This window comes from Ahaetulla prasina, chromosome 5, assembly GCF_028640845.1.
Source record: "Ahaetulla prasina isolate Xishuangbanna chromosome 5, ASM2864084v1, whole genome shotgun sequence".
Classification (NCBI taxonomy): domain Eukaryota; kingdom Metazoa; phylum Chordata; class Lepidosauria; order Squamata; family Colubridae; genus Ahaetulla; species Ahaetulla prasina.
Window position 1 is genome coordinate 31,285,407 of NC_080543.1, and position 288,358 is coordinate 31,573,764.

At 37.7% G+C, this 288,358-nt stretch overlaps 3 protein-coding genes and 1 non-coding gene across 9 annotated transcripts; all 4 read right to left on the reverse strand.

The window, feature by feature from the left end:
* Positions 1 to 213: 213 nt before the first annotated feature.
* Positions 214 to 315, reverse strand: LOC131200306 (U6 spliceosomal RNA). Its single transcript, XR_009155575.1, has one exon. It is a non-coding gene; the product is annotated as a U6 spliceosomal RNA (small nuclear RNA).
* A 3,699-nt stretch (positions 316 to 4,014) lies between these two features.
* Positions 4,015 to 191,704, reverse strand: DCLK1 (doublecortin like kinase 1). Of its 2 annotated transcripts, XM_058184773.1 has the most exons (18): positions 191,405 to 191,704; positions 183,771 to 184,159; positions 170,061 to 170,407; positions 120,164 to 120,263; positions 79,722 to 79,838; positions 73,285 to 73,379; positions 53,028 to 53,112; positions 48,459 to 48,567; positions 46,047 to 46,104; positions 43,112 to 43,231; positions 38,124 to 38,270; positions 31,826 to 31,959; positions 31,466 to 31,543; positions 30,822 to 30,918; positions 29,668 to 29,748; positions 25,583 to 25,696; positions 15,950 to 16,023; positions 4,015 to 5,586 (listed from the first exon to the last, which is right to left on the reverse strand). In XM_058184773.1, the coding sequence occupies exons 2-18, from the start codon at positions 184,144 to 184,146 to the stop codon at positions 5,529 to 5,531; spliced, it is 2,190 nt and encodes a 729-aa protein (XP_058040756.1). In that variant the 5' UTR covers positions 184,147 to 184,159; positions 191,405 to 191,704; the 3' UTR covers positions 4,015 to 5,528. The 2 variants fall into 2 exon arrangements, with proteins under 2 accessions (XP_058040756.1, XP_058040755.1); XM_058184772.1 differs by lacking the exon at positions 15,950 to 16,023.
* Positions 191,705 to 208,216: 16,512 nt separating this feature from the next.
* Positions 208,217 to 248,246, reverse strand: CCDC169 (coiled-coil domain containing 169). The gene is made up of 8 exons (XM_058185617.1): positions 247,993 to 248,246; positions 245,702 to 245,784; positions 239,738 to 239,848; positions 239,601 to 239,641; positions 222,720 to 222,818; positions 222,286 to 222,339; positions 211,630 to 211,706; positions 208,217 to 209,590 (listed from the first exon to the last, which is right to left on the reverse strand). Exons 1-8 carry the CDS (start codon positions 248,070 to 248,072, stop codon positions 209,488 to 209,490), a joined length of 648 nt encoding a protein of 215 aa, XP_058041600.1. The 5' UTR covers positions 248,073 to 248,246; the 3' UTR covers positions 208,217 to 209,487.
* A 2,436-nt stretch (positions 248,247 to 250,682) lies between these two features.
* SPART (spartin) lies at positions 250,683 to 271,217 on the reverse strand. Of its 5 annotated transcripts, none has more exons than XM_058185844.1 (9): positions 271,058 to 271,216; positions 265,748 to 266,566; positions 264,245 to 264,442; positions 263,285 to 263,389; positions 258,963 to 259,086; positions 256,929 to 257,123; positions 254,913 to 255,071; positions 254,735 to 254,825; positions 250,683 to 251,920 (listed from the first exon to the last, which is right to left on the reverse strand). In XM_058185844.1, the coding sequence occupies exons 2-9, from the start codon at positions 266,555 to 266,557 to the stop codon at positions 251,707 to 251,709; spliced, it is 1,896 nt and encodes a 631-aa protein (XP_058041827.1). In that variant the 5' UTR covers positions 266,558 to 266,566; positions 271,058 to 271,216; the 3' UTR covers positions 250,683 to 251,706. The 5 variants fall into 5 exon arrangements, with proteins under 5 accessions (XP_058041827.1, XP_058041829.1, XP_058041828.1 ...); XM_058185846.1 differs by lacking the exon at positions 271,058 to 271,216 and adding an exon at positions 270,840 to 271,039; XM_058185845.1 differs by lacking the exon at positions 271,058 to 271,216 and adding an exon at positions 270,697 to 270,820.
* Positions 271,218 to 288,358: the final 17,141 nt, after the last annotated feature.

Genomic DNA, 288,358 nt, shown 5'->3' on the forward strand with positions numbered 1-288,358 from the left:
AAATTGTTTTTTTTTAATTTTTTTGTTAATATTCTCAAGTCTAAACATCATCTAACTGAAATCTTAAATCTTTACTTTCTTTCTTTGCTGCAGTTCTAGTTACTCTGATACATACTTAAAATGTGGTACACTGACACATAATTGAGTGTCGCTAATGGGGATTAGTTCTTCCCGTCTCTGTAATTATTATTTTTTAGTTATTTAATTTTTTTTATAAATATGAAAAACTTCATGAATTTCCATGTCATCTTTGTTCAGGGATCATGCTAATCTTCCCTGTATCGTTCCAGTTTTATGTGCTGCTGAAGTGAGCACCATTTTTAAAAATCTGTTTGTCTAGCCTATCAAAATAATTCTGAATTGTCTGTCTGTTTTATGGAACTTTAGCTATCCCACACTATTCTGAGTCACCTGAAAAGCTGATAAACATTTTCCTTACTTCTGTTTTACTTGCTAATGAAAATGTGGCACAGGACCAAATCTTGAGGCATTCCACTCCAGTCTGGATAATTTTCAAGCCAGCTGTGGAACTATTTAATGGATATCTCATTCAACTCAGTAGCTTGCAAACTCAGAATGCCATGGCTACCCTCAACATTCTTTCTGAAGTCAAAATATATTGCCACAGTAGAAGAAAATGTATTGCCATAGTAGGAAAAAAATCTTAATTAAAAAATGTAATCAGATTGTAGTAAGACTTTTTCTTTAAAAACCCACATTGCCTTCTGATTGTGATCACACTACGTTCAAGGTATGTAGACATTTAACACTTTATGATCTAGCCTGGAATCTTCTAGTACCTATTGTTGGAAGGAAAAATCCAGGAATTGTTATGGTCCCAGATTTGCCTTCTCCCCACCTTTTTAAAAATAGGGACATTTTCTTACACTTGAGAAACACTTTGTCTATTATCTAGAATTTCTTAAGGACAATATTATCAACAAGGTGAGAAAGTATTTTTCTAAGATGTATAAAGGGATATCAAATGTATGTTGGAAGTGTAAAAACAAAGAAGGGACCATTTATCATCTATAGTGGACATGTGACAAAGCAAAACAAATTTGGACTAGGATGTGATATCTTAATACAGAAAATCCTGAAAATGGAAATAAATATGAAACCATAACTTTTCCTCTTGGGCCTAATGGAAAAAGAATTGGAGAAAACAAATTGGAACTTTGATATTATTATATGTTAACCACAGCAAGATTACTGTATGCACAAAAATGGAAGGACATGTTGATTCCTACTATAGAAGAATGGTTGCAAAAATTGATGGGAGTTAGCTGAAATGACAAAATCGACTACTTTGCTTAAAGAAAAGAGCACAAGTACTTTTGTTTTCACATGGAAACTGTTTCTGAACTTCATGCTTGACGTGGAAAATAATGAAACTTTGATTCTGAGTTTTACAGATTAGAGTGATAGACTTTTGTAGAAATGACTGGTTCATACTATTATGGTAAAACAAAAAGTTGTGATTTGTTGTTAATGTCTTATTCTATGGTAACCAATAGAGTTGGAAGTCAATGCTTTTTTTTTGTTTTCTTTCCCCACCTTTCCTCATTTTTCTTTGCTCTTTCCCCTTCCCTCTTCCTGTCTTCTTATTTGCTTTTGTATTTTGTATTTTATAATACCTTATAACCCAATAAAAACGTACATGGAAAAAACAAGGTGAGAAAGTATTTGTAAAAGAGCTAAACTTTACATCAGGGGTCTCCAAGCTTGGCAACTTTAAGGCTTGTAGACTTCAACTCCAGAATTCCTCAGCAAGCCGAAGTTTCCAAGATTGGAGACTCCTGCTTTGTAGAGTTTGCCTTTCAACAAATATTGTGAAAATTTAAGTCTCCCATAATTTACTTATTGGATTTTGGAAAGATCTGCAATTTACTTTTGGAAGGCGTCAGCCACATACTCACCTTGATGGGGGGCTCAGATAAATAGAAAGGTGAAAAATAAATTGATAAAACAAATACATCTGGGGAACACTTTTTTTAAAGAAGCCCCAAATTACTTATGAAAAGAGACTTGGTTATGAATATTTTATTGCTGGAAAAAAATAAATATGTTTGTTAATGGGAGTTAACTATAAAGGGTATTCAAAATTTCTGCTCATGGAGATGTCCTTTTAAAAAATCTTCTCATTTTAAGATTTTGCAATCCAATATTTTTTCATTCTGCAAATCTTTTAAAAAATTATTACTTAATTCAACTGTCTTGAGAAGCCATATCCTATATACTACTAGATAACTCATAAAATTATAGGAGATACCGCAACAAACTCAGCATTACAGTAGTACGAGCATGCAACAAAATGCAAGAAAAGGAATTTCCACCAAATAATAGCTCAAAACTACAAAGGAGAGGACTTTCTTGAGTGTTGGATCCCACTTATGAAATCTATTCCCAGAGTCTGCATAGTATCTTTGTTGTCTTTCCTGTCCAAGTCATTTTACATTTTATTAAAAAGAAAGCTTTAATAATTTTAACTTAGTTTTTGATTTTGAGTGATAAAATTATACTGCAATAACAACTTTGTTTTATATTATCTTTTCCGTAATTCATGTTATTGTTCTTTTCACTTTTATAATTTTAATACCCTTGGAAGTTTCCCATGCTGATTAGGGATTACAATCAAGTTTGGTATTGCTTAATGTTGGGTTGATTGGTTTTCTTGATATAGCCAAAGCTTGGGAAAGGATCACATTAGATCCATCAAAAATTGATACTGGGAATCAAGAAGGATCCAAATTAAACATACAATCATCAGAAAGAGAGAATTCCAGATATTTTTTACTGATAATTATCCAATAAGCAATTATTTCTCATTACATTGTTGTAATTTATGAAAAAAAATTAATATAAGAAGTAATTATGATAAAGAAAAAAAGTCTAAAGAATGTTAGGAGCAAGAGTGATATTTTCCACATTAATAAAACATGATAGCAATAGCACTTAGACCAGGGGTGAAACGCTCCTGGTCTGGACCGGATCGTGCGAACCAGTAGCGATCGTGTCTGGTGGTTCGGCGATCCGGTAGCGATGGTGGAACAAAGCTCCACCTACCCACCCGGGTGTCATTATTTCCTGGTTTTAACCAGGATATAATGTGTTTTGTACCTTCTGCGCATGCATAGGTTTTGTGCATGCACAGATCTGTGCGCACATGTGATGTGCAGCGCCTGCACATCCGAACTGGTAAGGAAGGTAAGTAGATTTCACTCCTTACTTATATACCGCTTTACAGTGCTTTACAACCCCTCTCTAAGTGGTTTACCCAGTCAGTATATTGCCCCTAATATGTTGGGTCCTCATTTTACTGACCTTGGAAGGATGGAAGAATCTGATTGTTTGCCTTCTGGGGAGAATGTATAATACAAGCTGTTGAAACAATGTAGATTCACACATAGGTTAAGTAAGCACAGAGATTATCCATGACTCAACTGCAAATTTTCACAGCTTCTGCTGCCATAAATTGAGAAAGTATTAACATCACAGCTTGCACATGTCTATCTAACTGATTTATATTTGTGCAAATTGTTCATTTATAGTTTTAAAAAATCTTCTTAAAGTTAAGCAATGAAAAATGAAATGGTGCAGTGGTTAAGGTGGGAGCCTAGAAAGCAGGATATTTTAGTTCTAGTTTTGCCTTGGTCTTGAAAACCAGTTGGATAACTTTGAGTTGGTTACTCTCTCTCAGCCAACTCACCTCACAGGATTGTTGTTGTGGAAAAATAGGGGTGAGAAAAAAACTGGTATGTTTGTCATCTTGAGTTGCATATGACAAGGAAGGATAAAAATATATTTAAAAATTGTGCAGGAATTGCTCTGTCTTAAAATAAAATCTTTTCCATAATAAAGTAATACATTAATAAAAGTACAACAGCCATTTCTTTTCCAATTTTTGCATCTGAAATGGGAAAGAAACTTTACATGTGAAATTTTAATACTCTATATTTGTGCTCAAGATTTGTTAATAATACTTTGAAAAGCATAACTTAAAAATGAAACTTTTTTTTATTATTCAACTCAAGTTATGGGTGAATGGACCATTTTACAATAATATTACAATTTGAAACCAAAACTATAAAAAGATGCTTAATGTAATTTAAATGTGTTTTTGAAACACTGATGGAACATTTCTTTGCAGATTTTTTTTTAATCCCAGTCTCATACACACACAGTCTCACTAAATTCTGGTAAATATATTTTTACAAACACATTAGGTGAGTAATTGCTAATCATGTAATTTTCAAAACAACAGTTATTTATGTCTGGAATTTCAAGACCTTTCCTTGATTTACAGTTTCAGTAGAATGAATTGTTCTTCTTTCAAAGCATTGTGAAGAGAGAATAAGTATATAGTTAACATCTCAATAATATTCACAGAAGAATCCATAGTATGTAAAAATTGATTGTGTTTATTGCTGCCTCCTAAACATGTCTTTTCTCTGCAACTGTATATGTGAGCATAGCACATTCTTTCAACTACACCTCCAGAAACTGCATTTCAATATACAAATGGGGGACTGAAGGCAATAATTTTGAGATTATTGCCACATCACCCACAATAGTTTGATTTCAGACAGTTCTACTGCCTATGAAATGATTTAAAGAAGTAGAACACATGTTAAGAATGTCAGAATTTTGAATAAGAAACAGTAAAGGATGGGATGCACATTTCTTAGCAAAATTTAGGAGCCATCGATATTTTTTGGAATCCAGATAGGATACATCTTCTTCTTGACCTTTAAATCCACAAGATTCTAACCAATGTCCATGTCTATTAAGTGGAGGTTTTTTTGTCCCCCTGCATAAGAACATAAAACAAGTTCTATAAAGATCGTAGTGTGTGTTTTATGATTATGGAGCACTTAAGTCAGATTACTAAGGAAAAATAAATGTCGATAAAGCCCTCAATTTGGCTTGACAAAATTAAAATTAAGCACTCAGAAGGTTAACTTATGTTTAAATTACGCATAATAGTTCCTACCTCAATTGATGAAAACATTCATTGCTGTTATCCCCATTTGAAAATTATATATATATTTATATTTATATGTATATCTCAAAATAGCCTTAACCCTTTGAGGATCATATTAGCAGCAAATCACAATCTAGACTAGGCTCCCCCAATCTGGTACTCTTCAAATGTGAAATGGGAATGCTTGGAAATTCTGGAAGGACAGTCCCACCACATCTGTGGGTGTCAGGCTGCAGAAGGCTAGTCTAGACAGAAAACAAAGATCATCTCATTCATATAGGAAACTATTGTAATAAAGATACCATAAAACTCCTTTTTGGCATCTTTGTCAAGGAACTGATACAGACAAAAATCAAATGGAAAAATTGCACATGGTTTCAAGAATTGTTGTCAAAATCTCAAAGGGTTAAGCCAAGACTTTCAACAGAAGTGATGTATTAAAAGGGTGAATTGGGTGAGCGAACAGTCTCAGATGAACTTGGTGAATAGTCTTCTGATTCAGAGTTGAGTTCAGGAGGTGGTGGCTGTGGCTTAAAGCGTCCCCTCACATCCGGGTTGCGTCTTCGTCGGAAAACCTGCCTCTCCTTATCAAGAGCGGTGGTCTGGCAGGGGCATAAAATGAGAATAGATGAGATTAGGCTGTGCATGAAATAGCAGATCTGACTCTCATTTTTTCCTCTTTTTCAAAGCAAACCTCAACCCAGGTCAAATTAACCCAACCCCACCCTCCACAACCACCAGGTTTGGCTAGTTTTGCAAGCTTTAATCCATTACATGACTCAATTCATATCAAAGTGCATAATCCAACCTATAAAGAGGCAGTGTGATCTCATCAAGCATGTACAGTATGAGTGCATGTCTCTGTATGGATGCCATATGTTAAGACTTCTGGAAGCTATTAATTTTTTTTTTGAATAATGGGTTCAGGTTTCAGACAAAATGCAGTCTAACCTGCTTTTTCAAATGAGGTCTCAGTTCTGAATAGAAATTCAATGCAACTTAATCAAATGAGAGAAGTAAATATTTGTCAATGTTCAAAATAGTGAAAGTATCCATCAAGATACACTGCTACAATATTGGATTTTGATAGAACAATCTGACAACAGAGAGGTATTCTCAACATGCTTACTCTTTCTCTCACTTCATGTCTTCCCTACTCACTATTCTTCTTTCTTCTATTCTTCTTCTTTCCCTTTAACTCAGGCACTTGCTCATACACTACAAAAACACACAGACCATTTCTACTTCCCACAAGTCTGCACTAAGCTTTCCTATTGCTCTTTAAAAAAAAATTACAAAAGAGAACAATAATACATAACATACATTGACATAAAACATATATTCCTTCTTTACATCAGCTTTAGATCCTATTGCTCTTTTTATACCTTTTCCAGCCAAACAAACTACTCTTCCCATTCTCTTGAGATCATATTGGCCATTTTTCAGTGTGAATTAAATTGCCACCATTGTGAGCTGGAATTTCTTGGGCGATAGATTTAGTACTCATTTTCTAGATCATTCCAGCTAGATTCTCCTCATCACTATCTAGTTCCTATTTAGACATAAACACAGAGAGACTTTTGGAAACTATGCATACAGAAATTCAAGTAATTATTTAATAACTTGATGTAACGGATCTAATAAGCATGTTTTTAATTTTCAAAGTCAGTCCAAATTTTGTTAGTTTGGGATGTCTTTAAACATTATGTAAATTTCCTGCAGTTCCTGGAAATGGGCCTGAGAGTTAGCCTCTAAACTATAAATACTCACTATAGTAAACCAAAACTACTGGAAAAACCCAATAAAGCTAAGTGTTGTCAGAGATGTTGGAAAGACTATTATGATGGGCTGATATGAATAAGAATTTATTATACTTCGAAAGATATATCAGTTCTTCCTGAGACATTCACAGTTGTTTTTTGTTGAAAAACTACCAGTTATACAGTGACTCAGAAACACAGTTATACCCTGAGCATTTTTGAGAATGAGATTAAAACTAAATCTATTGAATTAACGGATAGCAGTCTATGTTTTAAAATAAGGCAATCAAGGTCCCAAAATGTAATAAAAGCAGAAGATGGACAAAGTTTATAAAGCAAATGGATTCAGTTAAGCTAAATTGTTCCACTAATAGTTTTATAATTAGAATATTTAAAGTACTGATAGAAAGTGGCAATAAAAGTTCATCTTTGGATCTTGGGGGTGGGGAGTGGGAAGACAATACTAAACTCCAACTGCTATCATTTGCCAAAAGTTCTTTGTTTACAGTTGGCCCTTGAAAAGACCTAAACGGTTTTCAAAGTTGTGCTTTAAAACCAACTTTATGATTATATTTTAATAGAAAGCAGAAGACATTTGGAATCATATACACATTACAGAGATAGAATTTACAGTATATAATTCCCTGTAACAAATGGAGAGAATGGCATACATTATTATTCTATGACATACAGATTTGCATTTAAAATATTTCTGTGCACAAAAGGAGTTCATTTAAAGATTGACTCACATCACATCATTTTTATATTAATCCCAGATTCAGGAAAAATTCTTTCTTTCGGCAGGAAAGTCTAAATTAAAATCTCCACTACAATCCAGAATAACACTCTCCTGGTGCAAGGATAAGCAACTTTTGTTTTGATTTTAAGGATGAATTAATTCTCATATTTCCGTGTGATTGGGGTTCATATTATTTAAATCAAAATTTTTTGTCTCTTATGTCTAATTCAACTCTTTGCTTTTCTAGCTATCTAGTTCAACAAGGAACCTACACATGAGAACTATAGCAAAATCATGGTTTGTAACACATCCATAATGCAGGAGTAGCTTAATTAGTACATTAGTACTAATATGTTAGCAAAAAATACCCTGGACTCTCTTTAGCATTATTTTGACTTATAACAAGGAGGAGTTTTCTGCTTTCTAAGACAAAGGTTGGGATGGTAGAGAATATGAAGTTGTATATGATGTGTTGGGAGATGTTAGAAGAGAAAGTGTGGAGCAATTACAAATTTCCTTTGGCACTATTAGCTTAAAAGGTTATTTATTCCTGTATAAATCTTAATAAACTAAGTTGAAGGTTGATCCTGTATTGACCAATCACATATGTGGCAGGCTTCCATGGAAGTGACAGCTATTGAAGTGGATATATAAACTTCAGATCTGCCCCCTATCTTTCTATCTTTGCAAATCATACTTGTTTCCAAGATGTCCATACACCATATGCTGCCATTTATCTTGAAATTTCTCATTTAGTTTGACGGATTTTTTTTTAACTTTTTCTCTTTCCTAAGACTTATTCACTCTTTCTACTTATATTTGTTTTGCAACTTTATTTTCATTCATTCTGTCTTATTTCACAATTATACTTCAATATTCTTATTTTATACTAATAATTCATATTTGTTTTCAATCTGCATTCATTTAGCAAGTTTAACCTTATTTTTGTATTTTTCAACTCACAGACTTAGGTACCCCATTCTGATGATATCCAATGTTTATTCTGATGTATCTAACTCTCACTTCTGCACAATAACACAGCATCTTATTTATAGTCATTTTTGCTTCTATCAACCAGCATTTGGTCCATGCAACAATTCATGTAATTGAAATATGTGTTTTTTCTTCAAGTATCTGGATGTTCCAACATTTTTTTTTCTACATTCTACCAAAATACATATCATTCTACAATACAAATTCATTTACTTGCTCTAGTTTTTCCATAATTTATGAATAAATTACATTTCCTGTTAAGTACAACCTTATTGGTCTTTGATTCATCAATGACGTCTTCATTGAACTATACTAGTTAGTATTTTCTGTAAAATACAGTATTCAAGTTCTCAGCCACCAACCTAGTGCCATATAAATACATATAAAAGTACAGTCCTATTCTTATTCTTCAGTGAGTGTACCTTCAATGTCATCAAGAGTAATCCTTATATGATTATCCATGAATATATTTAACAACTTAAATGGCCTCATACATCCTTGTCAAGATGGTAGAAAAACTAATTATTAACTTGGATAGAAACTGAGGCAAGGAAGACTAGATTTAATTACCTATCCTGTCAGGTGACCTAATGGGTATGATTGGAACTAGGCTATGCATGCCATTTGTGACACTAGTTTAGATTAAACCCTAAATGAATCTAGGCATATTTTCCTATGAAAATAGTACATAAACATGTACTAATAGTACATAAACATGTACTAAAAGACCCAACATGCTAAACAATTTTATTTATCTTTCCACAGAATTGCTGTGTGTTTCAAGAAAAAATAGAGAACTAACAATTCCAAGTAACAATTCATATGGAAATGTTTACAAAGACAACTAAGAACTTTCTATTGATGTTCTCCAGCATCTAACTGACTTCGGCTATTCTTGAAAATAATAAACAGGATGAAATCTGGTCATTACTAGATATGACCACTAATAAATCCCAGGTCTTGAAGAAGATAGTAGAAAAGCTGTTCCGTTATTGAGAAAATATTCCTATAGACACCATAAACTGCATTTGACTTTCTTTTTTTACTTGGTCGAGGTAAGACTTCCAGAATAAACAGAATAAATTATTCTGGGAAGGGGCTAGGTCCACCATGTGTTCGCGGCGGTAACTTAATAGGTCCTGGGGTTATGGCGAGGGGTGTCGTTCCAGTTTGTCAGGGTCGAGCTATTACTACGGTAAGTGGGAGAGGCAGATATGACGGAAGGGGGGGGCCACATCAGGTTTCGGGGGCTCGCCCTCGCTGTTTACGAGCGATTGCGTGCTCCGGCCCCCCAGAAATTTCCCGTGACCCGAGTGGCCAGGATAATCGGGACCTGGGCCTCCGGCTGATGTTATGTAATGCCAGGTCCGCGGTTAATAAAGCCCCCCTGATTTCAGATCTTATTCAGGAAGGGACCGCGGACGTTATGGGCGTTACGGAGACCTGGTTGGGCACCGAAGGGGGTTCCCCTAGTGGAGATGTGCCCACCAGGCTTCCGAGCATTCCATCAGCCGAGGCCCAGGGTAGGGGTGGAGGGTGGCGGTTATCATCAAGGAGAGTCTGGAGCCGAGGAGACCACTGTGCCTCAGATAGCTGGGTGTGAATCCTCTTCGTGAAGTGGGGTCGTAGAACTCAGGTGGGCTTGTTGATCACGTACCTGGCTCCTTGCTGCGTGACTACAGCCCTGCCTGAGCTGCTGGAGTTGCTGGCTGGGTTGGCAGTTGAGACCCCCAGACTGCTGGTCATGGGGGATTTCAATTTGCCATCAGCCGGCGTAGCATCCTCGACAGCTCAGGAGTTCATGGCTTCCATGTGCGCCATGGACCTGATTCAGTTAATTGACGGCCCTACCCACGTCGGGGGAGGTACCCTAGACCTGATTTTTATCTCTGGCCAGTGGTTTAATGATCTGGTTTTAAATGATTTAGTTGTGGAACCTTTGTCATGGTCAGATCATTTTCTCCTTCGTCTAGACTTTCTGACCGCTACCCACCATCGCAGGGAGACGGAACCAATGCGTTGGTTCCGTCCCAGGCGCCTGATGGACCCGGAGAGGTTCCTGACGGAGCTTGGGCCGTTTCCCGAACACCTGTCCCACGACTGAAGAGCTAGTTGCGGCCTGGGAGCGGGCGCGGCTGGAGCTTTGGACCGTGTCGTGCCTTTGCGGCCTCTGACCCGGCGTCGGTCTCAACCAGCTCCTTGGTTCTCCGAGGAGCTGAGGGAGATGAAGCGCCGGAGAAGACGCCTAGAGAGTGCCTGGAGATCCAGCCGCTCTGAGGCTGACCGGACACTAGTTAGGTCCTATAGTAGGACCTACCTAGTGGCAATGAGGGTTGCGAAGCGTTCCTACGTTTCCTCCCTCATTGCGTCGGCAGATAACCGCCCGGCCGCCCTGTTTCGGGTGACCCGCTCGCTCCTCCAACAGGAGGGGCGGGAGGACCCCCTACAAGGGCGTGCCGAGGAGTTTAACGGTTATCTATACGACAAAATCGTTCAGCTTCGGGACGGATTGGATCAAAATTGGGTAGATCCGGGCGAGGGTTCCGAGGCCCGTCTTGTTGAGGTGGTTTGGGATGATTTTGATCCTGTGACTCCCGAGGACATGGACAGGTTGCTGGGCAGGCTGAACGCCACCACATGTTTACTGGATCCGTGCCCCTCCTGGTTAGTACTGGCTACTCAGGAGGTGACACGAGGCTGGCTCCAGGGGATTACAAATGCTTCTCTGCGGGAGGGGGTCTTTCCCGCGGCCTTGAAAGAGGCTGTGGTGAGACCCCTCCTCAAGAAGCCTTCCCTGGACCCAGCTGTTTTAGGGAACTACCGGCCAGTCTCCAATCTTCGCTTTACGGCGAAGGTTGTAGAGAGTGTGGTGGCATGTCAGCTACCCCAGTACCTGGATGAAGCTGTCTATCTAGACCCGTTCCAGTCCGGCTTCCGGCCCGGATACAGTACGGAGACAGCTTTGGTCGCTGGTGGATGATCTCTGGAGGCCAGGGATAGGGGTTATTCCTCTGCCCTGGTCCTATTAGACCTCTCAGCGGCTTTTGATACCATCGACCATGGTATCCTGCTGCGCTGGTTGGAGGGGTTGGGAGTGGAGGCACCGCTTATCGGTGGTTCTCCTCCTACCTCTGATCGGACGCAGACGGTGTTGACAGGGGGCAGAGATCGACTCAAGGTGCCTCATGTGGGTGCCGCAGGGTCGATTCTCTCACCCTCCTGTTCAACATCTATATGAAGCCGCTGGGTGAGATCATCAGTGGCTTTGGGGTGAGATACCAACTGTACGCTGATGACACTCAGCTGTACTTTTCCACCCCGGCCACCCCAGTGAAGCTGTCAAGTGTTGTCCCGGTGTCTGGAAGCCGACGGGTCTGGATGGGGAGGAACAGGCTCAAACTTAATCCTCCAAGACGGAGTGGCTGTGGATGCCGGCACCTCGGTACAGTCAGCTGCAGATGCGGCTGTCTGTCGGGGTGAATCATTGGCCCGATGGAGAAGGTACGCAACTTGGGCGTGCTCCTGGATGGCCGGTTGTCCTTTGAAGACCATTTGGCGACCATCTCCAGGAGAGCATTTTATCAGGTTCGCCTGATCCGCCAGTTGCGCCCCTTCCTGGACCGGGATGCCTTATGCACAGTCACTCATGCCCTTGTTACCTCTCGCCTGGACTACTGCAATGCTCTCTACATGGGGCTCCCCTTGAAGAGCACCCGGAGACTTCAGCTAGTTCAGAACGCGGCTGCGCAGGTTATTGAGGGAGCGTCTCGGAGCTCCCACATAACACCTATCCTGCGCAGACTGCACTGGCTACCTGTTGTTTTCCGGGTGCGCTTCAAGGTATTGGTTACCACCTTTAAAGCGCTCCATGGCTTAGGACCGGGCTATCTACGGGACCGCCTACTGCCGGCTTCTATCTCCCATCGTCGATGCGCTCCCACAGAGAGGACTCCTCAGGGTGCCGTCAGCCAAACAGTGTCGACTGGCGGCCCCAGGGGAGGGCCTTCTGGGTGGGAGCTCCGACCCTGTGGAACGAACTTCCCCTCGGACTTCGACAATTACCTGACCTTAGGACCTTTCGCCGCGAACTTAAAACTTATTTATTTCATATGGCTGGACTAGCCTGATTTTTATTTTTATTGGATGGGTTTTTAAAATTGTGTTATTTTATAGGGGAGTATGTTTTTTAATCGTTTTGGGCATTTAAATTAGTTTTTTAAGGGTTGTTTTTAAATTATCGTGTGTATTTATATTTTATCTGCCTGTTCACCGCCCTGAGTCCTTCGGGAGAAGGGCGGTATACAAATTAAAATATTATTATTATTATTATTATTATTATTATTATTATTTTAGAAAGATTTGCACTGGCTAATTAGGATCAAGCACAATTTGTTACATTGTTGTTAAACTATAAAGCCCTGTCTTCAAGTGTAAAAATAATCAAACTCCTCAGTAAAAGGCAGGAAATAAATCTAACTAACAAATGAATAATAGCCTCCTAGAGTCTTTTGGAGTAGGGAGGCTATAATACATCTAATAAATAAATACCTTTTTTTACTCCACGTATATTTCCATACCAATTAATACTAAATGACCTATAGTGGTATCTCAATAGTCGACTGCTTTAAAACTCATTGAATTTGGCACTTGATACATTTTGACACAAAAACATTGCCCCGGTACTCATTTGTTTGGTACTTAATGTGCTGCAAAAGGAAGAAGGGGATGCCTGTGGAGAACAGACAAAAAGTCGGCCATGCCAGGGAAGTCATTGCAAAAGGAAGCAGAGGGCAGACAGGAAGTCAGCCATGATGGGAAGGTTGCTGACATAGGAAAAGGGACAGACAGGAAGTCCTTCCTGTCTGAAACAAAGGGTCATATGGTAAGTTATGTGGTTTGTTTAGTACTTGTTTTTAGTACTCATCGTGCCTCCTGAAACCAATTAATGATAAGTGCCAAGGTACCACTTTATTCCAAATTCCATCAGTATGTGAGATCATAATGACATAAGCAAGATAATAGATCTTGCTTATGTCAATTAATTAGTTGATTGATATAATAATTAATTGATCAATTAATTAATTAAAATAGAAGATACTGTATATAATACCATAGACAAAGATGGGTTCATAAAACTTCCACACTCAAATCTATATAATGTCATTCTACTAATGTTAAGTTCCAAACATTGTCTCTATCAGTATAAAACAGAATGACAGTTTTCTCACCATTGTGTTTTTTTTGGTTTTTTTTTGAAAGAAGCAATGTTCCCATTTAAATTCTGGCAGGATATAAAGCTAAGATTTTCTTCCATTTCATTTCACCATATTCATATCTTTCAAATAGGGAATTTAAGGACAGTGATTTGACAAAAACACTTTAGCTTCAAAGGTTGAAGCTCAACATAATATCTTCATAATCTTATTATGATTATACCATCTACTAGACATATGATAATTCTTCCATTATAAATTAATCAATCAAAATGCTGTTATATAATGGACAAAATCTATAGATTCCCTTACATTATTATTAGACATTTGATGGTATCAATGAAAATACACTTGCAAGAACAGTTTTTTAAAAGTATGCACTCATTTCTAATATATTCCCCCTCCAAAATGAAAATACTAGACTATCCAAGTTAAATGATCATTTATATGTTAAATATGTTAAAAAAGATCATGCTGGCTGGGGAATTATGCTTCATAAAAAGGATAACTCCCAGTGTAACATTATTTCTGCTGTCCCAAAGGTGCTTTTTCAGGAGGCAACTGAACTTTCTCGTTTTGCCTTTTTGAAGATGTTTTGCTTCTCATCCAAGAAGTTTCTTCAACTTTGACTGGATGGTGGGAAAAAACAGAGCTGAAGAAGCTTCTTGAATGAGAAGTGAAGCATTTGAAAACCACTCCAAATAATATTTTCTAACATTATGATTATGTATCTTTTTGCATTTTAAATACACAATGTTCTAAGTAGAGAATTTTAGTTAGTAGATGGAATAAAACATTTCCAACCAACATATTGTGTTGTGGGTCTGTGTGAAGTCACACTTAAATATTTCTTCTGATATAAAACTGTTATCCCAATTTATTCTTTACATAAAACTGTGATATACTTAGTAGTATGCAACTCATGCTCAATTTATATGTGTGTATGAAGTAGTAAAGTAAAAGTTGAAACCATACTTACCACAAATACAGTAAGTGTATTTCCAAGCAAGTGTGCATTACCAATTTTTAATACATCCAATTAGATAAATGCTGATTAAAGATTTAAAATATCCTGACATATAGATATGACCTTGAATACTGACAGAATAGAAACTGAATATATATTTCAAGAAGGCATCCATCAAAAATTTTTCTTCCTATAAAGATCAACTTCTGGACACAAGAAATGTAAATTTTTCCAAAGGTAATTCATTGCAACCTAATCCAGATATTTTAAGTAAAATATGTAGAGGCAATATTTAATTTACTGTAAATGCTTGCATTGACTACTGCCACAATTATATTAATAAAGGTTAGATCTGCACAATCTGGACAAACCTTCCACAGCACTGAAAGCAATTCCTTGAATATAAAAATATTTGTCAATATTTAGTTCATCCTTTTTAAAAGTTACAAAAACCCATCTTTATAAAGTTAACAAAATGTGTAAAAACTGAACATCAATAAATATCATAGACATTTAAATTGGGAATTTTAGATACTATATTCATCTTTGTAGCAAAAATTATGCATCATTGCAGATAACACCTACTTTCAACTGAACGGGAATTCTTAGTCACAATCCTACTACATAATAAAAGGTGATATACTATAAAGAGAGGTACGATTCATGCAATATCCTTTTTATCCACTTCTTTTAAAAACGAAGTAACAAAAATGTGCATACTTTGGAAACACAAGCTAACCAGAGCACATACAATGCATTATATTTCACTGAACAGCTTCTCAATACTATGTTATGTCAATGCATTGTTCATTCTAAGATAAGGATTGTGGTTGGGAAGGGGAAATTTAAAATGACAGTATATAATTTTGTATCTCAGAGAGAAAAAAACAAATATAAATGTAGATCTGGATGTATTGATATCCTGTTGCCATTTCATAGGTAGAAAAAGAAAGAGCACAGGATATTACATGCCTTAAAAACTGTTAACATAAAATAAAATATTGCGTGAACATTTCGTTTTTCTGTATACACTGTCCTTTTAACTATAGGGAGCACTGGATACTGAGCATGTGCAATGAAGAAAAAGCTTGCAATGTCAGTGTGAAGAATGGGTGAAGAAAGGGAATGAGGGGTGTGGCATCTCAATCAAGATTCAAATGAAACTGATAAAGCAGCATATGGACTGGGTAACAAATAAAAAAAACATGTTTATTCACTGAAGTAACTGGTTAATGGAGACTGCCAGCACGTTGCCATGGAAACACTGACTGTTGGAGCTGTACCATCTCATACCTTATCCAATACATTCCTGGTTGTTGGTAGTAGTCCAAAGACCCTGATCTCTTGATGGTAAACCCGTGGTCCAGCTGAGCAGAGAGAAATGGGCAACTCAGTGGATCGATATTGTGCTAGAGAATTAAGACCTCCAGACCAAAACTGTTCCTTATTTATTAGTGCATATTTATTTTCCAGTTTCACAAGGTAGTACTCTAACATTTTAAAAATAAAATAAAAACTACGTACTAGAAATGGGAAAACAAAACAAAACAAAACAAAACAAAAAAAACTAATAATGAAGAAGATCCTAGACCAAATAATTTATCTGGTTAAATTAGTATCTTGTTTATTAATTACTACATAGTAATTGTTTCCACTTGTAACAGTCATCGGTTTGAAAATAAACAAAATAGGGCTGTATAAGGCATCACATAAGGTTTTCCCATTTTATAATAAAAATTTTGTGAACAGTTTTGTTTTCAGTATATTTTGTTTTTTTTATCACTCATAATAGCCATCTCTATAACCAAATAGATTAGATTTTCACAGATCAAAACCACTTTATATTGATGAAAATGTATAAATATGAAAATATAACATTTTGACATTCCCACCAATCTCTGTTACTGGTTACAAAAGGAAACTTTGATCTGGGATACAAAGGAAAATCCTAGGTAACTGTATTATTATAGTCTACAATTTAATCTTAAAAACATATAAGTTTGCATTATTAAACCTTTGTATCAGAGTTCAAAGTACAGTCTTAATTTATTAATTTGGAAGGAGCATGTTTTTTTGAAATTGAAGGAAAAAGAAACTATTTCATTTAATTTCATATCTGATATAGTAATAAAAGGGTGATTTTATTCTTTATTAAACAATATTTTCCATTGTGTGTAGCAGGGCACCACATAAGTAATTCAAAGCTATTTTAGTGCAGGTACTTTTTCAGAAAGGGGAACAAGGCATATTATACATTTTAGTATTTGAAAATGCTTTAGCATTTACATACGCATGCAGAAAAGAGAACAAAGATATATCCCTTTTGTGTTTCTGTTTGCTTTGTTAGAGTGACATAAGGCCAGAAGTTTACAATTTAAATTACAAGGGGCAGTCTGAAACAGCTCCAAAAAATCAGTTATTTAGTTGTTGCAGTCTGCATCCTGACTTTGAATCCAGATCATTTAAAAAAATGTTTATTTTCTTTCATCAACTTTTTTCTTATGTAGGATACTTTAAAACACCCCAAATTATTGAAGACTTCCAGCTAAAATGATGAAGGCCTTATATTGTATCTAGTACTATATCCAAGATCTACTGCTGCCATCTATTGTTGTATGAGGGCAAATGCATTAATAACATTTAACAGCCAATGTCTAGGAATTTCAAAACAAAATGTTTTATTAAACTCTAAGTACTTGAGTGGAGAAAAAATATTGGCTTAGATATTTTGCATCCCTTTTTTTAATGCAGCATTTTAAGTTCTCAAAATCATAACACTAATTAAATTATAAATAACTCATAGTGGAAAGTAAAAAAAAAAACCCAAATAAATTATTTGCTCAAATCAGATTCAGGTGCCCATGAAAAGTGCAATTCACAAGCCATTTAAGGCTGCAGAATTGGGACAGCTCACACATATAAGCTCTCTGCTTTTGAGTTGAATCCAGTGTAAGGTATCTTGCCAAAAAAGAAGAGTAAGACACATTTGTTCCATCACAACTGTAGAGTCCTTTTGGACAATGGATCATCTGAGATCATGGTAACCCCAGCAGAACATGTGTTTCTGTGTGTGAAAGAGAAACAGAGAAGGAAAGAAAGAAAGGAGAGAGAGAGAGAGAGAGAGAGAGAGAGAGAGAGAGAGAGAGAGAGGGAAACAGACAGACACACCCAGTCTTCTACTTTTATTCAGCTTACATCATAGATTCTGTGAATTTCCTACTAACTTTTTATTGCAAAATAAGAGGAAGGGGAAATGCCTTCTCCAACTACTCCAGCATTATATTTTGTTGCTGGCAATTGCATCAGTCTAATAGACTCAAGTGCTGACAACATAATGTATCTATTTTTTAATGTACTTAAGGTAAAGACATTTCCCTTTATGATAGAAGGAGCAGGGGAGCAGATGGACAGTTTCCAAGTACTCAAAAGGTTTATCTGAAGGGACTTGTGATAGGAAAGATGCTCACTGAGTATTAAGCTGAACCTCAACTTTTGAAAACTTTCTTGGATTCTATTGGAATTATGTGAACAGAGTCTCCTAGCCCTCAAAGGTTCAAGAATGAAAAGTCTGAAGAGCAGTTATTCTGAAAATGCAAAACTCTTAAGCCCCCTTACTTTTACTGATAGAAAGGATCACATGGTTGAATGTATAATTTACTAGCTAAAGGGTGTTATTAGGACCAATTCAATTCACTGATTAATTGATATCCACAATGATTATAGCTTTTGTTTTTAATTGCAGTTATTGATTTGTGCAGACCTTAATGTATAATGCGTGGAAAGACAAATGGTGGATCAGGTAAAGGTCCATCTAAATCCCAAATTCTGTGTGTCACAGTGACCAGATCAGGAAGCTCAGAAACATGGACAATTACAATCCCCAAGCCTGAGCTTAGTATTTGTGAAGGAATGTGGCCTGAATTTCCATGAGGCAGTGCAATTTCCATAGAAGCAAAAGACAGCACAGTTAAGAGTTGTCTGCTTTGGTTTGGTAAGATTGATGCCAGGCTCCAAAACCCAAGACAAAAATATTGAGATTCTTTTCAGCAGTTTCCTTGATTGTCCTTCACCTATAAAGAGGAATCCTGCCAAACTAAAGCAGACTACTTGCACCACAAAACACATATTCTGAGAACTATTAACTTTCTGACTCTTGTTCCTCTGAAATGAACTTCCTGCATCCTGGGAATCCAGATCACATTTTATCACAATGCTTCACTGCAAGACCATAAAAAAATTCCACGGCTATAGAGAAAATGTGTAGGCAAATGTGTGATCTGTCTGTATACATGCCCACATTTTTTTTTAAAAGAATGTTCATAGATGTGTTCTAAACTGAATTTTTCTCAATTCAGAAGAGTCTTGATTTTACAGTTCTATGATTCTGGATAGGATCATCAGGATTGATCTACTGATGGGTAGATCTTTCACGAATTAGTGCATTCCCATTGGTGATGATTACATCTGATTGCAACAACTTCCATAATTGAACTATGCATGTTTATTGACTTTTAAATTAATGTAAAAATATGTATAAATTTAACCTACATATATGAAGATTTATATATGTTTAAATAGCTATGTTATTTATGGTGAAAATGTTTAATTAACTGACCGTTCTTTAAGTGGCTGTAATAACTATGGAGGTTACTTGAAGGACAGAAGAAAGATTCATTACTAAGGCAATCATCTAATAAAACATGGCTTGGTTTACAAAAATGTGTCAGATGACCCTTTGATTCAGACAAAAATACAAGGGGTGGGGGAAAGAGACATATATTCAAAGTTGCAAGTTTGTATTACAACAGATGTTCTAATAAAACTGACTTTAAGGTTGTTCAGTGACTCTAGTCTACCTCACTTTCAGACATAGATGAAAGGTTCAGCTAAAAAGAATTAAAATTGCAATCAAGACTTTCTTTTATTAAATGTGGTAGCAGAGATATAAGCTGTCATAAATGTAAAAGTTGTTCACTAGTGGAACAGACTACTTTGAGAAGGGAGGGATTTCCTTCCTGGGAACTGCTTTAATAATGGACTCCTGCACTAGAGGGGACTTGGGAACAGATGGTCTCTAAGATCCTCCCACTTGCATTCTATAATACGACGACTATGGTTAGACTTATGTCCGTGTACCCCTTGCCTTTTAGTTCTAGGAAGATTCTATCCATCCAGTTAGTCCAAAGGCTTTTTAAAATTATTGTACTTGGGTTTAATTGTAGTTGAATTTAAAGCATAAATGCAAATTTTCAACTTTTACATATATGAACCATTAGGAGGCAAGCACTAGATGACTAGTTTCATTGTCTTTGGAATTTTTGTGATGCGGGAGCCAGATGTTATTCTATGGCATTCAAATCTTCTACTGGGAATTGAACTCATGGATCTTGGCACTTTAAATGACTACATACAGTGCAGTAGCTTTAGCAGCAGTCTAGGTCCTGGTATTAGGTGCCTGCAGAAAGGGATATAGAGAGACTCTGAGAATGGTATATGCAACCCAGCTGGCCTTAAGCTCTGTGAGTTGAAAGACATCAGGGTTACATGCCTCCATCAGTCTACCCATGTCTGAGGAACCCTAGTCAAATCATATTTATCTCTTGGTAATCAATGTAACTAAAAAATGCCACAGGATATACATGGTATAAAAATAGAAGGAAATGGAAGTCATGTAAAATCCCATAAACTGGATTGTATTTACTATTCTAATAATTGCAGGTCATATATTTTCATTATATTTGTTTTTTCTTCTTCTCATTAATACATGGTACTTACATGCCCCAAACAATAATTTACTTTCATAGATTAAAAAAGGAAACTCAAAAACTCAAAGCAAACTTAGATTTTGTTGTGTCTCCTTGAAAGCAACATATATAATTGGATCTTAGGTCACCCATTATAATGCTGCAACCAATCACTATAAGGAAAATAAATTGGACTGCAACTCACGAATATACAATACTACATCCCTGTTAATTTTTTAAAAAAAGAAAGGCTCATTTGTTTTCATTAATTTCAAAACAGGAAAATGTTATTAATCAACTCTGCAGGGCAATACCACTTCACTATGAGTCTTTCAAGGCATCTGTTAAACCCTAATTACCAGTTCTCCTCTTTAGTAACTACAGACACCACAAGGCAGCAGTTAAGTCACTAGTTTGAAAGTCAGAGAAACCAGTGACAAATTGCTAGAAAGTCCTGGCAGTATTGAAGCAATTACTTCTTATTTTAAAGCATTTTTTCAGTCTAATCAAAGAGTGTAAAGAAAATAGTTTACTGATGCTGCTGTCTCTATCTATTTATTGAAAATATAACCTCAGAGAAAAGATTATATTAGCTTTGGTTACACGGCATGGCACAGAGAAAAATTTCATTTAAGAATCTGAAACCTGGAAGTTCAGAAACACATTTGTTCAAGAAAATTTGAAAAAAAAACTATTAATATTTAATATGCATTTGCATAAATGGCAGCTGAAGTGTTAAGTGCCTAAATATCAACATCAACAGTACTTAACAAAGTCTGTCATTGTATTTTCCCTTTAAATGTCTACAACTGACAGAGGGAATGGAAGAGAGATGTGAATATGCCACCAAACTCATGAAAATATCAACTGCCTTTAATTTTTAAAGACAATTTTCTTTGAAAATCTTTCATTCTTCCAGTATCAAGAGGAATTGGGTAAAATGAACTTCTACAAAATCTGTAAAAGAAAAGCGATTCTAAACAGCTACTATACAATTTCATAGCCGATGTTAAAAATGTCAGAAGTATGCTCACTTTTATTTTGGGGTTTCAGGAAGGGGAGCCGATTTTAAAAATGCCACATTTAAAGGCTGGGTTGATTGAAAAAAGTGGGCAGTTTGTTATGAGACTAAGGATGGGAATGGTGCTGCATACTAATATGTAGTGTATGTCAGTGGTGAGTTTCAATATTTTTTACTACTGGTTCTGTAGGCGTGGCTTGGTGGGTATGGCATGGCTTGATGGGCGTGGCATGCGAAGATTACTGCAAATTCCCCATTTCCTCCTAGTCAGCTGGGACTCGGGAAGCAGAGAATAGATGGGAGCGGAGCCTGTCAAAATTTCTGCTACCGGTTCTCCAGAACTGGTCAGAACCTGCTGAAACCCACCTCTGGTGTATGTGTTTTGGGACTCCATAAGCAGCTTTGGCTTCTTAATGTGTAGACATGTAGTAATGTAGATACAGGCAATCTTTAAATATAAGAATCTAAGTATAAGGCTACCTATATTTCTGTCTAAGACATTTCAATGAAAGAGCCAATATGAAGAAGATGGAAGCTTTGCAGTAGGAATTGACCTTCCCACCCACTCCAGTTCACTTTCAGTGAACTTCAGGAGAAGAGAAAGCTTTTGATCAGTAAATAAAATTAAATGATTGTAGTGTAAACTTTTGAACTGCTTTAATAATGTTTATATAATATCCTTGTAGTGTTCCAGATCTCATATTATAATGAATAATGTTACAGGTCCTTGGCACTCTCTGAACTTGGTGGTTTTCTTGTAGATGTTTGATGATCAAACTAGAATAACATCATCTGTTTGGTAATGAAACTTCTACAGGCTAGAAAGTACCAAGGATGCCACAATTCACCTCTGAGCTACAAATATCCTCTTATATTGGTTGATGTTACGTTGTATGCTAAATAATTTATCCTTTATTTTTGTATTATTTTTTGAGTGACAAATAGAATGGCAAACCTTATATTTGTAAGAACAACACTTCATCACATTTAAAGCAAATGGGGAAGCCTTGTGGATACAGAAGACAGTATTTAGATTTCATATATTTAGCATGCCCTTTCTAAGCCTATATTCAGGCTTCAATCCTACATTTAATTTCCTTCCTGCATTAAGTTGTTCTTAATTATAAGTAGTCCTCGGGCAGAGTTAGCCTGCAATACTGATTTCTAACCGTTATGCCACCACAGCACCACAGTAGTCATTTCCCTGGTTCTGAAGTTCCATCAGTCATCCCCCTGTGGTCACATGATCTCATGTCAATTGTTTGGCAACTGGCCTACATTTACAGTCTTTTAAAGTGTCCCAAAATCATATGACCACATTTTTGCCAAAATCTGGTAATTATTTTTGAGTTTTGGTAAGACTGGCCCATAGAAAACCATTAGTTTGCTCAATGACTGTGGCGTTCACTTAACGCCCATCCCCAAAAGGTTGTACATTGGGTTGGTCATGTAGCTGAACTGCTTTAAGGTCATCTGCTTATAATCATAATAGTTCCATTAATGTCCGAATTGAAGGACTACTTGTACTGCATTTATACCCATTTTAAGAGCTATGGTGGCATAGTGGTTAGAATTCAGTATTGCAGGCTAACTCTGCCCATAGCCTGACCAGCTCAAGTTGACTCAGCTGTCCATTTTTTCGAGATTTGTAAAATGAGGACCTAATGTAGATTGTTGGGGCAATATGCTGACATTGTAAACCAAGCAGTGAGTGCTCTAAAGCACTATAGAGGGGTATATAGCTATTGCTATTGCTATCTGACATTTTTGTTGAGGTACAAGGTAGCATACATAATAGACTCCATTCCACATAGAAACATTTTAAACATTACAAAATATGGGTACATACAGAACAGTACATTTGAACTGGATTAGAAACACTAATAAATATTATTTTTTTTATTAATGTTGTGTTGTAAAGTTGATGAAAATTAGTAGTAAGAAAGAAAGTAGTTTGTGAGTGTTATCTAGCAAAAATATATCAGCAACATTTAAAAATAGTTAAATGGAACTGCAGGGTTTTTGTTCAAATTTATAATGAACCAAAGCGATGGGGAACTATAGAATAATTTAAGTCCAATAGCAAATTAACAAGGTGCCAAAATAACACAATGCTAAACACAATGCAAAGATCTGTGTATTTCTTTATTCTCATAGCATTTTTTATTCTCAGATTGAAGCTGCAATGGAATACCTTTTCTTATTTATAATATTTGAGCTATAGAAAACAATAAATTTTACTGCAAATCTTGCAAATTAAATTTAAAAAAGAAAAGTCAACACAATAAAGAAGGCAAAAATGGGTGCAAAAGGGACTAGCAAAGCATTCTGAAGAGTTGTAAGAACTATGAAAAAACAGTGCAGAATAGAAGAACTGAGCGGTACATCTCAAGGGCAAGCGTGCTGGCAGTCCAATTGAAAAGAGTTTCAGCTGGACAGTTAAGCATATACCTGGCAATTCATATGAAGTATGCATACAATGGGATGTTTTAGTTGTGGGAAAGCTATGGTGGTTTCCCTATTAAAAAAAAAATATTGACGGTATGTTAGATGATGCCATTAACATAATAGGAACAATAAAGTCCAAATCTAAGAAAAAGATGACAAATTATCTTCCATGGTAAGGAGAATTTGCCAATTCTGCCAACTGAGTTGTGGGTTTTGTTTTGTTTTTGTTTTACTTCTGCTGACTTGAGTAATACAACAGCTACCCAAAGTGTACCACCTACAATTGCTGGTTGTACCATCTACAATTTAGTGAAGCTAGGGAAGAAACTCTGATCAGTCTAATGCGGTAAATGAGCGTGTTCAATGAATCATTATGATGTTTCAGTCTGGAGCATGGTTCAGGGAGGCATAATTATGGAAGGAAGCTTAAAATGTAGGCAGACTTAAAGAAAAAAAGATGGGAACATTAAAAAAATTGACTACACCATTATATTTATTAGTAGAATCATATATCCTGCATACGTCTGAGTGATCAACAAATACTAATCATTTCACTGCTATTAAATGTATGTTTTAAATATATATTCTTGGCAAAGGGTCAAAGTGAACCTGGTTCATTTCCATTTGCACTATGATATACAGATGATATGTTAAACAGGTCTCATAATCTCCCATACTATGTCCTGTTATACAACTGCAGCATGTTGAAAGAATTACATTTGACACTATTTAAATTTCAAGCCACTTTAACTTCTGCCTGGAAGGAAGCACTTAGTCAAATTGTGTGCAAAATAAAACTATTTAAAATGGAATAAAATTCATGAGCATATATCTAAATGCATTCCAGAATATAAAAGACAATACACCAATAGATTGATTTCTATCCATTTCCACTCTAGGATATGTTTATGATTATTCTGTCTGTCTGTCTGTCTGTCTGTCTCCACGGGCCAGATGCGTCACGCACTGGCCATGCCCACCCTGTTTTAGCAAGGGGAAAAAAAGTTGTGATATATCATGTGACAACAACGTGACAACGCAAGTTTGACACCCCTGATCTATATCATACCATGATGATTTGGTGTCCTTAAAAATGGAATTCATTATGGCTATTACAGTTTCACTACAGTTAGAGAAAATCCTACAATAGCTCAGGCAAAGAAATTTTAGGCAAATTAATACCTTAATCTTCAGCTGGGCTGACAGTGCAGGTACCAACCTCTCAAACACAGAACACTGCATGGATTAGCCTTGTGTGGCATAGCAAAACTGGGAGCACTTGTAGTGACCTGCATTGAGCCAATTCAGATAATATGGCCAAACCAAATTAAGTAGGCAGCCATACCTATATCCAAAATGGCTGCATTTCTGCATTTATATGCTTATTTTGTTCATTACAAAGTGTTTATTGCTTATAATTGGGATGTGATTTTTTTCTTCCCATGAAATGTTCTTTAAAAATGTTCATCTCAGTGAATGTGTGTTGAATTTTTCTCCTCATAAGGACTGATTTTCTGTAAGAAATATGTATGCGGCCTAGCAGTTTAGGATGAAGCAATTAAAAAGTGTGATTTCCCAGTGATGGGATAATGGAATATCTGTTTTTCACTACAATTAAAACTAAATACATTAATTGAACATGGGGGAGGGGTCCTCAAAAAATAATAATCATTTTCTAAATACGGAGAAAAAAAATGCATTGTAGATACTTACTGCTATAACGGAAACTCCAGCAGCTGTGCTGTTGGGCTTAGGGCCTGTGTTGAAATGTTTTTTTATCTTCCCTGCTACTGACAACTGATGCTCATTTTCTGGAAGGCCATCATCCTACAAAACAAAAACAAGCAATTCATTTCTGGACTTTAACAATTTTGTGGTTATTTGTCCAAAATTATTGTGTCCCAAGGATTTTTAATTTGCAGAAATAGAATTAATTTAGTGCATCTAAACTTTACAGTTTGCTAATCTTTTATCAGCAACTAAGAACTCCTGAATAAAATCCTATCTGAAGATACCAAAGTATTATAACTCCTAGCTATAATCATGTTTTATAATCTGTTTATGATATACTCCTTAACTTTAGTAATATGCCTGAAGGAAACCAAAAAACAAGGCATACTAATTTCAATTGTTTGAGACACTTTCATACACCAAAAAATAACCTGTGGAATCAGATTAACATTATTATTTCATGAACCATATAGATATTTTAGAATGACTCCACATTTTCTGTGAGATCCTGTGAGATTTTTAAAACCTTTTTAAAAATGCATTTTGAAGACCAGGCATTATAATTTCATTTATTTACACAACTTTTAATCAACACAGCAATTGTAAATAAAAATTAAACAATCTTGATTAGGAACTTCCAGATTCTTGTACTTACAGCTGAAGTTCTTTTAAAAGCAATATTTTCTGAGCAGTTTTAGAGATAATGTGTTTTATTCCTTTCAGCAGTTTAAAGACCTTTGAAATGCTTAATTCAGAATTAAAATAATTATTATATTTCACAAAAAGATACTGTGCTGTACCTAAAAGTTTAGGTATATCCTTGATTGCAACATAAGCAGTAAATTATATTGAAATGATTAAGAGAAACCTAAGGTTTGTTTACATCCCTTTATCCAAAACCAGAGGTGTTTCAGTCAGAAACTGATTCAGAAGTGTCAGAAGCAAATGGATAGTTTTTGAGTAAAGTAGAATTGAACATGTCTGTTTTCCAATAACTAGCAGCACAATCATGCTTCTCTTACTGAAACTAAAATGGAACCATTTGGTCCCAAAACTGCCTTATGCAGTTGCCTTATGCATCAATATAGCACCACAGTAATTTTGACAAATCTTAGTTGATCTTCTGCAGTATACACAAGCTGTGCATACAAAGTCCAGCCACAATATATTGTGTTATCATTTTTGCATGATAATATTAATGACTTGTATTTGTAATAACACTAGGAATTCAATATAGTGATTTTAAGATTTATTTATTTATTTGTCGAGTACTTATTAGATAATATATATAAGCATGAATTGAATATATAAAATGAATACAGTTAAAGGAAACATTAGGACAGGGACGGTAGGCATGCTGGTGCTCTTATGCACACCCTTTACAGACCTCTTAAGAATAGGGTGAGGTTGACAGTAGCCAGTGTAAGGTTAAAATTTTGGGGATTTTGGGATGAAACCACAGAGACAGGTAGTGCATTCCAGGCATTGACCACTCTGTTGCTGAAGTCATATTTTCTGCAATCGAGTTTGGTGCGGTTTACCTTAATTTTGTATCTATTGTATGCTTGTGTATTATTGTGGTTGAAGCTGAAGTAGTCACTGACAGGTAGGACATTGTAGCAGATGATTTTATGAGCTATGCTTAGGTCATACTGAAGGCAGCATAATTCTAAATCTTTTAAGCCCAAAATTTCATGTCTGGTGGATTAAATAAGGTATTTTGTTGTGAACAGAGGAGTGGAGGACTCTTCTTGTGAAATATTTCTGGACACGTTCAATTGTATTAATGTCTGATATGCAGTGTGGGTTCCAGACAGATGAGCTGTATTCAAGAATTGGTCTAGCAAATGTTTTGCATGCTCTGGTTAGTAGTGTAATATTACTGGAGAAGAAGCTATGCAAGATTAGGTTTACAACCCTTAATGCCTTTTTGGCGATGTTGTTACAGTGGGCTTTGGCTCTTAGATCATTTGATATGAGTACTCCAAGGTCCTTGACAGAGTGAGGGTCATCTACAAGGTCATGTCTACTCAGTTTGTATTTTGTGTTCTGATTCCTTTTGCCAATGTGTAAGACAGAGCATTTGTTGGTTGAGATTTGGAGTTGCCAAATTTTTGACCATTCCGACACAAAGTCAAGGTCTTTTTGAACAGTAGCAGCATTGTTGGTGGTGTTAAATAGTATTGGCGAAGAGAATGCAGTTAATTATAATATGGGCACAAAGGTCATTTATGTCTTGATCTTGAATCACACTAAAATTTGAAAATATTAAAGGTATCATAAATAAAATGTGCATAATGTTCCTTCCTAGTTACTGAATAAATTGAGGAGAAAAATCAGACTTGTATCACTGAGTCCTAGAGGAGATCAACCCTGACTGCTCTTTAGAAGGCCAAATCTTGAAGATGAAACTGGAATACTTTGGCCACCTAATGAGAAGGAAGGACTCACTGGAGAAGAGCCTAATGCTGGGAAAGATTGAGGACAAAAGAAGAACGGGATGACAGAGAATGAGGTGGCTGGATGGAGTCACTGAAGCAGTAGGCGTCACCTTAAATGGTCTCCGGAGGATGGTAGAAGATAGGAAGGCCTGGAGGAATGTTGTCTATGGGGTCGCGATGGGTCTAACATGACTTCGTAACTAACAACAACAATCACTGATCTCACTAACAATTTCGACACTGGAATCTAGGCTGTACTTTGTTTCTTTTGGTTATCTCACAGAATGGAACTCTATTAAGTTTTTTCAAATTAAACATTGGCAAAGATGGATCTAATTTTTCTACATTTTCAAGTTTATTTAAGTTTTACTTTTTAGTTAGAATAAAGTCGTTCAGAATCATTTCATCTCTGACTCAACTTGAAAATAATTATGTGATTTTCTGAAATCTGGGAGGTATTGAATTCCTTTTCGATCAGTTGGAATACTTGCATGTAATGCTGCAAACTTTATAATAAATATTCTGACATAGACCTAATTTTCAGGCTGCTAAATCAATATTCGAGATAGTGAGATGGCCAGTATATAAATTTAATAAATTAATTTAATAAATAAATATTCTGAGAAATTGGAACAAATTTATAAAATGTACATTCATGTGAATTTTGGAATAATAAATAAGTGCCAGTATTCTGATTTAGTGAAAGAGTAGAAGCTCAGTTTAACATATACAAATTTACTTTCATAAAAATGAGGCTAGTAGAACAGGAAGTTGTATTTTGTAGATACTGCTAAAAATCATTCAATATAATCACCTTTCTATTTAGAAATGGGAACTTATATAATGTAGATTGTAGGCTGAAATAAATTTAGGCTGAATGTAGGCTGAAATAAATTTAGATTGATCACTGCTGAGTAAAGATGTGTATATTCTAAAGTTTGTATTTTTTTAAAAAAAAATAGTGCATCAAACTAACCAGTATATAAATTCTGATTAGAATATAATAAAAACCCTTCATGTTAAATCTTTCATGTTAGGGGGACAGGTAAAAGAATTATTATATTACATTACCCTTATAAGGGCAAATTTGTGCCTGAATTGTAGCAATGAATAAGTTTGATCTATCACAATCTGAATTAGTCTTTCTTTTTTGTATAGGCAAGGAAAATAATTTCTGAGCAATTTAATCAAATTATCTGGAGTGCCATTGGATATTCCTCCCTCCACCTTTTTTTAATGCAGAGTTCTCTCTCCTCTTCTGGTTAGTTCGATGCATTATTTTTTTATATATAAAAAAGACAAATTTTAGAGCCCTATTCAGTTTTAAATTTAATGAAAAAATGTATCCTGATATGGCAGGTCCTTTATAACAAGTTTGTGAACTGGAATTGGCAAAACTTCAGAAAGTTAGTTACACTTTCTGAAGACACAACACCATCCTGGGTTTGGCATATTCTTAAACTCATTTTCAGAATATATGCAGAGAAAGTTATTATTGGAAATAAGCCTAACTTGCTATAATGTTTAAAAATTTCGTATTTCCAAAACAGCATTCCAGCTGATTTGACAAATAATGCAATAAAACACAGTGTGGCTAAAATAAAACCAGTAGCAACCTTTACTTACATTAACCCATGGATGCTCAAGCACTTGCAAAGCTGAAAATCGCTGTTCTATATCTACCTGAAGCATCATAGTAATTAGTTCCTGTAAAACGAAGATATTATACCCAGTAAGTTCATTCTAATAGGATACATTTGATAAAGAATTTTGCAAAGATGATAATAGCAAATACAATACTGAATACGTTGAAAAAGGTAAGTTACAAGGATGAAATACATTTCAACCTTGCATTTTAATGTAAAAGCTGATAACTGAAAAGTTTATGAAAACCTAAAAGTTGGGAAATCATTTGAAAAATTTAAAATAATATTGGATCTAAGCATGGTCAAATATACATGCAACAATATTTTATGATTAATATCTACTAAATAATTTTGGAAATATTTTCCTACATATCCAGAAAATATGCTCATTAATTTCTCAAGTCCTTATATTCAGTTCCAGAAAGCCTCCTGTAGCAAAGTATAACACTACGTTTTTTATTTTTTCATCTAATTTAAACAATTTTTCTAAAATCCAGGTTCTATTCCTGGGCACAGGACTTGGATAGACTTGGACAGAATCTTTGTTACCTGCCCTTGATATGAGTCCTTCAAAGCTAAAATGTTTTCCTTCCAGGTACTGTAATATTCATAATTTAATTTGGCTTTAAGGAATTATTCTTTTCTGCATGCACTGAGGAACTGTAAATTGTCTACAGCTTTCCAGAAAACTAAAGCAAACAATTATAGTAGAACTATTGTCCCAAATTATAATAAATTAGAATGCTATTTAAAGCATTGTTTATATCAATCACATATATAATAGAATCATGCTTCATATCACAAACATAGCATTAATTGGAGTATTACTTTAGTAATTCTGGAGAGGTATAATCTAGTAAAATGAACAATGCAGATTATTTGTGATTAAGAAGTATCAGATGTAGATTTAGTAAACTATCAAAAGCATAGGAGTGTTATTGATTTAGAACATGTCTAGTACAGAGATATAAAGAAATGCTATAATTGAAGCTATGTTTGTGATATGAAGCATGATAATATATTATATATATAGTGTGTTTGCGTGAGTGTGAAAACTTTACAGTATGTTGCAATAGAACAACACAGATATGGGTGCACAAAGAAATGTTTTAAAGGAAAGAAAAATGAATATACCTTTGCAGAGTCAGATACATTATCCCAATATGGAGACGGAAACTCTACTTGTCCCATCAAAATCTGATCAAAAAGAACTTCCTGGTCTTCTCCACTTCTGCATAACAAAGAAATAAAACTGTCATTCTCTCACTGCTCCTAATAAACTAAAGACAAAAAGCTTTTTAAAATGCTGCAAAACTATTTTTGTTATGCACTGCCATAAGTGGGGTTACTTGAGCAATCCGAATACCAAATCAAATATTTATTAGAGTCATAGACCAGCATAAACATGAATACCAAATTTGAAATTTAAGGAAAAGACAAAGAAAAGAAGACAAGAATAAGAAAAGCCTCATAAAGCAGTCAGTTTTATATTGGAATGGTTCTGACATTTATAAGCCTTGCATATTTCTTGTTTCCATTAAATACAGTTTACACTATAGACAATTCTATTAACATAGTACTCAAGTTTCTGTGAAAAAAGATATTTTCCCCTAGTATTTAAGTCTTAGTTACAATATGTTCTTCTACTGCTATTTTGTTTTACAAATGGGAGGAGGCTAGCCGCCAATATTACACCCAGGCAGGAGAAAAAAACCATATGGGATAGAATAGTTAAGACATGCATTGTTAAGAGATGAATAGAAAATCATAGCCCATACCCACGGAATGGAGGAAAACCACATAGCAGGATGTAAGTAATCACACCAGCTGCCCAGATGTCCACCTTCAGGCCATATCTAAAATTGATAAGGGATTATGGTTAGGAAACCAAGAATGTATGATCTAAGGAAAATAAAGGCAACAGAAAAACGATACGTTGGCAAGGATCTTCATTAAATTAAATGATCTCATCTGAATAAAAGCTGTAGTTTATATCACAGTTGTACGATATAAGGACAAACTTATAAGATATCAAAATTCAAATTCAGTACGGTTTCTATTTAAAAGGACATTGCTTAATCATATGGGGAAAAAACAGCTATCCATTGAATCTCTTCTACCAGGTGAAGTTAGTTTACCCAGTTTCTGCAATGATTTCTGGAGCCACGTAGGTAGGGGTTCCACAAACTGTGTAAAGAGGTCCATCTACTATAGTGGCCAGACCAAAATCTCCCAGTTTCAGCGACTTGCTTCCATCTTGGTGCTCATAGACCTGAAAACAAAAATGCAATTAAATTATGATCTTCTCTTAATAGCCAAGCTTATATACTTTCTGGAAGCAGACCCTGCCATTCCCCAGTGTATTCATGGGTGAATCTGGAGTGAGGAAGAAAGACAAAGACAAAGTAGTGTGGAGACAGTGGAAAAGGTTTAGAAACTAACCAGTATTCAGTTTAATGAATGTCAACCATGTGACAAAATATTATAACTAAAATATAGGAGTCGAAGGCAATACAACTTTTATGTACATAGCTCCATCTATATATGATCACAATTTTGGCATAGTGTCCAGTCCTTTAGAGCAGGGGTCACCAACCTTTCGGACCTCAGGGACCACTAAATAGAATAGAATTTTATTGGCCAAGTGTGATTGGACACACAAGGAATTTGTCTTGGTGCATATGCTCTCAGTGTACATAAAAGAAAAGATACGTTCATCAAGGTACAACATTTACAACACAATTGATGATCAATATATCAATATAAATCATAAGGATTGCCAGCAACAAGTTATAGTCATACAGTCATAAGTGGAAAGAGATTGGTGATGGGAACTATGAAATGATTAATAGTAGTGCAGATTCAGTAAATAGTCTGACAGTGTTGAGGGAATTATTTGTTTAGCAGAGTGATGGCCTTCGGGAAAAAACTGTTCTTGTGTCTAGTTGTTCTGGTGTGCAGTGCTCTATAGCGTCGTTTTGAGGGTAGGAGTTGAAACAGTTTATGTCCAGGATGCGAGGGATCTGCAAATATTTTCATGGCCCTCTTCTTGATTCGTGCAGTATACAGGTCCTCAATGGAAGGCAAGTTGGTAGCAATTATTTTTTCTGCAGTTCTAATTATCCTCTGAAGTCTGTGTTTTTCTTGTTGGGTTGCAGAACCGAACCAGACAGTTATAGAGGTGCAAATGACAGACTCAATAATTCCTCTGTAGAATTGGATCAGCAGCTCCTTGGGCAGTTTGAGCTTACTGAGTTGGCGCAGAAAGAACATTCTTTGTTGTCCTTTTTAAATGATGTTTTGATGTTAGCTGTCCATTTGAGATCTTGCGATATGATAGAACCCAGAAATTTGAAGGTTTCTACTGTTGATACTGTGTTGTCAAGTATTGTGAGAGGTGGAAGTATGGAAGGGTTTTTCCTAAAGTCTACCACCATTTCTACGGTTTTGAGTGTGTTCAGTTCCAGATTGTTTTGGTTGCACCACAAGGCTAGTCGTTCGACCTCTCGTCTATATGCAGATTCGTCATTGTCTCGAATGAGACCAATCACTGTTGTGTCATCTCCGAACTTCAGTAGCTTAACAAATGGATCATTGGAGATGCAGTCATTGGTATACAGAGAGAAGAGAAGTGGGGAGAGCACACAGCCTTGGGGGCCCCCTGTGCTAATTGTACAGGTATTTGATGTGATCTTGCTTAGCTTCACCTGCTGCTTCCTGTTTGTTAGGAAGCTTGTGATCCACTTACAAGTCTGTTCCGGTACCTGTAGCTGGTTTAGCTTAGTTAGAAGAATGTCTGGAATGATGGTATTGAATGCATAAATTCATAAATTCATAATTTAAAATCTCACGGACCACTAATATGATCTGCCTAATGACCGGCTGGGTGGGCGTGGCTAGGTGGTCATGTGCTGGGTGGATGTGGCCAACTTGATGTCACATGTTGAGGGGTGCCTTGCCGGCCTCTACTCGTCCCTCCCCTCCCAGCCACTGCTCACCAGCCCAACGGGCTCCTTAGGGCCCCAACAGAAAGCAGTTGTTGGAGCTAAGCAGCCACCATGAGAAACAGTTGGCAAAACAGCTGGCTCAGTTCAAATTGGATCTGGCCGAGGAGGCTCAGCAGAAGCACCTCACTGAGGACTAGGAGCATAGGCTTTCCAAGCGGAGGGAAGACCTGCAGGAGTGCAAGGCCAGATACAGGCACCTCGAGGCTCAGCAGGCTGAGATGTCAGCCAGTTCCAGGCCATGAGACAGTCCCACTGGAACAAGGCCCTCCAGCTCTTTGCCACCAGCAGCACTTCCTTTCAGCCTTCGCTCAAAGCCCCACACTAGGAGGCCAAAGCAGACCCCATCGGAATTTCTGCCCCCCTCCAACCCACACAAAAAGACCCCAAAGGGGGAGACTCTCTGCAGCAACACAAACGTTCATTGCATGTATCCGTAGTTTGAGGACCCCTGATTTAGTGGAATATAAAAAAATGCAAATAATTTTTCTGTGGACCACCAAAATTTTCTCACGGACCACCAGTGGTCCATAGAACACCATAGAACACTATCTGCCCTGTCAAGATCAAAGAATGTAAATGATCATTTAAAGTTCATCTTAGTCAGAAAGTAAGGTCTTTACAAATTCTATTTTCCTTTGAGCCCTGAAGGCCAATTAAAAAGATGTGGATTAGTGTAAATTACTCACTATGTAGTGCTTTCACTGTTTTAGCTAAGCAATAAAACAGTGTAATTGCACAACATTAATTGAATCCAGCTACATATAATTGTGTGCTGCCATATGCATCCTATTATTCTAAAGGCTATCCATATTTTCTAAGCTGCTCTGTGATCACTGCAGATGGCAACAGTCAGAGAAGTTGTTCTCCTGGGCTTATTATATGGCTATAAAGCTATCCCATGATTTGACAAAATAATCACACTAAATAGTAGCAATTATGGGAAAATGTTCCAATTAAAATGGGAAAACTGAGCTTTCCAAATGAAGTGAACATAGACTATTAGTCTTCCATAAACAATAGACATTCCAATTTTTTGCAGCAACTAAAAGCTTATACTAAATGCGTATTTTGAAATATAATTTAGTGATCTCTTTATAGTGTGATGGTTCTTTGTTTTTTAAGAACTGGACACACCACAGCACAGACTTTAACTGTAGTTGCACAAAATGTGCAACTACAGCATAGACCTATTGTTAAGGTGACCAATCGTCCTTCTTTAGGGAGGACAGTCCTCCTTTTGTAAGTTCTGTCCTCTCTCAAAAAGTGTCCTCCTACATGTTCTCCTTTTCGATATTTGAAGACTAATCTGTAAATCTCTGTATTCGATCGATGCTGATCCGATCCGTTGCGTGTGATGTGACGTATTTGTATTTGACATGACGATTCATCAAGTGTGGCGAGACATGATTATGAGATGCATGCACTCCTCCCAGGAGAATTGTTTTGCGAGAGTGTGCCACGTGCAAAAGTGCGCCGCGCAAGAGTGCACCATGCACAAGTGGCTTTGTTTATTTCTTACTGAAACATGACATGGCACACATGCATGCATTACACTCACTTCTTTCTCAGTGAATATTCAATCATACACAGGTGAGCACAATAATTCACATTTTATTAATTCATTATCTATTTAATAATTTCCAAATATGTATAATTTTATTTACAAGTTTATTTGCTTATGTTATTGTTTCAGTTTTGATAATTAATTTTATTTATTCAATTGCGAATGATTTTTGGAAAAGGAGAAATCGAGATTGAATGTTGATACTCTAGCTGCAGCACTTGCCGTAAAATTCAATATGAAGGATATTTCTTGTTCAGATATTTCTAATATATTGTTTGAAGATGATACATTGACAAAAATTTTCATTCAATGGAAAAGTACTCATTTAAATAATAATTAATAGGCATGCAAGTATAATTACAATATAAAATGTTATTTTTACAAATGTTTTTATTATGCATTTATCATATTATAGTGTATTCAATATTATTGTTGCAATGAATAAAATGTTTTTTATTTACAATATTTTTTTCTTCAATTTATTTGTGTCCTCTTTCTCATTGTAAAAAAATTGGTCACCTTACTATTGTAACACACACACCTTTCCTATGCCCTGGGTTAAGTTAATCTTCCTAGCCTTTGAAAGTTAATGTAGCCATGTAAATAAGAGTTTATTATTTCATAATAAATAAAAGTCTTAATGTTCATAAAGAGGTATGCAAACATTGCCTCCTTCCTAATTCTTGTTGGAATTAGGTACTGTTTCAGTCTGATCACTCCTCTTCTAGTTACTACTGAGTTTCAGGCCAAGCTCTAAGTCTAAGCCAAGCTCTAGGCAGGAATCAGACTACAATGGGCTGTTTACCATAGCTTGTGGACAACTGACTGATAGTTCACTTGTTTGATTGTAATAGTTCTCAGACTACTTTCTTAGAGGCTGCTTCCTATTTCCTCAGCTTCCTGTTATCTTCTGCTCCTTCTCTCCTATGCCACACTTTTGTAGGTTAAGGGCCTGGATGGGGGAATGACCTATGGATCTCATGAAGTTTCTAAAAAACATCAGGGTGTGTTTCAGTGGTGGGATTCAGCCGGTTTGGCCAGATTCAGGCAAACCGGTTGTTAAATTTCTGGCTGGCCCCACCCCGCCCCACCCTGCCCCTTCCAGAAGTTCTCACGCACCCCGTTTTGGCTCCCAGGTAAGTGCAGGGAGGCCTACTAGATCCAAAATGGGGTGCAAGATGGTGGTGCGGCGTGGTCCCCCCGTGGCCCATATTTGCTCCCAGGAGGTTGCAGGGAGGCCTACTAGGCCCAAAACGGAGTGCAGGGGGGAGGTGCCCCCTCATGGCCCATTTTTGCTCCTAGGAGGCTGCATGGAGGCCTGCTAGGCCCAAAACAGGATGCAGGGGGAGGCACACCCCCTGCGGCCCATTTTTGCTCCCAGGGGGATGCAGGAGGCGTGTCACACCCACTGGCCATGCCCAACATGGCCACGCCCATCCAGCCAGTCATTAGGGCAGAGAACCAGTTGTTAAATTATTTGAAACCCACCACTGGTATGGTTCGTCAGTCAGACACTGAGAATGCCCAGGTGAATGTTTCTAAGTAAATTGTGAGTGGGAGATTGAATTAATGAATCCATCTCCATACAAGTTTCTCAGACTATAAACTTTTATTACTCTTTGGGAGAAAGGATAAGCTGAACCTATCCTTGGGGAAGCGGGGGTGGGAAGCATTTCTGCCTGGTTGCAGCTGCTTTTCCCAAATGCAGATAGTAATTTATTTTCATTCCTTCACATATACCAAAATGGATTAAACGCTGTCTATTCAGATCAAAAATTTTCAGAGTTTAAGAGAGATAACTGGAGATATTTTAGGATATCAGTCAGAGGCACACCAAGCCACTCCAACCTGACTTTCTACAAAAAGGATACTGTCTTGTGTACTAACTAACCATCATAGTTTCTCTTGGTTCTGAAGAACTGAAATTAAAGGCATTCATTTTACATTTTACTTACATTTTAACTGTTTTTTACACAGCATTTAAAATCAACATTCGAAGCAGACTTGAAAATGATTTCAAAGTTACACGATCATTAAAATATGTAACTGCCAACAGTCCAGTTGCTTCACTTTTCACTATTTCTAATTTCTAAACCCTTTCCAAAGAAAGGCTCATTGAAATACATTGCAATATCATATTTACAAAAGGTAGCAACTCCCTCCACAGAAATAATAAAGAGGAAACAGAACAGGTATTATTTTCTTTTTTTTCTTAAAGTCTGGATTCCATTGTGGACAGTTGTTTGGTAGCCATCAAACACCCAACTCTACAATTAATAGTTCTAAACCAACAAAAGTCATTTGTGTTGGGGCATATAAAATAGTATTGATAAGTACTATTTTAATTTTAATCAATAGGCTGATATTGAGTGTGAGAATGATTTGGGAAACAGAAGAGCCTGCAGAGTGGGCAATGGTTAGACATGAAACAACTGAGACCACAGAAGGAATGGGAACTCAACAAACATCTTGGAAGGGGCCTTCTCTAGTTGTAAAGGCAATGGGGGAGAGATGTAGTGTCATAGTTCGAAAATTCTTACACAATAATGGTAGAACTAGTACTTCTGGGTATGTTTCTTGTCTGAATTACCTCACAAGGCTGGCATTAATCTTGCAAGTCCTGTCTCCATCTTTTACTTGTAGGTGTACCAAAAGCACCTGGGATTTTTTATGTGAAATGTGTGAAATAAAATTATGGACTAAGATGGGCTGAATCCAGTAAGGCCATTTTTTGTTCTAATTCTGAAAACTATTTTAAGCTGAAAGTGCCCCTAAATTGACTGAAATTTGAGATAGGTGATTGATAGGTGATTGCTGTGAATTATATGTATCAAAATCTCTATTGCCACTTAATGTTTTACTTACCAGCAGATTTTCAGGTTTGATATCCCTATGAACAATGTTCAAGGTGTGCAGGTATTTGATGGCACTGGCCAGATTGTACAGCATCCCACTGGCATCCCTCTCTGTATATTTATTTGTGGAGGTAATAGCATCAAAAAGATCTCCTCCCTGAAGTAAAATGAATGTAACATATTAGTATATTCCACTATGATTCAGGAGAAGGTTCATAATGATGGATAGCATTTTCTTTCAGGACATCTTAAAATTCCCATTCTTAAAGAAAAGAATGAAATCTGCAGTGGACATTCTATATACCTATAAATGACAAGATTAACTCAAAGAATTCATAGTTTATCCAAGAAAAAAATGCACTTCAACTCTTCATGGATTCTGTCATTTCAGTTTGCCATTGATGGTAGCTGTTCAGTAAAATTCTTATACTACAAGCTCACATTTCTTTAAACCATCTTCCAATAAACTACATATTGTAAAACTTTTGCCGACAGTTAGAAAGAAGAAAGGAAATTGGGATGTAAGAAGAAAAAAGTGAAATATTTAAACAGGAAAAGGTTAATGTTCTGTTAAGACCCTAATGTAGGACTCCCCAACTATTCAACTTATTGAGTCCTCATGAAGGTTCAGATTGTTTTATTTTTATTTATTAAATTTGTTTGCCGCCAATCTTATCACAAGGCAACTCATATTGTTTGCTGACCCCCAAATAATAATGAAAATAATTTAATAAATACCTCTTAATAGTACAACTACTACTAATTGTACCAATAATTAGAGGTGTCAATTACAAAATACTAATTAGGTGATTTACAACTCCAAAACAACTGGAGCACCATTTGAACACCCAATGGTATTGACAAAATCACTGTCAGTCAACTGCAAAAGGCAGCTTTACTTGGAACAACTTAGTTCCTCTGACAATGCCTTTAATACCATCAAACAGCATCTATCTATCCCAGTTCCTTCAGAAGGACTCAATAGGTGGATAAAAAAAAGCCAAATTCAATCTAAAATATGACAAACCATAATGATAATATGAACCCCTTAAATAGTCCCATAAAGCTTAGAGCAAGGGTGTCAAACTCAATTTCACTGAGGGCCACATCAGAGTTGTGTTTGACCTTGGGTGCCAGGATGGGCGTGGCCAGGGTGGGCATGGCCAGCTCAGCATCTTTCATCAAGGCTCCATTTTTAGCCTCCTGCAGCCCTCTCCTGCAGCCGGTATGACCTCATGCAGTCCTCTGCCAGTGAAAACGAGGCTCAGGATGGCCACGTGGCCCGTCCAAGCTCCATTTTTGCTGGCAGAGGCACCATGGACCGATCCTTTGTTGTTTCCAGGGTGGCCCCACGGGCCAGATCTAAGCACTCCGTGGGCCGGATTTGGCCCGCAGGCCTTGAGTTTGACACCCCTGGCCTAGAGGGTCAATATTGATCACTTTGGAGAACCCTGCCCCAATGTGCTAATTTTGCTAGTAATCTAATTGGTTGTAATTCAACATTTTACTTTAATTGAGCAACTTCAACTTCCAAATTTCAATCATATTCAGTAATAATCTTTTAATAGATTACTCACTATTTGCTAGTCAATGATACTGTTTGATTTCTTCACTAACATTGCACTTTTCTGGAAGCACAACAAACTGGAAACAGCTTTAAAAATGTTTTTTTTTTAAATTAAAAAGGGATGGGATAAGATGGAAGAACAAACCTTATCACCTTTCACCATAAGGCACTGACATCCAGAAGAACAATAACCAATTACTTATTTACTACCTTCCAAAAGAAATGCTATAATATTTCCTTTCTCATGGGAAATTGAAGTTAGATGCTTTGAACAGCAGGAAGAAACCCTATCATAAATCAAGCTTGTTAAAATAACTAGGGCAACTCAAGGCTTGCATAATAATCTAGTCCCAGTACATACAATGGCAGCTTGCCAGCAACCACATCCTCTCTCACCTTTCATAATTCCTACTTGAAATTTGTTTTTATTTATATTTATGAAATGCATTTTTTACATTTAAGGACAGAAAGATATGCCTGGGATGAAAACAGAATGTATGTGCAGCAATAAGACCCACTTATATTAAGTTTGTTGTGACCAATGAAAGCATAATGTTATTAACTAAAGTTTGACATGCCAGAAGTCTTCTTTGCCATTAGAGAATTTAATTTACATGTTAAGCCTTCAAAAAGCAGCCCTTAACAGATGGTTACTCAGCTGTAAATGGGAATAGTGAATGGATTATTCAGCAAGCTTCCAAGAATACTTGCTTTTCTATTTGAAAAAGAAACATATAACAAGATTTATTCAATTTTAAACAGACAGCCCCATCGTGGCATTCCCTTTTGAGGCAGGCAGCACAGGTAAGCAAAGCACAGAAAGGGAATGCAAAATAGAAGTTAAATGCATAAGAAAATAAAATAAAGCTAAATTTAGTTTACACCAATGGCATTCACTATACCTCTCCGTATTTTTTCATTTCTGCGAAGAGGAAAACCAGGAACTTATTCATTAGGAAAGGACAGGAAAATCTTAATTCCAATAAAGCATACCAAACATGCACATCTTTTTTTTAAGAATCCAATTTGTTCTGGGAAATATTACAGGGAAATGTATATGCTTTAGATCACATAGCAGCCTTCACTTCATAGGCTTTAGAGTTGAAAAGGACCACAAGAATGATCTAATCCAGTTTCAAGCAGACAGATCTTTTTTGTCTCCTAGCTATTTCTCTCCATTTCTAACCTTTTCTTATTACTGAGTGCACAAAACAATCCCATCCAATGAAAAGGCTCCAATCACCTGCCGCCTTTCCAACAGCTCTGCCATCTGAAGCCTTCCCTGCAGAACTACCCACCAAATGATTAAAGGAAACTGCTTTGAATACCTATCAAAACTTTTACTAGCACATAACACTAAATCCTTTTCAGCTCTACAAATTTCCTCCTGATTTTGTTTGGTTTTTCTTTTGCCACTTATCAATCTAGATCAGGGGTCTCCAACCTTGGCAGCTTTGCTGGCTGAGAAATTCTGGGAGTTGAAGTCCACAAGTCTGAAAGTTGCCAAGGTTGGAGACCCCTGATCTAGATGACATCATAATCAGTGGTGGAACTTCCCAAATATTCCTTGGGGGCTTTGAAAAAAAGGGGATCTACATTCCTAACTGATAGTAATTGAGTCATTAGCTACCTACATAACATGAGACTACTGCAAAGGTTCGGCAGGAATATAGATTAGAAAGTCAACTTGGTTACTAGTGCTGGGTAGATCAATTCTTACTCTCTGTGCTAGGGAATACTCTCAGGTTTAATGAAACATGTGACGATCAAGAAGAAGACTAACTCCATTTCCACAGGACATTTATATTACTAGCAAATTTGCCACCACAACTGGAGAGTGACTCTTCTCATCAGGATCTGGATGAGAGAGTGAGTTTAAAGCAGGCCAAGTAGAATTCCATTCCTTCTTTGGAAGTTCACATCTGTACAATCGTAAGGAACATAATTTTCCTGGTTAATTTTCTAGTATACATGGCAATCTTTTCACAAGCAGAGTCTGTTTTCAAACCTGTATTGGTGTCCTCAAAACTGGTTTACTTATTTATTTTATTTCTACAGCCATTTCAACAAGTGATTCTGGATCATAAGACATTAAAACAATTAAAACAGTGCAAAATATATGGCACCAAATAAAGCTGTTACTACAGATATTAATGTAATCGGGAAACAGGGTCTTTAACACACTTGGAGCTCCAGGTCCATGCACATAACCAAGTATTTGTGTTTTTATGAAAAACCAACAGAGTTGGGGTCATCCTGATATCTGAAGGGAGAAAATTCCAGAGGCCAGGGGCTATGGCAGAGAAGACATATTTCCTGGTTCCTACCAACATTCCTTGGCTGATGGAACCTGCAGCATGCCCAACTTGCCTGACCAAATTGTACAGGTAGACAACTAGATGAGGATAATCCATTGGCTAACCTGGCCCCAAGTCATGAAGAGCTTTTTTAAAAAAAATTTTTTTATTTTTTAATACAAACAAACATAAAAACATCTCCAATCCAATACAGTGTGTCGATAGGTTGATTACAAATCTTTTGTGCAACTTCAACATGTACATATCATTAATTTATCTATTCTTACATTTTGTCAATCTAGTATATATCCAAATATTTTAATCAATTCATCTTTTAATTGACTATAGTAGTTTATTTTCTCCTTTCTAAATTAATATTTTATCTTACATAGTGTAAGCCGCCCTGAGTCTTCGGAGAAGGGCAGGATATAAATGCAAATAAAAAAAAAATCTTGTTACGTCATTTATTCCATCATCTTAAATCTGTTGTATCATTCAAAAATCCATTCCTTATAAAACCTCTCTCAAATCTTTTTTACCATATTTTCCCCATGAAGGGCTTTAAAGATGACAATCAAGACATTGAATTGTACCTAGCCAATGGATTATCCTCATCTAGTTATCCTCATCTTTGTAAGCACAGCCAATGTGCTTACAAAGCAGTGATGTTACTGCTGTTCACTCATTTTGAAATCAATACAATTTACCACCCATTCACTCTTGGTCATATCTATTCTTATTTTACCACATACATTTTTTAAAAATCCCCTTTCCCATTCAAGTATGTTTGTACTTCTTCCTATTACACCCAGCTTTCATTTTCATAAAACAAGATGAGCAGAAAATGCTCTTACACATAAAGTATACATTTTAGCTTCTTTCAACAAACACTCATACCTTACAATAATCTACAAAGGACCCCTACATTTAGATAAAAGTTTACAAGTTATTTGTAATGGATGAAGTTACTTCATCCATTTCCCCATCTTTAATAAACTTTCTATTGAGGAATAATAGATCTTCTTTGCTCCATATTCATACACATACTATTTCTCTATACTGAAGCTAAGATTAGAATTCTGGTAAAAGGCTAACAAACTGAGCAGCAGCAGATAAATGTTCACCTGTACTTACTTTTACAAGCTCCATGACAAGATACAACTCAGTTGGCATATCCATTTCCTCAATCAGGAGAACAATGTTGGGATGTTTGACCCGTCTTAAAATAGAAACTTCATTCTGAATCATGTGTTCCTGCATAAAAGGACAGAAAAAATATATGAAAAGAGAATGGAACAAAACCATATAGTTTCTCCAGGACCTTTGCCTTATTTAATGGGGTAAGTTGTTATAATTTATCAAGTGAAATACAGAGGCCATGACTGTAGCTGCCATATGCTAAATAAAATCAATATATTCAACTTCTGATTTTCTTGGCAGTGGTGGCTTGCCAAGACTTTGTTTCTAAGTCTGAAAGAGATACTGATTGACCCCAAATCCCCTCACTAGCTTTTTGGCCTAGGGCAGGACTAGAACCCAGGACTAGAACTAGGGCGGGACTAGTAGAACTGCTACTTTCTAATCCATTGCCTTAATCACTACACTAAACTGATCTCCTTTAATGGGGCATCCAGACACATAATGGATAGATGAAACTCAGTATTCATTAAGAAGTTTTAAAACTCTTATAAATTAATGCATAAGTCAATGACTATGCTGAGGCTGAGAAAATGAATATCAAAAGTAAAGCAGAGGTGGAAGATGTAACTTGCAAGTATTTTATTTATATTTAAGCTTGCCTATATTTAACATATTCTGAATATTTGTCTTTTAGTATGCCTGTAAAGAGTTACACTTCCAACCTTTTAATTCAAAAATTATATATAACAAATCAAGTTTTCCCAAGCAAAAGAAAAAGAAAATAACAGCTGCATTTCTTTAGACATTTTAGCTATTAATATTTTTCTTCCCAGGACTTCTCCAAGCCAACGTATTATGTCTTGACCTCCCATCCTTACTAAACTGAACATCTTGTTGTTTTCATATCAGGTTTCTCAAGTCACATAGTTTTGTAGAACAATTTAAAAAGTTGCTTTTAACCCCTAATGAAAAATCTAAATGGTCTGAAACCAAACTGGCCAAATAACCATTTTTCTGCATATAATTCTGCTTGAGAATCAGCTCTATCTCAGGGCCCCTCCAGATTCTTACATAATGACAATATGTAAAAGGGCCTTTTCTGTGGCAGCTTCCCACATCCCATGTACCTGCCCCATCTATCTACCTATAGTATATATATCAAATCTATATTGCTTCTCCAGTGCTTGTTTTACAATATGGTAGCTTTTTAAAAAAACAACAACAGAGATGTGAGTCCTCAGAATATTTTAGAGACCGTGAGTCCAGATGTTTGTTGATACTTATATCCTGTCCGGGTAAAAAATCTGTGAGTGGTTTAGAAGAAGAACAACAACACACCAATCACATCAAATCAAGACTCAACAATAAGTATAATATGGCAGCCCATCCATCATAAGCCAAATTATCTTTTTATAAAACTCTGAAGACTTGGCTATTTCCTCCAGGCATTTGGGTTAGAAAGGTAGGCAATGCAGCTTCATCACTAAAAGGTCCCATGTATCTTGGGCAACATGAATCATTGCTTCTGTTGTTGGATTTTAATATTTCTATGCCAACCAAAGTCACTGTTGTGAGATGGGAAGTATCAGCTTATTAGGTAGACCAAGCTTGGCAGGTAAGCTAATTCTATTTTATTGTAAAGCTACAATAATATAATCTTGCAAACCTGAAAGTACAGTTCTCTTCCCTTCTCCTTCATAGCCCAAGAAACTTCTTCTGAGCCTCTTGCCCCACCCACTATTCAACCTTAGGCTATGCTGTCTCTTACCTGATTATTCCCTTGGCAACTTCTCTTCACCCAACCTCCCAAGATCTTTCCCACATACAAGAAACTATATCTATTATTTAAATAAATGCATAAATAACAGAAGCCATTAAAAACATACAATAAGTGCACAATTAAATAAAATGCCCAGTCTTCACTATCTTCAGAAATATTGGCAGGGTAGGGGCCTCCTGCAGAGGTGGGATTCATTTACCTTCCCCACCGGTTCGCAAATGTGAGCGCGCATGTGCTCGCTCGCTTCGGTCGCATGCACCACCTCTGCCCATGTGCACGGCCTTCTGCGCATGTGCAGTAGTCACGCATTACGTCCCGGTGGGTGGGTGGAGCTCCCACAGTCGCTTCTACCAGTTTGCGCAATCCGGGCAGAACTGGCTGAATCCCACCACTGGCCTCCTGTAGCTACAATGGGATGTGTGTACCAAACAGGAAAGGCACTACCACATTTTTCAGGTCCAAATCTCCCTGATTTGTTACTAAATCAGGTATCAAAAGCTTCTCTTCATTTATATACACACAGGCCAGAGAGATTACATTTGAAAGAAACAATTCCTGATACATCTTGAAGACATAATATATAAGGCTTTCTACATTAAAACAAACACCAATTCAATTTGACTATGTAACTGCAGTTGGAAATTTATAAAAAAAATCAGAGTTTGGATATTATATTACAAGAATAATTCATACCTGCTAATATCTTGGCTGCTAAATGTTATAATGATTCTGGCTAATTTTCAAAGGCAGCCCTATGCAGCCCATATTATAATAATCTAACTACATCGGCTGATGAAGTGTTCAAAGAAGTTCACATGTAGCCAAGTTCCTATTACAGGGACTCCTATCCATTTCATCAGTTTCCACATGACCAAATAACTTCAAGATAACATCTCAAGAGATTATTCACGTCATCACATTAGATACCAATTGATACGTAATTCTGAGTCAATGTAAGCTATTTTTTCTATAAAGAACCTTGTGAATATGTCACGGTGCCCTGCCAGATCCTTGTTCCATCTGTTGTTCAGCTAATGTTGGACAACATTTTTTTAAATTAACCATTAAATTGGAGGGCTTGCAGATTTGATCTAATTCATACGATTCATCTGAAACATATGATACTCCACTGAGGATCTCGATACTTACCTTTCCTCTGCATTTACTTTTCTTAATGATTTTCAGGGCATATTCTCTACCAGTTGACCTAACAACATTCATAAGAAAGAAAAAACAGATTAAATTCATTTACCCAATAGTGACAACATTTTACAATTTCAACACACAATTTGAGATTATTTCGCAGAGCAGCCTACACCTATACCTTAATAGAAATGACTAGAAAATCTCCAGCAGAAAATAAGGAACTTTTCAGAACGTTTCTATTCTGTTACTGTGGCAAGCTGCTGTGAAACATGAAGAGATATAGGATATTGATTTAAATAATATAACTGATAATAGAAATGGAAGCATTAAAGATTAAAATGAAGTTTAAATTCAATATTTAAGGCAAAGGCTAGGAAAAATAAGTCCACAAACGTTTTATCATATTGCACCATTGTTGTTTGTTTGTTTTTTTAAAAAGCAACATAATTCCCTGAGCAAGGCATCATTTCCCCACTAGAGGGCTTCTTGGCATAGTACAGTTACTCAGAAATAAGACATTTTATCATCAAAAAACTGATGGATTATCATGTGGAATAATCCTCCTTCTCCTCCTCCCCCCGCCACATATTTTTATCTTAGGTTTCCATGTTCAACTTTTTTTTAAAAAAATCAAATTTTATATTATCAGTTCTAGTGATACCAAAATATATGCAGATACTAATTTATTCTTTGCTTCATTAAGCAATAACAAATTCAGCGTGGTATTTGAATTGTTCCACTCAACCTCCTTTCTTTACTTTCCCTCACCTTAAAATAATACACTTCAGATGGACCTAAATAGATGACAAAACTTTGGTAGGGTAGCCTGAGCTTACACAATTCCCTTCAGTGTCCAGGAACAACATATTTTCTTATTTTTTTGCTTTGTTAAACCATTTGTTAAACTGCAACATGAAGCTTAGAGTACTGGGCTTAAATCTCTGGGGACACAACTTCATCCCTCACTCAGCCTAAGTTATTCTGGGGGACAGATCCTTCCTCACAGACGTCAGTAGAAGGGCGTTGACAGGCGTCAGTAGAACGGAAGAATACGAAAGCTGCCTTGAACTTCTTCAAAGAAAGGAAGAATGAAATGCAATAAATCAATTCTACCCAATCCCTGAATTGGAACAGATAACTTCTTTATTTAATTATACACTAATCTATACTGTTTAGATCAGGGGTCTCCAACCTTGGCAACTTTAAGACTTGTGAACTTCAACTCCCAGAGTTCCTCAGCCGGCTTTGCCGGCAGAGGAACTCTGGGAGTTGAAGTCCACAAGTCTTAAAGTTGCCAAGGTTGGAGACCCCTGGTTTAGATAATTCTGGAAAAGAACACGTTTCATTTGCCTGTGATTGCCTTGGTTGTTTGTGATAAACACAGCTTATCCCATCAGGCCAGGGTTCTTTTGCATAGAGCAGCTAGCTTCTACACATAGGTCCTGCCTACAGAAGGGCCTGTGTATGCCAACAGCTGCTGCACAGGAAATTTTTCTGACATGACCAAAATGCTCCTAAAGGGAGAAAGTGGGATTTCTCCCCAAAATTCCTTCTTTACTAAACAGTTGATGGAAAAACAGCTATTTCATGTTGAGTTGACCCTCAGCAAGTCATATTTTATATATTATAATGAGTGCATCATACACAAACTACTGCAGGTAACAGCGGCAGCAGAGATTTGGAAGTCAAAATTGAAAAAGTTATTTTAAGGAAGGACTTTTTTTTTTATTATTTTCAAGATACTTACTGTGCATGCTTATATATGAAGTTTTTAAACAGCATTGTTTTTCTAAAAGCATATATGTCCCATAAGACCCAACTACAGAAAGACTAATCAAGAATGGTAGAAAATAAAAGCATTTCATTTATAGATTGATTCTAAAAACCCTTTTCTTTATAGGCCTAGCTGGAGTCTTTGTTGTTGTTGTTGTTCATATGTAGTCGAGGCACTATTTTATTACATATCTTTTGTAAATAGAGATATAATCTAGGAATAGTCTAATATTAAAGGTAAAGGTAAAGATTCCCCTTGCACATATCTGCTAGTCATTCCCAACTCTAGGGGGCACTGCTCATCTCCATTTCAAAGCTGAAGAGTCAGCGCTGTCTGAAGACATCTCCTTAGTCATGTGGCTGGCATGACTAAATGCCAAAGGTGCACAGAACGCTGTTACCTTCCCACCAAAGGTGGTCCCTATTTTTCTACTTGCATTTTTTACATGCTTTTGAACTGCTAGGTTGGCAGAAGCTGGGACAAGTAATGGGCGCTCACCCTGTTACGCGGTATTAGGGATTCAAATCGCTGAATTGCTGACCTTTAGATCGACAAGCTCAGCGTCTTAGCCATTGAGCCACCGCGTCCTAGTCTAATGTTAAGAAATGCTTTAACAGTAATAAGGGAAAGAACTTGCTCACCTTTCTATACACTCTTTTACAATGGCAAAATTTCCATCTCCTATAGTCCGACCAACTTTATACCTCTCTGCTATTGAGGCTGGAACCTGGAAGCCTTCATCCAACACTTCTGAAAAGAATTGTTAGTAAGATTTATTTGTGGGAAAAGCAACACATATGTGACATATAATACATATTTTACCTATACCTTTATTGCTTAAGACAATTGAAATCATCCAGAAACGGTATTTTGCAAAACAGAAGAATCATATTGCTGATACTGTCAGACAGTTTCACAATATTAAATATGAAGCTTATGGATGCTGGTGGACCCATTGCTTCTATGGTTTATCTCCTACACATTGATGATCAATTCACAGATGTAACTATCTCATCTCAATGCAGGATTAGTTCAAAACACCATAATTAATTATCTGCAAAAGAAGACTAACACTCAAGCACTTATCTTATTACATCCTGTAAACTGAGAGCAACACAAACTTAATCAAGTGATAATTTCTATTTTCTTCCTTTTGTATAAAATCTTTGGTTTTTAAACAAGTGTTGTCAATGTCACTAACAAGTTCAACCTGGACGCCAGATGCTTAAAAAACCTTCACAGTTAAATCAAGAGAGGAAAAAAGAGGTTATATTTACTGTATTTTAGCAGCCATTAGAGAATTATTACTGTTCAAATATTTTTTAAAAGCTAAAGCCATATACCTTGTCTTAAATAAAACATGATTAGCTTTTTCTAATAATAATAACTCTCATAATAACTCTCTATTTTCTTTCAATCCTTTAAAATTCTGTTCTACAATCAGTGGAATAAGTGAACTATCCTGGCCAGATAAATTCTTGTTTTGTTTTTGTTAAGCTTTCTCAATTTGATTAAAGAGAATTTTCTTTAATAAATTGAGATATAAGGGACACAACTCAGCTTCTGGGGGAAATCTGAGGGCTGCAAAACAAAAGGGGCCACAGCACACTTGTTAGCAAGACAAGACTGCATTTGGCCTTTCTCTATGTTTCACTGTTTAGCATACCTATAATAAGGCTTACACTTACACACTATTTTCCACCTCAAAAAGCCTAGAAATTGTGCTATTTGTTTTCAGTAACCATAGAGCTATTTTATTGATTACTGTGATTCTGGGCGGCATTCAATATGCAAAATTTAAAATAAAACAATCCATGCAATAAAAAAAATATCTAGGAAGAAACAACTACCACCTCACAAATCAGTCGACCCAAAAGGAGTCCAACACCCATTATAATCTAAGGTTGGGAAAAGAACCAAATCCTGTGGGCGCATTTAAATAAGATTAGATTGGGGACAATGCAAACTTTTGGAAGAATAGCAGTCCAGAGACCAGATGCTATACCAGAGAAGGCCTGTTTCTTGGGTCTCATTGAATGCATTGCTTATCAATGGGATCCAGACCATGCTTCTGAATCATATAAAATGGTCAGCAACTGTGAAACACAGGTGGTTCCTCAAATAACCAAGCTCGGAGATAACCAGCACATTGAAATGTACTGAGTGCAGCTTCTACAGTAAAGGTGCTGCATGGACATAACAAGGCATACCCAAAATTGTCTACAGTATGTTGCTGTGCTCTGGACCATCTGCACTTTCTGAGTGGTCTTCAAGTGTAGCTTCATATGGAACCCATTGCAATGATCCAAACACAAGGTGATAAGTTTCTTAGGGCTGCACATATGGGTGCAACTGATTCATTAGATGATTCTGTACAAAGTCTTTCCCAGCAAGTTGTCACTTGTTTATTCAGTATCAACTGTGAGACCAAGTGCAACCCCATTCAGGACTAAGGATGAAGCATATCAATATATGGGTGGTCCAAAAAACCATAACCACTTGGTTTTTTCAGGGCAGAGCTTTAGCTTTTTCCACTGCCTCCTGACTCTTACGGACTCCAGACACAGGGAGTCAGAATGGGCTGGTGAGCCTGGGATTGAAATATTCATCAACAGACTGATGATACCTGACATTAAACTCACCTACAAGGAAAATGTGATTCTCTGCACTTTTTAAAAATTGCAAGATGGCCAAGATATTTGCATATATGTCCTGAGTTTGTTTGATGATTTAAATTTGTTATAGCCATCTATTTCAGTAGATTCTGATTATCTTACAATCAGTTTTATAGTACATTATTCTTCCAACAGAATAGAATAGAATAGAATTTTTATTGGCCAAGTGTGATTGGACACACAAGGAATTTGTCTTGGTGCATATGCTCTCAGTGTACATAAAAGAAAAGATACGTTCATCAAGGTACAACATTTACAACACAATTAAGCAGCAAACTGAATGGCTTTGATTGCAAAAGCTAACAATGGAAGATCTGAAAGGCCAGTTTGGAGACCAATTATTTTGAAGAAGGTCAATCTGTGTGGTCATTGAGACAACACTAGCTTAATGGCATAAAACCAACCAGGCAATTTATGAGTTCTCATATCTCAACTCACTTTCAAAAAAAGACATAACAAGGTAAATCTTTCCATTGGATAACCAAGAAAGAGCTTTGAGAAATTGGTGGATAATTTCTTCTTATTCTGAAAAAATTAGTGAAATAACCCACCCATTTTTTTTACAATCAACATGATGAATTTCAAATGACTATTTATGCTTATTTTGAGATGAGATGCCTAACAAACTTTGTGAATGTAGTTAAGGGAGGTACAAGGGATGTTACAGGAGAGACTCCTATATCCAGGGAAAGGGAGAAGCACGAGAAACAAATTAAAGAATAATTAAACCTTTATCATACTAGACAAAAGTTGTGCAGGAAAATTACTTGGCAGTAATTCAAGATTGATGTCATGCTCTGAAAGATTGATAAACTCAGCAAAAAAGAAAGAAAGAAAGAAAGAAAGAAAGAAAGAAAGAAAGAAAGAAAGAAAGAAAGAAAGAAAGAACGAACTACATAGATTTCTGTAAAGACCTGTATGCTACAAATTAGAATTTCTCTGGCAGAATCTCAAAATAGATGTTTCATGGAGTTCAACTTACACATCATAAGAAAATTATAAATAGCAATAACATACTCATGCTCACCTTAAACACTGGAAGAAGCCTGAAATTATATAGAATTCACTAGCAAATAAAAATTACTTAGCAGCACACATAAAAAAAGGAAAGGTTAAATGCATGTCCTGGACAGAATATATTTAATTATTTCTAAAAAAAATAGCCATATTTTTAAAAAACTGAAACCTCCTTTCATTTAATTGGAAATCTCTTTTTGCTAGAAATTCATTAATCTGAATCACTGCAAAATACAAGAACCCTCTTTTCCCAGTTTCAACCCACAGCTTCTCCCTCAGTTCCCATTTTTAGTTCTGCTTCTATCTTTTCAAAAGAGTCAATTTTTCTCTCCCTAGAAAATTCTCTTACTGGGCTATTGGTTTGTGGATGAACAAGAACCATGCCTCACCTATGAATGAGGATTATTGATGTCTGCAGTGAATGAAAGATCCAAACCAGAGTGCAGACTAACATTCACAATAGTTCAATTCAGTGCACATGAAACTATTATATAATCCCTCATATTTGTGGCTTGTATATAAAAGGTTTAGGCAATAACTAATTAGCTTTCAAACCATAGCAATTAAAACCTCTATAAACAATGTGAACTAGAAAGTTAACCAAAAGTTTTTTTGTCAAGGACCAGTGGTGGGTTTCAAATTTTTTTACTACCGGTTCTATGGATGTGGCTTGTTGGGCTTGGCATGGCTTGGGGGCCGTGGCTTGGTGGGCGTGGCAGGGGAAGGATACTGTAAAATCTCCATTCCCTCCCCACTCCAGGGAAGGTTACTGCAAAATCCCCATTTCCTCCCAATCAGCTGGGACTTGGGAGGCAGAGAATAGATGGGGGACGGGGACAGTCAGAATTTTTACTACCAGTTCTCTGAACTACTCAAAATTTCCACTACCGGTTCTCCAGAACTGGTCAGAGCCTGCTGAAACCCAACTCTGATATGGACTCTCATACTTAGTATATGATATATAAAGGTAAATGTTCCCTTCGCACATATGTGCTAGTCGTTCCCGACTCATCTCCATTTCAAAGCTGAAAAGCCAGCGCTGTCCAAAGACGTTTCCATGGTCATGTGGCCAGCATGACTAAATGCCAAAGGTGCATGGAACGCTGTTACCTTCCCACCAAAGGTGGTCCCTATTTTTCTACTTGCATTTTTTACATGCTTTTGAATTGCTAGGTTGGCAGAAGCTGGGACAAGTAATGGTAGCTCATCCCATTAAGCGGCACTAGGGATTCGAATAGCTGAATCTTTCAATCGACAAGCTCAGCGTCTTAGCCACTGAGCCACCGCATCCCTAGTATATGATATACAGTAGGAATATTTTGACAATTGGGAAAAATGGAAAATGGCTATGATAGTACCTGATTATTCAGTAACACATAGATCCCAAAGACAGTTTAATTCCAAACATCAATTCTGCCCTAATATCAACAATCTTTTTTTAACTTTTAGAGGCAACAACTCAGAGACCTTTGTATTATCACTTTTCAAACACAGAGGCATTTTATCTACTTATATTACCTTCACCAGGCCCATCGGTTTCGTCCATCGAACTGCAGACTTTGGTAGAGGCTAGTGAGGTAGAGGAACCACTGTGCTGAGAGCTCTGAAAATATAGAATTGGATTGGATAAAGATAATTAAATATGGTTTCAAGAAAGCTAGATTATAACAGAAAGTATCTAAATCAAGGGTCTCCAACTTTGGCAACTTTAAGACTTGTGGACTTCAACTCTAAGAGTTGATGTCCACAAGTCTTAAAGTTGCTAAGGTGGGAGACCTCTGATCTATACAGATTCTTGATAGATGATCTGAAATGATCTGATTTTTTAAAAATGGTCCTGAAACATTCTATTCCTGAATACCTTCGGAACCCTTTTTCAATTTACTGCTTATTATGTAAAAACCTGCTATACAACATTTTCTTTTCTTGTTAGCCATCTTACCCTTTTTTTTAACAATTCAGGACATCTTCTGTTAAAACACTCTATCATTGAAAATGTATTGTTCTGTTTCTCTGAGTAATCCCTCATTTAGGATTTGAGGTGTTAATCAACAGTACGTGTTCTGCTTTCTTACCTGTAGTTTGCTACAGGAATAATTTGCCATAGCAGAAAAAAATGCTTATTCAAAAGGCCTGGAGGAAAATCTTAATGTTTCCCATGCCTTCTTCATAAGCAAGAGATGTGCCAAAAGCCATTAACAAATTCAAAGTAAAAAAGAGATTTTGTATTCTCACCTTATTTGTATATAGCCTTCTAATATCATTATGGTAGCTTCCCAGTCCTTGAAAAATGCAACAAATTTTAGCATAAAACCTGGATATGTACCAAAGAAGCTGGTGGTCAGGAAGCCAACATCAGGCCAAGCAAGCTATTATTCAGTTTGCATTTCTGTTAGCTAGATCTTGATTAGGAATTAATACCCTGTCTGTACTTATCTATTATATATTTAATTGGCTACCAATGTGTACATGTATTTTAATATAAATGCCAAGGATTTACCATTATCTATTTTTCTGTTTGTATCGTGTTCAAACAATGAATCATATGTAAATGGTTTCATAAATATATTTGCCCTCTCGCTATGTATGTATACATATAGTGTGTGTATGTGTATGTATTACAAAGGGTGAAGTAAACCATATATATGTTGTGGGTTTGAGCTCCGAGCCTGGCAATTTGGTTGCAAACGTTTCGTCCCCATTCAAGGAGACATCTTCAGTGTGGTATAGATGGTGCTTGTCTGGGGGTGGGGGTGGGTACTGGCCTTTAAATATCTTTCTGAGTCTTGGTCTGATTCCAGGTTGTGCGACTGGCTGGCTATAGTTCCTGAGTCATAGTTCTTGGTTTGAAGTACTGTCTGTGTGATTTAAATTAATGCTGGTGTTGGTCGGCTGTGTATGATGCAGTCGGTCAACCAAATCAACCCAAAACCAGACCATGACATCATCAGAAGACTTCTGAACAACAACACCAGTACTAATTTACATCATACAGACGGTACTTAAAGGCCAGTGCTGCCCCAGACAAGCACAATCCAAAGCACACTGAAGATATCTCCTCGAATGGGGTCAAAACGTTTGCACCCAAATCTCCAATCTCGGAGCTCAAACCAACAACATAACTACCAACCTGAGCTACTAATATTCAGAGACATTCCAAACCATATATATAGTATACTATATTTATTTACTAAATACATTAGATAAATAGGGCTTTTTGCAGACTTTTTCTTCAAATCTTGGGTTTAATAGCAGCTTTATGCCCCTTCCCATTTTGAAGTTCTTCATTTGTATATTTGATTAACATATTTTCCTTATTATTTTTATAGCTAGCTCACATAACTATATATTCTTTCAAGAGGCAACATAATATTTGAGCTCCCCAAATCACAGAGATTTAAAATTGTGAAGTTTTCTGTATCTTCTCGCTACCATCTAGTGGTATTTCTAAGGTTCAGAAATTGTAGTCCTAATAATAATGCTTCTTATATCAAATTCTCTTTGTTTTACTAAATAAGGATATTATCAATAGATTCTTAGCTATAAGGAATCAAATTATAAATTTTTCAGCTACTTAAAGATCAGAGGCAATTATAGTATAAAAGAAGATAAAATCTGTTCAATGTATACTTACTTAATCTTTTGACCCCTTTCTTCTAAGAACTCTTAGAGTTACATTCATTATGCCTTAATCTCTATAACTGATATGACTAATTTCTTCTCGTGAAAGGAAAATTTTACTTATCACTGCCTTCTCATTTCTACTTTTCAATGACAACTCTGAACTAACTTTATCTATAGTTGAATACAATATTAACAGATGGCTGCCAACATATTTCTTGGAACAGTCCACGAACTGAGAATGCTCCCCAGTGGCCAAATAAGTGGATACAAAGAGTTAGTCTAAAGATTGGCTTCAGCTAGGATGATAAGATTCATAGATGAGTTGGAATATACAGGCCTGCAATTTTGCCCATATGCACCATATTCTCCAATTCATTATTTCCAAACCTAATGGCCCAAAGACTGAGAGTTCCAAAAAGATTAAGTCCAACACATCCAAATAATATCAGGTTGAAGAATTCTCTACTGCTCCGATACTTCTTTTATAATATTGGTAAGAGATAAAATAAGACAGTGAAAGACATTCCCAGACTATTAAAGATATCTGAGCATCAAACTCTCATGATAGCAATGAACCTTCCTGGTTTTGCACAAAGAAAACAGACTTTTGCTGCCCGATAGGGACAGGATGGGAATGTACCAAATAAATTGAGCATTTGTATGGGAAGTCTATAGTAAAATCTGAGACAGAAAAGATATCTGATATTAATTACCATACAGTTTCACAGTAAAAAGACGTAAATTTCAAGTTTTCACATATTTATTTCTGTGTTTGTTTCAATACATCATTTTAAAATAATATACATCATAATGTAATTAAAGAATCTGTAGTTATTTATAATGGTGATGTAGCTCTATTTTATTTAGATCACTTTACAAAACAGACTTCACAGAGTTTTAATCTTAAGGAAAAAAACTGAATACCATTTAAAAATCAGATTATTCTGCAATCTTTGATTTCATTGTACAGTTACTTTTCTACAGTATTAATAATACTGTTCTGTTAATAATAATAATAGAACTGAAATATACACTTTCATATAAAGCTCTTTTGATTTTTTAAAAAAATGCAGCTGTTTAAATATTGACACCGATCATTGACTCTTATTAACTTAGGCACATGCATGTCTAACACCCAAAAATCATCATCTATAAAAACATGATTGTTTTTACATAGAATCATTGAATTGGAAAGGATCTAAAATGTAATCAAATCCAACCCCTGATATACTTCAGCATTCAATGCACCATTACTGATTTACAACAATGGAAATTCTGAAATTCTCCAGTGAAGGGGAACAAATTAACATAACATAATAACAGAGTTGGAAGGGGTCTTCTAGTCCAACCCCCTGCCCAGGCAGAAAACTCTACATCATTTCAGACAAATGGCTATCCAACGTTTTCTAAAAAATTTCCAATGTTGCTGCATTTACAACTTCTGCAGGCAAGTTGTTCCACTTATTGATTGTTCTAACTGTCAGGAAATTTCTCCTTAGTTCTAAGTTGCTTCTCTCCTTGATTAGTTTCCACCCATTGCTTCTTGTTCTACCCTCAGGTGCTTTGGAGAATAGTTTGACTCCCTCTTCTTTGTGGCAACCCCTGAGATATTGGAACACTGCTATCATGTCTCCCCTAGTCTTTCTTTTCATTAAACTAGACATACCCAGTTCCTGCAACCGTTCTTCATATGTTTTAGCCTCCAGTCCCCTAATCATCTTTGTTGCTCTTCTCTGCACTCTTTCTTTCTTTCTTTTTTTTTTACATTTATATCCCGCCCTTCTCCGAAGACTCAGGGTGGCTTACAGTGTATAAGGCAATAGTCTCATTCTATTTGTATATTTACAAAGTCAACTTATTGCCCCCCAACAATCTGGGTCCTCATTTTACCTACCTTATAAAGGATGGAAGGCTGAGTCAACCTTGGGCCGGGCTTGAACCTGCAGTAATTGCAGGCTACTGTGTTCTAATAACAGGCTCCTTACAGCCTGAGCTATTCCGGCCCTTTCTAGAGTCTCAACATCTTTTTTACATCGTGGTGAACAAAATTACTTATTGTGGGAATTTATTAATTGATTAATATCTCTTACTGTCAAGAAATTGTTTCTAATCTCTAATCTATATCCTAATCCTTGAAGTATCATTCCTTTTGTTCTTATGTTACCATCTGCAGCAAGTGAGAATAAGTACGAATCCTTTACAATAGCATGTAGTGTAGCTCATGATGATTGTTTAATTGTTTCTGCCAAGACATAAAGAGTATTGCTTGTCAGTAAGTTATATTTTGCCCAGAAAGTATACAGAAAAAAAAAATTCATTGCATTACATTTCCAGAAGGTATGGTGACTGCAGCAGAATTTCAAAAAATTTCTTACTAAATTATGGTCTCTTACCAAAATAATACTATTATTTGGTTAAGTGAATTTTATCTGATTTGTATTGAAATTTATCTTAGAGAATAGCTTGTGGTTTTCATTCTTTTCAGAGTTGTATTTTATTCTAAAAAAAAAACCCATACAAAAGACATTCATTTACCCCAAAGAGCAACTGAAAACCATTCTTGTTCAAGGATTCAGGAAAAATGCTTTTGTCCCTAAATAACAAAATCTGTATTGATTTATAATATTAAACAGAGGGAAAATAGCATAAAATAAGATTAATGTAAATAGATTAGTAGATAATTTTCTCACTCGTTTAAAGCAGATAATGGAATTTCATAATGTCCCTGCTCAATAATAGTGTGATGAAGGATAAACCAAAGATAAATGATTGTGGATTATTAATGTATTCAATAATATTTGCACTGTAAATTCCACCGAGTTTGGTAGGATACACAATTACATTTACATGCAATGGCAGCTTTAGCATGGCAAGGCCAACTTTAATTTAATGTTTCGTTATTCTTCTAGATAGATTCATAAATTATCACCCAATGCATCTTTATGGCTGGGAACTTTTCTGGAGCCTATTTGGATCATTCTAGAGATAGGAGCAAACAATATATAGCCATATAACATCCTGCTTAAATTTTAATGCCCCTCCAGCAATAATTTATATATAATTTATATATTTGGACTGAACCAGTGGTGGGATTCAGCCAGTTCGCACCACTTCGGGAGAACCGGTTGTTAACTTTCTCAGCAGTTTGGTGAACTGGTTGTTGGAAGAAATCATTAGGGCAGAGAACCGGTTGTTAAATTATTTGAATCCCACCACTGGACTGAACATATTATTAAAGGAATAATTGGCGAGCAAGGCATAAAAATTAACAAGCTATGGTTTATTATCCACAACTTTGTGTAAAAGTTTTTGACTCCTGGTGACTGCTTGGACTAATCCCTGTAGATTTTGTTGGCAAGGTTTTTCAGAAGTAATTTACCATTGCTTCCTCTATAGGGCTGAAAGAGTGACTGGCCCAAGATAACACAGCTGACTTTGTGACCAAAGAGAGACTAGAGATCACAATCTCTAGCTTGTTGTTTTAATCAGTACACCAAACTGGATCACTACTTAAAATAAACACTAACATTTTCAAGTAAACATATATTTTGCTTAAAACACACACATTACAGTTGTGGTGTTTTGTTTTTTCTTCCTAATAGTTTGAAAATCTTAATGCACTTATTACTTTAGAGTTCAATATAATTCATTTTTATCTCAGTAATATTTCATCTCTGCTCCTGGCTCAAAAGCAGAACTCAAATGATGCTTTCTCTTTAGATCTGTGGGTGCAGATAACTAACAATCTGAACTGGTCTTTCCAAACATCATCTTAGTGAAACCTGCAAACCAGCATCTGAATTTCCAGCATCCAATGAGGAAAGCATATCTTTGTCCTTCTATCCTGGTCACTTTTTTACAGAGGCATGATTGATTTAACAAAATGCATCACTGCTTAATTTGGTGACAGCCATGCCTCAGATAGAAAGTCCATTCAGAGAGTGGTAAGGACAGCCGAGAAGATTATAGGAGTCAAACACATATTTTATAGACATTATCTGGTAATCTAGTATAAACTGAATTTATACTGGTTAAGCGTATAATCACCAAAACCAGTTGATCCACTCAGGGGGTGATTACACTTGTGTCTACCCCTTTTCTGCCTGATTCAAAAGAATGAAACAATTATTTTTTAAATATCAAGTAATAACAAGTACTTGCATGGGAAAAAGAACTGTGAAATTATATGAGTTTTCCTGAACATGAACTTCCATTAAATGTATTCTTGTAAGGGTTCAGATAAAACGGTCCCAGGCCTTAGAGAAGTTGTAGTAAATTTCCTTACTTTGCTTCATTGAAGTTAGGAAGATATTGCCATTTCATTCACCTTTTTTCCAGTTTATTTTTGCTCTTTGCGTTTACGCAAACTGTACATGTTATTCCTATTTCTGTCACTCTTACTCTTGTTTCTTTCATTTCTATTTATTAGATGAGGGGTTGACCCTCAAAGTTTGAAGGATATTAAATTTTTTCTTAATTATTATTTCATATTTATGGAACTGCAATTTATGTTGCATGACTACAACTGGGCAAACATCCTGGGCAGTTATTGTGAAGTTATGCACACTGTACTTCAACATAGTTGTAGATCACATTAGAATTACTGAGTGGGGGGGAGGAGGAAATAATTCCAGACTAAAAAGGCTTCGTGGAACCTGAAGCACTCAATATAAATGGCAAGTCTAAATTTTAATTTAGGCTGCACCATTTGAAATGTCATCACCATTAAACAAACTTTAAAAGGAAGTTCTTGCTTCAGTTCCTGGCCACCTGGCTGCTTTTATGGCACACCTACATTAAAGAAAGTAGCTGCATAAAAGCAGGATTTGATCTGTAAGTACTTCACTTCCAGATCAGCTTAATTTAACAGATGGCCAACATACCACCATTACTCTATGATGGAAAAAGGAAGATCAGCACTATAGGGTTTCAACCACATTTTACTGAAAGTTTGGTTCTGCAGTTCATTGGTAAATATTTTAAATGGGTAACTTCAGTAATAGTCCTCAGGCTGAAAGTACATCAGTGCATACTAGTGCTTTAAGCATAGAAATTAATATATGCTGAAGATCTTTCTTCTTTTCTATTTTCAGTTTAAAGGGAGCTGTTTATGTCTGATGTATCACAGAAAAAAAAGGTCGTAAATCGGGATGCCTATGATTCTGCTCAATATTTTTCCATAATATTTATTATTGGGAAATAAAAATGGTCAGATTCACTTTACCAAGGTTTTGTTGTTTCCAAACCCTGCAAATGTATTATAACATTTACATTGCCTCATTGTGAAGAAACATTGTACATAAATTTAAGGCTATTACATACTCAGACTAAATATTCGGGCAATTTAAGAGTGTTCTGGGGAAAGAAAAACTAGCAAACTACAATAATCATGTAGTACTGAATTTCTCATCATTTAGAACTGCCAATTCCTAACATAATATAGTTGAAGCCGGGGGATTCAATAAACAAGTTACCGTATATACTCGAGTATAAGCCGAGTTTTTCAGCACGTTTTTTGTGCTGAAAAACGTCCCCTCGGCTTATACTCGAGTATATACGGCTTATACTCGAGTTTTTTTTTTTCTTCTTTTTTTCACATTATACCGGATGGTGCAAACTTGGCGGGCTTTTGCATTAGCGCGGGGAAGCCCTGCCGGTGCAGTGAGAGGGCGGGGCGGGGGAGCCGCCAGCCTTCTCGGCTGAGGGAGGGAGGCTTTCCCTGACCGGTAGCTGCCTCATTTCCCTCCCTCGGCTTATACTCGAGTCCCCAGTTTACCCCAGTTTTTTGGGGTAAAATTGGGGACCTCGGCTTATACTCGGATCGGCTTATATTCGAGTATATACGGTAAATGAAAATATCCTTTAAAATACATTTTAAAGGGCAGTGAAACAGTGTTGTCTATGGTGAGAAAGATGATATTTTGGCAGTTTTCAGGTAACAAGCAAAGGGTATCTTAACTCTTCCAGTTCTCTTTATTTTGTAAAAAACAAATGTCACATTCACATAAAGTGACAATCAGGACAGTAGGTTAATGCAGAGATGACAACGAAGGTATATGATTTTGTTTGTAACATAGTTTTATTCAGAAAGCTTCAATATATTTCAGGGCTATCATCCGGTAGAGCAAAGCAGTTGCTAAGGCAGAAGATGCTGGTATCATGACCAAAATGCAAATAATTTATTCTTTAATATGTTATTATTTTATATTTATTACCAGGAAAGGGGAGATATAGTTTTGCAGTTGATTGATAGATGAAAACAATCAAGATAATTTTTAAACTTTGATTTCTACTTTTAGTTGCTTAAATTTCTTCAGGCTACAATGTAACACACAGTAAAGGAAATTAAGTTTTGTCTCATCACTCCCTGATATTTCTGGGTCTTTGGTACTCTCTGGACTTAGTTGTTTTCTGATGTTACCAAATTTGGTAATGAAATATCTGCAAGAAAACAATGCTCAGAAAACACCAAGGATCTCACAATTCAACCCTGAGCTACAAATATTCTCTTCTATCTGCCTGCTATTTACAAACTCAACTATTATTTTGTATGTCCTACAATAACTTCCTATGGTTCATTACCATAGTATAACAATTCAAGAATCAGTCAGGGGTTTGTAATGGCTGCAAAAGTTGAGGGAGTTAGCAGAGATGGCTAATTTGACTGCTTTGATTAAAGAAACCCCCCCTCCCGGCAATTACCTTTGTTTTTTCTTGGAAATCGCTTCTGGACTTGATTCTTGAGATGGGGGGAAAATTAAACTTGGATTTGGATTTTATTGATTAGATAGGTTTGTTGCTATAGAATGGGTAGTTTATATTACTATGCAAAAGTAAAAAAGTTGAGGTTTGATGCTATTATCTTATTATACTGCACTGAAGGGAGTTGAAAGTCAAAGCCTTTTCTTTCTTTTTCCCTTTGTCCTATACTTTTCCTTTCCCTTCTCCCTCCCTTACTTTTCCACTATTTTCTTTTGTGTTTTTGTATTTTATATTATAAACTAATTAAAAAGGAGTAAAAAAACATTCAACCAACAGTTTGTGAAGGAAACACAGGAAACATTTTTAAATATAGCCAGAATTCATAATAATGGGATTTGTATAACTTACAAAAATGGTTACACTTCTAAACTCGGGTACACATATGTGTTGTTTTTGCTGTCTGGGAAGAGAAAAATTGGGATTTGTTTATTTGCTTAAGATCGTTTTTTAAAATGGAAAAAAATAAATCTGCATTCTGATCACTTTGCTTTCAAGGTACCAAGAAATAAATTATACCAGCATTTTATTTACTCATACTTAAAATAAATGTTTTTTTTAATTTTCATTTCAAAGCCAATAGTAATTTATTTCATAAGTTTTTGTTCTGCTTTTCTTTATCTAAGATTTTTTAATTTCTAGAATTCTCAAATGCTGTATTATCTGTCAGCCACAGTATATTCAGGTAGCTACTAATCAATATTTGCAAATTCAGGAAATGTCAATTTCAAGTGAATTGTTAAAATCAGGAAAAGAAGGAAATGTTTGACTTATCATAGCCAACTACTAGGGAATCTTGTATCTGTCTGAATACTATAATTATCATAATTAGAATGCTGAGATTCTGAATTTCCATGTACCATTTGTTTGAATTTTTTTTTTTACTTTTTATTTTATTAACTAACTTTTTAAATTATGTCTAAGGCTTAAAATATACATATGTGATTAATGAGCTAATTTTCATCCTCAGCAGCAATAGCCAGGGCTTCTCTGAACATTTTAGGATAAAAAAGAGATTCTAATATTACAAGTTTTTTGGGGGCAAAATACAAAAATTGAGGAGGGCAGAAAAATTACTTAAATTTTAGAAACATGTTAGCTAGGAAATTCTGGGAATTGAAGCCTCTTAAACAAGATTGAGAAACATTGCCATAAATCTACCATCCAGAAAAAAAAGCTCTATTAGATGGTCTCCAACTTCAAGGTTTCCTCCCTCAGCATTCACACTTTACATTTTAAAAACCACATTGCCTGTATTTATATTTACAGTCAGTTTCCTATGCATAAGGAAAGTGAAAGTGATCTTGAATTAAATGATATTCTAAAGGCCGAGTCTTCTTTTTGAACTTTTTCATACAGTAATGTACAAATACAAGTGCTCTCTGGTTTTATTTCGCCCCCTCAAAACTCCAATCCAGTTATTCCTTGACCAAACAGAAATAACTTTTTAAAATACAGTCCCAGCTCCAAGCTAATATGAAGTCCTTAACTCACAATGTAATCAGTATGAGGTTCACTCATTTTTGCTGAAATAGTATGAACTATGTTATTTCAACAAAAATTGATATTTTAAAATATGGCTCCATTTTCTTTCATCTAAATCAGCTTTTGACATCCAAGTTGCTTGATGAAATAGCTACATCTGAAAAGTGTTTTTCCCCTATAGACAGAAATGGAACTTCTGCTTTTTGACCTATGTTTTGTCCATGAAAAATACCAATTTGTTTTTATTTTACCATTTTCATTTTAAAATATTCTGATTAAAAATAAAGACTTTAAAATCATGTCATTTAATCTGTACACTTTCTGTTTATTGATGACAGATATGATAATGCTGGTAGTTCTTGAGAAATTAAAAATACACTTTGAAAAAAAGATCTTAAGAATTATAAAAATACCTTACCTTTTGGGCTTATAAATTGTAGTTTAACGATCAAATAATTTGATTGTTTAATTAAAGTGCTGCAGAAGCACATGTAATCTTCCAGATCTTAAATATCATGTTGCTATGGTGATTATCAAAAGACGAACACTCTATTATTTAAAAAAACTTTCTAAATTAATTCCTATTTGAATTAATAAGTAAAATAATTGTTTTATTAATTTCTTCTCTTATGGAGTAGAGATAATTAATATCAAAATAAGAGGCTCTCAATGCTAATTTTCAAGTATTATTTCAGGTACTAGAATCTATATGAAAATAAAATTTTTTGCAAATCATTTGAATTTTTTTTTATTGTAGGTATAACAATCTTTTATAAAGGTATAATAATTTCTATCACCAAAAATCTTTACAATTAGAACAGTAAAAAAAAAAACTATAGAGACTTCAGCAGATTTTTTTAAATGGTTCAAGCGGCACAAAAAAACCACATAAAGTATTTTATATAAACATTTAAACAGATGTTTAACGTCGCAAGAGCTATGTTCTATTGCTTGTTACACCAAAATATCATATTGTATTATATATTATGCTATAATAGATCTTATTGTATCTATTGTATCTTGACTTTATTTAGGTCTTTAATAGAATCGTGCATATTTTTAGTATAAGTCAAATTAAGGATATTTTATACTAAAGTTATAAAGAGAAGATCAATTCTAGTAAGTTAAAATATATTGTATATTAAAATGAAATATTTTATTTGCTATGTAAAATACTGTTTTTAATAACATACATTGGAGAAATCTGGGTTGAAGATGTATTCTCTTGTTTATATGGTTCTTTTTAAAAAGAAAAAAAAGGAAAAATATTTTCTTAGTTAAAAAAAAGTGAAAATTACATTGTAATTTGGTCCTTTTAAATGTTGATATAAACTACTAACCCTGAAGTATCATCATACAACTCCACCATTCACACCCCATTCAGTTTATACTGACTCTTGGAAATAATTATAAATTTATTTCTTTTAGTAACAAGGGACTTTGCTAAAAATTTGCCAATGAATGGGAAACAGGTCTTCCTTCCTAGAAAGTATTATGAACTTTCTGTAACTCTTTCGGAAAATATGCAGATATGGTTTTTCCATATGGATTTCTTTGTCTAGATTTGAATTGTAATTCAATGCTAGTAAGAGCAGAATAGAAGTTGCCTCTGCTTTGCGACTCTCCTGGGACTTTTGAGTCACAACTCAGTATTGGTTCTCTGACCCTACAAGGAAGTCTTCTGAAAAACACCAGCCATGCAGGGGTAAAGAGATCAGATGATATACCTGATCTCGTATATAAATATCTGTTCACTTAGGGAAGATTCTCTCTCTTCTGCGCATGCGCGTAATGGCGGTGGTATTTTGAGCTCATGAAGACGGCGGCCGGTGCTTCCCGGCCGAGATGCTGTTCGGCCGCTCGCCGGGCTGCACGGACTTCGGTCCCAGAGGGGTCAGCATGCCGGCAGCCGGGAGTGAGGTCTTTTGGACCTCAGTGGTCTCCCGGCTGCTGAGTTCTGGGCCGGAGTCTCGAGAGAGCAGCGGATGGCGGCGGCCATTTTGGGGTAGGGCCTACCGCCCCGGTCCGGCTTTGGGATCTTCGGCTGCGAGCCGGGCTGCGTGGACTTTGCAGGGCCAGCTTTTGAGATCTTTGGCCGTGAGCCGGGCCGCACGGGTAGCACAGACTGCATGGCCACGGACCGGCTTGGAGATCGGTGGCCGCTCGCCGGGCTGCGTGGACTTCGGCCCCAGGTGGGTCATCGTATTGGCAGCCGAGAGCGAGGTCCTTGGGCCTCAGTGGTCTCTCGGCTGCTGAATTTGGGGCCGGAGCCTTGGGAAAGCAGCGGATAGCGGCGGCCATTTTAGGGCTGGGGTTACCGTCCCGGACTGGCCTTTAAGATCCCCGGCCGTGAGCTAATGCTGGCGGCAGTGTGGTGGACCGTTCGGGCCGGAGTTTTGGAGGGCTTGAATATCGGCTGTCCTCCCCCCTCCCAGCTGACTTTTCCGGGGATGGTTAGCCTCGCCGCGACTTCCATCAGCGGCAGGACTTTGGAACCGCACTCTTACCAACTGAGGGACAGCGAATGGCGGCGATTATCTCGGGGTGGGGCAGTCATCCCGGGCGGGCCTAGTTCGATCCCCTGGCCGCTTACAAAGTTGGCGGCAGGGTGGTGGGCCGCTCGGGCTGGACTTTTGGAGGGCCCGAAGATCGGCTGTTCTCCCCCCCCCCAGTGGTTTTTTTTCTATCAGGCCTGGCCTTCGCTGAAATGCTCCTCAGCGGCATGATTTTGTGCCGCATTTTTCATCAGCGGCACATCGGTGGGGCGTCCTCGACTTCTATCTGCGGCGTGCTGGGACATGTCTTTAACATGGATCCGGCACTATTAATGGCGGCCTCTGGAACGGCGGTGATTCTGGCGGCAATTGCGGTACTGGTGGCACTAGAACGTGCGGCATTCCATCAGACTACGGAGCGGCAGGAGTCCCTCCCCCAGGATGGAGAAATGCCGAGTTTCCGAGGGCCACTATTCCACCTTAGTGGCCGGCAACTGAGGAAGATATTAGGGTACCAGCTACCGGGGGGGAGACCACTAGATTTGGTCAGACCCCTGGACCCCTTGGTTGTTTCCTGGATCATCTGGACTTGGCCGGTTTTGGGTTCATTTGGACTTGAGCGGAACAGTCAACTCGGTTGGACTAGAAGCTGGTTAACATCTATGCCGGCTTGGGTTTTATATTTTCGCTGTCGTAAACTATTATTCTTTCATGAGATACTCATCCACCGAACTATTACGGCTGCGAGGTTCCCCCGCCTCGCAGGAATGGCCCTCTAGGTTATCAAGAGCTTACCTCAACGAAGGGTCTTGGGACCCAGAGAGGTGGCATGCAGCTAAGAAGAGTTTCTGGGGATTTTTAAATAGGTTTTTTAAAAGGGGTCTTTTAAGGGGAGGGAGGGATACGACGGGTGGGGGGAATAGCCCGTCGGGAGGATTTAGCCCCTGTGCTTGTTCGCGGCATTTTACCATCTGGTCCGAAGGCAGAGGGGGATGGGTTCGTTCCAGGAGTGGAGAATCGTTCCATCTGTACGGTAAGTGGGAGAGGCAGATATGGCGGAAGCGGGGGGCCATATCAAGTGTTGGGAGCACGTGCTCGGTGTCTCAAAACGATCACGTGCTCCGGTCCCTCAGTCTTCACCCGTTCCCCGGGGGGCCATGGTCCTCAGAGCCTTGGTCTCCGGTTGATGTTATGTAATGCCCGGTCCGTGGTCAATAAGGCCCCCCTGATTGGTGATCTTATTCAGGGGGAAGCCGCGGACCTTATGGGCATTACGGAGACCTGGTTGGGCCCGGAGGGGGGGGTTCCCCTTGTGGAGCTATGCCCACCAGGTTTCCGAGCATTTCATCAGCCGAGAGCCCAAGGTAGGGGTGGGGGGGTAGCGGTTGTCATTAGAGAAAGTCTAGAGCCGAGGGAGGCCACTGTTCCTCAGATTGCCGGTTGTGAATCCCTCTTTGTGAGGTGGGGCCATCGTGATCAGATGGGCTTGTTGATCACGTACCTGGCTCCTTGCTGCGTGACCACAGCCCTACCCGAGCTGTTGGAGGTACTCGCCGGGGTGGCGGTGGAGACCCCCAGACTGATAGTCATGGGGGACTTTAACCTGCCATCGACGGGCTTGTCATCGACAGCGGCTCGGGAGCTTCCATGACGGCCTTGGACCTGATCCAGGTAATTGATGGCCCCACGCACACAGGGGGTGGCACACTGGACCTGATTTATATCTCTGGTCAGTGGCGAAATGATCTGGTATTAGACAACTTAGAAACAGAACCGGTGTCATGGTCAGATCATTTTCTCCTTCGCCTAGACTTTCGGACCGCTATCCACCACTGCAGGGAGACGGAGCCAATGCGTTGGTTCCGTCCCAGGCGCCTGATGGACCCGGAGAGGTTCCTGACGGAGCTTGGGCCGTTTCCTGAGGACCTGGCCCACGGCACGGCTGAAGAGCTAGTTGCGGCCTGGGAACGGGCCGCGGCTGGAGCTTTGGACCGTGTCGTGCCCTTGCGGCCTCTGACCCGGCGTAGGCCTCGCCCGGCCCCTTGGTTCTCCGAGGGGCTGAGAGAGATGAAACGCCGGAGAAGACGCCTAGAGAGCGTCTGGAGGTCCTGCCGCTCAGAAGCTGACCGAACACTAGTTAGATCCTATTCTAGGACCTACCTAGTGGCAATGAGGAGGCGAGGCATTCCTATGCTTCCACCCTCATTGCGTCGGCAGATAACCACCCGGCCGCCCTGTTTCGGGTGACCCGCTCCCTCCTTCATCAGGAGGTGCGGGATGACCCGTTGCAGGGCCGTGCCGAGGAGTTTAGTGGTTATCTATACGACAAAATCGTTCAGCTCCGGGACGGCTTGGACCGAAATTGGGATGATCCAGGTGGGAGGGCGGAGTCGCGTCTTGTGGAGGTTATTTGGGATGAGTTTGACCCTGTGACTCTCGAGGACGTGGACAGGTTGCTGGGGAGGCTGCATACTACGACATGTTTACTGGACCCGTGCCCTTCCTGGCTGGTGCTGGCCTCCCGGGAAGTGACACGAGGCTGGCTCCAGGGGATTACCAACGCTTCTTTGTTGGAGGGAGTTTTCCCTGCCGCCTTGAAGGAGGCAGTGGTGAGACCCCTCCTTAAGAAGCCTTCCCTGGACCCAGCTATTTTAGGTAATTACCGTCCGGTCTCCAACCTTCGCTTCACTGCGAAGGTTGTAGAGAGTGCTGTGGCACGGCAGCTACCCCAGTACCTGGATGAAGCCGTCTATCTAGACCCGTTCCAGTCCGGTTTCCGACCCGGATACAGCACGGAGACAGCTTTGGTCGCGTTGGTGGATGATCTCTGGAGGGCCAGAGACAGGGGTTATTCCTCTGCTCTGGTCCTATTAGACCTCTCAGCGGCTTTCGATACCATCGACCATGGTATCCTGCTGCACCGGTTGGAGGGATTGGGAGTGGGAGGCACCGTTTATCGGTGGTTCTCCTCCTATCTCTCCGACCGGTCGCAGACGGTGTTGACAGGGGGGCAGAGGTCACCGCGAGACACCTCACTTGTGGGGTGCCGCGGGGTCGATTCTCTCACCCTCCTGTTCAACATCTATATGAAGCCGTTGGGTGAGATCATCAGTGGCTTTGGGGTGAGATATCAACTGTCGCTGATGATACTCAGCTGTACTTTTCACCCCGGCCACCCCAACGAAGCTGTCAAGTGCTGTCCCGGTGTTTGGAGGCCGACGGGTCTGGATGGGGAGGAACAGGCTCAAGCTCAATCCCTCCAAGGCGGAGTGGCTGTGGATGCGGCACCCGATACAGTCAGCTGCAGCCGCAGCTGACTGTTGAAGCAGTTATTGGCCCCAAAGGAGGAGTGCGCAGCTTGGGTGTTCTCCTGGATGCACGGCTGTCGTTTGAAGATCATTTGGCGGCCGTCTCCAGGAGAGCCTTCCACCAGGTTCGCCTGGTGCGCCAGTTGCGCCCCTTCCTTGATCGGGATGCCCTATGCACAGTCACTCACGCTCTGGTTACCTCCCGCCTGGATTATTGCAATGCTCTCTACATGGGGCTCCCCTTGAGATGCACTCGCAGGCTTCACTTGGTCCAGAATGCACCTGCGCGGTGATAGAGGAGTCACGCGTAGCTCACATGTGACACCTCTCCTGCGCAGACTGCACTGGCTTCCTGTTGCCTTTCGGGTGCATTTCAAGGTCTTGGTAACCACCTTTAAAGCGCTCCATGGCTTGGGACCTGGGTACTTACGGGACCGCCTTCTGTTACCTCATGCCTCCCACCGACCCGTACGCTCCCACAGAGAGGGCCTTCTCAGGGTGCCGTCCGCCAGACAATGTCGGCTGGCGGCCCCCAGAGGAAGATCCTTCTCTGTGGGGGCCCCCACTCTTTGGAACGAACTCCCCCCTGGGTTACGTCAAATTTCTGACCTTCGGACTTTTCGCATGAACTGAAAACATATTTGTTTTGTTCGTATGGGCTTTCTTAAATTGTTGAATTTTAAATCTTAAATTTTCTCTCTAGTTTTAATTGGGGTTTTTAGATTCATAATTCTTAATTATTTCGGCCATACTGTATAATAAGTTTTTTAATTGTATTTTAACTGTATATTGTTCTTTTTTATCCTGGCTGTACACCGCCCTGAGTCCTTCGGGAGAAGGGCGGTTTATAAATCCAATAAATAAAATAAATAAATAAAATAAATAATAAATAAAGATTGACTAGCAATTTATTTGCACTGTGATATTGTTTTCTCAAGGAAAATTAATAGATAACTATATGAATCCTTCTAACATCTAATGTAATGTGTCAGTGTCTTTGTAATGAATTATTTTCATGCACTGACAAACAATTCATTTTATTAGGTTTTTGTTTTGTTTTTTTGCTCTTAAATTAATATTTTGGATTTAGAAATAATACATTGTACTTTAATGAATTATATGAAATAAAATGTTAAAAAAAATCCAAGAGGGGTTCATATTGGTTTTCAACAGCAAAAAAATACCTTGCAAATAAACATTTTAAAGTATCATGCGTTTAAAAAAGTGAAATAATCTAAAGTATGAAACAGATGTTTCTGAAATACTAAATTGTTAGATAATATAACTATAGTGTAAATCTCTTCATATAAGATAAAGATATGAAAAAACTTCTTTGACTGAGAATGTTGTGTGTTTAAAAATAGTGGTGTTTAGAGAATATTCTAAAAACTTAGAAAACTTAAGAGTCCCTTAGAAAATTCTCAGAAGTTCATCAATCAATAGAATGAAATAGCTGACAATACTCTTGAAAGCCAGTTTGTCCCTCAAAACTGTTAAATCCAACCCCAGGAAATATTGCAGCCCAGTAATTTTGGCAACTGCCCAAATAAATTTTTCTGTGGCATGATTTTGTGATAGATCATGGGTTCTTGAAATACATGTATGTATGTAGGATACATACAAATGTATGTTCATTTTTCTAAATGTCTTCCTGAGAATTCATATCGCAAGATTGTGGTAGTACAGTGGCAGTACAATATTAATTATCTATCACTAACTTTAAACTTAATCAATGTACATTGAAAAGGCTACTACACATGTGAAGAATACTTTTGATACCACTTTCATGTACATTTCTTAATTTGCAGCAGTATTTCCCAGCTGTGGCAACTTCCAAATATGTGCATGCCTCAATTTGTAGAATTTTTAGCAATAGTGATAAAAGTCAGGTACCTTATTTTTCAGAGTATAAGATGTACAGGAGTATAAGACGCACCTTAGTTTTTGGGGAGGAAAATAAGGTCAGCCTCCAATCAGCTGTTCCCAGAGGTAAATTATAGTAACAGGTTCATTGGTTGTTACTATGTTGAAACTTCATTTCAGAGGCTTTTTTTCTGAAATTCTGTTCTGGAGGCTTTTTTTCTGAAGCTTCATTTCTGAGGCTTTTTTCAGCCTTTGAAACCTCCGTTTGAGACGCTGGAAGGGGCTACATTCGGAGTATAAGAAGCAACCAGATTTTCACCCTCTTTTTTTGGCGGGGGGGAAGATGCATCTTATACTCTGAAAAATACGGTAGTTGAAGTGTCAAAGTTGGAAAATACTGCTTTAGGGATTTTTCACCAAGGACCAACTTTCAATATTTTTTTTCGCCATGTCCCATTGCCATGTTCCCCCAAGATTTAACTCAAGATTTAAATCATAACATTTCTTCAAGGCTTCGCAGACCCCCTGTGAGGACATCATGGCTTCCAGGGGTCCGCGGACCACAAGTTGAGAACCACTATTTTAGGGTATTCTGGGAACCACTATTTAGGCAATATATTTGACCAACTCTACATATTATTAATATTTTACAGTGTATTTTTAAAAATGTATTCAAATACGTGGTAAGGTGTGTAAGACTATTTTTACGTATGGTATTGCTTGTGCCTAGTAGAGAGAACAACATAAACTAACATGGACACAACTTTAGAATTTGGCTAGTTTGTGCATGGACTATTTCTGAAAATTTTTAGAGGGAAAAAGAAATTAGGTACAGCAGAAGACTAAGAAAAACAAATAATAATAATAATATAATTTGCAAAACATAACAGGAAAATTCTCCATTTTGAATATACAAGGTTTGAGCATCATCAATAGAGATTATCAAACTGGAGGATGTCACCAGTCACTCTGGGGATTAAATTTTTGGGGCAAGTGAGATACAACCAAACTGGAAAGAACTGTCAAAATTTGTTCTAGCATCACCAAGAAATAAATGGTTTGGGCAGGAAGCATAGGCAGAAAAGCCCATGATCAATTCTTACAATACTCTCCAGGCCCAGGAAGAAATCAGTGTATTACCTCACAAACAAGCCCTCAGAGGAACCAATGAAATAACAACTTGGGTTTTGAGTAGAAGCATGTGTGGAGATGCTGCTGCGATTAAGAACCTCAGAAATATTTCTACCACAACTCAAGTCAAGTTTGGGCATCTGAAGGATTCTCCAATCTACCATGAAGCGACATCTTAGTTAAATAGTCAACACAAGAGTACAATTTTCAGTACAAGGCCCAGGAATAGAGAGCATCCTCAGCAAGGCAAATCGTTTGGCAACAGTCACAGGTCAGAAAAAACAGACTGCCTGGAGTCAGTAGCAAGGCTGTACAGGTAGTCATTGATTTCAACCGTTCGTTGAGTGACCATTCAAATGTACAACAGTGCAGAAAAAGTGACCTACAACCAATATTTGCACTTACAACTATCACAGCATCCCACCGTCATGTGATTGCAATTTGGGCGTTTGGCAAACAGCATAGATTTATAATGTTATCCAGTGGTCACATGATCGTCATTTGCAACCTTTCTAGACACCTTTCGACAAGCAAAGTCAGTGGGGGAATCTGGATTTGCTTAATGACCACATGGTTTGCTTAACAATCATAAAATCAAGTGCAACTTGCTTAACATAGACATTGCTTAGTGATGAAATTCCAGTCCTAATTGTGGTTCAAAGTTGAGGACTACCCGAATCAGCAAAAATGCAGAGCTGTCAGAACTCACTCCATTCCTACTTTGCCTGGTAAAGCCAGTAGCTGATTTAGTGGAAGGAACAAAGAGCCACCATCTTTGGACTGCAAAACTCATGGCCAAGCAAAGAGAAGTGAGGAAGAAAAACAGAGTTCATTTTGACAATGTTCCTATTCTTCATGCAGAAGTGGATGCAAAAGGGATGCATTTTTGGACATTTGCTACAGCTTTGGGTAACCCTAGGGGTAGCCATTTATCAAAACTTTCCACCACCAATCAATCAACTACCATTTCATTTATTTATTTATATTCATTAGCAAATAATTCTTTGCACTAACATTTTATGGGGATTGCGATAGCAGAACACTTGTTAAACTAAGAAACTTGGTATCAGGTGATTCACTTGGCCACCTTCAAACCTTGCATTTTCTTACCCTCTGTTTCCGCAAGCTTCCTGGGCTAGTAGGAGAAGGGCTTGGAGACTTCCCGGAACGGGGAGTAGAAAGTTGACTTCCAGGCGTTCCATTAACTAGAGAAACATAAGAATAGACAAAGAAAACATGGTTTTGGATCTGGCACCACTATAATTAAATACTGAACAACATATTGCTCACATTAGCCAACGTTTTCTGCTTTGTCCTTCTGCAGTCTGTGTACTCTTAATAGGAATTAAGTAAAGATGCAATTCTGAAGCAATTAATCACTATAAGGTGGGTTCCTCTGTATTCAGCTGGTATATATGTTACTTAACAAGCGATTGACCAATTTGTATTCAATATGTAGCCACAATGAAATTAAAAATATTGTCTTCAACTCTGGACTGCTTATCCATGCAACAACAACAACAAAAAGCAAGATTATACTAGCTTTTTAAAAAATCCTTTAACAATTGGTCTTTCCCCCTCCTTTTTAGAGAAGAGGAGATGTTCTAATGTTATCTATTAGAAATATCAAATTATTGCATTATTTTAAAAAGGCATTTATTACTATTGATACTAACTTGGAACTGTTGGAAAGATTTCTGTGTGATACATTTGAGCTAGGCATTAACTCATCTGGGACTCTTTGATTTATAAGTTCACTCCCTCAGCCTTTCATAGTTGCCTCCATAAAAACGAGAGACTTCTAAACTGTTGCTATATTCTCTACAATTCCTTCCTACTTACATAACATTGCCTTGTCATTTAATACAAAAACTTCACAGCTGTGAAAGCTGTAGAATAGAAAAGATAGCCAAATAATGCTAAAATTGCACTGAAAAGATAGGAGAGAGAGAAAGGGAGGGGAGAGAGGAAGAGGGAGAAGGAGGGAGGGAGGGAGAGAGAGAAAGAGAGAGAGAGAGAGAGAGATGCTATATAATAAAATGCCTTCTCAAACATGCTATGGCTAGGTCACAATTACATATACATCAGCTATAAAAAAGCAGTAACCAGCAGACATTCAAATTCTCTATTTTGCACTGATATTTCCAGCCATGATACTAATAAGGCATTGAACTTACCTTCTATGAGTTCTAACATGGAAACAGACTTATTTTTAACATGATAAAGCCAAGCAGGAAAATATTTGCATTTTATACTACACTCTGGCACTGGCAGAAACAGGAAGTGTTACGATTAGTTAAAGGTTGCCAAAGCAGCTCACAGAGAGAGCTGAATAAAATGCCGGATTCATAAGCCAAAGCTTCTTCTGCGTAAGGCTGACGTCTTCCGAGCAGCAGTAGGAGGTGTAGGTGCCGTCTTAGGGGCTACATCAAAGGTGTCAATACACAACGCGGCAACTTCAGGATGTTGAGCAACTGCAGCCCTCACTCTAATCTGCCAAGCCCCCATAGCCTTAGCAATCTTATATGCTGCTGCACACTGAATCATAATGAACTGCCTTTGGGAACAATATACCAAATTACTCATCTGAAAATCACAATAATAATAATAATTTTTTTATCATAGCTTAGCTGACTGGTAGCCTCCGAACTGCTAAGCCCAGTAGAGAGAGAACTAGATTTTAAAATATTGTCGGATGGGAAGGATATTTTTCTTTCCCATCTGCCAATTATGCACAGTGATAAATATTCTGCCGGGTTACCCAGAGGATGTGTTCTTTATTCAGCTCAGAATAAAAAGACTTTGTGGAATGATAATTAACTATTACAATACTGTTTGTCTTTGGAAGCCTGTTTTTTACACATTGGGTTAGGATAGGAAAGTTACAGCATTAGCACAACAGTGGGAAACTTGTAGCCTTCCAAATGTTGCTTAAAACAATCCCTAGCAGCCCTGGCCAAGAGCTCAGGAAGATCTGGAGGCCAAAACAATATTAAACTTTGAATTAGTCCTTGAATTCAATTACTATTACAGCCGAAAGGCTTACCATTAAATTCAGGAAATCTGCTGTTTAAATCATATGAACTTTTGGAGAATTTTTTGTGAACTAATGTCAAAAACATTTGCTTGTGAATCACCACTCTATTCATCAATAATATTATTGGTGGGGTGTGCTTAGACATGGATAATTTATAAGAGATAACTGGGCATTCTAATGGAGGAAGACTAACACCAATGTTGCCAACAACACATTACTGCTAGCATGATTAATTGCTTGCTTCTACATAATTTTTGCTTAGAATTAAGGCTATAGCACAAATCTGCATTTCATTGGAAGACTTCTATTTGATTACTGTTTCCCTAAACACTTATTTAACTTTCAAGCAAAAGCCAACATTTCGAGATTGAAAGTACATTTTAAATGCTAAACTCTCTTTCTGATATCTCTAGTTCAAAAAATTGAAATCTTTACAACTTGTAGCAGAAGGAAAGTTCTACAAGTGTAAACTATAATAAACTAATTGAAATGAAAGTCTGATTCACTTTCTATTTTCCATTGCCTACTCCATCCATCAGACCCTAACATTTCTTGGAACACATAATGAACGTTTTGGAAATTACTCTATTTCCCTGAAAATAAGACCTATCCTGAAAATAAGCCCTAGCATGGTTTTTATGTATGTGCCTAATATAACTCCTACCCCCAAAATAAGCCCTACTTAACAGCCTGCACAGCCAGCCTCCTGCCCCACAATGAGCAAGCAGAAGTCGTCGGCCTCCTGTACATGGGGGGGGGGGATTAAGATACCCCCTGAAAATAAGCCCTAGTGCATATTTTGAGACCCAAAAGAAAATAAGTCCCAGACTTATTTTTGGGGAAACACGGTATATATTTTATGCAGTTACATTAGGAAGACAAGCAAATAGACATCATCTCACTTCTGCAGCTCTGACACTTATATATTCAAAAAGAACATACATTATTTGCATTTTATTTGTGAAGCTAATGGTGGAACGGAAGCCCCTTTCCAAAATCATATAAGTTCCATAGGATGCAGAAGAAGCCAAGTTGTTAATATTGGTATTAAGTGTCACTCTCACACAAGACCCTGACAAAGTTACAGTAGAGAAATTACTGATGAAGTACAAGAAAACCAGGGGAAGGGAAATACTGGATATTGGCGTGCTGTGTTTTTCTATATTCTATAAAAGTCATCGAAGACCAGGATTTAATTAACTATGCAGACAATGTAGCAGAACCTGAAGTTTTGTCTTTTGTTCTATTTTTGAAAAACTGTTAAACAATTTTTCTCTTATATAAAGCACTGGTATAACAATAATGGTAAAAACAGTTGGAGAAAGAATTATAGAAAAGAGTAAATTATTACTCTACAAACTTATATTGGTTTGCTGGCATAATGTTCTTGTCTGGATCTTGAAATCTTAGCATTAGAGAGTTGGAAGGGAATAATGGATCAAACACATTTAGAACTAGAGTTGGAATCTCCATCTCTACCCCTACCACAGTCCATGTAGAAGTTAAAGTATTCATAACATATGTCTCTCTACCTTCTGTGTGCACTCATTCAGTAAATAAAAGGTCCATCACCTCTCTGGAAGATTTCACTATCAAACTTCTCTTGAATTGAAATAAGGAAGAATTTAAACAATTTCCTGGCATAATAATTATAGTAAAGGTATAGGTTCCCCTCGCACATATGTGCTAGTTGTTTCTGACTCTAGGGGGCGGTGCTCATCTCTGTTTCAAAGCCGAAGAGCCAGCACTTTCCGAAGAAGTCTCCGTGGTCATGTGGCCGGGATGACTCAACGCCAAAGGCGCATGGAAGGCTGTTATCTTCCCACCAAAGGTGGTCCCTATTTTTCTACTTGCATTTTTTTTTACGTGCTTTCGAACTGCTAGGTTGGCAGAAGCTGGGACAAGTAATGGGAGCTCACCCCATTACATGGCACTAGGGATTCGAACCGCTGAACTGCCGACCTTTCGATCGACAAGCTCAGCGTCTTAGCCACTAAGCCACCACGTCCCTTTTTTAATAGTTACAGTACAACTCATCAATTTACGCTTTTACAGAGGCAACTGTTAACATGGAGAGAGATGGGTATAAAGATGAACTAAGTAAAACAAAGAAATTTCAAACTTACACATAAACTAGTTAGATGGTTGGGATACAAATTGAGAAGTCTTCCTGTGAACATGGCCTCTTTGAAGGAGAAAAGTATTTTCAAATAAATAAGAAATGTTTCTAGAAGAAGAATATTTGTCAGAATTTCTTTCCCAAATGATGATAGAGTAGTTTTATTCTTTTATTCTATTCTATTTCTTCTTTTGTCATGGCTCTTTGAAAAATCTGCCATTGATTTTTTTGAAAACGTTGTCTACACTTTCTTCTTGTTTTCTCAGGCAATAATATGAAGGCCATGAATATTCTGAATCATTTTCCCCTGATTTTTCAGTGAATTTTACATTAGGCTTCATTACAGCCACATCTTCATATACAGGAGCCATGGTGGCACAGTGGTAAAAATGCAGTATTACAAGAAAGCTCATTGTTTACTGCCAGGACTTCGAGCTTGATCATCTCAAGACTGATTCATCCTTTCATCCTTCCAAGATAAAAAGGGGACCCATATTATTGAGGGGGATATGCTGACTCTATAAACTGCTTAGAGAAGGTTTGTAAAACACTATGAAGCGATATATATCCAAGTTCTTTTAAGTGCTATAGAAACTCTTAAGCTCAAATAAGAATTTGCTGCCATGCACTTTATTTTCTGGTTATATTGCTATTTCAGTAATAAAAATGGGAAAGCAGGGAGAAAGGCATGTGCTTGCCTAGCTAAGCTTCTATCATGAAATCCTTCCAGATAAATAAGATTTCCTTTGCTATGCTGTGTTAATAATAATAATAATAAAGAATAAAATAAGATCACACGAGATGTTTTGGGTGCTGTATCATAGATGAAATCTCCTTAACCACTGAAGTCTTCATGACAGTTTATAACACGGGTGTCAAACTCAATCACGTCACGTGATGTCACGTGACATATTGCAATGTTTTCTGCCTTTGAGGAACTGGGGTGGGTGTGGCCTATGGATGATGCATACAGCCCAAGGGCTGCCAGTTTGACACCTTGGTTTATGATTAGAAAGTTCTTCACATTCACACCATCATCACTCTACCCTACACAGAAAACCAGATGCAAAATTGTCAGGAAAATGCTTTAAGAGCTAACCAGCTGCTACAATGATATAAAGCAGGGATTGAGTCAGCAAGGTTTTTGGGCTGATATGACTTTAGGAGGCTGTATACTGTACATAAGAGAGGTCCTGTGAAGGCGTCTCTCCGTGTGTGCTTCCATACTGTAGCTGATGATTGATTGCCTGACTTTGCCCAGTACGTGTATGTATATATTCCTTGAAGATAAACCACTATTTGAAAGATGAACTTCTGTTTTTGCTCCTGGGTTGTCTCAAAATAGTCACATTGTGCGCACTCTGACAAAAATACAGGTAGTCCTTGACTTACAACAGTTCATTTAGAGACTGTTTGAAATTACAATGGCACTGAAAAAAGTGACTATGACCATTTTTCACACTTACGCCAGTTGCAGCCTCTCCATGGTCATGTATTTTACATTTGGATGCTTGACAACTGGTTCATATTTATAATGGTTGCAGTATCCCAGGGTCATATCCTTACCTTCTGGCAAGCAATGGGGAAGCCATATTCACTTAACAACAGTGTTACTATTTTAACAACTGCAGTGGTTCACTTAACAAATGTGGCAAGAAAAGTTGTAAAATGGGGCAAAACTCACTTAACAAATTTCTCAGTTAGCAACATAAATTTTGGCCTCAATTGTGGTCGTAAGTCAAGGACTACCCTGTATGTCCTAATGATAAACAGACCCTATGTATAAACTGTAATGAGCAAACCTGATCACTCTCAGTATTAAACTTGAAATCCTCCTGTACCATCTCTGAAACCTCCTAATTCAGAAATAGAGAGTATACAATATAGCATGAAATTCCTTTTTATTCCCAAACTTCACTTAAAACACTCAAAGGGATAAAGGATCAGAGGAACATCCCGTAGCACTTCTCCCTAGAAAATGATATACAACCACAAAGCTTTTCTCTATTAAAACATCTAGATCTTTAAAATAAGGAAAAAGTGGGTATACCTATTCTATCTCCTACAATACCTTCAAAGAATTCAATTTACACAAAAAGTTTGCTGAATAAGGATTTTAAAAATCCGAGACAAAGCACATTTTCTTTCCTAAATTTTATTTCAGTTACAATATTTGTACAGTACATACACTTCAATTCATCGGGGAGATAAGATACTTTCGATTATTTGACAATCCAATCCGCAGTAGGCAAGAAATACTTATTATTCTCCATTTTGAAAACAAAGTATATTTGAGCCACACTACTAAGTACATTACACTACGATGTTTAAATAATTATGATAGCCAAAGAATTACTTGCTATTTAGTCAGATTTGTTTGCCATTTGTTACCTGAGCTGGTGGATGCTGGAGATTTGCTGCGTCGGGATGGACCCGGGCTCTTGGTGGTGCTCCGACGTGGTGTTGAAGCTATTTTGGTATAGGAAGTAGATTTCACTACACGACATTCTGAAAGTCAGACAAATAGCATTCTGTTAGTATCCTGAACAGCATTCTTATTTCTGTCTCAGTATGATTCATAGAAAGATCTTGAAAGTGTTCCTTGCTGTTTTTTATAAAAGAGTGGAAATCAAAGCCCATGACTTTCCCAGCTTCTGTTGTGCAATCCAGATGACATTGGTGGCTGAATTACCAACATTCAAACTTTCTTTAAAGGGTCCTAGAAAAAACATTTGAAGAAACTCTGCTGCAGGTAAATGGACACGTGCAAATAATTCTGAATAACCGTGTCTTCCATTCCTCCAGTTCATCATTCGATTTTGCAGTCATGTGTGAAGTACAGCCAAGTATATCTGAAAGGATGTACCTGAAATTTATTTCCATATATCAAGAAGGACCTATAACTCCTTCTGTCTGTCACATAATATTTTAAGAAAAATGCAATATTTTTATTTTTCCTACATAATTTGGTGAATGGCAGCTCACAATAAAACATACAATGTGTATCACGGGCAGGACTATTTTAGATTTTCATGACAGATGATGAAAATCAATGAGGAAATAAAACTGTCCTTCCACTTGAGAACAACTCTGTGTCTATAAATGTGCTGAAAGCCACACCTGCAAAATGGATCTTTGACTAAAACTTGAAGAAATCAAGTTTTCCCAGAAAGCTGATAATATATAGTCATAAAATACTTCTCAAATAGAATATAGAATAACAGAGTTAGAAGGGACCTTGGAGGTCTTCTAGTCCAATCCTCTGCCCAGGCAAGAAACCCTACACCATTTCAGACAAATGGTTATCTAACATCTTCTTAAAATTTTCCAGTGTTGAAGGATCACAACTTCTGCAGGCAAGTTGTTCCACTTATTAATTGTTCTAACGGTCAGTAAATTTCTCCTTAGTTCTAAGTTGCTTCTCTCCTTGATAAGTTTCCACTCATTGCTTCTTGTTCTACCCTCAGGTGCTTTGGAGAATAGTTTGACTCCCTCTTCTTTGTGGCAACCCCAGAGATATTGGAACACTGCTATCATGTCTCACTTAGTCCTTCTTTTCATTAAACTAGACATACCCAGTTCCTGCAACCATTCTTCATAAGTTTTAGCCTCCAGTCCCCTAATCATCTTTGTTGCTCTTCTCTGCTGTCTTATAGAGGTCCAATAGAGGACTAATGGAAAAAAAGGTGTAATTGGGGAAATGGGTCCAAGCTGAGTCACTTGAAAAAAAATCATAAAGTTTACTTTTGGGCAGGTTAAACAGAGATCCTTTTGTCTGCTTCTTGTATGATCTCTGATTCTGATGGTTTAGATTCCACTTTGAATCATCTAAGAGTAGATTCCACATTTACACCATCTAACGGCTGTGAGAGTTTATTTATTATTATTTAGCATATGAGGAGAACATGGTAGAAGAGAAGTAAACATATACACACAGTCCACATAATTAAAGCATCTATGGTCATGCCTCATAATTGGATGTCCAATTCAGCTATCCAGGTGGTCGCCTCTGGCGTTGCTTCATGCAGATCTTCTAGACCAGGTGTCTTCAACCTTGGCAACTTTATGACTTGTGGACTTTAACTTCCAGAATTCCTCAGCCAAGCACATGTTGAAGTCCACAAGTCATAAAGTTGCCAAGGTTGGAGACACCTGGTCTAGCCAACCATGTATGTTGTGGCCAATCTTGCAATATTTTTAACAGAGTGCTCTGGAAGTGATTAATCCTTAATACCTTGCCTTAAGTGACTGGGCTGGATAGTTAGGAAAACTCTGCTGGTAATACCTAGTTGGGTCTATTGTTTTGATTTGGAGCATCAAGATTTAAATAGTTAAATATCACGTTAAACTTGTATGCCATCCAGAGACATAGTTGTGAGTGGCCATATAAATCATTTAAATAAGTAAGTAAATAAACGAATAATTACATAATTAAAGTTATCTTAATTGTTAACCGTGAAGTTATTATCATTTTTCCTTTATTAGGGTCCGATCACTTTCTGGTCTAAATGCAATTGATTACCATCCATTTCCTCCACGGGGCCAAATTCATTCAGATGGTCTGTCTTTATGGACCAAATTCGTTTCTAGTGGGTGCTTGGAGATTTCTCCAATAATCTAGTGCAAGGCTGTCAAACTCGCAGCTCATGGGCCGGATGCACTGGCCACACCCATGCTGGGTTTAGCGAAGGGGGGGGGGGGAAATCCTGTTATATCATGTGACACTGCTGTGATGACGGGAGTTTGATACCCCTGATCTAGTGGGTGAAGGTCCTGGTTCATCATTGACAAGAAGTGGCACGTGGAGCTAATGATAAAGTTGCTTTTAAGTAGTCTCTCTTTGCCACCTGATCATAAGTATCTCCTTTATTTTTTGATAACTCTTCTGGAAGGTATTTGGGGGTATGATACCAAAAATTTTGTGTCATTTTAGGTATTTTATTTTTGAATAGTTTTGTGTTTTGCTTTTTGTGGCAAGCCATTATGAAGGAATGTAGACCTGGCCTTGGGAATGGGAAAAGAATAAGCCAACAATTAATGAGGACTTTCAAAAAAAAAATATTTAGTCTGAAGAAAGAGGAAGATATAACAAAGGAAATCAAAATAACCCTTTCTTTATTTTGTTTGTCATAAGATGGAACAGAGAGAAACTCTAACATGTTATCATGATTTTGTTATTCTTAGAATTCCTGCTGTGTCTGTTTCATAACCTTGTGTATCTCAAAGGGTTGACTTAAGTCTCAAAAGCCCCTCTCTCACTGGAGAAGCCTCAGGCCTAGGATTTCCAGACAGCTGAACAGGCAGAGGAGAACATGAGCAATTGGAAAGGCGGACACACTACCTTGCTTAGCTTTCTTGGCATTGGTGATAAAAACTACAATGAAAAACAGAAAAACAAAGTATTTATGCCTATCAGTATATTAAATTACTTTTTCCAGCATCAGAAAAACTCATTTTTGAAATGCAGGAATGTGCTAGAGATTAGGAGGCAAATGACTTCAGTTTGTGGCTTGCTAAGGTCTTGTTAATTTCAGGTAATAGCACAAGCAAGTTTGAGGGTACTAATTAAGGTCATGGAGCAGAGCTTGTTAACTTGTGGTTAGCACTTATTAGGAAAGGGCTGTGCTGCAGAGCAGGGGTCTCCAACCTTGGCAACTTTAAGCCTGGAGGACTTTCTGGGAGTTGAAGTCCGCCAGGCTTAAAGTTGCCAAGGTTGGAGACCCCTGCTGCAGAGGAAAGCTGCTCAGGAAGAGCAGGTTGTCCTTGAGTTACGATTATTTTATGTACAAACACACACACACACACACAGCCAGTGTAAATAGTTGCACCCCCACCCCCACATGGCCACATATTGGGCAGGTTAGCTTTATGAGACCCCTTGGGGTACTCTGCATTCACATGACTATTATTTGTGATGTTCTTCATTGGTCTCTGGAGTTTTTTGCTCTGTCCAAAACCACCCATTCAAATGAATGGGTCTGCTTAATAACCTCAGCGTTTGCTTAACGATCACCACAAAAAAAGACAAAATATTACTTCCAGTCACATGGGTATCTCCGATTATAACTGTAATGACTTACAACCAGATTTTTGGTCAAATTATGGTCACCTGTACCATAATTGAGGTACCTGTACTCAAAAAGCCAGAAGATATTTGATGTTAAGGGTATGCCTAGGCTAGGCAGAAGACTTTAGAACAAAACAAAGGACATGCTATCCTTTTACCAGATATTGATAATCCTAATCAGATCTAGAACATGACAACTCATCTTTGAATGCCCGCTATCTGCAGAGTAAGTAATCAAGGCATTATTAAAACATCAACAACAATGGAATACACAACTAACAAACATGTACAACCACAGTGTAAGAAAGAAATTCAAAATAACCCCACCTTGATTTTTTTTGTCTGATATAATAGGAGAGAAACTCTGACAATTTTTCCAGATTCTGTTATTCTATACCACAACAATAAAAAGCATTGCTGGAATTCTTGCTGCGCCTGTTTCCTGTCCTGAGACAAGAAACCAAGAAAATCGGACAGTTGCCGAGTCAATGTTTCTCAACTGTGACAACTTTAAGAAGTGTCGACTTCACACATTCCTCTAGCTAGCATGAAGGGAGTTAAAGTGCACGTATCTTAAAGCTGTCAAAACTGAGAACTGAGAATTGTATATTTCCTTTTGTAAAATCCAGAAAGGCAGAATGAAATAAAGAAAAACCTAAGAACATTACAGTATCAGTTAAGCCTGTAAAAGCAATTTAAAAGACTAAGTTAAAAGGTATGCTTTCAAGTTTTTCTTAAAAGCAGAGACTGGGAGCCAATCTTAACTTGGACAGAATACATTCGAAATCAAGATTTATGTAGAAGAGTTTCAATAAGCTAACAAGAAGGTGTGCTGTTTGGAGAAACACCTGAGGGGAAAATCGTCAAGAAAACATCAAGAATTTTATTTTAAACAAAGAAATATTGGGTCACAAATTATACAAAAGCTGAAACGTATTGTTCAAGAACTTCAGAAACCAGGTTGCCTTTTGTAATTTTCTAAGCATTAAAAACAAATAATTGCTTAGTCTATATATGTATATCATGTTTTATACGCTATAAGGAACGTTCTTCATTGATTTTTAATTATACATTCAGTGACATATAACAGAATGAAGCAACTTGCTGCATGCAATACAGGAAAGGAAAGGAAGGAAAGAACTAAAACTTTGATAACAACAACAGAGTTGGAAGGGACCTTAGAGGTCTTCTAGTCCAACCCCCTGCCCAGGCAGGAAACCCTACACCATTTCAGACAAATGATTATCCAACATTTTCTTAAAAATTTCCAGTGTTGGAGCATTCACAACTTCTGCAGGCAAGTTGTTCCATTGGTTAATGGTTCTAACTGTCAGGAAATTTCTCCTTAGTTCTAAGTTGCTTCTCTCCTTGATTAGTTTCCACCCATTGCTTCTTGTTCTACCCTCAGGTGCTTTGGAGAATAGTTTGACTTCCTCTTCTTTGTGGCAATCTCTGAGATATTGGAACACTGCTATCATGTCTCCCCTAGTCCTTCTTTTCATTAAACTAGACATACCGAGTTCCTGCAACTGTTCTTCATATGTTTTAGCCTCCAGTCCCCTAATCATCTTTGTTGCTCTTGTCTGCACTCTTTCTAGAGTCTCAACATCTTTTTTACATCATGGTGACCAAAACTGAATGCAATATTCCAAGTGTGACCTTACCAAGGCATTATAAAGTGGTATTAACACTTCACGTGATCTTGATTCTATCCCTCTGTTTATGCAACCCAGAACTGTGTTGGCTTTTTTGGCAGCTGCTGCACACTGCTGGCTCATATCTAAATGGCTGTCCACTAGGACTCCAAGATCCCTCTCACAGTTACTACTATTGAGCAAGGTACCACATATACGGTACCTGTGCATTTTGTTTTTTTGGCCTTACTTTTTTCACTGTTGAATTTCATTTTGTTAGATATTGCCCAATGTTCTAGTCTGTCAAGATTTTTCTGTATCTTGAGCCTATCTTCTGGAGTGTTGGCTATTCCTGCCAGCTTGGTGTCATCTGCAAATTTGATGAGTTCCCCATCTATCCCCTCGTCCAATGTATGTATGTATGTATGTATGTATGTATGTGTATATATATATATATATATATATATATATATATATATATATATATATATATATATATATATATATATATATATATATATATATATATATATATATATGTTTTCTGAGGTTTTCACGGTGTTTGTATGTAGGTCTTTGGTTATTCGGGTTTTCTCCCGTAAAATTGAAGTGTTCCAGAAGCACGAAGCTGAAGCCTGAAGATGGCGAATGAGACTTGTCGAACGTCGAAGACACTTCAATTTCTGGAGAAATAACCAAAGACATATATATATATATATAGGTCTTTGGTTGTTCGGGTTTTCTCCCGTGTAAAATTGGAAGTGTCTTGGCGACGTTTCGACGAAGTCTCATTCGTCATCTTCAGGCTTCAGCTTCGTGCTTCTGGGAGCAATGTGTGATCGCAGCTATTTCTTCCTTTTAACTGCTAGTGGGGGTTTGAACTGATTGGGTGGGAGCTTGGCTGTGCTCTGATTGGCTGGGGTTTTTCTGTGCTCTGATTGGCTGGGGTGTGTGCGGTGTGGGTGGGGGCTTGGTTGTGCTCAGTCTACTCTGTGCTGCAGGGGGATTTGAGCTGGTGAGCTGCACTGCTGCTGTTTGTTTTCTGACAACCAAAGACCTATATACAAACACCCGTGAAAACCTCAGAAAACAAATATACATATATGTGTGTATATATATATATATATATATATATATATATATATATATATATATATATACATATATATATATATATATATATATACATACATATATATATATATATATATATATATATATATATATATATATATATATATATATATATATATTTGTTTTCTGAGGTTTTCGGTGTTTGTATGTAGGTCTTTGGTTATTCGGGTTTTCTCCGCGTAAAATTGGAAGTGTCTTGGCAATGTTTCGAAGTCTCATTCGTCATCTTCAGGCTTCAGCCGTGCTTCTGGGAGCAATGTGTGATCGCAGCTATTTCTTCCTTTTAACTGCTAGTGGGGTTTGAACTGATTGGGTGGGAGCTTGGCTGTGCTCTGATTGGCTGGGGTTTTTCTGTGCTCTGATTGGCTGGGGTGTGTCCTGTGTTGGTGGGGGCTTGGTTGTGCTCAGTCTAATCTGTGCTGCAGGGGATTTGAGCTGGTGAGCTGCACTGCTGCTGTTTGTTTTCTGACAACCAAAGACCTATATACAAACACCCGTGAAAACCTCAGAAAACAAATATATATATATATATATATATATATATATATATATATATATATATATATATATATATATATATACATATATATATATATATATATATATACATACATATATATATATATATATATATATATATATATATATATATATATATATATATATATATATATTTGTTTTCTGAGGTTTTCGGTGTTTGTATGTAGGTCTTTGGTTATTCGGGTTTTCTCCGCGTAAAATTGGAAGTGTCTTGGCAATGTTTCGAAGTCTCATTCGTCATCTTCAGGCTTCAGCCGTGCTTCTGGGAGCAATGTGTGATTGCAGCTATTTCTTCCTTTTAACTGCTAGTGGGGGTTTGAACTGATTGGGTGGGAGCTTGGCTGTGCTCTGATTGGCTGGGGTTTTTTCTGTGCTCTGATTGGCTGGGGGTGTGTCCTGTGTTGGTGGGGGCTTGGTTGTGCTCAGTCTAATCTGTGCTGCAGGGGGATTTGAGCTGGTGAGCTGCACTGCTGCTGTTTGTTTTCTGACAACCAAAGACCTATATACAAACACCCGTGAAAACCTCACAAAACAAATATATGAAGAATATATATATATATATATATATGAAGAAGAATATATATATATATATATATATATATATATATATATATATATATATATACATATATACATATATATATATATATATATATATACATATATATATATATATATATATATATATATATATATATATATATATATATATATATATATATATATATGTTTTCTGAGGTTTTCGCGGGTGTTTGTATGTAGGTCTTTGGTTATTCGGGTTTTCTCCCGCGTAAAATTGGAAGTGTCTTGGCAATGTTTCGACGAAGTCTCATTCGTCATCTTCAGGCTTCAGCTTCGTGCTTCATACATATAATGTATGTTCATTTGAGGGTCCATTCCTAAAAATTTCTTACCACATTTTATGCCAACAAAATTCGTCTCTTTGCATTGGGCAAAAATACAAATGATGTACATAATCTTTGAAATATGTACATTGATATCACAATATACAAAAGAGTACATTAAAACTGAGCACATTAAAATTAAAAGACATAAACATACTGTTTCACGTGCAAAGTGTAGGATACCTGCCGATAGTCATCCTTTTCCTGTTAGCTAATCTAATATAAACATACTTTATACTCACAAGCCCAATGTGGACTATGTTTTGGATACTGAACCTAAGTTTAGTTGTCTTTTTCTATCTTTCTTTTATATTGCCTAAGAAAAAATATTAAGGCACTCTACAATTGGAGAGTTTGCCTATTATTCTGCCACTTTTTAGCAGGTCCTGTTAAATAACATTGCCCTGATTTTTTACTTTATTCAAGCTAAAAAGTTAAATGTTCCTTTTCTTATTTTTCTTGGCAGCAAATTCAGATATGAAATCATTAATGACATTCTCCTTCCAAGACTCCATTCTACAGAGTGAATAGATAATGATAGTCTTGATTGCAGCACTGGGAAAAGTAATTTATTTTTAATGAATTACAATTTGGGGAAAGTTCTCTGTCCTTCACAATTTGAAATGGAAACATACAAAGGTGAAATGCTATGATAATATTTAGAAAAATGTCAAGCAATTTCTAATATTATATTTTAATATTATAGGTGGTTTACAAGCATTCTTCCATTTGCTTATTATATAAGAGAAATGTAAAATATTTTAGTTTTAAGGGAAGAGAGGTTTGGGTACTTTACAAAATCATCAGTATCTATCTCCAATGAATCATACTCCAGTCTGATAAGAAAGCTACATGGAAATAAAATGGTGTTTCTTCAGCTCAATTGTAAGCCCTTTATATAATATTATGTTTCCACCTTGAAAGTATAGGATATCTTGTATAAATTTTTCAACTTCAATGTAACAGGAACTTTAGCTGGTAGAAATATAGTTCATGTTCCAGACCCTCTAATAAGATTGGAAACTAACTTAATAAGCTATATATTAGTTAAATATTCAGCTCAAAGAAGAACACCAAGGCTCAATATATTGAGTGGGTGGGTGAGTGGGTGACCCAAAATACTGAAATAATGTTTGATCCTTTTATTCTAATTTGTTAGCTGACAATACCGATTCAAATAATAATAATAATAATAATCTGTTCATTTCAAATAATGATTCATGCTTGCATGGAGGCTTCTGCCCCCACAGACTCTGGCAATTGCCCCCTTACCCATCCCCCTTCAAATATGTTCTCTGAGGCAATTTCAACCATATGGGCCAGTACAGGACAAAGGAGACATCAAACACCAGAGTATTTTCAAATCAAAGCAAGCCAGTAAGCCATCAGATGGAATGCTCAGCTATCTTATTTCCCTTTGTCCCATTCCGTGAAGGATTCTGAATAAACTGAATGTTCATTTAGAAGTGCTACAGATAATTTAATTTAGCCAATATTGTTGTCACAGAAAGCTATTTAAAGTGAAAAAGAAAGTTTTATACATTCTTGTTTCTTATTTTAATATAATTAATGTATGTTTAAATGTTCTCACTCAGGTGGGAAATAGATTTTCTCTCTACCATACATCTCAAGCTCATGCTATTAGTTCCAGGAGGTGGCACTAAAAAAAATCTATGAATTTTAAGGGTAGGTTGTGCGATTTCTACCCATTCACAAGGAAAGGTTAAGCATTCCTGAATTGGGTCCTTGGCTTTTACTGCTATATATACCCCAATGAACCCGAGTGTGAACTTCAGATTAATTTAATTCCATAGTCTGTAGAAAAGACTTCAGTGAGTTCTTTGTCACTAAGAACATTTATCAACTTATCAAGTCCCGGAATTTGTTTCCTCGGAAAAATATATTTGGTTCCATCTCTCTTGCCAGTGGAAAAGAGTCATAGCTCCTTCTTTCACCAGCCCCTTAGTATTGTTTTTATCTTTGCATATTTTACTTCTGTTTCTTTTCTTTTACTGTTATTAGCTGCCTTTCTGAAAAGCCAGAGAATGAAGAGATTTCTCATAAGGTCAGGTTTAATTTGACTTGGTTGGACCAGCATGGAGACTTTTTCCATCATCACCTTGCATAACCTTTCCTAGTCAGAAATTGCCAGTTTTTTGTCTAAGTGCTAAAGCTCCCAAAAATTGACTCATTTAAAAGCCATTCACAGTTGTGATGGTTATGAAAAAATAACTTTGGGACTAATGTTTGCATTAGTGGTGTGTGGTGGAGCAGTGGTTAGAATGTAGTACTGCAGGCTACTTCTGCTGACTTCTGCTTTCCCAGCAGTTTGGAGTTCGATTCTCATCAGCTCAAGGTTGATTCAGCCTTCCATCTTTCCAAAGTTAGTAAAATGAGGACCCAGATTGTTGGGGGCAATACACTGACTCTGTAAGCTACTTGGAGAGGGCTGTAAAGCACTGTGAACACCCACTTCATCTACCAATCAAGATGCAACCACACAGCCAACCAACCTGCTCACAGCAATACTCCCCACCTTGACCAATCAGCAAACACCCACTCTATCTACCAATCAAGATGCAACTACACAGCCAACCAACCCGGTCACAGTAACACTCCCCACCACCCCACCAGTATTTATAGAGAGACGGCAGCTCCGACCACGCTTTGCTCACACAAGCACGAAGCCGAAAGCACCAGCCTGAAGATGATGAGTGAGACCTCATAGAAACGTCGCCAAGATACTCTCAACCTTACATGGGAAAAGACCCGAATATGCCAACCTACATACCTATACCCGTGAAAACCTATGAAAACAAATTTTATATATCCTAGATGCACGAAGCTGTACACACCAGCCTGAAGATGACGAATGAGACTTCGTCAAAACATCGCCAAGACACTTCCAATTTTATGTGGGAGAAAACCCGAATAACCAAAGACCTACATACAAACACCCACGAAAACCTCAGAATATATATATATATGTATGTATGTATGTATGTATGTATCTGCTATTGCTATTTACGACCTTTGCAGGTGTGCAAAAGAAAGGAAAGCTGAAATAAGATCATAAACAGGCATGTTGTGTAACCTTACAATGCAGTCCTTTCAGCAGTCGCAAGAAGGTTCTTTACCCATATGCACTCCGATTCAGGTGATTCTGAGGATACAGAGGAGCCCCCAAGTGGTCTCAGTGACTCTCACAGTGCTAATGACCAGATGGGTGCAAACAATATAAATATTTCCATTCTCCACCAGTTAGTTAGAACCGAGGAATGATAGGTGAAATGTTTTCATAGGCAAAAAAAACCAAGAAAGTCCAGTTGCCTTTTAAGAGGGGAAAAAAGCACTTCTGGGACTACCTGTAAATCAATTTCACATACTCTCTGCCATTACCAATGAATAATGAACAGGTGACTACTTGGTATTACTGATTTTCTAAATATCTAAGCAACTTATCTCTTTAATGATCTGTAAAAATCTTGCTTTGCTTTGTTCTTCCAAACTTCCACTTCTCTCTTGATTATTTTCTTGATTATGTTATGTTTAAACCCCCCTTGGCTTACCAAAAACTAAATTCTTTCTTAAATTGTACCTTTTTTAAATTAATTTGGCTTTGACTGTAACTTTAATATGTCCTTATGTCCACATTTAATTAACCTTGTTTATCCTGGAACCAGCTGTCAGTTGCTACCTGACTCTTATCTGGCTTTTACTTCTGTTTGTTCGAATCTTCTGTTTGTTCAAATCTTTCTTACCAGAGGGAGACAAAGAGTTATTTTAGAGATGCATGCAGTCATATTTATGGAAACAACTGCAAATAATAAATATTTCTTGTACAGCAGTTTAGGATTTATATAAGATGGCTACTGCAAAATATGCAACATTCTAAATTTTTCTTGTACTGCTGACTCTATAAGAAATATAAATTTGCATGAAATCATTGAAAATTATTGCCTATGAAAATATGAAATATTCAGTACAGGCAATAGACAACACACGAAAATTAAAATAGGGTTCACCAGTAATATAAAAATAATGGGAACAGCAACATTAGAGTGGAAGACTTTATATTACCTTAGAATGTTCACACAGAGTGTGTCACAGTACTGCAGTTTCCTCTGAATTGTTCTTTTCACAATTAATATTATAACCCTTTTTAAATAAAACATCTAATGTAAATAAATGGAATGAAATCTTGGTAGGGAAACTGAATGAAGATCTGATTTCCTCCATCACCACCTGCTTTATATGGTTTTCCAAGAGAACAAAAAAACTTATTTGTAAACATGGATCAGAACCTGTCATGGAACATCTGCTAAGTTAAAACCTAAACCTAATCCTCAACCATCTCCTGCTTTTTTCTGTGACAGGGATTAATTTCTGGAATTGCCTCAAGTATATTGAAAACTGATTTCTCAGAGATGAAGACAGTTTCTTGGCTCTGAAAACATATGAGCTTTAAAGATAAACCACTGAGAAGATCAAAACTGTTCTCTGTTATTGAAAAATCATTTAATTGTAAGCATTAGGATGCCATTTCTGCTACTGTTGGGATGTCATCTATAATAGAGTAATAATTTTTCAGTGTCTGAAGGGCAATAAGAAATAACGCACAACTTGGTTTTTAGTTGCTATGAAATATGAAAATTTTCCCTATATTTAAGCATTTTTAAAAGAGGGATTTCAATTAAAATATATTACCATTGCATTTTTATGTTTCTGGAGACACTATCCTTGTCTAGTGCCAACAGAAAAATTCTTAAAACTAATGATACTTTTATGAATATTAGATTATGGATAGGACTAACAAAACCAGGTTGCAAAAACTCAAGAAGACTCCTAGATGCAGCATACGATAAAGTTTTTCCTTTGGTACCACCTAATGGTTGTCTGGATTTGTAACACTTGGTGTTTTTTTTCATAAAAAAGTTTTATTTTTACAATCATATCAAACAGCTCATCCAATGTACAGTTATATACAATTAGTCGGGCTTGCCCAGTCACCACCCCCCTTTTTAACACTCTTCCCTCTTCTACCTTCTTCTACTTTCCAGACCTTCCTCTCCTTCTCTTATCTACATCCTCTCCTCCCTCCACCCTACACCTTCCTTCTCCTCTTGTATCCCTCTTCCTTCCTCTTCTCCTCTTTCCTACCTCCTACTCTCTCCTCTTTTCTCCCTCCCCACCATTCTAAAATGGTAACTGGGCAGACCCGACCCTACATTAATTATATTTATACATCTTCAATAATCCCTGTACATTAACCATCACTCCATCCTCTACCCTCAACCCCCCAATTCCCCTCCCTCTTACCCCCCATCCCGACTTCCCAGAACAAAATGCAGGGTATCAAGACTAACAATCATAATCCAAAATAAATCCTAAATTATAATCTCTAGTCACTCCACACATAATCACACTCTCGATTCCCCTCTCCTTCAGAAATATATCTAATACAAAATATTTCCTAAATTTACTCATATGCTATTCGATATTTTTTTATCTGATATTTATTTTGAATATAATCAATCCACATTTTCCATTCTAAAATATATTTTTCTTGTGTATAGTCTTTCAAATAAGCAGAAATTTTTGCCATTTCTGCCAGATTTGATACTTTGAGTGTCCATTCTTCAATTGTAGGTAATTCTTCTTTCTTCCAATATTGAGCAATCAAAAGTCTTGCGGCTGTTATTAAGTTCAAAATCAATTTAGTCTCTATAGCTGTACAATCCATAATTATTCCTGGATTTGTAACACTTGTTATAGGAAATATTCCAGACAGCAATATTTATTTATTTATTTTCTTCATTTGATTGTGTCCAATTTTCAGAGACCGCCTGGATAAGTCCCTGTAGTTTTCTTGGCAAGCGTTCCAAACTGGTTTGCCATTGGTCCCTTTGTAGGATTGAGAAAAAGTGACTGGCCCAAGATCACAGAGTTAGCTCTATATCCAAGGTGGACTACAACTTGCCCTTTCACGATTTTTAGCCTGATGCCTTAACCATTATACCAAACAAGCTCTACTGTATAATTGAATTAGATGACTTTCAATGAACAGGACTTAATTTGTCTCACTGATAACAATGGATCTAACCAAGGTTCATAGGTTAAAAAAACTGTTTACACAAATGTCGAAGATTCTCAGTCATTCAGAAAGAATTGTCTGGAAGTTGAATGGACTTATTTTCTTGTTGGTTTGAGATGTTTCACTGTCCAGCCAAGCAACTGGATGAGTAAATTGGTTAGGGGAATCTGTGTAGGAGGCGAGGTGTTGGAATGTACCACTCCTAATATTCTTAGGGGTATTTCTGCACCAACCTCAGGGTTTCTTCTCCTAAATGCGTGAAATAAAATTCTAAGTCATCCAGGTACTATTGTCTGGGAGTTGAATCATGCAATTTTGAATTTTTGAAGTTTATATTTATGTTTATATAAATGTTCTACTTATTGAAGCATTATAGGTTAGTAAATTATAATCTTTTTATTTACAATGTATAAATGGGCACATACTTAAAACTACTTCATAAAATAATTGATTTTGAAAGCATATTCAAGCTAATATCTACAGTTGTTATAGTGAATATTTTTTGTGTGTAGATGTCAGAGGAACCTGGAATCCACCCCAAATTTCAATTAATGAGTTCTACATTTTGACCTAGAAAATGTTTGAGCTACAGAATCAGTGGGAACTGCTTTGGGTGATCAGCTTATCTCCATGGCTTCAGTTATGACTAATTCTTTGTAAATAAGTTTTTGAGTCTTTTAAAATATGGAGATTTCTTATTTAAAAGTTGGAGTTCAGAGCAAGTTAAAACTAGAATCCAACATTAAGGTTCAAGAATCACATGTATTATCCAGCTTCAAAAGTATAAAGTGCATATAAAACAAAAAAAGAGAAACTATATTAATTTATTACAAGTCTGCAAATGACTAAAAAAAAGCAGTCAAAGTAAGTCAACCAGTCAATCACAGTCAGCCAGAATATGTGAAAAGATGTGAATTATGTTTTTTGGTCAGTTGACCACCATATATAGTAAATCTGTATCTTATGAATTTTCAGATATTTTAGGTTTTGAAAGTGCAATTTTTAAAAGATTAGTAATGATATACTTAAAATACTTAAAATTTGAGAACCTCCCAGAGTTGTCTGAAAAATGGGTGGCTATATTAATGTTTTAAATAAATAAATACTGAAGAATAAATTACTCCAGCCTCAAACGTTTAAAATGACACAGTCCTCTCAAAACACTGGTTTCATTTTTCTTTCTTTCTTTTTTTTTGTTAGACATTTAATTTGGATATCTTATTAATCAATGACCACAATTTCTCAAATTTTTAGATTTGTATCAAAAAATTGAAGTAAATTTTAATATTAGAGCGTATATAAAATTATTTATTTATATATTTATTTATTTATTTATTTGATCATATTTATATACCGCCCTATCTCCCGAAGGACAATTATGTGCTATAAAGAGAACATTTTAAATCTGAAAGGGAAGTATAGAAAGCCTGGTAGTCAACTAAAAATGAATTAATAAAATTACCAATTAATAAAATTAATTGCCAAATTTTAGGTGGGATTACATCAAAATTGCTATCTAAATTTAGGATTCATCCTCAGTGAAATTACCTGATTTAAACAAGTATCTGAACTGATCTTACTAATGAAGGATTATATTCTAATTGTATTGTACAATACTGTACCAAATACAATTATTTCCAGGGAGTAATAAAAAAGGGTGTATAAACCGTGGACTCAATAAACCGTGGTCAATAAAAAGATGTTTCAGATTTATAAAATGGATCAGTTTCAAATAAATGTTCATCTGCTTATCTTTTAATTGCTTTGCAGCTTGTTTTAGATGCAGGAAATTCTTTATTTAAATTACTGGTTTGCCATGTTTTTCATTTGATTTATTATAGGTCCCAAACTGAAGAGAGAGAAAATAAATATCTCTGCTTCTTGAATGGCAGCAGCTTGCAGAACTGTGACAATTTTAGCTGAATCTAAGCTGGATCTAAGAGGCTTCAAACTCTTTCCCATAATATGCAAATTTGGAATGAGATTAAGACAGATAAAATGTAGTACATAACTTGAATCAACATTTTCAAGGGTTAAAATCAGAAATCTGATGATTTATATTGAAAAAGCAGACCTGAAAAATAGTAATTGGTTTAGAGGAAACCAGAATAATTCAGCTTGCAAAAACCATTGAAAAGTTAACAAAACTCTGCAATTGAAATTATCTATTTTTTTATAGGAGCATCTTCATTTATCCATTAATATAAAGTAAAGAACCAAAGGCAAATCTAGCTAACCAAGTATATATTATTTCTGATTGCACTGGTGATCAGATGTTAACTTATTATTTTTTAAATATATCAAATCAATGCTTGAACAGTGTGGCACCTGGGTGTCACACATTCTAATATAAACAGAACTAATAAAATTAATCATAATTATTACATTCAATCAACTCATGTATTTCTAGCAATAATACACATTTATATTTGATTAGTCAATTATTCAATTATTCCATGTTGTATCTTGTTATTGCTTTATTTTAAAGTATATACACTAATATTCCCCATTCTCTTATTTCTATCACTTATTCTAGCTTTTAATCATACCACATTTTGTTAAAAAATATTTCTGTCTATCCTAACTTTTAATCATGTCACCCACCTAAAAGAAAAAAAGGGAAGAGAGAGAGATAATCCTAATCGGACCTAGAACCTATTTAAAGCATTCTCCACTCAGCAATTATTTATAATTCCTACAAATGACTTAAAATGTTGAGCAAGATCAGCATTTATTTGTGAGATGCTTTCATGGTAGTTATTCTATTAGCTTAAAATAGAAGTCACTTGCTGTGTGATCAAACATTTCCATTCAAGTTAAAAATCCAGTCCCATTGTTCTCAGATTTATAAAATTTAAAGTGGAAGGCCAAATTCTGTATTTATTACGGCATTATTTTTCGAATGAAAAGCACAGAGATAATCTGCTTTTCTGAAGGACCTGAGCCTCTAGAAGGTTCAGAAGTAGAATTTTTTTTAGTAAAACTGTGATCCCATTTAGAACAATTTTTTTTCTGTGATTTTAGCTTTCATCTGTGTTTTCTTTTGTATTTATTTTTTTAACACACACACCCAGTAGTGGATTTCATTTACCTTCACAGTTTGGAACTGTGTGCATGTGCATGTGCTTGCTTCGCTCACATGTGGCACTTCTGCGCAGAGCGTCTATGATGATGTCCGGGCAGGTTGGCGGCACTTCCTACCACTGCTGCTACTGGTTCACCCAAACCGGTAGAAACCCACCACTGCACACACCCCTTTCGAAGTTTCTCTTCATGATTAACTTTTCAAAATTTAAGTCAGCCAAGTTTATTTTTATTTCCTTATTTTATTGGTCTCTGCAAGTATGCGTTTCTTTCTCTCTTCTTAAGAGTTTTAATTCTGTACACTGTATTTTTTAGTTTTATAGAATAAAAAAAGGGTTTATTTACACTTAATAAATTGAGCAATTTAAAACCTGTTGTTGCTTATTCAAAAGTTCATAGTCTTCCATAAGAGATAGAATGGTTTGGCGATGTGTTAGCCAAATATAAATGGCTGGAAATTCAAAATCTGCTATTGACAAACGTTTTCAATTTGTCATGGGACATAAAATTACACCCACTAATTTTTCTTTACATCAGTCATTAGGTCTTTTAATAAGAGGAAAGGAGAGGAAAGGAAAGGAAAGGAAAAGAAAAGAAAGGAAAGGAAAGGAAAATATTTTTAAAAAATTTGAAAAGCAATGATGATTTGTTTTTAATTTTAATGAAAGAAAGCTTTTGCTGAATAATTTCAGAAGACATAATTCTTTTAAACTGTTTCTTTGTCTGGATGCTTATACTTGGTGGCAAAAGAAATTCCAGCCAAAAACTTTCCAAACCAGTGAGGCATTACTATGTTATGGAGCTCTATCTAATCAATGAGTAACAAGACAGAAGAGTGCTATGTCAGATGCTATTTCAGATATTCATTTTAATTACTTCACACCAAAACCACCTCAAAATTTGCTGCAATGCAGGAGAAAATCGAGGAAAGAAGCAAAGCAATAAAACCTGCTGCTGGTGCTACAGTAATATATCTGTTTCCAGATGGGAGTCATTCAATTCAGCACATAATAAAAGTAGAAAAAGGCCTCTCCTGCAAATGATTTGGAAAAAAAATCCAGTGATAAAGACTAGTTGGAATAAACATCAACCCTACAAAAAAGCTGTATTATGAATGTAAATAATTTAATGTATTTTATGTACTGAGAGTTTTTAAATCCAAAATGCACACAGTAAATGAAATGCACAGGCAGTGATACAGGCGGGAGAGGAAACCTGCCAAATAAACAGAATTCAAGCTTCCCACTTTAACATCCAACCTCCTCTGTTGGATGAAAATCTGCAGCCAAAGAGTAAATTAATCTCCTAATTTCAGAAGGCTGAAATCTTACAATGATACTACCAGTTTAGAATCAATCAGAACAGTGACAGCAGTGAAGAAAATAGAGCAGGTGGTTAAGCTTTTGATTTCCTTTTGTGGTGAAGATCCATGTCTTTATTTTAATGAAAAGATTTCCCTTTGCCATCAGCTTTGCAGTAAGGCAAAAATAATTTCATACTCAATAGAGGATCTTGGAGTGCAACGAGAAATATATTGCAGTTTCATCATATCAAATTGTCACTTATTTCTAGCTTTGCAGATTTTTCTAAAAATTCAAAAATCATGTATAATGATCAGAGCTTTGTTTCACTTTAAATATTCAACAGTAATCCTTTAAATTTCACAAACTCCAAAAGCCAGCCAGCCTGCCTGCCTGCCTTCCTCCCTGCCTCCCTCCATCCTCCCCTCCTTCCTCCCTTTTTTCAAAAATATTTTATAATAAGGGGCTGGCTGTCAGGGACATGATAAAGGATATTTCTTTTTTTTTTTCTCCATCATATTATTTCTGCAAAGTACTAAAATCCAAAGAATGTCTGCACATATTCAATGTAATCCTTTTTTTAAAAAAAATGATTTTGGAACATATGAGAAATGAAAAAGTTGCAAAGGAAGAGGAAAATGCATTTTAATCTTAATCATGAAAGAAAGAATTCCATAGTTATCTAAAAGCAAATGTTTAGAAACACTAAGCCAACATTGATGATAGTCTTCATTTAATGAACATAACTGTAATCAGCAATTCCATTGTTAAGTGACATAGATGTTAACTGAGACATCACGCCAGTGGTGGGTTGCTCCCGGTTCGCTCCGGTTCTGTATAGCCGGTAGTAAAAATCTTCTGGCGTTCGGAGAACCAGTAGTAATGGCTGGCTGGCCACGCCCCCGAACCGGTTCCCCGATCATCAGAGGTTTTGTTTTTGTTTGTTTTTTTACTTTTAAAAGCATCTTTTCTTCAGCCAAAAAAGGGCTTTTAAAAGTAAAAAAATTCCTCTGATGATCGCGCGGCCGAGCAGGGATCATTAGAACCCTTTAAAAGTTTTTTTTTTAACAACCTCTTCGGCCGAAAAGGTTGTTAAAACAAAAGGTTTTAAAAAGCACCTTTGGCGATCCCAGCTGAGTTAAGAGCTTCTGGGCTGCTATTAGGCAACTTCAGCTGGGATCGTCAGAGGAGCCTTTTAAAATCTTTTTTCCCTCTGGCCCACCCAACCCCCCCCCTCCTCACTTACCTCATTACAGCTTCTTTCGGGCTGGGAAAGCCATGCTTTACATCACTTGTATCAGCTAGCAACTGAATCTGCCTGCCTGGAATCCATCTCCTCAGTCAGCAACTGCTTTGCTGGCTGAGGAACTCTGGGAATTGAAGTCCACAAACTTTAAAGTTACTAAGGTTGGAGACCCCTGATCTAAAAAATATAAATAAAATAAAATAATAAAATAAAATACCTGTGCAGCTTTCTGAGATTTGGTGTATTTCTGTAGTGTTTCACTTTAACTACACAAACACACAAAATCTCACAAAGCTTATGTGGCATTTTGTGTGTGTGTGTGAGACAGAGTCAGTTGTGTTGTGTGTGTGTGTGTGTGTGTCCCTTCGCAGGGACTTGGAGGCAGCTCCTCGAAGGAAAAGAGGAGGCGGCGAAGCTCTGGCTGTCCCCCGGGGGAAATTGCTCTGTCTCTGCTGCACTGGTCATGTGACTGAGTGGGCATGGCCAACTTGATGTCACTCACAGCAAGGTGCCGCCCCACCTTGCCCTGAGTGACTTCAAGTTGGCCATGCTCACTTAATCACATGACCACCAAGCCATGCCCACCAAATAAGCCACACCCACAGAACCGGTAGTAAAAAATTTTGGAACCCACCCCTGCATCACGCAACCATGACTTGTGATTTCACTACTACTCCACGAACTCTGCCTGTTGGAAGCTGGCTGTAGACTTAGAGGGAAGACTTGGAATAACTTTATTGTCACTTTGAATGTACACTAATCGGCATACATTAAAATGAAATGAAAGTACATAAATAGGAATAGTAAAGGGCACAAATGGGAATCATGTTACTGTGAGAATGCCCTCAGTATAAGACAGGTGTAAGTATGACAAACAGTCATCACAGTTCCTTTTTCAGCACCATCATAACTTCAAATTGTCACTAAACAGGGCACTTGTTAAGATAGCACTTAGTGACTACAATTGGGACCAGTAGCTTGGTTGTTAAGCAAAGTGCTCATTAAGTGAAACTGCAATATAATCCGATTTCCTTTTTTTCTTTGCTTTATAGGCCTGAGAATATTGTAAATGTGAAGATTGGTCACAAACTTACTTTTCTATCATCATTATAACTGAGAACAGTTGCTAAATGAGGTGGTCACTAAACAAGAATTATCTGTTCTTTGTAACTCAAGCATTGTAAGGTAAGATTGCAAACTAAAATTTTAGCTATTCAATTTTTCTAATTAACGAAATTGCCTTCAGAAAAGGTAGAATCATAAAATGGCAACAAATATATGTATTTCTAGGTGCATTAAATGGAAGGGATATAGTCAATCAATAAATTTTGATTAATGAGGGTTTTTTCCTTGCAGAATAAACTCCATAAATTATTCTCATTTGTAGAATTGCCATTCTACCTGGATAATTCTTTATGCGGACACATACATACATACATACATACATACATACATACATACATACATACATACATACAATTCTTTATGATTCACACACACACACACACACACACACACATAAATCTACTTGTTCAGTAATTTTAAATAAAGAAGAAATTCTCCATGGGCATAATCATTTGAGCAACCTAAGTTTCAGTATGCTTTAATTTGAATGTATTCTTTTTTTAAAAAAAGAGGCTTCATCAAGTCTATTTACATGTGTTATGGCAGAACATTCTGGGAGTTCTAATTCTGACATATCTGGAAGGCACCAATTAAGATAAATGTTGTTTTAAAGACATCAAACCTATCACATCCTTATAGCAAATTCAATTTACAGTGAATAGTAACCAATCACATTACTGCTTAGCTTAGAAACTGGGAATATTCATTGCATGCATGATTCCAATATCTGATTCATTTGCCAGTTTGATCACATCCATGTTGCCAAACAAGTAGTCATTTCCAAGTAACATTAAAAAAAAAACACTTTTCTGCGCACATGTGAACATCATTCACTGACAACTACCTTCTATAAAAAGTTATACCAATATCCTAATATCCATCTCAGACTGTGCACCAGAACTCTAGTATTTTGCAATTGATGATATAGTCCGGCTTTCTTGGTTGTTGTGAGTCCCCCTCTGGTCAGAGAAATGTAAATATTTGACCCTTTCCTTAAAAGGCACTAGAACTGGCTTAAGGTTAGAATCGGAACTTTGCAAATAAAGATGTCCTGCTCAAATTCCAGAATGTGATGAAAAAGATATTTTGTAGGGGGGAAGGGCTGAACATGAAACTGGGTGAATTTAGGGGTCAGCTTAAAGCAAGGCTGTCAAACTTGCGGCCCACAGGCAGGATGCATCACATGCTAGCCACGCCCATGCCCGGTTTAGCAAAGGGGGGGGGAATCACAATACATCACGTGACTATGCTGTGAGTTTGACAACCCTGGCTTAAAGGGAATCTGTAGCATTAGCAAATCTTCCTTAGATTTTTGTACTATGTCATGTTCATGACCATGATGTCATGAATATTGCTGGTATAAAGACCCTATAATGGCATCAAGAGAGAAAATATGAACAAATACTTTGATGAAGAAATTATGGCTCCATTATTACTTGCTTACAATATACTACAGAAAATATTTTGAAGAGACTTTTTTTAGGAATTTCTTTTTAAATTGCTGTTTTTAAAATATTTCTGTTTTTATTTTGAACAAAGGAAGCAAATGGAGGCTTTTCTCTTTAATTTAATTAGCATTTGCATCTATTTTAGTAACATTTGTTTAGAAAGCATCACAACACCTTGATGAAAAGTTAGAATGGATCAGAAGGTGCATGAATTTGAATAAAAGAAACAATTGCATAGAGCTGCCTTTTCTAGTTGTGAGATTCATATTGCTATGCAAGTTGACTTAATACAAAAAGATACTGGATTCTGATAACTGTAGAGCCAAAATCAGAATTGATTTTTAATCATTTTATGCCATATATTAAGTTCAGTAACACTATTAAATCAGTTTGGCTTCTTAGCATAATTTTGCACAGCATGGCCAAAAGCATTTTTAAAAATAATCCATTCTGTCCATGTATTGCCTTTTAATTGACCTTTATCTAAATTGTTCACAGATTTCAACCCTCACCTCCAAGCACTGGTTTGTTAAGGCTGAGATGATAATTAGAACTGTGGTATTCTTAACTGTTAACCCATATGCCTGCAAGGGGTTGTTCATTTATTTCATTTTTCTCTTAATTAATGTGCTGGCATGTCAAAAATAATTTAAAGTAAACAGAGGCCTGTTTTACACACAAAGTCACTTGTCTACACCGAATTCCAAGTTCTCCTGAATTCCACAATAAAAGAAGTAATTTCTACTCACAATGTGAACTGCTGACCTACTGAAAGTTTCCACAACCCTTGGTAATTTTCCCATTAAAAACCAATGTAAAATACAGTGTTCAAGGATCTATAATTATTTTGGCATTTTAAAAATCCAAATTGCATGAAATGGGGTATTAAGTGATAATAAGAACATAGTCCTGAGGAAAAGCTCTCTTTTGAAGCCAGTATTTGGGAAAATCAGAATTTTATTAATGGGACATTTCCTTTCAATCCAAATATTAAACCCTTGGTCATCTCATGTCTGAAATAATATGCTCTACACAGCACTACCTTGAAGAGCTACAACTGGTGCAGAGTACAGTGACTTTGGGGCCTACAGAATGATCTACAGTAGTGGCCAAATTTGCAATTGTGGAAACCTTTAGGGAAAAGTGTGTTTTCTAAAACTAGCTAATAATACCACTTTTTTAAAAGTAAAATTATATATCAATGGAAAGATAATTTAATCAAGAATGTAATTCAATAACTTTTTATGAAGGATTTGCTATTAGAATAGCAGTTATAGTATAAAGAAGAAAAGTGAAACACGTAGAAAAATGAGATATACAAAAATTATTACGACAGTTAATACTTAGTTGGGTAACCTTTAGCATGAATTACGGCCTTACAACTGGAGTGAACCAAGTCTTTTAGTTCTGCAGCTGTTATAACGTGAAACCAAGATTGAATGATTGCTTCTATTAACTGGGTTTTATTGCTGGGTCGCTTCTGACTAACAAGTTTCTTTAGTCGGCTCCATAGATTTTTAATTGGGTTAAGGTCTGGGCTATTCCCAGGCCATTCCAGCAGTGGAATATGATTATTTTGAAACTCAAAAAAAAAAAAAAAGGTGGTGTTATTAGCCATCAAACCTAAAAAATACACTTTTCCCAAAAAGTTTCCACAATTTTGGCCACTACTGTATATTAAACTGGTCTTCCATGAATTGCACTGGCTGCCAGTTTGCTACCAGGTGGCAAAGGTGTTGACTATCACCTTCAAAGCCCTACATGGCATGAATCCAGGCTACTTGAAAAACCATCCTACCCCAATAGAATTGGCCTGTTCCGCATGCGGCGGCAGAAAAGGAATGCTGAGGATCCCATCAGTCAGGGAATTCTGGCTGGCAGGGTCCAGAAGGAGAGCCTTCTCAGTCATGGCCCCATCCCATTGAATTATCTTGCCCTCTGAGGTGAGATTGACTCTTAACCTCCTGACCTTCCACAAGAGACTGAAAACCTGGTTCTCCCAGTTAGCTTAGAGTATCACACTGGAAGAAGTTGATGAACCATTAGCAGATCCCACCACTTCTGTACATTCTCCTCCTTTCTACTCCATACTTTATTTGGTAAAATAAAATTTAATAAAATAAAATATACTATGGTTTAGGATTTATAAGAATTTAATTTTGACAGTTTAGTTTTAAACTGTCAAATCTAATTCACTACCTATTGCTGGATTAAATGAAAACTTCCTGACCAATAGCTGTCCACAGCCTTTGCTTGAAGGCATGGAGCAAAGAACACACTATCTCTTTAGATCAGGGGTCTCCAACCTTGGCAACTTTAAGACTTGTGGACTTCAACTCCCAGAGTTGGCTGAGGAACTCTGGGACTTGAAGTCACAAGTCTGAAAGTTGCCAAGGTTGGAGACCCCTGCTTTAGATAATAGATTCAAACTATTTCTGCTGCTAGGAATGCTCTTCTAAGTTTCTTCAAGCATCTCTCGTTTGATCAGTAGGATATATACACTTTTCCCATACTGTACTGAAGCTAGTATTTTTTGAGTTTAGACAACTTTCAATAATATGTATTTTGGTATTCCATAATGTAGCGTGGTAAATCAGTGGTGTGGTTTATTCAATAAAGTATGATTAAATAATTTATCATAACACATAAAGCTAATATTGTGCCAACAATAACAACAATATGGCAACCACACTTTGCCATAAAATTATTTCACAGTATGAGAAACACTAATGGGCAAGATGCCATGGGATATTCAAGAAGGCTGTACTGCTTGACATGCTCTATAAAATGGTTTGTGGTTTTTATTGTTGAATTTGACTTTCTTTTCTTATTGTGGTCCTCTCAGAAATTCAGGCTGCTTTCTGAATATCATGTTTTCCTGATATGCTTCCCAGCTCATGAAATTAAGCACTTTCCTTATTAGATAATAACTGGGTAGCAAGATATGACTCACCTTGGCAAAAGGTCAACAAAAAAACAGATCTGACATCTCAAATGCCATTTCAAATCTAAATTGAATACAACAAAACAAAACAAAAAGAATCTACTTCATTATAATATGGAATTAGGTTTATAATATGAGGTTTAAATGCACCCAAGTCTTGAAAATTACCTCCACAATTATATTGTTTCAATCAGCTCTTATACACCATAAATATTTTTTTTATTCTTTTATATTATTACACATAGAGAGATATAGCAGACACAGTTCTCTCGGGAAGAAGATGAAGTCATATAAGGTTAACTATCCAAGTAACAAAAGTACAAAGGAAGTGCCAATTGTCCAAGGGCCAATAAGCATCTTATGTGGCAATCTTTCCAATTCACTTTGTTTTAGGGAAAGCATCAATCTCACAACAACCTGCTTCTAACAAAATGTCAAAATATTAACTGGGTAACAATGCAATCCTTGACAAAACTTTTGAGGGATTAGAAAGAAAATACCTTCAGGATGACCTTTTCTATAGAATTTCAGTAAAAAGAATATTAGTGAAAGAAAGTAAGCACAATATGCTCTATGCATGAACCCATTAAGGACAATAGTTTATTCCACTTTAGTAAATATATTATTTTTCAATTAAAAGCTGTGTTTGCACAATGAGTAATGCTTTGTCTTGATGTCTTCTGTTGGCAAAAGTCTGGTTCCTGCTATCTTTTGGTCAATGATTTGGTACATGATTTCCACAATCACAATTTAAAAATCAGAGTGTTGACACATTTAATTAAGCCAAAGAAGCAAACCAACCACATTATGGAATAGCATGAGGCACAGTGGTGGGATTCAAATTTTTTAACAACCGGTTCTGTGGGCATGGCTTGTTTTGGGGTGTGGCTTGGTGGTCATGTGACTGGGTGGGTGTGGCTAGCTGCTCATGTGACTGGGTGGGTGAGCCTAGCTGCTCATGTGACCGGGTGGCCATAGCTATGGGCATAGAACCTACTCAGAGGGCTAAAAAAAGTCATTTCTGACCGGTCCTCGCACTTATGACCATCCTCACATTTATGCCCATTGCAGCATTTTTAACAACCATGTCACTCATTTCACAACTGCTTCTCTTCACCACGGTTAAAAGATAGGGTACAAAATGTAAAATGTGAGGACAGTTGTAGGTGTGAGGACTGGTCAAAAATGTGAGGACAGGTCAAAAATAACTTTTTCAGCCCTCTGAGTAGTCCCTATGCACAAAATGCTGCAACAGGCATAAATGATGACCGGTCATAAGTGTGAGGACTGGTCAAAAGTGTGAGAACTTGTCAGAAATCACTTTTTTTCAGCCGTCTGGGTAGTCCCTATGCACATAGGGACTACTCAGAGGACTGAAAAAAGTGATTTCTGACAGGTTCTCACACTTTTGACCAGTGTGATCATTTATGCCTGTTGCAGCATTTTTAATAACCATGTCACTCATGTCACAACTGTGGTGCTTCATGTGACCGGGTGGGCATGTCCAGGTGGTCATGTGACATAGCTTCTTTGCCCTAATGACTGTTTGCTGCAATGTTCTTAAGTGTGAAAAAATGGTCATAAGTCACTTTTTCAGTGCCATACTTGTTAAACCAACTACCAGAACAAATCCATTCTCCCCCCTCTTTCTCTCCATCTCTTTCTCCCCCTTTCTCTCTTTCTCTCCTTAATCTTTCTCCCACCTTCTCTTTCTCTCCATCTTTCTTTCCCCTCTTTCTCTCAATCTTTCTCTCCTTAATCTCTCTTTCTCCCTCCCTCTCTTTCTCTCCCCTTTTCTCTTCTTCATCTTTCTCCCCTTCTATCCTTCATCTCTTTTTCTCTCCATCATTCTCTCCTTAATCTCTCCCCCTCCCTCCCTCTTTCTCTCCTTCTCCCCCTTTCTCTGCTTCATCTTTCTCCCCCTCTTTCTCTCAATCTTTCTCTCCTTAATCTTTCTTTCTCCCCTTTCTTTCCTTGATCTTTCTCCCCCCTCTTTCCCTCAATCTTTCTCTCCTTAATCTCTCTTTCTCCCTCCCTCTCTTTTTCTCCATCTTTCTCCCCCCTTTCTCTTCTTCATCTTTCTCCCCCTTCTATCCTTCATCTGTCTTTCTCTCCTTCATCATTTTCTGCCCCCCTCTTTCTCTCCATCACTCTTTCTCCAGATGGGGTAGGGTAGGCTGGCATTGCGTGGGTGGGAGACGGCCGCAGGACAGTCCTGCTGTGTGGGCAGCAGGCCGAGGCGATTGACACACGCTTCGCTGCCCACCCGATCCAAACTCTTCACTGGCCGTGCTTTAATCGCTGGCTAGAGAGATGCTTGGATGCAAGCAGGCTTCTGTCGGCAGCCGCGTGGCGCTTGGATCGGGTGGGCAGTGAGGTGCATGGATTGGGTGGGCAGCAGCCACAAGCTGCTGCCCACCCGATCCATGTACCTCTCTGCCCACCCGACACCGGTAAGTAATGGTGGGGAGGGGAGGGGCAAGGGGCGGAGCGAACCGGCAATTTAACAAACAGTTCGGCCGAACCGCCTAGAACCGGCAGAATCCCACCACTGATGAAGCATGACTTCAAACAAAGGGTTACATTCTGAAATTAGCCAATGTATATGAACTTAATGTGTCTTTTTCTTGCTTTCCCTTGCATGACATAGGATCCTAGAGTTGTCTTACTCTAATGTATGACAGCAAAGAATAAGGAGTACCTCTGCCTGATCAATCATTGCCAGAAGAAAGGCAAAGTTGATAGGCAATACACATTAGAATTTGGACCAGCTGATGTGAAATACCAAGCATAGAATAGTAGAGGTGATCTATTCCTTTCTCAAAGCCAGCAGAATGTATTGCTTCAGATATTGAACTAGCTGAGAAGACAGAGTTTCAAATCCATCTTCACACATACACTCTTAGATGACTGTAGGCCAATCATTGTCCCTCACCATAGTATATGATATCATGGACTTACTGTTGTGTGGAAAGACTGAAGAAATACATGTAACCAGAGGTGAGTTTGTGATGGCCCGGTGTCTTGAAGCCGTGCGGGTCTGGATGGGGAGGAACAGGCTCCAGCTCAACCCTTCCAAGACAGAGTGGCTGTGGGTGCTGGCATCCCGGTACAGTCAGCTTACGCCATCGCTGACTGTTGGGGGTGAATTATTGGCCCCCAGGGGGAGGGTGCGCAACTTGGGCGTTCTCCTGGACGATCGGCTGTCCTTAGAGGAACATCTGACGGCCGTTGCCAGGGGAGCATTTTATCAGGTTCGCCTGATTCACCAGTAGTGCCCCTTCCTAGACCGGGACTCCTTACGCACGGTCACTCACACCCTTGTCACTTCCCGTCTGGACTACTGCAATGCTCTCTACATGGGGCTCCCCTTGAAGAGCACCAGGAGGCTCCAGCTAGTCCAGAATGCGGCTGTGCGGGTGATAGAGGGAGCACCTCTTTGCTCCCATATAACACCTATCCTGCGCAGCCTGCACTGGCTGCCGGTAGCCTTCCGGGTGCAATTCAAGGTGCTGGTCATCACCTTTAAAATGCTCCATGGCTTAGGACCGGGCTATTTACGAGACCGCCTTCTGCCACCGATAGCCTCCCAGCGACCTGTGCGCTCCCACAGGGTGGGCCTTCTCATGGTGCCGTTGACCAAACAATGTCGGTTGGCGGCCCCCAGGGGAAGAGCCTTCTCTGTGGCGGCATCGGCCCTTTGAAATGAACTGCCTCTGGGGTTGCGCCAACTCCCCGACCTCCGGACCTTCAAATGTGAACTTAAGACTTTATTATTTCATTGTGCGGGACTGGCCTAAGTGAAATTTTAAATCGAAATTTTAAATGGGTTTTATGTCGGTCTATGACCATTTTAGTTGATTTGGCCTATTAAATATTCCGTTTTAATTCTGTTTTTAAATTTGTTGTTTGTATTCTGTGTTTTTAATATGGCTGTAAACCACCCTGAGTCCTTCGGGAGAAGGGCGGTATAGAAATTAAATTATAAATAAATAAATAAATAAAGTTTCAGCAGGTTCTGACCAGTTCTAGAGAACCGGTAGCGGAACTTTTGAGTAGTTTGGAGGACCAGTAGTAAATATTCTGACTGGCCCTGCCCCCATCTATTCTCTGCCTCTCAAGTCCCAGTCGATTGGGAGGGAATGTGGATTTTGCAATAACCTTCCCCTGGAGTGGGGAGGGAATGCCATGTTGAAGCCACGTCCACCAAGCCATGCTACGCCACCAAACCACACCCACAGAACCGGTAGTAAAAATTTTTGAAACCCAACACTGGGGTGGATTATCATCTGTACGCTGACGATACTCAGCTGTACATTTCCATCCCGAACCACTGCAACAAAGCGGTCGAGGTGATGGCCCGGTGTCTTGAGGCCATGCGGGTCTGGATGGGGAGGAACAGGCTTCAGCTCAACCCCACCAAAACAGAGTGGCTGTGGGTTCCAGCATCCCGGTACAATCAGCTTACACCTTCGCTGACTGTTGGGGGTGAAGTATTGGCCCCCAGGGGAAGGGTGCGCAACTTAGGCATTCTCCTGGTCGATCGGCTGTCCTTAGAAGGACATCTGACGGCCGTCGCCAGGGGAGCATTTTATCAGGTTCGCCTGATCCGCCAGTTGCGCCCCTTCCTTGACCGGGACTCCTTGCGCATGGTCACTCACGCCCTCGTTACTTCTCGCCTGGACTATTGGGGACAATACTATTGGGGACATGGGGCTCCCCTTGAAGAGCACCAGGAGGCTCCAGCTAGTCCAGAATGCGGCTGCACGGGTAATAGAGGGAGCACCACGTTGCTCCCATATAACACCTATCCTGCATGGCCTGCACTGGCTGCTGGTAGCCTTCTGGGTGCAATTCAAGGTGTTAGTAACCACCTTCAAAGCTCTCCATGGCTTAGGACCGGGCTATTTAGGAGACCGCCTACTGCCACCGCTGGCCTCCCAACGACCTGTGCGCTCCCACAGAGTGGGCCTGCTCAGGGTGCCGTCGACCAAACAATGTCGGTTGGCGGCCCCCAGGGGGAGAGCCTTCTCTGTGGCAGCACCGGCCCTTTGGAACGAGTTACCTCCAGGGTTACGCCAACTCCCCGACCTCCGAATCTTCAAGCGGGAACTGAAGTCCTTACTATTTAATCGTGCGGGACTAGCCTGAGTATATTTTAATTATAATTTTAAATTTTAAGGGTTTTTACGTTGGTCTATGACCTTTTAGTTAATTAGGCCTATTTAATATTTGTTTTAAATTCGTTTTAAATTTGTTATTTATATTATGTATTATTTGTATTTTTAATAAGGCTGTAAACCGCCCTGAGTCCTTCGGGAGAAGGGCGGTATAGAAATTAAACTATAAATAAATAAATAAATAAACTGAAATTTCAGACTTGGTTTAATGCCAGTAGTTAGCTCCCATGGAAGTACTTTCAGGACAGTAATTTGGAAAGAGAACTCAAGAGTGTAATCAACAAAATAGGATATGCCAGCAGCAGATAGAGGCACCTTCATCAATACTGATTAGCAAGCTAGTTCAAAAAATCAGCACTACTAGACATATGATAAAAATCACAGCCTACTAGATTTGTCGATTGTCACATCCCTCTTATCTGAAACAATTCACTACTAACCCAGCAAAACAACCACAACTATTTTTTTGTATTGGCAAGCAGTACTAATATATCTGCTAATCTGGTGTTTTTTTTTAATTTTGTCACAACAGTATACACAAGCATCAACATAAAACAACAACATATCATATAAGCATATATATGAGCGAAAGTATGCAATAACTATATTAATTTGATATAATGAAAGGAGACAATAGGACAGGAACGGTAGGCAGTTTTGTGCTCTTATGCACGCCCCTTATGCCTCTTGTGCATGCCTCTTAGGAATGGCGTGAGGTCAATAGTAGACAGTTTTTGGGATTTTGAGAAGAGATCACAGAGTCAGGTAGTGTGTTCCAAGCGTTAACAACTTTTTAAAGTGTTTCAATCAAGCATAGTTGAAGACCTTGATGCTATGTCATTTTTGGAAATTCAAATGGTGGGCATAGTAGGGCTGCTTCCTAGCAAAGGTTCTGTGAGACTGGCTGGTTTGGCAACTTAATATTTCTCCGTCTTAGACATTCTATTTATTCCCCCATGTGATTGAAACAAATTGGCTTCCCCAACCACCACCGTGGTCATTTTTGCTTGTTATCTCAAGCCCAGGGTAATTTGTGTGTGTGGGTGTCTTTGGGGTTTTTGTTATTTATCTATCTTTTACATCTTGGGTGGCTTGAGTATTTCCAGTTGCTCCTGTCCTTGACCCTATTGCCTAGGGGTGAGGATTTCATTGCCTTCGCACACAGATAATGAAAATCAACATGATAGTAAATTTGACTAACAAGAAGCAGCTGCAGATCCAGCTTGCTCAAAAGAGGGGGCCAGTGGTCTGTTACATAAGGTGGGAAGGAAAATGGAATACAAGTGGACTTGAACACTGTTTCTATATATGGAGCTACTTCCTGACCACAGCAGTTGCTGAAATTAGTTATGGCTTCCTACTTCTTTAAAATTTTATCCATTTGTGATTCTTTGTGTTTTGTGAGCATGACTATGTGGTATATTCCTACCTAAGGGGTGAAGTCTGTCTATGACACCTAGGAAGAACCTTTACAGTACCTTCATGGAATTTACCTTCTACTTGCTCTATTTCTTTACTCATGTCTATAGCAGCAGTAGCATTTGCTAAACAATGCCAGTGTTGCTGCTGCTGTCAATTCTGTTTTTCTACCTTGCTTAAGGTAGAAAAAGGATAAGGAAGCTTAAGGAAAACTTACGAAATTGCCCCTGTCTTTTCTGCCAGGGCAAAGGGGCTTCTACGACAATAATATGTATTTTGATAACTGGCTGGTTATTGCTAAGTAATGCCTTGGTTTGCCTTCTCTGAAGCTGAGGTGCCACATAAACAGAATGCAAAGGACTGTGAGAAAAACAAGTTTTTGGAGGAGCGGGAGCATGTTAGTAAGGTAAAAACACAGAAGGAATGTGTGCTAATTGAGGCAAACTTTAAGTCCTCAATTATCAGTATTTATTTATTTCATTTATATAGCCGCCCATCTCAGCAAACAACTCTGGGCGACTCACAATTCAAGTGTGCTTTATCAAAACTGAATGGCAGTGTAATTGATATGTTTCTTTTTATTAATACAATAACTCTTTCTTGAGGATAGTAACAGATGGACAGGGAAGTGACTTGAAGTTTGCCAATTATGGTTACATCACCTATGCATATATATAATTTTCTTCTCCTTTCCTGAAAAGTCTAAACATGAGTGCATCCTTTTGTCTGTAGGAGCCCCTCCCATTATTTTTTGGGAGGGAATTCTTTCAATGACCAGTGAATAAATACTGCAATGAGCCTTAATTATTGGCTTTTGGGTCCTGTGTTTGATTCCACAGGACCTATTTACAAATTTTTTGCTGCTTCTGCTAACTTTTTGCATTATAGAGTAAGCTGAAGACTGCACAACTTTTATTTCAAGCATGGGTGGCATATTACAGTCTAGATGGCACCTTGCATCTCTCAACTTACATTTTTGTACTCCTCCTCTATCTAAAATCTGAAGATTGCACTGCAAAAATGTGATGGCTTAGCCATACTTTAATACAGGGCTGTCAAACTCCTGGCCCACAGACCAGATGTGTCACATACTGGCCACGCCCATGCTGGTTTAGCGAAGGGGGGGAAAAGTCCCAATACGTCATGTGATGCCGCCGTGACGATTTGAGTTTGACACCCCTGCTTTAATAGTATAATCAGACTGTATTTATTTATTTTTTTTATTTTTCAAATAGGTATAAGATAACAGATATAAGTATAAACATGATTATGAATACAGGATAAGGATACGAATAAATGGGGACAATAGGACAGGAACTGTAGGCACACTGGTGCGTTTATGTACGCCGCTTACAGACCTCTTAGTAGACAGCTTAAGATTAAAGTTATGGGGGTTTGGGGAAGTAACCACAGAGTCAGGTAATGCATTCCAGGCACTGACCACTTTATTGCTGAAGTCGTATTTTCTGCAATCAAGTTTGGAGCGGTTTACCTTAAGTTACTTAAATTACTTAAACTTTTAAGTTACTTAAGTAAAGTTACTCTGCCACCATTCTTCAAAAGGTGCAGAGTAGACATATCGAGCCTCCATGAGGCTCAAAGAAATTATTTTACACCTCAAACCTCTTATCAATAGGATTAGAATGGACAAAAATATCAGTTCTAATCACAGCAATATTTTATAACTGGCCATATCCCTGTGATCCTTGACTTTTGAAGGGGAATTTCCCATCAAGAATTTGTGCACATTTATGATAGGAGATAAAGGTGATCCCCAAATAAATGGAATTAAAAGTGAAAAGTACTATTTTAAATTGTAAAGACTAAAAAAAGTTTCCTGACCATAACTGAAAGAATATTTAGGGAAATAAGAATGTTATACTCAAAGTTACATTTAGCTTATTGTATTCTTTGGTCTATTAGCATCCAAAAAATATAGTTAATGAAGTGGGATCATAAATGAAATAGACATACAACAGATACATAAACATTTTTTTTTAGTTTGATTTTCAATATTGGTATTAGCCCATCAGAGTAAGCCAGGCCAAGAAGCAAGCATGGCAGGATTTTAGAAATGCTCTTTAATGTAGTAAGAGAGAACTTTGAAAGAAGGTCTTTATAGTCAAGTGATCTAATTCTGGTGCTTGGCAATGTATTTATGATGGTTGCAGCATTCAGGGTTTGTAATTGATATTGACATCCCAGCCAGTTTCTGACAAGCAAAGTCAATGAACAAAGCCAGATTCACTTAATGACCATGTGATACATTTATCAACTACAGTGATTCGCTTAACAATCATAGCAAAAGGTTGTAAAATCAGGCACGATTCAACATACGTACATTTCCCAATTGTGGTTGTAAGTCAAGGATTACCTGTGCTGAACAATTAAAGTGGGGGTTTCCCTCACACTTTTCACTTTCTCAAGAAAGATCACTGGCTAATCTTTTCTCAAAGCACACAGCTTAATGGTTACTCATTCCTTTCCATTCCTTTCAGCTCTACAGGTCTTTACACTAGTTTTCTTAATGCTCTGAGAGTGACAACCTTTCAAAGGCAGCATCTCATTCAATTCGCTTTCAAATAGCTTTGGAAAACAAAGCTATTTAATTTTAAATGGGCCATAGCAGTACCCTTAAATCAGTTAATTAGCACACCTATGTTTTAGACCAGGGATCACCAATCTTGGCAACTTTAAGACTTATGACTTCAACTCCCAGAAGCTTTGTTGGCTGAGGAACTCTGGGAGTTGAAGTCCACAAGTCTTAAAATTGGCAAGGTTGGAGACCCCTGTTTTAATATAGAACTGGATGGATCTTTATTCCCTACCAATTGAGGAAAAACAGAACAGTCGTGACAGGATAAGGAAGGAGAATAAAACAGCAGCAATGGAGGACTTTTAGGATTCCGTTTACTCTTTCTTATTGTGGCTATCAGCTATTAATGTACTCCTGCATGATCAACATTTAGGCAAATTCTTCAACCAATTCCTTGTGGTAGCAAACATCAAGAATCTAAGCTTTATGCCATTGGGCATTTTATTTACTGAGAAAAAAGTAGGTGCAGTCTCTAAGAAAAGATCTACAGAAGTTTCTACTGCATGGCTCGTATCACATCCAATCCAGAAGGGGAAAGTTTATAGCAATAGCAATAGCACTTAGATTTATATATGCTTCATACTGCTTTATAGCCCTCTCTAAGAGGTTTACAGAGTCTGCATATTGCCCCCATCAATATGGGTTTTCATTTTACCGACCTCAAAAGGATAGAAGGCTGAGTTAACCTTGGATCGAATTGCTGCTGGCAGTCAGCAGAATTAGCCTGCAATGCTGCATTCTACCCACTGCGCCACCCCATATTTAGAACCAGTTTGATTTCCAGCCTGCCAGTGCTAGAAATCTACCGTATGTTTTTATTTATCATTTTGAATAGAATATGCTTGAGGTAAAAGCATATTTTGAAAATTTGCTGTGCTGAATGTTGCTATTAGCACCATGTACTATAATTATTCTTCTGAAATAGGAATGCAGAATCAAGCTGGCTAAGCATTCCATGACTTCATCCCATCTGAAGGGCATCAGTTTGGGGAACAGTTGCCAACAGCACTTCACAATTTATTATTTAAATGCCCTTCAGGATATTCAAAAAGCAGAGCCAAGTTTCATAAGGCAGCATTTTGGGTATATTAGAGTATCTTTTGGGAAAATAAACCTTGAATTCTCCCAAATCTATATTTCTATCCTAGTCTCCAAGTAACTGCTAGCTGTATACATTTTTATTCATTTTATTTTAGGTTATTAATCAATTTCAGTATTAATTGGTTTTGAAACCATTTTCCAGTACGGCTTTTGTATGTCTTCTTAGTTGCTGTATTGTAGTTTTGGGGTTTTTTTTCCAAAAGATCTTCCACCATTTAAAAAGCAGTTAATGAATATTAAGGAGGAATATATTATCCTCAAATGCCTTCAGGAAAGTTTTGCACTTTCCAAAAGCTAATGAATTATGGATTTTGAATAATTATAGTTTTCTGTCAAAAAGATGTCGTCATTAAAGAAAAAATGGATTTTGAATAATTAAAGTTACTGTCAAAAAAATATTGCCATTATAGAAAAATGTGTGGACATTTTTGAAGAAAAAGCTGTCGTCATCCAGAGCTTTAGAACATGTATTGTAAGTCTAAGCAAGAAAGATAGGGTATCGATTGTTGTTTAACTTCACACAAAATCTCATTCAGGCTTAATTTTAATTAATTTAATGATAAGACTTCTATTGTCTTGTTTTCAAACTAAAGAAATGAAACAGAGCTGAGACTTCAGATTCAGTGAAAAATAAAATGGCAGTTCAGTAAATGCAATCCCCGTGTATGATTTATTTGGGCTCTGGTTTCTCCATAGCAATTGGGAAGATTTTAGTCACAGGAAATAAGATAACAAATATGAATGATTAAGCATCGAGTCATGGCACAGTCTAAATTCTGTTAGAGCACATACTTTCCATGCAAAAAGTATAGACTCCAATTGCTAACTTCTCTAGAAAGGACTGGAAAAAAGTCTTCAACTGAGACTCTGAAAAACACATTGTCAGACAATACACTACAAAATTGATTTCACCCAGCTTCACTGTGCCATGTAATTAAAGTGTTGGCAACAAATCCCCAGAAATTTGAATGTAAATGTGTTGTTGCAAAAATACATATGCAGCGCATTCAGAAAGTATTCAGACCCCCCCACCTTTATTTTTTTCAATTTGTTATGCTGCAGTCTGATTCTACAGTTGTTGAAATTCATTTTTTTCTCATTAATCTGCACTCTAATAAGAGGTAAGGAGTGCCCCAGCCTCTTTCTTCTGATGTCAGATTGACAAAGGGTTTATCTCACTAGTCAAGTAAACTGATCTTTCAAAACACAAAGGTTACAGTATCAGAAGAGAATTAAATACAGTATTTTTCGGAGTATAAGACACACCTTCCCCCCCCCCACAAAAGAGGGTGAAAATTTGGGTGTGTCATACACCAAATATAGCCCTGCCCAGCCTCTGAAATGGAGGCTTCAGAGGCTGGGGGGAAAAAGCAAGGTGCAGACCTCACAACCAATGAACTTTTTGCTAAAATTCACCTCTGGGAACAGCTGATTGGGGGTATTCCGGGAGGCCAATCCACCCATCAATCAGCTTTTTTCTTATTTTCCTCCCCAAAAACAAAGGTGCGTCTTATAGTCTGAAAAATACGGTAAATGAAATGACCTATCACATGAAACTAGATATACAGTTAGGGGTTGCTTCACCAAGGGGTAAAGGTTTTTTCTCCTCTTGGTTATTAATTTGTGTTTATTAAGCCCTTAGAAAAGGGCTTTGGTCACATCAACACAGCAGCAATAGCCAAAGCAACGATAAGCAAACCTAAGCCCAAAACAAGAAAGTATACGTAAAAGTCTCAGACAACCTCCTAAATCACATAAGAAGGTGGTAAAATATAATCAAACTTGCAATGTTCTGTTACTATTGTCCAGGGGTCTGCAAACTTGGCTCTTTTAAGACTTGTGGACTTCAGCTCCCAAAGTTTTGTTGGCTGAGGAACTCTGGAGTTGAAGTCCACAAGTCTTAAAAGAGCCAAGTTTGCAGAACCCTGCTATAGTCCATCTTAATAAAAGTAGCTTTAAACTTCTGTGAGGTTGTTTCTTGTTCTGCTCTACATCAAGGGCTGAATCCCACTGGGCTGCCCTTTTTGCAAAAGGGTGATACTTATGATGAAAGAACAGCCGACTCAAGATGCAGAACTCAGTACATGTTCAGGAGAAGCACCATCTTGGAAGATAAAAAGCATCTTGATCCTGGCTGAATTGCTTCGGGTGGTGAACTGAACAGGGTTTGGGCTAAGGCAAGAGCCTCTGGTGTGAATGCAAAGGTCATTAACAAAAAGCTCTGGTGAATGGGATTAATCCATTCTAAGCAGGCTAATGAAGGCTGCCCATATCCAGGCAGAGCTCAATTGACTACAACCCTGTCAAATTTGCTTACAATAATTCCCCAAGAAAATCATATTGGTAGTTTGAGATATGCTGGACTAGTAAAAATAACATGTGATGATAACTCAAGCTAATTGGCTGAAAGCCTGTAAGTCTTTTAGTTACAAAATAGAAGTGTCCTTACACTGGAATAATTCCTTACTTAATGCACACATGAGAAGAGCTACCAGAAGGCAAGAGCAGTTCAAGCAGAGAGGACAACTTGGGAGTAGGGCCAAGAGATGATTGGCCCCTCCCATAAGGCTTAAAACAGACCAGCACCTGTGTTTCAGGTTTGCTGGAAAACAACATTGTAGCTGCATCCTCTGCTTCGTGTACGTCTTTGTTTTTGTGGCTTCTGGACATTTGCCGGGAAGGGTCTTTGGCACTAAGGTTTGTGAGATAACTGAGGAATTTGTGTTGGGAGGCATTTGTTTTACTTTGAATTGAACGAAGCTGGGAATGAACTAATTCCCAGCTGTTTGAATAAAGTTTGTTTTTTCACGGACTAAGTTTATTACTACCTATTTGGGCCCGGGTCACAACAGGGAAAAAAACTTCAGAGTCCCATACAGTGACTCATGTAAAGGCTCGTTTGCCAGACCTTGTTGCCGCAAGATTAATCATGTTGTATTTGATATGGATTGCAGGTTTCTGACATCTGAGAACTGACTTGCTTGTTAAAATCAGCAATAATGCAGGAGATTTTTCATATGCCTAAGGATGGTTTTGTACCAGGAAGGTGCCTTCGCCTGATGCAGGCTGGTGAACAAACCAGCTTCCAGAGCACAGCCCAAAAAACTATTTAACCAGTGTTCCATAAATCACAACAGCTGGATCTTAATTCGCCTTCCTCTCTGCCTCAGTAATCAAGGTTAGAAACGCCCGGTGGTTAAACATGACACTTCTGATGTATTACATTTTGAAAAAGAAGATTTTTCTGGCATCGTGTCAGCTGCCAGTCAGAGTATACCAAGAAATGTTGGCACTAGGGAAAATAGGCTCAAGGTAGCAAATTAAGATGACATGAGATATTCAAATATTTCTGTCTCAGAATAATCAGGTACTATTCATCTCTTTTAATAACCAATGTGTGTGTGTGTGGGGATGTACAATAATTTGGTGTAAAAGTTATGTGTATGTTATACAAATGTGATAGTTATAGATCTGCTTCCTAGGCTGCCTTTAATAATATAAACAAATGCACATTTTAAGGATGTAATATTGGCAAAGCTTGATCAAACAATATTGTCCAACATCCTACTTCCATAATGGCTGGTATTCCTGTTATGGATTCTACTCGCCAGCCAGCATATAATGCCTTATACCAGGGGTCTCCAACCTTGGCAACTTTAAGACTTGTGGACTTCAACTCCCAGAATTCCTCAGCCAGGTTTGCTGCCTGAAGAATCCTTGGAGTTGAAGTCCACAAGTCTTAAAGTTGCCAAGGTTGAAGATCCCTGCCTTATACTGACTCTGTGAACATAGAAACCACAATAGACCAGTCATCCTAACTGGCATTATTAAACAGTTTTATTAAATTTAGCCTCTGGTGGCTCAGACTGGTAAGACAGTCTGTTATTAACAGCAGCTGCTTGCAATTACTGCAGGTTCAAGTCCCACCAGGCCCAAGGTTGACTCAGCCTTCCAACCTTTATAAGGTAGGTAAAATGAGGACCCAGATTGTTGGGGGCAATAAGTTGATTTTGTATATAATATACAAATGGATGAAGACTATTGCTTGACATAGTGTAAGCCACTCTTCGGAGAAGGGCGGGATATAAATGCAACAACAAAAAATTATTTATTATTGTTTTGTCTTTGTTTTTTAGCTATCATAAAGAACCTCGTACCTTTTTTGATTTGCTGAAATTTCAAGCCTCTGAACCAAACTCTTCCCCCAACAAAGTAATTTCAGTACCTACCTTAATAGGTAGAAGTTAAAGTCCACATATCTGGAACATGTCCAGGCTGGAAAAGACTGGTGTGTACTTTTGAACCAAAAATCTTGGGATCAGTGCTATGATTGTTTTTGACACTTCGTGATTGTTTTCTGGCTTCATTTAATTAATGTCTATTTGTAAGGACTTTGAAAGTAACATGGCATGACTATGGTACTCTTAATAGGACTTAATTTCTCCTAACCCACACTATGGTCATTCCAAAAGAAAATAATGTGTGTAGCTCAGGGTTCAGTTTGTGGAGTTCTTGGTACTCTCTGAGTTTAGCTGTTTGCTTGCAGAATCATGAAAGGGAGATGAGTGGCTATATAAATTTAAGCAAAAAATAAATTTAATAATAAATACATAAATTAACGCCAGTGAGTATAAGGTCTGCTGCCTGTTTCTACTTAGTAGCTTGCTAGATTAGAACACATCTCCTCCAGCAGTCAATCTTAACATAAACAGGCATCAACAGTGGATAAACAATCATGTAGAAAACAATACTCTAATCAAGGAACCACCAAGGAGAAAACCCTCATCATAATTGGTAGATCAAGCTACTGTATATAAAGAGACAGCAAATCCACTCACTCACTCATACTGATGATATTACCTACTTGGGTAATGAAACATCTTCAAGCAAGCAACCAAGTGCAGAAAGCACCAAGAACTTTATATCATCATTCATAAGAAAATAACTAGAAATTCAAAACATATATCATAAAATTACCATCCTATATTATAATGAACACAATAATATTTCCTTACCACTTTCATCTAGCAAGAAGTCATCCTGGTAACGAAATTTTTCAGGGCCACATGCAATAAATATGTCATCATCACCAAAAAAATCCTGAAGGCACACCACCTGCAATATGAAAATCATGTAATTATTCCAAGACATGCTATACACAAAATATTACCTTAAAATATTTTATTGCATAAGACCTCCAAACTCTTTCCCCTTGTTTACATTAGAAAAGTCTGAAGTTGGAAGTTTCACCTCTTCATGAAGAAAGTGGCAGGATTCCAAGCAATAAAAAAGATGCTTTAAGGCAGATTGATTCTGCAAAAATATTTTTGGAGCCAAAGGCAAAGTGCAACAAAGTGCTAATAATTACCATTTCGTTTTATAAGGGATAGATTTTTAAAGTAAAATTAACAAAATGAGAGTTGCTAAGCACCTCCCAAGTCAATCATCCACTAACTGAAATCAAAGTCTAGTGGGTTTATTACCTACCCTTAGCTACAACTTAGCTGTGAACTCTACCCACAGTTGTATTATAGCAGGAGTCCCCAACACCCAGTCCATGGACTGGCACCGGTCCGCAGCATGCTGCCAACTGGTTCACGCAAACAAGTGAAGCCCCATCTGCAGGATGCAGGCACCACTCAAAATCATACTCACCCCCCTCTGGTCTACAGAAAAACCTTTCTCTACGGAACCGGTTTCTGATGTTCAAAAGGCTGGGGGGCATTGTATTATAGCTTCCAAGTGATCAAATGAAGAAATTCCTTGTTTCCAGTGTTTCCTTTTATATTTGTGAATGGGATATATGAATAGAAGGAGATACGTAAGAGAAAGTGTGGGACTTCCTAGTCTGGAACTCTTTCACACAACTTCACATCTTCTTAAGTACATAAAGATAAGAAAGTGGAATGGGTTTTTGTCAGCCTTGGCAACTTTAAGATGTGTGAATTTCAACACCCAGAATTTCCCATCCAGCATTGTTATAATTATTATAACATCATTCACTAGCCTCAACTCATGCCAATGAGGAGAAAAATGGTGAACAGCAAAAGAAGTCAATGTTATCTCTAGAAAAAGTGGGGGGGGGAATTGAACATACAGGAAACATACAGGAAATGAAAATGTTGAGTATATCACAGTGAGACAAAAAAATAGAACCGTAGAGTTGCTGTGAGAAAAGAAAAGATTACATTTGCAAACGGGTAGCGAAAGTAAATGAATACCACTCCTAATCTGTGCCCTCAGGGTCACCTGAAAAAGGGTGCAATTGGTTGTGGAATCATGGGCTGCATTGTAACTGGACTTCTACAAAAAGAGACAACCATTGGTTTGAAAGAGGGATAAAAGAATCCATCTATGTTAGAACTGAACACCCTTCCTCAACAGATGGAGAGGAAAAAGACACCGCCTATTCCCAGTTGTTTCATCATACAGTCACCCAGTTGTTCAGACTGAATTTGGCATTTTTATCCACCTGTCGAATCCTTCCCAAGAACCTGGGTGTAGGCAGATGTGGAAGTTTGATGGCGTTAGATATATCATTGCAGAATTAAAAATATTATTTATTCTGGTTGTTGTTTTTTTGTAGTTGTTAAGATTGTTTATTAGCCATCTTAACTTTCATCTCAAAGCTGGAATTCATACATGCATACTCTAAGGTAAAGGTAAAGGTTCCCCTCGCACATATGTGCTAGTCGTTGCAGACGCTAGGGGGCGGTGCTCATCTCTGTTTCAAAGCCAAAGAGCCAGCGCTGTCCGAAGACATCTCCGTGGTCATGTGGCTGGCATGACTCAACGCCAAAGGCGCACGGAACGAACACTGTTACCTTCCCACCAAAGATGGTCCCTATTTTTTCTACTTGCATTTTTATGTGCTTTCGAAACTGCTAGGTTGGCAGAAGCTGGGACAAGTAACGGGAGCTCACCCCGTTACACGGCAGCACTAGGGATTCGAATTGCTGAGCTGCAGACCTTTCAATCGACAAGCTCAACATCCTAGCCCCTGAGCCACCGCATCTCACATACATACATACTCTACAGACTGTCAATTATATTTTAAAATCTCTACACATGAAAAGGACGCAAGCAGGAATCATTAGCCATATTAATACTCTTTGCTATTTATTTGCTGACATGGTGTTCAATTCACCCATAATTTTGTTCTGGAAATCATCCTGCAGAAAGACCATAGCATCTGCTGGATGTTTTCCATATCCAGAATTCGTTCTCTGAGGTGTTTGATGTATTTCACCAAAGAAAGCCAGATTTTTTTTTCACAAAAGGAATTCATGTGAAACAGCTTAAATCTAAACAATTAAAATATTTTTTAAAAAAAACCTAAAGCACTTGTAATCATAACAATTCTTCTAAAGTTGCACCATATGTCCAGAAAGAGATCAGTTGTATATTATCTCTCAAAATTACCAAGGCAGCTGACTGACTCATTCTTTCAAATTAACTAGATCACATATTTCCTCCCTATTGTGTTTGACTCAAAGTCTTTTATTCACACACCCCACTTCATTTAGTCATTACACAAGTGTGTTGCTACAAAACATTTGCCACAGATAAATCGTCCTTCCCCTTCTTAATTTATGGTCCAAATCGCAAGACAAGGATTTAGGAAAAACCCAGCGAATGTACATGTAAAAGAAACAACTGAAGAAAAAAAAATGGGGGTGGTGAGAGAAGAAATCTCCATGGTGATATTCACATCATTAAGCTGCAAGAGTTTCTTTTTTAGTTAAGCAAAAGTCTTCCTGAGATTGTTTTTACAAGGGCATCCTGTGTAAATGAATAAGAGGCTCCATCTTAGCTGATAAACCATACAACAACTATAGTAGATGTTAATTAAATCAGATTGGATCCTAGAAATCACATTGACATTGTTGCTTAGTTTATACAATAACCTCAGCTTAAACTAAATTCCTGGCTAAAACAAGCACAGGCAAAACATGAAACTGCACGAGAGGGTCCATGCTCCATGCACAAGCATAAGGAGAATAGAGGTTCAAGGACAGAGGTGGGTTTCAGCAGGTTCTGACCAGTTCTGGAGAACCGGTAACGTAAATTTTGAGTAGTTCGAAGAACCGGTAAAAACCACCTTTAACTGGCCCCATCCCCATCTATTCTTTGCCTCCCGAGTCCCAGCTAATTGGGAAAAAATGGGAAATTTGCAGTAACTTTCCGCTTGAGTGGGAAGGGAATGGAGATTTTACAGTATCCTTCCCCTGCCATGCCCACCAAGCTGTGCCACACCCACCAAGCACACCTACAAAACCGGTAATAAAAAAATTTGAAACCCACCACTGGTTCAGGAGAGGTGACTTTTTGCTTGTGTTCTACGCTGCACTCATTCCCTGCTGTAAATAATTTCTTAATTTAATTTAAAACGAATGGCAAAATCATATTTCATGTGACTGCATTTTTATTCATCTCATTTGACATAGTGAATAACCACGTTGTTACTTTGGGAAGGTAATAACAAGTATCACTTCATTTTTTATAAAGAAATGAATTTAAAGTTGCCAATTACCCTGGAATAGAATAGGCCATGATCCAGAAGAATATGGTAATTCCTCTTCTGGAAATACGGTTATTTCTATTCCTAAAATCTCCCTCTCCATTTATAGAACATCATGATAAATCACTTAAACTAAGAATTATTGTACCATAAATACCATTAGTTTATCATTAAAAAAAACCGTCTCAAGGAAAGAACAATCTCAGATCCAACAAGGAATCACTTAGGTATTCCTCTAATATTGTGGCATAGTATAGTATAGTGGAATTTCTTCTACAGTACTATAGTTTTTATATGCAGTTATTGACACATGCTATTGTAAAATCTTGTATAGCATTAATATTCAATCCTATGTCTAATTTACCGGAAAGAAACCCTTATCATCTCTGGTTTTCATTAAGAGATCCTACATAAACAATTTAGTAATCTCTATGCCTTTAACACTTTAAATGTAAAAGGTCAACTAGGACCTTACAAATGTGAGTAGTGACAACACCTGTTTTGTTGACCAGGGGCAAATCATAATTTATAATCCGAAATTACAGTAGTACTGTGGCTTTCATGGTTAGGTTGCTGGGGTGGAGATTAGCAAGCCTGCATTCGAGAGCCAAATGCTGCTCCTTTGTTCCAGTTCCTGCCACCGACATGAAAGGAGCCCCAACTGAGCATCCCTCAGGCAATGGTGATGTCACTGGCTAATTTTTTTCAACCCTGAAGCACCTCAGCACTTCTGGCAAATGCGATGCGATCCCAAATTTGCATGAGTGTTTGTACATTGACTGCTTCCCTAGTTACCCATACGTTAGGGACAATGAGGTCTACAAATAGTTTTAAAATGTTTGCAAACAGAATTTAAAATATACATCATCATCTTCTTTTTACGACCCCATAAATCCCCCCATAATTGGGGTGGAGACTGTGCAACTGAAGGGAGTTTAGTGTTTACTGGCCAGATGCCATTCCTGTCGCCAATGTGGAGTTTTGTTCAGCAGATATATCCTCATTGTTCCCAGAGAGATAAATATCTGCCTCTACCTAGGATCGAACTCACAGCCTCCTGATTGTGCAGCAAGAGCTTCACCTCTAGGTCACCACACCAGAATTTAAAATATACAGTACATGCTCATCCTGAATTACCAAGACTACACAATTTCTAGATTTAAGCAAGCATTCCCGCTCCCTTTAAAAGTGCTACTGAATTGAAATTGTTAACCTGAAATACAAGGAGAATAATATTAGTTTCACAACAACAGTATCTGGTCAACTTTATGTGGGCTAAGAACATAAATTGTATCTCCCATTCACTTGGATGAGAGATTTTCAAGGAATTCCTGGGTAATTGGCCAGTCTAGATTAGAAAAAGATTCCAGAAGAAAGCAATGGCAAACCATTACTATCAGTAGATTGTTGCAAAGTAAAACAAATGAACACATCCATGAAATCACCAGGAACCAAGTTCAAATTGAAGGATTCTTGATATGAATGATGTAACTTGTAATGAAGAAAGGGCCCCAGATACCTGTTGGAGTGTGCTCCTTGGCATGACAAGTCTAGCCCTCAGCCCAACATTGTGAATGTAAGAGTTTATCTTGCTTTTCTCTTTGAAAGTTAGATGAATGAATGAAAGAAAAAAAAATCCTGATTTAACAACAGAAAATATATAAGAGAGTGGAGGGTAAACTATAGAGCTGTAGTATAGTATAGACCTATAGTACTGTATATATTGCCATTTGTTGTTGTTGTTAGTTGCGAAATCTTGTCCGACCCATCGCAACCCCATGGACAACGTTCCTCCAGGCCTTCCTGTCCTCTATCATCCTCTGGAGTAAGCTCACGCCTACTGCTTCAGTGACTCCATCCAGCCACCTCGTTCTCTGTTGTCCCCTTCTTCTTTTGCCCTCAATCTTTCCCAGCATTAGGCTCTTCTCCAGTGAGTCCTTCCTTCTCATTAGGTGGCCAAAATATTTGAGTTTCATCTTCAGGACCTGGCCTTCTAAAGTGGAGTCAGGGTTGAGGAGAGGAGACTGGTTTGATCGCCTTGCAATCCAAGAGACTCGCAGGAGTCTTCTCCAGCACCAGAGTTCAAAGGCCTCAATTCTTTGGTGCTCAGCCTTTCTTATGGTCCAACTTTCACAGCCATACATTGCAACTGGAAAAACCATCGCCTTGACTATACACACTTTTGCTGGCATGGTGATGTCTCTGCTTTTTCATATGCTGTCTAGATTTGCCATAGCTTTCCTCCCCAGGAGGAAGCGTCTTTTAATTTCTTGGCTGCAGTCCTCATATAACTACTAAATTTTAACTTACTGGGAATTAAGGCATTTTGATGTCATTTATCAAAGAAGAATAGCAATATGTGGTATGATTCATGATTGTGAAACATATTGCCTCCTGTAGTTGCAAATGCTACATCACTGGGGGTTCTCAAGCAAGATAGATTAGACAATAATTTGTCTGTCTGGGGATTCTTGCCTGGGCAATGGTTGGATTCGAAGAATTCCAGGTCCTTCGCAATCCTACGATTCTATCTTTCTAAGTTGGCTTCAGTTCACTTTTAAGAAAACCTCAGACTTCAATAGTTTCTCTATTGGACCCCACTCTCACTTAAAATTTTTATCATTCTGGTAGATGCTTGTAACTCTAGTAGATGTAAAATCTACTACACATCTGCCTTCAATGATGTTCCACAAAGTGCTTGCAAGCATAATGAGAACAATAAAAGGGCTGTTAACAAAAGTAACAGATTATGGGTTCTGCTCTCTGTACTGTTGTTACAGAAACAGCCAATCATTGTTGTAAAACTTTAACAAATAGGTCACTGACACTTCTTCCCAATAGTGAGTCATTTGGTCATGTCCATCATGAAGTTTGTCTGCATTATAGAAAAACTAAAACCAGGCCTGGTGTTCTAAAGAATGCTCACTTTATTGTAATTTAATAGGCAACCTGGCAATTCATCAACATATGGCTGTGTGGCTGAGATTTCACACACCTAAACAATAAAAATGGAAGGAAGAACAAAATACCACATTGCTAGGAGATGATATTTCAACACAATCTGTTCTAGAATTCATTTGTTATAACAGCACAGAACACTATAGACTATGAACTCCTAATGTTTCTGAATTGGAGACATTAACATTTTCTTCTGTTTCCATATTTTATCCTCTGCCAGATTTACAGTTTGCTTTTAAGAGCAGAACAAGACTGCCATTTGGTGGCCAGACCCCTAAACTGATTAAAAAACTAAAACTATTCAACTCAATATTTCTCTACAATAAGTGTTAATAAAATTACTTCCATTCATATAATAGCACATAATAAAATTAGAACATTAATATTCAGTTTACATGGGGCACATCTGTTAAAACTGACTAGTTTTAAATATGCATTGATCTTATATTTCCAAGAGATTTATGAATATTAGAAGAGAATAATCTACTCAAATTCAAAGACATCTGTATCTAATCTACAATCTTTAAGACTGTGCTTGAAAACAGTATTCTTAGCGCCTTCAATTTAAAAACAGAAGTTTAACTGCTATATTACCCTTTTAAGTTATTTTTTTAAGGTTCAGTTATTTTTTTAAGGTTCAGTTTACTCCAGAAACTCAGAATAGTGAACATTTAATGCTTAAATGTTACATGTCTGAAGCAATTTATTTTAAAGTAACTTTGCAATTTGTTTGTCATATGCTTTGAAAATGTAGTCTTATATTGAGGACATCTTCCAAGAATCATATTTGTTTAAAGTTATTAAGAGCTGCATATCACTCTTGGTGTCTTTAATTTTACTGCCTAAATTGGACAAGGTTTATAATTGCACAGACTATGCTAAAGCCTTTGACTGTGTGGATCACAACAAATTGTGGCAAATTCTTAAAGAGATGGGGGTACCAGACCATCTTATTTGTTTCTTGAGAAACAAGAAGCAACAGTGAGAACTGAACATGGAACCACTGATTGGTTCAAAATTCGGAAAGGAGTCCGGCAAGGCTGTATACTATCTCCCTGCCTATTTAACTTATATGCAGAGCACATCATGAGAAAGGCAGGGCTAGATGAATCAAAAGCTGGAATTAAGATTGCCGGGAGAAATATCAACAACCTCAGATATGCAGATGATACCACTCTAATGGCAATAAACGAAGAGGAACTAAAGAGCCTCTTGATGCAGGTAAAGAAGGAGAGTGCAAAAGTTGGCTTGAAACTCAATATTAAGAAAACTAAGATCATGGCATCCGGCCCTCTCAATTCCTGGCAAATAGATGGAGAAGAAATGGAGGTAGTGACAGATTTTATTTTCCTGGGCTCCAAGATCACCACAGAAGGGGACTGCAGCCAAGAAATTAAAAGACACTTGCTCCTGGGGAGGAAAGCTATGGCAAATCTAGATAGCTTACTAAAAAGCAGAGATATCACCCTGCCAACAAAAGTGTGTATAGTCAAGGCTACGGTTTTCCCAGTTGCAATGTATGGCTGTGAAAGTTGGACCATAAGAAAGGCTGAGCGCCAAAGAATTGAGGCCTTTGAACTCTGGTGCTGGAGAAGACTCCTGCGAGTCCCTTGGACTGCAAGGCGATCAAACCAGTCAGTCCTAGAGGAGATCAACCCTGACTGCTCTTTAGAAGGCCAGATCCTGACGATGAAACTCAAATACTTTGGCCACCTAATGAGAAGGAAGGACTCACTGGAGAAGAACCTAATGCTGGGAAGGGTTGAGGGCAAAAGAAGAAGGGGACAGCAGAGAATGAGGTGGCTGGATGGAGTCACTGAAGCATTAGGGATGCAAGGGATACCCATATGTCTGTTAATCTGGTAGTAGAAACATTAAACCAAAGCATTAAAACTGAATAATTTAATCTCTCAATATGCCAGGATAACTTTTTTCTATAAGCACAACCAGATCATTCATACATCCCATATTATTAAACACTTCAGAAAATGAAAAGTAGGATCTCTGTATGATAAGTACAGATTTTGCCTGAAAATTTTCAGTGAAAAAAATAGAAATTAATGTTTTGGTATGATAACATGGGGAACTTCGCCAACTTGCTTTCTGGTAAATAAATACTTCATGAGCTTTATAGATTTCAGTCAGTCTTCAAGCTTTGTTAATATACTTTCTTATACTCTGCTTCATCATATCCATAACTGTATTTTCAAATATACTAAACTATATTTCTAATACTTAAGTTCTTCTATTATTATATTATTTGACAGCATTATTTTTCTTCCTAGGCATTATTTTTTAGTTATTAAAGGCTATTTTGTCCTTTGTAATATTCTACTTTCCCACAAGGTGGCACTGCAAACTAAAAAAACCCCCACCAATTATTAGCAGACTATATGTACTCAAAGGTGTATGCAATATACTTTTTTTTTTAAATTTGAATTTATATCCCGCCCTTCTCCGAAGACTCAGGGCGGCTTACATTGTGTTAAGCAATTTTGCAAGTGAATGCCTTATAAATAAGAAGCCCTTTCATTAAAATATTCACATAATATAAAAATAAAACATAAATTCCAAGAACATTCATAGTTCAAAATACCATATTGTTTAGTGAAAAAAGAAAGAATGGGGAAGAATCTTTCAATTGCATATATCTTTAAAAGTAATTGATTCTGGAATATCAGCAAATATTCACTACTGCAAACTTTGATTTTGCTTTCAGTGCATAGAATTCAAAGGGTGGTAGTGCATATATCCCCATGCAGCTAGCCAAAAATTAAGCAGTTGCTTTTAATGATTTCAAGACGGAGACGTTATTTGTACTATTCAAGTGTGTACACACACATACACACTATGCACACTTCAGTTTTTCTACTTTCCTTTGAACTAATTTAACGATCAGTTAAAAGGTAAGTAGAAACCACAGGCCAATATAGAAAACAATGACTGCACTTGTGCTTTTAGTCATATCACTTCAAACTTTTTTCCAATACCATTTAATAATGTGAGACTCCAACTTTATTTTATCAAACACGAAGAGCTTGCATTTTAGTTAATACAAAGCACATAGTACATTAGACTGTCCATTACAACAACTAAAAACAGTTCTAAATTTGAACTGTTGACCCAAACTGAAATGGATCAAATAAGTAATCTCCGCCAGAAACATAAGGAGCTGTTATGTTAGCACCAGAGGTGGTACTCAGCAGGTTCTGACCAGTTCTGGAGAACCAGTAGCAGAAATTTTGAGTAGTTCAGAGAACTGGTAAATACCACCTCTGATTGGCCCCGCCCCAATCTATTCTCTGCCTCCCGAGTCCCAGCTGATCAGAAAGAAATGGGGATTTTGCAGTAACCTTCTCCTGGAGTGAGGTGGGAATGGAGATTTTATAGTATCCTTCCCCTGCCACACCCACCAAGCCATGCCACGCCCACCAAGCCACAACCACAGAAACGGTAGTAAAAAAAATTGAATCCTACCAGTGTTTAGCACCTATTGATAAAATTTATTTAAATGAAGCCTTAGAGAATTAGAGAATTCTTTATTTAAAAAGTATCATTAGCTTTGTCATATGTTTGGGAATCTTTTTTTTTTCCAAAACAAATTTCAACAGATTATTTACTCATCATATATAAAAATAAAGAAGGGCAAGCATCAAACATATGTATGGGATAACAACATCTTTTCTCCAAGAGTCTAATCCATATCCTTGGGTGGTATAAACATGTTATTGGCTAAATGGAGGCCAACATCAACTGGATTTGTACCAACTACAGCATCCAAAATGGTTCAGGCATGAATTTTAGTGTAATGTGCAAATTCGTAGTTAGTAATCTTTCTATTGGTTTATCTGAATCATTATAAAGTTGTTAAATACAGAAAGCCAGATTCTTCTAAATTAACCTCACTTATTGCTTTCTTGGGTTGATTAGAAGCCCTTGATAAGATTGGAATACATGCCCATGAACCAGCTACCAATCCACCTGCCATTAGCAATGTGCAAATCCCGTTTGATCATCATCAGCCATAAAGAATGTTTATTTCAACATGGCTAAAGTACAGTATACTTTAGCTACAGGATTCCTCGTTATCTATTTTATAAACTTTTTTAAAAAAAAGTGAATTTAGCAAAATTGGGTTTGAGAAATTGCACTTGCGTTTTGTAATCAGATTTCAAACTTGCTTTAAAAGTAAATTCTCAGCCTGAAAGTTTTTTCCGATCCTTTTCCAGTCAATATCACATTGATATTGTGATATTTTATTTTACAGATTAATCCATAGTGTGTATTGCCCAAGTCTCTTCTTTTTACAGCTATGGACGACTCAGCAACTGGTTTTCTTGCTAAAATATCAGCCCAGAGTATCTTGACAAGTAGTTGTTTCCATGGAGATGGCAAATGAATATTATCCATGTTACAGTGAGCTTCTGATTTCATCTTGAACCATTAACCATCAAGCCAGAACTCATTTATTATTCATTTGCAGGAAGGAAATGGATAAAACCCTGAACACCACAGCAGATTAAAATCTCTTCACATGTGGGAAAAATGAAATTCATTAGATTCAAAGTAATCACTTTTTATATAAAAAAAATCTTACATTTCTCAGGCAAAACTAATACACATAATACATGCTGAACAATGCCCAAAAAAGCATTTTAAGGATCACTTTTAATATCAGAGCCATTTTAAAAGCCTAAGGAGCTGATATAATATAGAAATATATTTCTGAGCTATATTTTACTCTGAGTGTTTAGCTTCCATTTCTGATCCAGAACAGAGTGACTTTCCCTATGAAGTTTTGTTATGTTGCTCTTTTGAGGTTCGGTGTTCAAATTTAATATACAATATATTAGGACTAGTGAAAGTCTGTGTATGTTATCAGTGGATTCAAGTCCTGAGTTGTTGTTTTTTTAAAAATGAATGAATAACCAAATGACTTTCAGTAATATTACAGTAATACATATTACTCCTGTGCTAGGGGAATATTTCAGTCTTACTGCTATCATTTTTCAATCTAGGAATTGTTTGAGTAAAACATCTCAATCCATGATTATAATATATGTATGCCACAAGAAATGTTACAGTTTTGAATGACAGATTCTCATTTAGGCTCTCTAGGGAAGATTTTTTTCACATTTCTGCATATTTACAAGAATGTAATAGTTCTACTAAGTTGCTGCCCATCCATATGTTTTTAGTGTAACTTCAGCCATGCAGACTGGCAGTTCTGGTAACTAGTGCAACTGAATGAGGATTTAAACCAGGGGTGTGAAACTCTCGGCCCGCGAGCTGGATGCATCACATACTGACCGTGCCCACTCCTGGTTTAGCGAAGGGGGGGAAGTTGCAATACGTAATGACAACAGGACACCATGAATTTGACACCCCTGATTTAAACTCTAGCTTCTTCTAAGAGCTACTATTCCTCAAAAAGCCTTGATGTTACCAAGAAAAATACTAGGAATTCAAAATGTTCTCCAAAAATTCATTTATAAGAATAAAACATGGATTATTTGGAAGAAATCTGCAATCATTCTTTGGTCCTTGATATGTCATTCAAGCTTCATCACCAACATTCAGTTTAAACAAGATTATCCATATGTCTTTTAAAAATTGCTGATTAAAAGCAAATCTATCTTGTACATAGTTGGTTTAATGAAATGCAAAGTGCATACACTCACACACATTTTTCTGCTGTGGAAATAAGCAGATATTCCTTTGAATACAGCATTGATTTCCTTTTCAGCTTTGGCTCCTAAAGAGACAGAGACCACATTTTATTTCTTGAAGATTAGTCTGACCTAACATTTTTGTCACTTTTTAACAAATCCAATGAGTTTAGTGGTAGCTTAATAGATTAATGGTCATCTTGGTGCATGTTGCCAATCATACAGTGAGGCTAAAATGTTTTAAGCAACTGCCTTATTTAGCTTTATAACACACTTTATAACTCTACATGTGATTTACAATGTCAGCATATTGCCTCCAACAATCTATGTCCTCATTTTATCTACCTCGGAAGGATGGAAGGCTAAGTCAATCTTGGATCTGTCAGGATCAAATTCCAGACTGAATATATCCTCTCCAGCAGCCCAGATAAGCAGGGATCAACACAAGGCAAACAATCAAGCAGAAAACCATAACTTAATCAAGGAACTACCAATGAGAAAACCACTCACTCACCAAAACAGGCAGTGCAAGTTATTATTATCTATCACCGGCTGCGCGGGTGATAGATGGAGCCCCCCGTGGCTCCCGCATAACACCCATCCTGCGCAGACTGCACTGGCTACCTGTGGCCTTCCGGGTGCGCTTCAAGGTTTTGGTGACCACCTTTAAAGCGCTCCATGGCATAGGGCCGGGTTATTTACGGGACCGCCTACTGCTACCGAATACCTCTCACCAACCCGTGCGCTCTCATAGAGAGGGACTCCTCAGGGTGCCGTCAGCGAGGCAATGTCGTCTGGCAACGCCCAGGGGAAGGGCCTTCTCTGTGGGGGCTCCCACCATCTGGAACGAACTACCCCCCGGACTTCGTCAGCTTCCGGACCTTCGGACCTTCCGCCGCGGGCTTAAAACATACTTATTTAATTGCGCAGGACTGAGTTAGATTTTAAATTTATGGGTTTTAAATTGGGTTTTATTTCTATATTTTTAATTATTGGGCTTTTAGAATAAGTTTTTTAATTGTTTTTATATTGTATTTATGTGTTTTTAAGTGCCTGTAAACCGCCCTGAGTCCTTCGGGAGATAGGGCGGTATATAAATATGATCAAATAAAATAAATAATAAATAAATAAAATTATACATAAAGAGGGGACAAACCCCATAATCATTTCCACTGTTGAGGCTACCTAGTTGTGTAACAATATACCTACAAACAAATAACCAAGTCAAGAGCACCAAGGAGCCCGCAGTTTAACCCTGAACGACATATATTCTCTTCTATTTGTCAGTTTTGGAAAGCAATTTTCTTTTTTGCTTCTTAACTGCCACATATTTTAGCTGGGGAAGTTGGGAGGAGGTTGTTGTTGGAGTGGTAGAAAGTTATTGGGACTTAATTCCTTCTTGTGCATTGTTTTTATTCCAAACCAATCAAACGTTAGACATAAGGACAGTAACTCTTCAAAAAGAGAATGTCAAACCAAATTTAGTGTGAGGAATAATGTGCCAAAAGAAATCTCAAGTTTGAAAATGGACTAGGTCAGATCCATAGCTTCAGAAAAAAAAGGTCAAAAATATTTCAATTTAATTATATATAAATAGTGGCACTTACTGACTTGGTTGATCACAAAACAAAACAAAACAAAACAAAACAACAAAACCAGATTAGTCCAGGTTAGTATTCAGATAAGAAAAAAACCATGTGAAATCATGTGGTTGTAGGATAAAGATGAGAAAATTCTCCGAAAAGAGGCAAATTATTGCTATATTTTACCAAGAAAATTACTTCTTAGCTTTTTATCAGAATGTCACAATTCTTAAATTTATGCCATGAATTTACAGTTTAAAAAATAGTATATAAAAACTTTCTTAAAAGAAGGAGGTTCTGGTCGGGAAGCATATAAAAAGCATCTTGTTTTGTCAGAGTGAACAACTGAAAGCTTTGAGAGGTTCAAAGAAGAAACAGAAGATATGTACATTAATTAATTTTCACTATGGGGAAAATGGAACATTGCTATTGATGTTTAGAATCTATTTCACAGGAAATGCAAAAGAATATTGATGCTGCAAACAGAATGTCAGCAGTGAGGATTTTCATAGATTGCCATTTTCTCCCTCCATCATTAAATGGAAGATCCAACTGCAGTTAAGTGCACAGAGTGCGGAAAAGTCAACCAAGTGTGGCTGATAGCACTCAGCAAAATCCTTGCAGAATACTATTCATCAAGGGACTCATAACAGCCTCCTATCACAAATTTTGTCAGCTCTTTCACTAATGCAAAGCCAGAATATCACTTTGACAGGTCTTTGAATTTTGTGGGCTTCTGTTACTAGTGCTCATTCAAAGACACTGAGCAACATTTAAAATTAAGAGCCCATTCATGAATGTAGTTTGCACTGCAGCCAAAAATAATTAGCCATATTCTGGTGAATGCTGAATAGTGGTGCTCTCTTGATTGCAAGAAAGGCAAATTTACAGGCTTAACATGATTAAGCTGATGATGGATAACAACTGATACAACACTAGAATGCCAAGGAGACTGACGGGCATGAGGTTTGATCCATGGAACAAGACAGCCAAAAGAACATAATTTACGTGCTGGTGTGACAGATGAGTGGATTGTGTGAGGGTTTAGGATAGGAGAAGAAATTACATCTAGGAATGAGGAAAATGATGAATCCACAAAGAAATCTTCTCACTGAGATTTCCATTGAAAAAGTAAGTCCTTAGTTGACAAGGATACACAATCGGAATATGAAATGGGATATTTCTGAAGGAAAAAAATGAAATCTACTATATTGAATTGTTGCAAAATAAATGAATTTCAGTAGATTGAAAGGGCCTGTTTTAATTTAGATTATACAATCTACGAGTCAGGTCATGCATTTATATGAAAAAAGAAAGCAGAAATTATTTTGAAATAGGATATTGTTAATGATGTTTATGCAAATAACCAGCAAAAAAACAGGATGGTGTCTATTACATAAGCAGGGGTCCCCAACCCTCAGCCCGTGAATCAGCACCGGTTTACAGCATGCCAGAAACCTGGCTCCGCAAACAAGCAAAGCCCCATCTGCAGGATGCAGGCAGTACACAAAACCACACCCCACTGGTCTGCAGAAAAACCTTTGCACATGGAAGTGGTTCTTGGTGCCCAAAAGGTTGGGAGTTTCATTGACATAATGAATAAACAAAGCTACAGCAGATGATGGCAAGAGATGCTAAATGCAACATCAACAATGATGTGCAATTGGAATGAAAAAGTTGAAGAAATGGAGAAATCTGGAATCACTGGAAATATCACTTGCTACCGGCAGGACTGCAAAGAAAATTGCATGTTGCCACTATTTTCTTCAAGCGATATGGCTCAGACTGTTAAGCCAGTCTGTTATTAACATAGCTGCCTGCAATTACTGCAGGTTCTAGTCCCACCAGGCCCAAGGTTGACTCAGCCTTCCATCCTTTATAAGGTAGGTAAAATGAGGACCCAGATTGTTGGGGGCAATAAATTGACTTTGTATATAAATATACAAATAGGATGAAGACTATTGCTTACATAGTATAAGCTGCCCTGAGTCTTCGGAGAAGGGCGGGATATAAATGCAAATTTTTTAAAAAAATGGGCATCATCAAATAGATAACATATAATTAAATAAGATTATATAATAGGAGAATCCCATAACTTTATATTGTTTATATTTCCCCACTATATATAAGTCAGGAAGTCACAGTCATGGTGAAACTGACTGGTTTCAGGTTGGCACAGGAGTGAGGCAAGAAATGCAGAGCATCTGCAAGATCTACTAATAAAAGGAGCTTCAGGCACATAAGACCAAGTCCACATGTGAGGGTCTAATTAAACTGATTTATCGCTAAAAAGCTTATGCATAGTAAGTATCTTCTCAACTACAATAAGCAGTCACTTAGAGTTATGGAATACAAGGGAGGTTGGTCCAACTTGTGGTTACATAGGGATTCTAAGGATGCTGATCTCTCTTTTAATTCCACCCCCATGTTCTGCCACTCCTCCTCTATAGGAGCATAGTGTAATTGTTAATTCAATGCAAGTGAATCATGAAAAATGAACTCAGGAAGCTCAAACTGCCCAAGGAGCTGCTGATACAGTTCTACAGAGGAATTATTGAGTCTGTCATTTACACCTCTATAACTATCTGATTTGGGTTTGGTTCTGCAACCCAACAAGATGCAAACTTCATAGGATAATTAGAACTGCAGAAAAACCAATTGCTATCAACCTGCCTTCCATTGAGGACCTGTATACTGCACGAGTCAAAAAGAGGGCTCTGAAAATATTTACAGACCCCTCGCATCCTGGATATAAATTGTTTCAACTTCTGCCCCCAAAATGACACTATAGAGCACTGCACACCAGAACAAATAGACACAAGAACTGTTTCCCGAATGCCATCACTCTGCTAAACAAGTAATTCCCTCAATACTGTCAAACTATTCACTAAGTCTGCATTACTACTATTAATCTTCTCACTGTTCCTATCATCCATCTCCTCCCACTTATGACTGCATGACTGTAATTTTGTTGCTTGTATCCTTAAGATTTATATTGACTGTTTCCCTATGACTATCATTAAGTTTTGTACCTTATGATTCTTGACGAATGTATCTTTTCTTTTATGTACACCGAGAGCGTATGCACCAAGACAAATTCCTTGTGTGTCCAATCACACTTGGCCAATAAAGAATCTATCTTATCTTATCCTACCCTACCCTACCCTACCCTACCCTACCCTACCCTACCCTATCCTATCCTATCCTAGTCTAGTCTAAACATTCAGATTATGCTAAACCTGGCCAAGGTGAATATTTCACAGAAAAGTCTTTAACTGATCATAATTTATGCATCCCTGATTAAAATCCGTGCAATATCATTCAGAACTAGGTTATGCAAGTGTAGTGATAAATTACATTACACATCATTTCCTTGACATTAGGAATTCCTTGTCACTTGTAGTACATAAATCAATGGTATGTTATAAGCATATGAAACTATGAAGAAGTTCACAGTGCTAATATATTATCATTTTATTTAGAACTGTCTCTCCTCTGAGACATGGAACCAAAATCACACTCGATGGTCACTTTCTACTACTTGCTATCATTTCATCACAAGTGAAGAAAAAGAGGACCTGCAGCTCGCTGGCTTACAACATTGAATTTTCTTAGACTGTCAAGACCAGCGTTTAACACTAGTTTATATATAGCAACTTCTACCCCATCCCTCCCACACTGCCGCCTTGTCAATCCAACAGTGGGAACCAATTGCCTTCGACAATGGCAGGTGTTCTTCCCACTCATTTCTTCCAGAAAAGATTTCTCATCTAGTTTAGGACAAGAGTAGTTTAGCTTCATAGTAGTTGACAATTATCTTGCTCCAAGTTTAATTTTTGTCTGATGAAAACAGGCATAATGTAGTCAAAACACCGTGTAGAATAAAAGTCACTCTCATTTAAAGATGAGAGGTTTTGAACAAAATATTTTAGATGTTAAAAGACATAAACACAAACCACAGTTCTTAGACCTTTTGATTTATGTATTTTCTTTTCTATATGCTGGCTGATTGCTCTATTTAATCACAATCATTAGACAGAGCTGCTAATAAGAGATAGAAATAGATGTACTGATTTGATTTGGTTTAGTTTGGTTTGCGCCTCAATCATACAACCTTGGCAGTTCACAATTAAATATCCAACATAAATTATAGAAGTAATAAAGACTATAACCAAATCTCCTCTAAAAACCAATGACACAATTTCATCTTCCAAACGGTTTCCAAAATAATTGAGTTTCTAAAACTGACAGAAAGAAGATCAGATTGCAGCGTATTTTTGGAGAGAGGCTATTCCATGGTGCAAAACCACAAGTGAGGCGATACCTGTGCCTCACTACCCCGACCTCTGTAAATATGGGGAGCCTACAATATTTTTTCCAGGAACGTTAGAAGCTGCACTCCACATGCTTTGCATATGTAGCCTACTCGGTACTTCTCAAACATTTATATTTATCTACCCAAAGCACAACATGAGGGAGAGCGGAAATGCACATATAGAGGAAATGCGTACACAGAAAAAAATATGTATACCAACACCTTACACATGCAGAAACAGCTTGTGAGAGTAGAAATGCGCATAAGCAGAAAACACACGTACACATATACGCAGAACAGCATCTACATGAAGGCGCAATATATGGACAAAACACGAAGACACAAGTGCATACACCATATTACAAACATCAATAAACATCTCTGCCTCCTACGGCTACTGCAGGAAAGGGGGAATGGTCTCCCTTTGATGGTATGCTTATACTGAAACATAAGGGCAAGGGACCCAATTTGGATCAGCATCTTAGGGTAGGAAGTTAAGAGATATTTGTTTATCCCTGTTGGTTAAAGTCCAGGCATCATAAAAGTATACAGGTTTGAAAGCTTTGAATACAAGAAAATTTATCGTACTGTTACTTTTATTTGTTCTGCAAAATTAGAAGGTGCTAATGATTCTTGAATCATTGATAAATTCTTGAATTCTTGGATTATATAGTAGATTATATCCACTAAAACTAGTTACACTAAACAGCCAATGTGGAAATAAGTACCGTATTTTTCAGAGGATAAGACGCACCTTTTTCCCATCTAAAAGGGGATGAAAATTTGGATGCGTCTTATATACCAAATGTACCCCCTCCCACCCACTGGCCCCCACCTTTGGCCTCTGCCTCCCAGCAATTTACCTCCTTGCAGCAAGCAGCAAGAAGAAAAAGCCCATTTCAGCTTCAGCACAGCCTAATTAGCACAAGTTTATTGTCCCTGACTCTCAGCTGTTTCAGGCTGCATGGATTGCCATTCCCTATTGCTGTGCGGGCCTCTGCTGCTTGCTGCAAGGAGGTAAATTGCTGGGAGCAGATTTTTTTCTTGCACTAATCAAGCTATGCTAAAAATGAAAATGAAAGTAAAGCAGGCTGTTTGCTGTTTGCTGCAACGAGGCAAAATTGCTGGGGGGCAGAGGCAGATTTTTTTTCTTGTTTTCCTCACCAAAAAAGGTAGGTGCGTCTTAATAGTCTGGTGTGGTCTTATACTCCAAAAAATATGGTACTTTTAACCAACTGTCTCCTCTCCATACTATAAACGAAACAAGTTACTCAGTGCAATCAGCAAGGGTTTTATATTTGCAGAAATTGTGATTCAAACAACAGCTGGTACAAAAACTATTTAGCAGAAAGGACAGGTGTACAGAGGAATGTAGACAGCAAAAGGAAATAACTTTAGAAACTGCATAACTGACATCTCAGTGGTAAATCTCAGGAGTTTGTTTCACAAGTCACAATCAGCCATAATATGGTTAATTTGGTTTTGAGTCGGTACAAATGGTTTTATGGTTTATTGTTAGTCCCTGTAGTGAATCAGAGCAACTTGCAGGACACTCTAATTAAAAATGAATTTTCATTATGAAAATAGATTCAGTTGGCATAGCTTGTATATGCAGCTGTCTCGGGAATATCTACAGGGTGACTGTAAAAAAAGAAAAGGAGGGTCACCCATTACACACAGCAACACAAACACATTTTAAAATCATATGATCAAATGACCACACAAAGGGGAGGTAATTGCTGCATCAGTTACATTACAGCACCACTACAAATTTGCACTCTCATCTAAGAAAAAAAAAGGAGGGGGAAGTAACTATACCAATAATTAACACATTTGTTGACATAATTTTTTTTAATTAGACTTCTGGGCTTTTGCAGTATTTTGCAGGAATAAAATGAAATATTTGAAGGAAATTATTTAAGTCACAATCACATTTTTTGGTATTGACAGTAACTAATAAGCTCTTTTGATCAATGAAGGATTAGGGAATCTCAGTTATGTTTTTTAAAAAATAAATTCAATTGTATAGAATGTGAAGGATGTGTGTTTGTGTTTTATTTTTATAGTTATAATGTACACTGAAGATGGCATTTAATTTCATTGTACGAGGTGCAATGCAGTGGTGGGTTGCTACCGGGTCTCCCCGGTTTGGGACAGCTGGTAGCGGAGATGTTGAAGTGACAGTGAACCGGTTCACCCAAAAAGCGCGTGCACGAAGCAAACCGGTGGTAACACCGATTAGAACCCACCACTGGTGCAATGACAATAAAGTAAACTAGAATAGAATAGAACAGTATTCTTTATTGGCCAAGTGTGATTGAACATGCAGGGAATTTGTCTTCATGCATACGCTCTTGATGAACATAAAAGAAAAGATACATTCGTCAAGAATCATAAGGTACATCACTTAATGATAGTCTTAGAGAAACAGTTAATATAAATCTTAAGGATACCAGCAATAATGTTACAGTCATACAGTTGTAAGTGGGAGGAGATGGGTGATAGGAACGATGGAAAGATTAATAAAAGTAAACTAAACTAAACTAAAATCAACAGTACAGTTTGGCTAGATCCTTCCTGAGGCTAAACTTCAGCACTCCTCAGCCAAGGAGAAGGATCAATGGGGAAAGACACAATGGGACCCACTGAATTAGATGCCATTTGTCACAACATCTTTTCTTCGTACATGGGAAAAAGATGTTTTAGTTACTGCTGGCTGGGCACATATACCCATAAATCCATTTTACATGTATTTCAGGCTGCTACCTCTCAATAATAGCTTTCAAAAGAAGTTTCCCCTATGCCAGCATTTAAAACAATGTTAGAATCCTTACAGTCTGAGTCACCAACATTCATTCATTGGTGCACTTTTAGATTCTGGGCACAAAAACTAACTGCAAGCAAACCTAATTGTAAGCATAAGGGGGAAAAAAGATGGTTACTCAAAATGTTTATCCCAGGCCAACAACTGCTGAAAAAAGAATACTGCAAACTCAAAGAGTGGCAGTGGCCAGGAAAGTTTTCAGTAATTTAGGCTGAGGAGCTGCAGTCCTACTTAGAGAAATCCAACTTTGTCTCAATTATATAGGAAGTAGTGACAATGAAGCTACAGTGTATTACTGTTAAGTGCTGTGTTAAGACACACACACATATATAAGCTACATAATAGACAATTTATTTATTTATTTATTTATTTATTTATTTATTTTATTAGATTTCTAGACCGCCCTTCTCCCGAAGGACTCAGGGCGGTATACAGCCAAGATAAAAATAAACAATGTACAATTAAAAATAAATTAAAAAACTTATTATACAGTTAGGCCGATAAATTAAAATATATAATCTAAAAAAAACCCCAATTTAAAACTAAATAACAATTAAATTTAAAACCTACCCAATTTAAGAAAGCCCCGCGCCAACAAACAAATATGTTTTCAGTTTGCGGCGAAAGGTCCGAAGGTCAGATGTTTGGCGTAAACCGGGGGGAAGTTCATTCCAGAGAGTAGGAGCCCCCACAGAGAAGGATCTTCCCCTGGGGGCCGCCAGCTGACATTGTTTGGCGGACGGCACCCTGAGAAGTCCCTCTCTGTGTGAGCGTACGGGTCGGTGGGAGGCATGAGGTAACAGCAGGCGGTCCCGTAAGTTAATTATTAATGCATATCCGATTCACATTTCTTACAACAAAGAAGGAATACCTCCAAGCTTCATTCAGCATATGGATGCTTCCAGTGATGGGATTCAAGTAATTTAACAACTGGTTCTCTACCCTAATGATTTCTTCCAACAACCAGTTTGCCAAATTACTCACAAAGTTAACAACTGGTTCTCCCGAAGTGGTGCGAACTGGCTGAATCCCACCACTGGATGTGTCCTTCCCCTTTCCTCAAAAGTCATAACTGATGGCAACTTCTACTCTACAAGTACTTCAAACAAAGGCCCCAAAAGTGTGGTTCTGCTTTCCTTATGAGAAAATGTTTGGTAAACTTTAGCTTTAAAAAAAGGCAAGTCATCAGGGACATCATCAAGCACGACATGGAGAAAATGTAATGGTATATGGGAATGACCTTGGGAGATGGGAGGATGAGTCAGAGCAATGGTCAAATAAGAGCCAGCTTAGCCCACAGCAAGAATGTAGGCATGGCAAACATGTCAGGAGGGACCCCCACCCCCTTGCTTCTTGTGAAGGCGATGGGGAAGAAACATACTTTCAGACTTGCAGGCAGTGGTGAGATTCAGCCACTTTGTACCACTTCGGGAGAACCGGTTGTTAACTTTCTGAGCAGTTTGGCAAACTGGTTATTGGAAGAAATCATTAGGGTGGAGAACCGGTTGTTAATTACTTGAATCCAACCACTGCTTGCAAGATTCTGTTAAAGTAAAAATAGTTCATCTTGGCATGCTTCTTGTCTGGACCACCCCTAGAACTGACAGAAAGTGAACAGGGAGAAAATTCTATGCTTCTCTCAAAGCACTAGGATAAGGGGTTATATTGGATAGCTCTAAAAGGGGTTAGATAAATTCATAGAATACAGTTCTAGCAAGGACTATTAGTTCTGAATCATACCAGTTACGGAATTAAAGTTAAAATCCAGAGGCACCTAGTTGGCTATTGTAAAAAAGTGGATGAAGTTAAGCTTAGCTTACTCCAGAAGAATTACTCTAATGTTCATATATTTATTTTTCTGAAGTTTCATACTCTTGAATAAATTATCAAATGACAGAATCCAAGAGTTCCTTTAAACACTGATTTTCAGGGAATAAATCCTTCTAACTATTCTTGGTGCATTGAAATTATTTGTAGAAGACAGCTATTGCCCCAGAAGTGGATGAAGATTGGGTTTAGTGTTGCTTGCGTTGAAGATTAGATGATAGATAGATAGATAGATAGATAGATAGATAGATAGATAGATAGATAGATAGATAGATAGATAGATAGATGATAGACAGAGAGGATGTTTAGGGGATGATTTTTTTCCCCCTCCTCCTAGTCATCGTTGACATCTGATGACTAACTGGATATCCCTTGCAGTCCTTGCAGTTTCTTGGCAAGATTTCAGAAGTGGTTTACCGTTATCTTTTTCTTAGGGCTGAGAGAGTGTAACTGATCTAAACTCACCAATCTGGCCTTGTACATAAGGCAGGAATAGGCTGTCCTGGTTTTTAACCTGTGTCTTAACCACTACACCTACCTGGCTCTAACTGCGTGAATAGGGACACATATTTTCCCAGATACATGGATGAGGACAAGTTGTATTTTTGTTTTATAAATAGCTGTTGGAAGCAGACACATTAAATCTGATTATATAAAATACGAGAAGAATGAATTTATCTCATACACATGCAAAGGGCATTTGCACTGTTGATTCCACTTCCAACATCTTGGCTTTTTATACACACACACACCACACACACACATGGGGGGGGGAGGAAGAGAGAGTATTAACACTTGGAATTAACTACCTTTTAATTAATTAATTTTTATTAATTTATTTATTATATTTTTATTAATTTAATTAATTTTTATTAATTAACACTACATGACTTGTGGTCTCTTCTCAAAATCCCAAAATCTTTAACCAAAAATATCTACTATTGACCTTACCCCATTCCTAAGAGGACTGTAAGGGCATAAAAGTGCCTACTGTTCCTGTCCTATTGTTTCTTTTGATTATATCCAATTAATATAGTTATTACATACTTATGCTCATATATATGCTTATATATTATATAGCTATTTCATTTCATGTTAATGCCTATATATACAGATACGACAAAATAAAATTAATTAAATTAATTAATTAATTAAAACAATGTGTAAGATATAAGTAACGTTTTCTAAATCCTTTCCAAAAACTTGAATGTACTGCAAACAATTTTATCTCTCAAAGGAGATCATTCCACTGTTTGGAAAGAAACAAATTAATGGGTTGTCATATATTTGCAAATGAGGTTACCTTCATAAAGGCCTCTCCTGCAAATGTTTATAACAGGAAAAGCTTGTAATGAAACAAGTAACACCACAAGACTTGACAAAGCTCTGCACCATTTAAAGCTTTGAAAGTTAAAACTAAATGTTTAACTTTGCATATAAAAAACAATTATCAATTATCAACCAAACACTATATTTATTTATTTATTTTATTTATTTATGCTCAATTACCTTTATAAGGTAATTGAGCATTTATAAGATACCTTTATAAGATTTTATTTATTTATGCTCAATTACCTTTATAAGAACATCAGACAAACTTAACAACTTATATGTTTGGCAATCTGTTTTTCAGCCAGTGTCAAAAAAGCTTATGTGGACTCAAGCTTACTCTGAGCTAAGCAGGGGAAACTGTCAATATGCTTGGGGAAATATGCTTCATGAGATTTGCAGCAAGCAAATTGGCATTGACAGCAATGAATTATTAAAATACTGGTAAAAGCAAGAGCAGCAAGAAGTGTTCACTTGTGATCTCATTTGGGTTGGGATGCTCTTCAAAATTCTGTCTGAGCATTTGAAAATGAAGATTATTCACTCTGACAAAGCAGGAGATAATTATTTTAAAAATCTCTAAATGCTTCTAGCTAAGCCATTCCAATTGTGAAAAACACAGTTAACATGAACATTACATAGAACTGTTAACATCAAGGCACGCTTTGGAGGACCAGAGAGGAAACTCTCTGCCAGAACTGCTTGAAGACCAGTCAAAATCCCCACAAACAATTTCCTAAAAAGCATAGAGTAACTGTCCACAATATCACATTGCTTATTCGATAATGATCAGAATGGAAGAGCTATCAAAAGAAAACCATTTCTCCAACCTCACCACAAAAGTATGCAAAAGAAAACCCTTAATAAGCCTGAAATGTTTTAGAACAAAGTGCTTAGGACTGACCTAACAATTATTGAAATATTCGGTTACAGCTACATATACCACAAGATACATTTTGAGAAACAGATGTGAAGCATTTGAACATTTAGAATAGAATTCTTTATTGGCCAAGTGTGATTGGACACACAAAGAATTTGTCTTTGGTGTACATGCTCTCAGTGTACATCAGAAGAATAAAATACATTCATCAAGAATAAAAAGATACAACACTTAGTGATAGTCAAGGTTACTAATAAGCTATCAAATCGTATTAGGAAACAAATAAAAATATAAATTGAAAGATACAAGCGACATGGTTATACTAATAAGTGGGAAGAGATAGACACTAATAAGGAAGAGAAATAATTTGTTTAGCAGGAAAAACACGGGTAAAAGAATGAAGACATTCAAAATACATATCAATGGGTACCCCTATGTCTCTCTGAATATGTAGTGATGGCTCAGTAACTTTAAGCCCTTCGCTTCTTTGCTGTCTGTCTACAATGATTCTACACAGAACTTCATTTATCCGTCCTTGGATAAATTTTCAGGCAAGGAATGAGTTTTATTTACCACTCCTTCTTTTAGAAAAGGATTCAAAAATATTCTCCCATGTTGCTGAATGTTGTATCACCTGGGATATTTATCTGTGCACCATCTATTCAATATTTTATTTTATCTAATGTCTCATTTATTTTTGATCATGTTATTCTCATTTGTTTTCCATATGATTATGCACACGGACGTAGGTAACATCTTGTATTGGATCTTGTATTGTGTCTGACCATATGTTGGTGATAATTGTAATTTTAAATTTTGGCCTATTTAAATAAGTTTTTTAATTAGTGTTTTATCTTGTATTATATTTGTATTTTTATCGGGCTGTAAACCGCCCTGAGTCCTTCGGGAGATAGGGCGGTATAAAAATTTGATTAAATAAAATAAATAAATAAATAAGTAATTTGATTTAACTAGATACCACATACCCTCACAATAGATCACAGATTACTTTTCTATTAGCATTTACATGCTTTAAAATTTATATCTGAGACATATTTAGTAATGTGCTGCTAAAGTTACAAATTAATTCACTTGCTCTGAGTTTTAATCTAGTTTTTATTAGTGAGCACAAACTTTGGAGTGAGTTTGAAGAGATGTTATCATAGTCTATTTTAGACTAGACCATGACTGACCATTTTAAGTAGAAAGCAGATCTTTGTAACATTGCTTTTTAGAATAGGATAGGATAGGATAGGATAGGATAGGATAGGAGAGGAGAGGAGAGGAGAGGAGAGGAGAGGAGAGGAGAGGATTTTTTTATTGGCCAAGTGTGATTGGACACACAAGGAATTTGTCTTGGTGCATATGATCTCAGTGTACATAAAAGAAAAGATACCTTCATCAAGGTACAACACTTATAACACTTAAAGATAGTCATAGGGTACAAATTTAACACTTAATGATACAACAATTAATGATAGTCATAGGCTACAAATAAGCAGTCAGGTATCTTTTTTTTTTGGCCAGGTATCTTTAATCTGAAATTGATCAAATACATCTCCATTTAGCGTACCCTCTGATTCAGTGGTGGGTTTCAAATTTTTTTACTACCGGTTCTGTGAGTGTGCCTTGGTGGACATGGCATGGCTTGGAAGGGGTGGCTTGGTGGGCATGGCAGGGGAAGGTTACTGTAAAATCTCCATTTCCTCCCGATCGGCTGGGATTTGGGAGGCAGAGAATAGATGGGGGCGGGGCCAGTCAGAATTTTTTCTACCGGTTCTCCACTACTAGTTCTCCAGAACTAGTCAGAAATTTCCACTACCGGTTCTCCAGAGCTAGTCAGAACCTGCTGAAACCCACCTCTGCTCTGATTCATTAATATATTCAAGTCTGCTGATAAATTTTTAAAATTAGTTAAAATGCAAACCCTGTTTCAATTCAAATCTCTCTGAATCTGTATAATTAAAACCTTTAATTACGGAACTGTTTACACAGAAGGGAGAAGTTGCTTTTTATAGAACTGAAGCTCTTCTCAATGCAGATAAGCTTATAAAGGTCAGCTATTTATTTTGTGAGAACTGCTTGCCATTTCATCATCTGAAAGAATATATTTTTGAATTAAGACTGTAATTATAGCAACAGTTGAACTTACAGTACCTCATTTTTCATGAAAATGGACTTAGGGAAACACCTACATTTTTCTGTCATGTTGTTTGAATTTATATATTGGGAAATCCAGTGCAGCACTTCATCAATTCATCTGGGTTTTTTTTCCCATAAGACAAAATATGTCTGTTTACAGGTTAGACATTCTTAATGACAATTTTGAGTTATATTAATTTTCTTCTGTCCGTTCACAAAGTTCAAAAACCAAACTAAAGATAATGGCTGCATTGACAATTAAATAAAGTGAACAGAAATATTCAGGAATAGGGAAGAATTCATGGAAATGTATCTTCTTCTGAGTAATATTTCTTAAATCATTTGCAGAAGACTTCATTGTATTTAGTAAGCATACTGAAATATTCCAATAAAAATTATATCTATGAAGACTAATTTTCTAATGAACTAATTCTTTTTATTTAAACTGAAAATGTCAGTGCTCAACATGGAGATGTGAATATTGGTATGCAAAGCATCACTTCTGGCACTGGATTATTTTCATTCATTTGGAAAGATAAAGTTCGTACCAGTAGGAAGAGTTAGCTCTTAGTTAATGACAGCAGTTGGGACCAGAATTTGATACGAAGTGATAAAGTTGTAAGTGCAACACTTTATAACCAGATCACTTAGTGCAGGGGTGTCAAAATCGCGGTGTCATGTTGTCGTCACATGATGTATCATGACTATTCCTCTTCGCTAAACCGGGGGTGGGCGTGGCCAGCATGTAATGAATCCAGCCTGCAGACCGTGAGTTTGACACCCCTGATTTAGTGAGTGTTATAACTTCTTATAATTTCCTGCTGGCTTCCAATTAGCAGCAGAAGCTGGTAGAAAGTTACAAGTCCCAGGCAGCTTGCAAGCAGTCCAGTGGGCAGGTAAGTGCATGAGGGGCTGGTGAGGCATGGCTCAAGCATGACAGGGCATGGGGTGGCCACAGAAGCATGGATAAGGGTGCATAAGGGCAAGCACAGTGGAAATGAAGATAATAGCTGGTTCAGGGTGTGCATGGGTGAATGGTGTGGAAGCACAGCAAAGCTTGGGTTGGCTGCGGCAGGGTGTGCAAGGAACTAGTGAGGCACACATAATGTGGTGGAGTTTGGGCTGGTTGCTTTTGTATGGGGGGTGCATAGCAGTGGTGAAATCCAAACTTTTTTATTACCAGTTCTGTGGGCGTGGCTTGGTGGGCGTGATGTCGCTTGGTGGGCACAGCTTGTGGGCATGGCAGAGAAAGAATACTGCAAAATCTCCATTCCCACTCCACGGGAAGGATTCTGCAAAATCCCCATTCCCTCCCCACTCCTGGGGGAAGGATACTGCAAAATCTCCATCCCACTCCACTCTGAGGCCAACAAGAGGTGGTATTTGCTGGTTCTCTGAACTACTCAAAATTTCCGCTACCAGTTCTCCAGAACCTGCTGGATTTTACCCCTGGTGCATAGTGGTGTTGATTGTTAGAATTAAAATTGTTGGCCTATTTATTACTTAGATAGTAGGGTAACTCAGGCTTCTTTAAAGTTTGAAAAATTGCTATCTTGTCACTGTGATTTTTACTTGGAAGAATATTATTGACCAATGGCCTAATCTTACTGGAATCATATTCTACAGCTGTACATTTTTAAGCAACCAAATGAAATATAAACTCCAAATGAAGTTTCTCAGCATAACTGCAAATCAATATTAAAATAAATTTAAGACATTCAGTTTGATCAAAAGGCTGTTGGAATTGAGCCAATGGAACAGAGCCCAGTTTTCTTAATAGTTTCGGATCAGTTATATTTTTGCAGCATTACCAATTTTGAAAGGACCACTACCACAAATATAAGAGCAAATACAGTTCAGTTGAGAAACATGGCATTAGGAAAGTTTGTACTGTTTAAATGTACCGTTTCCCCAAAAATACCACCTACCCTGAAAGTAAGTCCTAGCTTGATTTTTACACATGTACCAAATATAAACCCTACCCCCAAAATAAGTCCTAATTAAGATCCCGCCCACTCGAGTGCGTGGGTACAAATTAAGCTAGGGTAGGGATAGGGGTGTGGAGCTGCTCTACTACCGTGATGGTGAACCTATGGCACGCGTGCCACAAGTGGCATGTGGAGCTATATTTGTGGGCATGCGAATGTTGCCCTAGCTCAGCTCCAGCGCGCATATGCATGTGGCCAGCTGATTTTCAGGCCTTCCAGGCCCACCAGAAGTTGGGAAATGGGCCATTTCCGACCTATGGAGGGGTGGAAGGCTGTTTTTGCCCTCCCCAGGCTCCAAGAAAGCCTCTAGAGCCTGGGAAGGGCAAAAAATGGGTCTACAAGGCCCACCGGTAACCTTTTTACTGTCACGTGCCAAAAGCGAGGGAAGTGGGGGGGTCGCACACGCATGCATGCGGGGTGCGGGGGCATTGAATTATGGGGTGTGGCATGCACGCGCATGACTCCCCCCACACTCTCCCTGCTTTTGGCATATGACAGCAAAAAGGTTAGCTATCACTGTCCTACTACTTACCTTTGGACAGTTGTAGCCAGGCCTCGCACACCGCAACACCTGCCTTTATTTATTTATTTATTATTCATACTTTTATACCGCCCTATCTCCCTAGGGACTCAGGGCGGTGTACAGCCATATAAAAACACATAAATATACAAAGTAAAACATTAATCTAAAAAACTTATTATATAGGCCAAATATTTAAAATATAAATATAAATAATAAAACCCAATTTAAAACCAAATTTAAAATTTAAACATTTAAAATTTAAAAAAATCTAGTCCAGTCCTGCGCAGATAAATAGATGTGTCTTAAGCTCGCGGCGGAAGGTTCGAAGGTCTGGAAGTTGACGAAGTCCTGGGGGAAGCTCGTTCCAGAGGGTGGGAGCCCCCACAGAAAAGGCCCTTCCCCTGGGCGTCGCCAGTCGGCACTGCCTGGCCGACAGCACCCTGAGGAGTCCCTCCCTGTGAGAGCGCACGGGCCGGTGGGAGGCATTCGGTGGCAGAAGACGGTCCCGTAAGTAACCCGGCCCTATGACATCCCATTTCTTCTGCAGCCAGAAAGGCTGGCAAGGCTTTCCTGAAAGCCTCTGAAACTGATAACCGAGCTCCGGATCGATCCAGAGCTCTGTTATCGGCTGCAGAGGCCTTTAGGAAAGTCTTACCAGCCGCAGAAAAAGTTCCTGAAGGCCTCTGACAGAGAAAAGGAGGCCAGGGGTGATGCACGCAAGTGAGGTTAGTCAGTGGATGACATCCCCCAAAAATAAGACCTGGTGCCTTTTTGGGGAGATAAAAAAAATATAAGACAGGGACTTATTTTTGGGAAAACATGGTACTATACTACAATTATCAGTTATAGGGCATAAAAAGATGGAAAAATTGAAGTATTTTGTTTCCTTTCTTATTTTATAGGTGAAAAAAAGGTTTGCTGCTGGGAAAGGTATCTTAACATTATAATAACTCATTATAATATATAATGAGACTTTACATTTTTCAAATAATTTTACAGTATATAACATCATTTGAAATTACTTTTTAAAATGAGGTTCCTTTCAATTTATTAATCCTGGATATAAATTTCTGAAACAAAGTAAAAGTCATATTATTAGCAAATTACATTAATTCTGCAAAATAGATACATAGTCGAGCACTTTCCCTTTGAAGATATCGCTCCTCAGGCTTTTTATGCATAAATTTTACATTGGGCCTCCAATTAAAAGAACCAGACATAACTCTACCCAAACTGCTAGCAATGCAGAGTCATAAATATTGCAGATACAAACTTCTATTCATTAAGGTAAGTCTCTGTGATCAAAATATCACTTTCCATCTGCCTAGAAGACAATTAAGAGCAGAAAACTATATTTCTTCTGTGTATTCAAAGAAATTTTCTAGATAGTAGTTAAGAATTCTTTATTAACTACAGTACAGCTGATTTGACGTTAAAATGGTTAGATGTCCATACATCAAATGAACCTCAAGTCTACTAGTACAGCAGTCTGTAAAAATGATCCAGCAATTTTGGACGAAAAAAGACAGGGAAATATTCTCGTAATTTACATACAGGGATCAAATTGTCTATAGTATTAGCATTAGTTTTGTAAATATACTGAGATAATATATTTATGCATTCCATTTTTTGTTAAGCTTTTAAAGTTCTGAATCCTTCTAAACAAACATTCTCTCTCTTCTGTACAAAATTTTCAAGTGCAGTTTAATATTAAGGCAAATCTTGTTTTTTATTTATTCACCATTAAGTAATTTTCTAAAATATCAACAGTTTTAAATAAGATGCAAGCATTCATAGTTTCTTCTTCCATTTTCAGCAAATTTTCCCACAGCTGATATTGTGTAAATTTTATTTTAAAATTTTAAAATAAAACCAATTTTAAAAATGGTTACTAAGCGAGTGCTGAATTAGTGGAATGGCTTAATAGAACAGACCCTTGCATACTTCCTTCTTTGTAACAAACAAAAGCACCACAGTCCAGTAAGTTACTTAATATTTCATCTATTTAAAGATTCACAATTCCTAAAACCAAGAATTACAAGTTTTGGAAATTAACAAAGCTCAAACTAGCAGTTATGAAGTGATTCAAAATCGATTTATAGATTAAACATTAGCTACAATTGGGGAAAGGTGAAGAGACAGATCAAAAAGGATTTAATTTTCTAAACACTTGCCTAAAAATAGATTCTAAGCTAAATTAAACTGAAGCACTTTTTCTTCCTTGCTCTCACTTCAAGATCAATTTACGCATGCTTGCTTGATCTACTACAATATTGCAACGAAGTTAGAGGGCAATTTAGAAGAGTTTCCAGCAATGCCTCATAGAGAACAAACTTATGAAACTAGGACACTAAGGCAATAAAATATAGTTGTAATCAAGAGTCACTATATGCACTACATTCAAAATGAAGCATACAACTCACCCTTCTAAACATCTTTTAATTAAAGGAAGCATGTGTGGGCTTCCAATTCTCATTAGGGCTTTGGAGTTACGTCTCTTACTAGCTGATTTTAAAAGAGATTCCTTACTCCCAGCCTCACACAAACAAACAAAAATTAGCTTCCATTGGTAGAGCTGTGACGGAGGGAATGGGGCAGTTCAAAATTCAGAACCTGGGTTTGTATCTCATGTATATCAAATACATGATGAGCTTTTTATTTAAATGTATTTGATACATATATGATCCAAATTTCACAATATGTAATTAACATGTGTTTTATCCCCTAGCTTATTGTAGGGCCAATTTTAAGAAGCCAAAACCAAAAAGATTCCTAGCCAACAGAAGCTTTATAATGAAGCTTCCTTATCTTCTAGAAGAGACATTTTTTTATTTCCTTTTATTTATCTGAGATGTTGAAAAATTAAGGCGGTTCTGAATGATTCTTCTTCTTTAGCTTCTTCTTTTTCCTGTATCTTGTTCAGAAGTTTGAAGAAGAAAAGATAATCAGCTATATAAAAGATGGTAGAATGCTCAAGGAGAAGGACTAAAGCTAAAGTGTCATTAAATTTTGATATTTATTCCCAATTTATTTGATTTTGCTACAAAGCAGCTGTCATATTCTTTTCCTAAAAGTCTTCATTTCAGTACTAACTGGACTATTGTCAAGCAAACAGAGTCTGAAGCATAACTGTCAAAACTTATTTGTATTGTAAGGACATAGTTGCAAAATATGAATACCAGTAGTGGTTCCACTTACCTTCGCTACTGGTTCGGAACTGTAAGCACGCGCGCGACGCTTCTGCACATGCACAGACCCTTCTGCGCATGCGCAGAGTGTCTGTGATGATGTCCGGGCAGGTGGGCGGAACCTCCTGCCGCCACTACCAGTTTGCCTGAACCGGGGCGAACCGGTAGAAACCCACCACTGATCAATACAGATAATAGAAAATTAAGGCAAATGTATTTGTATACTGAAAGATTTATTCTTCCCCAGAGGCTAGCTTGGTGTCAGTATTTCATACCAAGGGGGTCACATTCTAAATAGTTTCTTCAACTTCGTTAGAACAGTGTAATGATGCTGCATGTTAAGTGTTAGGCATCTACCCACCAAGAAAGCTATAAAATTGTCTGATCATACAAATTATTCCCTATTGATGGGGTCAAACTGCACTAGCTTTCTCCCTACTCTAAACCAAAGCAAATATTAAAATAGACAAGCCTAGAAAACACAAAGTCAGATATTTGTGTTAATATAGACTCCCTAAAGTCAAACTCAGTTTCAGGTTACCACATAGCTATTTCCATTTTGTTTTGTTGGCCACAGTAGACAAGTGTGTTGCCATCACTACCTTCTAAAATTTACTTTAGATTTCAAATACTAACCAGAAACTGATAAATGGTTATTTTTAAAAGAAAATAGTTGGCATATGCAATGTTGACCCAGTCTTTTTAATAATTTTACATTTTCCTTACTTTTAAATCTAACCTACCATAACAAAGTCAATTCAGCTGTTAATAGATTATAAATTATAAATGGAATTAATCTTAATTGTGCAATAACAATCATATGTGCTGGCAACATTATAAATTTATAGTTTTCCCATGCAAAGTTATAGAAAGCAATATTGATTTAATTATGAAGCATAATTTCAATGAACCAAAGCAATATTAAAATTGATTCCTAACAATCATTATTATATTAAAAAAAAAAAAAGCATTATGACTGATCTCAGTGTAACCTAGGTCTCACTTGAGTAAGTTAAATATTGAATTTAAATACAGGATTCACATCTTTTACAATTGTCAATCTCCACTCAGGCTGCATGCAACACAATCCCCAGCACACATTTCTGTCTTATACAAATTCAGCCAATGGCTCCTTGAGATGTATCAGATCAGTCAAAACTCCTCAATGCTTATTTACCAAGCAAATAACAGAAAATAGGCTTATACCCTGTCAAAAATGTTCTAAATATTTTACATTTTTAATCAGATTTTACTCCTGGCAACTACTTGCATAAGTCCATAGAATTTGGACTTTACATAAATAGTTTGTCGTTGATTCTTCCTATAACTAGAATGTGTGAGTTGTCAAGGTCATGCAGTTGGTTTTCTGCCTAAAGCAGAAACAGAACTTCTCTGCTCATTGTCTAGTATCTTAACCATTAGACCAAATTGACTCTCTTTTTCCTTTGAGTCAAATTTATTTATTTATTATTTATTTATTTTATTTGATTTTTATACCGCCCTTCTCCCGAAGGACTCAGGGCGGTGTACAGGCAAGATAAAACCAGCAATACAAATATACAAGTTAAAATATCATTTAAAAAACTTATTTAAAATTAGCCTGAAATTAAATTACCATAAACTAAAAACCCCGTTTAAAAATTAATAAAATTTCCCATTAAAAATCCAATTTAGGCCAGCCCCGCGCGAATAAAGAGATGTGTCTTTAGTTTGCGACGGAATGTCCGAAGGTCAGGTATTTGATGTAGACCTGGGGGAAGCTCGTTCCAGAGTGTGGGAGCCCCCACAGAGAAGGCCCTTCCCCTGGGGGCCGCCAGCCGACATTGTTTGGCGGACGGCACCCTGAGAAGTCCCTCTCTATGGGAGCGTACGGGTCGGTGGGAGGCATGTGGTAACAGCAGGCGGTCCCGTAAGTACCCAGGTCCTAAGCCATGGAGCGCTTTAAAGGTCGTAACCAACACCTTAAAGTGCACTCGGAAGGCCACAGGCAGCCAGTGCAGTCTGCGCAGGAGCGGTGTTACATGGGAGCTACGAGTAGCTCCCTCTATCACCCGCGCAGCTGCATTCTGGACTAACTGGAGCCTCCGAGCGCACTTCAAGGGGAGCCCCATATAGAGAGCATTACAGTAATCCAAGCGAGAGGTAACGAGCGCATGAGTGACTGTGCATAAGGCATCTCGATCAAGGAAGGGGCGCAACTGCCGAACCAGGCGAACCTGGTGGAAGGCCCTCCTGGAGACGGCCGTCAGATGATCTTCAAACGACAGCCGATCATCCAGGAGGACACCTAAGTTGCGCACCCTATCCTTTGGGGCCAATAATTCGCCTCCAACAGCCAGCTGTGGCTGCAGCTGACTGAATCGGGATGCCGGCATCCACAGCCACTCCGTCTTGGAGGGATTAAGCTTGAGCCTGTTTCTCCCCATCCAGACCCGTACGGCTTCCAAACACCGGGACAGCACTTCAACAACTTCATTGGGGTGGCCCGGGGTGGAAAAGTACAGCTGGGTATCATCAGCGTACTGCTGGTATCTCACCCCGAAACCACTGATGATCTCACCCAGCGGCTTCATGTAGATGTTGAACAGCAGGGGCGAGAGAATCGACTTGGTAACACAGTTGTCTGAGGCCCCTCGCGGTCGACCTCTGCCCCCCTGTCAACACCGTCTGCGACCGGTCGGAGAGATAGGAGGAGAACCACCGATATACGGTGCCTCCCACTCCCAATCCCCCCAACCGGTGCAGCAAGATACCATGGTCGATGGTATCGAACGCCGCTGAGAGGTCTAATAGGACCAGGGCAGAGGAATTTGACTCTTAGCAACTTCAAGGACAAGTGCATTCAGACTGCTAGGCAACTTTTTCAGACATAGTGTGCCGCTGCCTTCTTTCTAGAGCTGAGTGTGTGACTGGCCAATCACTCAGCAAGCTTCCATACCTAGGGTAGAACTAAAATTCCTTTACCACTAAAGCAGGGGTGTCAAACTCATGGCCCGTGGGCCGGATGCATCACGTGCTGGCTACCCCACCCTTAGTTTAGCAAAGGGGAAAAAAGTCACGTGATGATGTGAGTTTGACACCCCTGCACTAGAGCAAACCGGGTCTTATGTTCCATGCTACAAGCTATAGATCACGATTCAAAAAAACATTCTATACATTATTTTTCTCTGAGAAATTAGATTATGCCATACATCATCCCCGTTCTGTCCTGTTATACCGAATACAGAATTTCAGTCCACTGTGGAAACCTTCTATGAAATTAATCAATTTGGGACAGTTTCATTTTCACAATTTTTACACTTGAAATTTTTAGGGGCGTTAATTGTTATTTGAATATAGGCTTTTGGATATATTTGTTTAATTGGGGCCGTTGAGTAATATTAAAATCTCCCATTATTTAATAGTGCCAAGAATCAAACTATTGGGTAGCAGAAGCAACCTTGCAATCCTTTGTGCTGCAAAATCTAGTTCCTTAGCAACCACTGAAGACAACTGTGTTACCAAGGAAATCTGTAAGACATTTATCAAATGTAGAAGAGAAAAGCAACAGCATAGAAAACCACACATGCAGATCTTCTAAGCTCATCTTTTTTTTTTTTTGCATGCAGTTTAATTATTCTAATCTATTAACAAAAATCATGTTGGGTCAATGAAAGATATTTTTGACCTACTAAAAGTTTTATTTTATAATAAACATCCCCTAATATTAAATTACACATATATAGACACAAATTTTATCTCTTCCAGCATCTGAACTCAGTGCAGCTTTAGATGTAAATTAAAAATCGAACAACTTTAAGGTGCATGGACTTCAACTCCCAGAATTTCTTTAGCTAGCAGTTGAAGTCCAAGCTTCTTAAAGCTGCTGACATGGAGAAACAGTGCCTTAAAAACGACTTTGCCATATTTAATGGAATTTCTGGCTTCTAACAGGCAATCTCTCCCTATATTTGAAAGCTCTTTTTTGGAGTTTCCAGTTATAAGTTATATAAATTACCAACACATGGCAATATAGCGATATAGAAAAATGTTAACTCTTTTCTACCATGCAGGATCACCTGGATTTTTGCAACCTAAAGATATTAAGATGATTTTTTTAAAAAAAGTAACCTTTCACTACTGCTGCCTATTACCAAAGAATTCATCTCATGTTAATTTGCCCTGCAACCCTTGTTGTCTTTTAGACAATATATATACACACATACTGTATATATGTGCAACGTGTCCAAAGGTTCAATGCCCTATTGAAAAATGCTGTCAAGCTTTGCTGGGTTCTGTTGCTGAAAGCGTACAAATAGGGGCTTCAATGATATAATGCATATTATGCGTTAGGCGTAGCATATGTGTAGTTGGATCATGAGGAAGGCTGAGGGCCAAAGAATTGAGGCCTTTGAACTATGGTGCTGGAGAAGACTCCTGTGAGTCCCTTGGACTGCAAAGTGATCAAACCGGAGAATCTCCTAGAGGAGATCAACCCTGACTGCTCTTTAGAAGGCCAGATCCTGAAGATGAACCTCAAATACTTTGGCCACCTAATGAGAAGGAAGGACTCACTGGAGAAGAGCCTAATGCTGGGAAAGATTGAGGGCAAAAGAAGAAGGGGATGGCAGAAAATCAGGTGGCTGGATGGAGTTACTGAAGCAGTCTGCATGAGCCTAAATGGACTCCGGGGGATGGTAGAGGATAGGAAGGCCTGGAGGAATGTTGTCCATCGGGTTGCGATGGGTCGGATACAACTTCGCGACTAACAACAATGTATAGCCAGTCAATTGTGATATAGTCAATAAATGATAAATAGCACTTTGTGAAGCAGTCAGTACTTAAATGCTATTGCTCAAACCACTAACAGATACACACATTTTTATTAGAGATGTTTTTGTGTTTGTGTGTGCATGTGTGTGTAGGTAGGCATAGCATATTCTTTTACTACGTGTCTCATTTATCTCTACCACTATGAATGAACAGAGCAGGGTATTCCTACTGTTCCAATCTTGTACTAAAGAATACGTTAAGCCTGGGAGAACTTTTAACAATCCCCGCATCTGGACAAATATAACTGAAAATATGCTGGTGCTGCTGAAACAGTGGGTGGAACTTAGCTTAACCTTTACACACAGTAAAGGTTGATTTTTTTTAAGGTTAGACAAATTCACTTTGTATTGTGTACTCTCGTATGCCGCTCAGAATCATGTACATTGGAGTGATCTATAATACTAGATCTACAGCAGCAGCAACTTTCACTACCAAAGGACAGCTTTTACTATACTACCTGCACTATAAGATATGTCTTAACATCAAAAATAAACACAGTTCACAGAACTTTTCATCAAGGAAACTGGAAATATTTTCCCAGTATCTGAAATTCTGAAAAACGTCTAGAACAGGGGTGTCAAATTCGTGTCATCACAGCTTTGTCATGTGACGTATCACGACTTTTCCTCCTTCGCTAAATGGTGCGACAGTTCTGTTCTAGAATGTGAAGTAAAGCCATGGGAAGAGGGAGTCAGAGACAAATTTGCAGAAAGTCAAGCATGGATCCAAACCATTGGGTTACCATAAAAAGTCAATCTCCTTTCGTAAATGCAGAACCCTGGACTGTGGACAAGCTATCCAGAACAAGCATAACTAATGGTGAATGAAGCATAACTATTGCCTCTTGTGTCTTAAAAACCATGGTTTGATTAATGTAAATCAAGCTACCTTCACTGTTTTTCACATGCATATTTGCTTGTAGCCATTTAGTCTAAACTGATCTCAATTAATGGTTTGGTAGGAAAAATAAAGTATTTGTGCTGCTTTTTTTATGGAAGCATTACAGAGAAAGCCAAATCACAACAAAATTGGTAAGGCATTCCTAGAACACATTAAAGTTCAAACTTTTCACCAAGGTAGTAAAAGCAGCAGTATCAAGCTGACATTGTAAAACCGCCCTTTAATTGACTCCATCTCTTAGCAATTTCCATGTCAGATTGCTTTCAACAACCACGTCCAAGCCATGCTGACTCCGAGAATACAAATCTCCAAGGAAGCACAAATCACATACATTTGAAGTCTCAAGCTTCAGAGCTGACTAGGCATTTCTAGCAATATTTTAAATGCATTCCTTCCTGAAGATAGTTTTCTGGACTCCTCTAGAAGTTTTCCAGCATTTTACCAGGGGGAAAAAAAGATGTTGACATTAAGAAATATCTCTGAAATACATGGTTGTAACAGTTGAAGTGAATAATAATCCATTTTGTACAGGAAGTTGGATGAAATCATCTCTCTTCTATACAGGAATTATTCTCCTTCACTATCTGAAGTTATTGCTCTGGATGCTGAGGTGCTCTTAAACATTAAGTTGCAAATGCAGCAGACTGTCATATCAGATTTACTCACATGTGGACTCACCTAGCGGCTGTCATTTTTTTCCTTAGTGATTTATATAATGTTTTCAATATGCATCTCTTTCAAATAAAGTTTGGAAATTAAAATGTTGCAAAATGCTTCTTTTCAAATTGTAAAGGACACAGTGTCTCTTCTGAAGGAGACACGTTGGCTGACATCTCATTTTAAGTCAGTTACAGGGAATGTTATTTATTTTAACCTATAACGGGCCTAGAAAATTGACAAATGAATCTCTACTTCAAATTCTATCTTATAAAGAAAGAAATAGGATCTTTTTCTTCATATTCTCAACAGTGTAAAATGCATTCATAATCTTTCTTACTCAGCCATATTTCTGATAACTAAGTAAGATTCTTGTTTCAGTGGCTACTTTTTAAAAATGTCTTCTGTTCGTCTTCCATTTTCCTATATTTTCCCTAAATTATATTTTAACTTCTTCTTCTTCTTTTTTTTTTTGAATAGCAGGACTTCTATAGCCAAAATGTAATCAATGGCCTTGCATAAGCTAACTTTATGTACTAGGTTTTTTGAGAGAAAATTGACAAGTAATCTACTTTTTCTTTAAATCAAATAGACATTAGAGATTTCTCTAAGAACTTCTCACAGATTGCAACAAAACTCTGGGCACATCTTGCTTATTTTCATCAACAGAGCAGGCCATTAGTACTCTTGGAAGTCTACAATTATCATTACAAGCAAACTGGAAGCAAAGGAACTTTAATCTTTTAAAGATCAGAAAAGGCCCCAAGAATTGTCCTTTTGGCTGCATTTTGCGCCAGCTATAGTTTCCAAATTCACTTCAAGGATAGCCCTAGGTCAGGGGTTGGCAGCCTTAAACACTCAAAGAGCCACAAAGGTCCTAACCGGAAGCCCCCCATTCAATTCTGGAGCCGACCAGAAGTCCGGTTCCCACACCATAGAGTCTCCTCCTAGCATGGCATCCTTTTTCCTCTGCTGACTGGAAGTCCAGTTCCACCACCATAGAATGTCCTCCTAGCGCGGCATTCTTTTTCCTATGCCGACTGGAAATCTGGTTTCCCCCCATCATAGTGTTTCCTCCTAGCAGAGTGTCCTTTTTCCTCTACCTGTCCTAACCAAAAGCCCTATCAATTGTGGAGCCGACCGGCGACAGGGAGCTGCAGCAGAGGGATGAAAGAGCCACATGTGGCTTCAGAGCCATGGGTTGCTGACCCCTGCCCTAGGTAGATTGTGTTGCAATAATCCAAGAGTGAAATGACCAAGGCTTAAGTGACTGAGTGCAGGGACTCTTCATCCAGGAAAAAGTGCAACTGGTATACAACATGACATTGGACAAAGACTCTCCTAGCCACATTTTCTACTTGCTTTTTAAGTATTCTTCATATTGCTCTTATTCCCTATTTCATCTGTGAAGTGCTAGAATGTCTTGTATAAATGCCACTTTCCTTCCACTATGTAGGACACTTCAGTGTCATTCAGTGTTGTTCAGTTTTTTTGCAGGGATTTCTGTTTATTGGGACACCATAAACTATTTAAAACAAATCACTAAATTCATTTTGATTTGCATTTTGAAATGCTATGTGATAATGCAACTTGGATTTGATTATACCGGGGAAAATGAGAAATTTATCCTTACTCACAATTTACATATTCTTAAATATGAATACTGCTGAATTCAAGAAGATTGACTTCTTTCTGACTGCACTTATATAAAACTACAATATGTTAAAAGAAAGAGTAACAAGATTTCTTTAGCTTTTTATAGCATTCATAGAACTGTACAGTGGGGTAAAAAAGTATTTAGTCAGCCACCAGTTGTGCAAGTTCTCCCACTGAAAAAGATGAGAGGGGCCTGTAATTGTCATCATAGGTATACCTCAACTAGGAGAGACAACATGAGAAAACACATACAGAAAATCACATTGTCTGATTTGTAACGAATTTATTTGCAAATTATGGTGGAAAATAAGTATTTGGTCAATATCAAAAGTTCATCTCAATACTTTGTTATATATCCTTTGTTGGCAATTACAGAGGTCAAACGTTTTCTGTACGTCTTCACAAGGTTTTCACACACTGTTGCTGGTATGTTGGCCCATTCCTCCATGCAGATCTCCTCAACAGCAGTGATGTTTTGGGGCTGTCGCTGGGCAACACGGATTTTCAACTCCCTCCAAAGGTTTTCTATGGGGTTGAGATCTGGTGACTGGCTAGGCCACTCCAGGACCTTGAAATGCTTCTTACGGAGCCACTCCTTCATTGCCCAGGCGGTGTGTTTAGGATCATTGTCATGCTGAAAGACCCAGCCAGGTTTCATCTTCAATGCCCTTGCTGATGGAAGGAGGTTTGCACTCAAAATCTCACGATACATGGCCCCATTCATTCTTTCCTTTACACAGATCAGTCGTCCTGGTCCCTTTGCAGAGAAACAGCCCCACAGCATGAAGTTGCCACCCCCATGCTTTACAGTAGGTATGGTGTTCTTTGGATGCAACTCAGCATTCTCTCTCCTCCAAACATGACAAGTTGAGTTTCTACCAAACAGTTCTACTTTGGTTTCATCTGACCATATGACATTCTCCCAATCCTCTTCTGCATCATCCAAATGCTCTCTAGCAAACTTCAGATGGGCCCGGACATGTACTAGCTTAAGCAGGGGGACATGTCTGGCACTGCAGGATCTGAGTCCCTGGCGGTGTAGTGTGTTACTGATGGTAGCCTTTGTTACGTTGGTCCCAGCTCTCTGTAGGTCATTCACTAGGTCCCCATGTGTGGTTCTGGGATATTTGCTCACCGTTCTTGTGATCATTTTGACCCCACGGGGTGAGATCTTGCATGGAGCCCCAGATCGAGGGAGATTATGAGTGGTCTTGTATGTCTTCCATTTTCTAATTATTCCTCCCACAGTTGATTTCTTCACACCAAGCTGCTTGCCTGTTGCAGATTCAGTCTTCCCAGCCTGGTGCAGGTCTACAATTTTGTTTCTGGTGTCCTTCGACAGCTCTTTGGTCTTCACCATAGTGGAGTTTGGAGTGTGACTGTTTGAGGTTGTGGACAGGTGTCTTTGATACTGATAACAAGTTCAAACAGGTACCATTAATACAGGTAATGAGTGGAGAACAGAGGAGCCTCTTAAAGTAGAAGTTACAGGTCTGTGAGAGCCAGAAATCTTGCTTGTTTGTTGGTGACCAAATACTTATTTTCCACCATAATTTGCAAATAAATTCGTTACAAATCAGACAATGTGATTTTCTGGATGTGTTTTCTCATGTTGTCTCTCCTAGTTGAGGTATACCTATGATAACAATTACAGGCCCCTCTCATCTTTTTCAGTGGGAGAACTTGCACAACTGGTGGCTGACTAAATACTTTTTTACCCCACTGTATTTTGGCTGTAACAACATTCTCTCTGGCCATTAATTGTCATTATTCCCAAAGTTGGGAAGAATGTTAAGGCAGTTTTATGAACATTTTTGCCCCATCTTAATTGTAGGGCATGGTTTATTATAATATATATAATCATGGTCTTAAGTCTTGATCCAAAACATTTTGCTACCAAATTGACTTTACTTGGAAAGGATCCATTCAAATGTTAGCCCAAAGCATAGAATGACACATCTCTTCACCAATCCCACATATTCCCATATGATCCATTATCTGTTATAAAAACTAGTTTGGTGTAGCAGTTAATGCATCAGGCTAGAAACTGGGAGACAGTGAGTTACAGTCACACCTTGGGCACGAAGTCAGCTAAGTGACTTGGGCCAGTCACTTTCTCTCATCCTTGGGATGGAGGCACTGGTAAACCACTTCTGAAAAATCTTGCCAAGAAAACTGCAGGGAACTGTAGAAACTTATCCAGGCAATCTCTGAGATTTGGACAAGATTGAATGATAGGAAACAAGTTATCTATTATATACAGCATTGATTATGTGACATCAAGTTAACTCAACTTTTAGTATTGCGTTAACTCTTAGCAGCCGCTGTCACTGTAAATCAGTCCATCCAAATTGCTGCTGGTCATCCATTAATGGTTTGGAAAGAACCACCATGTTCAGGTCAAATGGCATTTGTATGATACCTATATACAAACCAACCCTAATAGAATATAGAAAAGAAAAAAAAGAAAGATTTTCCCAATATCATTTACAGCAGAGCTTATTGGGGATTTTTTTCTTTTCTTAAGAGAATAAAGAATAAAATACTGTAAATATATTAAGCTTCATCTGGGTTTTTTTTTAAAATCCACTATCTCTAAACCCAAGATGTTGAGTCCTCTCTCATAATATTTCCACCTTGGCTGCTGCTACCCTCGGAAGTTATTTTTTTAAGTGTGGCTTTAGATATAAAACATTGCCTCCCTTTATCTATTATTTTCCAATAAACATGTTGTTTCATCAGAAGGGAAAATAAATCAGATTTGGGTTCCAGTAATGACATAGAAATCTTATTACTGCCTAAATCAGAACTCTTCTCCATCTAGACCAGCGGTGCCAAACTCGCTGCCCATGGGCCGGATGCGTCACGTACTGGCCCCGCCCCACCTTGTTTAGTGAAGGAACAAAAAGTCCCAATACATCACGTGACACCACTATGAAGGTGCGAGTTTGACACCCCTTATCTAAACCAATAGAATCTCCTCTGACTAGCCTTATCTCCAGGTCTCCCTTGCTGAATTATTATTTCAGCTGTTAATGTCAAATGATTTGAATTGCTTGCACTCCAAGTATCTCCTTTAATGTTTGGTCACTCACCAATACAGTTCAAATATTGTTCTGATTTTTAAAAAAGCAGTGCTGGAAGGAAAACAAGAAAGAAGCTATCTTGCACTTACTTTCTCTTTTTGCGCTTAATATTTGATCAATGTGTTAAACAGCAATTAAATATAATTTAGTATGTTTATCTATTTAATAATATTGAGAGTACCAATAGACTACAGACAACTTACAATTTCCTTTAATGCTTACCAAGTCGTAGGAATGTTTCGTATATGAGCTGAAAGCATAGAGACAGAAATGCAGTTCTGTACTTCATGAACAAATGTCTTTTCAAACTGATTTGCAAATTTTGTTCATAATTTAGCATTTATTTATTTTGTAACCTGGAGTCACATACACTAATTTTCCCAAGCTGGTGGCTATTTTTCACTAAAACTGATCTATGATCAGTTAATATATATATTGGGGATGACGACAGCCAATAGCACATAATATCTTGCCAGATTGTTTAAACACAACACAAAACTCTTGTTACACACTAAGTCATAAATTATCCAGGACTTAATTATTGGAAGGATCACTTTTTATATTATAGGGAATTTATAACCCATTTTTCAATTTAGAGAGAGATCATGTTGAGCCTTTATCAGCATAGAAAAGCACCACAATGAACAAGTGCATTTCTTCCAAGGTCATCTCACTTATCTGAAGTTCAAAGAGAATAAGCTTTTTAGGCCACCATGTTGTGTCGCAGAATGTTATGCTCAATAAGAGACATATTTTGCCAATAAGTGTTGTCTTTTTTTCCCTTATTTTTTTAAGTGTGGCTTTAGATATAAAACATTGCCTCCCTTTATCTATTATTTTCCAATAAACATGTTGTTTCATCAGAAGGGAAAATAAATCAGATTTGGGTTCCAGTAATGACATAGAAATCTTATTACTGCCTAAATCAGAACTCTTCTCCATCTAGACCAGCGGTGCCAAACTCGCTGCCCATGGGCCGGATGCGTCATGTACTGGCCCCGCCCCACCTTGTTTAGTGAAGGAACAAAAAGTCCCAATACATCACGTGACACCACTATGAAGGTGCGAGTTTGACACCCCTTATCTAAACCAATAGAATCTCCTCTGACTAGCCTTATCTCCAGGTCTCCCTTGCTGAATTATTATTTCAGCTGTTAATGTCAAATGATTTGAATTGCTTGCACTCCAAGTATCTCCTTTAATGTTTGGTCACTCACCAATACAGTTCAAATATTGTTCTGATTTTTAAAAAAGCAGTGCTGGAAGGAAAACAAGAAAGAAGCTATCTTGCACTTACTTTCTCTTTTTGCGCTTAATATTTGATCAATGTGTTAAACAGCAATTAAATATAATTTAGTATGTTTATCTATTTAATAATATTGAGAGTACCAATAGACTACAGACACCTTACAATTTCCTTTAATGCTTACCAAGTCGTAGGAATGTTTCGTATATGAGCTGAAAGCATAGAGACAGAAATGCAGTTCTGTACTTCATGAACAAATGTCTTTTCAAACTGATTCGCAAATTTTGTTCATAATTTAGCATTTATTTATTTTGTAACCTGGAGTCACATACACTAATTTTCCCAAGCTGGTGGCTATTTTTCACTAAAACTGATCTATGATCAGTTAATATATGTATTGGGGATGACGACAGCCAATAGCACACAATATCTTGCCAGATTGTTTAAACACAACACAAAACTCTTGTTACACACTAAGTCATAAATTATCCAGGACTTAATTATTGGAAGGATCACTTTTTATATTATAGGGAATTTATAACCCATCTTTCAATTTAGAGAGAGATCATGTTGAGCCTTTATCAGCATAGAAAAGCACCACAATGAATAAGTGCATTTCTTCCAAGGTCATCTCACTTATCTGAAGTTCAAAGAGAATAAGCTTTTTAGGCCACCATGCTGTGTCGCAGAATGTTATGCTCAATAAGAGACATATTTTGCCAATAAGTGTTGTCTTTTTTTTTCTTATTTTTAAGAATGCTTTATTCATGATTCATGCATGCAGCTGTCCTTTTTCTGTCCTACTGCAGGAAGATAACTCAGCACATGGGGTAGCTTTACATTTTGCCCTTAGTCATCTCATTTTTTTAAATCCCTTTTTCTCTGCAACACACACCACAATCACAATACATGGCACAAGGAAAAGGTTCCTATTGGCATTAAAACATGGATTTTAAAAAAGTATGTTTTTACAGCCTGTGTAGATTTTGAGATTTGGGAAATAAAACTACTGAGGAACAGGGACAGAAAAATTAATTGTCATATATCAGACCTAGTTCAACTTTAGAAAATGTAATTTATATGCTACAGAGTTCACATAGAGTTCACTCCACTAGACCTTTGCTAGATTAGTTGACCATAGATTTTGTTCTTTTCCCATCATCTTGAACTATGTTGTTGCTTCCTTGGAAGTTTTGTCCTAAAGGATAGTTGACTCTCTTGACTCTAAAGAACCATTCACAGTTAAAAAAGATAAGCTATTTATGGGTACATTTGTAAAGCAGTTCACATACATAATCTGAAAGAAGCCTGATTTGTTATTTCTGGTTTGAACTTTAGCCATATGTGTCTGTAGATTAATCAATAATGCCATCTCCTCTTTTAATCAAAAGCATGACTTACTACTCCATTTTTAGCCTTGGGGTCCTTCCAGTCTGTCAGCTTTAAGAAAAATGACTGTTTAACTCAAGTTGAAAAGACAATTAAAACAATTCAGACTGAGTTTGATTTTCCATTTGCTTGATGGAATATCTTGATATTATTATGCCCTAAAGCCTCAAAGGCAATACTTCCAAGCTGTGGTACTTAATAGAAAAATCAGATTCTTCATAAACAAAGAATTATGGATGTCAGGGCACCAAAATGTTCTATGGGATTTTGATGTATTCTGTTTCTTGTCCTGTCTATCATTTTTTTAACTTCATGACCTGTTGAAAGTCCACATTAAATCTTAGAAGCCAGTATTTCACACCGATTTGAATGTTTATTTCAAATTTCAAATTCAAATTTCAAGGCTATGGTAAAATTTACTGAAATTGTATTATTTAGTCTACAGATTCTGTTGTCAATTGGTTAGCAATGATATTAAATTGTTTAACTTTAAAGTTTAGATGAGAGATGGAAACAACAGTAGAAAAGGATCTTTTAATGATTTTTGACATTTACAAGTTCTAGAACTGAAATAAAAGTTGCTTTATGACCTCAGAATATTGATATATCTAACCATATTATTTTAACTGAATAATTGAGGATCAGGATTGTAAGAAGTGCAAACTGCCTGCATCTTTTTTTGGTATCCCTAGTATCCAACTAGGAGGATGGCAAAATGTTTGAGCATGTTTAAGAGTCATAAAAAATAAAGAATAAGAATAAAATATTTAAAGAAAAATATTAATGCCCGTTTTTCAGTAGCTTACCCCTCAGTAAGCCATGTGACATCCAGTGCAGCTCAAATTAATGGAAGTTACATACCCCTGGGTTGATAACTTATTTGTGCATTGAAAACTCAGAAGACATAAGGCCAATTATTATTAGTCATAATCAAACAGGTACTGCCAAAACACCGTAGAGGTCTCCTCAGGATCTGAATAATACTTATGAATGAAAATCTCAAGAAGAAGAAATGTTTTGGTCTCGCTCAATACTATTGCAGTGATGGTGAACCTTTTCATCACTTGTGCGGAAACACTGCGCGCATGTGCACACACTTCTCAGGGCCGCACTTCAGAAAAGCTGAACTTCCAGGTTCTAGTCTGCATGCATGTCTGACAATCAGCTGGCCAGTGTGCGTGCGCAGGCTGGTTTTCGGCACTGCCGGGCACACACAAAGGAGTTGCGCTCTGGAAAAGCTGAACTTCTGGGTTCTGGCGTGACAATCAGCTGGCCTACGCACATGCACACACCTGTTTTTGGCATTGCCGCGGACGCGCAGGACAGCTAATTGTTGCATGCACATGCGCAACAGAAACCTGGAAGACAAACAGGCAAGGCCGCATGTATGCAACATGGCTTCGCATGCCACTTTGGGCACGCGTGCCATAGGTTCACCCTCACGGTACTATTGGGTCCTTGAATTTTTAATTTGTGTTGACTTTATATTAATTTGTTCAAGTGGAAAGCTGTCTTATTACTATCCTTGCTACAACCACACCAGTATAGTTTTGGCTTTTTGTGGATTTTCTTGGCCATGTTTCCATAGTGTTTCAGATATGGAGTTGTGAATGAAACAAGCCTATTTTAGGGCCAAACTATCTGGAAAGCCCCCTCAGAGGAAAAGAAGAGGACAAAGACTACATAAGTATGGTGTTGCCCGCACTGAGGCTTCAAGGCTTATGGAGACTGTTCAGATAAGAACAGAAGAACCAGCCTCAACATGCTGCTGCCAGATCCATTTTCTTGGTTAGACATCTTATTTTGAATGTTACTTTGACTTCTTGATTTGAACTGCTGAGGTTCCAGAGCACTGTTTTTGTGTCTTGGAAACTTGAAGATGTGTGGATGGATGGCTAAAGAATTCTGGAAGTTGAAGTCCATAAAAATCAGTAAAAGAGAAAAATGTGGTTGGGATGCAAATATTTTTAGAACTCTTCAAAATGAAAATATATTTTGCACATATTGCCAGGGAAACAAAAGAATAGATTGTTGTTCTTGAAAAGGTTGTGAATAGTTAACAGAAACTTCATTTACTGCAATATAATGCAGCAAAGAACATGGAAGTATTACACTACAAACTTTGTTCTCAGATTTGTATTTAAAAGCAGATTATTTCTACTACAGGAGTTTTATTCTTTGCTCCTCATAAAACAAAAGTACATTTTCTATCAAGAACATTTTAAGGTATCTAAATCCAATCTAGGAAATCTGCAATATGGCATAGCAGATATTCCAGGGATTTTCTAGATGTTGTGCAAGAACCAGAAAGAGAAATTTAACTATATACAGAAGTGGAACAAATTTTTGGATTTATTATGGGTTTCTTCTATTTAATCATGCACAATATGAAAAACTAGAGTAAAAAACCCTATCCTAGTACTTTAAATGCTATGCAAGACATAAAATGATTCTGGCCAAGAATACAAAACATCAGTTACTTAATCCAGATAAAAATTATTGACTTTCGGTATGAATTCATCCAAGCTAACCAAACAGTTACTCCTGCTAAGGATAAAGTCACTGCCTAAAATTTCTGCTTGATAAATGCCTTTGTTTACTAACCAAACATAGCAATCTCTGTTAAAGACAAAGATATGTAAATGTCTCCCATTCCTTTGCCCGCTACAATTAAGAGCCTATTACTTCAGCAGGACTTAATAAAGAAGTAAGGTAATTATGTCTCAGGAGAAATGTTTTGCAGCTCAAGCAGGCAAAAAAATTGAAAGGTTTGGAAAACTAAGCTCTTGACTTTCATCTAAATTTATTTCCTTGGGGGGGGATGAAATTGACTATCCTGTAGCTACAAGCCCTGCTTATTTCTCACGGAGTTCAAGTTGAATGCAACTGCATGAACTGCCTTTCTACATAGTATTTATGAACTTATGGACCACTAGGGACAACAGACGTAGAGTTAGCAAAGAGACTTTGCATTTCAACCTCCTCTTTTGACTACTTTGCATGTTTATATATAGCATGTCTCCTATTGGATAGATAGATACTTTTAGGACTTTCATCCCTTCCTTCATCACTCACTTCTTCTGTTCCTGGCCTCTGTAGCTCAGATTTTCATTTAAGTGATTTTTTTCCTCCACAAATGGAGAAAAGCCAGAGTTGGTTTTTAGCTGTAGAAAGATTTAAGTAATTCAAGAATTACTTTCATGCAAACATCAGCCTCAAGGAAGGCTTTGGATACTTTTCTAAAACTTTAAAACTTATGCTCCTAATTTTAGTGGCTTTCTCTAGGTGGATCTGTTATCATAATGTTATTTTATTTACACATTACCAGGTGTTTAGGGGCTAAGAAGCACTAGTTTAGTAATTCCAAAATCTATGTTCCTATGTAATGTTTTATTTAATAGCTTAAAGAATTATCTTACCTGTTTCCCATCCAGTGTGTAAAGACGCTTAACAACTCCTGAATCAAGTTTGATGGCATCAGTAATATCAGTGAGAACCTGCTCAAATGAATGTGCTGTTTTTTTGTTAAGCAGAATCCGAACTGCTTTGCGTGGCTTCACACCACTCCTGATGATTGTGACCAGTTTAGGTCTAATGAAATCCTTGTTCTCCTTTGAATCTAAAGGGCTTCCTTTGGCCGTGGCTAGAGAGGGCACTGAACGGGAAGTTGAGGTGGTCTTAACATTTACGGACCAATTAGGATTTACATTCTTTGTGTACTCCAGCTTCTTAAAAGGCTCTATTGAACCACACACATAGCTCTCTCCTGAAAAAAAAGAGACAAAAGGATGGGTGGGTAGAAAGAATTACAAATCATTAACTCGAGCATATACAGTTCTTTCTATAATCATTCAAATCACTTCCTAAAGATTGACAGTGAAGACATGTTACTATTCTACACGAGTGGCCAAAATTGTGGAAACCTTTTGGGAAAAGTACATTTTTGAGGTCTGATGGCTAATAACACCACTTTTTTTGGGGAGGAGTTTCAACATAATCATATTCCACTGCTGGAATGGCCTGGGAATAGCCCAGACCTTAACCCAATTGAAAAATCTATGGAGCCGACTAAAGAAACTTGTTAATCAGAAGCGACCCAGCAATAAAAACCAGTTAACAGAAGCAAACATTCAATCTTGGTTTCACATTATAATAGCTGCAGAACTAAAAGACTTAGTTCACTCCATGGGAAGATGTTTTAAGGCTACATCATGCTAAACCTTCATGCTAAAGGTTACCCAACTAAGAATTAACTGACATGATGATAATTTTTGTATATCTCATTTTTTCTATGGTGATAATTTTTGTATATCTCATTTTTTTTCTACGTGTTTCACTTTTCTTCTTTATACTGTAACTGCTACTCTAATAGGAATCCTTCATAAAGTTATTGCATTACGTTCTTGATTAAATTATCTTTCCATTGATATATAATTTTATGGTAGTACTAAAAAAAAAGTGGTGTTATTAGCTAGTTTTAGAAAATACACTTTTCCCAAAAGGTTTCCACAATTTTGGCCACTACTGTAAAGTCATTACTTATCAGATTTGGGAAAATATGGTCTACTTGCACAATAAACTACACTTTGCCTAATCAGGAATAAAACACAGTTGTCATATTCATACAACTCTTAAGCCAATATGCAATAGACCACCTTATAGCTTAGTTTGTTGCATTAATTTAGTCATTTTCTAAATGGACATTTCGAAAAAGAAAATGAAGAGATTACAATAGTCAAAAGTTATGGAATTCCACTATTTGTGAGCAGAATATCCTGAAATGACTTTAGAGATCATATTGTCAGGTGCAAACAAGCAGGTTCATGGCTGAAGAGTTCAATTAGCTGTTTACTGGCTCAAGCTTATAACACAGGAATCTTCTCAGACTGACAGTTTGCACCTAGGTAAGACTAGATAAGGTACAACAGCATTCAAGGGGGTTTAGACTTTGCCCTCTTGTGACCATGCAGGGAATCCAGGCTAATTCCCCATCTGACTCCTCCCTCTGGCTCAACCATTTTCTCTTCCACACATATATACATATACAGCTCCGAAAAAGAAACTAACATTTCTAACATTTGTCTGATAGGAGGCAAATTGGAGGAGGATAGATAAAAAGACTGGAGCTACTGTTATTTCTTTTAATTTCTGTTATAGAATTATCTACAATGTTTGACAAAGAAAATCTATCTGCTTAGGAAACACATCCTTTAATGGAAAGAATGTTTTAGCCCCAATGCATTTACAAAAAAATAGACATTTAACACCTCTATTTCTGTAGTAGACTGAAGATTCTTTTTAAAGTACTTTGTTCTGGAAAAAATATAGTATATCTTAAGGGTCAAAAGACAAAGGACAGTAATGATTTGCAAATGATTAAACAGGACATATTCTCTTTAATCTACATTGCCATGTAATATTTTTAGTATCAACCACAAGGTCAGAAACCACAAAGTGTTCTTCCCTTGCATGCTGTTCCAAACTTCATTAACGTTCAAGCACTTTGTTTTTGGGTAAAAATGTTTCCTAAATGATGTGGTATTGATACCCTGCAGTGCTATTCAAGGCAATTAAATTGCACAATAGTGAACATCTTATTTTATCCCACTAAATGAAACTGTTTGCTATCACTAGATATATTGACAATACAATGGCTGAATTTAGGCTTCTTTTCAACACTTCTCAAAGTTTCCAAATGAAAGGATTATTTTTAATATTTGCTTTTATTATTAAATTTTGCTCAAGTGACCAAACAGCAGCCATTGGAAAAGGAATGTAAATGTATTCTAAAAACCCTGCTGGATAGCCACCTATGGCTAAATCACTGTAGATTCCTAAAATCCAATAATTGCCCTAACAGACTTAAGATTCTCCAACAGTACATGATGGATAAGTTGCAGAAAGAATCAGGCATTGTTTTTAAAGCAGATATAATTATCCCCTCTCAACTCTCATGTAAACATTGGACAAAAGACACCTAACAGAATCTTTCATTGGGGGACTGCACTTTTTAGGAATAGGAAGAATAGTTTATTCCATTGTGTATCAGTTATATGGGTTTATAGTATTGCTCCTCCCTTAATTTAATCCTACTCAAACAAGGGTCACCAGAAATTAATAATAGGGAGACAAAATTGCAAGCTTTCTTAAAAACATGATCAGAGGTCATGACTTGCTCTAGATCAGGGGTTCTCAACCTGTGGGTCGCGACCCCGTTGGGGGTTGAATGACGATTTTCCAGGGGTCACCTAAGACCATCGGAAATATGGGAAGTATACTTGCATGTCAAAGAATTGTGCTCCAATGATTGATTCCACAAGCCAGCTGCAGGCTCTTCAAATCGCTAGCCGAATTCGGCTTCAGCCGCGATGAATTAAAAAAGAGAGAAATCTTTGCTCTGATGTCTCCCTCTCAAGCCAGCTGCAATCACTCCCAATCGCTAGCCTAACCTGGCTTCAGGTGCCATAAACTTAATAGGGGAGGAGTCTCCCCTTTAATGCCTCCATCCTCAAGGCAATCGCAAGCAGTTCAGGTCTCTAGCCAATACGGCTTCAGGCGCGATAAATTCAAAACGAAAATAATTTTACGGTTGGGGTCGCCACATCATGGGGAATTGTATTAAAGGGGTCGCCACATTGTGGGGAATTGTATTAAAAGGGTCGCAGCACTATAAATGTTGAGAACCACTGCTCTAGATATTCCTCTTTGTTTTGCCTGCACAAGTTCAAAGGGAGAAGTCATGGTACTGCAAAGTTTGAGAAATCCTGCAAAATAGAAATTAAAATGTAATATCAAAAGTAAGAGGCACATTGATTTATTAGCCAATCTCAACTTCAATGAAGCCATTCATTTTATTTTAAGGAGGGACATATGCATTTACTTAGCCCTAAAGGTCTGTTTCAGAACTCCTGCCTTCGTGCATACCAAGGGCCAAGCCTTATAGGCCTTTGGAAGTCAACCTCTGAATAGCACCTAGGAGCAAAATGCATGTATTAGAATTTGCAGTATGTGGGTTTTTACCTCCAATCAAGATCAAATCAATGTTCAATTAAAAAGCACAAACATCTAAGCTAAAATCCCAAACAAATAAGAATTCAATTAAAGATAAACCTTGTCAAAAATAAAGATATAGGAAACAGATAAATTGGTTATCAATAAATATCTTATTTTATGATAACACTACTTTCTATTTATTAATAATGACATACTCATAAAAGATAAAAATATACATTATATGTTGCAGTACATTTCATACAGGCTACAAATATACAATGAGTATAATATTTTAATAGCCGAAAATTCACTAGAGAGGGATCTTGGAGCCCTATTAGACAATCACTTACATATGAGCCAGCAGTCTGCTACACCCACTAAAAAAGCCAATGCAATTCTAGGCTGCATTAACAGAGGGATTGAATCAAGATCATGTGAAGTATTAGTACCACTTTATAAGGCCTTGGTAAGACCACACTTGGAATACTACATCCGAAGGAACTCCGTCGCCTTCGACAAGACCTAAGTTTAACTCACAGAATCATCTATTGTAATGTCCTTCCTGTCAAAGACTACTTCAGCTTTAATTGCAACAATACTAGAGCAACTAATAGATTTAAACTTAATGTCAGCCGCTTTAATCTAGATTGCAGAAAATATGACTTCTGTAACAGAATCATCAGTGCTTGGAATACTTTACCTGACTCTGTGGTCTCTTCTCATAATCCTAAAAGCTTTAACCAAAAACTTTCTACTATTGACCTCACCCCATTCCTAAGAGGACCATAAAGGGCGTGCATAAGCGCACAAACGTGCCTACCGTTCCTGTCCTATTGTTTTTCTTTTCTTCTTCATATATATATATATATATGCTTATACCGCCTTATATTTACTCATATATGTGTTTATATACTATATAATCTTTTTGTATGATACCTACATATATTGTTGTGACAAATAAATAAACAAAAATAAATAAACAATTCAGTTCTGGTCACAATATAAAAAAAAAGAATCTGGAAAGAGTGCAGAGAAGAACAACAAATATGATTAGGGATTGGAGGCTAAAACAGTTGCAGGAATTGGGTATGTCTAGTAAAAAGAAAAACTAGGGGTGACATGATAGTAGAGTTCCAATATTTCGGGGGCTACCACAAAGAAGAGAGTCAAGTTATTTTCCAAAGCAGCAGAAGGCAAGACAAGAAGCAATGGATGGAATTTAGAATTAAGGAGAAAATTCCTGACAATGAGAACAACCAACCAATGGAACAGCTTGCCTTCAAAAGTTGTGGGTGCTTCATCACGGGAAGCTTTTAAGGAGAGACTGGGTAATCATTTGTCTGCAATGGTATAGAGTCTCCTGCTTGAGCAGGGGGTTGGACTAGAAGACCTCCAAGGCCCCTCTAACTCTGATGATGCTCTATGTTCTATGTATATTCATAGAATAAATAACCCTTGAACAGATTTCCAATTTAGCAGAAACTGTTCTTTAAATCACAGTACATTTAATTAATATCTAACATTAACTAAAAGCCCCATTTAAAATTAATAAAATTTACAAATTAAAAATTAAAATTCAATTCAAGCCAGCCCGCAAATAAAAGGTGTGTCTTCAGTTCGCGGAATGTCCGAAGGTCAGGTATTTGGCGTAAGCTCGGGGGAAGCTCGTTCCAGAGTGTGGGAGCTCCCACAGAGAAGGCCCTTCCCCTGGGGGCCGCCAGCCGGCATTGTTTGGCGGACGGCACCCTGAGAAGTCCCTCTCTGTGAGAGCGTACGGGTCGGTGGGAGGCATGTGGTAACAGCAGGCGGTCCCGTAAGTACCCAAGCCCTAAGCCATGGAGCGCTTTAAAGTGCACTCGAAAGGCCACAGGTAGCCAGTGCAGTCTGCGCAGGAGCGGTGTTACGTGGGAGCTACGCGTAGCTCCCTCTATCACCCGCGCAGCTGCATTCTGGACTAACTGGAGCCTCCGAGTGCACTTCAAGGGGAGCCCCATGTAGAGAGCATTACAATAATCCAAGCGGGAGGTAACGAGTGCATGAGTGACCGTGCACAGGGCATCCCGATCAAGGAAGGGGCGCAACTGCCGAACCAGGCGAACCTGGTGGAAGGCCCTCCTGGAGACGGCCGTCAAATGATCTTCAAGCGACAGCCGATCATCCAGGAGGACACCTAAGTTGCGCACCCTATCCTTTGGGGCCAATAACTCGCCTCCAACAGCCAGCCGCGGCTGCAGCTGGCTGAATCGGGATGCCGGCATCCACAGCCACTCCGTCTTGGAGGGATTAAGCTTGAGCCTGTTTCTCCCCATCCAGACCCGTACGGCTTCCAAACACCGGGACAGCACTTCAACAACTTCATTGGGGTGGCCCGGGGTGGAAAAGTACAGCTGGGTGTCATCAGCGTACTGCTGGTAACTCACCCCGAAGCCACTGATGATCTCACCCAACGGCTTCATATAGATGTTGAACAGCAGGGGCGAGAGAATCGACCCCTGTGGGACCCCACAAGTGAGGCACCTCGCGGTCGACCTCTGCCCTCCTGTCAACACCGTCTGCGACCGGTCGGAGAGATATTAATAATGACATACTCATAAAAGATAAAAATATACATTATACGTTGCAGTACATTTCATACAGGCTACAAATATACAATGAGTATAATATTTTAAAAGCTGAAAATTCACTAGAGAGGGATCTTGGAGCCCTATTAGACAATCACTTACATATGAGCCAGCAGTCTGCTACACCCACTAAAAAAGCCAATGCAATTCTAGGCTGCATTAACAGAGGGATTGAATCAAGATCATGTGAAGTATTAGTACCACTTTATAAGGCCTTGGTAAGACCACACTTGGAATACTACATCCGAAGGAACTCCGTCGCCTTCGACAAGACCTAAGTTTAACTCACAGAATCATCTATTGTAATGTCCTTTCTGTCAAAGACTACTTCAGCTTTAATTGCAATAATACTAGAGCAACTAATAGATTTAAACTTAATGTCAGCCACTTTAATCTAGATTGCAGAAAATATGACTTCTGTAACAGAATCATCAGTGCTTGGAATACTTTACCTGACTCTGTGGTCTCTTCTCATAATCCTAAAAGCTTTAACCAAAAACTTTCTACTATTGACCTCACCCCATTCCTAAGAGGACCATAAGGGGTGTGCATAAGCGCACAAACGTGCCTACCGTTCCTGTCCTATTGTTTTTCTTTTCTTCTTCATATATATATATGCTTATACCGCCTTATATTTACTCATATATGTGTTTAGATACTATATAATCTTTTTGTATGATACCTACATATATTGTTGTGACAAATAAATAAACAAAAATAAATAAACAATTCAGTTCTGGTCACAATATAAAAAAAAAGAATCTGGAAAGAGTGCAGAGAAGAACAACAAAGGGATTGGAGGCTAAAACAGTTGCAGGAATTGGGTATGTCTAGTAAAAAGAAAAACTAGGGGTGACATGATAGTAGAGTTCCAATATTTCGGGGGCTACCACAAAGAAGAGAGTCAGGTTATTTTCCAAAGCAGCAGAAGGCAAGACAAGAAGCAATGGATGGAATTTAGAATTAAGGAGAAAATTCCTGACAATGAGAACAACCAACCAATGGAACAGCTTGCCTTCAAAAGTTGTGGGTGCTTCATCACGGGAAGCTTTTAAGGAGAGACTGGGTAGTCATTTGTCTGCAATGGTATAGAGTCTCCTGCTTGAGCAGGGGGTTGGACTAGAAGACCTCCAAGGCCCCTCTAACTCTGATGATGCTCTATGTTCTATGTATATTCATAGAATAAATAACCCTTGCACAGATTTCCAATTTAGCAGAAACTGTTCTTTAAATCACAGTACATTTAATTAATATCTAACATTAACTCTTCATACACTTTCTTTTGCATATTTAAAAGATTAATATTGAAAAGGTAACAGAACTTTGGCAGGGAAAAGAGACAAGGAAAAGAGAGAGAGACCTAAAACTCTGTGTTTAAGTGACCGGGGACAAAAGGTAATATCCTAAAAAGTTGCTGACGAAAAAGGGTGTGTTGTGAGAGACACAATTCTGTGAGTAATCTGAATAATTGCTTCCTAAAAATAGGAACAATAAATGGCAGCCAGTATCCAAGGAGCAAGTTCACAACACAAATAAGCAAGGAAGGGTAATTGCAGTCTACCAGTGCAGAGAGGGGAGTTATTGCTTGAACATTTTTAACTCTCAGTAAACAATGTAAATTTAGCTAATCTGAGAATGATACAAAAAGAAATAAACTGTTGCCTGAGTTAAACAGAGGTTAACAGAGCACGAGGATGGATGGATGGATGGATGGAGAGAGGATAGACAGACAGACAGACTATACAAGAGAATAAAGTATACACAACTAGCTTTCAAGAAGGCAAAAAGAAATCACAATAGTAGTATTATAATAATAGATTATAAAGAACAGAGACAATTGTATATTAGCCAGATTTACCAACTCATGCAGATTATTGGCTGACACATATGTGGATTAAGGGTGAAACAAAAGTATTTCCAATTCCGATTAAATCCATTGTTAATTGTCACCTCCTGCTAATATCTGTGGGAACTAATGAAATTGCTGACAACAGCTACAACATATATCATTTCAAAGTCTAGGAAGTTCTAAAAACTTGAATTTTTCCAAACCACAAAACTGTATATATCTAGATAAAGATATACTACGGTACTACAGATGACTGAGTAACTTCAAAAATGTTGTAGACGGAATATTTGGTTTTTTAAATCAAGGTCTGAATTACGCAGATCATTAGTAGACTGCTGGTAAAAATGTGTTTGGCATTTATTCAGCATGGTAAACTGAATTTGTGAAGTTGGAGGCAAAAATCCTGACTAATAAATCTTGGATACAAAACTTCAGACAGGAAGAAAATGGAAACATCGTTGTAATAACAATTTGCTGAACTACATAGTGAAAGATCATAAGGTTCATTGGCTGTGGTTTCAAACCATCCTAATCTTTGGAGTATAGAAAATAAAGGTGAATGTGAACTGTTGGTACAAGAACACAAACATGGTTTAATGACAAAACAGAATTGCATTTAACTGTTGAATGTAATTAACAGCTAACATTTATAGCAAGAGAGTTGTTCCAATGTCTCCTGTAATCTGAGTCTAGAAATCAAATCAAAGGTAGATTTGAAGTCTACAAACACTACAAATTCATGTTATGCCTGACCCTAATATCTTCTTATTGCTCACTCTATCAAACCAATCTAATAATTTCCAAGTCTTGTACAGGGCTTACTGATAACACCTAGTAATTTATTTACACCTAGTCTTGTACAGGGCTTACTGATAACACCTAGTAATCAGTTTGTCCCTTTTTTAAAAATGGAATTATTACATGCTCACCTCCTTATAGATATCAGTCATAAGCTCTATATGTTCAAAAAGGAACAGAAAAGTTGGGAGCACACCATTTAATATTAAGCTCAAGAGGTATAAAATCTCAAATGATGCTTTCCCTGTATTTTGACAGTATTATGAAGGTAGTAGTTTCTGAGTAGCTAGGAAGCAATGGAATACTAAAAATGGCTCCATTGAGGAGACTGTAAATCAATGGTCTGCTGTAGATTTTAGAACCATGGGAGCCAAAAGAAAGCCATCTTTGCCCAAACTGCAGTTTGTTCAAAAGAACATTGGGTTTGCATATTTCCTTTCTTAATCACTGCTTGAAAATGCTTATTAGTGAAATTTTGTACATTAGAAACCTTTAATAAAAAGCAAGTTTCATTATACCAGATAAGTTTCTTTCTATCTTTGGTGAAATAATTTTATGTAAATTTACGGAATTTTTTTAAAAGTCTTATTTTGGAATAAAGAGAAAAGCATGCTTAAAACATTGATTTTGGAAAGTTTTAAACAGAGTAAAGTGCCTTATTTTTGAGAAATAGGATCTCAAAATTAATTGCAAGAATCGTTCCTGTGGTTTGTTTAAAATTCTATAAAAAATAGATGAAGATTTTGAAACTAAGTATAAGAAACCTTCCCATGGGAAAATGTTGAGTAGAAAAAAAACATCAGACGGAACTCTGAATTTGAGCACTTAGAAAGAATCAGAAAAATACTAATGATTATTGTTAAAGGAAAAGAGACTAATATACAATGAAGCAAAATATGGAAGAATTTATGGAAACAATGCAATCAGAAGTTATTTTTAAGTCTACCTGCTATCATAAAAATGTGGAATTAAAAATGCTCATTTACAATTATCTGGAAAAAGACTCAGCAATGGATTTACAAATGAAACTAGCTAATGTCCTATAAATTAAAAGGGACATATAATCAGAAGAATGAGGTTGATGTCTTTCTTACCTTGGATTTACAAAAGGTATATTAAACAAATGAAGATATTTTTTTGAAAAGTGAAAAGAAATAAACTGTGGGACATTTTAAACAGGTTAAATATCAAGATTCTTAAAAACAAAAGGAAAAAATGTAAAGTTGGCTTATTTGATCAAGGTTAATATATTGGTGTTGCTGTTTTTGTACGTCTTAATGGGCTGATTAAGGTTGAATGACAAGATTTTAATGATTGTTTTTGCATAAGAGATACAATATAGAAGGGATTTTTTGTAGGAACATTAGAGAAAGTGAAAAGTTATTGAAATTGTTTTTACTTGTCCAGTTGATAACCAGTCATTTCACTAAGCATCTTTATTTTTTTATTTTTCCTGTATTTTTTGTTTGTATTAGTTTATCTCTGTATCTATAAACTTTTATTAAAATATTATTTTAAAAAATGTGGTTAGTACTTTATGAAAGCGGAACTGAATCTAGCAGGACATCTGGATGAGACCTAGATTCTGATATATAGTACAGTAGGAGTTATCTGCAAAAATGTAGTAGAAACATGACTCTTAAACAGCAGCTGATAACTTTATTTATCAAAGTCTCTGAAGAATTTTAGACTGTTTCTAAAGGGTGCTAGAAAGCCATAGATTTCTCCATCAAGCACCTATGATTTGCCCTTGCAAAGTCTCTATTAAATGTTTTTTTTTATCCTTTCCAGAATTTTAAACTGCTTTTGCCCCTGCAGATAAAATGTTAATGTACAGGGATGTTCACTGCTTAGTTTTTATTACTTGTTTTATTAAATTCCCTTTAGCCCTTACACATTCACAGTTAAGCCTGTATTTTGATTTAATTATTGAAACTCAGGCTTTGCTGTGAAAGTGTTAAATAGATCCTGCAAAAAGTATATTAATAAATTGCTAAAATATTGGAGACAGATTAATTGCCTCTTAGGATACGAGAAGAAATTAGGGAATTGTTAGGGAAATCCTTAAGAAAGGATTATCATTAGTTTTTCACCAAACTGGAAGAAAAATCTAAATTCAATCTTGAAACTCTAATCTGAATTGGATAAAGAGGTGGAGGGAGTTCTTAACAAGCATTTATACAAAACAGGGGTGGGTTCCAAAAATTTTTACTACCTGTTCTGTGGGCGTGGCTTGTTTGGTGGGCTTGGCTTGGTGGTCATGCAACTGAGTGGGAGTGGCTTGGTGGTCATGTGACTGAGTGGGCATGGCCAACTCGAAGTCACGCACGGCAAGCTGGGGCAGCACCGTCTCTTTCTCGGCCTTGTATCACAGAGCAAACATGCACATTCTTTGGAATAACTTTGCCCAAGACCTCTCGTATATTCAGGGGCTAGCCTGACACTCCCAACTATGAGTTTGGCTGTGATCTAAGGAAACGTCTTCCAGCTCTTCAAGATCGACTTTAAGAGTGCTAAGAAGCCGATAGCAAAAGTAGCGGTAGTGGGGGCAACAGATGTGTGTGTGTGTGTCCCTCCACAAGGACTTGGAGGCAGACATTGCCCCTCTGAGGAAAAGAGGCGGCGGTGAAGCCTGGCTGTCACCTGGGAGAGGAGTACCGTGGAGGGACACGCACAAGCCCTTGTCGCTGCTACTTTTGTTGTTGGCTTCTCAGCGCTCTTAAAGTCTATCTTGAAGAGCTGGAAGACGTTGCCTTAGATCACCGCCAAACTCATTGTTCCAGCCTTCCAGCTGTTCTAGATCGACTTTAAGAGCACTGAGAAGCTGACAGCAAAAGTAGTGGCGACAGGGGCTTGTGTGTGTGTCCCCCTCCATGGTCCACTCCCGGGTGACAGCCAGGGCTTTGCTGCTGCCTCTTTTCCTCAGAGGCGCAGTGTCTGCCTCCCTTCACATACGGTGCACATATGCAGCATCCCTGGGACATCCGGCTGCCCTCCCGTAGCATCACTGCTGTTACCACCCCTCTCAGCTCCAGCGCAGCCGCTCTGTCTCCCTGAAGGGCCACCCACCTACCCACCCACTGCCCGGGACAAGCCAGAAGCAGCACGTCTCCCATTACAGGCTGGATGAGTGACCCGACCTTGGAAGGCAAGGGCGTGACGTAGTAGTTAAATAAATATAACAGCTTAATGAAACCAACAACTGGGCAAAAAAAATTGCCATTAAAAGCAATAAATCATAGAGGCATATATAGTCATATAGAAAGAAGATTCAGTAAAAATATACATGGCATGGAAATTACTATTTGAATCATGTACAATGCAGGTTAGTATTACTAAACTGAAATTTCAGATTTAATGCCCAATGAAGTTGTTATAAACAGAGAACATAACACAGTTTACGAGTTGATGAATTATAGTCTCCATGAATATGTACAGGTAGTCCTTGACTTACAACAGTTCATTTAGTGACTGTTCAAAGTTACAAGGGCACTGAAAAAGTGATTTATGACCGTTTTTCACACTTACAACCATTGCAGCATCCCCATGGTCACATGATTAAAATTCAGATGCTTAGCAAGCATGATGGTTGCAGTGACCTTATGTGTGACCTTCTGACAAGCAAAGTCAATGGGGAATCCAGATTCACTTAACAACCATGTTACTAACTTAACTGCAGTGATTCACTTAATAGCTGAGGCAAGAAAAGCCGTAAAATGGGGCAAACCCACTTAACAAATATTTCACTTAGCAACATAAATTTTGGTCTCAATTGTGGTCATAACTTGAGATCTACCTGTATCAGCATGCTTAATAACAAGGGCTGCTTGAAGCTGAGGTTTAGTCATATCTGGAGCCAGAGGCTGCCACCTCTGTTTTAAATCTTATAAGTTTTGCTACTGTTTAAAACTTTATTCTCAACTGCTTAATGTAAGTAGTTTAGAAATTGCATAGGCAATAAGAAAAATCCACAAATAACTTCTGTAAAACAAAACAGGAGAGGCTTCCTTGTTAAATGTAATTATAGAAATTGCCATACACCTGGTATCTGAATTCATAAGTTAGGTATCTTTATGTTTAAAAAAGAGGAAGGTAACACAGGGTGTTAAAAATAGCTATCATGGAAGAATCGACTATTCACAAAATGACTGCCATGGTGGTTTCGGTCATTCACCAGAAGGCAAAGTGCTTATTTCCTGATCCCTCAAATTATTAATGTGTGTATGTGTGTGTGTGTGTGTGTGTAAGCAAGAGAGCATTTTTCCATGCAAAGCATTCAGCTGCAGCTACACAGCATTTTGATTTTCAAACAGAGTCCTTGGGAATTATTTTGAAGAAAATAATGTTGAAAGCCAGAGTTTACTTGTGTGGCTGCTACCCATCTATTTATTCCTTTGAAGAAAGAGAAAATCAGGTGGGACAGGAAACTGAGCCAGTGTTATACGTGTTCATAAATATCATTTTATGTGGAAAAACTCCTTGTGTTATGACTCATTTGCTGCTGTTTCCTCCAATATAGAACAAAATGAGGCCCAAAAGGGTAGAGAAGCTGTACATGTAATACTCATTACTATACCATAATTTCTCTTATATCTGATAAGCACATTCATATTCTTATCAATGTGGCTAAAACAATACCCCCCTATATAAAGGCAGAAAAGTTCAGCAAGCCTAAGAACCTTTAGGTCTGTTGAACCTTCTCCCAAGTAAAGGAATATTAAAAACAAAACAAAAAGGAGTATGATGTTCAGTAGCCCCAAAAGATTGCTATTCTGAGACAAAAAGAGGAATGGAATGGAGAATCATAAAGGAGATCATGAACAGAATAATTTACATGGGAACATTGCACCCCTTGCTTAAAAACTGACCTTCCACAAGTTGGTCTAAAGTGGTGATCTTCTTTGCTCCATCAATAGTGTAGATGGTTCTCACACCCTGGGGCAGATTGACGTTATCAGACAAAGTTCGGGTCAGGTCAGCCAGCAAGGCTTCATACGATCTAAAGCGATCAGGAGATATGGCATATACAATCCCTTTGAAATATCGGTCCCCATTGCGATAGAAACGGACTTTTTTGGCTTTCTTCTCAGAGCTGAGGGTTTGGAGGGTACGGGTTCGATAGAAGCTGCAATGGGCACTATGGGTCGGGCTAGGGAGCCCATTCACCCGTGACCCTCGGCTGTACCGCTGTGCTTTGTCACGCTCATCAAAGTGTTCCAGCTCCATATCTCTCCCAAAGGACATTTTTAGAGTTAAGCTGGAAAAGGGGGGAAAGAACAAAGGAAAAGCTTATCAATACAGCTATAATGAAACAATTGCTTTATTAACACAGGATAGCAAGGACTTTTCTATAACCACATAATCTCTCCAATTCTTTCAAGAATGCTAGCTAAGAGAACCGGTGGCTAACATTAACTACTTTAATTTTTGGATGATTTTTCCCCCCTCCAGATATGAGTTAGACAACAATTTTCCTTGACTTTTTAAATAATCTATTTTTCTCCCTCCATACAACATAATCTTTTCTCCATTACCTTTTATATTAGTATGTGAGATTATTATTAAATAGGATTTAATTTAAAAAATCTAATTGAAGTACACATAATCAATGCACAGATTTAATTCCAGTGATGCAGTGACTAGGTTTCTTCAAAGTAATTATTTGGTTAGTAGGAATATTAATAGGTCGTCACTTTTTTGGACTTCAGAGTAAATTTTCATAACCGAAAAAGTGAAAGTCACCTAGAAGTTGGAACAGCCAGTTCTGTTGTCAGTTAAGTCTTGTGTAGCAGAACATTAAGGTTAGCAATGATACAACACCAGCAAGACAGCAAAAAGGTTAGGACCGTTTTGAGGACTCTCAAAATTTCAGCATAGCTATTGCTGAGAACTATGAGAACTAAAATCCAAATATCTATCGGGAACAGAGCTTGGGAAATCCTACCCTATGCATTGTGCAGTTTTAAAATGTTACAGTATTAATTCCTATATCACTACTATCCAGAAGTACAATATAGCCCTAAAAGCAGTGGTGGGATTCAGCCAGTTTGCACCATTTCAGGAGAACCGGTTGTTAACTTTCTGAGCAGTTTGGTGAAATGGTTGTTGGAAGAAATCATTAAGGCAGAGAACCAGTTGTTAAATTATTTGAATCCCACCACTGCCTAAAAGATATCAGCAAAACACACCCAGGTCTCAAAATAATCCACTAGTATTCCCTTCTTTTCTAAGACTTCTTTTAAAATCTGTGTGTTCTCTTTCCCATCCTATTACACTTCATTTCTACTACAAAATGATTTTCTTTCTCCACTGAGAAGGCTACACTGCCCAATCTATTATGCATGGATAAATTTAGCATGCCAAGCTTCTGCCACTTGAGCAGAATAAACATACCGAATTACAATACTGTTATTTAAATGCTGACTTTCCTGTTAGTATAGTAGTCAATTAAAATGAATGACATTTTTTCCCTATACAAGCCAAACTGGATAAAGCAAGGTGCCTAACACTGTCTACTATCAACTTAACAGAAGCAATCATTTGCTTTCCCTTTACTGTAATTCTATTACATTGGGGTTGCATTGAAGCCAAAACATGTCTTACTCAAATATAAATTCCATGAATGAGACTTACTCATTCCCAGAATAGTATGTAAAGGACTACCTCTATATTAGATTATTGAGGCTTAATATAGATAACCTCTAGGGACATTTTTATTTAGTTGTCTTAGTACAGTACAGGGGCTAGGTAGACACATCAATTTGAGTGGCTACTAATTCAAAAAGCTTCCAATGGAGAATTGGCAACCTGGGGATTTTCCTGGACTCACAGTTCCTGACTGAACAACAGGTGGAATCTGTGACAGCCCAACCTTTGCCCAGATTCAGTTGCTGGTCTAGTTGTGGAGTTCACCAGAACAAAAAATTTTGAGGATAGCCAAATCTTGTCTATCTTCATCATCCTGAACATGGATTTCCTTAATTCATTTTGCATGCTACTAATTTTAAAGACCCATCTGCAGATGCAAAATATCCTGATTGGAGGATTGTGGTATTGTCACATGACACCACATTTAGAAGAAATTGATTAAATCAGGTTATTACCTATATGGTTTGGAACTGGTGTATCTCTCAGACTACCACCCAAACTATTTCTGCTTACCTAACTTGGGGGAATAGAGAGGACCTTCCCCGACTTATCAAAAGGTGAATTGGAAAGGGTGTTCCCTAGAGGGCATCCCCTCCTACAGAATAACTCATCCAAGGGAAAGGCATATCTTTTATATGTTATAGATGATATCTTTCATGACATTCTGGAGATCTGTACAAAACCGTTCTTTTGGAGGGCCTTTGGTGCCTATGGTGAAATTTTAGCCCCCTGGTTTTGGCACAATATTTTTATTATTTTGTGATCTCAATCTCTTGCTATATTAATGTATTACCACTTTTATTTGTACTCAGCTTACAACCTTCAGGGTTAAGTAGTATATCACAATTATATAGGTAAACTTCCTATACAAGGAGCTCTCTTTGTGCTCTTGGTCAATCTCATTTAGTAGCTAGGTTCAAACTGTACATGAGCCATGATTTATTGAATGAAGCGTAATTGTTTGTCAAAGCTACACAAACTATATTATGACTTAGCACTTTGTCTGCATCAGGACATTATGATCTTATAAGTGTGTCCGTCCTGATTACTGACAAGAGTCTTCAATATGCAAGTGTTCAGCCTGGGAAGTTTTTATGCAAAGAGTCACCACCATGACCCTGAACAACAGTGAGAAAATATTGACAAGCAAACATATCCTGCAGCATAGTGTCTATTCTTAGTTCACTGCAGAATGATTAATAGGACAAGACTGCAATTCTAAACATATTTACTAAGAAAGAACAGTTTTATACGTATACGCATATAATGTCAATGCTACTTTTGGAAGAAATAAAAAAAGCAATAGCACTTAAGACTTATACAGTATACACCTCCACGACACTCTCTGAATGGTTTACAATGTCAGCATATTGCCCCCAACAATCTGAGTCTATATTTCACCAAGCTCAAAAGGATGGAAGGCTGAGTCAACATTGAGCTGTCAGGATCAAACTCCTGGCTGTGGGCAGTGTTTGCCTGCAATACTACTTTCTAACCCTTGCATCACCATATCATTTATTTGTTTATATCAAATTTAGAAAGGAGCATGGTGGCTCTTGTGGCTAAGATTCTAGGTAGGAGATTAGAAAGCCCACGCTTGAGACCAAGTGCTGCTGGGGGGAGGGGGGGTTGTGCTCCTGTCCTTCGCTTTAGCTGCTGCCAGGGACGTCCCCAATTGGGCATCTCCCAGACAACAGTGATATCACTGGCTAATCCTTTCAACCTGGAAGCACCTTGGTGCTTCTGACATGAGTGCTATGCTATCAAATTTAGAGATTGCCCATCTCACTCACAGAGTGACTCATACCATGCTTATCTACTTGTATGAATGCTTATATAAATTTTTCAAATTCACATTTTTCTCCTTATTGAATAGAAAAACATTCAAACATGCATGTTATAAAATATGCATATTCAGCATGGCAGTATCATGAAGAAAAAGCTTAGTACTCAATTCTATTCTTTGCATAAATTGGCCTTGGATTCACTACAACCTATTTCCAAATCAACAGGTAGAAAGTGAGGCTAGTAAATGCAAAAATTGCATCAAAGATCTGTAATATGTACATCTAGTTTGAAAGTGATTTATCATTCTACTTTGCAATCAAAATAAGAAAAAAAATTAGCAGACAAGGCCTCCTACTAATAATTAGGCAACAGTTAAATGAATGCTCGGAAAAGGCAGAAAAATCAAACATACAGTAGTAAGAATTTCAAAATATTTGTCCCAAAAAAATCTCATTTTAGCAACATCTATTTTCAGGCACTTTATAACTATAGTTAAAACTATAGGTTTTCCTATCTTCCACATGTAGAAATTATAATCCAGTTGTACTTTTAACTTTAGATGAGAACCCAGTTTAAATCCAATCACACCTTTTTTTTCCATCACACATTAAAAATATAGCAGAAACATACCATTAGATAAAATCACGGTGTAATTTGCTTTAGCTTAGGGTTCTCATTATATAAAGGTTTAGTTGGGTTCTCATTATATAAAGCCAGAAATTGGTAATATATAAAACATGGTTTATGGCTTAGTGCTGTGTTAAATCAGCCAGTTGTGACTTATTCAATGGATGAAAGTCACAAAAAACATAAATAACTTAATACAATGTGCAAATTATGCCATTTACTTCTCTCATAATATATGAGTATACAATAAGCTGAGTATACAAAGGTCTGGATGTTCAGTTATTTATCATTGTGTACTTCCATAGTCCACTTCTGAAGAGTGAACAAAGCTATCATTGCACCAAACTGGTTCTCTTGACAATTACTCCTTGAAAATATATCAGTAGGAACTAAAGCGGAAAATTTCCTGGTTGCTGATTTCCAGTAGCATGTATATAAAGAGCACTTTTAGCCACCAGGATACTTACTCCAGATATTACACTAGGGAATGTCCATCTATTATTCTCAATGCATTGCTCCAGAAAAACATGCAATCTGGTATTCCTGATAGACTCATGGCTAGAACCTTTGACTAAATTTGTCCCCAATTCTTGGAGCGGAAGGGACTGAAGACACTGGCTCATGTCCTTGTCATCTTTCAGACTTTGCAATTTGTTCTATTTTGTGATGTTCTTAAAATTTAACCAGAAACATCAATTGGCACAGAATGTATCTACTTACTTGCTGGCCAATGCTAACTGGTTCAGCAGAATTAACACCTATTCTGCAAGAGCTGCACTGGTTGTATTGGGCTTTCAGGCCTAATTCATACTATAGTGCTGGCTGTTACTTATAAGACTGATATTCTTGCTACCTTTGGGATCATCTTCTCCAAATAGAATCTGTCCACCTTACATTATCTAACTAGGAGACAATGCTATAGGTACTGTCCCCAAGAGAAGGGTTAGAATTTGTCATTCTCAGGGACAGCCCTTCCCTGTGAAAGAGCTTACAATTTGAGGTTAGGCTAATTTATACACTTTTATAGGATGCAATTGATGACCTTCCATTTTTGCTGGACTTTGTGGGAGAGGGAGTTAGGAAGAGCGCACCAGATTTTTAAAGATTCTTTAAAAAATATGGGAAGCTTTAATATATGACTGTAAATAATCTAGAATCATTTGAGTAGGCTGCATATAAATAATCATGTATGTGTTATGGGAGTAGAAGAGTTCCCAACTAACATGGCAAATTGCCTCCTAGCTTGTTGGAACTACTATTCCATAATTGGTGTTACTGACTAGAAGTTCTAGATATTACATGGTGATCAGTTTAAAAGAATTGTTTAGCTAAGACAGGGAACATAGCCCTCCAAATGTTATTAAATCATAACTCCAATGTTCAATCACTATGCTAACTAAACTAGTTCAGTATTATTTTGAGGGCCATACATTCTTCATCTGTTTTATCATCTTTTTAAGTCTGATTAAAGGAACTCATTAATACAACTGCTACCAATAAACCTAAGATTATGATATCTTCAAATTCAGCTTGGCTCCCAGAGGTTCTAGCCATGTAGTTTTCTTGGCAGCATTGTGAGAACAGGGCATTTTTCCAACTTTCTAATCTAGATTCAAAACTAAAGATACTAAAACCTTTAGAGAGAAGAGCAAGGCTGGAATTACAGATCATATCAATCTATAAACCATGGTTTATAAATAATAATGTCTGGGTTCAAGCAAGATGCTATATCATGGTATGAGTTAATGTAGCATGTGAAGTCAGCCAAACACCATTTAGAAGTCTTGTCCTTTCACAATTGGCAGTTCATGTTGACTTAATGTGAATGTACTATTATCCTGAATTAGGCAATGAGCTATACATACTAGTACACTGGGATTCTCTATTTTTAGTTTCAAAAGTAAAACTACAATTTGAAGTCCTATCTAATCAAAGATGATAATGAGATGTAACAATAACTATGACGCAGCAGTTATGTTGTGTCTGGAGACTGAAGGGCCAGGTAAAGCCAAAGTCAAACCAGTAGTATTTCCAAATTCCAAGAAGGAGATTATATAGAATACATATAACATTAGAAAGGCATTACAACTATCATTTCAAGCTATCATGCTGAAAATGTATTCTCCAAAGCAAATAAAACTGAAGATTAATATTTCAGACTAATTACAGATCTGAAAAGATCAGAAAAGTTATGGGGGGGGAATCTTCTCTTTAGTATGAATCGTATCATTCAGTCGGAATTCCTAAAATGGAACCAGGATACCATTCTACCACACCTATTCATTCCTCAGATCCTGTGCATCACACTAGAAGACAAGCAACAATCCCTAATGTTCTTAAACCAGAGTTAGAACCAAAGACTTGGACATATTTAATCCCAAAAATAGCATTTAAAGCCAACATGTTTTTTTTTTTAAAATAAAATTTTCATGTGATCGATCAGTCTTTATACCGATCACAGGTTACTGAACACACCCTGTAGAGAGTCTGGTACCCACCATTCACACTACATGCATCTATTACAGACAGATTTCACACCCTGCAAATGTGGGTGGGTGATTTCATAAATCTATCAAATGCAAACCCAAATAAATGACACAGATCAGCAACAAATCGTTCGGAGACACTGAACAATAGACAGGCATTCAAAAACCCACATCTTCAGTTATATAACAGCATTTTTGTTTTATTTAAGGCACCCTTTAAAATGTGGTGCAAAGGCTTTAAATATAGACTAGGAAAACACGTGGACCACCTAGATTCAGGGAGAGATAATACGTTTTCTGGCTAATTAGTTGGAGGAAAAAAAATATATTTTTGTACTCTCTTTTTTTAAAAAGTGTCATTATTTGCCACCATGTTACCAGATGGGACACGTTTTCCTTGTTTCTGCCTGCCCATTTCTAAAACATGCTGCAGCTATCCATGCCTAGCCTAAGTCTCCTCCCGTCAAGCTTCAGATAGGTGCAGGCACATTTTTCACCTGAATATCTTCTACGGTATCCATTTCCATACGAAGCAATTTAAAACTGGGAATGTCTGTTCTACGATTCAACCCCACAGGAACGATCCACACAATGAAATCTCCCCTCGTTGACACAGCAAACCACCATCACTAACCCTCCATCTCTTTGCTTTTAAACCATCCAACCTAAAATGGTGCTAAAATTACACAGCACCCCGTCCACAGTGCAGGAGGCAGGGGGAAAGAGCCCTCCCCCCAAGCAACCCCCCTCCAACCCTCGTTCTTCCAAGACACGCATCCCTAAACAATGGGGGACAGGTATGCGAAACACCCGCGCACGTTTTCTATACCCAAACCTCTGCTTGGCGTTACGAGCATGCAGCTTAAGGTTGAAGGAAAAGCCAACCCGATTTCTGGCTGCCTTCTGCTAGGAATGGGGCGGGGGACAGCTTTGAAACTACCGCAAACGCTTACCTGTGCCTGGAAATGTTCAAGTCGGGGGTCTCCTCGCCACTGCAAGCAATTGGACTTGTTTGCTGCAAAGGGGGTGGGTACCTCAAAAGACAAAGCCCAGATTCCACTGCCACCAGCAGTCCTATGCTACCCGGCTACTTAGCTTGGCAAGGGAGGCTGCCCAGAGAGGCTGCTTAACTGCCTTTGGCTTTGTTGTGCGACTCCGCCTGTCTCCTTTCTCCGCCGGCTGAATTTGCTGCTGAGCCTTTCCTACAGCTGCTTCGCCTTTCTTCTCCTGCCGCTGATGGGGAGCGATTTGCATTAGCCCGTCCCTCCTGAAATGCGGTTCTTCACACCAGGCTGGGCAAATCTAGCACGCTGCATCTGCCAGAGGGCGGTGCCTGCGCCTCCGCCCTAATTCTCCCCGCTTCTCCTCGGGAGGAATTAGAAACCCCTGAGGAACCGAGAACGCGCCAAACGTTTTCCCCACCCGTTTGCCACCCATTGGGGCCCTCTACATCATAATCGGGTTCCTGTTTGTTTGGAAGGGATTCCATTTAAATAAAACAGGTCTTACTTACTCCTAAGTAAGTGGATATTAAACCTCTACCTGCTCTAGCCTTCAAGCCTTAATTAAGGAGGCGTTTACCCATGGTTAGTTTAATCATAGTTTATGCGACCCAGCTTTCTAGGTTTGCAGGAGACATGAAACCAAAAAGCACAGGGCTGGGATAGAAAACATGCTAAGCTGTCACATACTTGGGTAGTTCCTGGTTCATTATGCTTGTGCAAAGATATTGTGTTTTACTATCATAACTAGGCCATGATTCATAGCATCCTTCATATGCTAGTTTCCATATTACAGAATACCAGCCTGCTTCAAAATACAGAGAATAGTTGGGAAAGAGAGCAACCTATCCAACCTATCATGGTTTGTGACATCTAGGGAGAGTGAAGACAAATTCTTTGAATTAAATACTGTGTAATCTTTGAATAGCTCCCAACTTGTTCCAGTAAGACGAAAGAGAAAGACAAGATTTGGTTGTCAAGCTTGACTCTTAAAAGTCTGCATGGACATATCTACAAGTTTTATTTTTGCAAAAAAGATGAAAGTGTTCGCCATTGTCTTCAAGGACTTTTGGTTCCCCCTCTCTCACTTTATAGACCAGTTTGTAGTCTGGGTCCTAAATATTTAACTGTCCTAGTGGTTTTGACCTCTAGCTTTTTTAAGGACCAGCCCAGATCAACTAGATGCTGCCATCTAGTGTGGTAAGCGAATAGTATCAAGTCCTGATTGAATATCTTTTTTTTTTTACAATCTATAAGATAAATAATTTGAATTAAGGCAGGGATAATGTGAGCCTTAGGATTCCACTGAATCTGCAATTTTTTCTCCAATAAGAATTTGGTTCACAAACAGGATACTTGCCCAGAAATTTGAAAACAAGACAGGTAAGGGGGACTAAGCCCCTAAATTCATTTTCCCAGCATTTATCAAACTATCACAACTATGATACCACATAGTTCTGCTGCATAAGTTCCACTTGTGTTGAGATAAATTAGACAAGGTATACAGGTAATCCTCAACTTACAACTTACAGTTCATTTAGTGACTGTTCAAAATTACGACTACAGTGAAAAAAAGTGACGACTGTTTTTCGCATTTATCATAATTAAAGCATCCCCCTGGTCATTTGATCAAAATTAAGGTAATTGGCAATTGGTCCATGCTTATGACTGTTGCAGTCTCATAGGGTCATGTGATCCTGTTTGCAACCTTTTGACAAGCTAAGTCAATCAATCAGAATAGGGCTAGAAGGGACTTTGGAAGTCTTCTAGTCCAGTTCCCTCAAGCAGGAGATCCTATACCTTTTCAGACAAGCGGCTGTCCAGTCTCTTCTTAAAAACCTCCAGTGATGAAGCACCCACAATTTCTGAAGGCAAGCTGTTCCACTGGTTAATGGTCCTCACTGTTAGGAAGTTTCTCCTTAATTCCAGGTTCCTTTTCTGCTTGATTAGTTTCCATCCATTGTTTCTTGTCCTGCCCTCTGGTGCTTCAGAAAATAAACTGACTTTGTTGCAGCCTCTTTGTTGCAGCCTCTCAAACACTGGAATATTGCTATCATGTCCCACCAGTCCTTCTTTCTCTAGACTAGCCAAACCCAAATCCTGCCACTGTTCTTGATATGTTTTAGTCTTCAGGCCTTTAATCATCTTAGTTGCTCTTCTTTGAAAAAAGTCTCAACATCTTTTTTTTGTAATGTGGCGACCAAAACTGGCTGCTTTATAAAGTGGAACTAATACTTCACATGATTTTGATTCTATGCCTCTGTTTATACAATCAAGGATTGTATTAGCTTTTTTGGCTGCTGCCAAAAACTGTTAACTCATGTTTAAGTGATTGTCCACTAGGACTCCAAGGTCCCTCTCACAGTTACTGTTTTTGAGCCAGGTTTCGCCTAATCTGTACTTGTCCAATGGTGGGTTTCAAACTTTTTTACTACCGGTTCTGTGGGCGTGGCTTAGTAGGTGTGGCATGGCTTGGTGGTCGTGGCAGGGGAAGGATACTGTATAATCTCCATTCCCTCCGCACTCCAGGGGAAGGTTACTGCAAAAATCCCCATTTCCTCCTGATCAGCTGGGAATTGGGAGTCAGAGAATAGAAGGGGGTGGGGCCAATCAGAATTTTTACTACCGGTCCTGTGGGCGTGGCTTAGTAGGTGTGGCATGGCTTGGTGGACATGGCTTGGTGGTCGTGGCAGGGGAAGGATACTGTATAATCTCCATTCCCTCCGCACTCCAGGGGAAGGTTACTGCAAAAATCCCCATTTCCTCCTGATCAGCTGGGAATTGGGAGTCAGAGAATAGAAGGGGGTGGGGCCAATCAGAATTTTTACTACCGGTTCTCCGAACTACTCAAAATTTCCGCTACCAGTTCTCCAGAACTGGTCAGAACCTGTTGAAACCCACCTCTGATTTGTAGGTTTGGAAGCCAGATTCACTTAACCATGTCACTAATGTAGTTACTGCAATGATTCACTTAACTATTGTGGCAGGAAAGGTTGCAAAATGGGGCAAAACTCACTTAACAAATGTCTCACTTAGCAACATAAATTTTGGGCTAAATTGTGGTCGTAAGTTGAGGACTACCTGTATATTCCTTATTAACCCATCCTGCCTCTAGTTTATTTATTTCCCACCTTCATTGTTTTTACAAATAACTCAAGACTGCAAACATATCCAACATATCTTCATCCTCCTATTTCTCCCACAATAACAAGTTGTGAAGTGAATTGAGCTGAAAGTCAACCAGCTGGCTTTCATGGTTAAGGCAAGACTTGAAATTGAAATATAGCATCTTGATCCAAAATCTGGCTGTGTTGAAGGTGGTTAGGGTAGCCTAATCCCTAACTTCAAATGCTCATTTTTTAACATGTTTAAATTTTAAAACATTTTATGATTAAATGTTTAAATCATAGACTTTTATGTGTGACTTTTTCTTAAAGGGAGTGCTGCGGCAAGGATTCTGTTTTACAGATAGTGGTATCTAGCTTGTCTTTTCTGCTGATGCAATTAAAAAGAGTTAGCAATTTCTCCCTTATTTCCTTATACCAGTGATGGCGAACCTATGGCAGGTGTGCTGGAAGTAGCATGCAGAGACATCTCTCCGGGCACACCAGCCATCGCCCGTTGCTCATCCAGGTTCTGGCCAGCTGATCTTCACACAAGCGGTAGTGCTGGAAACCGGAAGACCAGGTGACCAGTGCACATGTGCATGCCAGAAACCAGGGATCTGCTCTTCCGGTTTCCAGTGCTCTCCTGCCCGTGTGCGTGTGCTACTGTTTCGGCACTCTATGCCAAAAAGGTTCACCAACACTGCCTTATACACTCAATCCGCACAACATAAGTCACTTAACGACCTACCAATTTTGTATGTATGTACTTTCCTTAGAGTTTGTCTTGTTTATTGTATTGTGCCAACCAAGCCTATTTGACTAGTTCATCATTCAAATCCTGACAATAGATTAATTCGGTATCCATGTTTATGTTCTCTGAATGCAGCCACTGGGGTCTTCCTGCTTTCTCCTATCAAGATGCTCTGTAGTCATTTTAGCCCCTTCTGTGGCTTTCTCTAGTCCTCTATAATAATGGGATATAATGGGAGTAAGATTCAGGGATTAGGCTGACACCACAAAGAGAGGGGAAAACAAATTGAAACCCAGTTTGAATGAGTTCTGTTCCTCAGGGTCAGGATCTTATGGCCCTTTAAATGTTGTTGTGGATGCTAATAATGAAAATTTCAATCCAAGCACAGTTTGTGCTCAGAGTTTGGCTGGAAAAAGAAATCCTTTCTTTCACTTTCTAATCCTACCCCAGAGTCATTGACCAGTTTGAACTTTTGGAGTCTGGGAAGAACTAGAAGAGAGATGTCTGGAAAGGGAGGAAAAACAAAAGCAGCAATGTGTGGTTGCATGTAAGCTCCTCCCCTTTTGTATTTGCAAAGAGACAGAACTTATAGAATAATGCTACTTTCATTTCAACAAAAGATTCTATCTTGAAAGTCCTTCCCTAAGAAATAACAATTTTATTGTGGACCCACATGAGACCATGAACCGGAAGCAGAAAGTTTACTGCAATTTTCCCTCACGGGACATATTTTTATCTTTTCCACCCCAACGTTTTAAAGAAATCTTCAAGAAATACTCTTTTGATTCCAATTTATATTAATACTTGTTTAGCTTTCTTAAAATTGCAAATACTTACAATTTTATAGAATCAATTTTATAGCTGGCTTAGCCAAGTGTGTTTTATGCTGCTGGTTTACATTTAATACTGTCACTGTGTGAATATTTCCCTGAAGGGCAGCATCTGTGAAAGAGTTTTGAAAGAAAATGCTGCGGATTATATATAGATATGTGGCTTTCCTAAATTATGCAGGACACGTTGATTTCATACATTTGGTATAAAGAACTCTAGCTAGAATGGGTATGGAGGAAAGGTTTCCAGGGCCTGGACCACCTTTGTTCTGGCTGTCTGCTTTTTTAACAGCTGCTGAATAAATGAACATTGTTTTGTGTAGCAGACACCTATTCTATATCCAAAATGCGGATCTAAAGCTTTGAGAGTGCTGCTTTTTCCCCTAGTTCTGTTGACAGAATTTTGGCATGTCTGTTTTCCTTATGGATTGTTGTTCTGTTCTTTTTATTGTAAAAGTTTGAAGAAGAATTGCCACATTACACAGAACGACCCCATAAATCAGGAGAAATATTGGCTTGCCTTTGGATGCTAAATTCTATAAAGCCAGGAATTGAAACAATAATGGCAGAAGAAAGAGAACAGATGTATCCCTGACCGAGCAAGTGGATAACTTTTAAAACCAAGCAAAGGGCCTCTCTTTTGAGAGAAATAAATTCAGCAGGAGCCTTTGTCAGAAAATACATTCCTTGAATGTAAGCAATATGCTGAAAGAGTAATTAGCAGAAGGTCTCATTACAAGCCCATCTTGAATGGGCTTAGCCCAATTAAATGAATGGTAGTGGACATTACATTTATTTCATGGGCTGACTAAAAATACAGGTGGGATAAAATAAGATAATAAATAAAGGGTTTATTAAGAAATAGAATGGGAAAGCTTCACTGCTTCTTAAACTACATCTTGAGGAGAGAAGGAATAGGAAGTTCATTTGACTCTCAAAGCAAGACTCATTTAGAAACAGATAACAATGACTGGTCCCATCATGTATCTCTTACCAATGGTTCATAAGTGCAAGTAGATGTTACAATCTCCAATATTCACTTACTTTCCTGTTAAAATATATACCTATTGTCTATGTCTCTTGCTATGAGTCAAAGTACAACTTGTGTGAATTTAGTCACTTGTGGCTTCCTTGGTAGTCTATAGCTTAACAAAGCACATATTATCATAAGGTATTAATCCGTAAATGTGATACCAATTATATAAATACTAGTCTATATTTTACAGTGATGGTTTGCTTATTGGTTTGTTGAATTAACAAGAGGCTTCAGGGATATTTAGCATAGTAATATTTCACAATATAGTACCAAAGTTTTCTGGTATTTCAACAGCCAGAACTCCAAGCTAGGAGGCGGATGGATGGGTGCTGGCAATAATTTTATGAGAAACCCTGGCTGTGATTGATGGGTGGTGGCAACAATCTTAACAGAGGTCTTGGATGGGATCAAATTGGGGCCTCTGTGGCTCAGACTGGTAAGACAGTCTATTATTAACACAGCTGCCTGCAATAACTGCAGGTTCTAGTCCCACCAGGCCCAAGGTTGACTCAGCCTTCCATCCTTTATAAGGTAGGTAAAATGAGGACCCAGATTGTTGGGGGCAATAAGTTGACTTTGTATATAAATATACAAATAGGATGAAGACTAGTGCTAACATAGTGTAAACTGCCCTGAGTCTTCGGAGAAGGGCGGGATATAAATGCAAATTAAAAAAAATTCTCTGCTCCCTACCCTGTTTCCCCCAAAATAAGACATCCCCTGATAGTAAGCCCAATTGGGCTTTTGAGCGCATGGCAATAAGGCCAAGTGCTTATTTCAGGGTTCAGAAAAATATAAGACAGGGTCTTATTTTCGGGAAGACATGGTAGGTAACTAGATGTGCATGTGTCTATTTGAAATTGAACTCTAAACATGTTTGCTGTGCGGCTAGTATATTGCTCTTGGTAGCTTGGTAGGTGCGAGTTTCTGCACCTTATAATCAAATTGATTTTAGATGCCCACCCAACATTCAGCACCTTAATTATTAGTAATTTCAACCTCTATTCTCTTAGCATGAGTTCTGAAATAGTTAGGAGTTCATGGCTTTCATGACATAAGTAGTCCTCTCACAGTTTATATCTGGCCAAACACCCAAGTGATCATATGTTAAATCTAGTTGGTTAGTTGGTTCATGGTTTCAAAACGGAGAACATTTTTATTTCATAGTTGGTTCACTTTCTGGTTATAGTTCTCTCTAAAAGGGTTCGGATTAGTTAGGATTATCTATACAAGGTATCTTATTGGTCCAAGTCATTTCCTACAAGAACTTGCATAGTTTTTCAAACAATTTACAGGGCAGTTTCTCCATATATTGGTTAGCTGTAGAATTCACAAACAAATGGGGGTTTAGTGTGTGAGGAGGGTTATTTAGCTTAGCTTGCTCTTTGTTACTTACAATTTCACAGAAAAATCCTTCTTTTTTTGGATTTCATTTTTAGTATTGTAGAGCTCTACCATATTGTTTAGCATGTGAAGACAGATCATGTTGTAGATGGACTTCTTTTCTATTTATCAATGATTATATGCTAATTGAAAGCACTTTTAATTTTGGAAGCTTCAGGTTTGTTATGTTCACATCAGTGAAACTATAACTAATGGAGAAAGAATGATTTCTGTATTTTCAAGCATTTTAGGTAAATAATAAAAGATCCTCACATGAATCTGTTTATGCCACTTAATTGGAATGGATTTTGGAAATGTAGATTTCATCTGCATTGCAACATTTTTTTCTTTTTAATATCCTTATTAAATGTGGAAATTCAACCACTACAGCCACATAATAGAAGCAGAATGGATCATTTATTAGTGTTAATCACAACCAAATATATCAAATAAATTTGGTGATACAACAATAACAACAAAAGATCTATCTGAAGAGAGATGAATCTATTCAACACACACACTGCTTAAATTGAATGAAGAAAGTTGAAAAGATATTCTCATTTAGGATAGAGTTTAGCAATGGGCAATATAAATTAAGACTTATTTTGGTTCTTGCTGTTGTAGTTTTCATGCTCCTCTAAATATTTTATGAACCAATTTATACTAAAAACAAATGTAATTTAGAAATTTTAAGACAGTTTAATATGCTATTTATATGTTCCCCTGAATCTTTCAGGAACTTTGAAATGCTGAAGAATGGTTTTCTTTTGACACTGAGCTTGAATGTCATGACTACAGTATTGTATCAGAGTAAGAGTTGAATTCTAAGAAATAATATTCCAGACCATTTGTTCTAACTAAATGATAGACTCTTTGTAAGCCATTTAAACTGTCTGACATCTTATTTGCAAACTTAAGTTGCAGTATTCTTTAGTACATACTTTATTGTTTGAGTTTTCAGAATGAGAGCTATAAAACCAGAATACATGTATTTTTTAAAATAACTTCCAAAGTTGTGTTATTTTTAAACTGACAGTTGTTTATGATTTTTGTAATTATTTCTTTAAGTAACAGGTACTTTCTCTGATCTTTTTCCAGATAATATATTTGCCCTGTTATCGTACATTCTCAATACAAAAGTTGGGGAGAACCTATTTTAAAAAGTGTATATATATACACATACACACACACACACATATAAAACCCTTCAAACCAAAAGATTAGAGAGGTGAATAAAATAAGTAACAAAGTAAAAAATTGATTTCCGTATAAACCTGTTCTTTTTTCCTCTGATCTCAAATCTAGTAATCAAATATAGTATTAGCGATGTATTGTTCTTAAATGTTTATTTGCGGAAAAGCTACCAGTATAAAGTAAATCCAATTATTTTAGGATAAAAGCTGTTGCTTATTCAAAGCACAATCTTTTCTTAGGTTATTTTCTCATAATAAAATAACAGAAAAGTTTTATAAACATACCCACATTAAATTTGTTACTACCTTTAAAGGGAGAAAAGAACACCAAATTTAACCAAAACATTTTAAATAATGTCTAGTATCAAATACATAAAGCTGTTGATAACTGATGTAACTTGCCCCTCGTATAAAAGACCATGAATACATTATTAAAAAATTCCTTAATCTAGAAGTATAGCAGGTTGTGCTGCACAAAGAAGAGGAGGATCCTCAGGCTTCTTGTACCAGTAGGCATGTTCTGGAAGCATATAGATGCATTCGCAAAAATTATTTATTTCTTCAATTTAAAAGTGAGGGTGGTTGTGTAGAGGGAGGGGAAGACCTGCTTATACAGAACACGGCTGCCATCATGGCTTTTATTAAATATTTACAAACCTATTCTAAGTGGATGGAGAACTTTTGGCCCTCTAGGTGTTGTTGAAGTACAGCTTATAACAACTGACTGGTGACAAATTTATTTACAGTTTTTTTAAAAAATGACTAGACTGTCTACCGTAGACCTCACCCCATTCCTAAGAGGTCTGTAAGGGGCGTGCATAAGCACACCAGCATGCCTACCATCCCTGTCCTAATGTTTACTTTTATTCATATCCTTTACATGTATTTATAATTATGTTTACACTTGTATCTATCATAAAATACATGCCTGATGAAATAAATAATAAAATATAATAAAATAAACAAACCTAGTTGAAACCAGAAGCATAAAATGCTAGTAAATAAATATTGCCCACTTTGGTAAATAACAAAAGGCATAAAAGTTAAATGATTATTAAAATGATTTGCTGCATACACAAATCAGTTGGATTTTAAAATTAAACTTTATGATTCTAGGATGCATCAAAAATAATAAATTGCAGGAATAACTGAAGTGGACATTTTATATATTTTTATTTATTTATTTTATTAAATTTTTATACCGCACTGTTTGGCGGACGGCACCCTGAGGAGACCCTCTCTGTGAGAGCGTACGGGTCGGTGGGAGGCATAAGGTAACAGCAGGCGGTCTCGTAAGTACCCGGGTCCTAAGCCATGGAGCGCTTTAAAGGTGGTAACCAAAATCTTGAAGCGCACCCGGAAAACCACAGGAAGCCAGTGCAGGCTACGGAGTAGTGGTGTTACGTGGGAGCCACAAAGAAAGCAGAAAATTTAAAAAAAGAAGTAAAAAAGGACGGGGAAACTAACAGAAAAGGGAATAAGGCAAGATGATCCATGCCAAAGTTACAGAAACACTATGGATCAAGGTCTACTGACCAGTGTCAAACCCTTGAATTGAACTGTTTAGGGGGAACCCCACCCCCGATCTTCACTTCCATCTGGAAAAATAAACATTATCGTTTCTGTAGGCACATTTTAGACTATTATGGCTTTTCTTTGTATTTACAATTGTAGGTGAGAATTGCGCTGTATATAGTAGCAGTGTGGGCTAATGCATTATAATTAATAAAATGGAATTGTGTCCCTTTCCTTTTCAAAATCAAATTACCTGGTCCTACGTACACTGTCTATTAAACCATAGTAAACAATTGTGCTGTCAAATATTTGCTAGACCAGTCCTTGAATACAGCTCATCTGTCTGGAATCCGCACTGCATATCGGACAATTGCGATAGATATTGCAGAGAGATTGCAGAGATTGCAGAGATATTTCACAAGAAGAGTCCTCCACTCCTCCGCTCGCAATAAAATACCTCATGCCACCAGACTTCAAATGTTGGGCTTAGACAATTTAGAACTACACAGACTTCAATCTGACCTAAGCATAGTACATAAAATTATCTACCACAATGTCCTACCTGTCAATGACTACTTCAGCTTCAACCACAATACACGAACAAATAATAGATACAAACTCAAGGTAAACCGCTCCAAACTTGACTGCAGAAAATATGACTTCAGTAATAGAGTGGTCAATGCCTGGAATGCACTACCTGACTCTGTAGTTTCTTCCCCAAACCCCCAAAATTTTAAGCTTAAACTGTCTACTATTGACCTCATCCCATTCCTAAGAGGTCTGTAAGGGGCGTGCATAAGTGCACCTGTGTGCCTACCATCCCTGTTCTAATATTCCTTTTTTTTTACTTACTCTTTTCATGTATCCAAATTATGTTTTTACTTTTACCTGTTAACTTATATGTGATTGACAAAATAAATAAAATAAATAAATAAAGCATCAACTCTTACCAATTTATGCTGGCAACAGCTCACAATAGACACTATATACATGAGGATACAGAATAAGTGTAGCCTTAACAAATGGCAGAACACAGCTGACTTTCACTGATTTCTGAAACTAATGAACTCCGGTTCCAATTAATGCTGGGAATTCCAGGTTTTTTAGAAGGGAATTGGATTTAAAAAGGAAAACATAGTAAAAAACATGGCAAATGTTTTTAGGCATTTTTCTGTTTTCCCTATTTTGTACGCTGCCCAGAGTCCAGTGGCGTTCAGAGGCCAATAAATTTAAACAAATAAGCAGTTTCCATAAATCTGTCATGAGAACTGCATAAGAACATTTACAAACTATTAAATTCAAGGTGTGAGATCTTTCTCATTACTTTCAGGGTTTAACATCATACACTAGAAGACTATGAACTTGAATTAATATTGTGACTACAGTGCTCTTAATAAAGTGTTGAACTTAGAACAATAAGATTTGGGTTCAAAGCCCAACTCAAGTATCACACTAATTGGATGACTTGGGCCAGCCATTCAGTCTAATCTACTTCAAAGGACAATTGGGAGGATAAGAGGAAAACAGAAGAACAGCAAGGTCCCTTATGGAAGGAAAGGATGAAAGCATAACCAAGGTTATTCTGCAAATATTAACAAGAGAAGAATAATGTTCCAGATAAAAGCTCAGCTGGTCAATTTATTTAGTGGCTCATTGTGTTGAAGTATAAAAGTGAAAAAGGAATATTCAAGTTCACAAAAGATAGAATATTAACCATTGTTACTTACAGAATTGAGGCTTGCAGTCCTTTTACAAGTTCTGCAAAATGTTATATTATTGGAATCAATTTAATTAGGGATGTGGGAGATAATGAATTCTTCTAAAATACCCATAATAGTTAGATGAGAGAGAGAAAACTAACTGTCCTATCCAGTAGCCGGACCCAATGATTCTGCTATTTAATATGTGATTTCATGCATTTAGAAACACTGCTCCTTCACATATCAGTTTGCCAGTTGGAAGAAATGCTAAATCCCATGTGAGATTTTATAGCAATTTTTGAGGCTGACTCACTGAAAAATTACTTCTCACCTTCTGATCTCTGAAAGCATTGGACACAGAAGCAAATAGCCTTGTAAGATGCAGTGCTAACAATGGACTATTAGTTTCTCTTTCCCTGATGCTACGCACATATGCACATTCATTTATTTTGATCCTATTCTCTTGATGCGTACAGAACATCCACTTGAACTTTAAGTATCTTTTCATCTAAAATCAAGCAGGATAAAAGAGGTTCAACAATAAAATGTAACTGTATAATCCAAGCTAATTCAGTATGAACGACAAGAACATGACATTCAATTCATGGAGCTAAAATTACCATGTTTGACTCTAAACCTCAAAAAGCACCCATTCCAAAACTGCACTCCATCCCCACCCTAAGTGCTGCTATTAACAGAATGGAGGGAGGAGCTATATGCGTGGCTGGCTGGCATTGCAACCAGGATGCAGAAGGCTCCCTTTCTAAAAACTGCAATCTGTGGGTGGGTGTCTTCACCAACGTGAAGAAATTGGGATCAGGAGAGGACTGGTGAATGCATAAAGCTAATTGAAATTACCTGTGCTGCTCCAAGAGCGAAAATAAAAAGCCTCGCTAATGGAATACTACTTAAATATACCGGTAGTAGCATTCAGTGACTAGGTTCACGCATTTTGCTGTGGGTTGCAATGGGTTGTTAAATAAATGATGTTACATAACCAAGCTTGTTTGGATTTATCTTAGCATTTCACGTAAGCCCTGTTAGAGGTTGAAACATCTGTTTCCACACATGAGCATTGCTGACCGCAAGAATTTGTCCTGAGCAATTCTTAATGAAGCAGGTTTTAGAATTATAACAGAAAGCATATTTATTGAAGGAAATACATTGCAGTGTTGGCAAAACCTAGGATCTGGCTATATTCTACCAGAATCATTCAGGGGCAGGTTCTGCATGTATTTTTGTCTAAGAAGAAAAAAAATGGCATCAGGTTTGACAAAAAGCAATCAGAATTATGGACAAAGTGGGGACACAAGGTACACGCTTAACACATTACTGTTCTCAGTAGTCATGTAATGTTGAACAACCAGTTCAATTACATATGGATCTTCAACCTCCCTATTCACTGGCTTAACCTCCAACTCCCATCGTGTCTCAAAAAGGTTCTGTGTTGATCTCTGGGTCAATAAATCCATCTGCCAGGATTTCTTAGCTCTTTTGAACATAGTGGCACTTCTAACATAGTGGTACTTGGGTCTATCTAGATGTACCTTTTTTTCCATTTGAATATATCCTTGATTGACCCTAGGCCAGATTGGCATGACTCATCTATCTCGAAGCTCATTAAAACTTTATGTAGCCACCTAGCTTTTTATGCCTTTTAGGCATTTGATTAGAAGCATTTTCAAATATTGTGGTTGCTGCTTGCCTGGATATAGGGAACTCCAAGGCAGACAGGAAACCAAAACTATGAGCAGCAATACTTTACCTTACAGTAATAGAATTTTGCCAAGTCTGAGACCACTGCCTTTCCCCTGCCATGACTTTCCAAAGAACTAGAGAGGATATTTTCTGAGACACTTTGCCCAGCCCCATTCCTCCTTTCATTAATCAGACTGCTGCTTTTGCCTCCAAGGTTATTTTCACAGCCTATTATACAGTAGTATGTGTGACATGATCACGTATTTCTTGAAGTATTGTTTAGTGTCACAAATGAAGGCAAATATATGTGTCCCAGAATAATGTTGCAGGATCCAATCTGGGTTGATTACTGGGACCAGAGATTTAGTCTTCTGAGCTTTTGGACTCATGCAGGAAGCGATCTTCGGGGAACTTCTCTCCAGCAGAGTATTCAACTGTAATAAGCGCTCTGGGTCAAGCCAGGCCTTCCCTCTGAGGTACTTTGGTTCTGTGATAACTTGCACCTAGGGATGAACAACTACTGGACAATTGCTGTATTTTTCAGAGTATGACGCACCTTTTACCACCAGAGGGTGAAAATCTGTGTGCATCTTATAGTCTGAATGTAGCCCTGCCCAGCCTCTGAAATGGAGGTTTCAGAGGCTGAAAAAAGTCTATGAAACCTTCCTTGAGAGGCTGAAAAAAACCCTCTCAAATGGAGTTTCAGAGGCTGAAAAAAAAAAAGCAAGACACAGAGCTTACAACCAACAAACCTGTTGCTAAAGTTCATCTCTGGGAACAGCTGATTGGGGGTATTCTGGGAGGCCGATCCACCCCCAATCAGCTTTTTTCTTATTTTCCTCCCCAAAAACTAAGGTGCGCCTTAGTCTGAAAAATACAGTAGATTTCTACCCCTTTCTTATAAACCAGTTCTCCTGTTCTTACCAGCCCTCTGGGAAACCATAAGAGGATTGAAGGGAAAATCATCGCGCCATCATGATCTAGATATAGAATTAACATTATGAGATTGAATTATTCAGTATTGGCAATATATCAGGTATTTTAGAAGCTCTTGAAACATAGGCTCCATATTGAGCTGTCAAAATTTATTTTAACTGGACATACCTACATTTTTGTGTTGATGCTAAAGACACTTGTTTACAGCTGCTGAAAAAATATCATTAAACAATAATTGATCTAGTGTAAATTATACTCTTTTGCACCTATTGTTTCCAGTAAAAACGTTATCATACAATTCCAGGGCTTAGCACATAGCTATCCACATCCATGTGCTCTATGTATGGATGCCCAAAAAGCCAGAAGGAAGTTACCTCAAGTTAGCAATCCTATAGAGAAAGAACGGGCTGAGTGATAAGAAAGGGAATAAGAGCAGGGGTGAAATCTAAAAATTTTCCCTACCGGTTCTGTGGGCGTGGCTTAATTAGTGGGCATGGCTTGGTGGACAGATGACTGAGTGGGCGTGGCCAATAACAATAAATAATAAAAATAATAAACAAAGTATAAAAAACAATGAGGTACCATAAACCAACTTTTACACTTTACACACACACCACACCACACAACACAACTGACTCACACACAATGTAAAAGCAGCTGCACTTCACACTTCACACAAAAAGCTCAAAAACCAACTTTCACACTTTACACACACAACACACACACACACAATACCATATATAGCTTTCTGAGATTTTGTGTGTTTGTGTAGTTACTACAGAAACATACCAAATCTCAGAAAGCTGCACAAATATTTTATTATATTATTAAGGTTTGTGGACTTCAATTCCCAGAGTTCCTTAGCCAGCAAAGCCAACCAGCATTAGTTGCTCAGTGATGAAATAGATTATCTAAGTTTAGATTAGTTCTGTCTGGTGCTGAAAGTGAAATTGGGGCTTTCGGGCTAGGGAAAAAGCCATGCGGTCGATCAGTAATCAGGTAAGTGCCTTAGAATCTCTTAAAAGGAGGTTTTCTACATGTTTTCTACAGAAAACATGTTTTTTAAGGTTCTGCTGATGAGGAACTCAGGTGAGATTGCCAGAGGACCCTTAAAAAAATTTTTTTTAAAGTTTAAAGGCTCTGCCAATCTCAGCTGAGGGGCGGGATCCTCAAAGGCTTTTTTTTACTTTTAAAGGCATGTTTCGGCTGAAGAAAAACCTGTTTTTAAAAGTAAAAAAAAAACCCCTCTGCTGATGGTGTGGCTCAAAAGAGGCAGGGGGGGGCGGGGCCAGGGATTTTTGCTACCGGTCCTCCGAACAGCAGTCGCCATTGCTACTGGATCGTGCGAGCCGGTCCAAACCGGGAGCATTTCACCCCTGGATAAGAGAGTAAATAGTTAATTATCTATCCTGTATAGTCCCCTTGTGGTCAGTAGTTACAACATTCTAAGGTGTCTGCACCATTGGATTTGGACGTACAACAAACATAATGCTTGTGTTTTATAAATCATGACTTTTGATGATTCGTATCATACCAGATCATAATAATGTGTACAAGTCAAGGCTAAAACAAACTAAGGATTAGCAGTGTGTAAGTTTACGTCCCTACTATTATACTCACACAGATTCTTCCTAACATTTTAAACATTGTTTTAAAGAGCTAGTGATAACATGTATATCCACAATTGCTTTTTGCATATAACAATAGCATTTAGACTTATATACCGCTCCATAGTCCTTTCCATTTTTATGGATTTCTATTTCTAGAATTCCCAGTAATGGCCATATTGGCTAGGGAATTCTGCACTTACATTTATACTTCAGGAGGCCCTATCATTTGCAATAGGTGGCTTAGAGAATGTGAAATACAGTCATTCTCAGTTGAGCAAGTTTGATCATCTAGGAAGTTTACTTCATCCTCACTGCTTATGATAAATTAATGAAACAGGAGTCCTTCTCTTGCTCTGCCCAGTATTCCGACAGTTTCTTGAAATATATACCTTATTTCTAAGAAAAACTATATTCTAGCCATCTATTTCTTTCTAACGATGCACAAGTATTTTCTATGGCCATAAGGAAAACAAAGCCAGATTCCTTTAACCTAAATGTCAGTAGTGTTAAAAGAAATGACTGAGCACTTCATTAGTCTAAGAGTTTCTTGTACATTATTGGTTGGGATAGGTTTAGAAAATAATCCAGGAATGCCCCAGTATGAGGAGCATTACTAATTACAGTAAGGTCAATAGCTGTTTCAGCAACAATTCCTGGAAAATCTGAATGTAACAGCTTGGACTGTACAGCCAATAAGACAGTTCTGCTAACTTCATAAGAAATGGAAAGGAAAAAATATGCTCTGGACACAATTTTTATGTAGTCATAGAAGAACGTTTACTTCCAGCGCAATTCTCTGTTTGTTCGCTCTCATCCAAGAGCGAACAAACCAGCTCATGTTTTAGTGCAATACATGACCCATTAAGATAGTCCCCTTCACAAATAAGAAAGCTTATTTTAAAAGAAATGAGTTTATAAAATTCAATAAAATGTTAGAGGGATTGTTTTATGACTTAACATGATGAATTCAGTTATTGTAAATTGTAAAGCATGGTTTATGACTCATATATTAATTAAATCAGTGTAATCAATGAGAATTTTGTTCTGTAATATTTTTAATAAAACTTGAGATTTGTAAGTTAAAAGGAGTTAGGAACTATTGCAAAACCTTCCACAAATTATTCCATAATTCCACATTGATCAAATTCCTTCCGTTTTGTTCTTGCTTTTCAGAATTCTTTAATGAAGGACTGGCTACCAAACAGAAACATCACAATGGCTGGATTCACATGAGAACTATCCAAACATATGCCATATGTTGTAAGGCACATAGCACTGGATGATCCAGGGCTTGATTTATTTAGCATGATATCCAAATAGAAACTCTTTATTGTCTTCCTCATAAAATGCTTGTCACAGAGGCAAATAAAAATGTTATGGCTTCTCTTTTTGATTCCAAATAAGAACCAACCAGAATACTGATTCTGCACACATGAGAAAGGAAATTTTAGAGTTGTTTAGTCATTCACTCTGGAGTACTTAGTTGGGCAAGGCACATCTGGCTTATTTTTCAAAGGCAAGAGCAAATAGCCTGAACCAGATGAGTCCATTTTCAAAACAAGGAACAGGAAGAAATGACCCCAGTGCCCTCTCCCTAAAAGAATAGTTTCAAGACAAATATACCATGCAGACTGGACACACTGAACTGGAAGAATGTAAACGTTGCTTTCACTATAAATAAGGCCTACATTCAATTGACAGAAATTATTGACATTCTTTTATAGTGGCTCTGCTGCCTTTTCTATAATAAAACTACTTTTCAAAAGCTCGCATATCTCAGAATCCTGTTGTGCCTGCGTCCACTTCAGTTTGTTGAAAGAAGGCAAACTGCAGTGTGGAGTACAGAATCATAAACATCTACAGCTTCTTGCATTTCAACAAGAAATAAGGCTAATTGTACATGACACCATAAGCCATAAAGTAGCTTGTTTGCTTTTGGATTAGAATGATGTATTAGATCTGGTGACATCTTAAAGGACAGACCCAATACATTTAAAATCCACTAGAATTCTTCCTAACATTGTTCCCGTATGTAGAAAGCATACAGTATCTTGAGACTATGCCATAAGACTTTCTCTTCGAGGGTCCTTGGTGTTCTCTGAGCTTGATTGTTTTCTTGCTGATGTTTCATTATACAAACTAGGTAACATCACCAGTGCTAGTCCTGTATTTGAGTTGAGGAACCTTTAAAATACTATTTTAAAATAACATTTTGTGTTTACTGTAATTGCAAGTGGCAAAATAAACAATAAAAGGATAAATTCTAGAATAAGCAATCAGAGTTTCAGTTTTGGAAGATGCTTCACTCCTGCTGTTTTTTTAATTGGTCCCTTCTTTGGGTCCAGTATTCTTTGATTTCTTGGAATATTACACTTTCTCCTAAAATATAAAAAAAAAAATAGAAGAAAATTCAGAAAGCACACTTTCACTTGCCAGTTGCTATAGAAACGTGGCATTTTGTGATAATTGTTATACCACTACTAGATAGCAGGGCTGTAGCAAAATGGCCAACCTCATTTGCAGATGGCAAAAAATATGGAACATTTATTTTTTAAGAAGGGAGACAAGACTAGATTTTGGCTGGTTTTGAACGAGATGCATACCCTTGTACAATAACAGCAACCTCCTCTTAAAGAAATCTTTTAGCATGGCTGACTTCAATCACAGCAGAAGCATATATTCTTTTCCCACCGACACATTTTTACCATTTCATTTAAGACTGGATTGGATCAGACCAATGTTTTATTCAAAATCGTACAATGATGCCAGCTGTGCAATACAGGATTCATTTTTGGAGGGAAGCACTTAGGCACCAAACCTGGACCATAAGATTTTCCTTCTGTCATAACTTAAAATAGGTCACACTAAGCTATAATGAAATCATTTGATTTGAGCTTATTTTAATGTGTGAATCCAGACCTTTATGGTTTATAAAGTATGAATTATAGCTTAGCACATAGAAGCAAGACTGTGATGGCTTGTTAAATAATCCTTGGTTATAACAAACTGTGGCTTAGTATGAAATGAGAATCAAGGCAGTAAAAAGAGAGTGTTTTTAATTGCCTCAGTGAGACCTTAAAAGGCATGAATTTTTTTTAAAATGTCAAGTATTGTCTGGAGAAAATATTCTCCCATATTCTGTGTTGTTGCACAGAAGCTACGCATATTCTGAGCTCTTTCCAAGAAATCATGCTGCTTGTTAGAAAACTATATGAGCCTATCAGCATATTGCATTATTTCCCATTTAGAAGCTTGCCTTTAGATTTGACGTTCAAACTGGTTTATAGAAAAAAACAGCCTACTACAGATTTGCAGGAAAGAGTAAGAGTCAAAATGACGATCCTAAAAAATAGGATCACACTGCAATGGCTACCATCTTGACTTTTTAATCATATCCTACGGACACCCTTGTTATGATAATATATGAAACAATTAATTTCTACATCCTAAGGATTTTTTTGCTCATATATACACTTGTTATAAATACTGACATCCAGATAGTTCTTAATAAAGTGCTTTATAGGTCTCTAAATAAAAATATTACATTGATCTCCCGATTTTGTGAAAGGGATGTTTACAAAATAATATAATGTAAGCTGTTTGAATTGTGTGTTTGCTATTTTAGTATAAACACACTAGTACATTAGTTGGAAATGCCCAAAAAACTGACCAAAAAAGTCTTAATCTGTGTCTAGACACACTTTTAAATTGTAGCAGATGAGACAGCTAGATCTGATTTTCAAAATGGGACACTTAATTTTAGTTCTAAGGATAATCATGAATGCAATAATTATTTGCTTTGAGCAGATCACATAAATACCACACTCCAAAAGTCTTACATTCTAGACCCCTCAAAATGGGTTGGCTCTTTTCATGATGAATATTTAATAATAGAGAAATAGACTACTTTTTGTGATACCTATATAATTAAAAGAGTAAGTCTGACTTTTACAAACCTACATAAAGTAATTAGGAGGTGGAGTAATGCCATCTTAAAATTATCCGCATTATTATATAAAAGGGATTTGTGCCCTCTGAGCTTATTTATTTACTTCAAGTTTATTTTGCCTCTTTTAACACTTAAGAATGTATGTATGATGTTTTTCCTAACTTTATATCCACAACAATATCCCATGATAACTGGGCTAAGAAATTATAACTCATTCCAATGACCTTCAGATAGGACTTTGAATCTAATCTCCTTTGGTCCGTGGTTAACCATAGGTAACTGTAGCCAAAACAAAACAATTCACTTTCTAGCTTCATGTGCTACGTGAATTTACGAATTTCACGTGAATTTACGTGAATAGGTAATTTACGAAATAGACTGGGCTAAGAGGGGATGTGTCACCCTGCTACTAGTCCAACATCTTAGCATGAGTAATAGAGCCATTAAAGCATTACTGAAAACTATTTACCTCAGAACCTGGTTCTCCCTCTTCATTTCAGCTGCATCTATTTTCTGTTTCTCTAATGGTTTTAGAGATCCTGATATCTGCAAAAGTCAATATATATTAAGCCCTACTCTTCATAATATAGAGGAATTATTGAGTCTGTCATTTGCACCTCTATAACTGTCTGGTTTGGTTCTGCAACCCAACAAGAAAAACACAGACTTCAGAGGATAATCAGAACTGCAGAAAAAATAATTGCTACCAACCTGCCTTCCATTGAGGACCTGTATACTGCACGAATCAAGAAGAGGGCCGTGAAAATATTTACAGACCCCTCGCATCCTGGACATAAACTGTTTCAACTCCTACCCTCAAAACGACGCTATAGAGCACTGCACACCAGAACAAATAGACACAAGAACAGTTTTTTCCCCGAAGGCCATCACTCTGCTAAATAAATCATTAACCTGGAAGTAGAAGATAATGAAGGCCATACCGCAAGAGGAGATAACAACTTAAGTTGCCAATATGGGTTTGGATTCTACACAATGGCCTATGCTACTTTCATGAAAGACTACGGGGAAAAGTTGAGATACATCTTATTAAAATAAAGAGAGTGTTTGGCAGGGGCTCACCAAAATGTCAGGAGTAAAGTGCCAAACTGAAACACAGCCAAGGAACAGGGCCAAAAAATAAGAACACAAAGAGATAAGCACTAGACGAGGATCAGTTCTGTTTACGACATTGTAACAGATTGGCACTCAAAACCTCAGAAATTTAGATACCAATGAACAGAGTTTAGGAAATACTAGAGAACTAGCAATCCTAACTTAAAAAAACAAATTTGATGTTACAGACATTACTGAAACTTGATGAGATGACACTAATGATTGGCGCAAAGTTACAATTTATTCAAAATGAATAGACCCAATAACGGAGCAAGTAAACTACACTCTACATAAATAAAAAAATATCATTGCACATTCTGGAATCAGTTGAAAGGATACTGTTGAAAGATTTGTTTAAGAAAAAAGGAGGAATAACTGCTATAGACCATCTAGGCAAGTTCAGCAATAGAAACACCTATTACTCTAACAGTACCTTCTACTTCTATTGAAGATAGAGAGCAAAACGATTTCCTTTTATAACAGAACACATAAACACAGAAAAAGAATGAAAAGGAACCTATTTAAATCTCAACAGCAATCAGCTATTAATCCAGTTTCCAATGCTCAGGCATTGGAATGTTCACAGATTAAACTATCGCTTTCAGTGATAGTTAAGTGTTTACTGAATGCAGAAGTTAAAAAGAGAAGATGTCCATAGACCAGATACAGTAATTGATTTCTCCCCTTTTCTCTCTTTTCACTCTGCAATATATATACATTTATCACAAAATCCAAATGCACTAAGAGCTAGTTTTACAAATGGAAATGTTTTTCAGCAAATGCACCCCATTCTATAAGACAAGAGATAATTATACAGAGTGATCCATTTGCCTGCTGGTTTAAATACATGGATTCATGGCTAATTGCAGCCTTCTTCCTAGACTTGTACATGATGAAAAGAATAGCAGTTGTGTAATAGGGGTAAAATACAGTATTGTTATTTTCTTTTAACACTATTTAAAGAACAACTTCTTTGAGACAATAGAAGACAAAGTATATCTTCTTTATTACACAATAATATACATAGAGATACACACATAAACACACATGTGTGCATGGACATTGTATTACTCAGAGGCTTACTGATTCATGAGGAAAATTATTATTAGACTATAGGTCTATAATTTTGAACAATAAGAAGACATTCCAATTACAAGAAAAATTTAGAAACTGCTATTTATTTGTTTTCTCATAAAACGGAAAACGTTAAACCTATCTCTAGACCACTCTGGTTGGCACACTGAACAATTCTAGCTATAGAAAGGATTTGAAAATGTGATTAAAGTACACCCACACATCAGTTTGATATTGAAGGAATCTGGCACAAAACAAAATTGCATGTTGGACTTCAGATATTAATTTCACTTCAGTTGTATTAGTAGAGAGCAGATATTTCCAGTAAGAACCAGAAATTTAGGAATATTGTTTGAAAGGATTATCTACTGCTCCTTGTTAATACAATTTAAAATACTCTATAATCAATATCTACAACCCACACTGAGAGTAATGTGTAGGTGGGGGTGTAAATATGAGATATACAGGATCATTGCAAATAAGAACCTCAAACAAGCAAAACGGGGAAGCATGAAAAATTAAGTAGAATTGTATAATAGATTTAACAGGTTTTCTTTTAGGGTAAAAAGGTAAAGGTTCCCCGCACATATGTGCTAGTTGTTCCAGACTCTAGGGGGCGGTGCTCATCTCCGTTTCAAAGCCAAAAAGCCAGTGCTGTCCGAAGACGTTTTCATGGTCATGAGGCAGGCATGACTAAATGCCAAAGGCGCACGGAACACTGTTACCTTCCCATCAAACATGGTCCCTATTTTTCTACTTGTATTTTTTACGTGCTTTCAAACTGCTAAGTTGGCAGGAGCTTGGAAAAGTAACGGGGGCTCACCCCGTTATGTGGCACTAGGGATTCGAACCAGGGGTGAAATGCTCCTGGTTCAGACAGGGTCACCCGATCCGGTAGTGATGGCGGTGGGTGGTTCGAAGAACCGGTAGCAAGACTCCCTGCCCCCCCACATGCCCAGCGGAGCTGCACAATCATTAGAGACATTTTTTTTACTTTTAAAATGCTTTTAAAAGGAAAAAAACCCTCTGATGATCTTGCGGCTCAGCTGGGATCATCAGAACCTTTTAAAAGCATTTTTTCTACAACCTCTTCGGCCGAAGAGGCTGTAAAAAAATGCTTTTAAAGGGTTCTGTGATCAGGCAACTTAGTTGGAATCGCCAGAACCCTTTAAAAGCATTTTCTCTACAACCTTTTCGGCCAAAGAGGCTGTTAAAAAATGCTTTTAAAGAGTTCTGGCGATCAGACAACCCAGTGGAATTGCCAGAACCCTTTAAAAGCATTTTTTTACTACCTCTTTGGCCGAAGAGACTGTAAAAAATGCTTTTAAAGGGTTCTGGCGATCAGGCAACTCAGCTGGGATCGTCAGAACCCTTTAAAAGCATTTTCTCTACAACCTGATTTTAAAAGTAAAAAAAAAAAGTTGGCCATGCCCACCCAGTCACATTAACCCCCCCCCACCAAGCCACGCCCACAGAACCGGTAGTAACAAATTTTACATTTCACCCCGATTCGAACCGCTGACTTGCCGACCTTTCGATCGAAAAGCTCAGCTTCTTAGCTACTGAGCCATCACGTCCCTTCTCTTTTAGGGTACCAACTACTAATAAAAAATCTTCTTTAAAGTTTTTTTAAAATCCAGTAGTACTTGTTTCCTGAAATTACCTGCCTTTGAAAAATTTGATACATTGTAAAAGTCAGTTTCTTTCCACAGTTAAGTTGGTAGGCTTGTATTAAGCAGCAACAACAAATGACATCATGGTGTTACAATAATTAGGGTTGACATGTTATGAATCTTCTCCAGTTCAGGACCTGGTTATCTATGGATCATCTATTTCCCCAAATCATTGCCCATCTATCAAGACTTGGAAGAAAGAGCTATCGCCAGAGCCTGATCTTTAGGAAGTGCCATTTGTAGGGATCTTGGGTTCAGGTCCTCTTGTTCACTGAGCCCACCCCTTTAGAACAACCCTGTCCCTGACATCAGATAGATTCCACTTCTTTTGGCTTTTTCAGTAAATCTTTATAGAATAAGAGGGGTTGCATTTGTCATTCCTCCGGTGGGTAAATCTCTTGCATACAAGTATTTATGCTGATACAGCTTTCATCTTATTAAAGGTCTATAAACTGCTCAGAATTAGTTATGTTTGAAATAGCATATAAATGGAATATAAAGTATGGTGTTAATCAAGACAAGAAAGTCACCTTGCTCCCTGTATTCATTTTTCCAGAGAAAATTACTGTCAGCTCAGTTCAACACTAGGAACATAGATTAGGACTTTAACAGACAAAAACAGTATTGATAAACAAGATCCCTGGGAGATAAAGGAATCGATCAATAACTATTTTGTTGAAAGTACATGGCCTTAGTCAAACTCAAGTAGTATTCTTTGTACTACTGCCACGTTACCTCATCTTTCTGACCTCACTGAATAAATGATATTGTGCTATATCCAATCAAATATGTTATTGTAATCAATTACTAATTTTAGTGCACCAATCATAAGTATATTATAATTTGCAAACATCTATATGAAGAGGTTGCATATACAATCCTTTTTAGATAGCCTCAGCTGTCTCTGGTACAGAGGTGGGTTTCAGCAGGTTCTGACCAGTTCTGGAGAACAGGTAGCAGAAATTTGGAGTAGTTCAGAGAACCGGTAGTAAAAATTCTGATTGGGCAGACCCCCATCTATTCTCTGCTCCCAAGTCCCAGCTGATCGGGACAGTATCCTTCCCCTGGAGTGGGATGGGAATGGAGATTTTACAGTATCCTTCCCCTGCCATGTCCATCAAGCTACGCCCACCAAACAATGCCATACCCACCAAGCCACACCGGTAGTAAAAAAAATTTGAAACCCACCACTGCTCTGGTATTGTTAATAGAGGGTCTGATTCCCACTACTGAGGAATTATCTGGAAAAATTATCCTATAAAAGCATAATAAATAAAGTAATACAATTAAATAACATCTTGGATGATCCAAGATGGCGCCATGGAAGGCTGCCTTGGTGAATTGCTCTCTAATGGTTTCTTTATTTTTAATTATTCTCTGCAACAACTCACTATGGAGTTCTTAATCATGAGACCATCTGCTATGAATTAAGCAACATTTCTTTAAGGAACAGCTTTCTGTGATCTTATCCCGCCCCGTCTTTACAAACACAGAGGAGATTCGAACACAGGAAGAAGCAATTTCCCCGGAGCTATGGATTACCAAGAAAACGAAAGGAAATGGAGACGAGGTAAAAGGGCGGGAATTTTAACAAACTAAGGAATAGGGGAACTAGAACTGCTCTGCCTTCAATCTTCCTGACAAATTTACGTTCACTTCCTAACAAGATGGATGAAATACTCCTTTTAAACAGATGCAACTCTGATTTTCACAGTGCAGCTGCCCTATGCTTTATTGAAACCTGGTTACATGATGATATTGATGACAACAGCATGCAAATTCCAGGGTTTCAGATACATACAGCAGAAAGAATTGCAGAATCATCAGGTAAAAAGAAGGGAGGAGGCTTATGCTTATATATCAACAACAGCTGGTCTCAGGATATAACTATAATATATAAATTCTGTGATGAAAACTTAGAGTCTTTACATATCAACTGTAAATAATTTTACTGTCCACGCAAGTTCTCTTCATTTCTACTAATTGCTGTTTATGTCCCCCTACAAGCCTGTGTAAACAGGGTATTTACAAGGCATCTCAGACACACCAATAACAGCCAAGCCTCCTACAACTGACTCCATCCCATTGGATTCACAACCCCCAGTGATCACAGAAAATGAAGTGCAAGACCTATTTCACAGACAAAAGCCAGAAAAAGCTCCAGGCCCAGACAAGATAACTCCTTCTTTTTTTTTATTATTTACATTTATATCCCGCCCTTCTCCGAAGACTCAGGACGGCTTACAGTGTGTAAGGCAATAGTCTCATTCTATTTGTATATTTACAAAGTCAACTTATTGCCCCCCCAACAATCTGGGTCCTCATTTTACCTACCTTATAAAGGATGGAAGGCTGAGTCAACCTTGGGCCTGGTGGGACTAGAACCTGCAGTAATTGCAGGCAGCTGTGTTTTAATAACAGGCTATCTTACAGCCTGAGCCACCACGGCCCTTCTTGCTTAAAAGTCTGTGCTGACCAATCCCCCCCCCCGTATCTTCAATAAATCGCTAGAAATGTGCTGTATTCCTTCTTTCTTCGAACGCACTACTATCATCCCAATGCCAAAGAAGCCCACCATCAAGGAACTGAACGACTACAGACCAGTTGCTCTAACATCTGTAGTTATGAAAAACCTTTGAAAGGCTAGTGCTGTCTCACTTGAAAACCATCATGGATCTGCTGTTAGACCCCCTGCAATTTGCATACTGAGCAAATAGATCAAAAGATGATGCTGTTAATATGGCTCTGCACTACATCCTACAACATCCTGAATCTCCAAAGACCTACGCAAGGGTCTACTTTGTAAACTTTAGTTCAGCATTCAACATCATCATTCCAGACATTCTTTTAACTAAGCTAAACCAGCTAGCAGTACCTGAACATACTTGTAAATGGATCATAAGCTTCCTAACAGACAGGAAGCAGCACATGAAGCTAAGCAGAATCACATCAGATACCTATACAATTAGCACAGGGGCCCCACAAGGCTGTGTGCTCTCTCCACTTCTCTTCCCTCTATATACTAATGACTGCATCTCAAATAATCCATCTGTTAAACTACTGAAGTTCGCAGATGACACAACTGTGATCTGTCTCATTCGAGACAATGATGAATCCGCATACAGACAGGATGTTGAACAACTAACCACGTGGTGAGATCAGAACCATCTGGAACTAAACACACTCAAAACCGTAGAAATGGTGATGGACTTTAAGAGAAGCTCTCCCATGCCATCACCTCTTACAATACTAGACAACACAGTATCAACAGTAGAGACCTTCAAATTTCTAGGTTCTACCTTATCTCATGACCTAAAATAGACAGGTAACATCAAAAACGTCATCAGAAAAGCACAACAAAGAATGTTCTTTCTGTGCCAACTCAGAAAGCTCAAACTGCCCAAGGAGCTGCTGATACAGTTCTACAGAGGAATTATTGAGTCTGTCATCTACACCTCTATAACTTTCTGGTTTGGTTCTGCAACCCAACAAGACAGACACAGAGAATTATTAGAACTGCAGAAAAAACAATTGCTCCCAACCTGCCTCCATTGAGGACCTGTATACTGCACGAGTCAAAAAAGGGGCTGTGAAAATATTTACAGACCCCTCGCATCCTGGACATAAACCCTCAAAATGACACCACAGAGCACTGCACACCAGAACAACTAGACTTAAGAACAGTTTTTTCCCCGAATGCCATCACTCTGCTAAACAAATAATTCCCTCAACACTGTCAAACTAGTTACTAAGTCTGCATTATTATTAATCTTCTCAACATTGCTATCACCAATCTCTTCCCACTTATGACTATATGACTGTAATCTTGTTGCTGGTATCCTTAAGATTTATATTGATTGTTTCCCTATCATTAAGTGTTGTATCTTATGATTCTTGACGAATGTATCTTTTCTTTTATGTATTCCAAGAGCGTATGCACCAAAACAAATTCCTTGTGTGTCCAATCAAACTTGGCCAATAAAGAATTCTATTCTATTCTATTCTATTCTATTCTGTTCTATTCTATTCTGTTCTGTTCTGTTCTGTTCTGTTCTGTTCTGTTCTGTTCTGTTCTGTTCTGTTCTGTTCTGTTCTGTTCTATTCTATTCTGTTCTGTTCTGTTCTTTTACACATGAATGTGATAGTTATAACTACCTACTGCTTTATTTACCGTCACTGAGGTAATTTTGCTTCTTTCTTCAATTTTCCTTCAATAGTAGTTGTGTACATATATTTTTTGAAAACTAGACTTGTGCATCTGTTGAAATAGGCTATGATTCATAAGAATAAATATAATAATACATTTGTTTATCTTTAGAAAGTACCAGTATAGTTTTCTGTTTTCATTTATGTGTACATTTAATAAGCATTGTAAACAATACAAGAAAGTACACACAAACCTGAATATTTTTTAAACCTCCAGCTTTTCACAATTAAAAACTCAAAATACTCCCATTATATTGCTAATGCTATTGAAGACTCAATTGTGACTGGAATGATATATAAGTCTAGTAAAACCAACAAACAAATAAACAAATTTGATTAACCTTTCCTCCCTCCCTCTCAAACAAAGCCTCACTGATGGAACCAGTTAGGAGAATGCAGGTGATGATGACATGTCAGGGCTGACTCTACTTTTCAGTAAAAACACTTTTTTTAACATTAATTAAAATAACATTATCCCAAGCTGATCAACAGCAATTCATGATTCCAGAAATACTTCAAACTGCTAGGTTTAAATATTTTAAGCTTTAAAGGGTTTAAGGCCTTGTCACCTAAAAGGCTGACATTTCCAATGTCAGGTAAAAATAATAATAAAAAATATTCCTTCAGTATTTTGAATACTGCATGCCAAGAAAGACATTCATGAATAGTGAAGCTTAGAAAAATGTCCTCTGTGGCCTTTCAAATGTTACTAAGCTTAAATTTGACAGTTCCAGCAAAAATGGCCAATGGTGAAAGCTAACTAGGAACTGTAGTTCTGGAGACCAATGCTGTTCCCTTTGAGAAATTGTGCAGGTGTCTATAGGAGAGATAACATTTTAAGTAGAAAAGGTATTCTACTAAAATTACAGTAATTTTTTTTGTAATTCTGCTATGTCTGTTCTGTTGCTAATTACATTTTTAGAAGAATTTATTTTGTAAGCTGAAAAAAAATCAAATTATTGTCGCAGAATTTAATTTTTTTTTCTAGTGCATCATGCATTCTATTTTTAAAAAGGAAGCCCTACTGGTTCTTTAGAATAGAATAGAATAGAATAGAATAGAATAGAATAGAATAGAATAGAATAGAATAGAATAGAATAGAATTTTTTTTATTGGCCAAGTGTGATTGGACACACAAGGAATTTGTCTTGGTGCATATGCTCTCAGTGTACATAAAAGAAAAGATACCTTCATCAAGGTACAACACTTACAACACTTAATGATAGTCATAGGGTACAAATTTAACACTTAATGTTACAACACTTAATGATAGTCATAGGCTACAATTAAGCAATCAGGAAACAATCAATATCAGTATAAATTGCAAGGATACAAGCAACAAAGTTACAGTCATAAGTGGAAGGAGATGGGTGATGGAGAACGATGAGAAGATTAATAGTAGTGCAGATTTAGCAAATAGTTTGACAGTGTTGAGGGAAATATTTGTTTAGCAGAGTAATGGCGTTTGGGAAAAAATTGTTCTTGTGTCTAGTTGTTCTGTTGTGCAGTGCTCTATAGCGTCGTTCTGAGGGTAGGAGTTGAAACAGTTTGTGTCCAGGATGTGAGGTAGTTGTAAATATTTTTACAGCCCTCTTTTTGATTCGTGCAGTATACAGGTCCTCAATGGAAGGCAGGTTGAGAGCAATTGTTTTTTCTGCAGTTCTAATTATTCTCTGAAGTCTGTGTCTTTTAGATTCAAATGGAGATTATTCTTAAAAATGGAAATTAATTATTATTCTCACTCTCAACCACCCTTCTTTTTTAAAAACATTAAATATATTCATAAATTTTATAAATTTTAATAAAATGTGCTAGTCTGAAAAGACTCCTCCTGGTTTTTAGCTACTGTAGCCTAACAATGCTTTGTCATATGATATCTTAGAATGCGTTTGCATCTGTGTGTAAAGCAATTTTAGTCCTATTTGGTGGAAAAATAGTGCAAGTTCCACCAAGAACTTTTGCAAAGCAGAGTGGAAAGATGAAGCAAGAAAATAATACTCATAATCCCATTTTGGATGCTTTAAAGATAGGCCCCAAACATTGAATTTGTACATTTTTTAAAAAACAGAAAGTTACAGTATATCCAAAGTGACTTATGAATGAACATATATGTAAATACCATGGATTGGTGATAGGTAAAATAGGTGAATTTATTATTACTTGTAATCTGAAGCAAAACTCCCAACAAAATTACATTTATAGGTTCATTAAATAGTTTATCTTCTACAACATAGTGCTCTGTACAGATGCAATGCTTCCACTAATTTTAATAAGCTTAGGAAAGGAAGAACTAGGGGCAGAAGAATAATGATCAATGAAATTTATGAGTGTACAAGTAATATATTTTAATACAATACACAATTTAGTTAAGAGTTAAGGATCAGTAACATCATATATCCAATCTTTAAGTTTATAATGGCAGAAAGAAAATGGCAAGACTGATTAACATCTGCCTCCAGCTAGTCTACTTGACTCAGCTTTGCAGAATTTTCTAGCCAAGAGGTGAATCAGCTTAAAATAGACAAGGAAAGTCCAGAAAGAAAAGAGTAATGGTTGGTTTAGGATAGAGGTCTGCAACCTTAAATACTCAAAAGACCTATTTGGACCCGTTTCCCACAGAAAACACCGGGAGCCACAAAACCTGGGTGGGCGAGGACAACACAATGTCACTCACTTACACCAGTCATATGACCCCCCCCCACCATGCCTACCCAACTGGTCATTAGGGCAGAGAACCAGTTGTTAAAAAACACCGGGAATCACAAAATCCTTTTGACATATCTCTCTCTCCCCTCCCTCCCTTTCTCCCCCACCCCTCTGTATCTCTGTCTCTTTCCCCCCCACTCTTTCTGTATCTCTCTGTCTCTGCCCTGGCCGCTTTTCCATTCCTCGTCGTCACCCTTACCTTCTCAGGCCAGGTGAGAAGTGACTGGGAGGGGAAGGCAAAGGATGGGGCCAGTGACATGGAGCCACAGCAGAGGGCCCAAAGAGCTGCAGGTTGCTGACCCCTAGTTTGGGACAAAATATTTTCTTATCATTCTACAGATTTTTAGACTTACTTGTGTAATCATTGCTAAGTATGCACGGCGTTCATCATTGGCTTTATGGTAAGCCTAAATTCCAAAAGAAGAAATAAATGAATAAAACAGAAAATTAGAGAATAGGCATAGTCCAAGATGCATATATATATATATATATATTTGTGCGAGCAAAGCACGAAGCCAAAAGCACCAGTCTGAAAATAACGAGTGAGACCTCGTTGAAACGTCGCCAAGATACTCTCAACTTTACAGGGGAAAAGACCCGAATACGCCAAGACCTACATACCTATACCCGTGAAAACCTACGAAAATACACACACACTTCACACACACACACACACACACACACACACACACACACACGATAGTGACTGAATTATTTTCAATATAACAGATGACCATGAAGCACCTTAAGATGGATATATTTTAGAACAACTATGATAAATACAGACCTTTGCCTCTTGATCCAGTCTAAGTTCATATTCCTTCAGCTGGTTCTGGAGACCTTTCTTCTCCTCTTCCAGTTTTTTAAGAAACTGATTTAAAGAATCCTGATATTAAATATGCAAATAAAATAAAATATATCATGTTGTTAGTTTTACTGCTATTCTGTTACCCAATGAAAAAGGTCATTAGCAATTTAGAATTGATTGCATGCTTTAAACCTAATTATAAGCTATAATTTCAAAGTGTCTTATTTACTTGCCCAAGCAACTGCAGAGACATACAACAGGATTGGTTTGGGGATACTTTTAATTTTCTCTAGAATCTAGCTTTACGTCAGTGTATTGTTTTTTGGTCCTCTCTCAACTCTGCAAACATGTGGGAGATGGGCTATCTAGAAACTATATCTATATCTATATCTATATCTATATCTATCTATCCATCCATCCATATATCCATCCATCCATATACACAGACACACATACAGATACATACACACGTGTCTGTGTGATATATATGTGTATACACACACACACACACACACACACACACACACACACATTAATAAATCCATTAACCCCTTACTGAAGAAAATTCAACTACAGAATTTTGTTGAACAAGGAACTTTGTTCCTTGTTCAACAACTACATATCCATGCAAAAACTTGTCTTGGCTTTTTGATTTTTCAAAACCTCATGGATGGGTTTTTTTTCAGATACAAGGGAAACCATGAAATATTGCAGTTTGAATAAGATACAGACTTCAGGAAAAGATAAGTTACAGTCCCTGTTATGTGCAATTTCAGGAAAATGTTTTATTTAAATTATGATGTGACAACAATTCATGATCTGAAACAAAATTCTGTTCTAATGAAATGTAGTTTAAAAATTTACACACCTACCCACAGAAAACTCAAATCTGTGAAAAATCAGTATACAAGCTTGATTATTACCATAGTTTGTTTTGCAAACAGTTAAACAGAAGGAACTACTGCCCTTCTGACTGTACTCACTATAAACACTATGATCACATTTTACCACTATGGAAATAAAGGAGTGTATATCTATCTACTCAGAAATAAGTACCACTAATACCTATTTAAATAGGTATTCCTAATGCCTATTTCCAAGTAAACATATGAGAATAGCTCTACTGAATACAGAAGGATTTATTTCAAAGTCAACAGGAATTCTAAATCTCAGCAGAAAGTTTATTGCACAACCCTTCACAATTTCAGTGTTTCATATGAAATGAACATAGAATATAAATTACTTATGAGTTTACACTCTATATGAAAGAAATCTCTATAGCTAAACCTTCCATAAGGTAATAAAATAGTTTAAAAAATCACAAAATAGAATTTATAGTGATGTAGATAGAAATGACATATTACTTAAAAAGATGCTGACATATTGCAATAAATCCCCCAATGATTTAGATGTTAGAAAACTGACACCAGAGCCACAGTTTTCAAGAGTTTTCCTACAATTTACAGCAAGATGGTAATTTTAATCCTCTAGAATAAGGAAGTAATATACATCATGAAAATACACAAAGCTATTTTTTTGCTCATAATAAACTAAAATCTCAAAGGGAGGGGAGAGAAGAGAAGATACTGTTTTAAAATGGGCTGGCAACACTAATGCCACTTGAGGGAGGTTCTGACCTCCAAAATTTTAAAAAGTATTTCTTAAAAAAATTAAAAATGGTAAGAAGCACAAGAGATTTTGAAAAGATGCACGATATATCATGAATTTCTGACCATTTTACTTACAGCTGTTAAATAAAGTCAAAAGAAACTTAATGGGCCAGAAACTTAACTAATACGCTTCAGTATTTTAGAGATTGACAAATTATAGTGCTTTACCTCAAAAATACTTTGAAACAATGCCCAGAATAGTTAGCGAACCTGCATTTTTATTAATTGAAAAATCTGGAAAATGACTGCTAAAGGACTGTTTAATATTCAGAGGTCTAACAATTGCAACACTTATTTTCTAAAGAAAACCAGATTTTAAAAAACCTCACAGATACCAATGCAGGGAACCATTGTTAGCAAAGATGTACCATCGGGTATTCAGCTAAACCTGATGCAGCCTAGTCTAGGTATAAAAAACAAAAGGAATGAAAACAAGATTTGAGAAACTGAGATTAAGAGAATCTGTTCTTTTTGAGCAATATGGAGAGAAAGCCAAGAGTTGAAATGAATATCTAACCACAGCAGGGATCCTCAGTTTTTATTTCTACCTACCTACCTACCTACCCACCCACCAACCCATCCACCCACCCACCCACCAATCTATCCAATTTAGAAACTATCCATTCTTCTTCAGAGGGACTCTGAGTGATGTACAAATAAATGCTAAAACATCAAAACTGTATATAAATTCTAAAAAGTGGCAAAAATAATCAAAATTTAACATCAAAATGGGGGATCCTTCAGGGTGTTAACCAGCCCCATGGTTGCATGGTCCTCTGTGAGCCCCAAACAAGACAATAGTGCCATGTTTTCAAACCTTTCCAAAAGGAGAGTTGGGGGTCCACTTCCACCTCTGAGGGGGAGAGAGAGAATGTTCCAAAGGGCAGGGCAACAGTGGGACAACTGCAAAGAAGGCTCTCTTCCTAGACCGCCTGTTGTAATTCGTTAACTGTTGGGATCTGCAACATACCTTTAGGCACCCTCAGAATTTTGAGTGTGTGTTATGACAGCCTCACTAAATGTCTGCCATGATAGGCCTAGACCAGGGGTGTCAAACTCGCAGCCTGTGGCCCGGATGTGTCATATGCTGGCCATCCCCATGCCCATTTTAGTGAAGGGGTAAAAAAAGTCACAATATGTCACATGATGACAACATGATGACGTGTTTGACATCCCTGGCCTAGACAGTCACAAAATTCACCAGAAAGCAAATTGGCGAGATTGCTCTCAACCAATATAAATATATATCTATATCTATATCTATATCTCTCTATCTCTCTCTCTCTCTCTCTCTATCTATCTATCTATCTATATGTCTTTGGTTATTCGGGTTTGCTCCAGCGTAAAATTGGAAGTTTTTTAAAATTGGAACAAACCCGAATAACCAAAGGCCTACATACAAACACCTGCGAAAACCTCAGAAAACATATGTGTGTGTGTGTTTGTGTGTGTGTGTGTGTGTGTGTGTGTAGGTCTTTGGTTGTACGGGTTTTCTCCCGTGTAAAATTGGAAGTGTCTTGGTGACATTTCGACGAAGTCTCATTCGTCATCTTCAGGCTTCACCTTCATGCTTCTGGGAGCAATGTGTGATCACAGCTGTTTCTTCCTTTTAATTGCTAGTGGGGGTTTGAACTGATTGGGTGGGAGCTTGGCTGTGCTCTGATTGGATGGGGAGGGTTTTTGTGCTCTGATTGGCTGGGAGTGTGTCCTGTTTGGGTGGGGGCTTGGTTGTGCTCAGTTTAGTCTGTGTTGCAGGGGGATTTGGGATCCATACATGCAGCAGACTGACACCCACTATGAAGATGCCAAACGGGCCTCTGTGGCTCAGGCTGCTAATGCAGTCTGTTATTAACAGCAGCTGCCTGCAATTACTGCAGGTTCTAGTCCCACCAGGCCCAAGGTTGACTCAGCCTTCCATCCTTTATAAGGTAGGTAAAATGAGGACCTAGATTGTTGGGGGCAATAAGTTGACTTTGTATATAAATATACAAATAGAATGAAGACTATTGCTAACATAGTATAAGTCGCCCTGAGTCTTCGGAGAAGGACGGGATATAAATGTAAATAAATTAAAAAGGGCTGTGGTGGATCAGGCTGTAAGATAGCCTGTTATTAAAACACAGCTGCTTGCAATTACTGCAGGCTCAAGTCCCACCAGGCCCACCAGCCTTCCATCCTTTATAAGGTAGGTAAAATGAGGACCCAGATTGTTGGGGGGGGCAATAAGTTGACTTTGTAAATATACAAATAGAATGAGACTATTGCCTTACACACTGTAAGCCGCCCTGAGTCTTCGGAGAAGGGCGGGATATAAATGTAAATTTAAAAAAAACAACACTATGAAGATGCCAAACAATAGCAATGCAGCTCACCAGCTCAAATCCCCCTGCAACACAGACTAAACTGAGCACAACCAAGCCCCCACCCAAACAGGATACACTCCCATCCAATCAGAGCACAAAAAAAACCCCATCCAATCAGAGCACAACCAAGCCCCCACCAAAACAGGACACCCCCCCAGCCAATCAGAGCACAAAAAAACCCCCATCCAATCAGAGAACAGCCAAGCTCCCACCCAATCAGTTCAAACCCCCACTAGCAGTTAAAAGGAAGAAACAGCTGCGATCACACATTGCTCCCAGAAGCACGAAGCTGAAGCCTGAAGGTGACAAATGAGACTTCGTCAAAACGTCGCCAAGACACTTCCAATTTTACACGGGAGAAAACCCGAACAACCAAAGACCTACATACAAACACCGGTGAAAACCTAAGAAAACAAATCTATACACACACACATACACACACACACACAAACACACTGTGTGTGTGTATATGTATGTATGTATGTATGTATGTATGTATGTATGTATGTATGTATGTATGTATATATATATACAGTGGGGTAAAAAAGTATTTAGTCAGCCACCAGTTGTGCAAGTTCTCCCACTGAAAAAGATGACAGAGGCCTGTAATTGTCATCATAGGTATACCTCAACTAGGAGAGACAACATGAGAAAACACATCCAGAAAATCACATTGTCTGATTTGTAACGAATTTATTTGCAAATTATGGTGGAAAATAAGTATTTGGTCAATATCAAAAGTTCATCTCAATACTTTGTTATATATCCTTTGTTGGCAATTACAGAGGTCAAACGTTTTCTGTACGTCTTCACAAGGTTTTCACACACTGTTGCTGGTATGTTGGCCCATTCCTCCATGCAGATCTCCTCTAGAGCAGTGATGTTTTGGGGCTGTCGCTGGGCAACACGGACTTTCAACTCCCTCCAAAGGTTTTCTATGGGGTTGAGATCTGGAGACTGACTAGGCCACTCCAGGACCTTGAAATGCTTCTTACGGAGCCACTCCTTCGTTGCCCGGGCGGTGTGTTTGGGATCATTGTCATGCTGAAAGACCCAGCCACGTTTCGTCTTCAATGCCCTTGCTGATGGAAGGAGGTTTGCGCTCAAAATCTCACGATACATGGACCCATTCATTCTTTCCTTTACACGGATCAGTCATCCTAGTCCCTTTGCAGAGAAACAGCCCCACAGCATGATGTTGCCACCCTCATGCTTCACAGTAGGTATGGTGTTTTTTGGATGCAACTCAGCATTCTATCTCCTCCAAACACGACGAGTTGAGTTTCTACCAAACAGTTCTACTTTGGTTTCATCTGACCATATGACATTCTCCCAATCCTCTTCTGCATCATCCAAATGCTCTCTAGCAAACTTCAGATGGGCCCGGACATGTACTGGCTTAAGCAGAGGGACACGTCTGGCACTGCAGGATCTGAGTCCCTGGCGGTGTAGTGTGTTACTGATGGTAGCCTTTGTTATGTTGGTCCCAGCTCTCTGTAGGTCATTCACTAGATCCCCCCGTGTGGTTCTGAGATATTTGCTCACCGTTCTTGTGATCATTTTGACCCCACCGGGTGAGATCTTGCATGGAGCCCCAGATCGAGGGAGATTATCAGTGGTCTTGTATGTCTTCCATTTTCTAATTATTCCTCCCACAGTTGATTTCTTCACACCAAGCTGCTTGCCTGTTGCAGATTCAGTCTTCCCAGCCTGGTGCAGGTCTACAATTTTGTTTCTGGTGTCCTTCGACAGCTCTTTGGTCTTCACCATAGTGGAGTTTGGAGTGTGACTGTTTGAGGTTGTGGACAGGTGTCTTTTATACTGATAACAAGTTCAAACAGGTACCATTAATACAGGTAATGAGTGGAGAACAGAGGAGCCTCTTAAAGTAGAAGTTACAGGTCTGTGAGAGCCAGAAATCTTGCTTGTTTGTTGGTGACCAAATACTTATTTTCCACCATAATTTGCAAATAAATTCGTTACAAATCAGACAATGTGATTTTCTGGATGTGTTTTCTCATGTTGTCTCTCCTAGTTGAGGTATACCTATGATGACAATTACAGGCCTCTCTCATCTTTTTCAGTGGGAGAACTTGCACAACTGGTGGCTGACTAAATACTTTTTTACCCCACTGTGTGTGTGTGTGTGTGTGTGTGTGTGTATATATATATATATATGTATATGTATATGTATATGTATATATATATATATATATATATATATATATATATATATATATATATATATATATATATATAGAGAGAGAGAGAGAGAGAGAGAGAGAGAGATGGGGGAGGGGAGGGAGAGGGAGGGAGAGAGAGAGGGAGAGAGGGGGGAGAGAGATGCCTGATTCTCAGGGTGCTTGTTTTCAGAATTGTCTTGGTAGTATTTCTGAGCTCAGAGAATTGTTGTGAGAGGCAGCAAATGCTATTGCTGTTTTTGTCAGTTATTAATCTTTCCACTACACTGATCCCCCTCACCCCTTCCTGCCTACATTTCATCATCTGAAAAGCCCTTAAGATTTACAGGAATCCAGGAAGACGTAGGGAGAACATTCTCTCATATAAACATACTGTTGGCAACCTTTTACTAAATCAATGTCCAAATATTACCTTCCACCCACAACATTTCATCAAAATTATCTTCTCCTCTGAAAGAACTTTGAAAGCAAATTTCTTTTCATCAAATGAAATGAAAATTGATAGAAAAAAATGAAAGCAAATTTTTCTACAGGGAACTATTCCAAATAAAGCACAGAACACAGCATATACTTAATTACAAATAATGAGTTTATGTGGAGCTCAGAGACATCCTTGTAAATAAAGATTACATTTCAAGCTGGTGCTTCACTTTGCACATACTGGCTTCCTTTTTAATAATTAAAAAGAATCTAATAAATAAATAAGGTGGGACAAGGATTCTGGCAGATGATGCTAAGCACATGTTGTCCATGAGTATTGCACTGGGACTCAAAATCTGGAGACATAGCACTGTGTCTATCTGTAAAAAATGTAGTGAATGGAATGTTAAATATGATAGAATACTATAGGATTGTCTTAATTTACAGTGATTTCTTTCCCTAAATACAGACATATCAGAGACGGCGTTAAGGCTTAAAGATGGCAAATAGAACCCAGCATTGGGATATTTGTTATATAAACCCTGAGAAGTTTCAATTTCAAAGCTAGGAAAAGTCTTAGAAGGACAAGAGGAAAAGACGATTTAAGACTTAGGAGTAAAATTGGCAGTTTCTAAATTTGATTATTTTATTTATTTGTAAGCACAGGACAATCTTACTGCTGGGCTGGCTGGCTGGACACACACAGAGAGCTTGATTTCTGTATTTTACAGGCAGATTATGTGTATATTTTTTCTATTTATTAAACATATTCCTATGCTGCCACAATTCAAACTTTTGGCAATTGACACAGAAAATGTACAAAATAAAGCATACCCCCATTAAAAAAAAAGCACCACAACATTACAAGAGAATATAAAGAAGGCAACATCAATTCAAATCAAAGGAAGACTGATTTGATTTCTAAATAAATCTTATTTAGAAGATTTATATGTTTTATTCCCCATTTTCCAAAAAAGCATCTTGCTTATCAGTTATCAGGTTATTGAATCTTCTGCAGTTAGTTTTAGTTCCTAAATGCAGGGCTCAGGTTCTGAAACCAGAGATTTATACTTGCCTGATGTGAAGTCTCATAGGTCACAACTGGGAACTATGCAATTAATAGTGTTAACCACTAAAATGATCTGACCTTAGTTACAGGTTTATGTTTACATGACTGAATAGGATATCATCATTTCATTCCTGCAGTGTAGGCTGCTTAACAAATGTTCAGCAATTCTCTGCTGAAGTTTCTTATGAAGCATCACACAGCTGGGCAAGACCAAAGAAACAAGAACTACTGTGATTTCAGTAAGTTATCTTTAACGCTTGTTTGAGATAAATAAAGAAATCTTGGAAATTCTAATAGGGATTTTTCATTTGCAATGAGTTAATTAAGATAGATTCTCTGAATTGGTTGAAATACTTCTTCCCAGATTATTCCCACTGGAATAATTCAGCGATAATCCCGCTGAATTATCTTTTCTCTCTTCCAATCCATTCCAAGCTTTTGCCCAGTGTCTCACACTTCTACTTTTTAAACCCATACAGCAGGGGTTCTTAACCGGGTAGATTAAGATCAATACATTTCAGAGGATCCACAAACTTTTAATGAGGAGAAAAAATATCATTACCTGCTGACATTTAATTTTAGAGATTCTGGTCTCCTTTGATAAAAGCTTTGCCTTGTACAGCAAACTATGAAAGCTTTAATATCATTTGCAACAACATATATATGAGCATAATTGGCATTTATGTATTTTACTGTACGCATTTGAATCAGGGGTAAAAGTCAACATTTGTCCCTACCAGTTCTGTTTGGGTGGCTTGGTGGGCGTGGGAGGGGAAGGATATTGCAAAATCTCCATTCCCACCCCACTCTGGGCCCAGCCAGAGGTGGTATTTGCCGGTTTCTGAACTACTCAAAATTTCTACTTGTTTTCCAGAACCTGCTGGATTTCACCCCTGATTTGAATACATTTTTCTGAGAAGACATCTAAAGGTTTTACCAGACTTTCAAAGGGTCCATGGCATGAAAAGGTTAAGAAGGCCAGACTATCAATAGGACACTTTTTCCCATGGTTTCTACTCAGGCTGCCAGATTTAGTACAGAAAGCATTATTTAATTAGTTCCCTCTAATTAAATAATGTCATCTTGTTGGACCCCGGAATGGAGTTTTCTATGTGGAAGACCCTGTCATATGGAACAGCATCTCCTAGAGATCCAACGGTCTTGACTCTGTTAGCCTTTTGTAAGGCTATGAAGACTTGGCTGTTTCTCCAAGCATTTGGGCCAGGTGATTGATATTGATTTGACTTTATGATTGGAAGGCATCATTTACTTCAGGCAATCAGGGCTATAGTTTTTAACTACTAAGTTTTTAATCTTTATACACCATAAGAGTCACTGCTTTGAGAGGGACAGCTATATAAATTATTTAATAAATCAATAAATAATAAATAACCCTTCCATACAGTAATTATATTCTTAATGCAGTAGTTATACTCTTAATAATGCAGTATATTCCACAACTGGCAATATAAGCACCATTTTGTAATTAATTATGGTCAATATTGCCCCTAGAATTCAAAATACAATTTAAAGAATCCTCCATATATGACTGCAAATTTGACTATCATGTTTGGGGAGGGGAAAAAAGCTACAATAAAATTGTGAAAGCAAAATTTTATTTCATTTAACATGACATGTGAAATAAAATGTAAATGTCAGAGATGGAACAATGTCCCTTCCTTACATATGAATAGACAATCTTTAGTTTAATAACAGTTTGATACTAGGGCCAATATTACTTCTATCATGTCAGCACTTAAGATATTCAAGGTATTATATATTAGGCATTCTAAATGAAAAGAAAGGAATAGAGATGCTAGAATTTTGCCACCAAAACAAAAAGAAATATTATTTAAAATTATAATAAGGGTTTTTTAAAAAAAATATGATAAGGTATTTTATTATTCATGTAATAATTGTTATGAGAAAGTTTGTTTACCATATTTATTTGGAATAATGTATAGTAGTAATTGAATTGTGGAAGGTTTTGTGTGAATATGAAATACAGGATAGTTAATGAATGTAGCAAGTGTTATATATGATGAATGTAAAGTTTGCTGAGAATACATAATATATTTAGGGTTGAATAGAGATTAGGATATGTGATGTTCATGTGATTTTTAAATGCAGAGATTACCAAATCTTTTGCTGTTAACACCTCCCTTTAGTGTAAACTTAATGTACACAACTCCCCTAAAACTCCAAAATGAACCAAAATGCTCCTCTCCAAAGGAGCTATAGGTAGTCCTCATCTTATGACTAATCACTTAGCAACTGTTTGAAGTGCTGACACACTCACCTAAGTGGTACTGAAGACCTGGATTCAAAGTTTGAATGGCTGCACTTCCTCTTGCAGTCACATGACCATACTTTGGGCATTTGGCAACTGGAATATTCATTTTACAACAGTTTTGCCAAAAACCGGCATTTACTTCCTGGTTTTCAGCAAAACCTCACCCACAGTGAACCAATGGTTCATTTTACAACCACAGTGTGCATTTAACAACCACAGCAGTTGCTTTATGACTGCAGCATTTGCTTAACAGCCACGACAAAAAAGGTCATAAAATACAACTGTCACAAGTTATGACTGTAATGAGCAGCCTCCATAATTAGAGGACAACCTATAAACCTCACAATTTGTGAAACCTGGTTTAATGGATATATAAGGAGTGATTGTAGTGAGATTAAAAGTGGTTGGGTGGACACATAAATGTGTGTGTACTTTTCAAGTGAAGGTTAGACACAGTATTGTGCAATGGGGATTCTGAATTTGAAAATAGATGTAACAAAGAGCAACATGGTTGTGTTTGACAGGGAAAATGAAATTAACAATAGCAATGTATATATACATGGTGAAAAATCAATATAAATAGATGAAGTTTTATTCCTTGGCAGAACATTTATTAAAGATGGAAAAATGGATGGATAAATGCTAAGATATGCAAATGCTGACAGAAAAATAATCATAATGTATGTGAGAAATCAATGAATTTTGAAAGAAATGAAAATGAATATGTAGACAAGCATGCTTCTGTGCACTTTGTTTCAGAAATGAGAGCCAGGTTTATGAGGAAAAACCACAGAAGTTGGATGCAATGAGAAACTGATACTTGAGAAGTATGTTCAGTCAAACGAGTAATATAGTCAGGGTGTACGGATTTTGAATCAATGTGGCTTAAATGTCAAATTAAATGCTCGGCACAAAATAAATGTTGATTTGTCACACAGAAAGAATAAAATGAGGATTGAACTATACAAAACAAATATTGGAAGAATGAATGGGTAAGATAAACCAGGAAGACCACAGTTAATTAGAATTGACAAGATGCTCAAAAAGAACAGGGAAGTTTAAAAAACAAAAGGTAATATACTAAGTGGTGTATGGTCATGATGCAAGCAAGGAGGATTTGCAAAGATAGAAAGGAGTGGAGCACTATAATGAATAGTGGCATAAAATAGATTTAGCTATATTTCCTTTCCTTAACTCATGCCTACATTCCTACAGTTACTATTTAATATTCCTTTTTTGTAATTTGCATAATGTGCCTTATTCCAAAAGGAAACAGCATGCTGGCTGTGTACGTATGTATGTAAAAAGGAAGTTTCTCTAAATATACATTCAAAAACAGAATAGGCACAGTACAGCTAATAGAAAAGTTTTTCAAATTCCATTACTTTCATCAAGACTTGCAGGACAGTGGAATTTTTAATGTTGCCCAACTTGATTGTGGCACTGCATATCCAACCTATCAAAGAGACAAACGACTCCTCTAAAGCCTGGTACACACATATATATATCTCGTAAATACAAAGTGCCCCCTGGTGGATTACATAAGCTTTACAAAAAAAGTAGAATTCTATATTAAGCAGTATCTTTATTGCGTCAATGAAGGTTTATAAACAGCATTCAAAAATTCAGTACCAAGCAAAATGTTAAATACCCAGGAACAAAATCATGATGGGGAAATGCTGCATCTGTTCAAATCACATTTGCCTATGGTTTACAGTCTTAGATGAAGAATGGGAAAAGGCTGGAAAAAATGCCAGATGCCAAACCGTTTAGATGCCAGAAAGAGTATTCAATTCAACTTAACTGCTTCTATAACAAAATGACTATATTCAACACATAAACAGAACACTGCTTACTACTTTAGCCTTTAGCCTGCTTACTACTTTAGCCTTTAGCCTTAGAGCTCTTGTCACTTATACTTGAACAAAGTCTTGTTTGGCATATTGAGGCATATATCTGCTCAGCGAGGATTCAAATAGTTTCCCCCAGCACAAATATGACACAAGAGAAAGTGGACTTAGAAATCCAATTCATTATATGATCTCAGAAATGGAGTGCGGAATGAATAATCATTAAAAAAAAACCTACTGGCTAATGAGACAACTAAGGTATTCAGGAAAGGTAAACTGAAGTTTGCTATCTCATACTTAAGGTCAAAAATAAGGAAATAATGTATTTTTCCTAAAGATTCAACGAAAAATACAGAGCTTCTGTGCTGCGTAGGGAATGCCAGTCTGCAGATTTAATCCAGCCAACAGTGGTATCCAATCAAGGCTACCCAGTTTGCATACACCTTGTCCAGTGGTGGGTTTCAACCAGTGTTACCACTGGTTTGCTTCGCGCACGCGATTTGCACGGAATTTGAGGAATTCTGGGAGTTGAAGTCCACAAGTCTTAAAGTTGCCAAGTTTGGAGACCCCTGCTTTAAGTCCTCATCCTAGCCAGCACAGCAATTGTTGGCTATAAAAGCTGAACAAAGAGGCAGCTAGGAGTGGTGGTGTTTGGAAAAGATGGAAGGAGGTATGTTTGTCTCTAAAGCAGATATAAAGAGATACTGTTCTCTAGCAGTAAGACTCATTAGATGTACTAACTGGAGGAACAGTAGAGGTGCAAGAGAAAAGGGAAAGAATGAAGTAGAGAGCAGTATTAGCCTCTGAGTGCATGTATGTTGCCTAAGGACCTGTGATTGTTTTAGTTCTTTTCGGTTTTGAAACCCACTTACTTGGGTACAAGTCAGGGGTGAAATGCTCCTGGTTTGGACCGGATCGTGTGATCTGGTAGCGATGGGGGCGGGTAGTTCGGATGAACCAGTAGCAAAAATCCCTGCCCCCCCCCACCACCCATGCCTCGCTTTCCTCTTCTCTGTCCCTGAAGCTCTCTGTGGTGATATAGCTGCAAACAGTCTTAAATGACTGCTGCGGCGCTTCAAAGGGCCGCACTATAGCTGATCAGTGCTGTAGGCAGCTAGTAGACCAGTGCCTCTATTTTTAAAGAAGGTAGACTGGTGCGCTCCCAAAAAAAGGCAATTAGTAGACCGGTGCCTCTATTTTTAAAGAAGGTAGACCGGTGCGCTCCCAAAAAGGCAAGTAGACCAGTATGGCTCTGCTAGACTAAAGCAAGCCTGGTAGACTGGTATGTTTCCAAGCCACCAAACCACACCCACCAATTAAGCCACGTCCACAGAACCAGTAGGGAAAATTTTTAGATTTCACCCCTGGTACAAGTAAAAAAACACCTGTGGTCAGATACATGGAGATTACACACAGTTTGAAATCTAATTGTCAGTTTATAATCAGTCTAAAAACATTGAATGAATAGGGTATGGACATAGTATCAGCAAGGACTGAGCTAACCAATTCTATCTAAGGAAATTCTTACATGTTTACCTCTAATTTACACAGCAAACTCATAGTGAAATAAAATGATTTGTGTATTTATGTACAAAGAAAACACAACCTTATATTTGGTGGTATTAGTATTATTATCTTAGTCATTCTCCTCCTTGAAATCCAGATCCCATACAAAGGATTCATGAGATCTAGCCTTATAGAAAGCAATACATTACAGTAATATTTATATCATACACTCAACTTATCCAGCAATTTTTGATAAGAATGTTTTGAAGATGGTGCTATTGAAATAGTGTCCATAAAAACAATGCAATACTTCATTTATATACCAGTCTTTCTCTGCTAAGTTATTTTACTATTAGCAACATGCTGTAAAAGATTAGAGTTTGCTCTGCTACAAATTTAATTCCTGAAGACTATTTTACACATTTCCCGCAATCTTTCTTAATTATAGCAACATTTATAGTGCAACAAAGCATGCTTCAAGGGATTGAAATATGACTGCTTGATAATTAGTCTCTATAAAATAAAACATATGGGGCATGAAATAACTTTCCCATTAGAACTAGTTCACAGCAAGAATGGCCTTGAATTGCCTTTGATACTAGCACAAAGCAGTGCCACCATCCAACCTGAAGAGTCAAATCAAATTCTGCACATCTATTATGCCTATCAGTTATTTTCCATTGACTTCCATTGACTTTTAGATTCCTACTCCATTACACTTTTAGAAGAAAACAAGCTGAAAGGATGTACTTAGCAATAAAAGTTTACTTAAGACTCAACAGCCTACGACACAGGGGAAAAATATTCAAAAAGATGCTGCTTTCTTAAACAGCAATCATGACCTTTTGCAATCTGCTTCCTTATTTATCTTATTTATCATCCAAGAATTTTCATTACCATTAAAGAATTGTATGTTGATTCAAGTATGCTTAACCCAATGGTGCTTTAAGTGCATTCATTTTTGTTTAAACAAAGAATATTGCCTTTTGCAGGTAAAATATCTGTGGGAATATCCAAGATAGCTTTTATGAGAGCAAGTTGTTACACTGTGAAAGCAAACTACTTGAAACTTAATCTGGCTGTTTCCAAAATAACAAACAGATAGAAACTGTCTCTGTCCCATAAAAGAGTCACTTGTAGTTTTTTACAAAGAAGGGCAAGAAAAAAAAACTTAAAGAATTTCAGTATTGTTTGCAGTATAAATAGAACTCATATTTGAATTACAACAATTGCTGCAATTCTTTTGCAATGGCTTCTCAGTTTTTCCAGAATCAGAAAGTGTTCTTGAATGTGTGTTTATCTGTTCCACTCTATATTGCTGGGAAGATACCCAGCATGTTTGGACATTATGAGAAAACCAAAATGTGGGGGAACCAATTTTTCTAGAAAGTTTATTCTGATGCCGTGATTCTACCATAAGTATGAATAATAGTAGTAATAATTAAATAATTTCCTTCAGTTATAAAAGTATTCACACAAGAAACCTGAAGAACTTTCATAAAGTGTTAAGAGAAAAATGCTGAGTTTTTAAAAAAATGTCTGTGTCCAGTATTCTGAAGCAAGACAAACACAACCCAGGAATATTTAAAGGAGTTCTGAGGGGTTGGAAGTGGAGTTCTGAAACCTTTAAAAGTCTCAGAAAAACCTCAATCTATCTAGAAAAGATTTTCAGGTTCTCCAATTAAACAATGAAATATGGGAAAGTTTTTGATTGAAATTTCTACTTATGCATAAAATATTCTACATATGGAACAGACAATATCCAGTGGCACATGGTCAGATTGAAACATACATGTTTGGTTTAGATCTACACCTCCCTCAAAAACTGGATATTGGATAGAAGTATTCTGAGGTGAGAGACAGCATGAAAAGCACAAGACCATGGATGATGCTATGTCATATGTAAGCAGAAGACTGTTGTGACCCAGGCCCCCGTAGGTAGTAGGAAACTCAGTCAGTGTAAAAACAAACAAACTCTATTAGAACAGCTGAGAATTACTTCATTCTCAGCGTAGTTAACCAAATTAAAGCAAATTTCCAACACAAATTCCTCAGTTCTATCACAAACCTTGGTCCAATTAGGCAAACTGCCAAAGGCCTTTCTTGGCAAAAGTTCAGAAGACACCGATACAAAATAAATGCAAGACAACAAAGCTATCAACGTTGTTTTCTGGCAAAGCACAAACGCCGTTGCTGATCTTTTAAGCCTTATGGGATCATCTCTTGGCCCTATTCCCGAGTTGTCCTCTTCGCTTGAGCTGTTCTTTCCTTCTGGCAGCTCTTCTCATGCGTGCATTAGGAACAGGCTCCTCCTGTTCCTCTGCCTCACTATTATCAGGCTCTGGAGTCCACATCTCACTCCCCGATGGCCCTGGCCCCACCTCAGCCTCCGACGCAGAGCCCTCATCCGGGCCTTCCCCAGCCTCCACGACTGGCCCACGCTCCTCCACAGCTTCATTGCTATCTGACTCCGTTGCCACAACAGGCTGCTGGTGGACCACATCAAAGACATGCTTTGGGAAAATCAGTGGAGAGGGAAGAAGAAGAAAGGAGGAGGAGGGGGACTTTGGGGACTTCCAAAGAAGGAAGGGACTTGGAAGATGCGAAAAAGGTAGACCATGCTTAAATTCAAATGTGGCAGCAAGTAGGTAAGCCACTGGAAGGATTGGTTGTAGGACTGTTGCACAGCCCCTACTCATCTATAAAACATCTCTGAGTTCCTCTCAGACAAAACCCAGAACAAACAAAACATTCCATGTTTCAGTATGACCAAACTGTGTCCCTCCTCAAATAGTATGACCAGACTTTCAATTTGCTATGTATTTCTTTTGTGCATGGAACAAAACATATTTTCTGGTTCGTGCACTTCTCTATAACAATCCTAAAAAAACTATTTATCTGCCTTCACTTTTAAAGTACAAACACATGAATTATATTTTAAACATTTCCTCTGCGAGCACTGTTACTATCTTTTCTATAATTCTGTTTGTCTATTGAGCATTTTGATCACAGTAATGACTATACCATAAAGAGCAATGAAACATCTTTGAAAACACACAGTAAATATGGGTCCTTGGGCCCTTGATGAAGGCTTATTGTGGCATCATAATTACTTCATTCACTTCTGGAATTTTCTAAATCCTTGAAGACCTATATGTTCCTGAGGTCTGGAGTTTGGATGAACCTACCAATGTGATTTTTAATGTGACTGTTGTATGCATTTGGTTAGATTGTCCTTAGACACGATTATCTATTTAGTTATTCTTTTCGTTGCTTTCTTTTGTTGGTTTTTAATGTCATGATGTTCCAGTACAATAACAGCTGAAGAGATATAAATTAAATAGTAACAAGCTGGGAAAATATAAAGTGATTGATTTGACTGACTGACTAATAGTGCACACTAAAAATTAAGATGCGTCAAAAAACAGCCAGCCTCAAATCATGATATGGTCTAAAAAATATTTATGCTTACCTGTATATTTACTTACCGGATGCATTTGTTCAAAGGCGCGAACAGAAGCCAGTTTGTCTAAAAAGAAAAAAAAATAAGCCGTTGATAAATATACAAATATTGAAAATCTTTGTCAAAATTATCATGACAAAAAAGTAACAACAAGACCTATACCTGTTGGGTTGCCACCAAGATGCTCCATCTTTCCTTGGAGAAATTCAATCTGCCCTTCTAGTTTTTTGTTCAGTTCTACTTGGGTTTCATATCTGGTTTTCCATTCACTGTCTTAAACAAAAATAAACTGTTATATTTACTGCTGATTATTTCAGTAGGTCACAATATTTCCAATATTATAAGTATGCATTTTTCCATCTAAGAGAAGAAAAGATAAGCTTGATAAGCATCTATTTGTATGTTAAAAACTGAACACACTAAAATATCTAAAAATTTGCTAACATTTTTGTCTGTAACTTAAAAATTAATGCTAACTAAATCTGTATCATGACAGGAGACAAGGAAAGACCTGAAGAAGGAAGAGACTCATTATTTTACAGGTAAATGGATAAACTGACTCCCCTGATACTGAGAACTTTCAAGCATAGCTTTAGCTCATTGACAGAACTCATATTTTGCTGAAAATCTCAGTTCTATCCTGGTAATGCAACACTGGCTTGTTTCTTTCAAGGTTAATAATTTGGTATATTTAACTTAATATTATTAACCTATGTTATACGATAGGTTCAAGATATAAGATAACTTCACAAGTCCCCATTCCTATCACTTGTATTCTATTTATGGCAGTTGTCTTTAAAAAGGCCAAGAAAATCTTTTGCTTTGCTCTTTCAGGTGTCAATATATCCATTTATATGCAGCCACGATCAAAGCCAGTTGTTCCCTAAGAGGCTACCTGCCTGTCTTGGAGGCTCAAAGAACTGTAGAAGGACAAAGAACCATGGAGGGCAAATGCTATGGATTATATCCAAAAACTGCTTGGGAGCAAGATATGCCAGTGAAGGGACACAGAAGGTTGATAAACTCAAATTCTGCAAATAGTGGAATAGAGATCGGGCTAATTGTCATGTTCATAGAATAAATAGCAGCACAATATCGCATTACTCTTCTCCATCTGCCCATTTGATTCCCTTCATGAGGAGACAATGTTGGATGAATAGGAATGTCCAATAAGTGGAAGAGGGATATAAATCAGGAGCTGCAATCTGAGATCACATGATTAGCTGAGTCCCTGTACTCTAGTGGAAAATGTGGCCTAGAAACAGCTGTGCAGTTTCCAGAGCAGATGGCAGCCTCTTACATGGAATAAAATAAGTCATCTTGGTAAAGAGATACACTATCACTAGAATGGTTGTAAAACCATAACATTTTTGGGAAAACTGTAATAAATTCCAGAGAAAATGTGTCCCATGATGCAGCAGGAAAAGGAAGCACTAGAGCAAACAAGCCGCCTTAGCTAGGATAGCCTTGGCCCAATGTCTGGCAGACAAAATCTTTTGGGTTAATTTGGAGTTGACTATCTGCTTCTTAGAGGTGGTGTTTTCTGCCTTGAATGAGGTGGTGGTATGCCCGCACCTCAAGATGTCTTCACTGAACCTGACTATCCTGGATAATTGTAATTCAGTCTCCAATTTTCACTTTCTGAGAAAAATTGTTGAGAAAATGATCAAGGCTGCAGCATCAGAGGATCCTAGAAGATACAGATTATTTAAACCCTTTTCCATCTGGTTTCAGATTGAGGCATAGTACTAAATTGGCACTGGCCATGTTTGTTAATGACTTCTGAAAATATAGGATGGGGATAGTGCAACTATCCTACTTCTACTTGATCTCTTGATAGATTTCAATACTATTTAGCACAGTATCCTTCTGGAATGCCTGTGGGATTATGAATGAGGACTAAGGTGTCCCTGTCTTCGCTTCTTTCTCTATGGTCAGATCCAGTTGATATTGGTGGGACAGGGACAGACTGATCAGAGGCCTTTCTTGTGTGGAGCAGCTCAAACTCACTGATATCACTTCTAATAAACATCTGCCTGATGCTATTGGGTGAGATCATCCATTGGTTTAGGTTCTGGTCTCATCAGTATGCTGATGATATCCAGTTATGTATCCCAATCCCAGGTAACGCTGTCAAGATCTTGCCCTGGTGGTTGGAAAAGTCAAAACTGGATTAGGCCCAATTCTGACAAGACTTAGTAGTTGTGCTCTTTGGACCTCCCCTCTCCTCCCACCGATCTGGAGTAATTCCATCCTAGGTTCTATATGGTACTGTACTGCCTTCTTTGCATGGTGATGATGATATCCATTCCACTCTGTCCGACTCTTAGCAATTCTATGCGCCTGGTCTCCCCACATCTTCCAATCTCGCACTACTTCTTTGAGTTTTTCTATGCTCTGGCTGGTGTTAGCTTTGTGCCTTCTTTGGGATTGATGCATAATTGAGAGGTTTTCCTGAACTCGAAGTTCCTTTTCAAGGAGGTGGCAGATTCAAGATAAAGGTAATAGGAAAACAGCCCAAGGTTTGCCAAAGGTACTGTTTACAATGCTGAGAGGGAGAAAACAGTCCCAGTGAATATTATGACTAGGTTTTTGTAGCCAATCTTTCTCCGAAGCTATAGGGACATGTATACATGCAATAATTTTTGTGGTGATTTATTCTTTGATTGGAGGAATCTACCAGCAATTATCTTTACTTGCATAGAAAGACAAATTGTTCTACAATAGCCTTATCTATTAAATTAATACTTGCCCCCCTAAGCTCAAATGAACTAAGGGTTGCATTTCTGAGGTGTGGGGATGCAAAAACCATGGAGATAATAAAATGTACTGCTCAGTGTCAGACATTGGAAGACTCCTTAATTATTGGGGGATGGAGGGGGACAGAGTGTTGTTTGAGGGAATTGTAAAGTTTTCCAAAATCAAGATATTAAAGCAATTTGTAAGTTTACTCATGAGATGACGCAACATTCCACAGGTGCAGTAACACTTTTCATATTCTTCAGCTATTTGTGCCTCAACTCTGTCAGATTGACCATCTCTTACCATACAATGTTGAAACCACTCTTCCAAAGTCTCTGGCATGCTTTATTTCCTGAAACTGGTTGACTTAGGCAACATTCCAGTGGATATTGCTGACATTCAACTGAAAATGTTATGTACTTCAGCATCCTTCTTGTCATAATTTATGACTTTCCCAATCAGTTGCTTTCCCAAAGGCAACTTTTAACTTCTGTTAAAATCTTGACAGTGGTCTAGCATGATATTGTTGCTTTCAGTCAGTAGAACTGCCCATATGTCTGCTGCTCCTTTCAAAAGCCTGAGAAAGAATGCCACCTTTGTCTAATTTCTAGGGAACTTGCTGACTTCACTGCCACAAACAATTCACGCTTGTGTGAAAGTTAGGAATTGGACACAACATCCCCCAAATTCTCTAGCAGGATTCCAGAATGAAATTTAATTGAAAATGCAGTAATCCATCAGACTTCATGGCTGAGATAAATCTTGGCCCAAATACTGTGCTTAACTGCATCACAGCATTTTGTAATATTTAGCTACTATATATGCTGCAACCACTACTATACTTGCTCTGCCAACAAGATCAGAAGCTAAGCCAAGAATTCAGGTGAAACAGTAAAGTGGCTTTCAAGGTAGTGTTAAACCCTGCAAGGCTGAAAACTCAGGAAACAAAAACTATTTCATTTTTGGAAAAATATGTATTGCTAGTAGGATAATGAAACAGAATTTTGGAAGCCCATCAAAGCAATTCCACTGCTCATCACATCAACACACCCAGAAGGTAGTGAGTTAGAGGAAGCTGAATCATGGTATCCAGGTCATATGTAATTCTAAATGCAGAAATAGGAAGCTTTGGAGGACTAGGAGTATTTTTGAATGTAGAGACCATGTGAGTGCTACCATGTGACCATGTGAGAACTGCCTTCAAAAATAATGGCAGTTAGCATGGCTAGTCATCAATTCAGGGTGTTTTCTACCATGCCAAAGGTATTGATACAAATAAATATGATAAATATGATGAATGAAGACAAATATACATGTCCCAAGATAATGTTTCAGGAGCCAACCTGGACCAGAGGTTTAGTCTTCTGAATTTTCAGACTCATGCTGGAACTCATCCTCAAAAAACTTCTCTCTCACCAGAATATGTGTTTTAGGCTATTCTATGCATAGTATTTATGTGATGCCTGGGTGTGTATGGCTTTTTAGTTGTTGATTGAGTACTGATGGCCAGTTATTAAGTCATTGGCTGTTGTTTCCTTATGCTGCCAAACCCTTGGATCCTAAGTACCTGATATAAAATGGTAAATCACTCCTGATGACTCACAAGGGGCCTGTTTCCCAGCCTTCAATCATTTCCCTGCCTATTTTTGTACCTGCTTGGCTAACAATTTTCGTACCTGAAAAATGGAATGTATGTCCTTGTTCATTGCAATGTCAAGCTACCAATGAGTTTGGGTGTAGGACACACAAGGGAAGAAGCTAACTACCAGATTGCAAGAGCACAAGTGAGTGGTCAGATGAAGAGATCCTAACTCACCAGAAGACCAATCACTCTGCCCAAACCAACATATAGGTTGTTATACGGGTAGAATACCAGAGAACCTGAATGAAAGGTGGAGGTACAGCAACTAAATAGTTCAACAAATAAATCAGTGAAAATTGATCACTTTTTATTATTCAAATTGATTAGGAAACATGAATTCGGTTTTCTGATTTGTTCCAGAATCCAGGATATCAAAGTCAGTCTTTTGACCAATAGACAAAGTTTCCCCAAAGAGACTAATTTTTTATGCTATCATGGGAAGGAGAGAAAAATGAACAAGAAAGAACCTTTCTTTCATTAATACACCAACCTTCAGAAGTGTGAGCTAGTAATAGCAATAGCACTTAGACTTATATACCGCTTCACAGTGCTTTACAGCCCTCTGTAAGCAGTTTACAGAGTCAGCATATTGCCCCCAACAATCTGGGTCATTTTACCAACCTCGGAAGGATGGAAGACTGAGTCAACCTTGAGCCGGTGAGATTCAAACTGCCAAATTGCTGACAGCCGTCAATCAGCAGAAGTAGCCTGCATTCTAATCAGTGTGCCACCATGGCTCATGATAATGCTATTGAAGCTGTGTGGTTTACTTACAGAAGCTCTGTCAGATAAGAAAAGATCATATTTCTGTGCTCTAGGGCATGTATGCATTTGTGTTGGAAGCATTGAGGCACTTCCGGATTAAAAATTAGCTGGCACCCTAACTATTGCCAAGGAAATGCCTTGTTGGGGGCTTTTTTCATGTCCTATTAATGTGCCCAACGGAGTGGTGCCTATCTATCTACTCGCAATTACTCACTTTCATAGTGCTAGATCAGCAGGAGCTGGAGCAAATAATGGGAGCTTGCCTCATCACACAGCAGCACTCGGGTCTCGAATGTGAGCTTACTGTCAACCCAGCATCCTAATCACGTGAGCACCTTGCTCTAGAGCAGGCGTCGGCAACCATAAACACTCAAAGAGCCACAAAGATCCTAACCAGAAGTTCCCCCCCATTCAGTTCTGGAGACGACCGGAAGTCTGGTTCTCCCACCATAGAGCCACTTCCTAATGCAGCATCCTTTTTCCTCTACCTGTCCTAACCAAAAACCCTATCAATTGTGGAGCCGACCGGCGAGAGGGAGCCACAGCAGAGGGATGAAAGAGCCACATGCGGCTCCAGAGTTGCTCTAGACCATGAAGAAATGTAACAGTTGACACTGTACATAAACATATATCATGGGCCTCTGGTGGCTCAACAGACTAACAGACTAAACAGACTGTTATTAACACAGCTGCTTGCAATTACTGCAAGTTCAAGTCCCACCAGGCCCAAGGTTGACTCAGCCTTCCATCCTTTATAAGGTAGGTAAAATGAGGACCCAGATTGTTGGGGGCAATAAAAGTTGACTTTGTATATCATATACAAATGGATGAAGACTATTGCTTAACACAATGTAAGCCGCCCTGAGTCTTCGGAGAACGGCGGGATATAAATTCAAATTTTTTTAAAAAAATTTATTTTTAATTCACAGAAGGCCTGAAAACTCTTATTTCAGCTCTGGTCAAATGTAATCCCTTACCTTCATCATCAGTTCTGTTAAGTCTTTTCTCTAGTTCCGCTACTGTATTGTTCATTTCAAATATGGACAGTTCTAACATTTCTCTGCATTAAAGAGAAAGCATGTATGGCAATTACAAACCCCAATGGTATAGGAAAATTACATAAATGTTTGTAATATAAATTCTTTACATGATCATATTTGCAGGATTCTATAATACTTATAAAAGCACCATCAGGTACTCTCTCAAGACTAATTAAAGTCCATAAAATTGTGAGCAGATGTCATGACAAACATTTCCCCCCCAGCATTTGTTGAATAGAGATTCAGTATTAAGCTAGTTAAACAGACAGATGATCTGAGTTGGTGCTACTATGCAAAATGACATTTAAAACTCTGCAAGTAACCAAACAAAGGGTTCCAGAGCTTCCCCCCCCCCAATTGTGTCCTAATATATTACTCATGCTCCATTATGGTCTTTAAAACACATTTAACAATGAGGTAAGAGGTAACAATATCTCCAAGCCTAGTGAGGACTATTAAGAGTATTTTTAAAAGGCCTTTCAATACTTCTCTTTAAAGTTCTGAATCTGATGGGTACCCAAAGCAGAAAAGCTGAGAACCACTCATTATTCTTGTCTGCTAAATAGAAGGCTCAAAAAAAAAAAGTCACAGGAAATTACCTGTCACAACAGTGATAAAGGGGCTTACAGGGATGAATCAGCTTCTCCCTCAAGGCTGCAGTGAAGACTTCTAAAATACTGGTACATTCAAATCTGTCCTTGATCTGATCTAATTGTATTCCTTCCCATGGCTTGCAACAGTTGTGAGAACAAAAACTAGCTCTGTCACTGCAAGTATCTCTCTACGTGCACTTTCCCTTTGCCAAGATGTTTCCAGCATAGTATAAGACATTTTAAAGCTTTCTTTGCTCCGTTCTGAATTGTGTGCATCCTATTAGCATCTGACTAGATAGTATGGGAAAGAAAATTGGTCTAAATCAGAGGCCTCCAACCTTTTGGGCACCAGGGATCAATTCTGTGGAGAGAGGTTTTTCTGTGGATTGAAGGGATTGTGGTTTCACACGCTACCTGCATCCCACAGATGGGGCTTCACTTGTTTGAGTAGCCCAGTTTCTGTAGTGCTAAGGCCCGGTGCCAGTCCATGGACCAGGTGTTGAGGACCCCTGGTCTAGATGAATCAAACATAGATCTCATGATCTGGCCCAGGTAGCTAGGACTATTTCCTTAGCAGCTAAGGAGAGGGAGAAGTTAATTTGTCCATACCATCACTTACAGTTAAAATCTAGAGTGAGCCACAGGTGGTGAATAAGTGAAGTACAGCTTTTTATATTTTTTAAAATCCAATAAAACATTAAAATACATTATAGCTGTAACACTGAGATTTATTGGAAGAGAAGAGAGCCTCAGCTTTTTTTCTCAGTACAACTTACAGCAACTGTCCCAGATTCCTGTTTGCCAGTTGCCATTAACTAACAGGAGGAAAAGAAACCTGCTCTCCACTGCTGGATTGTAGGCTGATCAGCAGGGCATGGAAAAAGGGGGAAGTTGGCATGTCTCTCTCTCCAACCACAGCTGAAGGCCCTAGGTGGGCTCCCGCTATTATTTTAGCATATACAGATCTAGTTTTCAAAATTAGATGAAAAGATTGTAATCAGACAGTGACTCATCCATGGCATTTTGCCCCCTCTTCCCAAGGCCTCATGAAACAGCCTCATATACAGATTGCAGGATAGCTTAAGAGCCATACAAAAACTATCCATCTTCCGTTTTATTATGTCCCATAAATTTAATATAAACGTGGAGCTGAGGTCCAGTCGCTAAGATACACCATGGCTGTAAGGTAAGGCAGGTAAATACATTCAGAAAGTCCCAGATTCAAACCTTTTTTTTTTTTTTGGGGGGGGGCTATAAATTCAAGAACAGCTCTTAGTCCTACACTACAGGGCTCTGGTAACCGAGATAAAACAACGAAGCTTTTATAAAGTGGCCCAAGTTTAACTTTTTAAATATTACATTGCAACCTATTAAGGATAGCGTCGCGACTTTTTAAAAAACGTTATTCCGCACGTACTGCTGCAGCTCTAGGAGAACTCTTCCAGAATGGGTAAGTGCATAGGCGTGGCAATTAAAAAAAATCCCTTTCCATTCGAATAATGCAGTTTTCTCTGGCATCCTTTTGGGTTGGCATGAGCCCCCATTCCTCCACCCACCCAGCTACCCACCCCCTTTCCGGGTGTTTATGCGTCATCCGCGTCAGACATCTGCAGCGCTGCTGGCGAGAGGACTCACTTCATTTGCTTCTCTTGAGTCAGCTCTAGCGCTACGCCTTCGAAGTCTAGCTCATGGCTGGGAGCGCCTCCTTCCCCCATGGCTTCCTACACAGAGAGAGAGAGAGAGAGTGTGCGCTGCCCCCGCGCGTCCTCATTGCCTTGGAGAGCACGCAGGAGAGGCGGCGGGGAAAGGCGGGGAAGAGCCGACAGCGCCGGTCACGTGGCAGAGATTTTCGAACGCTCCCGTCTCCCGCGACGGCACAATGCTGCGGATCTCTCGTTCCTTGGGAAGGGCAAAGGGCGCGCGGCCGGGTTTTGCGGTCCTGCGGGGGCGCGAGCGCTTCCAGAGCAGGGCTCTCCAACCTTGGCAACTTTAAGCCTGGAGGACTTCAACTCCCAGAATTCCCCAGCCAGCAAAGCTTCTGGGAGTTGAAGTCCTCCAGGCTTAAAGTTGCCAAGGTTGGAGACCCCTGTTCTAGAGTGTCTATTTATTTATTTCATTTATTTATTTTTATTTATTTATTTCATCAGGCATGTATTTTATGACAGATACAAGTGTTGTTCAGTGGTGGGATTCAAGTAATTTAACAACCGGTTCTCTGCCCTAATAATTTCTTCCAATAACCAGTTTGGCAAACTGCTCAGAAAGTTAACAACCGGTTCTCCCGAAGTGGTGCGAACTGGCTGAATCCCACCACTGGTGTTGTTGTTAGTTGCAAAGTCGTGTCCGACCCATCGCAATCTCATGGACAATGTTCCTCCAGGCCTTCCTGTCCTCTACCATCCTCTGGAGCAGGGGTCTCCAACCTTGGTCCCTTTAAGACTTGTGGACTTCAACTCCCAGTTGAAGACTCTGGGAGTTGAAGTCCACAAGTCTTAAAGGGATCAAGGTTGGAGACCCCTGCTCTGGAGTCCATTTAAGATCACACCAATTCCTTCAGTGATTCCATCCAGCCACCACATTCTCAGTCATCCCCTTCTTTTGCCCTCAATCTTTCCCAGCATTAGGCTCTTCTCCAGTGAGTCCTTCCTTCTCATTAGGTGGCCAAAGTATTTTGAGTTTCATCTTCAGGATCTGGCCTTCTAAAGAGCAGTCAGGGTTATATGTCAAGTGTAAACATAATTATAAATACATGTAAAGGATACAAATAAAACATTAGGACAGGGACAAGGGTAGGCATGCTGGTGCGCTTACGCATGCCCCATTGCAAGGGCTCAGTACTATCTCAACGACTTGCTTAGAATTGCCATCTATTGCTGCAGTTTTAAATGGGGAACGACCGAGGGAGAAAGCAGCTAAGTTGCAAAGCAGGCTGGAAAACAGACTAAAAAAGAAAGAATGCCTGGAGTGTTGCTTCGACATTATTACTATTAACAGTGCAGAAATGTTTTGCCGGTACCATTTGCACAGGGATGTTGCTTGAACTTCTTACAGCCGTGGCCTCTTCTGGGGATCTCCCATTAAAAGTACTCCTTAGGGTTGATCCTGCTTTGCTTTTTTTTTTTAAAAAAAAAATCAGCCAACCTCAGTTAAGTGCTTCTTGTTTATTGGTGGCAACATTCAAGATGTTGGCTATTGGAAACTAACCGGGATTGCTTTGCTTTGTATATGGAGGGTGTCTGACCAGATAACCCACTACTGTAGGCCATATAAGGAAATTAATAAAACTATCTCAGAAGGTAACAAGAAAGTTACATGGATGTGGTCACCAAGAGTTGAGATCCATTCATATGTATATACGCACTTGATGATAAAAATACTTATTTAGCTCAGATAACTTCGGGAAAGGTATGATGAGTACAGGTCAACAGTAGCCATCCTTCTTTATAAGATATCCATCATGTCCATCATCTGACAAAAATTTAAAAATAAAACCATTAAAAGAAATCAAAAATAAAATAAAAACAAGGGGGAAAAGGCAGACTCTATGGACCACTAGGTCTTTTTCTGCCATCAGTTTCTGTTTCTTAAAATGACCTTCTGAACTAAGATAATTCAGCTATATTACAACAAATTCTTGCCCATCAACCTGGTGTAATGAAAAGCAAGCCTTGTTTTCTGCAGCTGTCTTGTCAGTGAAGACGTCAAGCGAACAGTTGCATTGCAGTCATTTGGTACGGATAGCATCCAGATACCGAATTTCCTTATTTTTATCAAATGCTAAACGTAGAATCACTACTAAAGATCCCTATTTAGCACAAGATCTTTTTCAAACTGAACCCAAAGATTATTGCTATTTTGCACTTACACTTTGTACGTGTTCATTGCTTTTGCTCCATTTTTATAAACTTGGCAAGAGTAATTTAACAGGGATCTTACTGCCTCTCAACTTATAATTACTGATTTGTCTATACTACATTCTTCATTTAGGGACCACAGTGACCTGTGGTCTTAAAACATGAGTGACCACTTGCAAATGCAATGCTAATAAATAATTAAAAGTACTTTTGATCAATTTGTGCTTTTCTAACCAAATTTGATGTAATGTTTGATGTAAACACATTCCAGAGTGATAGTAATGTTGACATAGCTGAACAAGCCAATTTAACTGAATGAAATGGCATCAACCAGTGATCTTTGCAGTCATATGTTTTCAGTCATTTCAGTCATATGTTTATTTAGCTATTTTGCTTAATTATTTAATGGAACTTGGTCACTAAACGAGGAGTGGGTCTATTTAAATAAAAACAAAGATAGCCAAATTATGCATCTTAAGTTTATTTATAATTTTCAATTCATAAGACATTTCAAGTGTTTAACTCCTTAACCAGTGACTGTGCTATCTTTTTGCTATACATTTGACCACCACTATTAAATTCCATATCAGAATCAGAAGTAACCTCTAAAAGTTGGAAATGCTACATTAATAGCAACTGCTTTTTTCATATTAAAGAGAAGGAAATGTAAATGTCTAACAGAAAATGAATTTCATTCTCTTACAAGGCAACAAGATATATTTCTGAATAATACAGACCTCTCAATAAAATAATTTATAATAAATGATTTTACAATAAATATTGAGTACAAAACTTTTTCTTCCTCCATAAATGGACTCTTACTTTTCTGAGCAGAAATCTTTTTTCATAAAATTCAACATCATATTTTGCCATCTATTCCAATTAAAACTAGGATTTCATAAAGCTGGTTTAAACTAAACTAAATTGAATTAATAACATTAATAGTGTCAATATCAATCTTTGGTTTCTCTAGAATTGGAATTGACTTTAATAGCTTATCAAGAATTTGCTAGTTTAATCAGTTGTTTATGTAATAAAGTTCAAATATATATGCTACCTAATCAAATCAGGTACAGTTGCAGTAACTGTTGAAGAAGATTCAGAAAAAAATAAAGTAGAAGTTGTTAAAACAGTACATATCAAACTAAATTCTAATACTCCATTTTACAACTTAAAAAGTAGCCATTTTTCCTTGTGCAAGTTAAATGCTATTGCAAATTTAGTTTTAATTTAAACTGGCCTTCTGCAACCTGATGTTCTCCAGATGTGCTAAAGTTAGAAGTTGGATGTTAGAAGTTGGTTTCACATATGGAAATGGCTGGGTTGAAAGAGGCTACAATACTGGAATTATGAGAAGAGAAATAATTTTTAGAAAAGGCTAATCTTCAAGTTTGATAAATTAAGTCCAGATGTTTAAGATTACAAAAATACCAAATCTGTTAATTCATTTCATTTAAATATATATTAAGGCTTTTGGCAATTCAGTTGCATGGATTTATTGTTCATCCTTTTTTTCTCTCTTTTGTAGAGCTTTATTTTCATCTTTTCCGGTAATCTTATAATCATCCAGGACGGCATGGCCTGTTTCTTTTGCAGTTTTCTTGACCATAGCTTTGATTCCAATATGGTCGATATTAAAAGCTGTTACACCAACATTGATGGCAGAACTCACAGCATTATTTGTAGCTTGGCCAGCATCGTCCCCATACCTAAGGAGGAAAATGTAAGACTTAACTTTTAGTGAATAGAATAGAATTTTATTGGCCAAGTGTGATTGGACACACAAGGAATTTGTCTTGGTGCATATGCTCTCAATGTACATAAAAGAAAAGATACATTCATCAAGGTACAACATTTACAACACAATTGATGGTCAATATATCAATATAAATCATAAGGATTGCCAGCAACAAGTTATAGTCATACAGTCATAAGTGGAAAGAGATTGGTGATGGGAACTATGAGACGGTTAATAGTAGTGCAGATTCAGTAAATAGTCTGACAGTGTTGATGGAATAGTGCAGCACAATTAAGGAAAGCTGTTTTATACATATTCCCATGTGCTGCGCATTGTTCATCATTAACTGGAAAAAAAAAACGCCTTACACTTAAGAATATAGGAATTGGCTTTCCAATTGCATGGGGGGGGGGGGGGCAAAGCAGTTCCTTTGCATAGAGCTCCTGGGTGTGGTGGGGCTTTTTGGTGTGCCATGCCCCAGGAACTTTTTGCAAAGGCATTTTTGTGCATTGGGGTTGCTTTTGTCCCATTTTTTTCCACAGCCCAGCAGCCAAGCCAGGCATGACTCATCAACAACAAGAGGAACATGAAGGGCATCTAGGATAGTGCAGCACATAGCAACAAGGGTCTTGGAGTGCAAGGTGTCAAGGGAAACTGTGACTACATGGCTGTAGCTTTCCAGGCTGTACAGTTCTGGGGTTGCTTGCCTCCCGACAAAGCTGGATGCATGGCAGCCAAATGGCAGAAATGGAGGAGGGGAGATAGGCAGGTGGGAGAAGTTGGAAACAATCTGTTACCTTACTAAGACTCAGGGCTGGTAGGGATCAAGCCTGGGATGGCTTAATTTTTGGGATGGGTACTTCCTTAACAAACCATGATTCTGTTAATAATGGCAACTGGGATGACAGGATTGCAGTCTCAAAGTGTGACATTTGCTTTATGACCACAATTGTTTTAACAATGGAAAGTCCTGTCCCAATTCTTTAATTAAATTAATTAAATTAAGGACTACTTGTACAACAGACTGTAGGCAATAACAGTTCTATTTCAGATATGATTTTATCCTTTGTTCACTTGATTTATTTTTAATATGTATGAGATCAATTTAGAAGATAAACATGATGGCTTTTTTTTTGTAACTGACTACTCTTGTGACTTCATTAAAGATAAATGTAAGATGTAAGTATATTCTTTTAATCTTTAACTGTTACGTTTCATGATAAACATAAACATTATATGTAACGTTTTCATTTCCTGGTTGATTATGCTGGAACCTAATTTTCCATAGAAATATCATTTAAAATAATACAAATTTGAAGAATGTATAATTTCATAGGATTAAACGTACAAACCAAGACCTACCTGTACTGATAAAATGAGAATACCTCACATAATTTGTCACACACAGCCTATCAGATATATTTTCCTAGTGAGCTAATAAACTAAATATGCTAATATACCCAAAGAGCAACAATAACCCTTTCCAATTTGATGCCTGTGAAATGATGCAACTTTAAAGCTGGTGGAGTATTACCAACATGGAATTCAAGTGTGCATAAAAGACACTAGCATGAGATTATAGGTGTCCACGGGACTGTCAGGGGGAATGACGATGCTGAAACATGTTGCATTGCCAACCATGTGACTTACATACATGCCACTCCCTTTGGGATGTAGCATGAAAGCCTACATGCTATAAGCCTAAAAATACTTTGTCATGTTCATGTCATTGCAGTTGTATTGGATGTTTGTGATTGTTCACTAAAGCCAGTGGAAGCACATGACTGATCTTGCCCAATTTAAAAAATGAGACAAGTCACAATAGGCTTGTGTTTGGGTGGGAGACCATCAGAAAAGCGCTTGGTTAAGTTAGATATGAGGTTCAAAATGCATCCCAGAAAGCAATGCAACCATTTACAATGCTGAATTGTTGGTAAGAAAATGATAGGAATGTGTCCATCTAGCCATTGGGAATCCAGCCTAACTCTAGGGAGTTGTATTTCCCCTTTAAAGCAGCTGCACAGCTGGAGGTAAGTGGCAGCAAGCAAGCAAAACCAAACACACACACATACACATACACACCCTGCCCTGTGGAAAAATTGTCTTCTATGAAACTGATCCCCAGTGCCAAAAAGGTAGAAGACTGCTGCTCTTTAACATATTACGTAGAAAGATTCTACTAAAGGATTGTTGTTTGATCCAAGTTACTTCTGGCATTGCAGAGAAGAAAAATATTTGGGGACAGGGACTATTGAATAGAAAGATTCTTCTAAGCCTTTTTTACATATCTCTTAAAGATAAAGGTTCCCCTCGCACATATGTGGTGGTCGTTCCCGACTCTAGGGGGCAGTGCTCATCTCAGTTTAAAAGCTGAAGAGCCAGCGCTGTCTGAAGATGTCTCCGTGGTCTTGTGGCCGGCATGACTAAATGCCAAAGGCACATGGAACGCTATTACCTTCCCACCAAAGGTTGTCCCTATTTTTCTACTTATATTTTTTACGTGCTTTCGAACTGCTAGGTTGGCAGAAGCTGGGACAAGTAACGGGAGCTCACCCCGTTACGCAGCACTAGGGATTCGAACCGCTGACCTTTTGATCAACAAGTTCAGCATCTTAGCCACTGAGCCACCGTGTCCCTATACTTATCTCTTATTTCTATATAATTGAGAAAACTATGTATTTATATCACAATAATGTACAATTAAGCAACAGACACAAAGTACTTTTATGCAATTGTTATTCCTTAACACTCAGTTATTATTTATACAGAAGAGGAAAAAACTTACTTGAACTTGACTGTCTGAACTGTCTCTGTAGATACACTTTTAGCAATGCATTTTGCGGCACATTCCAAACCCTGCCATATTGTTGAAAACCCTGCAAAAATAATTAGAACCAGAAGATAACTAATATATAAACAGTTAGCTTAAAAGGCATTGACAGATAGCTATTTAATTTGGTTACCTTGAACTCCACTTGCTGCTACAACTAGAGCACCATCCAAAGTTGATTTTCCATCTTTGTCTTTCTTAAGGGATTCTGGAACCAGTTTGCTTCCGTGTTTCTTCACATGAGGGGCTAACTCTCTGCCAACACAACTTGCCACAGAACAAACACCTTCAACTAAAACAGAAAGCACTATTAAAGGTGACATTTTTGATAGATACTTGGTCCATTCTATACACTGTTCAATCAAGCCTTATAAACACATTTTGCCTGACATTTCTTCCAATGATTTTATATGTCAGAAGTAGCAATATAAATGGTAACATTTCATCATTTTTATGATGCTTTTATATTGTGCAAGCCACCTTGAGTCACCATGGATGAGTAGGTACCAATATAAATTTTCTAAAATAAATTAAAAAAATAAAAATTGCAACAGATATTCATCATCTTTGATTCATAATGCAACTCAGATAACTTAAGCTTCTGAAAGGGATATCATCTATCTTAAAAAGGCATTTTCAGTAGAAAAGTGGAGTTTAAATATTTTAAATAAATGTCTAGCAGCATATTAGTTTGATTTTAAACCATCGCAGTTTATCTAGTTTCATTACGTACAGAGATCATATTTGTTCATGTGTTGTTGTTAGTTGTTAGTTGCGAAGTCGTGTCCGACCCATCGCGACCCCATGGACAACATTCCTCCAGGCCTTCCTGTCCTCTACCATCCTCTGGAGTCCATTTAAACTCATGCCTACTGCTTCAGTGACTCCATCCAGCCACCTCGTTCTCTGTCGTCCCCTTCTTCTTTTGCCCTCAATCTTTCCCAGCATTAGCTCTTCTCCAGTGAGTCCTTCTTTCTCATTAGGTGGCCAAAGTATTTCAGTTTCATCTTCAGGATCTGGCCTTCTAAAGAGCAGTCAGGGTTGATCTCCTCTAGAACTGACTTGTTTGTTCGCCTTGCAATCCAAGGGACTCGCAGGAGTCTTCTCCAGCACCAGAATTCAAAGGCCTCAATTCTTTGGCGCTCAGCCTTTCTTATGGTCCAACCTTCACAGCCATACACTGCAACTGGGAAAACTGTTTTGAAACTACATGTTTCATAAAATAAAACTGTTTGAAAACTACATGAAAACTGTTCATGTAGTTGATGACAAAACCAAATCACAGTCAAAATAGACTGAATTATTTGAACTGCTCAGAACTGCTTATAATATAAGTAACTTCAACTTCTACCAAGATGTGCGTTATGAATTATAGGAGTTGAAGTGCAATACATCTAGAGAACACCAGGGAAAGGAAAGTTAATCAACATAATTTGGATTATAACAAATTGAGGACAAGTTTTCTTAGATGAAAAATCATAGATTACTAGAAGCGATGCTGAAGTTTAGCTCTTCTGTCAATAGAGCAAATTACTTAAAAATTGATGGCAAGATTTTACTTTTTCTCCATCGTATTAAATTATGTTTAATCATGTTTGGTTAAAAGTCACAGTTGACCATATATATACACTTCCATAAGCTATAAAACAAATGTACAAAAGTATACCCTGTCAAAGCTTCTTTTGAGCCTATAAAATCCTCCAGACTAGGTAGGACATGTCTAGTTTATGGATTAAAGGGCAAATTACCAGCATCTCAAGCTTTTTTTTCACATTCAAAGAACATCCTGCTCAAAATTAGGGGCCTGGCCCTACCTACGCCAATAGTATGGAGTACAACAAACTGATCACAACATTTATTTGAGGAGAATGAATATCTGTTGAAATATGCCTAGTGAAATGTTTGTAAGCAAGCATAAAATGGTTTGAGATAATTATTGAGATTAAAAATGTCTAATTTCTCAGTGAACGTTCTCTTGATAATCACATGGTAGTCACCTATGGTCCAATGCTCTCAACTCTACTTTTTTCTTAATATTTATAAAAGGGACCAAAAAAAATTCTGAAACTACACAACATAAGAAACTATAGTATAGACCATGCTAAGCAACTTACGGCTTTCCCAAGGAAACTGGATTTCCATGTCTTACCCAAGAACTGACTGACTTTGACTGCTCCCCCTGTAGCTTGCCTTGCCACATGCAGTCCCTTTGCTACAGTTGGGTTGACCTCCAAAGGTTTTTCTTCTGGGTGAATGTGTTCTCTTAATTTAGAGGCTCCTTTATGGATTGCTTTTCCAGTATATTCTGCTCCTTTGACCAGACCCCAGCTCAACCAGGATGCTCCTTTATGAAAACATATCAAACAGTATTTATGAAGTAATATTATCAAGAATTAGCCCTCAGGATAAAATTTTGTTCCTATTAACTCTAAAATCAAAGCTTTTATTATTTATTCAAATAGCAATATTAGGAGATTCATATAACCAGAAGACTTCTCCTCCCCAACATGGTCTCAAGGCCAGTTAAGAAATCTCTCTCTCTGAAATGAAAATAGGCATGGGATCGCTTCTAAGTCATGGCATATAATTGGTGAATCAGTGTCTCCTAGACGTCTGACAGAGCTGAACATCTTGTAAATGAATATCTTGGTTTAGATTACCATTTGATTTTTAGTCACTGAACGGTCAGGGAATTATTTTGGTTTACAGGTAGCCCTCGACTTACAACCACAACTAAGCCCACATTTTTTGTTGCTAAGTAAAATATTTAAGTGAGTTTTGCCCCATTTTACGACCTTTTGCGCCACAGTTGTTAAGTGAATCACTGCAGTTGTTAATAACACAATTATTAAGTGAATGTGGCTTCCCCATTGACTTTGCTTGTCAGAAGGTCACAAAAGGTGATCACATGATCCCAGGACACTGCAACCATCATAAACATGAGCCAGTTGCCAAGCATCAAATTTTGGTCATAAACCACTTTTTTCAGTGCTCTTGTAACTTTGAACAGTCACTAAATGAACTGTTGTAAGTCGAGGACTACCTATACTTGTTACCTTTTGAAAGAATTTTTATTGCCTATCTGAAAATAAAAAATTTTAAGAATCAGATTTTAAAACGAACTTATCAGTACAGGTATTTCTCAGTTAACATTGGTAACTGAGATCAGAATTTCCATTACTAAGTATTGCAGTTACAAAACACGATGTCACATGATCACATTGCTTAGTGACAAAGGCACACCAGAAGACTTTGGCTGGTGTGCAAACAGAGGCCTGGAGGGGGGGGGGCACAAGAGATGCCCTGGTTGCACCAGTATGAAAGAAGACCATGGCCAGTACAGCAGTGGTAGGTGATGCGGCAAAGGTGGGTAAGGCCAGGCTGTGAAGGTAGCTGGCAGCAGCCGGTAGGCGGGTGGCCAAAAGATCATAAATGCAGGTGGGTCTGAGTAGGTCCGAATTTTGTTCATGTGACCACAGGGGTGCTGCAACAGCTAGAACTACCAGGACTGATTGTAAGTCTCTTACAACAGCACTGTTGTAGCTGAGTGGTTACTGAACAAATGCATGTTAAGGGAAGACTACCTATGCTAAACTTCTGCTAACTCCCTTTCTGCCTCAGAGCCACACTAGTATGTTAAATTCAAACCTGGCTTTCAACTAATGAAAATTAGCCCAAGTCAATTTTTAGGGAAGGTGTTCATACTACACACTAATTTTTCTTCAGCCAAATCTTTAAGCAATTAAAGAAAGCTATTGCAGCCTATGTTTTCAAATCCATTAAAATAAATATTATCAAATGATATTTCCACCATCTAGATGTCACTCTGGAACTGAAGTACGAAACTGGAAGCCAACTATTCAGATTTTAAATATATCTATTGATTTTTTTAAAAACCATTTTTGCACTAATGTAACTAATAATAAACACAAATTATGTTTGGCTGCAATTTCTGTTTACAGAACTTTAGTTAACATGGTTTTACTAAAAATTAGATTTACTCAACTTCTTATTAGCTATCATGGTTTTACTCATAAAATTTATATTGGCATAATAGCAAGAGATAAATTAAGCATCAGTGAAGATTTAGTCAAATTAATACCGGATGCAGAGACCCAGCCATACTTGGAAATCTGCAACATATAGTATCTAAAGACTGGTGTTTTCTTCAAAGTCTGAGTACCTGATAAGATGCCATGAGCTATTTTCTCACTCCAGTCAGGTAATTCATGATCTCTCTCTTCAGGCACTGGTTGAATACGTACAGTTTGACCAAGGTTAATCACATCACTTGAAGCTTCAGCAGGCTAATATGTGAAATTAACATCCACAAAAATAAAAACAACAGAAAAGCAAAGAAAAACAGTTACATATTAAATTAGTTAAAAATCATGTCATCCTACAAAGAATTTACTTTGTGACCAAAATATTTTCTGATTTGCAATATGTATTATTATACATTTTAGATTACTATTGAATTTGACAAAGTATTGCATAACATACTTGCATATTTAAAAAAATTTCTCGTAATAATTTGAGCATTATCCTTTGATAAATTTTACTAATTTTGTAACCTTCTCACTGATAATATGCTTAAATATTATTTAAAAAATAATATTTCTCAGAATTGCTACACAGCTACACTGCATTCTTGATTACATAATTCTACATTATCATGATTACGAATTTTACTTAAAATGTTTTTATATAACATGCTGATAAAGTCAAAACAAAGTAAAATTCTGGAATTTAAATCCCAATAGATCTGATAATCATTAGATCGGGGAAAGACATTCTACACAAAGAGATTCCCTCTAGAAATCTTGATTTGGAAGGTTACCAAGTTATTTATTATTTATCTATTTTGCCCTGATGGACCCTACATGATCTAACCACCTTATTCAACATGTTTAATGGGAAGGATTGCTGGAAGTTTAGTTCAATAACTTCTAGAGGTTCACCTACTCTACAGCTTTGTTTTAATTACTAATTTCAATTGAGAGCCTTTAAAACAGCTTATCTTGTATTTGTTCACTAATTGCTTTACATTTATTTGTATTTAATTAGGTACAATAGAAAGGATATATAGAAAGTATTCTTTCATTCAGTGCTCTTATTTGTCCTTAAAAATTGCAATCCTTTGTTCAACTGTTCAAAATTGAAAGATGACCCCACTCCCAGAGCAAGTGAATGAAATTCTATGTGTTCTGTCCTCACAAACAAAATAAAAGCATTCATTCTATTTATTGTGAGTTTTTCTCACACTGGCACAGCCAGGAATAGGACAAATACAATCATGTGATAGTTAGATGGCCCCTTTTGTCAAACTTCTTTTGTCAAAGAAATTACCAGCTGTACATTTTGGATTAAGAACTAATAATAAAAATGTCTAAGTAAATTAATTTCAAGAAATTATTTACCTAGGTAAATTAATTTCAAGATTAAGAAGGTGAAATAAAATGTGGAACCATTATCACTGCTATAATCAATTAAGTCTCCAAAGATGCTACATTATTTTGGCATTATTTCTCATCAATACCTCAATATGCATCAGAATGCAAACTCTATATAGAACATTTATCTTGTACATTCATTAAATAATTGCACATTGACAGGATAGGGCTATTTAATAAATGCTGGATTGATATCATTCTCTACAGATCATTATTAGTTAGCATGTATGTTTATTGGTTAAAAATGGCCTTTAGGGAACAGGAATGAAATGTAACTACTCGATATTAATGATTAATCCTCAGTAAATTCACTAAATGATTAGTGTGAAACAGAAAGAGATATTGGGTAAGCCAGATCAGTGTTTTCTTATGCCACAAAGTTATAGTTGAAAAGGTATGTTTTTAAAAGCATTTTATTAGTTGGTCATTCACAATTTATAAGATTAATTATAGTATTGTTTTTTATTTCATAAATATTATAAGTAAAGGTTCCCCTCACACATAGGTGCTAGTCATTGCCAACTCGGGGGGGGAGGGGTGCTCAAAGCCGAAGAGCCAGCGCTGTCCAAAGACATCTCCATGGTCATGTGGCCGGCATGACTCAACGCCAAAGGCGCATGGAACGCTGTTACCTTCCCACCAAAGGTGGTCTCTATTTTTTCTACTTGCATTTTTACGTGCTTTCGAAACTGCTAGGTTGGCAGAAGCTGGGACAAGTAACGAGAGCTCACCCCGTTACACGGCAGTACTAGGGATTCGAACTGCTGAGCTGCCGACCTTTTGATCAACAAGCTCAACGTCCTAGCCCCTGAGCCACCGTGAATAATAATAATAATAATAATAATAATAATAATAATGATGATGATGATGATGATGATGATGTATAATAATGTAATAATGTAAAATAATGTAATGTATAATAACGTATAACGTATAATGTATATAATGTATAATGAATTATATAATGTATAATAATGTAATACTGAATCTGATAATAAATAGTTTGAAAATTGAATTATCTGACCAGGATTGTTAATAGCTAAAATTTACAAGATCATTTTTGTAAATGATTTTGTAAATGATTTTTGTAAAAAGTGGACATTTTTCCAGAATTGTTCCCTCAATCTTGTCAAAAAGAATTGCCAATCCATTTTCTGTATTGTATTTTTTAAACTGGAGCTGCTTTTAAATATGAATCATTGCAGGAAAGTGGTTTAAGAAATTCACACAACATGCTAAGGTAAAAATAAACATCTATATTTAAATATAACATAATTTGTGGATTAGGCTCCTAATCTACACTCTTAAACAGTGAAGAATGGAAGAGGAAGCAGGCATAAAACTTTACTGATAAGTCTGAGAAGATTGCAGTATTGTACACTGTAAAAAAATAAGGACTGATGACCTCAGGTCACATATCATGATAAACCATACATGATTTATACCTTAGAACTCTATGATTTTGGCAACTGATTTATTCAACATATTCCTCAGAAGTTGATGAAAAAACTGGGTCTATTAGATTTTAATACCCCTTTATGTAATTGGATACTGGATTTCCTTATTGGTAGGCCCCAATTTGTGCAAGTTGGAAGAAAAGTTTCCAACTCCATCTCCTTGAGTACAGGTTTCCCACAGGGCTGTGTCTGGAGTCCACTATTGTTCACAACTGCCGTGGCAAATCTGCTACAAATCATATTGTGAAGTATGCAGATAATACTGCAGTGGTGGGTTTTATCCGGGATGACAATGAAGATGCATTTAGGTGAAGGCTCTGGTGGACTGGTGCAATAAAAGCAACCTGGTTCTAAATGTTAATAAAACAAAGGAGATCATCGTAGATTTTAGAAAGAGCTGGCATGGTCATACTCCACTCAGCATCAAGGATGCAGCTGTAGAGGTGGTTGACAGTATTAAGTATCTCAGGGTGCAGAAAACTAACAAACTGGTCTCTCCACATCCTTAGTGAAGCGTGCAAACCAATGTCTGTATTTCCTCCGTCGGATGAGGAGAGCATGTCTTTCTCCTTCTGCCACTTTTTACAGAGGCACGATTGAGAGCGCTTTAACAAACTGCATCATTGTTTTTGTTCGGTGGCTACAGTGCCTCAGAGAGAAAGTCCATTCAGAGAGTGCTAAGAACAGCTGTGATTATAAGAAGCTCACTTCCTGTCATTCAGGATACTGCTTATAAGCACTATGTGCTTAGAGCTCAAAACATTGTTACACACCCACTTCACGGTCTGTTTCTGTTGCTCCTCCTTGGGAGGAGGTTTCGAAGTATTTCTAAGAGGACTACCAGATTCTGTAACAGCTTTGTTCCCTATGCCAGCCATCTGGTAAACTCGCAAGATTCATTTTTCTCGCCATGTACATGTATACATCCGAACTAGACTGTGTTGCTTCTCTGTGTCATATAATATATGTGGGTATATGCATAATTTTGTATTTATTTATTTTGTCATGTTTATGTAGTATATATTAGAGGAAGAGATCCTTTGAGAGCTGTATGCAACAAAATTTCATTTTAATGTACGCCAATTAGCATACATTCAAAGTGACAATAAAGTTATTCTAAGTCTAAGTCTATCAAGGTTAAAAATCTTTTTATGTTTGAGTTTACATATTGTATATAATACTTTATCAGTCAACATTAATTATGCCACCTTTCCATAAGTTTTATTATAGTATTTAAAGTTAGATACAGTTTGGATCTACATTCACTGAAACTGTCTCTACTATATTCTTTCTAACAATTTAGATCCCTCTCATTATTTCCAACATTCAAATGTTCTATTCAATTCAGTTCTCTCAGACATCTTTTAGCATGTTTTTTCTAAATATGGCAAGCACACACTGATTGCCAAACCAGCATTCTCCAAATCCCCATTTTTTTACATATATCTAATATTTATTGGTTCAATAAAATTGGCTCACGAAATAACTCTTTTAGTGACATATATATTTTACAATAGATAAATATTGCACATTGCAAAACAAAGGCAATTTGTAAAACTTTGCCACCACCATTAAATCATAGTCCTCAAATTTACCTTAGTTCCAAGATCTGATATCTGTTTTAACATATCCTCAAAAAGCTCTTTGTAAGACCTTTGGCATTCTGATGGAAACCCTACTCCCTCACGGGATCTTGGAGCCTGCAGTACCATATCAAGGACATCAACAGTTTGAAGGCTCAACAAAGAATCCATTCTACATTCTTTCACAGCAACAAAATTATCCTTTTTAAATGAGATGCATGCAAGTGAATTCAGACATTAATAAAGATCTCAACTTGTTTTTATAATATGAGATCAAGAAAAATTCAGATTTTAGAACCAGAATAATACCCAAGGTGAATAATAAGCAAATAAAAGTTAAATAGAGAAGAAAAAATAAACTATAATTAAACCAACTATTGTTTACTATTAAACAATAGATTTCCAAATGTCTACAAAGGAGAATGTAGTTTCATATTTAAAGATTATCATTTTAATCAATAAGGTGTGACAATAATTATCTGCTATTATATACATATTAGATGACCATCTCTTCTATTACCATCAGCTAAACTTTCTACCATCCTAGCACTTCTAATTTTTCTTTTCATTTCATGAATGGTTTAAATAAATTATATCTTCATAATCTTATACTGAAATATCTGGTTTAAAAGGATGTTCTTTTAAAATATCTGTAACATATTTTGCTTACTCTTTGCAACTGGTCAACTATTCCCATCATTTTTGTTCTAATATTGTCTTCCTGAATCTACCTGAAGGAGGTTTTTTTGGATGAGGGAAGAGGATGTCGAATTATAGAATAGAACCAATACTCTTCCACAATATAGCTGTATTTTCTTAGAAATCACTGTCATGTTCATGTCAACTGGGCTGCTATAGAACTGAGATAAGTATATAGAGATGCCTGTCCAACAACATATACGCTGGGTGATATGAGTAGGAGTTCCAGTGCACTGGAATTTCTGTGAATGACTGCATGAAATAAGTGTTTACCTGTATTCTAAGATCAGTCATCTGTTTCAATAGATCTTCAAATAGTTCTCGGTCAGCGATTGGAAGTTCTGAAGACAACACTACTCCTACATAGGATCCTGATACCTGTGACATCATATCAGGGAACATATAGACTCCAGTCCTGCATGACAGAACAGGAGACTGGTTGCACATAAGAGGATATATCCAGTCACAAACCTGGAAGAAAGAAAGCCAAACAGATTGAGTGTTTAATGAACAAAATACAAAGACATTCATTGTTTAATTTAAAAAATCAATATAATAAACAAATCTGATACTTCCATGGCTCCTTTTTTAGAAGGTCTTTGTTGAAGGGGACCAGGAATTACATTTATAAGGCTATTTTCAGAACTATACATGTATAGCTTTCAGTGTATGAAATGGTCCCAAAGAATTTAGCTAGTTATAATTGTGCCCCGTGTCCTAGATATTATCCCCAAATATTGCCTTCAGCATTTAATTATATACATAACCATCTGTGCAACTGATATAGACTGTCTTAATATGAACTAGAGAATCTTTAAAAGGCAGGCTTTTCTAGCAGAAGCTTAACAAAAAGCTAGCATTGTATGATAATGTTTTTAGTTAAAGCCAGTGAAATGTATATACAGTATGTGGTCTAGGATTACAGGGTAGCAGTCTGGTTCATATCAAGTCATATTAAGTAGCCCTTGAGATGACATATATGCTTTAACAGTAGCTCTCTAGCACTTCCTCAACACACAGGGAAAGCTGACTTCAGCTTTGACTTACAGCTAGCTAAACAGATTTTTCATGGCTTCCAAAGGATTGACATTCCCTAGAATGTCTGATGAAGATGGAAGTTCAAAATAAAACATGCTGAAAGGAGTTCACAGGTTGTAAAGAATGGGGCAAATTTATCAATGATAAATCAAAGGGGGCATCTGTGGCTCAGACTGCTAAGACAGTCTGTTATTAACACAGCGGCTTGCAATTACTGCAGGTTCTAGTCCCACCAGGCCCAAGGTTGACTCAGCCTTCCATCCTTTATAAGGTAGGTAAAATGAGGACCCAGATTGTTGGGGGCAATAAGTTGACTTTGTATATAAATATACAAATAGGATGAAGACTATTGCTAACATAGTGTAAGCCACCCTGAGTCTTCAGAGAAGGGCAGGATATAAATGCAAATTAAAAAAAAATGACAATTGATAAAGTCAAGATAAAGATAAACCTCAACATAAGAATTAAGTAATAGATTCAGTTGCAGGTATGGGGTTCATGAATGCCTATTAGCCTGCACACTAAGTTTGCTTTGGTCTTTACTACTACCTTACTTTAAAAACACACCTTAGGAAGCACATCTCAATGTGGAACATCCAAAAATGAATATAGTTTGAAAACAATTATTTCCTAAAGCACAAGTAGAATCTTTGGATTCTCAAAAACTCCTGGTATTTCCTCAAGACTTCCTATCTAATACCTTGGGAAGACTGTAAATACAAAGAGAGCAGGCATTACCTGAAGGAAAGCAGGAGGACGATTGTGGGCGGTTGCAACATCTGTGTCCAAAAACTTTACAATGCGAAGATATCCAGGATATGACGGAGCACTAACTTGTCCATCAGGGGTGACATAAAAAATCTGCACACCATGGGGAATGAGGATTAATTCATCAGCATCTACTCCAAAATTATCAACAGGAGGTGGCTGAGTACATTTTCTATAGTAATCATCTCCAACAGATGAGAATTCTCCAGACTCTGTCCCGTAAGACACAGTATAGTGGCCATCAGTGGCCTCTGGAGTATAAGCAGGAGGTGCTTCATTGGGCATTGAAGTTGATGGACTCACTGCAGCCAGTTGCCCTTGACTTGTTGATCCAATATTTCCATGGCTTGAAAGTGGTTGAGGGGGTGATGTCAATGAACTGGGCACCAGAGGCCTCTCAGGCTTTTCTTTAGATGGAATTGTTGGATATAATTTGGGCATCTCTATATTGGAGCTAATGGTAGTGATGTTTGCTTGGGAATTTTCATCTAGAAGTCTCAAACGAGCAGTAACATTTACTAAAGTTTCTCTCATCTTTTGCTGCATTTGCTTAACAGGTATAGCATGGCTCTTGGTGCCTTCAAGACCTTCTGATGGAATACAAACTCCTTTGCTTAAGTGGGTAAGCCCCTGCCTATAATAATTCTTTGCTGCTTCTATTTGACCCAATTCATCTGCATTCAATGCTTTATTAATAAACACAAAAGCTTTCTTGTACTCATCTTCAATTGCTCTTGCATTTTCATTTTCTTGCATAGCTGAATCCTGACCTGGATCCATTACTGCACACTGAAACATAGAATAAATTAAGTGGAGACATTGAACAGAAGAGAATACATCAGTTGAAGGTATCTAAATCCAATTGTTAAAGTGAAATCAGCTATACACATACATACACACAGAACGTCTATGTTATATGATATCTTAAAAGAATATTAAATGATATTTTTATTAAATAGTTTTCTTTGTTTTTGAATCTGGAATCCTTCAGGTATTGCTCAAATTTAATAATCCAGCCATCAGAATCAAAGGTGATAGATTCAAGAGCATTACTCAGCAACATTTGGAGAGTTATAAGGTCTGTATTCCTGATCTGCAGCATCATTTATTTAATCAATGTATAGCAGGGGTGTCAAACTCAATTTCATTGAGGGCCGCACCAGGGCTGTGGTTGACCTTGGGGGGGAGGGACACTGGGTGGGCGTGGCCAGCTTGACACCACTCTCCAAACTGCTGGCATGTTTCCCCTTCGCAGTGGGTAAACCGGGCCGAAGCGACGCTGCCCCGATGTTTCCCCTTCACACTGGGTAGACTGGGCCGAAGTGACAGGGGCCAGCCCCTTACATTTTTCAGGACAGCCTTGTGAGCCAGATTCAACCACATCACAGGCTGGACTCGGCCCGCAGGCCTTAAGTTTGACAACCCCGATGTATAGGTTGCCTTAGACTCAACAATAACTCTAAGCATCTTGCAAAGCCTAAATAATTAGGATTTAAACAATGAGGCAAGACCAAAGCATAAATAATAAGGATTTAAACAATGAGAAGAGAAATTAAGCATATAATGGCATTCCATCAGTCAAGGAATTCCGGCTGGTGGGGTCCAGGAGAAGGGCCTTCTCTGCCATGTCACCTATCCTTTGGAATACCTTACCTCTTGAGGTGGGATCAACTCCCACCCTTCTGACCTTCCATAAGGGCCTGAAGACCTGCTCTGCCAGATGGCTTGGGGCTCCAAGAGGGGGAATAACCCATTGGAGGTTGTTGATGAATTAAGAGGCAATCCCACTTCCTCCACCTTGCACATCCTGCTCCCTCCCTCCCCCCCAACTTTGTTTTGTGACTCCTCAGAGTCACTTTGGAACAAGATGGGCAACAAAACAATTTAATAAATAAATATAAGTAAAAATAAAATAATCTTATTGTTGAGGGATAACAAAACTTATTAAACAATATTAAACGTAGATCAAAAAATGGGTTGCTAAATTATACTGTCCCAGGAGCCATTTCAAAAAGGAGATCTTCAAGGCTTTCCAAAAATACCAGAGGTTCAGGGCTACACAAACTTCAGGAAGAATATTTTTCCATAGGGCAGGAGCATCCATAGAAGGCACATCTCCACGGTCCTGCAAGATGGCATTACTTTCAGTAACAGAACCTGAAACAAGTTTTATCAAGCTGGTTTCTTCTCAATGTTACATATTTCTAACTCACAAAAATTTTATGTAATTCTGACCCGATGCAAGAAAGAAATGAAGGCCCCCTCAAGTAAAACCATCTCCTGAAATTATCCAGGTTTCTCAAGGTACTAAGTTAGCAAAGAAATAAAAAATTCTTTCTTATTGGCCTATGAACTCGGATGTCTGAGCATTTGCTTTTTCAGCAACTCTTCCAAACTAACAAGACTTTTTAACAGCAGTCCTTGCCAATGTCACTAGAAAATTATGCACTTCAACATCCCGTCATCTGGAATTCCAGCTTCCAGATAAGCCTAGTTCAAAAATACATTCATTATGAAAATGAAATTAGTTCTGATTAAAGGAAAAGGAAGTGCTCATTAACTGCATCTGAATCAAAGTAAACCAACTATAATCTTCCAATATGGTCTTTTTTAGGTACCTCCAAACATTTAATCTTCAATATCATCTAAAGATGATTTATATAATGTGACAGACACAACCGATATAATTATAGAGCTCCAGTGATAAAGCATTTTATTTTATGGAGAAAACAACAACAACTCCTAATAACTTACTTTTCTAAGTGCCGAAAGATTGATCTCATTCGTTGAGGAGAGCAATAACATTTAACTGTAGATTAAATTTACGCAATTCTGCAGTTCATTTTACAATTATTTAATGTTTTACATTTTGGCTTTAAAAGAGAAAACAATGGTCATCAATATCTCCATAGGCTAATTTAAGCTGAACAACATTTATTCAGAAGAAAATCCACAATCTGCTTATTACAGGCTACAGCCTTATTTCGAGAATCACTAATCTTAGTTATCTCCTTTACAGTCAAGTGAAATCATAGTCATGATCCGTGACTATATCTCATTTGCCCATCCCTCCTGGATAATTACTGTTATTGGATGGTATAGAAACTCAGTGCAATTACATAAATGGTTCATACCTGTTTAATTCTTTTTACTGAATAAATCACAATTATGTTCAGCTAATATACTAAACCTGGAAATAGGCAGTATAATTGTGCATACAGCAAAAAATGACTGTTCTTCAGTATCATATGACGTTATCCATTATATTAAAAGTCACAGTTTCTGGGGTTCTCTATGGATACTACCAAATGCTTCCAGAGGACATTATAGCCATGAGGTTAATATAAGCCAATATTTTTGTTTATAAGTCACAAAAGCTGGTTTTACATATTGTATTATGGATTAATTCTGATTTAGACATTCTGAGTTTAAATCTCTTCTAGGAAACAAGTTATTTCAAAATGTATCATGGTATGACTGGTGCAATGAAAACATTTCCTAGAAATAATAGTTAAGTTTGTTGTGTTTCAGAACAAAAAGTGCTTCTGACTACAGTCTCAATTCAACATTTTGACACAGCAAACATCAGCAATGCACTTAAGGAAGGAAATATCCTAGTCACCACGTTATGTATAATTTAACTAACTTCACATTCAAGTTACAAAGTTCTGCCTCAGCTATAAATATTCTAATCTGAGAATCTACAAGCAACAGAGGGAATGACTTGAGCTAGATCAGATAATATACCATAGTTTACCCGACTAATCCTGGATGGCTATAATTCTACATACGTGTGCAGAATTGCCTGTGTTCACACAACATCTGAAACCATGACTTACAAATTGCTGAGCCAAAGCCAGATCATGGTTAAGCAAAAAGACCACACTAAAACTATGTGACTTATTCTGGTTTAGCAAATTGTACAAATCGGGCCTTTACAATTTGTTTATGTTCCATGATTCATTCTGGATTCACATCACTAGCTTTGCAAGATATTTTATCAGTTTACTGCTGTGTAGGGGCTATTTAAATTGTTACAGCTCATTTCTGCACATACTAAATAGAGCATGTTCTGCTACCCACAATTTATGGAGGGCTGGCATGAGTACATTCTCCCAGTTCTGATTTATTCTGAGAATTAGACAATGTAAAAGCTACAACAATTCTTAAGAGATTATTTAGGACCTAAATAAATTTTAGGTCAATCCTCTGGCCGCTAGTGAGCAACTAAGGTTAAACAAATAATGACTTACCTATTATTTACCCAATTTCAACACCCATTTCCTGTGTTCATATCCATGTTTATACTTATATCTGTTATCTCATACATGTTTGACAAACTAAATAAATAAAGAATAGAATTTTTTAATTGGCCAAGTGTGATTGGACACACAAGGAATTTGTCTTGGTGCAAATGCTCTCAGTGTACATAAAAGAAAAGATTAAAAAAGTTCTATTCTAAATAAATGAATAAACAAAAAACACTCTAAAATGAAATATAGTATGTCCGTATATGACCTAAAGTTTTTCACTTGTGAAGGAGTGCATACTCTTGAAATATTATGCAAAATCTACCTAGACATAAGCACCCCCTGTGCACAATTCACCTAGACATAAGTGTTGCTGAATCTGTGGGAACCAGCTGGTAAATGTTGCTGGTTTGAATTTTAACATCACTGAACGAAATCGTCTGAACACACTCAGAGAATCAAGCTCCAAAGTACTTATTTGAATGCATCCATTAATAATAATAATAATAATAATAATAATAATAATAATAATAATAATAATAATAATAATAATAATAATAATAATAATAATAATAATAATAATTTTTAAAAAAAGCAACGCAACCTTCTTCCAACGCTGGGAAGTGAGGTTTCTGATTTCAACGCTATTTTGAATTATTCAATACTCACGACTTGCGTCACCAGCCAAGGAACTAAGTCAAAACCTCCCTTAATTCCAGACCAGACCAACCCACGAGCCGTTTTGGGGTTTTGTTTTTTTTTTGTTTTTGTTTTTAGCGACGCTCGACCTTCCTGCCAAAGCCTGCACCCACCGCAGGGCCTCTACGCGTCTGCGGTCCACAGGTCACTGTCAGCACCGCAACAGAGCATCCCGGCTGAGCCGAAAGGACATGGAGGGGGAAACGCAGGGTGGGGAGGGAACAGCAGGACGTCGCGAGTGGCTAATGAAACTTTGACCCGGGCTCAACGCTCGTTCTCAACGCTTCTTCCGCCGACCGTCTCCGTCCCCCGCCTTCCCCTTTTCACTCACCCCCAACTCCCCCGGGCTTTGCCGCAGAAACACCTGCCCAATTAACTCTCCTCGGGGCGGCTGCTTCTATTGCTGGGGCCGCGGCCCATGCGGCGTCACGTGACCTGCTGCTGTCAGCCGCCCGTCAGCAGACCGGCCTTTCCTTAAAGCCAGAAGCTTCTGGTTCGCTTCGGTCCCTTTTTGACCGCCAGGGGGAGCTGCCGCCCGTCCTCCTTGGAACCGCGCCCGCTCTCCTCTAATTACCGTAATTCTTGTAAAACATAGTGGTCTTTCCGCTTGGTTTAAAGTTACGGTTTCCTTTCGGAAAAGAAACGGAGTCGTGGTATCCTTTCGCTTTTGAAACGCCGGGAATCGTACTTTTAAGGAAAGTGTCTTATTTACCCTTTTTAATATATGACTAGGAGGCTAAGACAATGAGCTTGTTGATCAGAAAGCTAGGCAGTTGGGGGGTTCAAATCCCTAGTACATGTCTCCTGTGCAAGCAGGGGGTTGGACTAGATGACCTCCAAGATCCCTTCCAACTCTGTTACTGTTACTGATCCCCTCCAGGCGTTTTGGATGTTAACTGCCTTTACTGGCTCCAGATAGAGATAGATCCAACTCTATCTTGGGCTAGGTTGTGTATGAATCTCCCTAATCTGTTGCTTCTGTGACTGCAACTGAAATCAGTTTTGTGCGTTGTGTGTTTTTTCCCCATCACAGTATTGAAAACTCCCGCTGAAGAGCAGGAGGCCGGTTGAAACACAAGACCCTGTGCCTAAAAAGGTTGTACTTTAAAGCAGGGGTCTCCAACCTTGGCAACTTTAAGTCTTGGGGACTTCAACTCCCAGAATTCCCCAGCCAGCAAAGCTTCTGGGAGTTGAAGTCCTCCAGGCTTAAAGTTGCCAAGGTTGGAGACCCCTGCTTTAAAGCATGGTAGGACTGATAAGAACCAGTTTGGTGTAATGGTTAAGGCATTAGAGTAAAAATTGGGAGACTGAGTCCTAGGCACAAAACCATCTGATTAACTTGGGCCAGTCACTCTCTCCCATTTGAACAGAAAAAGAAAAAAAAATATTACGTAAAGCTGCAATAGTTTTGTTTTAAAGAAATAAAATTGCTGCCAGCATATGGCAAATTTTAGAAGGACACAATCATGCAGTGATTATATATGAGAGAGTCTTATAGGAAATACACTCTGATAGGACTCCGGTAAGCCAGTTTGATAGCAAAGACAGGAAGCAATACTAGTCAGCTCAGAATAATCAGCATTTTAATTTTCTTCTAATACACCAGAGGGATGCTAGAACAGGAGCATTGTGATATATTAGAAGTGTAATTAAACCCAATTTGGGAGTGCTAAACAGAAATTTTTGAAGTGTGCTTTGCTCACAAAATTTCTCAAGATTTGAAGTCTAGATTTTAACGAGTTCAAGTTTAATTTCATAACAAAATGTTTTACATATTGAATTTCCACTTGTCAAGCACTTAAAGCTGTAAAAATCCCTCTATAATGATTTTTTATACAGAATGTATAAAAAAGAGATGTAACACAATCTAGAACTTGTGTGTTCTGTAATGTTTCAATTATAAATCTGGAGAGATCTTATGCAATAAATTTTGCTTAGAAACAAAAGTAAACCAATTATTCATCTGTTAAGATGCTGACAAGACAAAAAATTCCCAGGGCATTTGTTTTCTAATTTGTGTATCAACTCACTTTACAAATACAAATATAACAAAGCATAGTATGAACATATAAATACAAAATGTAGCAGTGTCGAGGACCGTCTTGTCTAATAATAAGAACATTTCTTCTATACAATACTTCACTTTTCAGCAAAGAAAGCTTTGTTGAAAGAACTAGTTTAAGAGTCATTCACATGTATATTTGTATTCCAGAGAATCAATCATAATATCAGATTGCTCCAATTAATTACTGGGACAGTTGTACTGGAAATGAACTGATCATGGATCATAGGTGTTAGGCAATCAGATACAGAATTTCTTACTTGACTTTTAAGATGGGACATCTCCTTCTGACCTCCTAAGAAAACATAAAAAGGGCCATTTGCACAACACATTTCGTAAGTTAAACCTCTTACCATGTGATACAACTCAAGAAAACAAATATTATCTGAGTCAAAATCAGGTCACCAAATCTACTAGAATACCCTGATTAATTGTTACTTATTCTTCAGTAATCCTGAAGTGATTTGGATAGCAAATCTTGGTTTTAGAAGATTCCCAACGTAATGGGCTATTCCACAATTGATCTCTGGATTTATTTATTTATTTATTTATTTATTAAATTTTTATACCGCCCTTCTCCCAAAGGACTCAGGGCGGTGTACAGCCAAAAGATAAAAAATACAAAAATATACAATTAAAACGACAATTTAAAACCGAGCATATTAGAAAAAATGGCCAACATTTAAAAATTTAAAATTTAAAATTATAAACCATAAAATAATAAAACCCCAGTTAAAATTTAAAATATTAAAAAATATTAAAAATATTATGCCAGTCCCGCTTGAATAAATAAGTGCGTTTTCAGCTCACGGCGAAAGGTCCGAAGATCAGGCACTTGACGTAGTCCAGGAGGAAGTTCGTTCCAGAGCATAGGAGCTCCCACAGAGAAGGCCCTGCCCCTGGGGGCCGCCAGCCGACATTGTTTGGCGGACGGCACCCTGAGAAGACCCTCTCTGTGAGAGCGTACGGGTCGGTGGGAGGCATAAGGTAACAGCAGGCGGTCCCGTAAGTACCCGGGCCCTAAGCCATGGAGCGCTTTGAAGGTGGTGACCAAAATCTTAAAGCGCACGCGAACGACCACAGGAAGCCAGTGCAAGCCGCGCAGGATTGGTGTTACATGGGAGCAACGAGTTGCTCCCACTATTACCCACGCAGCTGCATTCTGGACTAGCTGCAGCCTCCGGGTGCACTTCAAGGGCAGCCCCATGTAGAGAGCATTGCAATAATCCAAACGGGAAGTGACAAGAGCGTGAGTGACCGTGCGTAAGGCATCCCGGTCAAGGAAGGGGCGCAACTGGCGGACCAAGCGTACTTGGTAAAAAGCCCTCCTGGAGACGGCCGCCAAGTGATCATCAAACGGCAGCCGCCCATCCAGGAGGACGCCCAAGTTGCGCACCCTTTCCATTGGGGCCAATAACTCACCCCCGACTGTACCGGGGTGCCGGCATCCACAGCCACTCCGTCTTGGAGGGATTGAGCTTGAGTCTGTTTCTCCCCATTCAGACCCGTACGGCTTCCAGACACCGGGACAGCACTTTGACAGCTTTGTTGGGGTGGTTCGGGGTGGAAAAGTACAGCTGCGTATCATCAGCGTACAGGTGGTAACTCACCCCGAAACCACTGATGACCTCACCCAACGGCTTCATATAGATGTTGAACAGGAGAGGCGAGAGAATCGACCCCTGCGGCACCCCACAAGTGAGGCGCCTCGCGGTCGATCTCTGCCTCCCTGTCAACACCGTCTGCGACCGGTCGGAGAGATAGGAGGAGAACCACCGATAAACGGTGCCTCCCATTCCCAACCCCTCCAACCGGTGCAGCAAGATACCATGGTCGATGGTATCGAAAGCCGCTGAGAGATCTAATAGGACCAGGGCAGAGGAACAACCCCTATCCCTGGCCCTCCAGAGGTCATCCACCAATGCAACCAAAGCTGTCTCTGTACTATGACCGGACCGGAAACCGGACTGGAACAGGTCTAGATAGACGGCTTCATCCAGTCATTCAACCATTCTTAGTTTACTGTTTTTTTACCCTTGCTAATCAAAATGGAAGCTAAATGAAAATGAACTTGTAGCATGCCTTCCTCTAATAATTGATGGAAGACCCAACCTCAATCAGGCTGCATATTTTTAAGTATCAGGAAACCCAAACAAAAACCAAAATACATTAGCCTCAAAAGAAATCAAAGTTACCAGCTAAAATGACCCCTCAGGACAGGTCTGCATTTTTCACTTGTCTGTGCCACCCAGAGACTTGACAAATAGATAAGTAGCAGCAGATTAGACTTGATGCATTGTACAAATGGATACAAGTGACACGTGATGGGTTCAGCTAAATGTTCTATGACATTCTTGGACCAGATGGCACAATATACATACATGTGATTTTCAGAAAAGGGGCTTTGAGTAGGCTTGTATGATAGTTTGGTTTCAGTTTTTAAAAGATGCTTTGGGATACATGAGGACATAAATGTATCATAACCTTTAAAGCATCTGCAGCTTTTCTTAGGATTACCTTTTACCTGCATGATCCAGAGAAAAGATGCCATTGCTTTAAAGAGTTGCAAACTAGTGCTACATTGGGACTTGTGTGTACTCCAAATCATCTTTTCTACATTATCTCCCAACCACTGAAGAGCCCAGCTGATGAGCAGATAAAGGAACATTTTAAACATTCCTACAAATCCTCCTAACCTTTTCTCTCAGTGTGTTATTTTCCCCACAAGCATCTTATTTGAGAAAAAAAGTGGCTGGAATTAAAAGACTAAAGCATATTCATTACTGGATCTGCGGAACAAATACCCTGAAAATAAGATCTCCCCAGATAATAAGCCCAATCGGGCTTTTGAGCACATGCGCTAAAATAAGATCCCCCCCGAAAATAAGCCCTCCCCAAAAATATTTAAACGCATATGCAGCCAGTCCCCGCCACTTGCTCTGGTTAGGGTTAGAGAGACAGAGCTGGAAATCAGGTAAGACGGCAAGAGGAGCCCCATCTTGCTCCATGCGCCCCAAAATAATAAGACCTCCCCAAAAATAAGGCCAAGCGCTTATTTCAGGGTTCAAAAAAATATAAGACAGGGTCTTATTTTCAGGGAAACATGGTAGTATACATTCTTCTTCCACTAGTACAATTCAAAATTCTTTTTTCTTTTATCATCAAAACCTTAGTTTCTGTAGAAATCATCCTTTATTACAACATAGTGTATATCGGTACTGATTCAAGAGTTTGCTGCCTGAGGAAAAACTCACATGCCATCTGCCCCCCTCAGCATCATCTACAGAAGGAGCAAAATCAGCAAGACAGAGGACAGAGTGCTGCTATGTAAAATCTACTGCTTTTAAACATATATGTGAAGTGACATGTACCAAAGAGGGAAGGATTATGTTAACTTTCTGTCCATCACCTTGCCAATTCTGACACACATCCATCCTGGATACTGCTATGTACCTCCTTCCTTGATAGGCCAATACTTTCCAAAATCTTGTTTTATTGTTCAGACATGGATTTCTGTTTTTTCTCCCCCCGCCCTCCTCCTAAATGAAGGCAATCATTATGCCCTACTATTTACAAGAAACGTTTTTACCCTATGCCTTTATTAAAAAGTAGGTTTCTAAACATATTGTATATTACAATATATGTAATAAAAATAATATAAAGAAGCATAGCAAATTAAAAGCATCCGGCATTATCATGTATTTTTAGAAAATTAATATTGAAATTTAGAATTGTTATACCAATTCACCACTGGATGGCAGTCTTAACATTGCTCCTGAGTAAGACAAGGGGAGTAATTCCTAGATACTGCACCTGTATGTTTAGGAAATGCAGTCAAGATGTAATTCAAGACACCTCCAGCATGTATTATTTATTACAATATAAAATAGAAGAGATTGTCAACCAAACTGTGCTTCACTTGAAATACATCAGGTAACATAATCATTGATATCCCCTCCTTGTTTATCGTGCTTCTATTTGTATTTGAAGAAGAGTAAAATACTGCTTCCCACTCTAAAATAAGTTGCACGCAGCATGCCTATCCTTCATTTCTATCACTTTCCCGATTGTTACAGATGCATCAATTGGGCATTGATGCTCAAATCATATAATTTGCAACAAATAGAACGCCTATGGAAATCACAGGTTCCTTGTGATAGAAAACGAATAAAAAGAACAAAAAGAGGTAACTTGGAAAACTTGAAAGTCATAAAAATAGAAGCTAGCAGAAGACAAGAAAACCAGACCAGTAGCAAAGCTTGAAAAATCAGAAACACCACTTTTATTATATTATTGTAAGTTTTTTATATAAGTATAGGACCTTAGTTACAATGCAGGGGGCACAATGGCTCAACAGTTAAAGATGCTGATTATTGTAAGCTGGGCAGCCCAGGTTTGGGACCTGTGCCTGTGCAATGGGGTGAGCTCCCGTTCCTGCCTCAGCTCCTGCTTACCTAGCAGTTCGAAAGCATACAAATGCGAGTAGATTAATAGGTCCTACTTCATAGGAAAGTAACAGCATTCCATGTACCACTGGCATATAGTCTTGCTGGCCACCTGACCATGGAAAATGTCTTTGGATAATGCTAGCTCTCTCACCCAAGAAATGGAGTTGAGCACCTTGCCCTAGATCCAGACACCACTGGACAAGGAAACATACCTTTATAGTTACAATAGCAGTGTCATTGAGGGGAAAGATATGCATATGCAAGAGCTTCATTTGGTAGACAGATAGATCTTTGATATTAACTTTGATGTGGCCATTCAGTCAAATAAGCAGTAATACTTTTTAGTAAGAAAGAGAAGGTACAGATTAAATTGCCAGCTTTAGCCATTATGGAAGTGGGCTGCTGCCGGTTGTTCTGATTCTATGTGATTTGGAGAACTAGCAAATCAGACCACCGACTGGCCCTGCCTCACCCATTTTTCAGGCCATTTTCAGCCAAAATCGGCTCAAAAAACTCCCTGAAAAATGGCCTGAAAATGGACCAAAAATGGCCTGACAATGGACCAAAAACCTGGCTGCAAGAGGAAGAGAAGCTGGGTGAGCAGGATCCAGACATATCCCGGGTCCCCTCGTCCCAGAAGCAGCAACCTCACACTCTTCCCCTCTCTGCTAGCCCCCTTCTTTGCACAGGATCACCAACAATGGAGATTGGAGAATTCTTAGAATGAATGAGCTGGAAGGGACCTTGGAGGTCTTCTAGTCCAGCTCCCTGCTCAAGCAGGAGAACCTATTAAAATATTATTTACTTTCTCATAACCTAGCTTGTATCTTAGAATTTCTCTATTCCAGATCTACTAAGGGAACACCAGCTTTCTTAGGATTAAAGCAACAAGATTTTGAACATGCTGGAGGGAGAACAGTTGGACATTCCTGAAAGAGAAATCTATGATTATTTCCCCTGTCTCATACATAAAAAGCTAATTGGAATGGAGGTGGGGTTATGGCTGCAAAGTTTTGTCATTTGTATATTTTTCTCATCATTAACACACTTCTCAACTCTTACACATCAAAATGAAAGAAAAAAGAAAAGAAAACTAGATCATATAAATATTTCCAACCATTTATTTAATCACTTTTCTATTAAGCTGGTAAACAAGATTTTCAGTAATCCCACCATGTATTATTCACAGAGAAAAATACAATTAACTCAAACTGCTGAGATAATGAATTTGTTTAGTTACAAGGTATTGAATATGCTTTAAATATATAATTGGGTTAAAAATAATGAATTAATCTTCACATTAGCATAGTGAGATACTGTAACTGTTGATAATTTCATTGTACTTTTTATATTGTGATGATGTTATTCCAAACACAATACTTTTAATTGCTTATTTGTACCCTATGGCTATCATTAAGTGTTGTACCTTATGATTCTTGATGAATGTATCTTTTCTTTTATGGAGCATATGCACCAAGACAAATTCCTTATGTATCCAATCACACTTGGCCAATAAAAATTCTATTCTATTCTATTATTCTATTCTATTCTATTCTATTCTATTCTATTCTATTCTATTCTATCCCACCATTTCAACAATTTGAATATCCCACAAGTCCAAATATAAGCTCTCAGGACTTCATTATACTAAATCCCATGGTGAGGTTTATTTCCTACTTCTTTTGAGCACAATATATGTAGTACAACACCCTCCCCCAAAAAAGTACTCTTTTGAGGCAGAAAATGGTCATGAAACCAAAGTTGGCTTGGTTGTCCTTGTGTCTTGGAAAGAAACATTTGTGTGAGCTCATAGCTTTGAGCAATTTTTACTATGAAGAAGAACTGTCCCCCATTAAGCAATGTTCCTGTGAAATCATGGGCCAAATAACTTGGTTATCCTTTCATCTAAAATTCACTACATAAGAAGCTCCAGCTGAGATTCAGTGTAAAAGGGTTAACAAACTGAAAACAGAACTCACCAGATTCAGGAGATTATCATATGTGGGTTTAAATACAAATTTTCTGATGTTGCGGTGAAAATGTGCAACTAAACTCCAAGATCAGCCATTAACAGATGATTAGAAAATTCCCATTGCAGCATCAGTTTTTAGAGAGAGATCCAGGGAAGAACAAGCAGCTAAGTATAGGTCAGTTAGTGTAATATGAGTTCCACTTAAATGATTGGAAATCAATGTTACTGTTAAAATACACCAAATAAGTGCAAATGACGCCCTTCTGACTCACAAGTCAAGATCAGCATTCCATTTCGAAACTATGCAAGCAGAACTAATTAGCACATGCTCATTTCTTGTTTTATATGTCATCATTTAATAACTTGCCCATTAATGGCTTTTGGCTGACAGTATAATATCCTTCCTTTGAAAAGCTTTGCCTGTCCTTAAATATTTGAAGTGTAATGGTTATGTAACCCTGTGGAAGTGATCAATATTATTATTTTATATTTCACATTCATCTACAAAATATGTTCAAGAGCTTGCAAAAAATCATATAGATAGATAGATAGATAGATGATAGATAGATAGATAGATAGATAGATAGATAGATAGATAGAGATAGATATATATATCTATAGATATAGATATGTTGATAAAACCACAATAAAAGGAAATTATTTAAAAGCAGCTACTCTTTGTCCTGTTGCAACTATGGCAAGGTTGTCAATAGATGTGCAAATGTGCAAAAGAGTTTGTATCAAACCATTCTAAACTTGGGATATCTTGCTTAATATTTCCATATCATTCCAAAGGATCCTGTGAGGAGATAGATCCCCAGGTGAGTGGTGGTGCATTCCAGAGGATTACAGGCAATTCAGTAGTTCTCAATTTATGACTGGTGGCTTAGCGGCCTTTCAAAGTTACAGTGGACTCTGAGAATGCTAAGGTTTTACACCTAGACAAGAAAAATCAAATGCACAGGAATAGAATAAATGGTATCTGGCTCAACAGAAGTAACTGTGAGAGAGATCTTGGAGTCCAAACGGACAATTACTTAAATATGAGCCAGCAATGTGCTGCAGCTACCAAAAAAGCCAGCACAGTCCTAAGCTACATTGATAGAGGGATAGAATCTCTTTCTGAAAGAAAGATTGAAGTGTTAGTACTAATTTATAATGCCTTGGTAAGTCCACACTTGGAATATTGCACCCAATTTTGGTCACCACAATATAAAAAAGATGTTGAGACTCTAGAAAGAGTGCCAAGAAGAGCAATATAGAAAATTAAGGGACTGGAGGCTAAAACATAGTTGCAAGAATTGGGTATGTCTATTTAATCAAAAGACAGACTAGTGGTGACATGATAGCAATGTTCCAATATCTTAGGGGCTGCCACAAAGAAGAGGGAATCAAGATATTATCCAAAGCACCTGAAGGGAAGGCAAAGAAGCAATGGGTGGAAACTAATTAAGGAGAGAACCAATCTAGAACCAAGGAAAAATTTCCTGACAGTTAGAACAATTTATCAGTGCAATGACTTGCCTCCAGAAGTTGTGGATGCTCCAACACTGGAGGTTTTTAAGAAGAGATTGGATAACCATTTGTCTGAAATGTTATAGAGTTTCCTGCTTGAGCAGGGGTTGCAATAGAAGACCTCAAGGTTCCTTCCAACTCTTGTTATTCTGTCATTATTCTGCTACTTATGACCCAGATTCAATATTCCAACCATGGTGTTCATTTTATGTCTGCCACATTCACTGAATACTCACCACCAAAAAGGTTGTAAAATCAAGGATTGTGACCTGCTTTACAACCATCACAACTTACAACCAAAACTGTGGATTCAATTATGGTTGTAAGTCAAGGACTCCCTGTCTGACAGGAAGAGGGTGAGGACAGCCCCTTCCATAATAGTTCACAGAGTATATTGCAAATGCAAATAGTATAGGTAAGATTTTGTCTATAAGTGTGAAACAATGATGAAGTCAGCATGGAAGGATTACCATGTGTTTTCTTGATTTTGAGCCAGACATCACAAAACCTTCAAAATATGTTCAAAAAATAAAATAATAATAATAATGGGAGGTCTAACTTGGAACATTTTCATCATAACTTATTTTATATACTTTTTGTTGTCAATCAATATCCTAGCAAGTACAATAAGTATAGAACAGCCAGAAGCTAGGTTTACATATTACACTAACCAAGCCTTATGGAATAAATCTGTCTTACAACTTATTCAGTGATGCTTTGAAGGAGCTAATGTGAGGCAATTCTATATTTTCCGAAGCTGAGGACATATTTTTCCTATATTATGTCAGACATTAATAATGTCTAAGAGGTCTGTTTTCTTCTGGAGACACATAAAAGATGGAAGATTAATCTTCCAGTTTAAACTACAGCTTGAGGCATTTGCTATATGCTTAAATGATTGCTGAGAGGTAGTTTATGATTCCCTGGGTTGGGCTCAAGAAACAATTCAAATTCCTAGAATTTATGCAACTTTAGTGGAGAATCAATAGCTCCACTGGTGATATAAATTATTCTAGACATTTAGTAAACTGTTAGGCATGCAAAACACAATACATAGAGCATCAAAATAATTTATTCCAATTTTTTTAAAAAAAACTTTATATCAAGTTATGTAGCCTATAAAATATAAAATCCATGGAACGTCTAGTATAGACAACTATTTTATCAAGAGATTTTGTATGTTATACAAAATATAAATCACTCTATATTTCCACCAGTGCCAGAGCAGTTAAGATATCAAGGTCAGCTATCTGTGCTGGAATACAGTATTTGTGTTGATTTGTGTTGTGTTTGTACATTCCCAGAAACCCATAAAGATTTTGAAGTGAATGGCAAGGAGGGAGGGTCCCTAATTGACTTGGCTATGCTCTGTGGCTGGACCTCACAGCTGAAGAACAAATTACATATAGTCCTCAACTTACAACCATTCATTCTGTGACGATTTGAAGCTACTATGGTGTTGAATGAAAGGACTTATGACCAAAGTCCAAAGTGCCCCCATGATGATGTGATCAAAATTTGGGTTGGGTTCTTGGCAGCCCAACCCCAATTACAACCTCAAGGGTTGTTTAATTCCTCCACCCATGATTTCCCCCCATCTATGTCCTGCGCTTTGCTGCTGTAGCTGACCTTTGCCATCTTCTTTCTCCACTGCTGACAAGGTGTGCCCACCCTGCCCCTTTATGCCAAGAAGTCCCTTTGCACAAAGCCAGCAAAAGCAAGTCTCATTGTGTGACATTGGCAAAAGCAAACCCCGTTGCACCAGACTGCTGCCTGAGCAGGGACAGGTATTCCTCATTTGCTGTGGATCTGGGGCTATTACTTGTTTGTTTGTGTGATGACCCAGGGCATGGCACAAAGGCAACACAGCCAGAGAACCAGTATGAATCCCTTTAATGGCACCAATTCTGCCCCCAGTGTCCCTTTTACGGCCTGGAGAAAAGCTCTCCCACAAACCGGCAGATACTCCAGTCCAAATGCTGTAAGCAGAACGACTGCAATCAATCACTCCAGCAGGACAAGATAATGAATCCCAGGCGGGAAGAATAATCCCAGCAGCACAAGATAGGCACACAGTAGCATGGCAGTAATTCAGTCAGTCAGGAGGAAATACCAGGAATGCAGGCCACAACTCTCAACACCAGATTAATTCAATGTTTGTTCCCAACAAACGCCCTTCCCAACTGCCTCTCCTTTAAACTCTATCCCCAGGTGTGCCTTGTGAAGAAAATCGGGGCTCTTTCCTGCCTCGTAAGCCACGCAACCCACATTGCTCTCTTCTGCGTTCTTCCCTGCATGCCCTAGGATGAGGAAGGGGTGGGCCTTGGTCTTCATCTGAACCCCCTCTCCCTTGTTCTGCCTTTCCCCTGCTCTGCCCAGGCTGACTTTGCCTTTCCCCAATTTCCTCCACAGCCAACAGAGCCACTTTCTTGCTCTCTGTCAGCTGTTCATCTTCCATCTCCAATTCAGACTCTGACGGGGGCATGGCAGTTTGCTTGTAAAACTTGTTATGAGATTTCCATCCTGTTGTAATGTAATCAGACCCTTAGGAGCTTACAAATAAGAAAAAACACTACATGGAGAACAAGAACAACAAAACATTACCAAAATCCATAAAATGTATGGGCCCAAACAATCTATGTCAACCTGCCCTCCAGAAGAACTCTGTTTCTTCCAAGAGAGGAGCTCCTTTGATCTTGAGTGGGAGGCCATTCGAGACAGCCAGTGCTGCTTCCCCCAAAATGCCGCTGAGCATCAGTCCTTTGGCCTGCCAGAAATGGGGAACAGCCTATCATCAGGAAGAAGCAAAAGGGGCAGAGCTTACAGCACCTTTGTCATTTGTCCTCCACCCCAACCATACCTCAGATGGCTCTGATGGGAAAGTATTTGGAAATTCAGGGCCAAAAGTCAGATGAGAAAATTTAAGGTGGTAAGGTATTTCTTCATTATTGCAAATATATATGTGTGTGTGTGTGTGTGTGAGTGAGTGTGTGTGTGTGTGTGTGTGTATTCTCTGAGGTTTTTGCGGGTGTTTGTATGTAGGTCTTTGATTATTCGGGTTTTCTCCCGCGTAAAATTGGAAGTGTCTTGGCGACATTTTGATGAAGAATGAGACTTTGTTGAAACGTCGCCAAGACACTTCCAATTTTACGCAGGAGAAAACCCGAATAACCAAAGACCTATGTATATGTATATGTATATGTATATGTATATGTATATGTACACACACACACACACACACAGTATATATAATACAGATATGTCTAGGAACTCACAAGGACTCAGACTTCATACAAAGATTTTATCTCTAATGGCTTATTATGCACTGATTGTTATCACTGCAGTGAACAGAGCCAGAAAACCATCCTTATCTCATGGGCAATTTATACACATAAACCACTCCTGTTATTTTCTACTGGTTTGAAATGCAGTCTGGACACAGACTAATCAGATGATGTCATTGTAAACTCATATATTAAATATATTAGTAGGGCCAGCGGGAGAATGAGAAAGCTTTTGAGATCAGTTGTATGGTAGTTTTCCATTTGTTCCTGTAGAGCACAGCTCAGAAAGGATGACAGAAAAGGAGTAGAGCAATCTAGCAAATTGAATTTCTGGTTGCTGTTTGCACAGTAATCAGGAAACCTTTTCCTTTTTACCTGATTTATATAAGATGCCAGGTTTGTTATCTAAAAAGCTTGGTCTAATTTACAACAATCAGTTGTTGTTGTTCCTTTCCTTCTCTTTCTGTTTCTCTTTTTGTTTCTCTTTATTTTTTCCCTTCCCTTCCCTTCCCTTTTTGTAGAACTTTTCCCTGCTAGAGAAGAGAGTGCCCTGGTTGGTTGGTTTGTTTGTTTGTTTATTTGTCAACAAATACAAGAAAACAAGTAACAGAAAATATTTTTAACAGTCATATTTCCTACAATTAAGGGTGGAGCGAATTACGTTGAGTTTGAATCTATTGATGGCCCTTGGATTATTATGGTTGAAATTAAAGTATTCATTTACAGATAGAACATTTTGGTAAATAATCTTATAAATTAAGCACAGGTTGAAACGTAGACGACATTTGTCATATTGACAGCCCTCAACTGTCCAGGAACATTTGTTTGACCATCATTCCCATGTAAAGAGAGTGGTAGGTCTTGGCCCAGCCCAGATGGCCATTTACAGTACATTGCAGCTATTGCTATGGCAGCTGGTAACTACTTCCTCCTCCTGTAGATCTCTTTTGGCAGCCAGATCAGACTTAGATTCTTCTGCAGCAATAGATGCAATTTCCTCTTTTGCTTTCACAGCTTTTTGTTTAATGCTGGTGCACCCTAATCATCCAATGCTATTGCTGATGGCTCTTCTGGTCACAGTTGTCTCTTGGCGTCAGGCTAATACACACTATGCATTGTTTGCATTATGCATTACAAATGGCAGTGGTATAAGGCATTTTATCAGATTTCCAAGTCATGAGAGTTTCCACTTTAAATTGTCTTTAGTTTTCCCAATAGTAAAGAAGCATTTCTTCATTATTCCAACACCATTGGAATATATATGACCTTGAGGTATATCAATCCTGTACTACTTTTGTCCTCTAGTACTTTGGAGGTCAGTCGGCTGATTCCAGTGACTTAAAAGGGAAACACTAGAGGCAGGGAACTTTGAGCTACGGAGATTTTAAATATCTATTTCCTTATAAGGGTGCCGGGAACTTTTGAAAGGCTTTCCAAGGGTGCCTCAAACAAGAAAAGGTTGTGCCTCAAACAAGAAAAGGTTGGGAACCACTGACTTAGGGTTTCTGTGTCCATTAGATGCCATCTAGTGGAGCTTTTGTTTATGTTGAAGAATGCAGTTTCCAGATTGGGGACTCTTCTAAGATAAGGGAAAAATGGTGTCTTCTGAATTATCTGACCTTCCCTATTATCCCAAGTCAATATAGACCACAGTAATAGACTATGGGTGTTGTAGTCCAAAGTATCCTCCATAATCTAATACTTCCATGGCAGTAGAGATTATGAGAGTAATCATTATGCAATTTCAGATCCATGGGTAACACAAGGTTTGTTTTAACAATGGTGTATTAAATATTTGTTTGGTGGTTCATACATTGCCATTCTATGAACCACCACAACAATCCATTTAATCTGATGATTTCCTTAGTAGCAGCTCTTCCTTAGGTCCTTAAGGCTAATCCCTCTATTCAGAGAACACCAGTAATTTCAAGTGTGTTTTCTTTTGGACTGAGGACAATTCTCATTTAAAATGAGCTTTCCTCTTGAATTTAGTTTTGAAAATTTATATTGAACGTATGATCTGTTTTTTAAATAACATTTGGGCAATTAACATTGTTTTTGCCTAGAAGGCATTAATGATATCAAATCAAATCTTATTTGCCACTTTTGGTCCAGAAAGAATATCAGAATTTGGATTGTGACATTTTTCCAGCAAATGACTGTATGCAAATATTTGAGTCAGCTCAGAATGAACATTTAAAAAGATTATTTGGGTAAACTGCGTCTCCTGAACAACTTTTATAACTGTAAACATTGTGAGTCAGTGGCAGACTTGTGTATGTGTCATTACAAATTAATTTGTTATTACCATAATCTGTTTCCAGCTTTGAATCTTTTATTTAGGATATAGAAGAAGTCACTTTGTTTTATTTTGCTGAACTTCTGGTCCAGAAAGAATTATGCACATATTTATTTGCATTATACCTTTTGTCAAATGAATAACAAAGATTGCTATCCAAAGTAAATTGTAGGTTTTTATTTAAAGCATATATGTGTTCACCTTATGCAGATTCTTATGCCTTAGCAAGTGATTTTTTAACTATAGGAATTAATCATAATCACACCCAGCAAAGAGATTCCATAGAAATCCCAAAGATGATGGATGGATACATGGTTACACATTCACGGAAGCTTAGAGATTGCCTCTCCTCAAAGGAATGTAATTAAAACTTAATATTGGAACACAATGAAAACCAAATGAACCACTAAAAAAAACTGAATTTCAGTTTATACTGAATAATAAAGTCTCATTAAAAAGTTGCCAAGAATCAGCTCCATCACATTTGTTGCTTCTTCATTCTGATTGTTGGGTTAGATTGGTCAAATGTTACTGTCAGTTCACCATGCAGGAATGCCCCCTCGTTTCCACACAATAACATGCATGGAATAACATGATCACCAATTATAGGGAGTATTTCAGTACATTTATATAACTAAAAAGGTAAAGTTAAAGGTTCCTCTCACACATATGTGCTAGATATTCCCGACTCTAGGGGGCGGTGCTCATCTCCGTTTCAAAGCCTAAGAGCCAGTGCTTTCTAAAGATGTCCGTGGTCATGTCGCCGGCATGACTAAATGCCAAAGGCACACAGAACGCTGTTACCTTCCCACCAAAAGTGGTCTCTATTTTTCTTCTTGCATTTTTTACATGCTTTCGAACTGCTAGGTTGGCAGAAGCTGGGACAAGTAACGGGAGCTCATCCCGTTACACGGCACTAGGGATTCGTCTTAGCCACTGAACCACCATGTCCCTTCAGTACATTTATATAACGAAAGGTGGGGTAATACATTGCTGAATCTAAGAGGTTTGTAGTATGGCAGATCACATGCTATATAACTTTGTTTATGAAATAAATGAAACTAGCACCAAACTTCGGTTTATTCGTTGATTCCAAGTCCTTTTATATATGAGCAGAATGCAGATAATAAAGTCCAAAAAAGGCGAATACGTTTTACAGAACTATAGATACGTTGAGGCCTTTGTTTCTATGCTTAATAAACTGGATTTATTTCACAGGTAAGACAGAAGTAATGTACTAATAAGATTGTACTCCATTTTAATGAGTAGGGACATCTTTGAAGCTATTTTGGATTCTGCCATTGCTCTTGGAAAGTCAAAGTAATTATTGGGGCTGTAGAAACACTCTTGGCTTCCTTCACTTATTCCAGTTATATGCAGCTTCAAGGAGAAGACAGATTTAGCCCTAGTGAGTCACCCATTAATCTTGTCCTGACTAGATTACTGAGCCTGCATTTGAAGTGTAGTTGAGAAACCAAAGTTAGTAACTGCCTGTGATCAATTAATTATAATACAAAATTTTAGTATACAAAATCAATACAAAATTTTACAAAAATTATAGTACAAAATATAGTAGTTATTTCAGTGGCCTTGCATCATTCTGAGCACAATTCAAGCGCCTTACTTATAAAGAATTAGCTGGGTTGGGATCAAGAGCTATGAAAATGTGCCACCACCTCTGAAAGCCTGTTCATTGTTTCCTTTGAGATCCTTCTGTATTTACACTATCCAATAAAGCGCAGTGTGTAGAAATGAGGGAATAAGACATTTCCTGAGATGTCATCCGGATTGTGTTTTAAACAATCCCTTATAAAAGCTTTTTGTTCCTCTTGGCTGCCAACTGATTTTTAGGTAAATCAGTTCCACTTCATTTTAAGTATTTTTCTGGTCTTAGCTTTGCTGTTTCATTTAATTAATAATCCTTAATTAGATAGCAATGTAAGTGTATGCTTCTTAATAAAATATATTTATTTCACACAGTATGCCACAAAAAGCCTAGACAGCTGCCAACCTTACGACATCTGTGTATTCTTGTTCTGTAGAATATAAGTT

Bases quoted from the DNA above. Each gene is read 5' to 3' on its own strand.
- DCLK1 (XM_058184772.1), bottom strand. From the start codon at position 184,146: ATGTCCTTTGGGAGAGATATGGAGCTGGAACACTTTGATGAGCGTGAC. The intron at 31,544-31,825 runs GTAAACTAACTT...TATCAATTTTAG, and splicing joins GAAATCATTGCAGAAACTGG to ATATGGCCTGAAGGTGGACA. The intron at 5,587-25,582 runs GTAAGTATCTAC...TGCCCCTGCCAG, and splicing joins CTGGAGTTTCCGTTATAGCA to ACCACCGCTCTTGATAAGGA.
- CCDC169 (XM_058185617.1), bottom strand. From the start codon at position 248,072: ATGGGGGAAGGAGGCGCTCCCAGCCATGAGCTAGACTTCGAAGGCGTA. The intron at 245,785-247,992 runs GTGAGTCCTCTC...TCTTTAATGCAG, and splicing joins ACTCAAGAGAAGCAAATGAA to AGAAATGTTAGAACTGTCCA. The intron at 209,591-211,629 runs GTAAATAGTTTT...TTTATATTTTAG, and splicing joins AGGGAGAACCAGGTTCTGAG to GAGAAAGTGTAATATTCCAA.
- SPART (XM_058185844.1), bottom strand. From the start codon at position 266,557: ATGGATCCAGGTCAGGATTCAGCTATGCAAGAAAATGAAAATGCAAGA. The intron at 263,390-264,244 runs GTAAACACTTAT...ATGGTACTGCAG, and splicing joins TGACTGATCTTAGAATACAG to GCTCCAAGATCCCGTGAGGG. The intron at 259,087-263,284 runs GTAAATTTGAGG...TTCACATATTAG, and splicing joins TATCAGATCTTGGAACTAAG to CCTGCTGAAGCTTCAAGTGA.